The sequence below is a fragment of the Athene noctua genome, chromosome 4, assembly GCF_965140245.1.
Source record: "Athene noctua chromosome 4, bAthNoc1.hap1.1, whole genome shotgun sequence".
Lineage (NCBI taxonomy): Eukaryota > Metazoa > Chordata > Aves > Strigiformes > Strigidae > Athene > Athene noctua.
Window position 1 is genome coordinate 12,350,746 of NC_134040.1, and position 222,734 is coordinate 12,573,479.

Consider the following 222,734-nt stretch of genomic DNA (forward strand, 5'->3'; position numbering starts at 1 on the left):
TCCAATGCAGCTTTTAGTTGGTAGAACTCATTTGAATTGAGGGCACCAGGAGAGATCCTGGCACCCAACTCAGGGTGAGGAATACAAAACTAGACCTAAAATGTTCTAGACTAATTTTTAATAATAGTAATATATAATCTGGCCAGGACACCAAGGTTAATGTCTTTTCCCTTGTGAAATGTTCCAAGAGATCTTTAACTGACCACATGTCACCAAGAATCAGGTTTATATTTCTCAGCAGTACAGTGCCTCTTTGAAGCACATCAGGCATTGGTTTGATGCTGAGTTGGAGGGAAGACTGCCATCTTCTGAATCACTAGCACCTGGGAGTTCTTTGAGATCACAGCTTGTATTCAGATTTTGGCTACTCCAAGCCTGCATTGCTTTACAAGATCTGGAGAGCTCATAACCCAAGTTTGTATAGTGGCTGACTTGAAGAAAATGCCTTACAGTTTAAGAAACCTTCAAATCAACAGCTGATAACTAGGTTCTTTATTATCCAGGCCAAAATCTTCACAGTATGTACAAGTTCCACAATACAAATACAGATTTCAAGACACATCTAGAAATATCAAACCGAGTTAGCTAGTGAAAAGGCAAAACGTATAGGGAACTTAGATGTCTTATTAAAATGTCTGTTTCTTCAGTCTGACAGCTCCCTCTTAGATTTCTAAGTCTATGCCTAAACTGAAACAGCTTTACTCGATTTGGGGGAGATACAGAAAATTATATGAGCTGGAGAGCCTCAGTTCTCAGAGGAGAGAAAATCCTTATGTATCAATCTGGTGGCACTATCAGAGAAGCGAAAACTTCAGTACAGTGTCGGTGGTCAACCACAAAACAAAGACTCTTCAGCTATTTTTACTGTTACAAACTTTGAGTTATAGAAGAGTGGAACATTTAGTTCATTTGATGAATATCATAAATGGAGATTAAGGTGGGATTCATTTGCTCAGATGTGGATGTCTACTTTCAGATTAGACAAATAATTCTTTGTATTTTACTGATACATTAACAATATCGATGTTAAGATTAGCCTGGACACTCGAGTTACATGCAGATGTGTACATTGCAACTACTTAGGACTCAATTTGGTTGCACACATATGGATCTGCTACCATTTGAGCAGCTCCAGGGTATTCCATCTGGTCTGCAAGAGGGCACTGACGCTCCAGAAAGGCATAACTCTCTCATATGCCCTGTTGGTCCTGGCAGCCCTGTGCAGATATCTCAAATACATTAAGGAGTTAAAAATCACAATCTGCACTGATACTTAGGCAGCTGAATTCAATCCTTGAAGTTAGGTGAGAGGAATCACATGCATTGAGTCTTGTTTCATTTGAGGGCTTGAAAAGGGTTTAGTTCATCTTTCATAGAAAACACTGGCAGTCTTTCCATGGGTTCTGATGGGAATCAGCTCAGCTATGTGTAATAAAGGTAACAGCTTGGGAGACTGAATAGCCCTCCAAACTGACACTATCCAGACTGCATTATTTCCTTTAAATAAAAGTGAAGCTAGTCAGAAACAAAACTTACTCTCATCTAATGGCTGTTTGGTATCTCAGTCTTGTAGATAGATATCTACATCCACAATAAAACCAATTCAGTTGATACTAGATATGTATCCAAGACTCATATTTTATGATACAATAAATTAAATTTGATTCAGGTTACTAGCTCCAAAGTTCTGTAGTGGTACGCTACTTGGTAGTCCCAGTAGACCAAGCAAAGGCCAAACAGGCATGGCAATTAACCTGACAGCTGAGAGCTGAGGCATGACAGTTACCCTAACCGTTACAGTTGAGGCATGTTGTATAGTAGAAAGATGTTGGTATGATGAGTCCTGATGAACCTTTTCAGGAATTTCTGGCAGGCACTGAGCATCCACACTACTTATTGGATTCAAAGAAATGTGAGAGGGCCTAGTTCTTGAAATACGCTGAGCGATCCAACAAATCCACTCTCTCACAGCAGTGGAGGCCTTCTCACTGACTCCAGTGTGAACAGGAATGGGACTCAAAAGCACACTTCTGCTGCCAGAACTCTCAGAGTGGAAGCTCTTTACAACCAAAAAAGTGCATTTATGAGTTGAAATGCAATACATGTCATTTTCCTGGTAAAACTTCCTTACGCATATAAAGTTGTGTTTCTTGGCATGCATACAATTGTACTGTCCTGACCAAGCTGGATATCTAGCTGCCTGTTACCCGATAAAGTCCCTTACAATTCACACTCTTGGTATCTTTATGTCAAATTTGATGAGTTTGTTTCACTAGGCATGTTCATGTACAGACAAAGAACAATGAAGAGGAGGCACCATTATATTAATTGATTAGTCCTAAATTCATGCAAAGACTCAAAATGAATATGCTTTTAAAAGGTGACCAATATCTCTTTTTCCTGTTGTTGTAAGTGTAGTTCAAATTTGCTTTCTCCTTGACAGAAGAGAGAGTAGTAGAATATGCAGGGTTTATGAATTGTCCCCAGCAAACTTGTGTTTCATCTTTGAGCTACATTTTACATTCAAAAATAGCGTATGTTCCTTCCCTCTTACTCAATAAGATTTTCTAGAAGCCTAGTATAATGAAACAGTGGAAAGAGAAGCTTAAAAGAAGACAACTGAAAAAAATGTATTCCCCACTGTGTCCATAATTCATAGCTATATTTTGTGAGAACTCTAACAAGCTAATCCATCTGGTTTCGGTTTTCAGTCACAGATGAACTAATAGCCTCTCATTTAAGTTACTGCATGGAACCACGATGAGCTTAAAGAAGTATTAGTCATTTTATTTGCATTCAAAGGGTTGTGTTTTTTTGAATGTAAGGAATATCTCTTCCCTTATGAAAGGAACATAACCTTCATAGCAAGGATTACCAGAGAGGTAGGAAAATCTGTGTTAGCTAAAAAATTGATTACATAGACTCTATTTGGGTTGGGCAAAGATCATCCTGTGTCATCAATTCCATTCTACTGAACCAGTACCAAACTGATGATACCAACTGGATTGTGGGAGAGAAAAAAGTATCATTTCAGAAAGAAAGAACCTAAAAGTATTTCAGTGTACGTGTATGAACTAAGGACCTTGAACTGTTCTGATCTCTCCCCTGTCCTGGCTGACCGAGGAGGTCCCAACAGATTGGAAATTGGCCAATGTGACGCCCATATAAAAGAAAGGTCGGAAGGATCATCTGGGAAATCACAGGCCTGTCAGCTTGACTTCGGTGCCTGGGAAGCTGATGGAGCAGCTCATCCTGAGTACCATCACACAACACATGTGGGACAACCAGATGCTCAGGCCCAGTCAGCGTGGGGTTATGAAAGGCAGGTCCTGCCTGACAGACCTGATCTCCTACTACAGGGCGACCTGCTTATTGGATGAGAGAAAGGCTGTGGATGTTGTTTACCTTGACTTTAGTAAGGCCTTTGACACCGTTTCCCACAGCATTCTCCTGGCGAAACTGGCTGCTCGAGGCTTGGATGGGCACACGCATTGCTGGGTAAAAAACTGTCTGGATGGCCGGGCCCAAAGAGTTGTGGTGAACAGAGTTAAATCCAGTTGGTGGCCGGTCACGAGTGGTGTCCCACAGGGCTCGGTTTTGGGGCCACTCCTGTTTAACATCTTTATTGATGATCTAGACGAGGGGATCGAGTGCACTCTCAATCAGTTTGCAGATGACACCCAGTTGGGTGGGAGTGTTGATCTGCTCGAGGGTAGGGAGGCTCTGCAGAGAGACCTGGACAGCCTGGAGCCATGGGCTGAGGCCAACTGGGGGAGTTTCAGTAAGACCAAATGCTGGGGGCTGCCCTTGGGCCACAACAACCCCCAGCAGCGCTTGGGGAGGAGTGGCTGGAGAGCTGCCAGTCAGAGAGGGACCTGGGGGGGTGATTGACAGCCGGCTGAACAGGAGCCAGCAGTGTGCCCAGGTGGCCAAGAAGGCCAATGGCATCCTGGCTTGTGTCAGCAATAGCGTGGCCAGCAGGGGCAGGGAAGGGATCTGACCCCTGTACTCGGCACTGGTGAGGCTGCACCTCGATTCCTGTGTTCAGTTTTGGGCCCCTCACTCCAAAAAGGACATTGAATGACTCGAGCGTGTCCAGAGAAGGGCAACGGAGCTGGTGCAGGGTCTGGAGCACAGGTCGTACGAGGAGCGGCTGAGGGAACTGGGGGTGTTCAGTCTGGAGAAGAGGAGGCTGAGGGGAGACCTCATCGCCCTCTACAGCTCCCTGAAAGGAGGGTGCAGAGAGCTGGGGATGAGTCCCTTTAACCAAGTAGTAAGTGATAGGACAAGAGGGAATGGCCTCAAGTTGCACCAGGGAAGGTTTAGACTGGATATTAGGAAGCATTTCTTTCCAGAAGGGGTTGTTGGGCATTGGAATGGGCTGCCCAGGGAGGTGGTGGAGTCCCCATCCCTGGGGGGGTTTAAGAGTCGGGTCAACATAGTGCTGAGGGATATGGTGTAGTTGGGAACTGTTAATGTTAAGTTAATGGTTGGACTGGATGATCTTCAAGGTCTTTTCCAACTTAGACGATTCTGTGATTCTGTGATTCTGTGACTTGCATTGTTTTTGTCAACATTCTCCTAAATATCCTAGTTTGAGATTCATATGATACGTTTTAATTCCGAATATTTGTTGTCTCTCTTCTCACTGTTTCTTTTAAAAATGTTGCTAAAAGCCCTTCAGGAAGTAGTTGTGAGTAAACTACTTGAGATGTAGCAACTATACTTTTGCCACAGAGCACAGAAGGTAATACAGGATCTCCAGTTTGTTGTAATACAGGACCTTCAGTTTGACTGCTTCATTAAGGCACGTGGCAGTTAATGTACCTTACTTATGAAAACAGTTTTAATTGTGCAAATATGCATCCATTCAAGGGAAGCAATAACATAAGGAAGCAACCTTATTCACAACAGGCTTCCTCCTTCCAGGACTATTACAACTCTCACTGAAGTCTGTCCTAGTTTTTCCATTGCTTCCATTTGGCATTGGACCAGGCCTCTTCACTGATGAGTTTGAAACCCTGATAGATAGGAGAATATTTATTCTATGCAATAATAATTCCAAAAATTACCATGTTACAGTGGAACATAATGAAGAATTTTGCTGTAGTAGGAATTCTGGTATTTCATTTTGGTTTTGACCTAGAAATTATCTGACATGCTACAGACAGATAAATTGTTACCATTTTTTGATTGTATACATAGTTTTAAATAAGTTCAAGCAGCTGTTTTTCAATACACTCTCTATTTTTTCATATTAGGCTCATTATCCCTTAGTCTAGTGCTATCATTATATATTTCATAGGAAGGCAGATATTATCTAAAAAAGAAATTAAACCTCATTATTCTAAATTTACGACCAATGTGTTCTTCACTAAAAAATATGTCTTTTTCTCAGAGACTGAGAAAGAAGTGCTCAGCTAGGCTCGGGAGTGTGTTATCTTTATTAAACATATATCTAAGTCAAAATGTATCTTGTTTTCCTGTAGATAGAAAACCAATCAGATATGTATACATGGCAATACATCCCTTTGTTTCCCAGACTCTTACACTGTAAGACATATCATTTCCCAAGGAATCATAGGAGGTAACAGCTTTATTCACAGTAAGCATTTTTAGGACATTTTTGTGTAAGGTCTCCGGGAAAGAGACTGCATGGGTCTTCTCAAATAGCTCATAAAAAAGCTGCCTTATGCATAACTTATGTCAAAGATGCCCAGACTGGTGAATGGAAGGACAGAACAAAGCTCTCAATATCTGTGGGCATAAAGTTGTGTGAAATAGTGATTTCTCCAGTCCATGCTATGGTACTTATGATGGTCATTTGAGGGGGGTTTTGAAGTCGGGGGGGGTGGAAATGTGTTTGGGTTTGTTTTTTTTTTTTTTTTAATGATGTGTTCCTTGCTCTTTCTGCTTTCACTGGTGGCTCTGTGTCTTTGTTAGAAGCTTCAGTATGGTGTGACTTTTTCTTTGGCCCACATCTATCATTAGCTGTTGTTTCTAATTCTTAGTAGTTGTGTCACCTTTGCTATTAGACTATATTTAGGGAAGGGGTTTATGGTCTTCATTCTACAGAAATAATTTTGTGGGTACACCCAGGATTAAATAGACATATGTGTTAAGGAATTTCTCTGCAGAGCTTCTTAGGGGCGATTTTTGGTTCTTTTTGCAGGCTTCAAGGATCTCTCTTCTGTGTTGTGTCTGCTCTGCTACAGTCTAGGTAATACTGGGATTGATCCCAGGAGCTGTTTATTTGAGAGGTTAGAAACTCATTTACATAAACTGTTATTCTCACAAACAGCTTCATAGTTCTATCCTACAGAAAATGGGTTTTGTTTTGTTTTAGTTCTCATCACGTAAGTCAAGATTTTCCATGGACAAATACAATCATCACTGGTATAATTTTGTAACTCAAAATGGCTCCTAAGTCCACAGAAATTTTCCATTGGAGAGAGATTAAATTGTCCTCAGGAATCTGTTTTTATGAAGCTCACAGAAAAAATATTCTTGAAGTCATGTCCTTTTATATGCATGGTAATAGCCTTTTTGCCTGAGGGTACATTTAGAATTGTTGGATTTTCAGGTTACAACTTAATTAAAAAGAGTGAATTTTCAGTGAAAATAGAAGGGGCAAGAAAGGAATTTATCAATCTTTGCTCCTCTGTCCTCACTAAGTCACCAGTTCTATAGAAAGGCAAAAATTTCTGCACATTTCTAAAACTAAAAATTATACTAAATACTTTATTTTCCCAATATTTTATACATTTAACTTTTTCAACAAAAGGAAAGTAATTTTTAATTTAAAAAAAATTCCAAATCATTTCAGATCAAATATACTGCTTATAGTAATAGACTGGCTATTCTTAACAACAGAACCAGGATGACATTCTGGCACATAAGGGCAAACATGATGGTTGCAAACCATAGCCTCAGTATTGCCTTTTCAGTCCCCTAGTCTCAGGCTCAAATACACATATCCATTAAAATTAAAGGAGCTCAGTAAGAGTAATTAGAAGATAGTAATTAGGATTAAAGGCTTCTGACAGACAGATTCTATAAATAACAGCAAACAGAAATAAAAACTGAATGCAGAAATTTAAAAAATTCTATTGATAAATTATGTCTAGCACCTGTGGAAGATAGCAGTCAGCCACCCAGCCTGTAAATTTAGTATTTTTTTGTCCACATAAGCAAGTCTCAGTTCTTGCAGACTTGCTTCTGAGCTTTGCCATTACCTCACTGGGATTTGTGCTCACGGGTGTGTTTGTGTTTGTGTAGCAGTGGAAATTTTTTTTCAACAAGTATGAAAATAAAGCCTTCATGTTTTTCAATTTTGAAAATATTTTCCTTGGCAATAAAATTGATAAACTCAGTGGCTAAAAATGGTGTACTTCTAGGGTATATTTCTTGGTTTATACCCGAAATAGGACACCAGACTCAATGACAACAAATCTCTCAGCTGGCAAAATTAGTACAGTAGCATGAACTCTGCCAATTAAACACAAGAAAACTCTCATTAGTCTAGATTTTTGGAGTTATGTAGCGATACAGATAATTTATTGCACATAGTATTGATTTGATACTATGGAATGGTTGATTGTATCTTTGTAAACTCCACAGTGTCGTTGGAATAATTCTGCAGTCACTGAAAAAGCAGTTGTCTTTTAGTCTTTGTGGTGTTTGCCTGAGTTTTCAACAGCTTCAAACCACAATGCCCAAAGCTGAAAGGCCAATGTAGGTCAGTCAACAAAGCCAACTGGATGTGTAATGGAAGTTTACAACACTGGGATCATTGTAGTTTCCACACAACGGAGACCCAGGAAATGTAGGCATATGGCAGTGCCCTGCTGTTTTACTGGTGTGGCTTCCTCTACTGAAAGAAAATTTTTCTTCCAATAAGAACCTGCTTTTGGAACTGCAAAGCCCACTTATGATTATCTGGGATTTAGGATTAAGTACTAAAATATTCAGCAGTGGTGCCCATCAGTTTGTGGTAAATCACAAAGCCAGAGAGCCTCCGTGTGATTTCAGTCATACTGGTCTATTAGGAACATAATGATAAAACTTACTCCGTTTTCTATTACCCGTTCCCCAAAATTAACAGTGTCTGATGGTTAGGAAGAACAATCTCTTTCACTTATTCTTTTTTAAAAGAGTGATGTATTAAGCAAATTTCAAACTGCCTTCTGGATTGAGGTGTCAACCAAAATAAGCAAAGGAACGTCTGGTTAGCAGATCCTGATGGGATTTAGATACGAGGTTTGAGCTACTTATGATGTTGGAACTATGGTTATAAAGCAGGAAGAACATCTAGTCAAGAGTATCCAAGTGTCCAAAAGTATAACTATCTATGGACTTCCTAGTGCTTTAAGCATCTCTTAAGCATGAGTTTGGAATACTGGAGCTTTGGTGTCAGGTGCCTAATATCTGACCTATTCATTCATCTGTCTAGCCCACACAATAGTACTCTGAAGTATTTTCATTGATGATGATGGATGGAAAAGAGATGTAAGCCAGCAGAAACACATACATAAGAAAAACTACTGGAAAAGATTGTGTCATGCTTGACCTACTATTGAATCTGATTCTTCCTGATAAATACTGTAAAATTTTTAAAGTAGCTGCATTTTTCAGTTAAAATTAGGCAGTCTTACATGCAACTGAAATAAAGCTGTGTGTATAAAACATTTCTGCTTATAAAAAATGTTTTAGTAGTGGAAATGGATTGCTGAACAGACCAGTAAAGTGCCACGGATCTTACATTTCTGTTCTAAATTATTAAAGTCCAAGATGTTAGTGACTGCTGTTCCTTAACCTACACTCCGCTCTCAATCTCATTTTCTAGTGGACAGGCACTCATACCAGAATTGTCAGTCTTGGTAAGTAATTGTTTCTGCATCAGCCTGAAGACTAAACTATCCTCCCATAAACTGAGAAAGCCTTCTAGCATCAGCACTGCCACTGTATTTCATGCTGTGCCTGTGCAGATAAAGAAATGATGTCTGTCTCTTTTGCTGTCATATCTACTTTCATTCACAAGCACTAAGCTTGTCTGAGCACAAGAATAATACAATGAAAAAGCTAAATCTTCCAAAAAGATTTTTTATTGTTTAGCTTACGTAGACCAAAGCCCATTCAGTCACTGTAGGATATGGGATTCCTTACTAAGCATCTCTCCACTGTTTTGGTATGACCACCATTCAAAATCTCTCCTGAACTCTTCAGCCTGATTAAATTCCGTGTATGCTTACAGCTTTGGCATTGGTGACATACACATCAGCACTGACAGTGCCAAAGAAATGGCTCTACACTTACAAAATTGAAAGAAAACAAGTTTCCCCTATCTCTCACTCTAGTGATGTAAGCATCGTTTGTCCATACAGAACACAACCAAATGAAATAATGTCTTTTTAGGTAGTGGTTGGACAGCTAGACATGAAAGAGTCTGAATCACCATCTCCTGTGGCTTACATCCACTAGGCTCTGGGACATTTACAGATGGAGGTCTTTTGATCCCTCCATAGCTTAAGCTGTTCTATTTTGTCAAATTAAATCCTGAAAGCATGCAAATGAAAGGGATCAGAAGGATCTCTAGGGATCCAGTGCAACCCTGGTGCCCTGAGGCAGAAATACCTACAACCACGATACTAAATATTAAAAAAAATATATTTATCTAACTTGTTTTTAAAAAGCTACAATGAAGGAGACTCTCCTTACGTAACAGATCCCGGTGTTTCATTAATATTATGAAAATACACAACATAAATCTTATTTTCTTTTCCCCTGCAGATGAGAAGAGCTATCTTCTCATGAAAGGCTTTCACATTGTGAAGACTATTATATCTGCCCTCAGTCTGTTCTAGACTAAACAAACATTGTTCCTTCAACCCTTCCTCAAAGTTCATATTTTCTAAACTTATCAGCCTTATTGTTCCTCTTTGTACTCTAATTTGTCAACATCTTTCTTGTGTTGTGTTGTGCCTAAACTGGATACAGTTCTTCATCCAAGGTCTCACTGGAGAGAAGAAATTTCTCTGTATGTTGTCTGTGACACTTCTACTGATTTGAAGCTTGCTATTTTCACACTACAGCCAAAATGTTTATTCATGTCTGACTTGTCACCCATAACAAACCTTCATCCTCTTCTGTCACCCAATCAGCTATTCCCCATTACACATTTATTTTCCATAACACAGGTCTTTAACACAAGTTTCCTGTCTCAAAGAGATTTGAATTCTGATCCTACCCTCAGTAGTGCATTTAGCCTCTTTCAATTTGACAACACTGGCAAATTATAGACAGCCAGATTTCCTCAAAACATGTAAACAGGCCCAAAATTATCCTTCTAAACGCTGCCATTTGAAATCCTTTCCATTTTGATGCTATGAAGCCCCAACAGCTTATTTTCAAGTTTTTAGTAAATCGCATGTATTCTTGTACGAGAGCATGTATGATGTAGTTTGGCATTTATTACTTCATCTTCATCTGCTGTCCCATTAAAGTACTTACACTGGCAAATTCTGACATGTGAGCTCTAATGCAGTTTACCATCATCTTGGTATTTCCTACTGCCAGTTTCACACCAGTGGCATATATTATGCCTTGCTTTTATTAAATCCCACGTCTGAGGTCCTTGGGGTTCCAGAATAAAGGTGGCTACCTGAATGACCGCCACAGATTTCACAAAGTATAAGGGCAGTGGTAATCTAGGAATTGCAATGGGGCTGTCAAATCCAAACCGCAGAGACTTTGGACTTTTCTAGTGGACTCTATAATAATTTTATAAAAGTCCATCCAAGAGTAGGCTCTTGGGATTGAACCAAATTTGTATGTAAGTTCTTTGGAAAAGGGTGTTTGAAAAAGATCTGTAAAAAGATCTTTTATTTTAATAAGTTCAATTATAAGCACATAAACCTATTTCTAAGTGATGATTTAAGCCTCTATAATAATGAATGTTTATTTGCATGGTGAGTTCTTCCAGAGACTTTTATTAGTTTGTTTTTATTCATGAAAGATGAAGTTAAAGAATGAACATAATTTTAATGTACAGTAGAGTATGGATGAAATGAAAAGTGATACTTGACTCCACCCAGCAAAGAAGAGCCACCACCCCTTAATGGATTGAGCATTCGAAAGGAAGGAAAATAGCTTCAGGTTATTTTCAGATGTTTTCTCAAATTGATTGAACTTAATCCATTTTGTTTCCCACCATTTACTCAGAAGTATTCCCTCAGGATATGGATGATTTTAAACACTGATATTCCACCACACCCCATAATATAGGATACAGCAACTAAGCATGATAGTAAAAATTCAGACATCGGCCAAGATTGTATGCATATCTGAGACATTTATACTTGGCTGACCAAACCTGTAGGCCCGGGGAACTCAAGGGTTCTAACTCCGGTACTTTATTCCCCGACATCGAACCATTACCTTTGTTTTCATATACATTCTGTAATGTCCCAATCCTCTGTATGAAAATAAGTTCTCTGTATGAAAATAAGTTCTGTAGTCACTTTAAACAAAAAACAAACAAACAAACAAACAAACAAACAAAAACAAAACAAAAAAAAGGCTAAAATCTTAACATTAATTGTATGTTTGCAAAATATAAACACAAAGTATTTCTGAGCTGGAGTGAAGGCCTAAAAATACCTAAGATCTTGAAAATAGACATATTACACCAAATCTTGGTTCTGCAACCTTCCATATTTTGGGGGGATTTTTTTGTATTTTTTTGTATTTTTTTCTTGTTTCTTTGTACTTTTTTTGATACATGTAATTTTCACCAAGAACTTCATATGGGAATGTAGCCAATGAATGCTTGAATCTTATTGGCATACACAGTCTTCAGTTCCCAATTTGAGCCTTTTTGCTTAATCTGTGTTACTGGTAGTACAGGAGTGGGTGTAACGGCTTTATTCATTAGTTGTTATGGCATAACTAATCAATACCATGAGAAAAAATTATACTACTTTTGAAGATGCAATGAAGATACTAAAGTTTCATTGTTCTCCTGTGCTTGTTCAATGCACAGATTTTTTTTTTTCTGTAATCTGAAAGGAACAATTTGCATAATTTATTTTAGAGATTATGCTTGATTTTTTGTGGAGTAGAAATAAAGTAATTAAGAACAGTGTAGTAACATTGTATTAGATAAAAATGGGGAAAAAAAAGAGACGATCTCCAAGTGTCATGAGACTGTTTTTGTTATGTTTGAATTCTCCAAACTACTTTGACCACAATGGAAAAACACTGCTGAATATCCCACACGCACTGTTACTTTAATAAAACGCCAGACGCATATTCTGTTAGATGCTCACAAGACTATATTAAACTAGCTGAGTAACATTGAAAATATATGTGCTTGCTTAATCTGAACCTTTATATTAAGCTGTTTCAGTTTTAAGTTAAAATTTCTGAAATTAAAAAAGAATATGTGAAAATATGCCTTGATATGACCTTTGAGAAATAAAAACCATTCATGGTTTCCCTTATATTTTCCCTTAATTCAGGGGAACTGAAGGCTCAATTTTACAATTTCCTGTCTTCCTACTATTCAAAATTAAATGCAGGATAAAATGATCATGTCACTGATAGTCCTCATAGAGTCTAACTGATAGACTAACTGTGCAGGATTTCTGCATAAGATGACAAAAGAAGTGACCAAGAATCCAAGCAGAAATTGTCAAAATCACACTCCAGTAAAACTGGCAAAATACTAGCTTCATAAAAATGTAAACAAAGCAGACAGCGTTTTGGCTTACAAATTGTGGAATGGGAGAAGACTCTTAATTAGAAATATGAATCAGTCAATGAAGGATTATAGATTTTTTTTCAGAAGACAAAAAGTTTCATAAGATCTTGAACTATAAGGAAAGTGAGAGATTTGTTTTAGAGCATAAACTTGGGACCTTCCAGAATCAAACCTCTCTTATAAACCAAATCCTGTGCAATGTGTCCTACTCCACAGCCTTCTTTCCAGTAGAACAGGGGAGGGGAAAGTCACTGAGAGGACAACCAAGAAGAAAGATGTGTAGGAATGTGCCAAAACTCCTACATTCTGTGGAGAAGTGCTCCTCATAGTTTCGTGCAAACACAATGCTGAAGAAGTCTCTCCATTTTGTACCTGGCCATGTAACCTGCTCACCCAGACTCTCACACAGAAAAACAGCCACACACCAGAGCTGCACAGCAGCTATCAGACAGGAGGATGATTCAGTCTCTCAGCCCGCATACACTCTCTGTTTCCAGGAGGTCATTCAACTTGGGCCTTTATGCAGGACCTCAGCACTTAGCTTTAATCTCCCATGGCAAGGGAATGTCATGTTAGATATGGACCTTTACCCAAATCTCAAATTCTTAATTTGACCCAAACCTGGGGTTTTATTTTAATGGAGTTTAGCTGATTTATGTGAACTGAGAATGTTGCATATTGTCCAAATCAGAATTCCATGTCTCAGGATCTGAGTAAAATAAAACCTTAACTTGTGAACATGGAGGTCTAAAGGCAGCAATCTAAATATTTCTAAATGCTCAATCTAAGTTTATGTTAGATTTAACTTGTTATAAACCATTTCCAGTATATTTAGTACAGGATTAGTTTATCAAATGTAATTTAAAAATTGAAGAGAGTTCAGAAAAGATCAACAAATATATTCGGGTAATCCAAGTACAGATTTTAAAAGTAAAGTTCAGAAGCAATAAACAGTCAGCTTACAAAATTGCAGTTATTTGCACATTACAAAGACCAAAACCATAGAGAAACATATTCAGTGCACTGCTTTAAGTTTTACCTCTTGCCAGTTAAAAAGGGTGTGTTTTGGGCTGTTGGACAAAAAGCAACAGAGAATTCTGAAGCTTCTAATATGTGACTGCTGTGAATATGGGAGACTGGATGTGATGCAACAGCATCTTCAGAAGTAGCTCCCTTCCCATTCTTCCTCATTTTGAGCAGAGGATAAACTTTGTTCATACTTCCCAAAGCTATTCTCTTATTTTCTATTGAAATTCTCATAGGTTTATTTGCTTCAGCCTCATAACAGCATGAAGCATACTCATGGCAGAACCTGCTTACCCCCACAAGATGCAAGTAGCTCAAGCTTACTCAGCAGACATAGAATTTTGGTAGCATGCGTCAAAACATCATTCCTACACAAGTTGCAGTTTTTTAAAAGCTTATGACAGGAATACATTTAATAGGAGAAAGTCCATTCTTAAAGCAACCCCACTTGGCTGATAAATCAGTGCTCCTAAAGCTAAAGCTAAAGTCACTGAAGCTTCATAGAGAACAGGTAACCATCCTTCATTTAGTTTTAAATAAACATTGACCAATTAGTGCTCTTTTCTCTAGACTCATTCTTAGAAATAGGATTGATTTTTTCCCAACATTAACTGGTATGTGGCAGACACCCAAGGTCCAGCAAGGGTGATGAAAAGCCTGGCAGACCTAAACCAAAGTAAAAATGTTGTCTAAAAAAGGAATTCAATAGAGCAAATGTAATTGGCAAAACATTGCAAGAAAGACAACTTTTCTCTGATTTAATAAGAAAGTGTTGTTGTCTGTTCAATGACCCAGAAAATCACAGATGCAAATTTATACACATTGATCAGCTGATAGGCAGAAAAAGGAAATAGATTATCTGACAAAGTGATTCTACCCTGTGAAAGAAGAAAAAATATGTCAGAAATTAAGACATTAGTTCAAATTTGTTAGCACATGAGAGATTTTTAGGATAAGAGACTTGATGACACACACCTCAATTTTCTTGAAACTTCCTTTAGTTACAAGTCTTTCAAGATTTTTGGAAATCTGTGGGTATCAAGTAAAATAAAGTGAGAATCAAAGAAAATTCTCAGATAATAAAGAAAAAATAATATTATAGTCCTGTAATTAGCATGACTTCATGGTGAACATGTTTATTCAGCTGTATGTTTGCATGCAAGACTATTGTTATCTCTGGTATGCAGGAAGAACAGAAAGAAGAACTTTTATACAGTGTATAATTGACAGACCTACAGCAGAGCATAAAAGAAAAACACTTTTCAGATTACTTAGTAAGCAATTTACAAGTGTTTTCTCTTGAGTTCAATTCATTGGTACAAAAATGCATTAATTTTAACTAAGTCTTTATACCATGAAATTCTTGACCAATATGAGACAGAGCTTCAGGATTTAAAGAAAATTGGAGTGCATATCACTTTAATCTACCAAAGAAGTAAGTACAGAATTATACCAAGAATTAAAATTTTTTAAAGTAATAGCTTTTAGGTAATAGTTCCATAGAGACAGTGGATGTATTTATTTTACTGTCCTGTTTCTTTTTAATTTGGATGCTTCTGCATAGTTAGTGCTAACATCAACTTTGAAAACAGACAAAACATCCTTACCACATTTTACAATGATGATCAGTAATTCAGTTCTGAATTGAGAATAAAATTGCCTCAATAAGCAATAGGTTGTTTAATGCTGAAAATAGTCCTTAAAAGGAAGGTAGACTAAAAGTAATCAATTTACATTTGAATTTCAAGCAAATATGGATACTTTGCTGCATTGTCACTGAACAACAGCAGTGTACCTGTGTTTGGAAATTTGTTATGTATGTTATTTGTTATGTTATGAAATAGATATGAATTGCTAAAGAGAAATTATGGAAGAATGCAGAAATTAACTTGGGGGTTCAGTACGTTACTAAAACCTAAGCCCCTGATTCTCCTAAAAACACCACCCCCACCTCCAGTTATTCATGACCAAAGGCCGAAATGTAGAACTCCAGAAAAGGAGGCAATATTTTAGTTCCAGGTCACTTTTGGTCACTTCTTAGGTGCTTGCTTGTATGTCCTAATACCCATACGCTGTTGCTTTCTGCTATAACAAAAAGTGCCCAGTTATACTATATTAAATCTTATCAAGAGAGAGAAACAAACTCATGTGTTGTGTCTTAAACATGTAACTATGGCCTATATTAGAAAAAACAGGCACACAGAAATGTATCTACACTTTAAGCAAACTATGAGCAGGTGGATAATGGTCTCTAATTCTTGGTAAAGTCTTCTCCCAGTTTGGGAATGGATTGGCTGCTTGAGAAGTTTCTCTCTCCCCCAGTTTATAACCTGACTTGATATGACACAAGTATCTAACACCAGCCACTGGTGTTAGATATACTTCAGGAAACATTCAGAAAGAATCTGTGTTATTTTTAGAAAAGCAAAAATGCTCCATTTATCATACTCACTTCAACTTCCAAAAAATTAAATATTTTTCATGTAATGGTGAAATTCCCTTCTGTTGACTTGGCAAAGAAAGGGTACTTTGAGCAGATTTTGTACATCTGTTACATCAGGAAAAACACCTGCTGAAAATTTTCAAGAGTTTCCCAGCACATAACTCTTTAAAGTAATTCAGCATCTAAATGGCATGTAAGTTTTATGATATTGTAAGTCAGAATAATCTTGTTTAGTTTGCCTTTTCTTGCAAAGATGCAATCCATTTAGTATGTCAGTCCACTGCAAAGGCAACTTAACCTGTCCCTCAGTGATTAAAATGCCAGATGGAGATAAATATTCTGGGAAATTAAACATTATTTTTCATCCCTTCATTATCTGAAAGGGCAAAATATTTAGAGGAACATCTTACACTTTAGCAGACAAGAACATGAGGCAGGCAATTTATATTAAGTGGGAAAATGGCTGTTAACTCTGCTAATATCTTTGGTACATTTTCAGAAAAAGTGCTTTTCCCGTATGTTAAGTATTTTGAATGTCAATGTCTAGAAAACTATAGCACCAGGCTCATACAAAGCAATTCATCTGGCATTTCTTTTGACAAAACAAGTAGCTGCCAGAAGATGATAATTTTAAAATAAGACAGTTTTCAGCATGTGCCTGCCTCTAACCTCATTTACTAATTTTCTACTCTCCCACAGTAGTCTGTAGATGCGCTCCAGTTTTCCTATTACCAAATAAAGCTGTGTACTACCTCAGAGCAGTCAATCTCTAAGTTGTCTGTGGACAAGTCAATTATCAGAACTTTAAGCATTTCAAAGTAGCTTAGAATTATTATCTTCAACTCCTTTTACTCACTGAAAGTGCTCCATTGCTTCCCTGGAGCATATTTCCTTTGTGAGAGAGTACACAGATGCTTGTCCGAGGAAGATCTGTGTTTCACTTCTCCAGGTAAAGGGCCTTGAAGACCTAGCTAGGCTCTAAATCGTCATTTTTGAAGGGTTTTGCTTTTTTTTTTTTTTTTTAAGGTATCAGGTTTTAGTCGAAAGGAGGGGTAATGGAGGAACAGTGTGCTACTTTTCCAGGTTTCTGAATTCCTTTCTTAACCTTCTGGACTGGAGACCACTGATGCAAAGCTACAGAGTGCCACCGCGTGGCTAGAGCCTCTCTCGCCTGGCAAACTGTATAGCTTCATCCTGACTGGATTAGGTCCTGAAAAAAACACTATGAAGCAGATTTAACTTCTCTGAGGAAGTCAAAGTTGCAAAAGTAGGGACATGAGAAAGCAGTGGAGCTCTTACTCTAGGGAAAAAAAAAGACTAATGGATACCCAGTGACCAGGAATGCTGTGTGCCAGTTTCTGCTCCAGAGACTGTATTTTATGTGGAGGTGCTTAATGCAAGCCTTTCAGAGCATGGGTGATGGAGCCCAGCCTTTCTTTACTCCAAAGTGAATTAATTAACCATGAGAGGACAGGGCTGCATTCCCTTTTACACACACCCAGAAAGCATGCAGAGTTTGGCATGTCTTTTTATCTAACCAGGAGAGGAGGACAGGGCCCTAGCCTACTGAGTAGGATACACTGTATTTTCCTTTTTTGGAAATGTGAGCTTCTGCAGGCTAAGGAAAGCACAGGGTTTGAGGTCATTCCTTTCTGGTAATTAAGTATTCTGTACCATGATGGCATCACTATTATTCCCTTCTCTGTAATCCCATTTTAAAAATGGAGGGGTGACATGTGGCAATGTATGTAATTCCTGGATGAGAAGCCACCACAAGTATCTGGCTCGCTATCTGAAAAGGTTCTAGAGGTGTAGCTGCTCACAGGCACCAGTTCATGCCTTTCTGGAAGCAGAACCTCATTATTTCAAATCAAGCAGAAATACCTACAGTGTGTCATTGCCTGCAGAGCTTTTAACAGCTCAGCAGGGCTTTTTTGACTCATTAAAAGTATCAAACTTTTGCTACTGACTAGCTATATAACTAGTTCTGGGTAGAAGCCCTCTGAATCTATATCTGCTTCCTATGTCTTTTTTTCATTTATCATTCAAGCATCCCATCCCTCATTGTCTTTTCCCACAAACAGATTCTGCAGAGGTATGCTTTTTATACCCTATCTGGGAGGCATCTAGACCCCATGCTGTTCTGCCTTCTTGCTTCATTAAACTAGAAGAATGTTCTATCAGTTTTATAGCCAGAGTTGCTCATTTACATAACAGCTGTGGGAAAACAGAGTTTTATAATATCTCAAATAATCAGACTTCCATTTATAAAGACTTGCACCAAGTATGATTAATCTCACCCACCTATAGAATTCTACATTGTAGACAGCTGACCATTCTCTGATGCTGAGGAGAGTAGGGCCATCTAACAGGTGTTTCCCAAGAGGAAGATGAATCCTACCACTCCTGATCAACGGGAACAGAATTTAACCCAGATTCAGTCCCCCCAAATTTGTAAATTCCAACTTTGCTGTCCAAGTTCATTGCATTCATTATGACAGAATCATAAAATGATGTCATTCTTTCCAGATGAAAAGATATATTTAAAGGTCTAATAGGTTTTGAAGCAGTTTTTAAAAACCTGAAATACCATTTATATATTAGGAATTCAGTCCTTTGAAATTCTATGCCTATGACTCAATTTAACCACACTAAATAGTAAAGCACAGAATTCCTTGTCATCAGAGGAGAGAATTAATGTGCTGTCTTTTCAAAAGCTGAGCACATTTTTTGTATGCTGTTCAACTGGCTTGAAGGGAATGGCCAAGAAATTCAGTCTGCTACACACTGCCCAAGCACAATTTAACATTAAAGGGTGAATTAATAGTAAACTACTGGATTGCTATGAAAGCAAAAAAATCTCTGGAATCAAGACAACAAGATGAAGTAACAATGAAAGAAGATAGGTATTATCAGCAGAATTGAATTCCAGATGAGGATGTGAACCTTCCCTTCACAGAATACAAAGAGACTGCCTGTGATTACAGAAATCAGAACCAGAGAGAGGTTATAAATTTATCTAGTCTGAAAGCCAAATGAAATGGAAAATAGACTGCCAAGCACTGAAAACCAAGCTGATGACCAGAGAGCAGCATCCACAATTTCCCAAGCTCTGCAGAGATCGTACAGGAGTTCCGTTGAATTTTCAGGTCAAGACAAGGAAGAGGATGTGGGAGAATTAATTTCCCATGCTTAGTGGGACAGTGTGACACCAATCTGAATCTGAGTCTTTAAGGTAAGTTCCTAAGACACCCAGAACAATAAAACTTTCAACTTTAATATTTAGTTACATTCTGATTGTGATAATCCAAAACAATTTGTGTGCAGAATTGCTTTGAGCGATACACACATTCCTACAGTCAAGACATTAGAGGTCTGATTCACTAACCAACATAAGCTTTTTTATTTCTTAAAAGCAAAGTGCCAAGATATATGTAATAACGCTTCATATTTACAAGCAATGCACTGTCATGGACAGGACCGACACAGGAACACCTAAGGCCTTTTTACAGTGTCAAAAGAGGAAAAGCAGCTTACTGTGCACGGAGCCCTCTAGAAACAGCAAATGCAAAGTACTGAAGTTAAAAGGTATAATGCTGAAGCCCCACTTCACTTTCTGGACAAATACAGGACTGCAGAGAGTTACCTTATCTACTTAAGAAGTCAAATTTTCTCTTCAAGGTAATTAACAGGTCACAATTATCTTGGTAGCAGCAACACTGTTATATAGACTAGTGCTTACAGCACTCACCAAGGAAGATAATGCACTTCACACCTTCCTGGAGAGGATCTAAGTATCTAAGTATCCTCTCTTGCTATAGGGAAGTAGTAAAAAAACTAATGAAAAATTCACAAGGTCAAAAAGACAATATCTGAATGTGTATATGGAAAGTGTTCAGAGTGTGCTGTGAACAACAGATTTTAGGAAAAGAAAGATCCTTAAGCAAAGAACCAAAGTGATGAGATTACATAGCTACAGAGACCAGAAAAAGAAAAAAGTTTGGGTTTTGCACCTTTACCCAGGTTTGACAGTGTAAGCAAATAAAATATACTATGTAGCTGACAACCCCAAGCTGGTTTCTGAGACTGTGTGCATCTTCCAAAGACACTTCCATACTTCCATTCTTTATAGTGTCTCTTAAAAATAAGTGAGTTTCTGAATGAAGTTCTTGCAAAGAATGAAAAGGCATAATTTCAAAAATGTATCTGAATATTTAATTGCAAGTTTATCAGACTTCTAAGACATTGACATTCCTTCTCAAAATATACAGCATGATCTAATATGTCATTTCTACCACAGCTTTGGTATGCAAATGTTTTATGGCAAAGATTTAGAACTGTCAAAATTAACAATTAGAATTTTTGCAACAAAAAGTAGTACATATTTCTGAATGTAATGTAGTTTTATGTAAGACAGTAGGAAATGCTGTAATAAGTCATTGCAGACAATACTGACTATCAAAAAAGATAGTCTTTGAAAAGAGGGCCTTTCACATGACCACTGAAATCCACAAAACTACAGTTTACATGTTACTAGGCACTTCAGTTCTGAAAACATGTACGGAAGTGTTTTCAGGAATTAGAAGATAAATCTTAACTAGAGCCTATAAATACTGCAGTAGATGAATTTGATAGGAAATGTGGGGTGATGTCTGGGGAACTGGATCAAACCAGTTCTCAAAGACCCCACTTAACATGCTTGTGCAAATGTATTGGTGTCAAAAATAGAGCTAGGTCATGCAAAGAAAGCAACAATCCATGTGGAGTGTTTTTTCCTCTAAATCGCTTTATTAAATATTTTTCATCGTATCTATGCATTGATCATTTTCCAGTATCCAGCTATGCAGAAACAGATAGCAAAGAAAAATACAATTAAAAAAACCTGTTGGGTTCTGCTTTTAGCTCACAGGTTGATCCTTAAACAACAAATACAAGACTGTATATCTTGGAGACAATGAAGTGTAGTTCACTGTTGTACAAACTAGTAATTTAGTCTGGGATGCTGAGGTCCAGCTTATACAGCACATGCATAATGAGACACTGAATGCATTCTTCATCCTCTTACAAAGCCAGTGCAGTATTTCTCTAGGTACTTCTGTAGTTGTTAGACTGTTTTCCAAAGATGCTTATGAACTCTTAAAACAGTGATCAGGAGCTAGATTTATTCTCCTAACATTCAGCTCTGTTGCAAAGGTTCTTGCCTTTTGATAGAAGAAGAGAGACATCTCCCGATCCACAAGGAAGTTATGGTAGATTATTGCAAGTCTTGTGTAAATCTTCAGTTGAGCTTTTTTATTGCCTAGGTCCATGGCAGCAGCAAGTGCCAAATGATAATAGCCTGCTGCATCAAAGGGATCCTGAAATAAGAGACACAAAGATAGTACCCTCTGTAGTACAACCAGTGTAAGAGCACATCGAAGCTCAGTTTATTAGGTATCAAACAAAAATAATATAGATTCTGAATTTCAGTAGGTTTTCCCACTTTACATTCTAAATGCATAAAAAATAATGTGGTAAAAGATTTCATAACGTGTTATGAAACATTACTCAATGTAACGATTTTCTGCAGCAGTTTTTAGTATTTCTTACCTTAAGGTCATAGAATATAATGTCTCCTAAGATCAAGTACACCTTGACGTAATACAGTGTTTCCTCCTCAAACTCCAGAGGAGAGGAACAGAGGGACAAGGCCTTTAAATAAAAGTGTTCAGCTAGTTCACAGTGACCCAAATGATGATGGATGGCAGCCAGCCGATGATAAGCTATTCGTTCATTTAGCTGATTTCCTAATGAGATAATGTATGAGTCAGGATCAAACCAAAGAAACAAATTAGTCAAATCGTCTCAAATCAGAATACATCTACGCTATTTTTCATTTATTTCTATATGGCATTTGCTGAGCTTTTATTGAACAAAACTAATTTTGCTCAAGAGATAGATGGCCAAAACATGCCCTTTAAGAAAAATCCCACAGAATGTGTGAATTTCCCACTAAAATTTTATGGTGTCTGGGATTTTCCTAAGAAATAACTAGGGCTATACATGAGGGATGAAGGTATACACCCTGTGCATACTTACAAAGGATAAATAGATTAATCCCATTAGCTTGCTTTTTTTCATTACTTTCATAATAAAGACTCCCTTGCCTCTCCCACTACCTACTTCACATCAAAATTTATGACAAAAAGATGATTTTCAGACTGATCAGAATGACCTGTCTGTGCTTGTATGGAGTGGTGAGAGGGTTCTTAATCAGTTGAACAGCTCTCAAACTGGAAGAACAGTCATTTTTGAAACTAGCCCTATCATTTTTGATTATCCTAGGTTGGTTCACCAGCAAGGCTATGAGCTAATCTGAAAGTATATGACACTCAGAAACCTCTTGGGACAATATTATTCATCAGTATTACATTTCAGCTGTTAGAAGCACACTCAGTTTGGACTTGGAATCCCAGGTTTCTGTGCTCTGCCAAAGATTTTCCATGTGAACCTGGAGTTAGAAGATGCAGTAATAAAGTTGTTCATTCTTGAACAGAGGCAAAAATAGCAACGATAGTATTGTTATGAAAACCTGGAAAAAAGCTGCCTGAATTCAAAGGAAGAAAACTTTTTAGAGTTCTGCCATATTTTAGAGGTATCAGTCATATTCAGATATGATTGAAATTGGTCTTACCTAAATTTACACTGAGCATGAGAGATGCTCTTGCATATTCCAGACTTTCCTCATAAACCTTCAGATTCACCAGCAATTCCACCAGTTTATTGCATAATCTCAGTTCGGTAGTTTTGTTGCCAGTCTGAATAGCAAGCGGAAGAGCCCTGTCCTGAAACAGTAACAGCATTTTAGGTACAGCTGAACCCCAAGATGTGCACAGACAGGCCTCCATTTATGTTATGTCAAGTAATTTCTGGTTTCATTTTGCTTTTTGTTTGTAACATCTTACACACAGAAGAGTTGAAACAGGTGATATCTATTAACACCATGACAAAGTACTCAGCTGCAGTAGGTTATAAACTGTTTGCTGAGAGGATCAGCTTTTGGTTCAGCATTTGCAGAACAGCTGGTATGATGGGAGGGTACATAACTTGATGCAGTAGAAAAACTGCACAAACCCTGTAGAAAGTCACTGCTTTCTCCTTTTCCCAAGTACCATTGAAAAATATGTCTCCAGCTGCTTCAAACAATTCCATTCCTAAATTTGGATCTCCTGTGTGAAGAGCAGCATCCTGAGCAACCTGAAAGTAAAACAAGGAATAGGTAAAGAAAGAAAATAAATCTTGGTTACTTCTTGGTAAAAAAAATCATAAATATTACCAATTGAAAAAAGATCTTGTTAAAGCCTCTCTTCTCATTCTAATATAGAAAAGGTTATATTTGATGAGAGCACACTCTCATCTTTCTTGGTACCCTGTTTTTGAGCAGGCCAGTGCCAGCTGCTTAAGAAGGAAGAGAAGAACCTGGGCAGATATAGTGTTATGGTCTCCCCTTTTCTGGCAATAGTATCCTGCTACCTTTGTCAGCACATGACACTCTAAAAACAATAATGTATTTGATAGCTGCCACAAATTAAATTCGGATTAGATTGAATTTATCATAGAAGTAAATTCTAATTGCAAGTTAGATATTGCAATAGTGCAGATTTAAAAGCCCGTGAAGTGAGTTCTGTAAATAAATGCAGCTCCACTATCCTGTTCTGAAATAAATATATGCCATGTTAGCAAAAAAGATTTCATTAAAGGCAGCATGCACCCTCCTCAAAGCAAGAATACCGGGATACTCAGTTATTGATAGGAGAAGTAGTAATGAGAAATGGGACTTTTACATGAAGCAAGATTAAGAATCTTTGGTTTTGTGATCTTTAGTTTTCAAATTGCATTCAATTAATACAAGTCCAGCGCTCTACGTAAGCACAGAGGCAGTGATCCCTTTCCAACTATTTTGTTTTCAGTCACCTAAGGACTATATTGCATCTCATTGTGGAAGTTGTGTTTTACATGCAAGTTAAGACGTGATGACTTGCACAAATTAGTGGCACAGTGGTCAGTCAACCTTTTAGTGGACAGATTCTTGCTCTGAGACTTCTCATGGACAGGCACTGTCTTCTCTAAATACCAGGTTCCATACATGCACAGTATGAAATATTCATGCATGTCCCTGGCCCACTTCTCTTGGAGGAAATAAAGCAGGAGAAAATAATCACATATTCTGATTTGGCTTTTGTACCACCTGATGACTGACTTGGGGGCTATCAGCTAAAATTTAGTAAAAGAAAAAGAAATAACAGTCCCTCTTGTAAACACATTCTTCAGTTTTCCTGGTAAGTATTCAGAAATGTAACTTGAGATAAAAATTCATTCAAGTGGCCCCACATATTGTGTCTCAGTACATTTTAAATATGAACATTTCCTATGTTTTCCTGCTTTGTGTATTTTTTTCAAAACATCTTAACAACAGGTGTCTGATTATTTTAGGGATCATACTTTGGTCCCACTCATACACCAGCCAAGACTCAGATCTTGCTATATCAGGTTCTGCCCTTGCAGTAGAAGTATTTTTAACTACTTTACAAAAGCAAGAAACTAATTCCCTAAATACTTCAGCAAATGGCTAGGAGCCATGTAGATGACAGTGTCAGATCTGGGCTGCAGTGCAGCTCTGAAAAAGACTCCAGATCAACCAGTTTCAGCAGCCACAAGGGCTAGACCCCTGTTTCAGGTCATCTTTCAGTCTGTTTTAGCATAGTAGTAGAATCTGCAGCAGGTCCCAGTTGGTTGCAGAGGGGGGGCAGGGGTGTGAAGGGGTGTCCAAGGTGTGCAAGCCACATGCCTCTGGTCTCACTGTTGCAGAGGCAGCAGCAGCACCAGCTGGCTCCGTACCATGCCGTGCACAGCCACAGAAAGCTTTAGATGCTTTGGAAATGCTTCCAAAAGAAGCTGCTCTCCTTTCCTGGTGATCTGGCCCACAAGCCAGCATGCTAAGATGATTATCTGTTACCCACCAGCAGGTAGCATGCATACATAGTTTGATTGCTGTGGTGCTGCAGAGCTGGTAGATGATAATGAAGAAATGCACAGAATTTACAGAGTAGGCACTGAGAAAGGTCACTACCCAAAAAATCTTTCCAGAGTGAAGCAACAGCTTCAAACAGAGCACCAACAGAAAATGCTGAGACTTTCAGCTGTTAAGCATTACATGGATGATGTTACTTTATGTTCAGAACATAAGTTAGCAAAATCTCTGGGATCATTATATTGAATTACTTACTCTTACCATGCCACCTGCACCATGTTGACAACATGTGCATGCCTGTAAGTGTTGACAACGTACCTGAATATAAAGATCCACAAGCTCATTCTGCCTCAGAACATAATATATCTTTCCTGCCCGTAGCCAAGCATATGCCTCTTTCTCCTTTTTCTGGAGATCTATAAATATTCCAAGGCTTCTTTTGGTATATTCCAGAGCTGACCTGTAAGCCCTGAAACAGGGAAGACTGCTTATCACTGAGGGGTTCTTCAGAATTGCAAATGCTTTTCTTTATAGTAAGAAAAGCTTTATGTTAATGTAAAAGACAATGTTTCCTCTATTCAATGCACAATGATATTTTTTCAACTATATTACACCAGTAACTAGCGAACTTTGTCTTTTTCCTCTTCCTTTTTTTTGTTCAACCTATGTTTCCTGTTAGATTGTTATCACATTAAATTATTTCAGTATAGTTTAGATGTGTCTTTCCCCTACCTCAGGTTACTGACAGGTAGAAAAAAAAAACAAACCTTCCCTCATCTTTAGGTCTTCTATCATTTATGGCTTTTTCCTGGAAACCTCAGGAAGAAATTACATCTGTAAATATTTTTTTTCTAAAATCAGCAATTGTAGAAAAAATGGGGCAACAGGGCAGGGGGTGTGGGAGTGTGGAGGGGAGGGAGGGAAGAGAACAGGACACTACAATACCAGTTCTAGAAGCACCTAAATTATCACATCATTGGGCAGTGCAATTTTCTGCGAGTGGATACCAGACATGGAAACCCCAAGCTTACTAAATCCTTCTCTGTCTTGTTTTAAATTCCCATAACCTTGACTTGATGCATTTTCCTCCGAGACACAAACATATTAAAATATAACATGAAACATGCAGTTATACTGTATCCTTACACAGTAAATCTTTAGAACAGCCTACTTAGACCTCCAAAGAGATATAAAACAAATCTAAAAGTAGGATGTTCCCTCTTATTTCACACTATCAAGAATTCAGTTCCGTCTCAACAAGGTATCTCATTTGATGGAAGAAAAAAAAGTTTTTACCTCTTTCTGATTCTTCCAGAAATTGAAGAGACCTGTCACTCCTTTTATACTCATGGGAGGAAGTAAAGATCCACTGAACAAGCCTGACATTTCAGTTGTCAGTGCTAACAAGCTGCTAACATGAGGAAAGGCAAGGTAGTTGAAGTAGTCTAACTCTGCCCAATTACTGAATGCCACTTCCATCCCTCCTCAGAGTTTTTCTTTTACACCAGACAGAAGCATATACTAATCCATAACCCAGCACAGCAGCTGGAACAGGTCAGGCTGTGCCTGCTGCCATGGCCACAGTAATTTACAATTGAGGTGGTGACACCAAGGACATCACTGTTTTCATTACTTCTTCACAGATTGTTTCTCAGGGCTGTTAACTCAAAGAATACTGTGATACTATGGTCTAACATCATACTGAATATGTGTTATTATCTGGTAGTCTGCTAAGTTTACACAGCCAGCATCTGGGAGACAGGGTCCTAGGATATATAAATTCCATGTACTACATGCACACAAAGCAGCAGCTTCTCCAGCTAGTGAAATCCTTCTGCAAATTCCAGGTAGTTTGAAAACTTAACCAACTCCTCTGTCTTCAGACTCACCAAAGGATGTTCACAAGCTAGATCATAAAACAGCAGTGAACAAAGCAAAATAAATTAGGTAGTGTACTAGGAAAGTTAGATGCTTGGACTGCAGCCACTTAAAGCTAAAATAAGCATCTACTCTCCTTCCACAACTGAGGATATTTCTTCTATCCTTACTGAGGCATGCTTGAAAATAAATGAATCTAAAGTGACTCCCTGAAGTGAGATACAGCAAGAAAAAAAATAAAGCTGCCTTAATCACTTTAAAAGTTGTCTCAAGAAACCTATAAGTTTCCCCAACACCTGTTAGTTACTGTAAATTAACTTGTGCAGTCTGTTTTTTCAATAAAGCAAAGGAAAAAATCAGTATTCTAAAAGTAAGAAAAATACAGAAATTTCTGGAGACTGTCACTATGCAGTTTTGCACATAGGCTTTCTACTTATGTTTTGAACAAAGCATTTCTTCAAAGAGAAACACTTAGAGACAATTTGATGTCTGACACATTTGGAATATGTCATTTGGTTCCTAATGGAAAAATTCTCTTGTAAAAATATCTATCATCACAAACAAGTCACCTGCCAGCAATAGTCCTAGAGCTGTAGCAGTCATCAAGAGGTGTATAACATCATCTGGAAGAAAAGGATCAGGGGGTTCTAATAGACAAGCAGCTGAACATGACCCAGCAGTGTGCCCAGGTGGCCAAGAAAGCCAACGGCATCCTGGCTTGTATTAGAAATAGTGTGACCAGCAGGAGTAGGGAGGTGACAGTCCCCCTGTGTTCTGCTCTGGTGAGGCCACACCTGGAGTATTGTGTCCAGTTTTGGGCATCTCAATACGAGAGAGATCTCGAGGTGCTGGACTGAGTGCAGAGGAGGGCAACGAAGCTGGTGAAGGTCCTGGAGAACAGACCCTGTGAGGAGCGACTGAAGGAGCTGGGACTGTTTAATTTGAGGAAGAGAAGGCTGAGGGGAGACCTCATCACTCTCTACAACTACCTGAAAGGACATTGAAGAGAGGTTGGTGCTGGTCTCTTCTCACAGGTGATTAGTGACAGAACAAGGGGGAACAGCTTTAAACTCCAACAGGGGAGGTTTAGACTGGACATTAGGAAAAAAATTTCACAGAAAGAGTGGTCAGAGAGTGGAATAGGCTGCCCGGGGGGTGGTGAAGTCACCATCCCTGGATGTGTTTGAGGGTCATTTATATGAGATGCTGGGGGATATGGTGTAGGGGAGAACTTTATAGTAGGACTGACGGTTGGACTCGATCCCAAGGGTCTTTCCCAATCTGAATGACTCTGTGATCATATAATACTTTTAAAACGCATTTACATAGATTTTAAAAATAATGTGGCTCTTGAAGTGGTGCTAATCCCTGCTGAACATCTTGTCTGCCTTGAGAGATAACAATTACATAAAAAAATAAAAACCAAGAGAAGTATCCACTAGCACTAGACCTTTGAATTCTGATAAAGTGTATTGGCAAAAGAGAGAGAAAAAAATCATTCATATCCAGCTGTTGCAAAAATTGAGATCCTTTAGCATGACAGAAAAGTTATGATCAGAATAAAAGCAAAGTCATGCAGCATGTCTTACCTTTCTGTTCCTAAAGATAAATACAGCTGACTAATAGTTTCCAAAATCTGTCCCTCCAGAACTTTGTTGGACATCTTTCTAGCTAAAGATAGTTGATATTCATTGTAGATGACACACTGAGCCTCATTGGGAACAACTGTACTGTAGAACTGACACAGCAGTTTAATTGCTTTCAGTTGACCTAGGAGAGTAGATTGGAAATACTAACATGACTCTCTATTTTAAAATGAAAATTAAGTTAGTTTTAAATAATTCATTCTTACTGTTTCACAAATCACAGCCAGTCAATAAATAACAATATAAAATAATAACAAGAGGATTCCACTGCCAGTTTCTTCACCCAGAAAGTTAACAAAGGCTAGAGGTTACTTCAAACTTGATATCCAAAATAAAATAATAAACCAGTCACCTTACCTGTAAAAGCTGCCTTAATCACGGTAGCAAGAACAAATAAAGCATGGGTCTTCTAAATACAACTATTTTATGCAAAAGTATCCAAATTACCAATTGTTTTCATACCTTTACACTAGAATCTGGTGCTGTTTGTACTACCAATATCATAGCTATTGTAAATATTATTGAACATAGAAAATTCAAGACTTTTTACTAATTTATTTAATTTTTTCTAAATATTTCATTTTCTGTATCGTTTCTGACAAACTAAATACCACCAGAAGAGCAAGCCAATATGTATTTATTTCTCCACCATTACAGGACAGAGCAAAGATTTCAATCACTTCAATAGCTCTCACATAACTGGACAAAATGTTGTTTTAGGAATAACTATAACATACCTATACAACAAACATTCCCAAACAGGGTACATTTCACAACTTTGAGAGAAAAAAGACAAACAAACTTACTTTCCAGATGATTTGTCTCCATTGCAACTAAAAAAGCCCATTCATAGTAAAATCTTCCTTTTTCTCTTTGAGTTCCACCAACATAGTAACATCCCAGCTGAAGGAGGACTTGGATAAAGTCTTGGCCACAGTCCATACTTGGAAGTTTGGCAAATAGCTTCACTGCCCTGATATAATAATGTTCTGCCAGCTTGCTGGCTGCTGCATGCAGGCAGAGTCCCCCAAAATTAGCCAGGGCTATAGCTTGGTTATGGGTCATATCAGTCTCTTCTGAAAGACACAGTGCTTTGTAATAGCTCTCAGCAGCTTCTTTTGTGTTGTTTGTTCTTTTCAAAGCAATAGCAAGCATATTATAAGCAATGCCTAGTTGTTGAGGATTGCTCCATGAAGAGTCTACAATAGCATTTAAAATGGCTAAAGCCACATCATGTTGCCTGTAAAGAATGTATAACCAGGCAAGTGAAACCAAATAGTTAATAGTTTCCTCTGGTTTAGCAGAAACAGAGTTCAGTGCTTTCATCATGTAAGCAATGGCTTTTCCATACCATTTGTGGTGGCTGTACAGTTTTGCTAAGCTAAGATAGATAATGCTGCATAGTCCTTGCTGTTCCTTAGTAAACACAGAGGAAAGTGCTTGTATGAGGTAAGGTGCAGTTTGGGATGGGAGTATTTGTCTGAGTTTTCTCAGGCCATCAAGCTTGGGAGCATTTCTGATGACTAAATCAATCCTTTTCAAGGAATCTGCTAAAGTATTTGGACTCTGAGAAGAGGTGACCTTTATGCAACTTAACACAATGTGTGGCAAGCACTTTTCATTGTAGGACTCGGCTAGTTTGAAATAACAGTTCTTTGATAAGCTGTTTTGTAAACCCAAGTCATTAAGCAAGAGTTGAAACCTTTCCAGGAATGGTAGTGCCTCTTCATGCTGTTTGTGTGCACTGTAATGTTTTGCCAATAGGAAGCATGCCCTTGCCTCTGCATGTTTGTTCTGGCTCAAAATTGTCCTCTTCAGAGCATACTTTAGAATTTCTGACTCCAGGTCAGTACTGCAAATGTAGTTGGGAATTCCCATGAGAAGAGATGTAGCCTTGTCAAAGACATGAGCACATTTTTCTTTGTTCTTCTGTGTCAAGTAGATGACTGTTAGATTTGTATAAAGAGCAATTACAAAGTACAAATCACTAAACCCTCCAGATACTGCTCCCAATGCTTCCTCAAAATACACCCGAGCTTGGGAAAACTTCATTTTTTTAACACTGAGCCTGCCTAAGAGAAAGCATAGCCTTGCTAGCGCCCAAGACATATCTGCCTTCTTTGCTGCTTCCCTTGCTAATCTAAAAAAGCTAACCAGTTGTTCTTCTTCTGAAAACCCATAAAACATGCTATTGATAAATGGGTAAGAGAAGTCATACAGATTTTTGAAGTTTATGTCATACTCTTTCCTATTTAAGAAGAGTATCAATGACTCAAAGATGTTAGAGGCTTGAGCATCATCTTGACATACGTGGAAGCCAGGTCCTTCAGGTGGAGGAAAGATTTCTGTGTTTGGAGAGCTAGGGGAATTCTTTCCTTCAGTAGTTGGCTCTTCTGCCTGGGTGGCCTCCAAATTCTTGAAGTTCTTCAGGAATTCTTCTATCTTGCCATTTTTGCTAGTGCTAGAATGTGAACATGGAATTTCTGAAATTCAAAAATAAATTTCAGATCACAACTTCATGTGTGAATGCACACAAAGATCTTTGATAGACCAACAAAAACATTTATCAGTAGAAGATGTTGTTAGGAAAACGTTATGTAAACATACTGCATTTCTTAACAGTATATCTGGGAGACAAGTCAAAGGTGGGGAAACAGAGATCCAGAAGGATCGAGGAGGTACATGTGTGGGATACTGGAGCAGTGGGGATAAATGGGACTAGCCACATGTAAACAGGTTGCTGATTAGTACACTTGTCTAGCCAAGCCCTGTGCCTGATCCAGCACTTATCCAACTGAAGCCCAATGTTAATTCAAGCTGGTTTTTGTCTAAGTGTATACACTGACAGAACAGAGAATATGTACTCTTTGAGTATACAGTGAGTGCAGATTTTCTGTTCTTTCTTTATATATATGAGAGAGATCTGCCAGTGAATTACAATTCAGACTGGTAGGTTGGGAACTGTCAGTGCTAGGTTAATGGTTGGACTAGATGATCTTCAAGGTCCTTTCCAACCTAGTTGATTCAGGAGACCAGAATCTGGAAAGACCCAAGGTCTGAACTGGAGGCTGCATAAAGAACCCAAGGTCAGGGCATGGATGGACTTGAAGCCTAAGGGAACTGCACATTTGTGCATGCTTGAGGGTTGAGTAAGGGTATGCCTATGTCCTGGTGGAAAACTAAGGCAGGGTAACCAGGGAGGGTGCATGAGCTATTTGAGCTGCTGAAGTCCCATGTGGGTTCTGTGAGGGTACCTGTAAAGGTCCTGTTTTCTTGTACACATTGTCTCTGTGTGGCCAGCCATGCCTGGGTAATCTGTAATAAGATTTCTTCTTTCAATCAAATACCAACCCTGATTCTCTGCTGGCACATACTAACTTTCTCAAAATTACCTCTAAATTATCCTGGTACTGACATTGTTGAATGTCTTAAAAATATAAAAGAGACTGACATGCCATCATTTCTTTAGTTGTCCCACTGTTATCCAGCCAAGATAATAGGGCAGGGACTAGGGTGCAGCTTTCAGTCATAGTCCGTATAAAGCTTACAGCTGCATATCAACAGAGGCTTATTGAAGTTGCAGATTTAGGGCTTAGTTTCCTTAGAATCTCATTTCTGAAACTGTTCAGCAGAATCATAAATATAAAAATTGGTATTTAGAAAAATGTATTACAATACAAGTAATGATAGTGACAGCTTAGCGACTAAACGCCAAAGGGAAGTAACTCTGCATCCTCATCAAAATATCCCCTTTGGGAAACATATTTATGGGATGAAGTTTTCTAGCAGATGGAAAATCTGCTGGAATTCAAAGTCAGCTCTTGCCAGGTGCCCTATAAACAGTATTTTTCCCTGTTAAACGATGTGGAGGGGTCAGTGTGTGTGTGGGGGTGTGTGTGTCACAGCAGTAAAAGTAAGTCATACAGTCTGCCACGGGACAGCAAGGTCCAAGACATCTGATATCAGTGAAAACACACCATGACTTACAGCAAAAGTTAGTGAGAAAGGGTTACAGCAAAACCTAGGAAAGCAAACAATGAGAGAAAAAAGTTAGAATGTGATGAGACATTAGAAAGAGAAAAGCTGACAAAGATACCAAAAATATCAGAAGTAGCATTAATTTTATATAAAAATTGTATACATATGAAGTATTACCACATTCATGAGCTTTATGAAATTCTGGTTCTTCTAACTGGTCTGTAAGAAAAAAAAAAAGCCATGTTAGTTATGGTATCTTAGTTCTTCTGCAGTTTTAAATATCCTAAAATAAGGATATTTTTGGTTCAGAATTCTTTATGTCAGAAGAATTGGATGTGTCCTGGAAATTAAAAGAGGAGAAGGTGAGACCTGAAGCTAACAGATACTAGGGACTTATCCTCTTACTGATACAATTCACCGCTTTTTACATGATGCACCTGCTACTGCTCAGTAAGGTGGGGAGACATCTGCATATAGCAGTTAGAATTAAAGCCAACGTGTTCTGCGTGAGGGATGCATCACTGCTGCATTAAAATACAAGTGGGAAGTGTAGATGCAATCATTCCCTACAACCTGTCCCTAAAATGAAGTAAGAAGAAGCCTTAAATATTACTGAAATAAGTTTCAGTATCACTCCTGGGGTGGAGAAGAGTATAATTATCTAGGGTAGTTTGTGTAGATAAGTGTCAGGCTTTCATGGCCATTTCAATAGCATGCAGATGAAAAGTCCCTGTATCTAGTCTTTTAAAAGGTTTATCTTTAAATTCTTCAGACATTACTACTATAGATCTAGTTTTAAATGTTTAACATAGCACATCTGTAGAAGAATTGCTGTGTTACGTACAAGAAATTTCTCAAGGTATTTCAGTTGTCATGTTGCATTTCAGGATATATTCACTGTCTTCCATACACTAGATGCAACATACTAAGAGTATAAAGGATATATCCAAAAGCAAAAGCACTCAGAACTAGGTCTGTTTAAGCAGGTGGAAAGCTATTTTACTAGCCTTCAAGAATGACCTCTCACTGACTGTTTAATTCTGAATCTTCTTTCTTTAAATAACTTTCCTAACTTTGGTGTACAAATGCCACAGATGTTTACAACAGTCATAACTTAACTCTCTGAATATCTAATTGGAGAAGTGCTCGTAAGTAAATACTTCTTATAAGATTGATGTAGATGGAAGGAATCAAACACTCCTTTACGCAGATCACACATCAAAACAAAGTGAATATTGAAAACGCTCTAAGTCAAGTCATGTTGCTCAATTGTGAAGTTTAAGAGAAAAGAGTGGTAAAGGTGGTGCTATTATCTGGGGAAGATGTGAAAAGAAGTTGGCCCTTGTAAAAATTAGGGAGGAGATGAGATGTGGTGAAAAATGTGCAACAGCTAAAAATAGAATATGTCCATTAAGCCCATTAGATTGTTTTAGTACCTGATAGAGGTCAGGGCTTTTGTTCCCAGGTTTTTCATTTGAGAAAGTGAGATGTGGAGTCATTTTCCACATTGACATGAGTTGTATTTTGCAACTCAGGTCAGATGTGCCTTAGTTATTGTTCACACACACACTGATTTGCAGAATTAAGCCAATGCACCTGAGTAACCTACACACCAGCTGCTTCCAAATAGGAGCCTGTGGGCTTGTCTCTTAAGGTGGCACTAACAGAGCTAAAACTTCTTTAGATATTCGATAAGCATACACATCACCACAAAACAGCCTGTAGTGGGATAAGAAACTGCTGCTCCTGTTCAGCAAGACAGTTATATAAAAGTGAAACCCCAGTCATCCAAATTAGTTTATGTAAACCATGAGCACTTAGAGAAATAACAGCTGTATCAGAGATGATGCAGCTAAAAGTTGGGGGTTTTTTTCATGAATTTTTCTATTTTTCTATACCTTTGAAAGTCAAATCAAGTATGAAGAGATGTAATATTTACAGTAGTTGTCAATAATTATTATGCCACCTTTCTTAAAATGAAAAGCCAGCAGTATTTGGGTGAACATACAGCCTTTTATAATCCAGCACTGGCATTTGGAAGCCTGAAGATCTGTTCAGCTCAGAGGTTTTAAAACCCTGCTGTTTAATTCACTCAAAAAAAAAGGACAAAAGATTTCTAAATGCTCTGCTGGGAAAAGTCTTCCATCAGCAGGAAAGTAACAAGGATGATATAAAGGGGTTTCACATGCCATATCTATGATCAAACTTGAATACCAAGATATTTCAAAGCAAGTGTAAAGGCTGGAATCTCACTGATTAAAAAAATATCTGTTATAACAGGTATATAGGAACTGTACACGTGTCTTGTGCAGTAAAAAGGAGTAAAACTCACTTACCTATTCTGTACACAGAGCAAACATCTGTGATGGAGGTTTGTTTCAACAAATTCACCACTTCTTCTAAATCTTTTTCTTTTGAAAAAAAAGATAGCTCTTCTGCTTCAAGAAAATCCACGTCTTGTAGTCTAACAAAGAAAGAAGCAATTCCGTGTCTGAAAGCAGGTTTGGCTTGAGGATCTCAGTGCATTAGTCAAACCGAAGCTTGTTAGAGAAACTATTACAATCTTTTAATTATCTGTCCTGTTGTGTTCAAAATTAGTCATTTATAAACATACATACAAACTGATAGCTAGGCTTACATCTAACAGGCTCTGCCGTATCAAAGAAAGTTTCATATCTATCTGTGTCATGGTATAGCGTTTTATGAGAGAATTTATTAAAAGCACAAATCTTTAAGGGCATTATGGTATTGATTTTCTAACATAACCTTGAAGTTACACATCAAATGGACCTGCAAAGAACACTTAAGAAGCCCTTGTTTCAACATGCAGAGTCCAGACATATTACTAAGAGCAACCTATTTACATGGAGCCAACACATGCTGAAATGCACACTTTTTACAGGTTTCTGTCTGCATTATGAGCAATTATTTGTAAGAGGAGCCCCATTTAAAGCAAGTTAAGGCCTGTAATTGAGGGTACTAGCAAAAACAGAACTTGGATGTTTAAATGTAGATCTTGAGAGAGCAGCAAAAATGGAATCTTCTGTGAGAGTAAAGCTTCTTGGATCTTGTGATCCAAAGAATAGAGGCTGAACCAGATGTAGCTACAGCAACCCTTTTTCCCAGTAAGAAACTTGGGTACAGGCTGATAATATGTTTCAACATTTAAGCAGACTTCTTATTCATATTTCTTTGCATTTGTTTTGAAGGATACACACCACAACAAAACAAAGAGCACAAAAAACCCCTCTAAGTTTAACATTCAGTATTTTAAAGCTCAAGAGAGTAAGTCTCTTTTTGTTCATGAGTTAAATACATATCACTTACTTATTTCTAGATACATCCAGTTTAACATGACTTGTCTTTACAAAACCTATTTGACCAGTAAACACATGTTGTCCGAGAAACCATTCCATGCATTCAATGAAGTAGCCAAGGATCTCAATTTTGTCCCCTTCCTGGAAACTCATCTCTTCTGACATAATACTTTCATAATTCATCACAGCTAGACAGGATCCCATTGCTGTGTAATAAGGAAATAAATACTATTTGCAGTAATTTAACAATACAAATACACTTAATAAAGTAGCAACTCATCAGAAGAACATACATAGCAAAATACATTCCTGGAAGTCATGATGTAGCAAGATTTAAAGCATTCAAACCTAATCTGTTGGTCTGAGCAATTAGAATTTTAAATAACAGCATAAAAATCCTCATTTTCCAGCCAGTAGAAAACAAAGACTAAAATGTTTTCAAAATTCTAGCAATTTCCATCATGAAGAAGCAAAAGGAAATGTTTTAAGTCCTACTTTCCTTCTTACACCCCTATGAACTTGGGCCACAGTAAAAACATTGAAGCCAAGGAATAAAATCCCTATTGAATAAATGTGCAGTTACATACCAGTCAATACAGTATGAAAACAGATATGTATCGTCGAAAAAAAGCACCCTATTTAGTCTCTAACCTCAGGCCACCTCTATAAGTTTTATTTCTCTGGAAGTATTAGATAATTAGATAATTTCACATGTGTGGAAGATCCACAATAATTACATTGGTGCATTTCCTTAAAGTTTTTCATCAAATCTACAGAGGCATCCTCAAATTAATTACTCTTTACTACTTTGTGCATCTGTGTAATACAGTATTTAAAAGAAAAAAAAGAGGAGAGAAGCCCTTAGAGTTTAACTCAACTTAGGCAGAGATATATGCTCTCATTAATTTTACTGCAAGGTAATTTTGAAAGCTGTTTTCCCATCCTAATACAATGAGAAAAAGTTATTGAACCCTTCAGAGTCCTAACAAAAACACAGAATAAATTGGGGGGTGTGGGTGTGGGGGATGTGTTTAATGCTGATGTTTGAATGGAGTTTCTTACCAACTTTCCTCATGGATTTTGATTCAGTTTTGAATGTAAAATCAATAGGATTAGAATACCTTTTAAGAAACCATCTGAAAGGAGAAAAAGAACTAGAAGTTAGTGTATGAAACTTCACTAAACGTTGTGACAATAACAGTGATATTTTAAATCCATATGAAGACAGATGCACCCATTCCCACAATTACCTTTCAATTTGAGCACTGTCCATACACTTCAGACACAGCTATATTTTGAGGAATAGTAGTAAAAGAAGTGCTACTTCAGTCAAACAAACCTGAGAAAGTCATGCTGTTTCTCCCTGCCCAAGATCAATAGAAAAATTTCAGCTTTTTAACTCCTAAGAGCACCAAGAGTGAATGTTTTTCTGGTGATTCCTGAAGTGAGTCCATTGATGTAATTTTGGCTTTATAGCAATTATGAACTTGGACTTGAAACAAACTGCATTAAGGAGGTGGATGGCTCTTGTCAATAGTGTTAAATAAAAACACTGCTAGCCTGTTATCATCCATATCTCCAAGCATCCTGAAAAATGAGAATTCTTGCTTTACATTATTACGAAATTGTTAATAGATTTTATGTCAGACTCAGGAAGAAAAGCAGTATCTTTAAATGCTGCTCTGCACACATCTGGATTAATTTCAATTGTGTGTTATGGAAGGAAATAGAGTATTTGTTCTCAGTGTTAATGTAAGATGAATGTTTCACAACAAGCTATCATTTAGACACATCTGTGTCTAAGCAGACATGTCTACATGTGAAACAGATGCATATGAAATAGGTAAAGTCAGGTACCTACTGATGAAAAGGTATCAATGGCTCCAGAGAAGCATTAGGCAGCATGGTCATGTCACCATCCACAGATCCACCTGTTGCATCTTCATCGAGAGCCTGAGTCTCAAAATAAGTGTTTATTTCATTGTCTGTAGCCATTATCTTTCTTACCAGATTGTCAGGACATAAAACAAAAAATGCCCCTAAAACAAAAGCCGTGGAGCAGATGTTATCACAGGTAATGTTTTAGTGTCATATAAGCTTTAAAACTGGCTTCAACAGCATCAGTAATAATCAGTTAGAAACTGAAAATCTGAGATTCCAAAACAAGTGCTTTCTGATTGTCAGATATTCATACTTTTCTATTTTCTCTTTCAGTAAAAGAAAAATGCAGAGCTGAAGTGTTCAATGAAGTGTAGAACCTTCTTCTGCTACAAGATTTTGCATGTTCCTGTTGCAGTAATCAACAATCCACCTAGCGCGTTATTCTGTCTTTGACAGTGGCAGCAGGTGGTGCTATTTAGGAAAAGTACATGAGCCTGGCAACTATCTGTAATCCCTCTCTCCAGTACATCTCCAGGATCTGCATTAATACGAAGGAAGTGGAATGTACATCCCTCCCTAATCCTTTTGGTGTCCATTTATGGACCAGTTGCACATGAAGTTCTCTAATCCCCCTATGATCCTACTGAACCCAATCTGTTTGTTCCTTTCTCTTCTCTTTCTGGTGCATTTGGAGTGAATAGATTTATATTTCAACTTCATTAAGTATTTGAATAGGTCTTATTACTTGATTTTAGGATTTTAAAGAAAGGTGCTTCTCTAAATTTAGCCTTAGCATGGACAGTCTTCCTTACCTTCCTGTACTAGCAGGCTTCTGTACATCAAATTTAATGATTTTTCATTTATATAGACTTCAATGCCTGTTTCTTCCTCCTCTTGAGAGTAGAGCCAGAAAGATTGATCTAGGAATAAATTCTCCATGCAATGATTTATAAAGCCTAGGAAAAAAAAATCCGTTTGTTTTCTTTGCGGTTTTACTGCATTGTACAAGAAAATAGCCTTTCAGAAAGTCAGGGACTGGCATAGGCATTCAGATAACTACCCTACTGCTTAACCCACAATGTATAACTAATTTTACTACATAATACTGGCAAAATTACATCCACCAAGTCACATGCATTACAGCTCCTTTTAATGCTTAGCTCTCACAAACTACACCTAAAATGCACACAACATTTCTGTGCCTAATCCCACTGAAAAAGCAGACCATGTCCTCCCCTTAATGAGGGTTCCCCATAGTTTAGCTATATTTGAGAGGTTTGGAGTCCAAAAGAGGCAATCACTAGCAAGCTTTGAGCAACAGGTGCTCAGCACCACTTAATAACAGATGACAGGAAATAATCTCAAAAAATAATCTCTTTATACATTTCTGTTGCCTGATTCAGCTGTGCCAATATATGTATACTGTGCCTGGGTATCACTACTGGATTTTCTTTGGGACAGAGATGCTGCTGCATACCAGAGCCATGTAAATCAGAAGGTAGTGCTTGATCTTGGAAACTGGGACTCCTTACATTAGGATTTAGGGCTTTCAAAGCTATATGGTAGTTACAGGAAGACCTGGACTAGTGTATCATGATCGGTATGTTATAGATAGTAGATTGTTAAAGGACCAACATTAATACATTAGCAAATCCTTTGTGCAAAAAGTTATGATGAAGAGGAGAGGTGGGCAGGTCAGTGATTAAGGCGCTACTCTGGTATTTGGAAGACAGTGAATCAATTCCGTGTTAGCCACAGCCTTGCCTAAGAAGAAAGTCTTCTTGTTCTTTCTCTGTAAAATTGTATTGAAACAGTATTTTTTCTAGTTCTCTAGGGCACATTTTAATATACAAAATAACAAACATGAAATTAAAAATGAAATTCATGATTTTAAATTGGTCTGATGGACAGAGTGAATTCAATAGTACTACACACAAGCTCTCCATATACAGAAGAAAGAAAAACAGGTGAACAAAATGGAGAGAAAGATCTCATTCAAATACTATTCTTCAGAAAAGACCTGTGAAGTTATAGGATATTAAAAATGGAACTCAAATATCATTTTGTTGTGAAAGGCATACTCAGATTTAGAAACAAAACTGAAGTATGCAAAGCATATGAAGCAGTATTTGTTTTACTTAATATTTCCTCTGAAGGCTTACCAATTTTGTCCAGTTTGCTCACTACTATTCAGGAAAGATGTGGAACAACTAGAAGAGTCCAATGGGGAGCATGATCAGAGGTCTAGAAAATATACTCTGAAGAAGGATTATAGGAATCAGGGTGAAAACAACACTGAGTAGAAGTGCAGGTTAGAAGTCTCCAAATAGTTATTAGCATGGTGCAAAGAAAGAGGAGTAACCTTGACATTTCTACAGGAGTAGAAAAAGTTGTGCTGCAACTTAAATGCCTTTACAAATTAAACTTTAGGACAAAACCACTTGGTTTGTAATAGACTGTTTAGAAAGAAGATATGATCTGATTCTGGAGTATTTTAGACAAGACATCTGCCAGGAACAATAGCTGTTAATCTGCTCTGGGACAAAGGCAGATTCTCCTGGAGGTTGGGGGGTGTCTTCAGCCCTATCATTAGTGCCCAGTTCAGGAACATTACTTACTGCTATTAGGAGTTAATACCAAAAAAATCTCAAAATCCTGTTCAACAAGATTCCAGAATTGTGTGCAGAGGAATAAAAGAGCATATTGAACTGTTGTATGGTATAACAGCTTTACCCAGTGAATGGTAGGTTAGAAATTTCCATATTTCTTCAAAAGTTTTAAAAGTCACCACTATTAGATCTTGATCACTATGAATCGACAGCAGTCTCGCAGAGAGTTCCTAAAAAAGAGATCAAAGCCAATATTTTAATTACAATTATACTAGACTTGAGCACAATTTCTCACTAAGGCACACTTATGCTAAAATGCTATGTATTAAGGATAAAAAGGTTATCTAGAATTTTACCAAATGAGATATCTGTTCTTTAACACATACCTACAACAGTGAACCAAGTTTTAATCTGATTTATTTCTTACTGAATGTACTAACAGTTCCAGTGAGGTTAATTTACAGAGGAATTAAGACCTCAGGACTGACCACACTGAATGAGACTAAAGGCCTGTCTGGTTCAGACATGTCTGTGTTTAGTGGCCAGTATTCTCTATTTAGAGTGTGAAAACCAGGCAAGCATCTGATGGTGCTTTCCAAGAATACCCTCCTAACACAGAACAATTTACAGCTGGCATTGATATTAAATAGTGAAAAGGGTTTCTTTGTTTGCTGATTTCGGGTTTTTGACATATAATATTTCTCTAGGTCACTTGAACCACTGTAAAAACATCCTGCTCTAGGTTAGCCTCAGAGCTCAGTATACATATGAAAACATACCTCCTCTGATGCATCTTTGAACTTTCTACCTGGTAGTTTCAGTCAAGTTCCAGAGGAGACACTGAAATAGTCATTCCCTAGTTCACTCTTTCCATGGTTAAGACAATTAAATATACTGGAGAATTATTTTTTTTAAAGATGCAATAAGAACCTTTTACCCTCATTTGTACTGGTTCATATTACTAGAGTAGCATTAAATTGTGCATTTAACAAAGGTAAGCAATGATCACTTTAAATTATAATGATGAATTTTATAAGGAATTTCAGAAATGCTAAAAGGGAGAGCTACATAAACCTTCAAATAAGTCAGAGAACTATACATTTTGATGGATTCTAGCCAAAGAGTGGTAATATACAACTGGCTACACTTCAGTTAATAGCTTGAAAACAGGGCGCTCTAGTGATGCTGGCTACTGTCTTTCAGGGAAACACAAAGAACTGCGACAATTTATGAGACAAGTATCTGAACCAGTATCTCAGAAAATAAACCAGATGCAAGGCTAACAGACATAATGCTACTGTATTATTTCCCAGTACTTTACCTTTGCTCCCATCACATCAAAATTGAAATGCATATTAAAGCAATTTAAGGAATTATCAGGAAACTGATTCTAACTCTGGCCAAAAAAAATTGCCCCTCAAGCATTTTCTGTGATCTGAGCAAGATGGAGTCGATCCACTGTTTTTATGACTGTTATGTCATGATATTAAATGATCTATTAATTAATTCTGTTTAACTTCCATATTTTCAATTCATACAACATGAACACATTAAAATAGTAATTACTTCTTGAAAAAAAAGTCCAACTTAAGCCTCCAATAGGCACGCTTCATCACTGCTTTGATCTTCTGCATGCCCCTTTCTACACTAGATTAAATATTAACAAGAATCTGAAATCTATTAATAAATTGCGAACACATGCTAAAGTATCTCATCCTCAAGGGCTTTATGCACTGCTGAATTTCAAAACAACATTCTAAGAAAACTTATCATTATAAATCTTGCTTCCTTACAGTCCTTTTTCCAGTCTGTTTCTAATAAGGCCACAAATCTAGTCTATTTATATGCTGTTCCCTTCTCCTCTTAATCCCTTCTCCCTTTCTCCATCTCCCCTAAAAAAAAAAAAAGCCAGAGCAGAGTAGCAGGAGTACAGACTGTTTTTCACAGCCACAAAATCAGCAGGCTGGTGATGAGTTCATAACACGTGAAAGAAAAATTCTGTAGAAACACATGCATCCAAGACAGTCAAAGCCTTTCAGTGTTTGCCTTGCTAGCAAAGGAGGCTGGAACTCATGGCTTAGACAAAAAAGGGACACCAGGGGTCAAATAGTATCCTGCGTTTTCATCAAGAAGGAAGAAGAGACTTTAAATTGTATTTGTAGCCAACCTCATTGGCAGTAGGGGACAGGTTTCCTATATACAAACAAACAAAAAACAGTAATAAAAATTGGCCAACCCTCCTGTGTGCTATTTAAAGCTATGGCCATCTAGCCCTAGGAAGTCCAATATTTAGACTATTCTCCTTCAGACTTCCTCTTTGGTTTAGCAGTGGGCTTCCTGGGTAACCTTCGTGCCAAATGACTCAAAGTAACTGGAAACTGAAGTGAAAAGTCAATATGAGGGCAAAATTAAAAAAAAAAAAAAATCAGAAAACCACGTTTTCCTTTGATGAAAATCAAAGCAGAACATATCTAAAATAAAACCCTTCAATATTTTTAGCTGGGATTATTTATTTTGCACCACTTGGGGTACTAGTCTTTTTCAATGGTTCAATATTTTTAATCTATCTAGATGATTTTGGGCCATGGGAAACTGTTTACTCAACTTCAAGCATACAGCATGTATGCTCCCAGATATCTCAGATTATTTCAGTAGCACAGAGTGTATTCTCTGTATAAATAAACCAATCCCCAAGTAATTGACTTACACCGAAAACTGCCATCACCTCCCTGCTGTCATTTTCCAGAAGACGGAGCTGCCCTCTGAGCTGTCTTTGGAGTCTGTAATCAGGACATCCACTCTTTCGTCTTACCATCATTAACTTCAAGGAGATATCTGGAGAAGGATATCCATTTACAGTGCTACAAGTTTTGTGAATCAGCTTTGGAGAACCAGAAAAATCTCGCAATCATAGAATCCACATTAAGAACTGGTTTTTCAGCTTCAGAGACACAGAGGAAATTGACCCACTGCATGTTTCTTTCGCATTATTATTATTATACAATAGAGATAGTAGCCTAGCATGAAAAACAAGATTCTATCAGTTGCATAATAAAGGCTATAGCTATACAAAGAACAGTGATGTGAAAGTCCGCAGAAATTTTGGGAGACAACTGACACACTTCAGGATGGAGAAGAGAGAAGAGGAAAAAAGCAAGCAGATTGGTATGTGTCAAATTAGACAGCTCCATGGACATTGAGAACATGCTCAGATTTCCAAATATCCCATGCATATTTTAAAAATCGAGGCAGATACTGGAATCTGTAAAAAAAACCCTAACCCATAGATAGTTCAGCATGTTACAACTCTTTATGCTAATCTTAAATTCATGGTTATCTGACATGTCACCCCCACTACTTTAGAAGACTTCTATAAATTGAATATTGAAAAAGCTGTTTCTCAGCTAAGCTGGTTGAGCAGTACCAAGATAAACGGTCCAACTAAAAGCTCACTTACATGACTTCCCCAGCACATCTCAAAGAAGCTAGATACATGTTCTCAGATCTTGACATCTGTTTATGAGAAGCTTTCACTACAGCTACGGGTACAGTTTCAGCGAGCTTCTCTCAGATAAAAAGGAACTTTGATAAAGCTGCTTTCATTCTGCAAGTATGTTAATTTAACTCAAGAACAGTAAATTATATTCATAAGTTTTCAGATACCCAGATGGGCACACAATAATACCCACTCAGGAAGAATTTCAATTGCAAGTGTGTAAATAGGTTCCACTTCCATCAATAAATGGGATTGTTGTACATTCTAAAATATTCTACCTCCTCTGATTTTCACCTTTTAATCAGGTAGAACAGATATTTTTCACATTCTAGTCTAATATGCTGTATCTTAGTCTGTTTTCAGAGAGCTTCCTATGTATGTCTCCAGGAGTTTTATGACGACTTGCACCTAAATTACTCATTACTTTAAGGTCAAGAAGAGTGGCTCAAATATAAAGCAGTGTTACTGAATTACAAGACCTCTCTGATTAAGTTGTGGTCATAGTTAATTGTTAGTACAAAGAATACAAACTACAGTCTTTGTATGTTACTCAGATCACTGTCAGGTAACAGTATTGTTGTTCTTTTCATTTTACCTGAAGCTGTAAAAGTTGCTGGCACAAGAGAAAACTATTACTTAAAATTTTTGCATAATCAAATAGACTCCAAGTTAAATTTTGTTTCTACAGTTACATATCTAAATCTTATATGAAGTTGATATTACTGAAATAATTACATTGAATTAAAACAACTGAAATATGGCTGCTTCTGCCAAAAGAACTATTAGTGATGCCTTATGGAAGTGAAACATGGTCTGAAAACCTGTTGCACCTATGGTAATTCTCCTGTCTGGTTCTGTGATCTGATCCATACCCCCAGTTAAGAACCCCTCAAATTCTCTACGGAGTGAGACAAACAGCTACATAAGCATAAGTAATTTAACTACAAATAACCATATGCCTGGGGGAGACTCTTTACCACTGACATGATTTGTCAGGTCAAGCCAGAAAGTAGAGCACATCCCAGTGTTATTTGTCAATGGTTATTTCTCTTCCTCCATAAGCAAGAGAAGGGAAATGTGACTAGACCCTCCATTACAGGGCAGGCCATGAGCCCTCCAGAAGGGAAGCCTGCTGTACCTACTTACTGAAGAACTGTGCTCAATTGCAGCACCCTTGAAAATACAGCATTAAAAAAAAAAAAAGACTTGAAAAGACCATAAACTTAGAATATAAGAAGTTTGGAGAATTGAAACCCATACATAAAATAAGTGATGAACTTATTTGCTTTTCTTTTTTTTCTTAGTCATTACAATAGTCCATAAATTGTTTCTGATAGCAGTTGTTCCCTCTTTTTATGAAATATTCTTAACAAATCTTATGTAGAAGTTGGATACTTCACAGCTGCCATGCAGTATGTTATAAAGTTTACAGGAGTGACGACTCCAAATGTTGTTGATGTAGTTGTCAACTTAAAAAAAAGGCAATGAGAAAAGCATTATGTTTATAATATATGAGGAAAAAAATGCCTTACCAGTTGGAAAATTCTCTGCTTGACTGGGAAGGGTCCTTGAACTGACATTCATGCATTTTTCACTTTGAGAACACTCTATTATGATAAATGAAAGGAATAGTTAAGTGTATTTCTAACTCTATATAAATCACACTGAAAAAAACAACAAAACACTCCACACTTTCAAAGTGTCTGATGCATTGGTTAATTACTAAGAAAACAAACTATATTTTTTTCCCCTTCCTGCTATATAATTCCCAAAACCCACAAAAAATATCTGATCATTTGTCTTCTACTGAGGAAGAAGTTAAATCTTGATTTCATCATCTTGATGTGAAGCTTCAAGATGATGGAGAATTCATGAAAAGACAGCCTTTCAGGAAACTGAAGTCCCATTGGGAGGGAGAAGGGGACAGACTTCGTTTTTCTTTGCATCTATACTAAAAATTACCTTCCACGGAAACTTTGGTGTATAAGTTGTCAATGATATGAGTGCCTTGTACTAATTCATACACAGAGAAAAATACTCCTTCTCTATTTGTTACAGGCTTAATACTTGGGAGGAGGTAATATAAAAACAAGTGATTTGAAGTTTAGACAACTAATGCAAAGTAAGTATATTTTATGTTAATAATAATCTGCTTTTTTTCTTTCTTGGCCCATAATTCTTCTAGGCCTTTTGGAAATGATACATTTTCATGCTGAAGAAACACCCACTCCAGCCAATTCCATTTTCTCAAGGTTCACTTAAAAAAAAAAAAAAAAAAAAAAATCAGTGAAGACAAGGCTTGCTATTTCTTAGAATAAAAGCGGGAAAAATAAATCTTAATTTTTAAATTGAGGCAATTTTCATATATCCTAGGACATTCTCCTCTGCAGCTCTGTTTTTAAGAAAAAACTTGTAGTATAGTAGGACATAGTAATTTCTAAGTCTTCTGCATCTTTCCTTGAGTACATCTGTTGATATTACATGAACAAAGTCACGCAAATAAATAAGGATACATAAACACAGAATTTTCTTACTTCAGAAAAAAAGGAAATAAGCACTAAACCCATCATATTCAAGGCCAATTATTAACATATACTAGAATCAGAAATTTCAGTTCGAGCACTTCTTGTTTGTTGGGTTTTGGCTGGGTGTTTGACAGGGGTGTTGGGAGGTGGGTTTTTTTTAATCTGGATTCAATATTTTTAAATAGAAATTTGATAGTAAGCTCACTGCAGTATAGGCTGACTGTATTTAAGGAATATTAAGTTCCCTACAACTTCTGGAGTCATACTTAGTTGTAGTTCTGCTTTTTCTTGTTTTAGTCAGAAGTACAAACAGAGCAATTGTCAAAACTTTGCAACATGTTGTCAATTGCTTTGATCATCATTTAACAGTTGATAAGGACAATTAATTAGCATATGGTTTTGGTATGTGAGTTGCCATTACTATTTTGATATTACCAGATATGGACTTTCCTTGAAAGGTATCAAGGCATGAATATCCAGTGGGTAGTATTTAATTTAAAAACTAAACCTAATTTCTGTGATTTTTAGGAGAAAGCAAAAAACTATGAGCAAGCATTTTAATACTCATGGGAGTTTAATTAAAAATAGTTTGATATTAAATTTCAACAAAACCACAGGAGTTACTATAAATACATTTTAAACATTGAGGCTGTTTAAAGTGCTATAATTAGATTCAAAGACTTAACATGAACTCCATGCCCCATTCCTAATTAATTGAATGACTTGCATACTACTTGGCAAGCTAAAGAGAAACTTTATACTGTCGTGGGATGCTTGTACCTGATATTCTTTGATGTCAGCAGAGCTGCAGCTGTGAACAGAAAGACATTATCTAAGCCGTAGGACATATAATTTAAGTAGTTTTTCCATGAAGTATTCTCACATTCAGAAAGCTCTTGGTCCTACTATAAAGTAAGAGTCTGGCCACAGGTTTTGAGACACAGCTACCTATGTTACTCCAGCCTTCCACCCAAAAAGTGTTCCTGATTTACATATATTTACTTCATGAAGTATGTTTTATTTGCAGAAAAATATAGTTTTTGAAGAAAAATATAGTATTACATCTTTTGATGAAAAACAGGAATCTCAGAATTTTATTGAAATGGAAACATACAGTCTTACTCATCTTTGCTTCTGAATCTTAGGGATTAATAGCAAAAAGTGCTAGACAAAGAACTTCTATTTTAGTATTCTGTCTCTCGGGTTCTGATAATTTTCATCTCAATTTATTTATAATAATAGGTAATCCCCTTGTCTGCCCAAAGTGAATTTTAATATAGATCGTTTAATAGTTGAAATAGATGTATTTCAAAAAAAAGATCAGCTGAAAAAACACATCAGTTCTCTGCTTGTGCACAACAAGAAGTGTTTAAAGAACACAGTAATTTAAATGCAAATAAAAGTCATGAGCAGAGTAACCAGGATTTCAAAGTCTTACCTGTTTGCTCTTGTACCACGTCCATCTTAACCCCATCCCTGACAGTGCTGATGGCAGCATTGGCCTCCACACATTTCCAGTCAGACCTGCACCTCTTCTGCTCCATTTCTTTCCTCTCCAAGTTCCTGTCTTGCTTTCCTTCTAGACCAGGGATGGTGGCATTAGCACCGAGCATGGATGCACTGCCTGCTGCTGCCTAACTCTCCATAATTTGCAATTCCTCACAGTGATGCTATTAAAATTATCAACAATCTGAGGGGAAAAAAAAAATCAATAATATTTTAAAAAGAAGTCAGAATACATGCACATATCCAAGAACTGTCTCTCCTGCAGGAGCTGGTTTTAATTGTAATATACATTAAAATATTTGCCTTAGACTCCTCTCAGAGGAATTGTTGTGTAACACTCAAATTCATACCAGAAACAGCTCCTGCAATCAGGTGGCATCCCTGCTTTAACAGCAAAGCAATACATTTGACAAATAGCAACAACCCAAGGCCTGAAGTGAAATGTACTTGTGCCCACACTGCTAATTATTCATTCTTGGCCAGCTTTAATGCAGAGGCTCCAAGGGATGGCATCACTCACATTAACAGACGCAATGCAGGGGGAAAACATTTTCTAAAGGTGGCAGGAATTGAATGGTCACTGTTTAATTCAGCTAAAGAATGAATTCTCTGCAGGAACCTACAGTGTAGGAAGACTGGCATGCAAGGATCCAAAGATTTCTCTGCAGTAAAACAGAAGAGTGATCTACTGAAGCTAGAGGCCAAGTCTGGCAGCAAGACTCTTATTGGCACAAACATCAGGAAAAAGGAATAGACATGGAAGTAGAGCACAAATGGTTGCAAGCTTCACTGCTCCCTGTACAGTCACTGACCTGAGGCATCCTGCAATCCCATTTCTTGGACACAAGCTACTTCAGCTTCAGAAAGTGCAGTCAGACCACCAGCCAGTGCATCTGAAAAGGACATGACTCATGTAGCCGGCACACGCCCCACTGACATTTAGACCCTTTTCCTCAGTGGGCTCTCACATGCCTCTCTAATAGATTTCATAAAGTCACAGAATAGATTTTGCTTTGGATCTGTCACTTGAACTTAATCCAAATTCCTCTGTGCTTATTCGATCCATACTCATTAACGAGCTACCTTCATTATGAGTATACAACCTTGTAGTCTTTGTGACATTTCTTCTCTCATTTGTTTTCCAGCAGAAATTGGTTAAAACTGAAGCTGTCGATGGAAGATCACTTTTTCTCTGGTGCTTGATCACCTAGTGGCCCCTTGCAATCTGCCTTCAGACTGGTCAGGAAATTTCTCCCTTCTCTGTTCACCATGCAGTGGGTTTTCCCAGAGCACATTGTTCTGTCTTGCTTCTTCACATACAGGCCTTCTAACACTTCTTCCCCTCCAAGCTTCATGTCACAGAACCCTAAACCTGAGCAAACTGAGCACCAATGCCAACAGCGCAGCATCTCCTAGCTGTCTGCCATAGTAGGCAGGTATGCAGGACAAGGCAGTGATCTGTCTGTACAACTTCTGTACTCTGTTTTGCAGTCATCAAAACCTTTAGCCCATGGAGCACTTGAATAAGCAGTAAACTATATGTAGGCAGAAGCAATTATTAAAAAATAATGAAATATACTTACAGATCATGTGACCAACTCGGAGAATTAAACCGTAACTATATCTATCACAAGCACATAATGTAGTATGAAGAAACCTAGACTGAATGTTGTTTTAACATTTACATGGTCCCATTTTGCCATTTATTCGAGAGTACCTAGCAGAGTGGTGAGGCTGATTTTCATAGTGTGTTTTGTGGTGTAGCACTGCAGTTCTCCATATGAAGTTATGCATGTAAATTCAGATATAGCTATGACCCAGATAACTCAAACACAAGTGATTTTGATGTTTTTTTCTCAGAAGAGAGGATTTCCACTAACATTTAGTTAACATTGTAGTTCTAACTTCAGATCTCAGTTTTTCCTGCTAACTTCCCTGAAAAACTGCCTGTCAGACTTGATGACCTATTTATAAAGGATTAAAAATACAGGTCTGCCAGAGACCAAACTCACTTTGCTAGGGATATGCATTTCCATTTATACAGCTGATCTTTTCCTTAAAGTAATGACAGTAGCTAACACCATTCTTCTCAGTACTGTACCAGGATTATATGTCATGCATTGTAATTTTCACACCTAAGAATTAAACACTCTTCTGCATATATTTTGTGAATACTGGTATCTCCTGTAGATGAAGATGTAAATATTGTGATATTAAGGATAATTTAATTCAAAAGGTAGCTGCTTAAATTACATTGTTCTATGAATCCAAATCCAGTTGCTATTTTTAGATCAGGATTATCCTTAATCCCAGAAATGAAGTTCAGTGTTCAGAATATTAATTTTTCCATCAGCTCCCCTCTACATGCAGAAATATTATCCTCAACAAAATTTAGAAAAACAAATATACTGTGACTTGAATTCTTAGAATTCCAGTTGAGTTGAAGAGATATGGATTAACTTTTCATGTCTTCTGCACCAGTGCATGTTGGTAAGTGTAACATATATAAACAGGGTTGAGAACCAAGCTCTAAAGCTTGGTGCTGCAAGAGCAAGTAGCATATCTGAACAAATCAAAATGGATATGAAGTGTTTAAGAAGATTGAGTCATAGTATCCCAGAGCCTAAACAAAGGATAAAAAAAATCAGAATGAGTGAAAGAAAAAATGCTATGTTCTTATCAGTGTTTCTCTTGGCTCTTGCAAGATACACAGAATGAAAAATCAAATCTCAAAACCATTAACAGTCATGCTCTCCTTTACAGATTCCTTTGGCACCTTTGTTTGCCTTAACTATTAGATGTCAACCCATGTGGCTCTGTATAAGTACTGAGAACAAGATAGTAAATAACTTTCCAGTAGCTAGGCTCCTAGTCTACCTAGGCCCTTTTGAATGTTTATTTAACATCTAAATGTATCCTAGGAGGTACAAGTTTGATCCCAAGTGACAGATTTCATATAACTGCACCATATGTCTGTCCTTTTACTATTCACCTTTGACTATCACACAAGTACCCCCAGGACCAAAACCATAACCCACAAGCAATGCTATAATCACCATAGTTATTACGCTGATGCTTTATCATCAATTATTGAACCATTCCAGTAAAAATTAAAACAGATTCAGAGGCACCAGACCAGAGAAAAACATTCATCCACTATAAAACAGATTTAGAAAATACTAAGCTTCAGTGCTTGAGTTACTCTCATCATTAGAGGTTTTTCATAAACCTAATGTTAATTTACTATTATACTTACTAGAAACTAGCCATTTGTTGATAGCAACAAATACAAGATGAAGAAATGGATTAAAGATCTAACACTCGCCTTGTAAAGTAAGTTTGTCTTCTACAACTAGTTCCTACAATCTACATTTACAGGCATTGACAAAGACTTTTCTTTATAATTTAGATAAAATAATTTTATCTCATGCTCTTTGAGGCTTGACCAAGAAATTCATATTGGGTGCAGGACATTGGCCATAAAACGTAATGATCTTCCTGTTTTTCCAAACCAGGAGCCAACCTCTATTTAAAAGCCATGCAGGCAAGAGGTGGCACTCCCCGCTGATCTGGGGAAGCCTCACTTTAAGGCAGGCACTCACAGTGGGGACGAGCAGTGAGAGAGGAGAGGCAGATACTGAAAGCTCAACAACTCCTTCAGGAGTGCGGCTGGATTCACTGGTATCATCCCTCCCCGTGGCCTGAGCTCCCTGGACACGCTGCCCTGCGCAGAGCCATTGATAGCACCTGTCCAGGCTCACGAGGCTCAGAAGGTCAGTCCACCTTACCCTTGCCTTCTCACAGGATACAGTGGGCTGGAAAGGTCTGTATGCAACAGCTGTTGAACATAAGGTGGAAATAAGACACTTTTTTCCTACTGGAAGTTAAATAGAACAATTCTCTTCTCATGCTTTTCTCTGTTACTGCTTCCTTTTCATTGAGTGCTTGTGTCTCTGTTTTCAAAACACAGCTAACCGGAAGAAAAAACATAGAGCTTGACATTTTCCATTACCCTAACTATGCAAGTTGAGTGAGTTTGGTGTACACGTGTGTATCCGTGTCCCCAGCCCCCTGCCTTTTGTTGTTCTGAGTTCTGGATGACAGGAATACTTTGTCTCCCACCAACTCCTTCCCATTTAATGGGGGTTGAAGAAGAAAAACAAACAACATCCACTGGACAGATTCTGTCTCCCTCTTTAAAGGTGCATTTCTAAGCATGAGAATAGGACCCAATATAAAAGAATGGGTATTTGAACTAGTTGCCTAAAACCTGCATGCAACACACAACACAGTATTTAGCTTTTATTCATCTTCCCTCTAGGAGGCTCAAGGCAATTTACTAATTACTAGCTTCAAGTTACCAGTGGTAACTATGATTATTCTAGTTTTACAGAGATGGAAATCAAGACAAAGAGTATTTGTGGTCATATCGGAGTGATACAGAAGTGCTGGAGAAGTAGCCAAAGGTGAATGTAAAGTTGCATTCACCCCAAGAGGATTATTCATACATCTGGGTAACTTCCTGGATGGTAGAGGGTTACCGCCGTTGCTCCTCTGTGCATCAATTCCTATTTCATCCAGATGATCAAGGGCAGCTCTTCTAAATTTAAAGTCTCCATACTCTTCAAACCACTCGTGCTGTACCTGAGACAACAGAACTCTGGTAGTCCCCAAATTTTTATTCACCTCATGCTGTGTTCCTCCAGGGCTTCAAACCAGGCAAGAGAGCTAGTGAAGCCTGCGTTGCCTTTGACTGTGTGCATACCCTTGATCTTCTGCTCTGCTTCATCTCCTGTACATCCCATATGTCATACAATACCTGAGACTCGCAACTGTACCGCCATAAATTAATCTAGCCCATTTTCCCAAACTGATGCTAGAGTAATTATTATTCCTTCTCTCCAGTTTCAACTCACTTTTGTTTCACATCTTCTGTATTAGGCTACAAACATCTTACAGCCAAGATCATTATAAACTTTGTTCTCAGAGAGAGTAAATCACAGCTTTGATCTCTGGGTGACATTATCAGAGGCACAAATTAAAAAAAACCCATACTATGTACTGTTTAGGCAACACAACACTTTTTTTTCCTCCAGTGCTGCTATGTATTACACAGAAAGGTAAAGCAAATCTGTAATCAGAGTAAACAAACTTAGGAATCTAAGTACTCTCCAAAAATGGAAGAATGACTCCTTTATCACTGAAGTAACTTTAGGTTAATTAGCAATTCTTAGTAAACTATGTTGCAAGCAGTATCATTGTTCACAGTTGGTCTACAAACAAAAAAGCCCTTGCAAGCTTGAAAGATGCAATAAAAATTTAAAAGTTTCAGCCCTCTCTTATGATTAATTTCTTCATACCTCAGTAGCACTGAAATATACTTCCCACCCACAATCCAGATCTGAAAGCACCGTAAGTCCAAAATTTCCAAGTTTACATAGTGAAAATTGTAGACAAAAACTCACAATTTCATAGCTGTTTAAAAATAAGCATAAACTCTAGGGTGATTTTAAAAAAAAAATCAGATCACTGTTAGAAAATATATAAAAAGCATCTGTGCATCTCAACACTTCGTTCTGAGTGCTAGATTTGACAGAGTTCGGCCTGTGGCAGCTAATGCAGAGAAATAAAGTAGGAGGAATGCTTTTGTTACTGAGCAGCAGCTCACCTCACACAACACTACCTAGAAGAGGGAACACGGAGCAGCACAGAAACTCCTAACGCATTCTTGTAACCATGACAGGTCATATTTACACGTATTTTCCAGTCATTTCATTATGGGCACACCAAAGTATCGAACGCTATTGAAATTACCCCTGCTTAACTGGCTGCAATTCTAACATGTTGATAATAAACCTAAAGTCAAATATCAGACGAGTACCTAAAATAGTGAAAAAAGGACACGCAGATATAGAGCACGTAGATATAGAGGAGTTGTCCTACCTTTTCCAAGTCAGATTCGCTATAACATGCCTGTAAAGAGCAGACAGATCCGTGCCTTCCTCAGCTCTGCTCAAAACTAACTCCAGCACAGCTCTTCCTGTTTGACCTTCTTATCTTTCCTGTTGATTGCACAGCCTGGCTTGGATATGGCAAGTACAAAAAGTTGTCTATTAACTAATAGTGTTAATTTAAACCTTTTTTTTAAAAAAAAAAAAGAAGAAACATTCATGAGCATGGAGTTGAGCAACTGAAGTTCATTATGCAAAGCAGAAATGTATCGAGTGTGCTGGAAGGTTCATTCACACACTCCTGCTTTTCAAAGCAATAATTCATGTTGGCATTTTGCATTAGTGGCTAAAAGGCTCGATGGGACACATTCAGGCCATTGTGCTAAGTGAGCATTGTTCACAAAGTAACAAACAGTCCTTCAGATGGACTACTAGGCTTTTTCCCCCCGCTTTGCTTTTGATCACAGAATTAGATTTCTTGCTACCATTCCAGCTACAAAAAGCCTGATGAAGAATTGTTTAACAGTGAATTTGCTCTGATATGCTTGGGTTTAAGTTGCAGAGTGTAGACTTTTGCAGATCTATCATACACTATGCAGATATGCAGTGTTAAATCATCAGTTTTGGGAGTTAAGCAAGTCTGTTGTGGAATACATGCAGAGCACATCTTATGTGTCACAAGACTTTACCACTGGTCCTGATGCTATATCCTAAATGACCCACAAAGCACAGAAAAGAGAAACTGAAAATAATCTATCCTATTTCAAGTCTGCTTACTTTTTGTCTTCCACACCTTGAGAAGTTTTTATATTCTCTCACTAACATACTGAAGATTTTGCATACAGTTAGTCACAGTTACACTACTCTTACAGGGAAGCACCAAGTACCCCACATGCCATCCATCGGTGTGGGCTGCATTGCAGCAGACATCACAGGAGAATACAACAGAGAATGTTTGCCCAAAGACTGTACACCTGTTATCTCAGACACCTCTAGTCAGCAACATCCCAGTGTTTGAGATATCAGGCCACTGACCAGTTGCTGTGCATATGTGTGTGTGTGTTGGCAGGGAGGGTGTTTTCCTGAGACACATCAATCAATTGGAGAGAGCCTGTGGGACTGGGCAGCACCTGGAGAATATGGTTTGAGGTGATGGGTTGTCCCATGCAATACTGCTACAGCCCTCCTACAGCCCCCATAATGGGGAATAGAAAAAAAATTACCCTTTAGATGCCTTAAGACCTTAGTTATGACTCCTGCTAATCTGTTTTAAGGAACATGCACTTAAAAAAATGGTTTTAGACTTTATAAGCTAGGTATTAATTACAAATCATAACCTTATTTACCTTACTTCATCCCGTCACACCATGTTAACATGAATTATAAATGCTACTTCATACTGATCGGCCAATCTGTTCCTGCAGTATGCTTGGGAGCTCTCCATCTTTCTAGAAATTATGAAGTTGGAAGGTATTCAAGTAATTGTATAAATCACAACTAACAAATCATCCCACAGGGCTCTCCTCCCACTAGATTAAATTTGATATCGTACTATAATGCAGCACACAAAGCATGCAACTTCAGGTTTAACTAATTTATGTAGTAGCTATGCCAACAGCATGAAATACCCCATTTCTGTCACCGTTTTACTGACTAATTCTATATGACTTTCAGAAAAGTCTAAATCTTTTAATCACATCTATTTTATTTGTATATTTAAGAATAATATTTGGTTATATTTTATAGCTTCAGTCCTTCACTGGTATTCCTAGCACCTCTTCTTTTATGTGTACTCAAGATAGTTTTACAAAAAAAACAAATTAAAAAAATCATCTAATCCTGTATTTTTCCTGATGAATACCAATCTTCCATCCTCTGTTTCCATGGCTCAATCACTGTAGAATCTACCACTGATTAGTGTGTCCCTAAAATCTTAAAAAATACAACCCATTTTAATTTTAGAGAAATTAAGTTAGGAATGATGCAACTCACTTAAGGAGACAAGTAACAAAATAGCAAGAACTGAATTCCAGATGCCTTAACCCACTTTTCAATACCTGCTTAGAATCATAGATTGGGTTGGAAGGGACTTTTAAAGATCATCTAGTCCAGCCCCCCCTGCAATGAGAAGGGACATCTTCAACTAGATCAGGAATCTTCAATTTCCTCCACAATCTTACTCCAAAGAGTATTTTATCATGCCATTCACAGCACTTCAATTCTTGGGGGTGTCTACTGACAGGCAGTTTAAGTGGAAATCAGAAAAACAAATTTTTCAACTTCAGGGTAATGATGTCAGAAGTTGACCCTGGACTTCCTGTTGTCTTATTAACAGGGTACCAATCTGTATTACAGAAACAGAAGTGAATAATCTAATTGAAGATATTAACAGCTGCTCTCATGAAATAACTCCAGAGACCAATATATTGTAGCAAACGGGGAAAACACAAAGACAGCACAGAGCGATTTCCGTGTTAGTAATCATATCCCTTACATTACATTTTAATCACGAGAAATGGTGCTACCTGTTCAGATTTCCTTATGTTAAAAAATAGGCTTAAGAATACTTCTTTAACTATTAAAACTACATGAGGGCTTGATGGCCCTGTTTGTTTGTTTGTCCCTGATCTTTTCAGGATTATTAAAAGAAGCTGCCAGGAGGCAGAGGACGTTGTGTGTTAAAACAAGACACTTCCTCTAATTGTCTCTCTCTGGCATCGCTTTTCATCATCCTGTTTGTCTGCCCTTCTGCAGCTGCATGTTTGTCTGACCGCTTCACTACAGCAGCTTGTGTTAGGAAAAACAACACATTTTAATAGTAAGGCCAAGTTATACCTTCCAATATAACTATTAAGTCCATCACAGTTGGGGACATAACTATGAAAGAACAGTCTGCTGCCAAAGGGGCTAACTGACATGTAATTACACTGAAATGTAACTCAGTTGACTATTTACCGACAGCTGTTAGTAAAAACCAGATTTATGCTTTACTAAATTCCTGTCTGGTCTCTTTCAAGTCTACTAAAAGTTACAAAAATTATTTCCCCTTGCTGAACCCTGTCATAAAACGATCCTCTTCTGCTTAATGTTTTGCTTGAATTAGCATTCTTTGCTGTTTACAACTGGCATGAAGAACTTGAAATCACACAAGATACTGCCCTCTTGGCTACATTAGTCTCTATTGGTTCCTATTTCATCCAGTGATTGAGGTATGTTCACTTTAAAAAAAAAAAAGTAATGTAATGCAATCTGAACTGCAAAGTTCACAGAAATATCAGTGGAGCCCCTAGATGTGAAATCTTTTGAGCCTGAATTGTGAATTTACAGTATCAACCTTTTACTTGGCAAACTTATCCTAATAATTACATTAATTTTAGCAGGATTAGCAGTATGGATGGATATTAGTTGTGTTATCATGCTCACACTATGGTTACACAAAACTTCCACAGAAACAGGTTTAGCCATATGTTTCCTTTTGATTAGTATGTTATCTCTTTAAAGTAACTGCATATAGAGTTAGCTAAAGAGTTAAAGTGTTTTCTCATGGAGTTCTGTCATCTTTTTGTCTGCCCAGTTGGAATCCAGATAGCTTTACTTCCCCCAGGTCTTGAAAAAAACACCACCCCAGCTCCACAGTCTGGTTCAGAAAGGAAAAACAGAAAACATGAAAAGAAAAATATACTGCCATCCATCTGTACGGAAATGCTGTCGCCTTGTAGTCTGCAGGAAAATGCTGAGTCAAAACATCCAGCTGTTACACTGCTTAAACAGGTCCTAAACTATTTAGCCAGCTCACTAAATAATAGCGAAGTTTACTTACAATTACCAAATGTTAATAATAGATGTTACTGAGCTTGTTATTCCTCTGCACAAGCCATAACATGGTGCACACCTGACAAAGCTTCCTCCTAAATTTAGCAGCTCCCAAGAGCCACTTGAGGACATTTTTGGCTATGGACTAAAAAACCCAACACACTCCTACCAAGGAAATGTTTTGGGCTCGTATCCAAATCCCAGAAAGCAAGAAGGTTGTGACAGGATTCCCTGTTCTGTCTCAGCCATGACATGGACCATAGGCCTCTATGTATTAGAGAAAGACAAAACTCTAAAACATAATAGTAAATTATAATTAGCACTTACTACTCCAAATATTAATTGTATCCTTCCTTTACTCTCTGGGTTACCAGGATTTATCTTCTGCCCCACAGGGATAACAACCTGCCCTGACTAGGCACAAACTTTTGAGTCACCCATGGCACAGAAAGCTTTTACTTCTCTATGACCCCAAACCAAAAACATTCCAAGAGCTTGTATTCACAAACTCCAGTAATATGGAATGAGCTTTCTCTATTTTTATTTTAATTTTAAAAGTGAAATTGATTTCCTTATATTGTCACTTATCTACAGTGAGTAACAAACCACCCGGGAAAGAAGGCCTCTAAAACATCTGACAAAGCCTTAAAAATTTAGGCAATACACATTGATACGGAGGCAATGATACTATTGTACAAACCTCCAGCTATTAAAAGGGGGGAAGCAGTGTCTACATGCAATTCAATTTATACTTAAACTCCCATAGAACACCTGCTTTTTCTTAAAAAAAAAAAAATTTTTCTTTACCCTCCTCATGCTAAAAACCCACCTTTTATAGCATTGCAGGTGATTTAAAGGAAAATGGGTACTTACTTTTATAATCAGGTGAATTGATTTTTCATTAAAGGTTAATTTTTTCCAGCTGCTTGAAGTTTGCAGGTAGAAATCAAATTTTATTCTTAAGGAAAGATTTATAACTTTCTGATAGAGAGCTAGGAAATGCTTACATAGTGATATATTGATTTGATATTATTTACTTAGTTATTTGTGTGAATTTAGTAACTCTTTTTCTTCTGGGAAATCTTTTGTTTACCTTGTTAGGCAGCCAGAAAAAGACACTAATAATTTTTTTTTTCCTGAGTGAGATTTCTCTCACAGTTTTTTTGCTATTTTTTAAAACAAAGAAACTTATGTCAGTATATCTGAAACTGTTTATTGTGAGGACTGGAGTAGAAAGCAATGGATGCATGGTTTTGAAAAAGAAGGAGAGGAGTACCAACAATGAATATTTAGCTCTGCTTCAATTCCTTCTCCCTTCTTAGAATTTGCATAAATATATACTATTTGCAGAATATCTTTATATTGCTATATATGTATTATCGCTTTTTTTTTTTTTTTTTTTTTTAACTAGGGTGTAAAACACTTCTGGGATGGATAAACAGACTTTCAACAGAAAAGGACTTACAATCCTTAGCTGTACACTGAAACAATTTGCAGTACTGAAATTTCTACCCATCTTGGTGATTCTGCTTAGTGCTAGAAAATGCACGGCGAGGACGCTTTATTTTTTGGAGCTTGAATATACATGGAATACAGATACCTCCTGAGCTAGTTTCGGTATTGAAGAAGTAAATTTTGACTTATTTAGGCATCCAAAGTGGAGAAAATACATTTCAATACGGATTCAGTGGCAAGAAAGGCTCACTTTTGCCTCTGCTGATTCTCTGTGGGAGAACGTGCCTGAAGGAATATCAGGAGGACCCAAAAGGATAGATAGCTACCAGGCTGGAAACAATCATAGAACTGCAATTTATAATCCTCTAATCTTTGTGCCGTTTATGAGATGCAACACAGTTTAGTGTAGGTAGCTTCCATCTAAAATGGAATGCATATTGGTGGTAGATCTGACATGTGATGGTTTCCCCTTCGATCAAGGTAGCCCCAGATACTATCTTCTTATTGTTTGGGATTAACATCTCCAGGCAGCAAAATGTCTACAGTACATAAGATCCTATACTGATAATTCTGACTTCAACAAATAACTCTGAAAGTCTGCATCTGCATAAAATTAGCAAAATAATGGGATTTTTCCAAATTACTGCTGCCCTCTAGTTGAGACCTGAAGAAGGGCTCACGTGTGCAAAATGGAGTCCCATTTTTTGCAGTTTTATCTGTAGATCTAAATTACAGCTTCTAGTAATATCTTTTCTCTTATATGTATCTTATTAGACCACTTGGCCGGAGACACCACAAGTATATAAAAAGATGGTAATAAACATAAAAAGCACAACACTCCCTGTTTCTTAGGTATCCGGCCTTGCCATACTTGAGGCAGTATTTCTTTTAATATAGAAGATCTGAGGCACGGTGGAGATTTGTCAATATGGATCCAAAAATCATCGATACTCTAGATGCTTCCAGTCTGAATTTCAGCCTTCCAACCATCTTACAATTTCATTTATGGACTTTTGATTCAATGAAATATACTTTGACTTGCCATCACAGACAACAATGATGTGAATGTGTGGGTGTATGCTATAAAAAGATTCTTAGTAAGTTTAAGGGTATACAGCTAAAACCAGAAGTTATAATAAGCATTAACATATTCTGGGCTCAGTCCATTAAATGCACCGTATGCATCATGTCCATTCATTATATTCAGTAATATTTGTTCCACTTTTTCCCGTGTTTGGGAAAAAAAAGATCATGTTTCCATTCCTTCTTATTTTCTAGATGACATCTGTGCATATGTTATCCACAAACCTTACATAAAACCTTCCAGTTATCTTTCAGGTAGGCTTGGCCCAGGCCATTAAATATAGACTGGGACCATCACCCTGCATTAAGCCTGGCAAGCAATACTGATTGTACAGGGCAGCTTTGGTGCAGCTGAGGACACAGCCAGCAGTGTTCAGTCACAGCTGCATTTTTCTAGGACTGATGTCCCTAGGTATGTTCCCGGGCAGAGAGTGCCAAAAGCTTCTGTAAACTGTCATGCATCTTACCTGGCAAAGCCTCACTTACAGATGGTGCTATGTGAGAATTTTATCACCCAGGAAGGGTCTAAATTCTGCTAGCATGATGCTGTATGGTATTGGGTTTTTAGGTTTTTTTATATATCTAAGAAGAGTGTTAGAGATGCAATCTAGGACAAGCAACAGGAAATCAGCATACATCTGCCTATACTGCAAAACAGTTAAATTGACTCAGGGCCAATGGATTGTAATATCATCTACCTCGAGCGAGAAGATATAGCTTCACATAAAGAGTAGTTTTCCAAGGACTCACATTTGCAAGAGATCACAATATACTTAATAAGCATTAACCTCTCTGCAACAGGCACAAAAGGGACAGTATTATACTTCTCACTTGTTTACTACAGAAAGCACAACATTATTTACATGTTTACAGTCAAGAGCACTGGTTACACAGACTATGTAACATTGCACTGAAATCCTTGCAAGCTTCATCTGCCGTTCTCAAATTAAAATTAAAATGTTGCCAATGTTTTTGCAAGTGTAGTGACTTTTCTATTATTCATGCTTTGTCTTGGCTCTTCCCCAAACAATCCTTTGCATTTGTATTTCTGCACATTTCATTGCTGTAACCTGGGTGGTTGTCATTCTTGTGTATAAATTATATATTGATGCTAATCCTTACCTGCTAGACTTCCTGTCACATGCAGCAGTCTGTGATATTAAAATTTATTTGTTCTGACCAACTTTCCAAAAGCTGACTGCTGACATGAGAGAACAGTCCTTGATTGTCTCACTGTAACAAAGATTTCTTTCATCCTCAGCCATTGTCCCCTTTGATGTTATTTCATTCCTTCTGTTTTCAAAGTTTGCCTGGGAGTGTTATTTGACCTACTGATCATAATGCATTTACTTTTGTAATAGGTAATTGATGTCTAAGTTATAACTGCTGATCTCATATTTATATTCTGCCCACGGTGTGAGAGGAGCTTTGCATAAAAGTTGTTACAGACAGCTTGGTAGTGCAATGCAGACATCTCAATATAGTGCTACGTTATTATTTCATTACAGCTGCTTCACGCTAATTCATTATTTATAAACACATGTACTTCTGGCTCAGTGAATAGTTGGCAATTTATTTCCATACCCAGAATCTCATTTTAAGATCCCAGCCTGTTACTCTTCTGAAACTTCAGACTTCATTTATATTTTATTTACTATCAATACAGCAAACACAGTAAGGTTGTGGAGAGGTGACTACTGTCACAGGCACAAACAGGGTACAAACACGAGTGTGGCCTCGATTTTGGCAACTGTCCCAGAAACAGTAATTCCCTGATATAGTAGCTTTAATGTCAAAAAAGTCATAACTTAGATTTGTGATTAGACATAAAATTAGACTAGTTCAGGTCTAGTTACAGGACTGTAATCCAGGCAAATTAGTCCAGCCCTGAATTCCTGAGAGATGTATGACAAAAAAAAAAAAAAAAAGTTTTTAACACACAGCTGTTTAGGGAGGTTTCTTCACACAAAAGAAAATCAGTAAAAAGCAAAAAAGGGTTTCTTTGTCTTTGTGATAGAAAACAATTGCTATTTTTGAAGTAATAGGAAAATTACACATTTCTGGAAATTTACAAAACACATTTGAGGCATAATTTGTCATTTAAAACATAAGCACTTCAAAATAAATTACTATAAATTGTAAGATTATTTTTTGTTTTCCAGAGGATATAACAATTGTCAAAAGACAGCAGCTTGGAGTGAATATGAGGCTAATAATTAAATTTCAGGTTAAAAAGTAAAGAAATACTGAAGTTTCTTAGGAGCTTAAGCTCAGTTTTCAGGACTACTAATAGAATTTAAAGGCATGAAATACAGAGATGCACTGTAGGATTTACAAAAGGGTATCTAATTTATGTGGGTTTTTTCTGATTTTTTTTAATGAGATAGCCATTTAGGACATTTTTAGAAGTGTAGTAGTATAGTATAGCTGGCACAAACTGACTAATTGCTCTTTTCACTCCAAGTTGCTATTTGGCCTGAATATTTTGTGATACTATGTCAGCTTTGAACACAAAGCCAAGGGCCAGCTTCGTCAGATTAAAAATCTACTTGAATTTGTGGTCTTCTATATTCTGGATTAGCATGTAAATCACTTCTGGCAACTGGCTGGATGATGGTTTTTTCACAAGTATATTTTTTGCTGAAGAGAGAAAGGTTCTGTTTCATTCCCACTGCAGAAGTTCTAGTTCCTTTCCATCTTGCTGGACCCTCCATTATTGACATACAGGGACAATGACCTAAAAACCTTTGCAGACAAACAACCAAATAAAAATAATAATTATACTGTGCTGGAAGCCCATGGCCTTCCCATTGTTCAGAAATATTAGAAACAATCCTTTTTGCTTGCTGCAACTGGACTTTTTCAAGACAAACACTAAATAAAAATATGGTATGACAACTTTGCTGTGAAACTGAATTTTAAAATACTGGTATTATTAATTTATTAATATTATCCCAATTGGACTCCCTGAATTTTGAAGGTAATAAAAGGAAAAAATAATAAGAAAGGAAATTTTTTTTTATGTGGTTAACTTTATTTAAATATACAGGGAAAAATATTAAGCAACTTTCCGGCTGCTTGAGCTATACCAGCTTCTTCAAGAATGTATATTTGGCTAGTCCATAAATCTGCAGTATACTTAGCATATAGAAGCACACAGTCAAGTGTAATGCTAATATCTATTAATGAATCTACACTATATTGATTGTTCTGTTTTGGTTTACATTTAAAGTGCTCACTCTTTTTTCCTTCACATGAAACCCTATTCACTTATTTGTCGAGGGAAGATACATGAAGATATATTCCCTTACTTGATGACAATGCATTTCTGATAACGGGGATGGATAGGAATTCAGTAGATAGTGATGATTTCTTTTTTCCAATACAGCTAATGTAATAGAGCAAGATGTGTGAATGTACTTAAGAAACACATACAGTTTAAATACACAGGGACAGTAAAGTGCATTATAAGTCCTTCCATAACAACTGTCTAAATAACATTAGTGGAGAAATACTGGAAAACATTTGTATACTAAAAAGTAAAGTTTTTTGCCTTGCATAGAGTTTTCTAAGCTCTTCCAAAGAATAATGATGCTCTTAAGAGAATTCAGGATGACATTAAGGGTGTGGAGGAAGAAGCAGGATCATCAGGATTACCTAGTGCCAATTCAGTTTCCAGTAATGACAAAAGTGTTGCAAAGCACTGACAAACAGTTTAGAGGCTGACTTTTGAGCCTTCTTTGCAGTGGTTGGACAAGCTGATTGCTTTTAAAAATGAAAATCAAGAGATGGTTGTCTACTAGCCTGAGGTTTGGATTGGTAACATGAGACTGATTCTTGCAGTGCCCCAATGAGTGTATCTGCCTATTCTCAGGATGGGTCATTGTCCTGTTTAATCTGTGATGGTTTAAATCGATTAGTGTAAACCTTCTTGCCAACTTTTTCTGGATGGTTTCACTTTGACTGTGAAGCCAACAATTCCACCACAATTTTGCTATCAACTCTTTCAAAGCCAACTTCTTTAGCAAAAGAGACAATGTCTCTCTGAAGAGCAAGGATAACACAAAATTCAACAGAACGCAGAAGACACTCTGGCAACTGTCTTTGCCATAGACCACTAATAAACTGAATTGTGACCTTTACCCAAGCAATGCTAGTGTTATCTTCTGGAGATATTAAACTATCTCCAGAAGTCATTCAGGCAGGGCTTTTCCTTACCTATAGTCTCCCGGATAAGCTTGGAGAAGATCTGTTTTAAGACAGTGGTGGTTAGTTCCTCGTTTATTGGTTGGAGTAATAGGGTCTTACAAGTGGCAGAACATGACTATTTTCATTGGGTCATGGGGTCTCCTAATTAAGCTTGTGGCAGGGACATTGTCCTAAACAAGGAGAATTTTGAAGTTCATGACCCGTTTCTCACAGCGTTCCCTGAAGTCTGGCATGATGTAGGCACTTTGAGCATTTGTGCAGTAACCTGCACCTTTCAGTTGTTTCTATGACTGGTAGAGACAACTTCCAAAAGCCTCTTGTGGCCCTGGGGTTCTCACTGCAATGAATAAAGGCTTTAGCATTCAGTCTTCTGCACTGTTGCCCAACAGAAGGGTCAAACTATTTTTTAGCAGGCAGTTTCCTCTTCATTACATCCAATATGGATTGCACACTCACCCCCTTCAATGCAACGTTATGTCTAATTCAGCCTTTAAAGCAACACTTCTGCATAGCTGCAGGCTTACTAGTATCACTCAGAAATTGCCTTGAACTCATGATGGTTATTATATGCAAAGATAGTTCATTATTAAAAACACAAATTGCAGTGATGCTGGAAGCCAGATCTCATTGGCATTAATGCAGAACAGACAAGACGGATGCTGCTGTAGAGCTACAACTGAGATGCTCAACACATTTCTCCTAGTGCAATACATAACGTACACAAACACATGGGTATTCATGCATCATCTGCACCTTAAAGAAGGTCTACAGGCCAACTGCAACTCAGCTGGCTGGAAAATGGGTGGTAGAAGATTGCAGGATGGAAAACAGGTAATAAAAGCGCTTAGCAAAATGTGATGTTAAACAATCAAGGATGCAGCTCCAAAACAAATGACAGAAAGTGACAGATAGCAGTGTGCTACTGAAGTTACAAGTCACCAGTTTTAAGGAATGACTAAGTAGAGTAGGAGTGAAGGGTGGAGTCTGGTAGAGCATTATAAATTCATGAGTAACACAAAGTGAATAAGGAATGATGTGTTTGCTATCTCTTCTACTACAAGAATGAGTGGGCATCAAATAAAGATAGCAAATAGCAGGACTGAAACAAAAGCAGATCGTTCTTTGAACCGCACATATTTCAGCTATGAAATCCCTTGCACAGGATGCTGTAGTTGCTTGCAGCATACATGGGTCCAAACAACAACCAGACAAGATAATGCAAGAAAATCCATGGAAGGTTCTTCAATAAGAAGCACACATCTGGCTCAAGAAGCTCCCTCAGCAGATATCCACTGCTGGTGACTGTCAGAAATGGGAAACTGGGTTGGATTGTCTGATCCTGCATGGGTGCTCTGAGTGCAGGTCCACATTCTTCCCGATGGTCGTGATTATCTCCACGGGTTCTCAGTTCACATCAGTCCAGCGACTTGAGAGCCATCCTGTGCTGCTATACTTCACAGAATCACAGAATCCTCTAGGTTGGAAAAGACCTTGAAGATCATCCATTAACCTAACATTGACAGTTCCACACTGACTGACACAAAGCTGAGAATTACGATTCAGATCATGACATGTAAACACTGCTACAGAGCTCATCTTGCTTCAGATACTGGTGTAGGATGGGAAAGTTGTTCGGTTTTTTGGTTACAACTAAATTATTGAAGTTTTAACTTTTAGATAACTGTTGGTGGAAGAAAAGCATAATAAGCACAGTGCTATAAATGCAAGGCGAGGCTTCACACCCCCGTTTCCTCATGCTGTCACTGTAACTCCAACCCAGCCTGAACTCAGCATCAGCAAAGCTGTGCCATACAACACCCTTATGTAACCATGGCTGGCTCCTTCTGGGTTTGTTGAAACGGGTGGGTTTTTTTAGAAAACATTATTTCTTCCAGAACTATAGTAGATTTTCGTATTGATCGAATAATAAATAAGCCGAATTTAAGAAAACATTGCGCGTCCTTATACTTTCAAATAGGAAGGCTCGTGGAGGGTTCACCTCCAGAAAGCTCTACCTTCGCCTCCTAAAGAACCAGGCTTGCTGCCGAACATCCGTGCGGTGCAGCGCTGCCCGGAGTCCGGGCTGAGCCCGGGAGGAAGGCACGCACCCTCCTCGCCATTCCCTGGGCGCGCCGGAGCACCTGTGCACCCCTCTGCTTTGCTCGGGCATCAGAGCACCCCAGCGCGGGTAGGGCAGGAAAATGCAGAGGCAGCGCGGCGGGGCTGGAGGGAGCGCTGGAGGGAGCGCTGGCGGGCGAGCAGGTGAGGGCGAGCTCTCGCCCAGGCGGCGGGGAAGCCTCCGCCGGTGGACGGGGCGAGGGGAGGGGAGGGAAGGGGGGGAGCGCTGCAGCCGCTCCGCCCGCAGCACCGGCGGGGCCGGGGCCTCTCCCGCGGCCGCAGCAGGGCACGGAGGGGGATGTAGTCCGCGGGCGGCTGCGCGGGGCGGCGCGGAGCTGCCTACACTTCCCAAGGTGCCCGCCGCGCCGCGCCGGGGCTGTGGGTGCGCGGCACCTGCCGGGGGGGCGGGGGGCGGCGCCTGCCCCGCTGCGCGGCCGCGGCGGCGGGCGGGGATGGTGCCGGTGGCGGTGCCGCCCGCGGGGGCGCGGTGACGGGCGGCGGCGGGAGCGGCGGCGGGCGCGGCTCCTCCTGCGCGCCATGAGCACCGGCACAGGTAGGCGGGCGCGGGGCGCAGGCGGGCCCCCTCGGGGTCCGGGAAGGGGCCGTGGCCGCTGCCCCGCTGGGGTCCGTCACGTCACGTTGCGGTGCGGCGCGGCCGCTCTGCGGGGTGCGGGCAGGGGGAGCCGGCTGGAAACTGTTAACCTAAAAACCCCGGCAAACAGAAAATGCGCGTCTGTGTACGTATCTCGGGGCGGGGGGGGAAGAGCTGCTGGTGCCGCAGCCGCGGGCGCTGCCGGGCGGGAGGGGCTGCGGCTGCCGCCGCCGTGCCGGGGCGGCCGGACCCTGCGCGGCATCGCCCCGGGCGCCGCCCGCTCCCCGGCCGGAGCCCCGCGGGACGGGGCGGGACGGGCCGGCCGCGGCGGGAGGCGCCCCCGGTCCCGGTACCCCCGCGGCCGGTAGCCCGGGGCACGGCTCGGGGGGAGGAGGGTGTCTCGCTGCTGCCCCCCTCCCCGCCCGCCGTCCCGGGGGGTGGGAGCACGCGGCTCCACAGACGGGGTTATTTGGGTTAAAATCCCGGCATTTTCTGGTGGCCGAGATACCCCGGTGACAGATGGAGAAGGTGAAAATCAGGGAGGTTTCATGGAGCCCTCGCCAGCTAGCGTTCCCACCCGGAGGCATCCAGTTGCCCAGGGCAATACAAAAGTAATTTATCCTGTGATACATGAAAAATTTCAGAACTGACTTGGAATTGTGTTTTCCAGCGATTCAGCATTCATCTGCGACGTGTGGCAGCGGGGGGTGGTTAGAGCACAGCTGATCGCAAAATATTACAGTCTTTAACACAAATACAGGGTTGGGCATAGGGGGAAGGTGGAGGCTTTGAGAGTTGACTGTGTATTTTGTCTCTGAGGGTAACTGTAGCTGCTAAATATACCCTCTGCCACAACAACAGGGAGACATGGAACAGCTACAATTACGCGGTGACTCTATGTCAACATGCTTAATCATATCACATCCTCCTAGCGAGCCAAATGAGAGCCTAGGGCAAACAAAGAGGAAAAGGAGCTCCCTGTTAGAACAGTGCGAGACCTGGGGTCAGACACCTGCCAGAGACTTCAGCTAAAAACCTAGTTTGGCATTTCCTCCTGTCTGTTGAAGGTGTAAATATTTCCATGTGTGCCAGTCATCCACGTTCCCATGTGGGCTGTGGATGAAACATTTCACTGCCAGCACGTCAGTCCTCTCCAGAGAAGTGCTCAGGGCAGGTGTCGGGGGGTGCAGGTGAGAGCAGAGTTTCAGGGTGAATCGAATCGTGTGCTGGAAATCCTGTCTGTTGTCTGTCTCTAAGTGGAATCGAGATGGTTAATGCAGCTGGTGACATCTGCACTGGAGATGATTAAACTCCAGCACAGAAGCCTATCTTTGGCTACTCGTCTGTTATTTCTAACTGAAGAATATGAAATACTTGAAACATTTAAATTCTGTAGCAGTAGAACGGATGTTGGCAAAGGGAGTATTAAAGTCCAAAGTTGTATCTTTATAATATTTAAAATGCCTGTTAAATAGATTGTAAAGTTATAAACCTAATAGAAAAGTTAGTGGATAACAGTCTAGTGCAGAGGAGACTTGACACAATTCTATCTCAGTAATTGCACCAAACATGGTGTAAATGAAATAGCAAAAATGAACCGTGCCAAGATAAAAATAACATCCTGGGAAAAAAAGAGAGTGGAAAAAACCCCTGAGAGTCCTTAGCTCTCATTTGAAAGTATAACTGGCAGTTTTAGGAATATGGTTTTTAAGTATAGGCTTAGATTTGATGTTTCCAAATTTTGATTTTGTATGTCTATGTGGACTACGTAAACAATCAGTTTTCATGATAAATTAAATGTGAGGAGCACACATCTACTCTGCAAAATCAATGGAAATTTTCCATTAATGTCAAAGGGGTGAGCATTGTACAGCAAATTTAATGCCACAATTTGACTAAAATTCCTGTTTCCAAAAGATTTCCACCAAAATTACTATGGAAAGGCAGTAATTCAAAGTTTTGTGTTTACTGTAACAGAAGGATTTTTCTGGTTCTGCAAAGAAAATAAGGGTGCAATGAGTTATTAAAATCAGCCCCACAGAAGGTACAGGGAATTTCTGCACTATTTTTGTAATCCAGGAGAAATCTCCTCTCTTCCTGTTACTCTTGAGATGGAGTAAGCTGTCGTGGATCTGTGCTTGTTACTCCAGAAACCTTCACTCAGTCAGTCCCACCCCCGATGCAACGCATCATTAGCTATCTCTATCAAGAGAGTTTTAGGCAACCCTGTGACCCTGCCTTGCCATTTTAGCTGTAAGATTTGGCTTTAGATATAGAAATGCTTATATTTGGTAAACACGATTTAGTTTGTAATACATATATACAGGTATTAAAATGTAAAGTCGCTCAATAGTATGTACTTTGAACCATCATTCTGTATTAATGAATTGCAGACTCATGCTGTAATTTGAAATCTAGAAAGCATATAATCATGTGGCATACTAAAACACAGCTTAAATGTGTAATTAATTATGTTGTAATTAGATTTTTCCACACATGATTTTCCTCAGATGCCTTCCATATTCCAATCCATTGATCTTGGCTGAAACTATTTTTAAGAAAGAACCCATTCACTGCTTCTATACCTTGGAGATTTACATAACATGGCTGTACTTTTAGGATTCTGTATGTACTTTTAAAGAGTTTATAATATGGTTATCATTCTAATATTTCAGTTCTTTGCCATCTTGAAATCGTAGCAAGAAGAACAGAGTATGTTACAAATTTGAAATTGAGAAAATTAGGTTCCCATCAATTCCCAGAAACAGGATATCATGGTGTCTATTATTTAAGTGCAAAAAAGAGGAATCACAGAGCTAATTACATACTAGGTGAATTATTTTAGATTAGATTAAAATAAATGTCATGACACAAATTCACACAGCTATTTAGTCTTTAAACTATTATATTAGAGGAAAAATTTGATTGTCTGGATGAGAGAACAGCTAATGGAAGTGTCGCAGCCCAAATGAAACAGGAACACAGTGATTCTGCTTACAGAAGAGGTTACACAGGTTGGTCACGCAGGGTCCTGCTCTGCTTGGGAGATGCTTAATTCCTTCTCAAAGTTCACAGGCAAATATGCTGATAGGAATCCTTTCTGGAGACAATAGTATGACTGTTTCAGAGTGTAGTATATTTTATAGTTAGATACAGTGTTTTGCTTTCAGCCCTTCATTTTGAGCGCTAGTAGAAGAGAGTGTTGAATTACTAGATAGGAGCAGTAAGAGTTTGATTTGCTTTGGAGTTCTCCAAGTAATGAATGTGTAAAGATTATAGCATGCAATCCTCTGAATTCTGTAATTAAACAGCACTAGAACTACTTCGTTTCATTGCCATTTTAGCCATGTTTCCCGGGGGAGTGGGGGGGTGGAAAAAAAGCAATGCCATGTATTTCCTAAGGGTATTTTCTTCCTCTGAAGTTGAATTGCATAGACCATATATAATTTCTTAGATTGTAAAAAATGGGAAGCCATATCTTAGGATTCTTTAAGGTTTTTGTTGAAGATTCTGAAAAGGATCTCAGCTCAGTGTATGGTATACGTTAAATGGCAACCTGTTCTTGGATTGTAAGCATGTACAGCACAGTTAGGAGAGGATGAAATAGGTCAGAAGAGATTATCAGGTGATGGTACACCAGCTGGTAGCTCCTGACTGCAGGACATCCTGTGTGCCACATGCCTTCATGTGCTGCCCCACGCTGCAGTAGATCTCTGGAAAGTGGCTAATTCTGCTTGAAAAAACCCAGACATTTGGCTTTATGAGCAAGATGTATTTCTTGCCTAGTTGCCTGTTTGCAGTGCAACATCTGTACGGTAATGAGCATCCTCTGTGGCTGGTATCTGTACACACCTGACTGTCATTTCAATACAACATTAAAATTGGTATACTTTCAGTTTTGCTTCTCAGGACATTAATGTCTTATGTATTTAATGCCCAATAATCAACTTTGTCATAAAAACATAGAAGGGTAAGAAATGTAAAGAAAATTGAAAAATTAATCGAAGCATGGCTACTGAGGTAACCTTTTCCCTCTCTTACCCTCTTCTATGCAATGGGCTGGCCTACATTCAAGGAGAAGTGAGGAAACTCTAATTTTAATTTTGTCTAATTTTACAAATCATTCCCCCTCTACAGAAACTCAGGCTTTTAGCAATGGAAACACATAGCTCTTGACTGTTGTTAACTTTAAGCTCATCACTGCATTTTCCAGTCCTCCTAGGGGATTGCTGGTGCCATTAACTCACCTTCAGACCTTGGGTTCCCAAATGAAGCATCACCACTTTCAGTAATGAATTAAACACATTTATGTGGAAATGGGCTGCACTGCTTGGGGCTTTCTGAAGCAGAGCTCTGTAAGCATCCGGATGCGAGGGGACACAGCCAGCAGAGCTGTGCCTCTGCACAAGCCCAGCATCAGATGCAGGGCAGCGGATGGGCCTTTGAGATTCTTGGACAATTTGCTGGCTTGCTGTCTGCATCCATAAATATAACCTTAAGGCAAATATTTCTGAATTTAGATTATTCCCCATGTCAAGATCCATTAGCAGTGTGTCAAGGTCTTTAACTGTTACTGTCTGAAATGTTGGAATGTTTTTTTCACAGTTTATTAGTTGATGATCGTGCTCTGAAATCTAGATGGAGTATTGTTTTGCACGAAGCATAGTTATTTATTTTTCCATTTCAGAAAAGCTATGTGACAGGAATATAAATACCATTCCGTGAATATTTCTGTCTCCTTTAGGAGCTGTTCTTCTCCCTTTCTCTGTAAAGCAAATAATTCTTCTACTGGCGTTAATCAGATTGATCAATAACTCTATTTTGGAGATACTCTTGATCCTATAGGACAAATTGTTTGATCTGTAGTTGAAGGAAAACAAAGTCTAAATGCACTTGGCCATGAAAAATAAACATTCCTGAATTGTGAGATCACTAGTGATATTTTAAAGACTTTAATGTTTTTGTAATACAGATTTGTTTTTTGCTATTTAGAAACTGTTATTTTTAGATTTAAGTAATAGTGTAATTGTAAAAGAGTAACAGACTGCAGTTGCTTCTTGTGGTGGATATGAGGAACAAGTGTGGTATCTCGGTTGTTACTGCATAGTAGGTGCTCACAATAACACCATCCAGTTCCTTCGAAGTTTTCAAGTACCTCTTCTATCATTTCATTTCTAGGATGGGAAACTCTGATACTTCAGAAGAGGATGAAATATGATGGTCCCACGTTCTTCCTCTTCTCTCTTGCCAAATTAATTTGAGCTTCAGGGGAAAAAAACCTAGAATTCATCAGCTGTACTGGTTTATGGAGTGAAATAACTGTATATAGTATAAATGTGAAGCACTAAGCATAAAATAGTTGTGTTCCTTCAAGTCTGTTTCAGAGGATGACAAAGTAAAATTGAATCCCTGTGACATTGTTCATATCTTTAAATCCTTGGTGAAGTAGAAGGAGCTATTTGATACATATTATATGAAGAAGAAGCCACAGAACCTGTCATACAGGAGCTTTTGTCACTTTAGAAAATAGGTCATATACCTCCTTCCCTTCACAGGTATGTGACTTGAGGATTGATGGATAGAAGGAAATTTCAGAAGTGATACATAAAGCAGTTTACTAGTTGATGTCTAAATATATACTGTCATCTTCTCTGCCGAGCAGTGCTAAGTGGGAGTAAATGAATAGGCAGCCTTATATGCAGTGATTAATTTGGAGAGTTCTTGATCACAGACCACTTCGGTTTTTGCCTGACTTATTTTTACCTCTGTCAAGAGCGTTTATTGGAGTACATTTTTACATCCCAGATTGCTGCAAATATTGCTGTTTAAAAGGATGTGAATGCTCTAGAAGTCATGAAAAATATTTTTACAGTTTCATCTTTATTTTCATCTCAGTTACTTTCGTTTGCTTTGCTCTGTTTACAAATTCTTTACCTCTCTTTTCCTGTTGATGTTCTCAGTATTGCAAACTTAGATGGGATCTGCAAGTCAAATAGGAAATTCTGTTCTTTACCTTGTAACAGACTGCTGAGGATTTTTGATAGAGTTCATCTAAGTTGGGCTTTACAGAGTCTTGTAGGGTTTGCCTTGCTCGGTGTTTGTGATGCCAGCAGCACTGAAGCAATCACTGGGTTACACTTTTAGATACAACACAGACACAGAGGATCTGATCTTTAAGGTCGCATATATAATTGTGCAGGGCACTGAGACCAAAGGAAACCATAGATATGGGCCATATTGCCACTATTACCCTTGATGACAGGAAGACAGGAATGGAAAAGGTTTTGCAGCCAAATCCCATAACTGGGATACAAGGCAGTCGGGAACAGCTGGGGCTGCGTATGTCTGCGCCGCGAGTTGTAGAGTGTCTGGCAGCAACTCGAACACCTTACCCCTGTGACTTGCACATATGCTCTCTGTTCTGCTATCTGTTAACCTGGCTATAAGTCGGTCTCAAAGACTGCCAGTTGTAGGGTTTCTGCTTGTGTTCTGACCCTCGCTGTACTTAGTGGCTTCTGCCCCGCTCAGACTAAATTAAACCCCACATTCTGCCATTGGCTTTGGAGCAGCGACAGAAGTGTGCCTGGGCGCAGGCAGTAGGTAAATACTGGTGATAAGAGAGCAGCCCTGGTTTGCATGCTGTCTTGAAGCTCTCCATGACTAATAGTGTACACATAGGTACAGCGTTCCCACCCACTTGGTCAACAGTCCAGCCCCAAATCCTGCAGGGATTTGTGCAGCAAGCATGATGAGAGGAGCTGCTGTGTGCATCCCTTGAGTGTGTGGCCTGCAAGGGGAGGTGGAGAGGTCTGTTTTGTTTCACCTGGAGAAGAGAAGGCCAAGGGGAATTGAATTGCAGTCTTCAACCCCCTAATGGGTGTGTAGAGGGAAGATGGATCCAAGCTCCTCTGACAGGTGCGTGGAAGAGGGGCAAGAGGCAACAGTCAGGAGGTGTAGCAAGGGAAATTCCCACTGGTTGTAAGTGGAAAAAAAAAAATCACAATATTAGTGCCTGAACCCTGGAGGGGGGTGCCTGGAGAGGCTGTGAAATCTCCAGTCTCAGAGATTTTCAAAATTTGTTTGGCAAATGCCTGAGCAACCTGACCTAACTTTGAAGATTGCCCTGCTGGGAGCTGGACCTCTGGGCATCTAGTCCAAAATTTTCTGTGGGTATCTGAAGCCAAACTTAAGTGTGACTGCAGACCTCCTGTTGAGCTGCTACAGAGATCTACAGGTAGATGAATCTTGAATGTTTTGTGTGGCCATTTACCAGCCAGTCTTCCTCGCTATGCTTTGATGGCTCATTCCTGCCTTGGAAAATTGGAGAATAACTAGTGTCAGCTTCCTGTATGAACATTTGTAAGCTCTGTTGCACCAGGCCCTGTGGAAAAATGGGGTTTGTATGCCACAGATCTTTTGAAAAGTTGCCTAAAGGTGCAGACCTCTCCTGGGGGTTATGTATTTATGTATGTGCAGCTGCAGAGCCCTTCTTGACTGGGACGGAGAGTTTAGTGTGAACATCTGACTTCTCCATCACTGCTGGGAGTTTGAGGAGTGCTAAGCATCTGTCGCCCACGGGTGAAATCACTGTGAACTGGAGAGTGTTTTGTCACTCTGAAACCAGGGCATTTATTTATGTGCGTTAGTACAGAATTAGATGTAAAAATTTTAACTTCTTTAATAGCTGTGGCTTTTTATGGTACAAGACTAAGATAACAAGCATCTCGGAGACTGTCTTAATTGTTGGCTGTGAGAAGAATCAAAGCTTTTCTAGCATCTTCTTTAAGGCTTCTGTCCTTATGAACCATAAGACCTTTAGTAATAAGCATTTATGTTTCAGCTTGCTGTATGCCACATTTATTGTCATTATTTAAGATGTAACATGCTGTCTGTAGCAGCTCAGATTAAATGTCTGTGTGGCCCAGTAGCCTGTGTCCAGCTGTGCCCATCATTCTGACCTGGGAACTAATGACCTCAAGTGGCTAATTGTGTCCATTTTGGTCTTGAATGTTTTTCAAGATGGTACTGATGCATCACCTCGAATGCCAAATTTTAGCTCGTTTTTAGTAGCGTGGCCTAGATTTCATTGCAAAAAGCCAGCCTAACAATAAACTTCTGCTTATATCTTAATAGAGCTTAAAATCATAATAGTGCTACCCAGTTACACTGATGTATCTTTGATTGTTGTGCTGGGTTTGTGTGTGTGGTGGGGTTTTGGTAGCAGGGGAGGGGACTACAGTGGTGGCCCCTGTGAGAAGCTTCTTGAAGCTCCCCCAGCTCCAAGTCAGACCCGCCTCTGGCTAAGGCCGGACCAGTTAGTGATGGTGGCTGTGCCTCTGCGATGATGTATTTAAGAAGGGGAACCTGAGAGGGTTGGGTCTTGTGAGGAGGAGTTGCGAGGAGGACATCTGTGTGAACACCAAGGTCAATGGAAGAAAGGGGGTGGGGGGAAGTTTGCTGGAGCAGAGACCCGTGCAGCCCATGGTGAGAGGACAGGCTGTGCCCCTGCAGCCCACGGAGGACAGGTGAAGCAGATGCCCCCCTGCAGCCCGTGGGGGACCCCACGCCAGAGCAGGTGGCTGCGCCCAAAGAAGGCCGGGACTCTGGGGGAAGCCCGTGCTGTTGTAGTTTGATGCTGGGAGAATCGCAACATGCGGGAGGGACCCACACAGGAGCAGCAGCATCCCATGGGAAGGACTCACACTGGGGAAAGTTTGTAGAGGACTGTCTCCCATGAGAGGGGAATCACACTGGAGCAAGAGAAGAATGTGAGGATTTCTACCCCACCCCCCCAAGGAAGAAGGAGCAGCAGGACTGCCCACAGTCCTCATCCCCTGCCCCCCTGCCCTGCTGGGCAGAGGAGGAGGTAGAGATATCAGGAGCAAAGTGAGCATGGGAAGAAGGGAGGGGTGGGGGAAAGGTGTTCTTAAGATATGGTAATGCATCTCACTGCCCTACTCTGTTAGGTGTTGTTCTTGTTAGTGTCTGAATTAATTTTGTGTTCTTTTTTCTTCCCGTAATGAGTCTGTCTTTCACCCATGGTCATTATGGATTAGTCATCCCTCTCTGTCCTTATCTCGATTCCTGAACCTTTTGCTTTATTTTCTCCTTCCCAGTCCTGAGTAGGGAAGGGAGGAGTGAGCAGCTGAATGGTGCTCAGTTGCCCTCTGAGCTCAAACTGCAGCAATTGTGTCTATATTATTAATCAGATTTGACCTAAGACTGGAATCTAGGTTGTGCTGAGGACCCTTACCTCCTGTTATTTCTAAACTTTGGGGTTAAACAATCTTTCTGGACTGAAGTTATATACTACAGTTTCAGGAAAACTACTGAAACGATAGGCACCCATTGCACATTTCTTTCCATAGATCTATAATTTTAATTTGTAGTATGCCTGAGCTTTTTTCCCAGGTCAAGGCTGATTTTCCATGGGAACAACATGGTCTGTGTCCTCTAAAGAATATGAGACTGACATTAGGGTAATGCTGCCAGCTCTGAAGAAATGCTCAACTGGGCTTTCTGCCTCTTGTCTCTGAAGCACATAAGGTCTACATAGATCTAGAAGCATGCCATAGTTATGTCTATTTTAGAAAGCAGCAAACAGCACGAGCTGCAAATTTAAGTTGGCAGAAGCAGCCTGACTGTTAATCTAGAGCTGTCAGAAACTCCTGTAACGTTGGTTGGATACTTGCTTGATTTACCCGTCCTGTTATGAATTAGAAAAAGGAAACTTCTTAGAGCCTTTCTAAATAAAAGGGTACTTAATACTTTTGGAAATAGATAGGAATGCTATATATTGGAGGCAGTCCCAGCTTCAATTCTGGTAATTTTGGTCTCATACATGTGTTTCCTAAGGCCAGCAATTATGTATTTAATAGAGTGATGGATGCTTTCAGTATAGCTGTCTGCACTGTGGCCATCAAAAAGCTCACCAATATTAGTTCTGAAATTATTTTAGTTATCTGTTTAAACTATTTTTATGACATTGTCTAGGTTATAGGTTAAATTCCATTGCTAAACCATCTAATCTTCTACTATGCTATGTAACTGGTTCTTTTCACTCACATATCCCAATACTAAGTTGTCTTCAAAATCAGAACTGTCTTCCCTCAAGATAATAAAAAATAATGAACCTCTTGCTTCTCCCGATGGTCCATTTCTCTACTAATCGCTCTGCTTTCTTGGAAAATGCTGTACTGGTTTATATTTTTTTAATTAAAAAAATGATTTGTTTTCTCTAATTGAACCTATTTTACATAAGTGAACCTATGAATGTATTTTAAGGAGTTGCGCATCCAGTGTTACTTACAGAGACTAGCAGTGAGTGAAGAGCAAACCTTGGCATGTTAAAGCAAGCTTCCTACTCTTAGCCTGCCCTGTGGCTCCGTGCTGTGCATCTGGGAGGCAGGTGATGGCTATTGTGCTAGAAGGCAAAGGACTGAAGTTTAACAGTTAGCCCCTATTAATTTTCTAGGGAGATTATGGTAATTATCCTATGGAAAAAAAAAATTATAATATGGAAAGTATTTCCACTGCATTGATATTATGGTACTATGAGGAATTAACAGTTACCAGAGAACCTATATTCGTCACAGGCTGTTTGTCATTTCAACTTGATAGCTATGTATAGTACTTGAGTGGTAGGAAGGAAGGACTTTGGCTATCCAGGAGAGCTGTTGTACTGACCCGTAAACAAGCCACCCTACATGTTTCACTCCTTGCTGTCTCTAGGCTGCTGTCTCTTCCGCTGCCTCTGAGATGACCATTGCATCTTGCTGTCAGAGTTAAAGTCTCTTTTTATCAATTTATTTAGACTTTTTGTTGTATGCTTCTGTGTAAGCATCTTAAAATGTTATGCCTTAAATTATTAATGCAATAAAAAATTGGAAGACTTTTAAATACAAATAATGTAATTAATAAGGTAATCACTGTTATATTAATATTCCCTATATTGCATCTGACTGCAGCTTATGTTGTTTGTAAACTTTTGGGGGGAGATGCTGTCTCTGGCCTTGTGTACTGTATAAACAAACATACTATTTTTAGTCCCAGGCTGAAAGATAACATCATCTCTTTGGGAAAACTCTGTTATATTTTGCAGGAACTCCTCACTTTTTTGATAGTGTGTATTACTCTTTACATTTATGTTCTTTGATGTCAGGGTTTCTTTTTGGTAGAATTTCACGCCTATATTGGTGCTGTGTATTTCTGTAAATATTTTTAGCTTTTTAATAGCATTTTTGGTCAATGGGCTGCAGAGCTCTCAAGAAGGGAATTTGTAGACACAAGAGAATTGAGAAGACATTTGTGACTTGCATTTGGTAGGATTTGTCAAGAGGAAGAGAATCTGAAATACTGAAGTCTGAATTAAATGTTGCATCCATTAGGTCACTGACTTCGTGTGCATAAGGCTTAATGTGTTTTGAGTTATTTTTGGCACTGACATAAGTGGTTGACATTTGTCTACAGAAGTAAGAAAGGAAAATGAGAGCTTAATTTGTTTGCCATCTTCCACTAAATTTTGAAAAATAATATCTGGTCCTTAGCTTCTATAGTGTCTCAGGGAGGCAGGGAACAGTTAGGATTGTAAAAACCAGCTGCAATAAAGCCAGTTTCCTGCTGTTAACTCCATGCCCCAGGCAGCCTAAATTTCCCCCCCCCTTGTTTTTTGTTTCTGTCTGGATCATGTCCACGAGGAAATTTCACTTGAAATCAAGATTGCAGCTGGTGTCACCCGTCAGATAAGACTGCACATGTACAATACTTGAAAAAGAAATCCCACAAGAACCTAATCCAGACAATGTTCTTTTAGTTTTACATGGTAGGAAAAGACTGCACGTACTGGCACCCAAGCTGCAAGTGTGAAGCCCCACCAAGGAATCTCTGCAGCCCACAGTGATGACTCTTCCAGCAGACCCTTGCCAGCAGCTGCCACTGTCACTTGCCAGTTCAAAGCTCCCTAAAGGTGACGTAACGCAGTGAAGAGATAAGATGCAGTTCTTTCCTCTAGAGGCAGGCTTAAGTTAATATTTCCCCAAAGGCCAGTGTTAAAGATACATAGAGAAAAGCAGCAAAGCCCCTGCTTTTCTCTCTGCTCATGCATCTCCTTTTCCTAGCCCAGTGGGGAAGCTGGGGGTGGAGGCAACTTTCAAATTTTTCAGTTTTTGCAGCTTTCATCAGTCATGAGCATATAAATACAGTAGGTAATTTGGAAAATATTTGTCTTCCGTTCTAGATCAGACTGATAAGGGGTGTCAGCTTTTGTATCCCCCAGTGACCTGAAAGCTTAGTTATTGGGGTGAAGATTTTTCAGTCCCAAGGACTTGTACTGAGTCAAGCTTGTTTACTGGGTACATTTGTATAGATAAAGTGGACCTACTCCAAGCCACGCATAGCATTATGTTCAAAAGACATTGAAACAACCAAGTTCATTTTATGAAAAATGTGACAGAAGTGCATCATACTGATTGACCCCTAATGCTCTCTGTATGGCAGCATCAAGTGCCTGTATCCTTGTATTTGTCATCATATTGTGATCACTTCATCCTTCTGGAAGAGTGTACCCACTGGTATAGTAAGACTGTAACCGCTGGGGCTGGAGCCCCTCCCTTATGAGGACAAACTGAGAGAGCTGGAGTTGTTCAGCCTGGAGAAGAGAAGGCTCTGGGGGGACCTTAGAAGTGGCCTTCCAGTACTTAAAGGGGGCTACAGGAAAGCCAGAGAGGGAGTCTTTATCAGGGAGTGTAGTGATAGGATGAGGGGTAACTGTTTCAAACTGAAAGAGGGTAGGTTTAGATTAAATATGAGGAAAAAAATTCTTTACTGTGAGGGTGGTGAGGCACTGGCACAGGTTGCCCAGAGAAGCTGTGGCTGCCCCCTCCCTGGCAGTGCTCAAGGCCAGGTTGGACGGGGCTTTGAGCAACCTGGGCTAGTGGAAGGTGTCCCTGCCTGTGTCAGGGGGGTGGGACTGGATGATCTTTAAGGTCCCTTCCAACCCAAACCATTCTGTGATTCTGTGATAATTTAATACTGAGGGAGAGAGCATCTGCATAACAAGAACCATGTAAATGAGATGTGGAGCAGACAGGTCAGACCAGGGGGTGTCCACTGGGTACCAGTGCAGTACCAGCACAGGGTAGTTATGAAGAACTGCACTGTTGAACAAACTCATTTCAGCTTTTGTGTTGTTTGAAGCCTTTCTCCAGTGGGTTGTTCCTACATTTGTCATGCATATGAGTCATTGCATTTTTGTTGATGAGGAGTGGTTGTTTAACCACTATCAAAGTTCAGTGGGTCTGATGTAAAGAAAAGTGCTGTCAGGTATTTCTTTGCAGGAAATCCTCAATATCGTGCAATAATGGGCTTTAACTGGGCTTCAGACCACAGAAGCATATGTTTTGGAAGCTATATTTTGAAAAGGGTACTCCAAAATTTGTTCAATTTTATAGTTTATTTTAAGAAAGTTGTAAGGGTTATTTTCAGAGCTGTTGACATGAAGCCACTGATGAAACAGCAGCCAGCCCTGAAGCCTACAGCCCCCATAGGGAATGCCTGTCAAAATGTGTCATGGCAGAGCATCAGGGTAGGGCGCTGGCAAATTAAATTTCTCTTAGGCGTGCCCAGAGAGTCTCCAGAAACCAGAAGTGCTAATGCTAGGGATGCTGACTTATCAAAGCAGTGGAGCTACGTGCAAGAGGATTAATTGTACTTATACGTGCTTATAGTTCATCAAGCTAATAAGGCTCGGCAACATCTGATGCAAATCCACAAAAGAGCTAAACTTCATAGGCATATTGTGTCTTTAGTTTGAAATGGACGTTATTCATGTTTATGGCTTGGAATTTCTCATTTGTAGTGCTCATCATAATGTTATAAAAGTTATTCTAAAACTGATTCCTTAAATGTTTTGAGGTGAATAATTTTCAAATTCAGACTAGGTATACTCTTTGTCACATATAGTCCCACTGAAGCATAAAGAACTACATACTAATATAAGAAATAAAACTTCATGCTGAAGTTATTAAAAGTGGCCCCTTACCTTACAATTGAAAATTTGAAAAATCATTTTTTGAAAAAGTTTGATTCAAATAAGAATATTTTAGATTCCAGATATTATTATTGATAATACTACTCAGAGACCAATTCCAAATATAGCTTTGTTCAGCTTTCTTGTGCAGACATAGATGCTAAAATATTGCTCAAATTTGAGCCCCCAGAGCCCACTCATCTGTGAACTATTGTGCTGCAAATTATTAATGGAATACGTTATTCTGGAAGTTCTCATCTGTTTTGTGTAATTTTTAATGCAAATGAATTGTAGATAAAATATGCTAGGACATCAAATGTTTATTTGAGATAATAGATCTGTTTATTCAGCTTGGGAAAACTGAAGGTGAAGTTAAGAGTACACTTAAAAAAAGTAGATAGGAAGCAAGAAAACAGGTTTTAATGATGACTTAAAATAAAATCGGTAAGCAAATAGGTCTAGAATAAAATTATGAAAGATTAGTGTAGGTTGCTGCTGAACTATTTGGAGTGTGACCACATTAGAATTAAACAAATAGCAGCTTAATGCATTAGGTCGTTTCAGTGACATCTGCTCTGTCAGTCACCTGTGGGTTGGAAAATGAAGTGTTATGACAAAACGTACATGGACAGATCCAGCAGCTCAGGATTGACTCCAAGGGGTGGAGGGCTGGAGGACAGTTTTGGGTCCCTTGATACCGTCTCCCACGCTGGGGAGATGCTTTTGGCCCCTGCCTTGGATTGGTAGGAGATTCTCAGCTACACTTCTCAGGGCATTGTCACCACCATCCTATTTCCCCCACCACAGCAGCAGAATTGGTGAGTGGAATGAAGGGACCATTTCTGGTGTTTCCGAGAGGAATATCACTTGCTGTGGGAGTATTTTTTTCTGCTTTTCCCTCATATTTTTGCCTGCGATTGGGGCTATGCTGGTGACTAGAAGTGCCCTGCTTACTTTGTCTGCTCTTCCTCACACCATGGAAAGGTGGGTTCACAACAAAACCCACGTGATTAGTGTTCTTACTCCAAAGAAAGGTATTGTAGTGTAGCTTAAGGACTTTAAATGATCTTATACTATTTTTTTTTTAAATCACTGTAGTATCATTAGTTTACCAGATAGTATACAAGCAGCAGCAAAAACCTTATGAGTATCTCTGAGATCTATCATTTAGGCCATGTATACTCACAAGAAAATTAAGGGAGAAATTGCAAGCAGTAGCATCCATATTCATAAATCAGAATACAAGTTGGGGCCTCTTTTTTACCATTTGCATTTTGTTTATGTTGTTCACTCAGGAAAGGGATGATGAGACTTTTTAAAATGTTAAAAACCTTTAACCTTTTTCTGCAACTATGACAACTAGAACCAAATTAAAGCAATAAAAAAATAGAGAACAGATTGCTGCATAATCACTTATCTTCTGGTGATGGTACTTAATTTAAAACGTCAAGTATTTCAAGGCTGTGATAAAATTGTGAGACTTAACAATGCTTATATTGCAGTCAAAACTCCCAGAGCTCCCATGTCAAACAGTCAGCCAAAATGGAAGATGCAACCAGATTAGAGGTGTTAATCACATCGCCTTTTCTTTAAATTGTGAGGAACCTGTGTGGGGTGTAGAGTCTGGAAATTGGGTACCTGCACATAAGGCCTGCGACCCATAGGATATATGTAGTTAGGTGGGACTGGTTTTTACTGTCTCAACAGAATCCCTACTTCTAAGGTAAATTGCAATGCTAAATGTGTAATTTTGTAAACCAGGTTGGTTTCTTTGTGTGTTTGGTGTATGCATAGATTTAAAAAGACAGCTTGACTTCTCTGCTTCACTGTGACTGTTTGGTGGTGGGATCACCAAGGTCACTGTATGACTGATATTTGGTTTGTAGGATTTAATGAAATTTCTCCTGAATTCTCGGGGTCAGTCCTTGGGCCAGGCTACTGCAAATCTGAAGGCAGGTGGTGTAAATGGGAATAGGTACATTAGTTGTAATTGATAGCACCATGGGACAAGAAATTTATTCTGACATTTATATCTGAAAAAAAAAAAAAAAAGTAATTCATTTAGCCATCTATACATGAGTGTGCCTAAAATTAGCTTCTACTCTGTTAGAATCCAGTGGTCTACAGCTACATGCTCAAATCAGAAATGTTGACCCCTCAGGACATCCCAAGTTCGTTATGGCAGATCCAGAGAGAAAAGTTTTGCTTTAAAACTTACGTAGTATGATATTATCATGGAAGGTGGTATGTAGTATGATATTATGATGTAGTGTGATATTATGAGGGAAGGTTTTGTAAAAAAACCTGGATGGGCAAAAATGCTGCAAGTTAAAGGCGTTCAGAGCACTTTTTGATAGATGCTAAATATGAGTTTGGAAGGCTAATTTTAATCACCCTGCTTTAAAGTGTGTGTTCTCACTCACTTGTGATGATGTTCATGTTAGGCATTTTAGACAGGTCTGTTTTGCTGTCATGCCGGGGTCCTGCCGCTGGGATGAAGTGGAGCAGGTCCATGGACAGGCTGCCTGGACTGTCAGAGGCTGGGTGTGTGAGGAGGGGCTGCGGGCGCCAGGCTCCTGCACAAGCCTGAGGAAGAAAATCACTGTCCTTGTGTCCCTACTGGTGGGCTCTAGAAAAGATGGACCCAGACTCTTCTTGAGATGCTTGGCAAAAGGACAAGAGTCACCATGACAGCTTGTGACATGGCAAGCTCTGACTAGGTATAAGGGAAAACAACATTCTCAAGAGGGTGGTATAGCACTGGAACAGGTTGCCCAGGGAAGTGGTGGCCTTCCATCCTTGGAGGTTTTCAGATCTGGACAGGATAAGGCCCTTGGCAACCTGATCTAGTGGGATCTGTGGACTAGATGACCTCCAGAGGTGCCTTCCAACCTAAATTATTCTGTGGTTCTAAATATAGCACGTGGGAGTGCTAAACTTGACTTTGGCATGATTAAAATTGCATTTAAAGCTGGAGCAGGGCAGCAAGGCAATGCTTCTGGGACTCTCATGCAGCACTTGCAAAAAATACGGACACACATACATTTTCAGTGGAAACTCAGTTATTCTGTAGCATAATGATATACCAGCTGAGAGTTACATGAGTGTTTTAAAACCATAGCTATGTCTCAGGGTGTACGTGATGCTTACATGTACTTTGTAAGAGGTCAGATTTAATTCTCCAGGTCATAAACTGAACAGCTGAATGGATTCAAGGCTTCTATTTCCCATTCTGTGACAGATAATTAAAAGATCTAATCTCTTGTACAGCTGACCTGAGAATAAAGACAATACGTTGCTAATATTCTATGGATTTTCCGCATAGTAGAGTACTCAGCTTCTCGTTTTAAATTTAATATATTGCTACTACAACTAGGCCAATTTTAAGATAGTGTCTCGATTTCAAGTTGAATCTTGGGACCGTTATTTTCTTGTGGACTGAATGTAAAATATAGTGAATTCCTAGATAGGAGAGGTAGAATCTCATTAGTATAAAGCTGTCTGTAAAATGATCATATAAAATATACTGAAGAAAAGGAGCTTTTTTAAAGATGCCAAGTTTGAAAAAGCAAAATTTATTTTATTACATTTTCTAATTATGTCCATGCTTCATCATAGGACTAACAAAAGGATTGATACATACCAGACTTTAGGATTAGCATATAAGCATTAAAGCCTTTGAGCAGGTCTGAGTGTGTTTGAAAGGTTTTTGGATCAGTGCTTTATGTAAAATAATTAAATCTTTCTGTGTGTTAGAAGAATACATTTTAATGTGATTGTTAGAATTCTACCTTTGTACAGATGTAATCTCACTGCTTGAAAAGGGAACATAGAGAATGAATGAAAAACTCCATCTCAGTAGCTTTCAGATTGATTATAATCAGTTTCTTTTCTATTTTTTTCCCCAATCTCTGTTAATTATTAAGAGACCAAATATGGAAGTGGGAGATATGTCAGTCTGCTGGAGGGTCCTGGGGGACTGCTGTTACACTGCTACAGTGTTGGACACATAGGCTGCCTATCTGGAGGGCAAGTAGATGATTTAAAGCAATTTTCCTTTACCCTTCCCTGTTGCTAAGTGGAACTCACAACTGGAATTGGCCTAATCAATTTGTAAATACGTGTTGATTACATCTGTATAGGTATAACCTTACTGGCAGACTGTCAGTAATTGTTCTGATGATTAATTAGGTGGCAGATTTAACCTGCAGTTGGAAAGAAAGTTAAATGAAGGCTTAAAAGAAGCAAATTGTAAAGCACAACAGAAAGTTGTTCTTGAATTAGAGGTGCAGGGATTTTGCTGCTTTCTCAACTACCATACTGAATGGCACTGTGTTAGTGTTGTATTTATTAATAAAGATAATATTATTACTATGTGTATAGAAGACCTCCATGACACTATCTTGACCAAAGAATATTTTATCAAAAGATCTTAGATTTTCAGATAATACACAGTAATCATAGAATGACAAAGCATTGCTACTTTTTTCACAAATGGTTAGCTGGCATTTTGGGAACTTTTTATTATTCTGGTTAGAAGGAAGAATTGACAACAAATGCAGATATTCCTTGCAAAATTAAATTTTCTTTAAAAAAGAACATGAAGAAGGGCCATTTGTTTGTTTCTCCCTGTTCTTTGGCCCCGCACAAAAAGGAAGAAAATGTCACAGTGTATTGCTGAAGTAATGGATTGATACTTGATACTGAAGTGTTACCAGTCTCCCCAAATAGTTAGAAAATCTGACTTCCAAAAATATGGTATTTGTTTAAAATTTTTATACACAATTCTCAAGTAATTTTGGGAGGATTAGAAAGCTGTATCTTTCTTTTCCTAATAAAGGATAAGATTTTCACATGTTTACAGGACTCCCATGCTGGAATCACAAGAAGCGTTGATGAGGAGAATCAGGAGAGCTGAGTGACAGGGAGATGTAGGAGATTCAGACATGGTTTGCATAGGAAGCAAACTCACAGCCCCAGCAAGAATTTTCAACAAGCACAGAAAACAGAGCAAGCAATTATGTGCTCAGTTTTGGATTTATCTCATCTGATTTAAGATATCTCAACGTTAGGTGTCTAGCCTGAGCTAGTCCAACATTGAGTGGAAAGGGGGCAATTCCAGAGGATGTTCCATGCCAGCCTACTGTGATGGACTTAATGGTGGGAAGTTTCTGTCTCTTTCATGATAGTGGGAACCTACTTTAACTACTTTCCTGATTTCTGGATGCTTGCAGTTATGTGAAGTGACTCCCATCTGGCAAACAAGGGAAGACTGAGGTTTTACCTGATCTCTGTATTTGTAGAAAGTTAATGTTTTCATAGAGTGAAGAACTGAAAACTTGTTCCTTTGATGATTACAACTACTGTTGGAAAAGATACCATGTTAGTCTTCCTCATAGTGCTTTGAAAATATAAAGCTGTCTGAAAGCATTGTTGTTATATCAGTGATATGATGCATGGTGTTAAAACCTGTCTGCCTGTCAGTGTGGTGTCAGACGCTGAAACTATGACATGATGGGGGTCATCAAGCTGTATGGCTTGGGGCATAAGTGCATGTCATTCCCATCTTCCAGATTGAAATTCAGACCAGGCTTTTCAACTCTGTTTCAGCTCAGTGTTAGAAGAGGAACTAAAATTGAGATAGCACTGGGATTTCTAATGCTTAGTGATACAGGAAAGTATTACTGATAGAGTAGCTTAAAGACATGGGACTCATTCATGATTGACAGTATGAAAAATGTTATTAGAATGACTGAGTCTGAAAGCTAGCTCAAATTAAGGGTTTCTGCAAGTCATGGTGGCTAATTTAGAGATTTATGCTTTTGGTGCCTAATGTCTCACTGGGTTGTACAAGCAAGTTGGATAATCAGCAGGCAGAAGCACTTCCAGAAGATGTTTCATTTTGCACAACCCCAATGACAGTTGTACCTAAAACTATTGCAAATGTAAGGATTGGATTGCATTAAGGAATTGCTCCTAGTTCTCTGCTTATTTAACGTGTTAGCCCTTACTGTGTCCTTTTTCTAGCTCTTATGTAAGAAACTGTATTGCTGAGATAATTCAATCACATCCTATCATTTTTCATACCCAGAGGACCTCATCAGTCTTTTCATGGAGTTGGATATCTTCCTTTGAATATGAAATTGATATCTACTTCTTCCAGCTTGATCAGATTAACTTTATTAGACTACGTTTTTCTATGTTTTACTTAGTGCTGTGTTCACGTCCATGTTTTAACAGTACCCAGAAAAGCAAAATAACTTGTTGAAATTCAGGCTTGTTCCTACAGAAACACTATTAAAAACAAAAGGTTTTGAAGTACAGATACTGATAGTGCTTAGCAGTGCAGAAAAACAAGTCGTACTAGAGCAAATGTTGATTTAATTCATTACAAAACAGAATTGTCCTTTTTTAATTCAGTGAGAGCAGGGCTGTCACTCTAAATGATAGAGAGCATTGGGATGCTATAGAAAAGGTATTTACCATCTGAGTCATCATTTACTTTATAAGTATTTGGACTGGGAGGACAATTATCTTTGCTTATGTTCTGTTTTAGAAATAAACACTGGAAATGTGCTGTGGTAGCATGGATCACTTGTTCTTTCTGTGTGTCACATTAAACTATAGTTGGGCTTCTCTCTCATTAAAACCAGCATTTTTGTGTGATGCTTTGGGAGTAGAGCAGAGCCAGATTGTGGCCTGATGCTCCTTTGGTATATGGTCTGCAGTGGGGAAGAGTAAAAAAGAGGTCCCACGTTTTGCAGCCCTGCAAAACAGTAAGGGAGAGTCACCTCTTCCAGCTCCACAGGGAGCCCTAGGGCTGGTGGAAGGAAAACATGAAGAAACTGTGCACCCAGGAGAAGGGAGATGTCCAGCAGAAGGTTTGAAGGTGGGGAAAGGAGTCATCAGGGTGGTTCAGGGAGGAGCATTTGTGGGAAAATAGAGAGAAATTAGGTATAAATTGGGATGGTTGCAAGTAAGTTGGCTGCTGGACAGTGTCCTCCTCTGGCCAAGCCTAGTACCCGGTGGCCACAGTTTGTCCTGTCTTCTTAAACTGTGTGTGGGTTTGGTGGGGGGGTGTGTGCTTATTGAGGACTGGCACCCAGCCTCCTTGCTGGCTGTGTGTTGGGGCATCCCTGTGTCATGTGGTCCCCCAGATTTGGCTACGCATAGTTTATCCTGCTTCTACATAATGCCAAGTGCCCGAAGAGCAGACATCAATGCATAGGCCAAACCCATATGTAAGCAGTTGTCCCTTTTGCAGAAACAGAAGGGAGCCTTGACTGGTTAAGGAGGAATGACTGTGAGTACAAACAGCCTCAGAGCCACATATACAGCAAGAAGGGGATGCAGTAGAACATGTAGTGTTGCAAGATGAGTCTGTCAGCAGGATGGGTTTGTCTGTGATGGTTCAACAGAGAGAGTCTTGCTTCAGTGGCATAAGGATCAAGGAGTAGCATCCTAAGTAATTGTCATATTAGTAGGTTGTTATTAAAGACTTGAATTGGTAGGATTATTGTCAATTGGAGCAGCTTGCAGCCAGGTGAAACTCCCCGTTTCCTTCACCTTGCACAGAGGAGTGAGCTACATCTGCTCAGTGGGGTGTACAGTGAGGCTGCCAACCTCCCTGTTGCAGATACTCACTAAGCTTTTCTGTGTTAGGAACAGAGACAAAGGCTTCTTGAGACCAAGAAAAATAAATGTTTTTCTAATGCTTCTACAAAGGTAGCTGGTGTTATCAGGCCTTTGTTACAATTTTAGATTAATTGTTTTTTTTGCATGGAATGTGAGGACTTACCAGGTTAGTCCCAGTGAAACCCAGGTGGCCAAGAAGGCCAATGGCATCCTGGCTTGTGTCAGCAATAGCGTGGCCAGCAGGGACAGGGAAGGGATCTTACCCCTGTACTCGGCACTGGTGAGGCCGCCCCTCGATTCCTGTGTTCAGTTTTGGGCCCCTCACTACAAAAAGGACATTGAATGACTCGAGCGTGTCCAGAGAAGGGCAACGGAGCTGGTGCAGGGTCTGGAGCACAGGTTGTACGGGGAGTGGCTGAGGGAACTGGGGGTGTTTAGTCTGGAGAAGAGGAGGCTGAGGGGAGACCTCATCGCCTTCTACAGCTCCCTGAAAGGAGGGTGCAGAGAGCTGGGGATGAGTCTCTTTAACCTAGTAAGTGAGCAACAGGAAAAGAGGGAATGGCCTCAAGTTGCACCAGGGAAGGTTTAGACTGGATATTAGGAAGCATTTCTTTACAGAACAGGTTGTTGGGCGTTGGAATGTGCTGCCCAGGGAGGTGGTGGAGTCCCCATCCCTGGAGGGCTTTAAGAGTAGAGTTGACCTAGTGCTGAGGGATCTGGTGTAGTTGGGAACTGTCAGTGTTAGGTTAATGGTTGGACTGGATGATCTTCAAGGTCCTTTCCAACCTAGTTGTTTCTGTGATTCTGTGAAACGAAAAGCCAATTTAGATTAAGAAAGTACTTCAAAACAGTTTATTTTGCTTTCTCTTGACTTGAAAATGTTCTTTGGTGCTTTTTTCCAAATATATATTACAGTTTCTCCCCGTGGTGAACAGAAATCAATTTCTTAATCACACTTTTCATCATGGAGGGCTGCATTTGTTCACAGAATCAGGTTGGAAGGGACCTTGAAAGATTACCCAGTCCAACCTTTAGTGGGAAAGGGAGCCTGGATGAAATTTCCTAGCACCCTTTCAAGTTGCATCTTGAAAACCTTCAGCAATGGGTACTCCACCATGTCCCTGGGAAGTTTGTTCCAGGGCATGATTTTTCTCACTGTGAGGAATTTCTTATGTCAGGATGAAAGCTCTCCCAGTGCAACTTGTACCCATTTTCCCTTGTCTTCTCTGTGTGGCTCCTTGTGAAGAGAGGGCCTCTATCCTTTTTGTAGCAGTTCTTTAAATATTGCAGTACTGTGTTAAGGTCTACCCTGAGCCTGCTCTTCCTCCTTTTCTAGTGAGTTGGGACTAGGTAAATACAGGGAATGTGAAGTCTGGCAACTCCTGTTTGTGCTCACCACAGGCTCACCCTGACATAGCACTGGGGCCAGACCTTGGCCACCAGTTTCCCTCACCTCCTCTAAACAAAGATCTGCATGCAAAGGCAACCTGTGTACAGACGCTGGATGAGGACTAGCAGGTTCCAGAATCTCCTGCCCCTCGACCACACATATTCCACTATTGTTCCCTTGGCCAATGAACATATTTTGTTTGTGTTTCAACCCTGTTGAAATCAGGGGAGTGAGTCTAATGTGGGATTTGGCATTGCATTTTCATCCGTCCTTCACTGAATTGCGTTTCTGTACATTACCTGGGAAAAATGGTGTGTGGTATCTTTCTTTTATAAATAAGACAGAGTTTTACCAGATTATGTTGCTTCTTCCCCTTCTGTCTGCAAAAAGGAATATTGAACTTCAGACCAAAATATTCAATTTGACATAAAACTCATTTGCTGTCTGAATAAGGTGGCAGGTTGCAAATTAAGCAACCCGAAACTCAGTCAAAAAGCATGTTGTATAGATAACTCAAAAATGAATCTGTCAACAGTAGAACTGTTAGTTGCGGAACTGTGGAAGTAGCACAGTGGCTGGAGGCTCCAGGGTTGTGTTTGTGTGAATATAACACGTTTCTTCTATGAATGTGGTGTTGAAAGATAATTGATTGCAGAAATTGTGTAGCTTGAATGTGATAAGGGAGGAAACACGCTGATGTGTCTGATGGGGATGAAACACAATTAGATTTGCATGGGTGTAATTGATCTAAGAAGAAATCTTCATGCTGTGACAACTTCAGCAAAGTTAACAAATTGGCACCTGTGTAAGGTAGTGTGACTTTAGCACCAGCACTTCAGTAACGTCAATACCTATATATATTTGAAGTAACTGTATGATTGTAATAAAACAGTAGCTAATCCTTTGCAAATTCAACACAGCAAGTAAAACCAGGAGTTCAGTTTTATATTTCAGAGTAATTATTTACAACATTTTTATGTGCTGTAGAATACAACATAAAAAAGAAAGAACCTTTGGAAAGGTCCTTAAATTATTGTTTGTATCTCTTTAGAAATACCTTTTCATATAGTGTTAGTGGAAAGTTAGTAAATTATAATTTAATTAATGATTGGGGGTAATTCATCATGTCTTTGCTAGCAAAATGAACTGTTATTTTCTACATTACTTTGTCTTGCCTTTGCTTTAACAAGCAGGCATTGTTGTTATTATTCTGTTTGTACCAGGGAATGGAAAGAAATGAGCCATGGAAATTCCTTCTAAACTGTTTTTCCGCAGTTGCAAACATTTGCTCATTTCCGAGCCAGGGAACGTGCTTGTTCCCCTCCTCCATGTGATGACACAGATGGAGCAAATACCAGCATGAAGAGCGATGCTGAGCAGGGGTGCTGCCCGGTCAGTGCTACGGACTTGGGGCGAGGAAATAGCACCGAAATACCAGTTTGTGATCTAGGGTCGCAGCTCTCTATAGCTTAATGATCTGAAGTGGAGAGGACTGACAGCATTATGGCTTGGGTAACTGGTGGAGGTGCTAGAAGTGATTATGAGGCAGCCAGGGATCTGCAGAGCAGTAAAAGACAGAGTCCACTGATTTTTTAATTGATTCTTAAAATTTTGGAGCTACTTATGCTAGAACTGAGCAATAAAGACTATCAATTAATTTAGACATGTTCCAAGAAAAAAGAAAAATCTTTCTGCTTTGTTTCTTGATATTAAAATGAGCTAAGAGACATAATTTAATTTCAGATACTACTGATGAGAAATTGTAACCTTAGGCAAACAGGGGAGAGGCTGAATTTTCTGGTAGTGATGAGTAAATTGCTAAGATCAAAACTTGGCTGAATTCAGGTCAGAAATTATTGCTGTTGAAAGTCTTTCACTGAGATCAATAGTTATTTTACTGGTGGGCTTCACTGCGAACAGGGTGAAGTCCAACAGCATCACATTTCCAATTACTTCTTTTTTACCTTTTTTTTTCTTTCAAAACAGCACACTGTGTTGTTGACAAATTCCTCAGTGATCATCAACCAAAATGAAAGTATTTAAGTAGGCTTTGGAACTGACCTGCTGCTTTGCAGCTATATCCCTTTATAGAGAAAGGGATTTGAAAAGCAGGCAGAAAAATGTTTTCTGGCATGATCACTGTGGGCTAAATGCAAGGATTAAAGCTCTGGGAGTCAGGCGCACGCGCACGAGATGTGGAGAGCTGAAGATAAGGTCGTGTCTGAAATCCCCTCTGCCCTCTGGGGCAGGTTTCTTGCTCAGGGCTTCACAGTCTGGATCCTGAACTTGATTTCAGTGTTTCTCTCTCCTCGCCTTTGTAAACCTAACAGCTGTTTGTGCAAGGGCTGGGGTTAGACTCGGAGCTGCTCGAGTTCCTGAGTGAGTGGGATTTGCAGCTGTGGTTCCCTGTTGGATCTATTGGGGTTAAACTCAGTTTGCCACTTTTTTGGATTGCCCTAATCCGGAGATGATAGCCAATTTTTTGCAAAGAGTGGTTTCTGCATGTGTTTTTGGCCGTGCATTGCCTGTCCTGGTAGTGTCATGCATCAGAGGCAGGCGGAGATGCAGGGCCTTGCAGAAGGCAGCCCAGCCTCAGGGCGGGAAGTGTCTCTCTGGGTTTCCTCCAAGAAATGTGCCAAGGATCCGGAAAGGTCTCTTAAGTCACGTTTTCTTGGGAAACAAGGTAACTCTTCACATGGTGTCATCCAGCAGATCTGAGAGTCTTCCAAGTAAAGTGCTCGGTACCCCCCCCACAAAGGATGTAAGCTGCAAAAAGCACATGTAACTGCTTTACCATCCACTATATATGGAAAAGGGGTGGGGGGGGAACTGAAGGCACTTTTCTTTCAGTCCTCTGTGGACAGCTGGGAAATGAGAAGTGAAAAATCAGCTCGCTCTGCCTTTGAACGTGCTGAGGAGCAGGCGTGAGAAAGGGGTTTTCAGCTTTCCAGCTTTGAACTTAATGTATGTGGTATTTCAGGCACATCAGTCTTTCCTTAGACTTAGTTCCAGGCTTCTTAACTCTCAAAATCTTCCATTTTTGGGTTTTTTTTGTGTACATTCATGGATTTTTCTTTGAGACACCTCCAAAATTAAATTTCTGGATTCTAATTAACACACACGAGAGGTTGAATCTTTTTTCTAAATAGCATGCAACCCACATTAACATTTGATAATTTTGTACGATGGGTAGTTGGGGATTGCAAAATTATGGCAGTGGCAGTGTCTGTGTAACTTTTCAGAAGAGAGCAGAGCAATGAAGATCTTTAAGTCTATCTAATTACTTTGTTAATACTTTCGTTTATTCTCTAGGCACTCGAAATTTCCATTGATTAAAAATCCAGACAATTTAAATGGTAATTTTATATGTAAAACAATGATAATTTAGTGATCTTTTTCTCTCTTTGTGTGCAGGTACATCAGTCCACACAGAAAAATCCATCCTTAAAACCTGCTCCATGCATTAGTTTACTCCCAGAAGAAATACCCAAAAATGATTTTGGCATCTTTGCAATGCCTGTCATCTTTCTCTCACCATTCACGATCCCTTAAATGTCAAATTCGTATTGTAGTTTAATTCTTCCCATATTAAAGGATATAAATGAGCTTTTCTAACTTTTATGCGTACTACATGTGTGCAATTTTTGGCCAGACCAACTGACATTTATTGCCACGTTCCGCTTCTTTGATTTCTCTCCCATAAAATGCCAGTCTTGGATTCTAGGTTTTATCTTGGTGGTTCTTGTTACAGTACTGTTTCTACTGCAGCCAGCATGCCTTCCCTTAATACAATACATCCCCTTATCCTGTTCTCTTTCCCAGTTTACAGCTAGGTATTCAGCAAACGGTTTAAGTTTCCCTCTCGCACTCTCAAGTCCTTTCTCTGATTAGTCCATTGTATGTCTGACCTTTTAGAAACTAATACCTTTTGTTAATTGCTTGCCTTATCCTTACTACAGGGCAGTTTTTTTCTGCACTAAATGGTAGCCTATGACCTCTACTTAAGCAGATCTTTCCTTATCTGACATCTACTTCATTTTTACTGGCCATCCCTATCAATTTCACAAGATGAGCAGATTCCCTGTGTGGCAGGTTCATTTCTGAAGGTGTGTGACCTGTGGTACCACTGCTGTGGCTCATTGTCCCTTCACTGCTAACCAGACCGTATTCCTGTATCTCTCTAACCTGTGTTACTTTGCAGATGGCTTTCTGGATGTGCCAGTACTCTGTCACCTCATTATGAGACAGGTTTGTGGTTTTTGTTTTTTTTTTTTCTCAGTCCTCTAAGGATTTTCTTGCACCCTATTTATGGGTTTGATGTACCACTTTTTCCCCATTATAAAATCTCTGCTAAAGGCTTTGCTGGCATTATGTTTGAATTCTACTCAGTATTTCATGTGTACAGTTTTCTGAAGAATAGTGGATGGTGCTTTTATTCTAGTTGAGTGAGTAGAAGAGGATAATGCACCCTTCAGTCTGAATCTGTGTCTGCTATAGAAAGGTCCCCCCTGGGAGAAGGGAGCTGAGAGTGGGAGAAGTTCTGGTTTCATTCATCCAACTTGCTGGCCAGCAGACAAGGGCTGTCATCATGAATTTCAGGGCTGAAGGAAGCTCTTTATACCCAAGAGATAGTAGGGAGCAGAGAAGGACTCATGACCCAGTTACCTCTGGAGAAAGCACAGCTGCCTGCTCTCCATTGTGCAGAGCTCAGAGTAGATTCTCAGCCCGATTTCACGTTTTAAGTTTTCCTGCCTCATAAATATGCAGCACTGTCTGTGTCTTATACTTCAGTGCCTTGTACTACAAAACCCCACAAATTGTTATTCTTCTTTGACTTGCTTGTGTGTGTGTTTCAGTTGAAGATGGCCATGTATATGGCTTGTGGCTCTGCAGGTGATGGGAAATGTTTTCTCATGTGTGGACTTGAGGATGGAGGTGTCTGAGCCAGATGTTTAAATTCAGTCTGTTTCTGAGCAGGATGGATTTTGGCAGGGTGCTACTGGTCACTGAGGGCATGACTGGGTAACTCTGCAAGTCCATTCTCAGCGGGAGTGGGATTGATACAGGAGAAGGTGGCAGAAAGTTGAAGACGTGGGCTAATGCAGAGACATTATTTATCCAACTCTATCTCATTAAACCTTTACCCTTTTACTATTGGTTTTCACTTATACCCTGGGTTTGTCCTCTTTATTTGGATTGTAAGTGCTTGAGGGCAAGGACTGTTCAGCAGTAGTGCCAACTTTGAATACAACCACTAAGGATTGCTTCAGTTCAGCTAATAAATGGCAGTTAAAAGGAAACATCTGTTTCTTAATTTATTTTTTTTTTTTTGTCCTAGTGATCAAGCATCTGCATTGTTACATACAGAGATGTACTTAGTTTTGTTGCATTTTTTTGTTTGGGATCATATTATATAATATCTGTGATATTATACTTAGTAAAAAATATCAATAAGCACTAATCTGGATCAAACCCAGTGTAAGTCTAAATGAACATGAAGCAGCACTACAGCCGGTTTTTGCAACTTGGAAGGCAAGATACCTTAATGCATACTGAGAAAAATCTGTAAAATATGATGACTTATTGTATTTTCCAGCATTTTCGAAGTAAAATTCATTAATTATAGATTGGTTTTTTTGAAAAGTAAATTTCTTAACCTGTATTGAGACTGGACTCTGTAGTCTCTATTTGCTGTTAAACAGTCCTACATGCATTTGGTTAGAAACTTAGTGAGTGGCATAGAGTTCAGGGACATAGAATCATAAAATCATAGAAGATCCTGAGTTGGAAGGGACTCACAAAGGTTGTCAAGTCTGACTTCTGACTTCACACAGGGCAACCTAAAATTAAACCAATATGCAGATCCCAAGCAGCATGATAATTGCTGTATGCAAGCAGGTAGCTACATGTAGTATATTGCGAATCTCTGAATCTCAGGGGTTGTTGTAGCTCTGGTTTTTAAAAATTCTTGATTAGAAAGTACTTCATATCTTATAGTGAAGAAGAACATCTGTGTTCTTCTATATTTAATAAAATACATAATAATTTCTAAACCTTTTCAAAAGACAGGCTATGGAAAAAGCTCAAAATGAGGTGGTGAGGTACTGTGAGCGTATTAAACTGTATACCTTTGCTTTCAGTTACTATTGACATTCACTTTTGGTGAGAAGAGGGTGCTAGAACAGGGAAAAACATGAGTTAATTAGGAGCGAATCTGAAATCTTTTAAAAATGCTATTTATAACCAGTGGTACCATTGGCTATGAAGAGTTTGCAGCCAGCTAACCCATTTTGGCACAGCCTAAATGCATGCTAAACTGTCTGGCTGCTGCTTGCAAAGACATCAGTAAAGGCATTGAACTCGGTAATGTAACCTTGGAGAAACCTGAAACAGAGGATGGGTGAGGGCATTGCTGTGGCTACCAGAACTTCGCTTGAAGTTGTAAGAGGAGCCAAAAGTCTCATCCTTTTCTAAAGCAAGGTCAGTGTACTGTTACTGCTTTTAAAACAGGGTAGTTACAGGTATTTGCTTTGTGTTGATTTGAGAAATCGGGTTAACACTATTCTGTTTTCTGGATCATTTGCAGCAGGAGTGTCAGCAGGCAGTGTCTGAGCTGTCTCGCCTGTGCTGCCGTCACTGCTGGCTCTTGTCATGCTCCCCCGAGTCAGTCCATCACACTAATGAAGTGCAATAGTCTCGTACTTTGTGCCCCTGTAGCCCATGGCTGGTGCTGGAGTTTCACAGCAACACCATCAAAACCCTTGGAGTTTGATTTTTTCTTTGCTGTAGCCAAGTGGTGAGGCCGCAGGGGAGGCTTAGGGATTACATCTAGAATTGTAAATACAAATTAGTACACTATGTGACTGCAGTATGATCATATAATGTCAAAATGTGGGTTATATAGCATTTAGCCTTGGAAAGGAGAAAGCCTGCCAAGCGGAGAGGAAGGCTGTGTTATAATGAAAGCGCTTTCACTTTTCCTGCCTATTAATTTACGTTCCTTTAGAGCGTTGCTATTTAGCAAAGTGCCTTCTGCATTTCTGCCAAGCTGAAGTAGCCGCTGGGAAAAAATAAGTAGGCCAAATCCTGCAAATATCTGGAGAGCTCAGCCAGTGTGGCTGATGATGATCCAAAAGAGTGCAGGGACAGATTTGATCGCACACAGACAGCATAACAATATTGAACAAAATAAAACATTGCCATAAGGTTTTAATGCCAAAAGCCAGTTGCTGCAAGATAGCATATATATATATATATATATATATTTAAAAAATAAAATAATTAATAGTTTTGATTTAATGTGCAGAATCTGGGATCTTCAGATCTGCTCTCTCGGTCTCAGGCCATGTCAGCCGGGGGCTATTTAAAGTTACAGACCGTGTGTGGCATGGCTCAGGACAGTGTTATACTCACCGTATAGATTTCTGAAGTCAGAGCTCCTCAACTGTCCTTATAGAATGCTCGTTCTGTTCCCATCTGTCAATACTGAACAAGTAATGTTTTGGTTTGATTCCATTAAAAAATGAAAGTAATAAACGAAAAGGAAACATTCTGAAACTCAGAAAATTCCTGATTTCTGTTTTAGGTGATGGGCATTTCTGTAAGATCTACAAACTGTCAGCTGTTTCTGGCTTCTCATGGTGAAATACTTTCAGACTTGATCCTAATTGCATACAGAAGCTTTTAAAACACTGATCCTTTTTGTTTTCAAAAAACTCAGAGACCCTCCACTCCCTCTTTATATAGTTTTTATAACAACAGTTCATCCATAGTGAGCTCGTAAGAGCTTAAAAAATTTCATAATAATTAAGCCATAAAACTTCCACCTTATTCTACACAAAAAAGCCCCTTCCCCCCTCCCCCCCCCCCCCCCCCCCCCCCCCCAAGAAATAAAAAAAGGTTTTTTGAGTTTTAAGCAGAAGTTTGGGTTTTGGTGGAGATTGGAAGATATTGAACTTTCTGTGAAATGATTTGGCATTGACTGTTGAGGTCGATGGAAACTCACCCTTCAACATGCATACAGATTGTATCAGTTCAATAGATTTTAATATGGTTCAGTGCAAACTGTTCTTCAACTTCTGTGGCAGAGTGATTTTACTGTGCTTTTTGCGCATGGTACTACACAAGCTGTGCTGCTTTCACAGCTCTCCTTCTGCAGCATCAGAAGCTGCAGAGACCTGTTTTCACATTTATACCCCTGACTAGTTTCTGTTTGCTGAAGGAGAGAAAAAGCTGCTTCCTTGGTGGTTTGTAACCAAGTAGTCAGTGACTGGGTAAAGGATGGTGAGCGATGGAGAGTGGAGAGTGTTTTGGCTTCTGTGAAGCCTGCAGGGAAAAAAGTAATCTGCATTGTGAAAAAGGGAGGTGCAGTCCTCTTTCTATCCCAGCGATTTACTCCAGGTTTAGCCAGTTTGTTCTCCAAGCCATCAGTCCCCTTTCCAGTGTGCAAGCCACGTTGCTACCTTCATACAAATTTAGTCCAAAGCAAGTAAGAGCTACAGATTTTAATCCTGGAATATTCACATGGTAACTGGGCAAGCAAGTATTGCTTTAAATAGCTCAACACATTGCTGTTATTCCAGTTGTACACAGTCCAACTCTATATGAGCAATCAGGGGAGAGATTTTTGCCTTCAAGGTATCTATCTCACTGACCACCCTGGGGAGAGAGATGAGCTTACAGCATCTCCTCCTGACATCAGTGCTTTGCTCTCCTGCTCCAGGGGGAAGGGAACGCCTGGACTTGGGGGATGGCTAGTGGGGTTTCCCAGCTACCTCAGCTTGTGTTTTTAATTTGTAGCCAGGCAGTTTGCAGGTTTTCCTTCTTCAAGCCTTTTTCCTCTGGTGCCCAGCATCACCCTGCGGTGGCCGTGGAAGGTGGCATCACCTGATGCAAAGCCAGCCATCGCTGGCACGTCCTGCGTCCGTCCGGGACCCTGCCAGCAGTGGCCTACCCTGAGGACATGACAATATTTAGGCTTCTGCCGAACGCTATTTTTACACGGCGGCGAGGTGTTGGCTCACCTCCCGCCTGTGTGTGGGTGCAGCAGGAGTCATCTGACCCCTGGGTGCGTTGGTGTCGGAACGGCTGCCGTGACGGCACGCTGCCGCAGCTCCCTCGACGCCCCGGCGCAGCACCTCGCCACCGCCCTGCCTCACAGCAGCCCTGCTCCTGGTGGCATGTCCTCTCTGGAAGGGAATTAATGCGGAATGCCGGAAGATACAGGTACAGTGTGATGACTCCACATTTGGGAGAGCCTAGACCTGAAATGACTTGTTTTTCACCTGGAGCTGCGGTAACTAAATCACTGATACTGTCATGAGAATAATTATTCTGTGTTTATGTGGAAATGCAGCAGAATGGAGGAAAATGGTTAAACATTGATGTTAAATTATGCTTCATATTCTTTTAATTATGTGAATGATGATTTGGAAATGATAATGGTACTGTCACTTTGCTGACAGCTAAATTTGAAAACTTTACTCATTTAATTTAAATTGACTGTAGAGTTTATATTATATCGTAATGAAAAAAACCCCTATTGCTTTATGTAGATCTATTGGAGTGCTGTTCTGATATCCTTTCTCACGGTAATCTTGCTAAACCCATACAAAAATAGCCTTTACATTGCTGCAGTAACGGTTGCTAAAATTCCACAGAGATTTTTGCTAAGTGCCTTTGGATTAGGTAAATATTTTATTATAATAACGAGGGCAGGAGGTTAGCTCATGCTAGGCTTGTTTATGTGACATGAATTTTGCACTGAGGATATAGTGAAATTTGGAGGTCTTATGTGCTGAGTACTTGGGCTGTGCTGCATCTCATGCATGGTTTTATTCACGTTCTGCTGAATAATACCTCTCCTTTGCCTCTGATCCCATAAATTCTGTAATTAGCAGTAAAAGCAGAGGTTGCTTCAGTTGTGCTGTCTGCCTGCTGTCCTGTGTAAGCCATAGGTTTCTGTTTTGATTGTGATCCATAGGAAGTGCTGGAAAAGGCATGCGATCCTTTCCTCAGTGCCAAAGGAAAGGCACTGTAAAAGCTGTTGTTTATAAGTAGTAAAAGCAGGTATACATTGCAAAAAAGAAAGTGATTCTTGAGCTGTGTTACTTTGTATTTTTGGACTATGTGATAGAATTAAATTAAATAGAGATCTGTTGACGTAAAGGTTTATTGAATTTGCTGAATTGCCTGTCTTACAGTATAGGAACTAAAGAGAGAAGCAGTAATAGTGCTTTGCTGAGGGAGCCACAGCAGAGGTCTTGGAAGGAACAGCGAGAATTTCTGGGGGAGCGGCTGGACCCACTTGGTGCAGAAAATCTCTGTTGGAGAAGTGAGCGAGTTCACGTACGCTGGCGTGGGGACAGTTTAGCCCTCTGTATGGCCAGCTGGAGGGCTTGAGGGGCTACGAAAAAGTCATTGTGTTATAATGAGAAGGCATCCTAAGGCATGCAAGCATGTTTGAAATGGCTTTTAACACAAGCTGCTAATTGAGAAATAAGATACCAAGTTACCACTAGTTATTTAACTAGCTGTTGCAGAACATCTAATGTGTCTGCTCCTTGGGCAGGTTCAGTGCCTGTCCATTTGGGCACACTGTGCTCCCTCCTGTCCCAGTGGTCCAGACAGGGCTGGGGCTGGGGAATTGCTCTTGCCCACTGCCAAGTTCAGTTGGAAGGCGGGATGGGTAAAGCTTCGTGGATTTACTGTTTCACAATCACTCCTTTTCTCATTCTTTCTGTGGAAAGGACTGTGGAGGTCTCAGGCCTGCACAAAGCTCCATAATGAATCCACCAGTTCTTAGGAAAAAAACAACCAACCAAAACCAACCAACCAAAACTGAAACCCCTTATCTAATGTAAATTTATAGCTCACACCCATGTAGTTCTCTGAACACCGCATGTATTACTGTATTACTTTTTACTGTGTTATATTACCCTTACTCCCACGCCAGCACTGGAAGAACTCCTAATCACTGTATTTTGTAGACACAAGTCAGGGAGGGAGCAGGGGCCAGTTTTAGGCACTTAAAACCAGGAATAATGCTTTATGGGATATTAAGAGGCACTTAAACGCTTGTTTCCTTTCCTTTCATCTGAGTGTTTTTAAATCCAACCCCGAGTGTTTTGACTGAGGCAACACAAGAAGGATTTGGCAAAAAAACAACTTTAACTCCAATCTCTAATTCCAGTTGGGTGCTGCTGTACTCATCTGCTTCTCCTTTAATCCTGCTCAGAGAAGATTGCAAATTTAATTCCCCTCGGGGTTGCTGTAAATCACACCCTCCCCAAATCACTTGGTACAGAATTTCAACAATCAATACTTCTGTCCTGTTTCTCAAATACTTTGTGAGTAAATGGGATTTGGGTCTCATATTTGTTTATGTTTATTTTCAGTAACCATCTCTAGCTATAGAGATGAAAGGTTTCTGTGTCAACACAGAAATAATTTTCTGCAAATTCCTCCATGCAGAATAATATCCGTTGTCAGAGCTGTGCATTTTTGATTCAGAGTTGGAGTACGGCCTTTGCTTTTGTTGAAAAAGCTGAACATTTAACGAACTTAGCAGCTGATATTGATAATTTTAGATACTAATGTCTTTCTAATATTTTTTTTTCCCCTCAAACAAAATGTTTTCATCTCATGAAGTGAATGTAATGGGTTGTGAAGAAGGGATGTTCCTGGTGAATTTATAGAGATGCCAGTAGCACTGATAGTTGCTAAAGAAAATTGATGTAGCTTTTCTGCTGATGTTGTTGAAGGCAAATGATACTATATTTGTGTTATCCTGAAATGAAAGGCTTGCATTTTTTTAACCCAACCTCTAGAGCCCAATGAAAAAACCCCAAACAAGCCACAAAAAGAACAGGGCAGGTGATCACCCTCCTTAGCTAACCCCTTTGGTTTTTCTTTTATGATCTGGTTCTGCACTGTCCATCCAGGAACCTTGGTGAGGAATTAGCACTTTCCCTACATTGAGGGGTAATTGTTGGGATTACAGAAATTTTTTCTTTAGGTATAAAATACTTATTCACATAAATGTTGTCCATTCAAATTACACCTTAGTTTCATTCACAGTACTCTTTAAAATATCCTTGTGAAATACCACATAAGACCAGGTGGGACGGGGCTTTGAGCAACCTGGTCTAGTGGAAAGTGTCCCTGCCCATGGCAGGGGGGTTGAAACTAGATGATCTTTAAAGGTCCCTGCCAACCCAAACCATTCTGTGATTCTAATATTAAATTGTGTCATTTGGCTCTTTGTCATTTCAGGTTTCTGTAACCACCAAGAGCAGTAAATCTGATAAACTGTTTTTTCATAACAGGGTTAAATAATGTGGAGTAAGTGGGATATGTGGCCTTATTTGTGTCCATATATTGAACAAAGCTGGTGAAAGTCTTTATTATTAAACTTCATATTTGAGGTTTGATCCAAGATTGAATGTATATTCTTAAGTATGACACTTCTTCACTTTTCAGTACTCTAAGCTCAGTGAAGGCTTCTTATGCTAAGTTAAAACAAAATGCACCAAACTAGAAAAAGCATTAGGACTGTGTCAAATTCTGCAGTTTCTGGCCCTGTGTTTCTTGATTAGGTCTGTAGTCCACCATGAAGATTTCTCTCATTTGGCTGTCAGAGAGCCTGATAGCAAAGGGGTTTGTTATCCTCTGCGTGGACCAGTCCTATATGGGATCTTTTGCTAAGGGTTTAATTTCCCTCAGCAATTTGCTCACAGCAGAGACAAGGTGACATTTTCCATCCCAGGCTCCAGAGTGGAGCATGACCAGAGGCTTGCTATTCTTCCCCTTTCTGCCACCTCTATCAGCTTGTCTTGTGCTGCTTCCAAAACACTCCTGTCTCGGCCAAATCTCGTCATCATCCCTGGCACCTCATCCTGGTCCCCGGTGCTGTTAAATCCTGCTCAGTATTGCAGTGCCGAAGGAGCTGTGCTTATTCAAAGGTGCTTTTTTGACCACATATTGTGGATTTTCATGGATACAGTTGTACCTATCACAACATCCATCTCGATCAGGCTTCAGCCTTTACTCCAAGTACTTCCCAAAACAAGGTGCTATGCTTTCTTTTTAACATTGAAAAACAATATATTGTATCCTCTCCTTTTTTCTTCCACCTTTATAAAAAGCTTAAAGATTTTGTCTGAAATTTTCCCTGAAGAAATGAGCTTGAGCACACCAAATGTGAATGTCTGTTTAGATGGTTGAAGTTCGACAAAGTTATCAGCACACTGAAAACACCACTTTATGTTGCTATAAGGTGTGTAATGCAGCTATAATAACAAGTGATACCACTGTCCCCTTTTCACCATACTTGCAGCAAGTGCTTATGTCTCAAGAAAGCAGTATAGAAGTAAATCTGAGGAATGTATCTTATTTGACATTTTTTAATGAACCATTGCTAATTCATCCAGAACTGCAGAGTTATGTACTGTGTACCCTGTTGGAGAGAGGCTGAGTGTTGACATCAGCGCTGTCATTGTCAGCGCTGAACATTTGGCAAGAATATTGGCAGAGAGGTCCCTAGCAGACAGGTCTTGCACACCAAAGTGCTGTGGAAAGTGTTTGGTAGTTCATTTCTTGGCAGTTTTTGTCCCTGTCAAAAAGTAAATGCAGTCAGGTCTTTTTAGGGTTTAAGTGGCAGTATCTCTGCTAGAGGAGAATGCAGTCTGGGAGAAAGGGAAGTTTGGAGAATCAGGTGTTCATTTGTATTTCTGTTGAGAATAAGATAAGGGGAAATTTCTAGTTTCATTAATATTAATTATAGAATTTCATTCTATAAATCAGGGTACAATATAAGCATTTAATTTTTAATGAGCTCTTTAGTTATGATCCGATGAGTAGCCTCAGATCATTACATTTCATCAGTAATCCACTATTTCACTCATTAGATATGTTAATTGTGTCTTCTGCTGCTTCAAAGACTGATTTTGATACATAAAGGCATAAAAGTAGAATGCTTCAAATTACTGTGTAAACCTATTTCCTTAAATATGATTGGAAACATAAAATGTTAAGTTCACTAGTATAGTTACTCAGAAATGTCAGCAATTGCAATTTCAACATAAAACACAATATATTTTAAAATATTGAAACAAACTAATATATCATTAATTACATCATTTTGTTGTGTTAGATGAAAGAACAAGTATTTAAAACTGTCTTCAGAAGCACAGTTTTATAATGAGCCCAAAGGCACTGTATTCCCACTGAGGTTTTGTGTGAAATACTGATTATCTTAGTTTTGAACTGAGGGAAAAGCAAAATAATTATTCATCTGTCTACCATGCATATTTTAAATATGATTTGTGTTACCTCAAGATTAATGGAAGAATTCCAAGAGAAATACTTTTAAATTTATTTTATAGCTGAGTTGGGTTTTTTTGAATTCTAAACCTTGACCCAGAGACCTGAAGAGAAGCAGATACGTGAAGTTGTTCTGCCCTGTAGCTATGGACACTGACCACCGCATGTATTGTGGAAAGCAAAACTTTGTTTTCTGCCACTTTGCAACAATTTTCAGTTTGCAACAGTTTTCACAATTCAAAAAATGTATTTCTGGCAATTTTCAGTTTTATGCTTCTATGCGATAAATCCATCATTGAACTCCCAGGTGTGAGAAAATAAACAGAAAAATGAAGTTTTCTCTGGAAATGTGACAATATTGTCAGTTTAGGGAAAGGAGGTATGTTTAGCGTGGAGGCTGCCTTCAGGTCCCTGCCCTGCCCATGGGACACACCACTGCACGAGATTGTGGCCATCTGCATGCCTCTGCGCTGGCCAGGCATTGATGCCTCTGGAGAGATGCTGTTCAGAAGGCCTCAGCCATGGGAAGAGCTAAACGTGAAAAAAAGGCAAATGTTTAATCGTTGCAATCAGAATTTTATATTTCAAATGTAACTTTTTACACCAAAATGTTCTGGGTGTGGTCAGCTCTTAAGTCAAGTCTTCCATGAATTAAATGTAAATCTCGTTAGTAATTCTGGAGGGAGCAAACTTTCTTCACCCATAGTTAGAAACTTTTAGCAGCTACTCTAAGTAACTCAGGAAAACACTCTGTTTTGGTTTCTTACAGGGTTGATTCTTTTTCAGGGTGGGTAGTTTGTTTTGGGCAGGTTACAATAAAGAGAAATTCTCATGTCAGAAGTTAAGTATTGCAAAGTTCAGAGTTCCCTCTGTTTTCTTTTGAAGAATCGGTCAGACCCTCATATTAGCTTGAACCACGTGTGCTGTTTGCTCTGTTGTAAATTTGGGCATCTGCCTTTCTCTAAGCTTCTAATTGCCTGTCATGCTGTGTTGTTTTTATTGGACATGTACTTAATTATAACCAGGGCTTCAGTAATAGCTCCAAAGTTCATATTGCCTTGAGCAGGACTTTTTTGACAATCCCAGAATGCATAATTCCAACAGACAAGGCAGCATGCTAATGGGTGGTGAATAATTCTATGGGCAGCTCAATCCCATGTATCTCCTTGGGAAAAAAAAAATAACCAACCAACCCCCTTATAAGAGTAGAAAGTGCCAGTTTGGGCAAAACTTGCAAAAACTCCCGTGGAAGACTGGGTGAAAGGCTCAACATCTTATTGAAATACTGACTCCTTAAAGCTGGTGGATGTGGAAAGACCTTTTAGGTATCATCACAAGGTGCCAGTGGTGGGGCTGAGGTGAGAATAAGAGCAGCGAGGTCGGATATTAAAGAACAAGAGCTGGATGACACTCACTTACTGATTTTGGTATTGTCTTGTTATCATATATGTTCATAGTGAGAGTACCATCACTGCCTCTTTTTATCATCCCTACGTATGGTGAAGGTATAGACACTGCTGTTGTTTTGTTGTTGTTCTTTTTAAATTAAATTCAATGTTGTGGCTTCCCCGCCCCCCCCTTTTTTTTTTTTTCCTTTAGAAGTCTTTTTTTTCTGAAATTACAACTCTGATATTACAGTAGGAATAGAAACTAAAGATCTTGGCTAGTCTGAGTTTAACTCAGCCTCTTACAAAGTTATTAACTGTTCTGCAGCAGTCTCATACAAAAAGTTACTACTTTTTTTTTTTTTTTTTTGAATGTTGATGAAAAAAAAGGATTACACAGCAGTGGCATTATCCTTTGACTAAACCCTGAAGGGAAACCACATCTGATTCCCATTTATACTTGGTGTATTGGCCTGTGAGATGTTTCTCCATCTTAGCTGGTTGGTTCATAAATTTATTTTGAAGCTAAATTTTAAAAAAATTCAATCACTTTGAAATAAGCAGTCAAACCTTAGAATAACCATGCCACATTACAGAAGAAGAATATAATTTGAAATGTTTGATGGATTTTTCTGTTGTTAGTTGTTCTTAACACAGAAAAAAAAGAGAAGTCTATTGACATATAGTTCAGCCCCTTTATAATTAACTGCCTTCATGTTTGCTCGCTAGGCTCTTAAGTACACTGCAATAAAAAACTGATGCAAGTACTATCTTACCTGTTCCACATAACACATTGGGATGCCAATTTATATTAACAGCCCAATAAATGCAATTTCTAATTTACATCACAAGGTGGCAGCAGATTTTTAATTCACTTAATGTTTTGCTAACCTAGATAAACCTAATTATTCTTACAAAATGACAGCAACCTTTGTTTAATGATCAGATGCACATGGTATTTACAGAGATGTCAATGTTTCAGAAGTATGAACTCAAAACATCCACAGAAGTGTATTTCTATCTTAAAATTACTTAAAATTAAGACAATTACCTTGAACTTTAAAGATCAGTAGCCCACAGTATAAAAGTTGCTAAATCCCATTAAAAGTATTTTGGGTAAAAACAATAGCTTTATCTATAGTCTTTGACTTCTTGAAGAGAAAATGTGACTAAGCATTTTTGAAATTCAGGTGGAGGCTTGCAAGACTTGATCATGTGGATTCTTTCCTCTATAAGCAATTCTGATTTATGTTTGAAATGTTTGCAGGCATGAGCTTCGACAGTTATGAAATGAGAAGCTTGGCTCAGCTCCCTTAGCAGATCTTTTATCCTGTGCTGGCCAATACCAGAAGTTAGAACTGTTTTATCTGCTTGTCCTGTTTTGTCCCAGATGTTAACTGTCATTATTTGTAGGTCTTGCAGAATATGCATCTGATGACCTTTAAAATGCTCTACCTTTTGTTTTTCCTTGCAGTTTCACAACCACAGGCTGTACACAGCCAACTGGAGAAGCCATCAAGTACTGCAATTCTCTGCAATAACTGTGGAAACCCATGCAAAGGAGAAGTTTTGAGAGTTCAGAACAAATATTTCCATATTAAGTGCTTTGTTTGCAAAGGTAAGTGTTTGTGACAGCTGTTCCTATGAGTAGGTTTTAGCACTGGGAATGTGATTTACTGGTCCTGGAAGCTTCACAGACATTCTACAATCCAATCCATGACTGAAAGGATTTGCTATAAACTCGATGACTCCTTATAAACATCCTTAGTCCTAAGAGTGGAATATGTTTTGAATGGATATAAACCTGTGGAGTTTACTACGGAGTTGGGACCTGAGTAAGAAGAGATCGAGAGAACTGGTAGTGAAGCAGGGTTAGGAGACAATTAACATTTACAAAGAAATGCAGCAGTTATCCCTCTCTCAGCTTTCTAATGCTTGCCATGGGGTGGGCCATGGCCATGTCTGTTCAGACTCTTGTGTTGGACTGTGATGTTTGGATTCCAGTGTTATCCTCTGTGCTTTCCCATTTTTTGGGGGGAACTACTTTGTTTGCTTTAGGTTGGTGCCTGATCTGGTATTGACACATTGTGGACGGCAGAAGGATGGTCAAAGAAATAGAGAATTCACCAATACACCACCCCTTCCTTCTGTAGATACTTGGTTGTTTGAAAGATTCTCAGGCTCTCAACATAAAAAGGAAACGGACTTTTTGGAGCAAGTCCAGAGGAGGCCACAAAGATGATCAGAGGGCTGGAACACCTCTCCTATGAGGACAGGCTGAGAGAGTTGGGGTTGTTCAGCCTGAAGAAGAGGATCCAGGGAGACCTTATTGTAGCCTTACAGTATCTAAAGGGGGCTGTAGGAAAGCCAGAGAGGGACTTTTTACGAGGGCATGTAGTGATAGGACAAGGGGTAATGGCTTTAAACTGAAAGAGAGTAGATTTAGATTAGATATAAGGAAGAAATTCTTCACTGTGAGGGTGGTGAGACAGTGGCCCAGGTTGCCCAGAGAAGCTGTGGCTGGCCCCCTCCCTGGCAGTGCTCAAGGCCAGGTTGGACGGGGCTTTGAGCAACCTGGGCTAGTGGAAGGTGTCCCTGCCCATAGCAGGGGGGTTGGAATGAGATAATTTTTAAGGTTCCTTCCAACCCAAACTGAAAGTTGCAAAAATCTAATTTTTTTTGAATGTACTAATGAGTAAATGTTAACTGATGTTTACTGGACAACCTGCTAACTTTATTATTAAGCAGTATTTCAAATTACATTTATTAATCCTTGTAGCACAGCTTAGAAACATGGCTCTGGTCCCAGCTGTGTTAATGTGACTATCTCCATTTCTCTTTAGAGGAAACTATCAGAAAAAACCCCGTCCTTATCTGTCAGCTACCCCAGTGTTTTTATAAATCCGATGGGACTGGATATATAGTATTCAATACCTGACTCAATCTTTAATGAGTTACATAGACAGGATTAAATGTTCAGCTCAATAATTGTGTTCTTTGCAAAATTACACAGCAAGAAAAATAAGCATAGCACAGTATCCTAAATAGCAAAAATAATTGTGCTCACCTCTTCAGAACCAGAATGGTATTTAAAGCAGAACACAGCTCATACATGTATCTTTCAAACTCTTTTAAAGCCACCTGTTCTTATGGCAAATTTTATTATCAAATTAGTGTTTCAGACCTAACTCGGGAGGAAAGCAGCTATTTTTGTTATTTAGGAGTCTTGTTTCCTGCTTGAAGTCTCATTAATATACTGTTATGTGCTTCATATAATTATCTGGAGGAAATGCAAGCCCCCTTTTATAGAGATCTGCTATGAGAAAACATTGACAAGTCCTATGGAAGGAACATGACACAACTATACATCCATGTTTTCATTTCATAGGGTATCTCCTTTTAGAGGTTGCCAGGTCACCTGCAAATGCAGCAAGCAGATTCTGAAACTATTCACTGATCACAAATTTAAGCAGTGTGGATGTTTTTTTTTTTCTCCCACCCCCATGCAGAAGACAATGATGAATGTATTGTAGAAGCTGCATTGCCCCTACCTCTCTGTAAGAGATAAGGAGTTTGTTTGCTTCAGGCAGTCCTTGGATTAAATGAGAAAAAAATCACTATGTTAACAAAGAAGAAGCAGAGTAGCATCTGTCAGCAACCCATCAGACTCTCAGCTGGCAGAGGAGATAGTGTCAGAGGTGTGTGGTTACACTGCTTCTTGGTGTCAGGGCTCTTGGAGTACTTACACTCCTCCTTAGTAATCATTTTGCTAAGTGCCTAGTTTGTGCACATGGTTGTGGGGTTTTTTTTCCTCATTATTTAAATGTCATAATTTCTTTTATCACTTTTCAAGGATTTCCATAAATTTGCTGGTATCCTTCTGGTATCTGTTTTTGTTTTGTTTCTGGGTTTTATTTGTTACTTAAGAAGCATAAGTTGCTTTCTAGTGTGGATTTACCGTGTTGCTACATGAGAAGAACTTAGGAACAGAACAGAGCACTGAACATACATTTCACTAGCTGTCATAAAGGGGGAAAAAAAACAGGTTAGACATATGTGAATTGGGTTTTTAATCATGCTCAAATCAGTGGATGAAAAAATACAGTTAATGTGTTAGTATTTAGCAAAAAAATGGTACTCAGTTCTCCTGGTCAGTTGACTGCTTACCTCCTTTCAGGCTTGGAGGAGAGGTTTCTGCCACCACCCCTTTTCTGAACCCCTTTTCTTGTCATGCTGTTGTGCATGGGCAGGGTGCTAATTCTGGGAATATATTTACCTTACAGTTGACTCCTCCCTGCAGTGCATTTATTTTGATGGTACTCCACGATGCAGCTTGCCCCTTCTCACCTCATCTGCCAAGGACAGCACCTTGAAAGAAGCTCTGTGTGTCCAGTGTACAGTGCAGCCTCAGGGTAGCCCCAGGACAAATAATCCCACGTGGGATCTGGCTGTGTTTCCCTGATAAGGTGCCTTCCTGATAGGTTGACTGCCTCTGTATTAATTCATCTCATAACTTTTGTTAGAAAACCTTAGGTACTTGTAAAACTGCAGAGGATTATGTCCCTTCTCATAGTATTTACAGATGTACAGTGATGAAGACCACAAACTGACAGAACCCATGAAGAAGAATGACAAATTAGTGTGTCTTGAGAGGGTGTCTGGAGGTATTTGACGTCTGTTTGAATGACGTGATCAGTGACACAGGATACTACACTGGAAGAAGTCACACTTACGTTTTTGAATATGTGAAATCGTTTATTTGGTAGTGTTGGTTAAATGATGAGGTTTCAGGAGGGCAGAGACTTCTTTTTTTTATGGTAGAAAGGTACATTTGCATATTGCCATAGAGCTGTCTGATTATTCCTATGGGGACTGTGAGTTTCAGAATGGTAACAGCAAGTATGTAGGTACCTTTTGTATTTGAATTAAATTGTATAACCAAGGAAAGTTAGTATAAAGGCACTCATTCCCATCCAGTCCTTCTTATGTTCCCCAGATAATGGTTGTAAACAATTCTAAGGAAAGCTTTAAAAATAGAACAGTTCTTTTTATTCAAGATTGAGATGCACATCCAGATTAAAAATATTAATAGCAGTACTGTGAACATCTGCTAGTTTTGCTCAGTATCAAAGTTTAATAGGATTTATGGAGGTAAATAGGCAGCATAAATAAGCGTTTTACCCCTATCTAGTTGTATGTATTATTTCTTGTTAATGTATACATGTAGTCTGCTAGTAAAAGGCTATAGGGAACATGCCATCTAGCCTCACTTCAGATTTTACTTTAAAATATCTCCCATTTTAACTGCATTTAATGAAAATGCAGTTATAAAAGAAGTAGATGCCTTTGAAATAATAAAGCAAACACTTCAAGGGCTTTGATTCCCGTGTTTGTGAATTCTTTTGGTATTTCTTAACTATATTGAAAACACCAAGGAAAAAGGCAAAAAGGTGATAAAATATTGATGACTCAGACTATCAAATTAAAACAAATTGTGTTGCCTAGTTCATTCTGTCAGGTCAGGACTGCTTCTCATACAGGGTATGATATTAAGCAAATACGTGGAGCTCAATTGCAACAGCGTAATTTAGTGACCCAGTACAGGCACAGACTAACGTAGAATTGTAGGTAGATGTAGGTGCTGCAGTTATATTATCCTGTGTAGCCTCTTTGGTCTTTCATAAAGATAGAAATTACCTTGTTTTAGGAGTGTTTGTCAAGCATTTCTTTTTCTGTGATGTGATAGCATCCTGGCACTTCCAAAGTAGCAGTATTCCATGTCAAATACAGTATTTGGGAAATTCTGGAAGTGCGAGTCGAAGCCCAATGTTTCCAGGTGATCTGGATAATTGAAATACTATAACTTTATATAAAATCAGAAAGTACACTTTACAGTTTTTTATGTAGTCACTCTAGCAGACCAAATAATGGACAATACATAATGCATTCGCAAATGTATTTGCATACAAAAATCTTGCAGCCTCCACCCTAATTAAATCGAAAAATCTGTGTAATCCTGCAAAAAAAATGCTCTTTGTACAAGATTATTAATACATGAGAAGAACCATAATTCATATCTTTGTCCTTTACTGGTTTGGTCTTAATGAAATGGAGTAAGCTTGCAGTCTGAGCCACAGACATGAAAAACATGACCATTGTACTATAGCAGCTTTGCTATGGATGTGTCTGTCCCGTTTTACCCCTAATCAAAATTCCTGGATTGCTGTCTTGTTATGGATTCAGTGCATGCAGTCTTCCACACTGGCACAGCTAGCAGTTTCATGTATACTTTTTCCCCATGAATTTCCATTTAATTCGTTTAATTAATCTGTTAGAACATATCACATCTTCATCTTAGGTTGGGTCAGTGCTTCTGATTCTTGTGGCATTACAGTGTCCTGGGAATTGTGAAGAAGCCTTGGGCTGGACATATCACTTCTGGACCATTTTTTCAGTAGAACATACAACACAACCCAGAGTTACAGCATTTGTTGTGAAGCCATATTAATGGGGAGGGCTAAGAGGAATATGTGGTGAAAGGTTAAAAACATCAAGTAACTTGATAATAGGAGTGATATGTTTGTTAGATCAAACGCATCTGCTAGGATATAAATATGTTAAAGCCTACGCTGAGTGATCTGAGGGACTTGCATTTGAACATAGCTACGGGGTTTCATGTTTCGGAGTGGGAGTCATTTACAGGAAGCTCAGTAGTTAGATTTCCGAGTCCCAGCTTGCGGCCAAGCAGTAGTGGTTGATGGCACGTGTGGCATCTTAGGCATTGGGGGTGGACGTAGGGGTTCTTGTTCATCAGGTGCTCTCAGCAGTGTGCCCATCGCTTCCCAAGTCTTTCAGGAGTCCGCAACCCCAGATCATATGTGCTTCTGATGCAGTGCTCATAGGTTCTAGCTTGGATAGTATGCTAGGTTTGGGGCTGACTTATCAATGTCACATGAGCTTAATATTTTATTTCACTGAAATAATGATGCTAATAATAATAATCATCACTTTTGCCTGTGCAAAAGTAATTTAAAGCAGTGGCCAATGGTTCTGTGTTGTGGTTTTGATATGTTTAAACTTTAAAAATAATTAATAATTAACTTTCTAAAAGCAACTCAATAATTAATGAATGAAAAAAATTTTTGGTCAGTTCGTGAACTCTCACAATTACAGAGTAATTGTTAACTTTTCTTTTGTTTTAATCACATTCTTGTTGCAACCTTTCTTTGTATTCGTAAAGAACTTTCTGCAGTCCCTCATGTCTTTGTCATATACCAATGAAATCAATACTTTAGCGAAAGTTTTATTTTGTAGTATATATTTAATCCCGAGTCTAATTTTTTTAAGAGTATCTTTCATGAATTTACATAATTAGTACAGTGTGATGATAAAAGGGACAAGGGAGGAATCATGGTTACAAGCACTGGTAAAAGAATATCTTCCTAACATTTCAATAAAGGTGAGCTAACTATCTACTACAGGAAGCCAAGCTTCTGTTATTTCTGGTTTCCAACTTGATTTATTTAATTTAAAGATACAGAGTTTCTGGGGTTTAGATTTTTAGGGCATAGTAAAGCTATACATACTTACTCTTGTTTTTATACCCCAAATATTACATAATACCCCTGCTTTATTTTCTTACTAATTATATTTTTCTTTAGTTTTTTAATTGCCTTGCTTTTCTCTTTATTTACATCCTTTGAGTCTAAAGACTGAGAAGTTATACTAGGAAGTTAAGTGCTCATTAAAAACATGGATAGGATTTTCAAAGAAGTAATTGCTGAAATTTCTGGGGGAGGATCCAAACTGCAGATACAGCCATGTGCAGAAGATGTTTGCATTGCAGGGGGCTGATTCCTAACTGGGGAGAGGTACCTGGGAGAGGTGCTTAACTGTGCTGGAAATGCTGAGGTAAATTTAAACAAAGACATCAAACAAATGGACAATAGTAAAACTTATCCTGGTTGAAATCAATGTAGAACCAGGACAAAACTGAGTGCATTTACAAATTATGCCTGATGTTCATTAAATAAAGTTTTGGGTGGCAGGCGGTAAAGGTCCTATTCGTATAAAGAAGAGCATACATAATTTCAGTCCACATTTGATAATGCTTTGCCTGTGAAGAGCCTGTAATTCTTTTGATTACTCAAAATCTCATTTTAGGGTAAGGTTTTTTCCCCCCTAAAAAAATGTCAGTGAAAGGATGCCTTTATGCAGGGGGACTTTCTGTCTGTATCATGTCTTTTCACATGGGGATACAGCAGGGATACAACCAGCATGCTGGAGTAATTACTGGGCTTTTTGATGCACTAAGGTGTTGTGAAGCCTGCGTGGAGACCCAGAGAGAGTTGTTGCATGAAATTCATCACTGCCACGGTGGTGTTATTCCACCTCCTGCTTTCTGCAACTCATTAACATGAGACCATCTGCCATATCTGGGCATAATCAGAGCAAGCACTTAATTTGCAAACCTGTAACTGGCACCCAAAGCGTCATTATGAAAAATCAGAAAATATTTAATGTTGTTACTTTATATGTGGTATGGTGTGTTTTTTTTTTTTTTAAAAAAAAAGCAAACAGTTTTAATTAGTCTGGCAAATGACAGCAGTATTTGATCATAAACATTTAAAATGCTGTTAGGTTGAAAATTGATTAAAGCACATTAATATCTTTAACATGCCTGTAGATTTTAAATAACTAGATTGATTCCTTAAAATAATAAATCAGTATAAACCAGTAAGCTCTCTCAGTTTTTCTGGGGGTTGTTTTGTTAGCTTGGAACAGGCTAACAGCACTGTGAGGATCTCTCTTACCCTTAACAGTATAGGACATCTTTTATACGGCAGTAACACTGTCTTTAGGCTATTGGGAAGTTCTGCTTTCCAGAAGGGAAATGGAAAATGAAAATGCACTTTCTGATGCAAAAATTACTAGATGTGTAGTTCCCGTAAATGATAGGAATCAAGTTACTTAGTGCACAAGAAACTCCACAGACTCCTTCATTTCAATTAGTACACCTGAACCATTAATGTTTTGTCAGTCTCATAAGAGCATTCTGAATCTCTAAGGGTTTTACTCTACTGAAGTGTGTACTCCACAAATTAATTTATGGGTATCATGGCCAGTCTAACCTGAGAGCTTGTGCAGATGTGCTGTATACTGTATCCTTTATAGCTTTATCAACGCTACACATGCGTGGTGATGTGTTGTAAGATGGATAAGATACAGCCCATAGTTCTCTGTCTTACCCATTCCAGAAAGTTGGTCTGGCTTTCCTCTGGCAGAGCTGTCTGCCTTCCTGCAGTTCCTGGTTGGGAGCTGAGGAAGGGCCCAGCAGGTCTGCCCCAGAGTTTTCTGGTGTTGCATACTCCTGTTTTTGTTTACCCTGGACTGTAATAAAATGTGGTGAGATTCCAGTCCTTGAGATTATAGCTGCTTTTTCAGATATTATAGCTAAAATGCTGCCAGTGACTGACAGGCTTGAGTGTTCTTGGTTTCACAGACATCTGCTTGGAAAGACTTAGATATAATCATTCCTGCCTAGGAAGAGTGATTGGATTATATGGATTAAATACTATTGCAAGGTTCCTTCTATCTTGGTAGTGCCTGACCTATAGACAGAAGTTTCAGATGTGAATTGTTCAAGAGGTCAAGCGAGATGATATTACCATGCAGACCTTACATGGTCAGCAAACTTCCAGCTGGGGAAGACTTCCCCAAAACCTTTGTGAAAATCTTAACCTGGACTCATCCACACCAGAGCATGCAACAGAAAGACTGTCACAGTGACAGTTATCTTCTGGAAACGGGCTTAGACTGCATCAAAGTAATTGCAGGTGAGTTTGAAGTTAAATTAAAGCTGTAGTGATGGAAGTTTGCCAGGTGGTTGCTATTGCTTCTCACAGGCATAGTGACCAGGAGAAATGTTCCAGACATAATCATGGGCTTTTGGAGAATGGGCTCCCAGACTGCATCAGCAGTGTATGAAGACATGCTGTTTAGCTGCCAAAAGAGAATTATGTTAACAGCACACTACGTGTCATAATTGAGATCTTAGTCAGCCACCAGTGTCCATCTCTGAGATGGAGGGAAATACTAGAAATGGACATAAAGCTGCAGTGCTGAGGAGGAAAACTTTTATTTAGCTCTGAGCATGCAGAGATCTTTTTCTTGCTTTCTCTGTAACAATGTTATGAATGGGTCTTTGTCCCTTCTTTTATTTTCAGGGTTTCTGCCTCTCTTCCCTGTGTTGGATTCACACTTGGTTGCTTACATCATTCAACAAAGGGAGAAAAAATTAAAAGACTTCATACATGCGGTTGCAGGTTGATAAACAAAACACTTAGCTGTCTGGCAGGCTGAAAGCAAAATGACACTGTTTGAATGGCAAGATGACCAGTGCATTTTACTGTTTCAACCTGCTGTAGTGTACGGCAGCACAGCGAGCATAGCATCCCCTGAGTCTTTCAGTACACAGCTGATTTTCAGGCCCAGCACACAGGCAAAAAATTAATCTACTTTCAGTAGGCTTATTTGCCAGCAAGGAAAATAGAGATGCATTTTATATTTGTACAGTGCAAATGGAGTACTGATGACATACAAGAGCAGGCTAGCAACGTGATTAAAGCGCATTAATTAATTGCTGTTGATGCTATTTATTTTTTGTAGGCTGTAGGCAATAAAGAATTATGAAGTTAGATTAATGGTGAAATCACATAGAATAATTGCGAGTGCTCCAGGTACTCTTACAGACACCAGGCTGGGGAAAAAAGTAGTCTGTTCCTAAGCAAGTAGAGGAACCGCAGATCTGTATGAGGTATTTGATGTCAGGTAACTGCAAATCATTATAATGATTGAAATTACTACACTGTCAGAGAAGCCATCCTGAGGTACCCCCCTCTGAAATGGTGTGGATATCTTCTATTTCAAGTCTGACAGCATGTCTAGGTACTGGCTTGCTGCCAAGTACCGTAAGAGGAGACAAACACTTATTCATTACTTTCAAATAACTCCTACAGCTCATAACTGTTCAGGGTAGGGCATTGGCTTGGTATGCAGGGTGATATCAAGACAAACAGCAGAGGTAGTATTAGTCTCTTCATTATCATAAGTGCTATGTTTGCAGTGCTTTTCTTGTTTCACTAGGATGAGTGTCAATAATGGTTGGAAACTGTTTCTAGGTTTTAAATAAGCCTACCTCCAGATACTCATTTTGGATGACAAGTGTTGGGTAGGAGTGGATCTGTGGCATAACACTGGTTTCCTATCCTAGAAGAGTAAGATCTGGTAGTTGCCTTCGAACATGCTCCCTAGACTTCCTACAGCTTTCCTTTCCCTGATTTCTTGTCTCTGCAGGTGTGCAGGATCATCTCAGCTGGGCAGTGTCTCTGTCCATGTAAGCAGCAGGCAAGGGGCACATCATCTCACCCAAGGGATGGCTGATAGGTCTGTTTTCAGAGCTACTCTTCTCAGCTTTAAAATGGGAGTATTTTAATATCCAAGCCAGTATTTAACTGGAATCCCTGTGTTCTCCTCTAGTCAGCTGGGTGTCACTTTAAATCATATCACATGACTTGAAGAGTGCAGGAGAACACAAGGGGTAGTGACTCAGGTTGTGGCTGGTGGAGCATAGCTGGTGGTGGAGTGATGTGTGAAGATCATGGGAGGAGTATTTGACTTGTGGGAAAGCAGTGACTTCCCCCATCCTGCAGTCAGTGGGAAAGAGGGAGAGTATAAACAAGACTCCTCCTGTGCTCCAGATTCACTTATGAGCTAGATTTGTCTTCATTCATGAATAAAGACTTTGCCGAGTGTAGCACCTCTGTGAACTGTCATGTATGTGGTCTCTGTTATGGGCATGTGCCAAAACAAGATGGAAAGAAAGGGCCAAAAGCCCACCCTGCTCAGTTTTCTGTGCCAGAAAAATTAATGCATCTTTCTTAGGAGTTTTGCTTCTGGCTAATCAGTTTGGAGGGAACTCTAGAAGAAATAAAGACCACTGACACAAATTGAGAATAAGGGGCCAAATGTGGCATCAAAGTTTGACACAAATGATTTTTGAAACCTCTTAGAATGCTAAAACACTGAAAACCTGTATCAAAAGGGGTATCACTGATACAAATAAAAACTTGTGTGATGGCTATGCCTGTTTGAAATCTTTTCATCCCAGCTTTTTTCTCTGAAGAGTTGTTTACAATGTACCTAACATTTTTGCGTGAAAAGCCTGTTTTCATTTAAAAGCTACAACAGAAAACATATTTTTCTTTAATATGGCAAATGTAAGATTGCTTCAGCTAAAAATCTTTACAAGTTATGTTTTTAGTGACATAAAAGTGGCTGGCTTTATAAAAGAAATATTCAAGAAAATTACAATCCTCTGCCATAAAAATGTTCTTGCACTGAACTGAATCAGTGGTCATAGTGACGTGCATCAGGAGATTTAATAGCCTTGCTGAACGGAAGAGGTTATCAAATCTCTGAAGAAGAATAAGCATGTCGGGCACTAGTCTCAATTCAGTTTGTTACGCATCTAATTGGTTCCAAATAAATGTATACTATAAACTGTTTATATGTCAGTTTATTTCTACTACTGTATTATGCAGGAAGTAGTACTGTCCATGAAAAAGAGCTTCTTTCCTTATTTCCCATGCATTTTGTGCTGTAACCAGAGAATTCAAGTACTTGAAATTCCATGCAGTATTGGGGAACAGTTGAACAAAACTGTTCAGGTATTTGTTATATTGTAATGTTTACTGAGTACTGATTTTATGGAGGATGACAGATGCATCTACTTAACTAAGCAGAAGCACTGTGATTTAGAATGTTGATATTTATATTTTATGGATGGGATTGGGTTTAAGGTACCCAAACCCTAAGAAATTTTAGAAGATTTTTTTTTTCTAATTTCATCCAAGCTTGTGTCACATTTGATGCTTTTAATTGTTCTATGATATCTCTTTCAATATCCTTTAAAAGATAGTCTGTTTGGGCTGATGTTTTAACGATATCTCTTAATCCCTTTTAAATATTGCTCAGACTTCATTCCAAAGCTATAGAGATCTAAGGCCTTTTTTTCCATCTTTTTTCATTCTTAATGGGATACTGTTCCACAACCTCTTTCCTGTAATGTTAAAACCATTTTTATTAATTTGCAGCCTCCCTTTATTCATAGCCAGGGTTTGTTCTTGTGACAGCATTCTCAGTGTATTTAAATAGCTCTTCATCTTTTCCTTAATTTGCTCTGTTTAAACTTCAGAAGTATGTTGAGATATTAGTTGTTTCCTAAGGTTGGTTTTTTTTGTTAGGCTAAAGAAGCCAAGTTCTACTTGTCTCTTAACACAGGCTTTTGTTCTGTAGGTCATCACGATAGCCCTGCTCTGCTGTGAATCAGTCTTTTATGGAAATAACTGAGCAAGTTATACCCTGTGCGCTAGATGAGGGCTCACAAGGTTTACTGTCTTTAGTATTAGCTAGCTCTGTGGGACCTGTTTGGCCCAGTGCATCCTTTCTTGTTACTTCAAAACATTAATGACTTGTGGTTTTCCCATGATTGTTGATGCTTGCAGGTCTTTATCTCCTTGTGCCACTCAGAAGGGAATTTTTTGTTGCTTCTGTCTGAATGGAAGATGTTTCACCCTGTACATTTAAAGTAAATCCCTTTTCCATGTCTCAAGGTATCCAACTCCCCTTCTATCCAAATCTCTGTCTGCACTGATAGTGCCTGTGCGCTCTTGGTCATTGTCACAGTTCATTGCCATGGGTCTGCTTTGTTGTGGAAAGATCATTATTCCTATTGGTGTTTCCGTTAGTCATTAATCAGCTGTACTAATAGGCTTTCTTGGGACTGTGCTTCCCCTTTCTTCTCAAACCACTGTCATCTGACCCCTGGCCAATTCCATTAATTACAATTGTAACCTGTTAATATTTTCTATCCTCTCGCTCTAGAGCTACAGGTTGGTGAGATTTGCAACACTTTGTTTCTCTAGAAAGTCACTTATCTTGAAATAGCTCTTTCTAGGAATGAAATAATTGACTCTGTATTGTGGAGCAAGTATGTTGGTAAGTTATTTTTCCTTCTCATGGGCTGCTTTATTTCTTGCATTTCTTGTATGAATGTCACTGCAGTGTGGTGTGCAGCGAAAGCCGCTAGAAGAACCCATCACTTTGGCACGCAGTTCACTTGCAGTGTACTTGGTATGACTGTCAGGCTGTTTAATATAATTGGAAGGTACAGTAACAGGTGTTAGAACAACTTAGGTAGCAAACAATTCTTAATCTCCATTCTGCTGTTCAGATGAACACGGAGCAATTTGTGTTCCTCCTTACTGAATTCAGGCACTCTTTGTGTACAGGGAGGCTGAAGTGACAGCAGTGCAGAAGGGGGCCTGATCAGAGGATGCTGAACTCAGCCTCTATTTTGCAGTCCAAATATCTTGGTTTTCTGTCTCTCTTTGGGTGAACGGTTTCACTGCAGGGTTTCCTGAGAAGCCAGAATTAAATGCATTGGTGCAAACTGCTTTGGAGTAATACACAACAAGCCATAGTAATTGTAACCTTGGTGGCAGCAGAGAGAAAGGCAAATACCTTCAAGGAGACAGTGTTATCAAATGCCAGTGGCAGGGCTGTTGCCAACCCCATCTGCCCCAAACCTCGCACGGGGGCCCTGTTAGCAGCAGTGAGACAGGGGCTGCCTGGCCTCCCTTAAGGACTCATGTCAGCCGTAGAAACATACAGGTTTGCTCATGCTTACCACTCAATTTAGCAGGTGAGTGGTAGCAAGAGTACATGGCAGAGCAGTGGCAGATAATTTGTGGATACACTATTGACTCCTCATCTTTCTCTTGTTATGAAGCCCAGCTCCAAGTCCCTCTTGGATGGCACAGACCAAAATGTGTAGGTCAGTGCCTGCCCTGTAGCTCGAAGTGGTTCTTGGTGGCTTTGTTCAGGTGCACTGCAATAAGATGTTCCACTACTGGCATAAAGAAATACTCTAGGGACATAACCCCTCCCTGCTTACTTTCAGAAATCCAGTTATGTCCTTTAACTTTTTTCTCTTATGATCCACTCTACAAGTTTAAATACTGTATGATACAATTTAGAACTGCTCTATTGCCTCATTTTTTCAGCTCAGCATGCTGTTCAGCATCATCTTAAATCCATAGTTGATTTGTGCTTCTGTCACACCAGTATGTACCTAGATGAAATATATAGACTGAAAGAAACTCATAATATTCAGCAAATCATGCCATATTTTTGGAACGTATGTACAAAAAGCATGTCCTTAGTAAAAATTAGAGCAAGGGTGTAAAGAAAAAGTATTCAAGTGCATGTATTAAGCCTGTGAGATAAACTACATGAACAATGTATTGCAAGATAAGTCATGTAATCCATAGTTGTTGTCCATGACAAATGCAATATAATTGAAATTATTTTACCTTATAAGAAAAATTAATAACCCATGGTTCTTCAGTTCTTGGTCATATACTAATACAGTTTCAGAATGACTATTGTTTTCCATCACTTAGTGGTTGGGACCATCTCCAGGGAGAAAGATCAGGATTTATATGCCCGCTCAGTGTTTAAACAGGGCCTTAAGCCCAACCCTCCTGTATTGTGGTCTCTACTAAGAGAGATGGTATAAAAAGGGCGAGCGATTGGATGTGGTTTTGAATGAATCCTCAGGATCCTGGCTTTCTTGGGGTTTCTGTGCTGTGACGATGCGTTATTTTGTGCCTTGAGCATGCCTGCGGGACTCATTTGTCATAGTTTAGATGCAAGGCGACTGATTCTGACATTGCAGACAGGCTTTGGTGTGAGTTGGGAGAGGCTTTACATTTGAAAACAAAAGTGCCTGTGGACTCTCAGGTACCTAAGGAGATATCTCAGTCTTGAACTTAAATGTTGAGGTACCTCTGCTATTTTGGGATCAAAGCAATCTCTGCAGTGTTTTGTACATGGAATCCAGGTTTGTTAAGCAATGTTCCCATTGTTCTGTGTGTCGCATGTGAGTACCGATACTGCTGTGGTTGTCTGCTCAGCCTTATTTGTCTGTAAGACGATTTGCTGCCCTTAACATGCACACCTCCAGGAGCAGAAGTACATAGTAACAAGTATGATGCTGTCACTTAAAGTAGCAACCAGCACAGCAGCAGAATCACCATTTTGAATTCCATTTCTCCTTATAAATCAATTCAAGTCCGTTTTCAAAGATCCTGATCAATATGAATCACGATCATCTTCTGTATCTCAGTCTACTTCTGTGTGACTTCAGCCAGTCTGTTGTATCTCTCCTTTCTGATCTTACATGTTCACAAAATGCCAGCCTAGCTCCATCCTGGTGAAATGGAGAAAGCCCCTGAAAAGTCTCGCAAGGCTTTGGTTAATCAACTTTAACCCTTCGCTACAGATTTAGCTTTAAAAATATAAATTGACAGATAGGATTAAAAACTCTACTTTTGCCAGGAACAGATGGTTGATTGGTGAACAGATTCATGCTTGGTGAGTGATGTTTATCAGGTAAACATAAGATCTGATTTTAAAAAAGGTTCTTGTACATTTGTGGAAGTTTACAGCAGTTGCCATGCACATAAAACCCCATGTTTAGAGGGAGCAATATTTGAACTACTTTTGTGTCCAAGAGGAATATCAGACAATTGTAATCTCTCAGAGATGTTTCTTTGTAACATTGATGCTTTAGATTTTGAGGCTTTATATCCTTTCTGCATTTCCTTTAACCTATTAAATATTATGGATGTTGTATATAGTAGCGCTGAACTCAACTCCTAAAGACTTAACTCTGTACTAGCACTGAGGTTAATATTTTTACGTGGAATAAATCTAAACTGCTAGTGTACAAAATACATCATTGATGTAATTGCTATAAAAGTAGTTTTTCAGATGCACAACTGCTCTGTGATCATAAGCTCATATATTGAAGTGCTTAAATACTCCACCAGGAACCATACTGACCGTTGGTGAAAAATCAGCATCATCTGAGAGAGCAAGCTTTGCTTTTCCAGCCTTCTGAGTTTGCTTTTTCTCTTTCTGCAGCTTGTGGATGTGACCTGGCTCAAGGAGGATTTTTTGTGAGACAGGGAGACTACATCTGTACTTTGGACTACCAGAGACTCTATGGCACACGGTGCTTCAGTTGTGATGAATTCATTGAGGGAGAAGTGGTCTCAGCACTGGGTAAAACCTATCACCCAGACTGTTTTGTGTGTGCTGTCTGCAGGTATGTTTTCTACATGAAGTTGTGTTTCATTTAAAAATGAGATATTTAAAGACCAATTCCAGGCTTCAAACTTCTAGCCTGTAGATGGGGAAAAAAATAGTTGTTTTCTATTATCCACTCCTTAAAAATTAGCAGACTTTGGAAAAAAATAAAGCAAATTCTGAGTTGCCATTTTTTGTTGCGGCTTTTTCTTTCAAATACTTTTTCTAGTTTATGGTATCTTACGTATGAGGTTTTCAAAGTACTTGAGAAACTGCCACTGCCTCTACTGTCAGACCTTTTACCCCAAATGTTGCTTTATTTCTCTGATGTCTGCTATTTTGTCTTCTGTTGACTGAAGTTACAAAGGGTAGAAATGCCAGTGGCTGAGTCTTTGGCAAGCTGAATAGGTTCAGTTATTAATAGATTTGAACTGAAGTTTCACAGTGCTGCTTCCCAGAAACTCCCATAGTCATTTAAAGTAGGACAGAAAGGTCCTGGACGCACAGACATGTATGTGTTGGATTTTACTGAGGATCTCCAGCAGCCATGGAGGTGACAAGTGATACAACACACAAGATTCTCCCCCACTACAGCCCAGTGTGTTTGGTGGAATAATTTCCCACATGGGTATACGTGATGTTGCGACCCGGTGTTGTTGCGGATGTTTGCAGATTCTGCCTCTGTCTGTTTGACCCGCATCTTAATCCTTTTCTGTGGAAAGAACACAAACAAAACTGTTGAAGACTTTAGAAAGCAACTTATAAGTCCACCAGACCTTCAGGAAATGCACTGTTATAGCAGTTTGGAGCACATGGAAATGCTGTAATAGTTGCTCTGGGTAAACTTCAGCCTTCAGCAGTACAAGAACAGTAATCCCATGTTCAAAGGGAAGCACAATGGGGCACTGATGCACCACATTGTAGGTGCTGTATGTGCTGGTGCCTCATTCAGGTGCCTGTGCAGACCAAAACCAGCGTGTCTGTGATGTGGCGGCTGTCTGCCAGCCGAATCTGCCCAGCTCATTGGGCTACTGAGCTCAGATGTCCTCCCACGCTGATGCAGAAGCAGGACTTCAAATTCCAGAACAGCCATGGTTCATGGCAGGATCTCGAATTAACATATCAAGTGCAGGAAATATTAAATAGCCATATTAAGGGGAAGACTCTGAGACTGACAAGCCTTTATTACACTAAATTCTGTCTGTTCCAAGTTTTGCTGTGTTTAATAGGAGATATTTTCCTTTTGGATACTTTAAACAAACATGAAGAGTGAAGGACATAAAAGCCTAAAATATTTTTTTTTTTCTTTTAATAGGAGGAGAAATTATTTAGTTGGGTAATCGGGGATCTCCAGAGTTAACTGCTGGCTGCACATGCTCTTGGCCTGCAGCCTGTCAGTATTACAGCTTTTCTGCTAATTCTTGGTACCTTTCTTCTTAGTACTATTACCTTCTGTAAAGTGAGGTGGTACTTCATTTAAAAGAAGGAGAAAAACTGGTTGACTCCATTTACCTGCTAAATGTGCTTGTATCCTGAGCCACGCCATTAGGGTTTAGCGTTCAGGCATAAATTATTTACCTGTGTGTTACTGTATTTAGCAGCTTGGTACATAACTTAGGTTTCAGTCAGGCCATTGGATATACTGATCACCTGCTGTATTTAGTCAGTCTTCTAGCTGATAATTTGGAGTTTGGTGGTACAACTTATTTGGTCTTGCTGGAAATTCAGAATAATCATGACTAAGCTATTTATTCTTAAGTACCTAGATATTCGGGTGAGCTGAATTGCAATACGGTGAAAATACTCACTAGAACGCTACAAATACCATGTGTAGTGAAGACATGCTAAAGCTTTTAAAAATGAAGTTCCTGATAAAATGGTATTTCATATAAAAAAAATGTCTGAGATGTTCCTTAACCTTCTGTATAGCTAAATAGTTGGGTTGAAAGCTGTTTCACTGATTAAGTTTTTAATTGCTGCTATGTAAAACTTCGGTAGGAAGATCTGGATCTGCTTCCATTGCTTTGCTTAGAAGGACACACAAATTTATGTGGTGCTTGTCAGAGCCAACTAATGCCCTGCTGACTAGCAGGATTCAATTAGTGTCTCTCAGGGGGGTTATAACACTGAATTTGGTGCAGAGCAACAGAACAACCTATCATCTGTTTACAGCAAAAAAAAATTGACCAGGTCTTCAGCTGCTTTAAATCAGCATTGCTTCAATTACCCATGTCTTTGCAAGTGAGACATAATTTATGGTTTTTATGGGAAAGAGTGTCCTATCTAAACATCATCAGCATTTATTTTATTGAGTGATATTCTTAGTAAAAATAAGGTGGGTAGACTGTAAATGCATGTGGTTTAACAACAAACAAGAACTTTTTTCTTTTGTTTTAAAAAAATATATTAAAAGACAAAAAAATAGAACCATTTGATTTGAGGTATAGGACTCTAAATCACTCTACCTTGGCATTTTCTTTGGTGGGAAACAAGGAGTACCGTTTGTGTCCTCATTTCTCACAAATGGGCAGAAACCTTAAATAATGGGCCAAAATCATGCTGTCTGAGGCAGTTGGCTGGTCACACAACCTGCATCTGACCTATACTTTAATGTGGGTGCTTTAGAAATCTGATTTCTAGAATGGTGTGAGCTTGAGAGGAGATGATGGACTGACAGTGGGGCTGATCCTGCTCTAATGGAAACCAAGCAAGGCTCTTACCAACTTCAGCATGGAAAACATTGGCAGCAGAAGGCACTCTGCACTCATGGCATGGGTGTCCGGAGTGGTGCAGGATCAGTAAGTGCTTTAAATGAGCACTTTTATAACCTCTATTTCTGTAGCTCTGAAGTATCACTTTTAAACTGTTCCTGTGTTGTGACTGTGACTAGTTTGCTATTCAACTCCTTTTTTTTCTTATTTTCGGAGGAGATAAAATTTGAATAGAAACTGGTGGGAAGTGTATATTGCTTCAGATGGTAAAATCAGTGAGAAGAATCGCATGTGTGCATACTGCTAGCTGGAGCAGTGAGAAAAAGCCAGTAACACAAGCCTGTTCGTTTTCCAGAGCTCCTGGTATTACTGCTTTTGAATGCCACGTGACTGGCTGTCTCAGAAATGAGCTGTGTTCCCTGGTGCCCTAGGCACTGTGTTCATAAGCTGCTGCCCTCCTCTGTGAAAAAGCTGTGTGTCAGAAACCCAACTCATCCTTGGGACTCAGATGCTATTGCACAGGGCTGCCACAGGTCAAAGGGTGAAAAAAAAATGAATTAGTTTTCAGGGAAAAACTATTAAAAGCACAGTAAAATGTATAATTCTGTGTGATTGTTTATCTTGCATTGACTAGTTGGCTTCTAAACAGATTTAGGTTTCAGTTGTGTGTTTGTTCTGGTGGCATAAAGATTGAGGGCTTGGCCCCTTCTTCCAGTGCTCTTTATAGTCCAATGAAACAGTTTTCTGCTGTTGTGTTTTGCGATGATAATGTCTAAAACTAGGAATAAATAGAAGAATAATAATATAGATTTAAAAACATTGCGTATTAACTAAATTTCCAGGAAGTGGGTGAACAATCTTATTCTTACACTTTTATGAATTGGAAGGGGCTGTGTCCTCCAGAGGCCTACCAGAGACATTTCCTCCACAAGGTTCACATGCTTGTAAAAGTGAAATAGAAAGAGGGAGAAAATTAAGGCTATCTGTATCAATAGAAACTGAGTTTTACTCAAATTGTGCATGCAGCTCTTATATGGATGTCAGAGACAGGACTGTACAGCTCTCAGGAGTATCTTATGCGGGATGGGAAGGGACAGGAAAGCGAGTCTTTGAAAAAGCAATGGGTAATCATATCTGTGATAATACCTTTGAAAATTGAATTTTCAGGAGAAGGCTTAGTGTGGAAGTTATATAAATATACATCTGTGCAGACCATACGTACATAAGATTCATGGTCTGCAAAAGGTTGTACTATATATAGACTCTATATTTGATTTCAGTGTTACTGACATGCTGTGTGTGCACAGGGTATCAAAATTCTGGGTTTTGGTTTTAAGGGTTAATGTAATTAGTAAAGTTGGGGGTGGTGTTTATTTCATCCAGTTGGAGGAATGTATGTAATAGCCCTTTAATGTCAATATTCTTTCAATTAAAGGTTGGAAAAATATGGCTTTTTTGATACGTAAATGATGAGAGAAGGACAATTAGTCTCTTACTTAGCTGGGGGGATAAATTAGCACATATGTGCCAGGTTAATAAGCAAACAGGTACATGTTTGCTTTACAGAATTTGGATATTTGAGTTCACTATTTTGACTGAATTTAGAAAGCTTTGTCTTGAAACGGCATATTGACAGAAGTGTGCCATGCAGACATGAATAATGTGTGGAGGGGCAAAAGGCAGTTACATATTCAAGGAATTTTGTGCCAAATCCAGATCTAAAACTTCTCTCAATCCATTTTGTATTTTTGTTATCTTCAAGAAGGTAATTCAGTGTGGTGAGGCAGATGAATATAAAAATTCAGAAAACTGAAAACTTAATTTTTTTCTCCAACAAAGGGTTTTATAGTCCTACACTGCTATTTCGAGAAAGAAGCTGGAGGCTTTTGTGTATGTATGTCTAAAGAAATTAAGACAATACTGAAAATTAGAAGTTAAAATTCAGTTTATTCTGGAACATAGCAATTATGTCAGACTTCTTGAATATGCTAAACCTTTTTAGTTGCTCAGTTTTTTTAGTACTGCTGAATTTTGAAAGTTTGGTTCCCATTTAAGCAGTACTGGGTGCTTCTCAAAACATCCCATGATACAGGATTCTTCATCTGGATGTTGAGGCCAAAGTTTTGAAATCAGACTGAGTGTTCTTGGCATTTTGATTCTAAAACAAATATATGTATCAATATATGGTACTTCCTGAACAAAGGAGTCTTGCTATCCTGCTCTTCAGGTTTATGCATGGAGCATACCTATTGCCTTAGAGCCATGTAAATGGAGGGAATCTGTGGAGGTCCTGTGGTCCAGCCCCTGGTTCAAGGCAAGTCCAGTTCAAACAGGGCATTGCCCAGTCACATTTTAAGTATTTCCAAGGATGGAGATCCCTCAGACTCTCTGGACATTCTGTTACAGCATTTGAGCACACTCATGGTAGGTTTTTTTTCTCCTTACAGAGAGCTGGCATTTCCTATGTTCCATCTTATATCTGCTGCCTCTTGTCCTTTCACTCTGGACCTCTGGCAAGAACCTGACTCCAACTTCATACACACATCATCAGGTAGTTTTAGACAGCAGTAAGATCTCCCCTGAGCATTTTAAGTCTGAACAAGTCCATTTCCTACAGCTCCTACTCATGTGTCCTGTGCTCCAGCTCTGGACGTAGCCACCTCCACTGGTCTCCTTCCAGTAAGCCTTGTCCTGAGGAGCCCAAAATGGTAGACACTGCTCCAGATGCAATCTCTCAAATGATGAGCAGAGGGAAAGCTCACTTCCCTGGACCTGCTGACTACACTAATGCAGCCCAGTGTGCAGTTAGCCTTTTTTGCTGCAGGGATACTCTGCTGACTCATGTTCAACCAATGTCATGTGACACCATTCCACCAGAACCCAACATCTTTTCATGTTTTCCAGCTGATATTGGTGTATGGGGTTATTCCTCCCTGGATGCAGGACAGTATTTGCCCTTGTTGATATTCATGAAGGCAACAGAAAGTAGGTAATGTCTACTTTGTCTCATGACATTTAACTCCTTGGATCAAATTCATCCCTATGGAGCAACCTTGAGGGATGTGATTGTGCTAGGTACAAATTAGAGTGCAGTTTGATCCTGTGGGTCCTTACATTGCAGTCTGACATTACACCTAACCCAGTGTAACTGCAGTCTGCTACTGAAATTAATAGATTTGCTCTCCCCGCAACACTGACCATATGTTTATGTTAATTTTCTTATATCAAATTTAGTTGACTGTTCAGCCACAGAGTCAGATGAGCAACTTAAAGAACAGAAGGCCATCCAGCTGCTCTGAAAAAATTGAATGTTTTCATTTGTCCCAGAAAGCTTGAATGACTTGCCCAAAGCTGCATAGGTTGAGGCGTGGTGTGGAGAAGGACAAAACCAGGACCAAACCTTTCAGTGTCACACACTTACCCTGGATTAGGCTGACAGTGGTTTGATGTTTTACAGTATAATTTTGTTGGTCGGCTCCAGTCATTGCTGTGTTTTACAAATACACTGGGAAATGAATCATAGAAGATGTATTACAATCCTCCCAGTCATTTCAGAGAGCTCCTTTAAAGATGCTCTTAATTCTCGTTTTAAAACTAGATTAGCCAACTGTGAAAATCACACTGAATATTTTTAAAAGGATATGTAGCTAATTAAAACCCATACCTAGCAATGTTCAGTGGGTGACTGGTTGTGAGATGTCATTATATTCAAAAACGGATACACTGCTCTTAACCTACAATGCTATATATAGTCCTGCTCACAAGTTAAAGAGCTCAGAAACTGAAACCTTGGTAATTGACTGTTACCACCTTCTGTTGTGCCTTCACTCGTATTGGCGCTGAAATCCTCAAGTAGGGCTGCTTGTGAAAGGGAATGGTCAAATGTTACAGAAATACTAGCAAATGTGTTGTGTACGAATTCTGGATTCCCAATGAACGAAATAGTGAAGCAAACGCTGAGACTTAATTACAGGTTTAGAAGACCAATGAGGGCAGGCAGGGTCTCCCTGTATCTTTGGATGGACAACTTTCAAGGAGGATTTCCCTGCTTTTATAGAGCAAGGTAGCTTGCAGGTGTGGAAAACTTAATTGAGAAGTGAAGTTGTTGCCCTGTCCCTTCTGAATGTAAAGACACAGTGACTAGTTACTAAACTTTTAGAAAACAAACCAAATATTATATGTTTGTAGAGCAGGAATGTCCCCACGTACCTCCCCCCACCCTTTCCCCATAAGGGGGCTCTGTGGCATGCTGTGGTGCCTGTGAGCTTTGGCATGTTTTCTGGGCGTCGTCTACCTGGCTCTGTCTTTGTGCCGTAAGAGGTCAATTATCCTGTTCTTCTCCTCTAGCTTTTATTTTCTTTCCGATTGTCCAGTTGTCTAATGTAGATGAGCCAATTCAAAGTGATCAGTCCCTTCTTCTACTTAATGCTTGGTGCATCTATTTGAGATGGGCTTCTGTGTTCAGCTGGAAGTTCAGCTGAATTTTTGTTAGGTGAATCAGCTAGTCAAAAAATATATTAACCTTCCCTCTTGCTACTGCTCTTAATATACTAGAAACTCAGTATGTTAGTATATGCTCAGTAGTTGCAGTACTTCAGAGTGGTGAATTGTTCATGGCTTACAGTATATCACTGTCTCCTGGATTATTAGTGGTGCAAAGCCTGCTGTTTTACTGAGGCATCTCTTGAGAGTCCAGCTGGGTCATTAACTGAGTCTCTGTCTTGGTCCCTGTAAAGACTATGGCAAAACATACTTGATGGTAATATCCTGCCCAGGGCGTGCAACTGTGCATAAGAATGAAAGATGTTGGGGTGGTTGTACAGAGGTGTAGCTGTGTGATTGTATCTGTGGACCAGGTTACCATTTTGGGAGGGGGGTGTGTGTAATTTGGAGCAGATCATCAGTGGTCATAGTAAGTCTATGGGTTCTGTAAATCAGGATGAGATGTCTTCCTAAAAACACATAGAAAATCGATTACAAGTTCTTGTCTTGGTTCTGGAACAGTTGAAATTCCTTGGCTTGTGCCTTTCCAGATCAGTCAATAATCAAGTTCTGGACTTGATTTTGTAATAATTTGTTAAAATGAAAATATGATTAAATGGTTTCTTTGAAATTGGCATTAGAAAACTAGGACAGCATTTGAACTATATCACTCCATTTTTGAGACAATTTTTGGTAATTAGTCATGAGTTTTTATTATCTATATAGATGTGTATCACATTTACTAATTTTTATTCAAATGGATGTATGTTCATTTGAATAAACTTCTGGGTTGGACCAGGTAACCTCCAGAGGTCCTTTCCAACCTCAGCTGTTCTGTGATATTCATGAAACTCTTTTATTTATTACATATATTAGAAGGCTCCGTGACTTCAAGTAGTACAAAAATTCATTGTAAGTAACAGTTATTATCTAAAAAGAACATTTTTTTTATGAACACAGGAGCTTGCTGTTGCTGAATTGCTGCAAGATGGGACAGACTTGCTGCTCACTGGAGTGCAGCTCCATCATACCCTGTCTGTTACGCTAGAGACAGTGTTGTCATCTTCTGATCAGGTTATCGAGTAAAGTTCATGGTGGAAAATCCTCTCTTGAACAGGTGGAAACTTAGGACTCCTGGAACTGTACCAATATGGTGTTGGGCCTGTTTGTACCAGAATCACACATGGAACATTTGGTTGTGTCAAAGAGGAAGGTAGTTTTAAAGGCAATTTCCATAAAATATTTTTCCGTATCTTAAGTTTAGGAAAGTAAGAAGGTAGCGAGTACTTGGAGTATAAAGTCATTAGTGAAGAACAAAAAAGGTGAAAAGCAGAATTAATTATCAGATATCCAAAGATATAACAATGTTAAACTCCATGTGTCCTCATAATTCTTTAAGTATTGCCTGTGGTCCAAAATGGATGACAGTGTTGAACTTACTTGGCTGGTTTAAAATAGATTTTAGTAACGTTATTTAGAAACAAAGGACAGTATTGTTTTTATTATCTTTTTAAGTAATAAAACTTAAATTTTAAATGCAACACAAGTGTAGAATAAGCCACTCTTGGATGATTTAGGGAGCAAAATAATATTTATGCTTAGAAAGAAGTATCTGTGTAGCTTTTTTAGTGAAGATAACCTCTCAATTGGTATGAATTTGTTTGTGGAGAAATATGCAGAGTTTTAATGAAATGTTAATGAAGTAATCTGATCAGACAGACTTCGCAATGAGGCAGAAGGCCCGTGTTATATTTGTGCCCCACTTAAGCCGTGTTTTGATAGCTTTCTTGGGATTTAGTTGGACATGAGCTTTGGGTGGAGGAAAATATGTTTCTAAATCCTCACCATCCTTTGCTGCATTATGAAGTGATTTGTCCATCTGGTCCTCTTAAAGAAAAAAACCTCAGCAGTGCCCAGACAAGAAAGCCCACAACAGAAAGCTTTTTGTTTTGAGGACATTGATAAAAAGGAAGGATTTAATTAAGTGTAAGGAGAGCTGTTGTTGAGTAGAGCAAACAAGCAATGTAGGCGCTTTGGGTTTTATAATTGGAGTAGATTTTCTCCTATGAGAGTTCACTGGCATTTGCTTTCTAAGCATATAGATTAAGAAGACTTTGATGTGATCAAAGTTGGGAGGACAAGTGCTGGTTTTATAACGTATAAAAGTCACCACTCTCATGAAGCATTTTAACAACATAACAGCAGCTGCATTTGCCTGTACTTACCCCCCTGTAATGCCAATTTCACTTTGATTCTGTAGCCGATCCTGTTAGTGATCAGTGCTTGCTGATACTACATTTCTTACATACGCAAGGATTTGGACTTGCTCAGTGTGTTTTTGTATCTTTAGGTATTATTTTTTTACTAAGTAGATGTAAAACATCTGCATTTAAAATTGTCTGTTTGATGTGTCCCTTCATACTTTGGCCTACAGGTGGCTGAAAAATTGTGAATGAGAACTGGGCAAGCAAAGAAAAAGAAACTAGAGTAATAAGCAGTTCTGTTATGGAAAGATATTTCATTTCGATAAAGGTGTGAGCTTGTAACCTGTTTGCTTTTGCTTCCTCTGTTGTAGGCTGCCTTTCCCCGCTGGTGACCGAGTAACATTTAATGGGAAGGAGTGCATCTGCCAGAAATGTTCCCTGCCCCCTTCCAGTAGCACTGGCTCTTTCCCTGTACAGAACCTGCGAAGTAAGTTTCTGCTCTTTTCTGTTGGTACTTCTTACTCTGCACAGGTTTAAAGAACACACTCTTACACCAATATGTGTTAAATGGAACTTCTACCACTATGCTGCGTAATGTGAAAAAGTATATGGTACCTTTCCAGGAAAGCGATATTAAAAAGAAACACAAATGGTGCCTTTAAAGGGTTAACAATACACAGAACCTCTCACATTTGATTAAATTGGAGGAAATCAAATTATTTGCAGAAGAGTGTAATGTAGATGTTAATATTTTTGAGGATTTAGTCCACCTCCAGCTAAAATAAAATCCAATGTGAGATTTAATAATTTGTCCATGTTTTGGTATTGCTTCAGAAAATACCAGTGATAGGATCACATGGCTAAATACTACAGAGGAAGGGTTAATGTATGCAGTGTGACCAGAGGGACATGTGCCTTGACCTCAGTACTATCATGTGCTATCAGAAGATACAAATACTGCAGAGAAGAAATATGGTCTTTTTATACCACCTTTTTTTGCAGCAGATCAGAGTGGTGTTATTGCTTTGAACTCTGTTCCTCTGCTTTAACAGTCAATCACTGCTTTTATGTAATTCAACAGCAACAGCAATTCAAGTAAATGGCAATGGCAGAAATATGTTTAGTGACTGTCACATCACATTAAGTTGGATTCAGCAAGGAAGCACCCCATACCTTGCTCTTATTTGTATATAAGGAATCCAGACCGCTTCAGGAAGAAGTTTCTCTCTTTTTTTTTTTTCCTTTGTTTTTCCCCACATGTCTTTTTACAGAGGTTTTCACTATCTCCTTTCTGCAGTTTTTCAGCAAAAGCTGCTGTGTGAATGCGGTGAGAGATGCTGTGCTGATTTCTCTCTTGCTAATGCTGTTCTCTTTTGTAGAGGCGATGTCCGTCTTTTTGGTGGTTTCTCTTGTCACTTATTCCAGAGACGGATCATCCTCAGCCATCTTGGCTGGCTGCATTTGCAGATCCGTACTTTAATGTCCTATCATCTGTTTGTCTCCTTGTCTATGGGAAAAGTGGCTTTGACTTTAATGGAGATTATTTGTCTAGTTGAGTACTGACAGAACAAGTTTATTTGATTATCTGTGATACAGAATCCTTTAATGTACTTACATTCCCTTTCTCTGTACACACACACATACACCCTATGGAGAATTTTTCTTGCGTTGCATTTCCCCAGCTCTCTCAGGTCGCTGCACCGAGTCTCCCCAGTGCACAGGTACCTGGAAGCCTCAGCAAACCACTTGCCTGAAAGGGAAGCAGCACTGGAAGCATATCTTTATGGCAGAAACTAACCTTGGAAACCAAAAGTTTAGCTTTTCCGCAAATAAAATCTCAAACGTATGTATTTAAACATCAAATACAGATCTGCTTTAAATCACATCAGAAATGGATGAAGTCTCTCCATAGGTTTCAGTGGAATTGGTTAAGAGTCTTGGTTCAAAGTTGGATGATATCTGTCACACTGTAGACTGGACTTCTAAAAGAGTTTGATCTCGTCTTCCCCTGAGACTAATCAGCTCTCCTTTTCAAATGATATACTGATGGGAGTGAGCTGATAGATACAATGATTTTTCAAAGGGCAAACTGAAGTTCATATCTGAGTAGAGCTCATATCTGAGTAGATCTGAGCCTGCAAGTAAATTGTGCCATGATTCTAGATTGTTTTCAGGATTCTAGACAAATATCGTCCTTATCTGCATAGACTATATCCTTTCTCATCTCTTCCTTGCTCCATTTCCCTAGTGTCTTGCAGTGCAGCTGCAGGCCAGCATCTTCTGGTTTCATGGTGACGTGCAGCACCCAGCTGACCCAAGAGCGTTGAGCTCATGGGACTCAGGAAATTGGATAGCAGTGGTATAACCCCTCCTTGGTGTGGGGAATAGAGCTTTGATGGGTCAGTGAGAAGCACTGCAGCCACAAATACATGGAGGTGTGTACATGTATATGTAGCAACATATACAAGAGCCCGACCAATGACAATACACAGAAAATTAAATATCCAAAAAGGTAATAAAGATTTTGGGAACTATTCGGGTTAATATAGAATCTGTGAAAGAGCAATGTGCAATACAAGCTATTTTTCAACCACATCAATCCTTAAGCTAGAACCAGTGTTTCAGGAATAAACAAGCAGCTTCAGAGACATCTTGGTTGACCTGGAAAACTGAAAGTCCAGAATGGCTGTCTGTAGCTATGCTACATATTACACAAAGCAATAAATGGCATGTCTCCTTGTTTTAAGAACTGTCTTCTTGGAGAAGACCTTAATGTTTTAAGCAATTCTTTTCATAAAAGAATGGTAGTGCACAAAAGCGTGTGACTTAAAGCAAGCTGAGTCAAGGACCAAGTAGTATGTTGATCCACTGTTACGTTGGGTTTGCTTCTGGCTCAGAACTGCCTGATATGTACAATGTATGTTATTCATCAGCCTATTTATCTCTGATTTGAGCTCAAGAATGCTTTCATGAGATCTCTTGGCACTCACTGAGCTCTCAGCATCACTTCCCTCTCTGACCCATCCTTCTATTTTTGACTTCTGACTTAGGTTTTGACTTCCTTTATGCATTGCATTTGGAAGAAATGAAGAATATTAAATAGCTGCTTTTTGTTTGAGTCCTTGATTTTTTTATTACTATATAAATACCTACCTATCTGTTCTGTTTTCTTCATAAAATGCTAGCTGTGAAAATGTCTTGTGGCAGTATTGATGATGAAAGAGTATTCAGGGAAGAATATCAACATGTAGCAGCAAATTGATGTGTTCTGCAGAGTTATTGGTTGAAATTAGGTGAGTCACCAAAGGATGTTGCATCCAAGATAGGAAGACAAGGACGTTGCATCAGTAGGCATGTGTTGGCATAGCAACCAGAATATTCGGTTTTAATTATCTGGAATTTAACAGAGAAAATGGCAGTTGGAAATAAAAAAGTAGCCTACAAAATACTGCATTTCTGCCCACTGAAGCTTAAAACAGATGAAAGGTGAATGACATCTGAGCATATGGTGTCGTAATAAGTTTGTGAAATATACTCTCAACCAGTGAGATTAAATTAGATTACCAGATGAACCTCAATGCAGGGGAGATCACAAACAAATTTCTGATTGCAGTTCAGGAACAGATACTGCAGAATGCAGCAGTATTTATTCTCTTGTGGGACTAAATCCAGGCACACACCCAAATGTTCTCTTTTATTAGCAAAACTTAAGTTCTGATCTGTGGTGCACATGCTTTTGTACTGGGCTTGTTTCCACATATTGGTGCTCTACAGGGTGACATTAGAGAGACGTATTATCACTCTCATAATCCATTCCAAATCCACTAAGGGAAAATAAGAACTATTCTTTATTGTTGTGCGCTCAGAAATGAAACATTTACAATTGTACTAACAGTGCCTCATTAGTGTCACGTAACCAACTAAATAACATCTTAAATCAGAAAGTTTTTAAGAGGACTGTTTAAATCTTTTAATGAGATCCTGTGTTTGGAGTTCTTTCTTAATAACTAGATAAATCTTTTTTAATGTCTTGTGTATCTTTCTCTTCCATGCAAGACATTGTTGTGTTCTTTTTCTCTTCTGGCATCTCCGAATGCTTCTTCAAGTTTCTTTCAGAGTTTGTGTTCTCTCTATGAAATTGTTGGTATACATGAAAAATTCCTAAAAAATGTATTTATATATGGTTTCACATAAGAAGGAAGATATAATCGTATGAGGATTAGAAGAGTTACTGAGATATACTAGAATCAGTTTGTTACTGATATTTATCACTATTTTTCCACATATTCTGGATATTTTGACATTTAACATTTTGTAAGGAAAGTTATACATAGGCAGGAATCTACAGAGTGAAGAGTGAATGAGAGCTGGGCCCTGAAGGGTATTAGACTATTCATTTGGGTTATATAGACAACCAGGTTCAAATCCTTTGTCTGTGTAGCATCTCTAATCATTGGTGGACTGTTGATACGGAAACTGAGAGTAGATTTGACTTTTACTAGCATAATCAAAAGCTTCCATTGTTATAAAAACTCAAAAAGCAACCAACCCCCCCAAAAGTCTTGTCCTCAATTACTTTTTCTGGGGAGTATAGCTAGTTCACGTATAACCTGTTCAGCCAACATAGTCTAGCCTGTGTTATGCAGTTAAGACATATTTTGCAGTTAATTTTCATTACCACTTTTTGGAGCTTTATATAAGTGAATGTCTATAAATAATATATAGCCAGCCATTGCTTTCACATATTGCAATGTCACTACTACTCAGGAATTTGTAATGCCTCAGATATTTGGGTATTTGTCCTGGTTACAGAAATTCAGTATATAATCTTAGCTCTTTTTCACTGTTGTAAAAAGAATTTTGAAATAATAAGTAAAGCTTTCAGATCCAGAAACAAAGTCTAGTATGAAGGTTCAATTATTTCTTTTAATCTCATGACTTTAGGTCTTTTTTATTAACCTTAGTGGGCTGATTTGTGGTTCGAAAACCTAATCAGCAAAACTTCGTATCTTTTAAACACAGTATAAATTAATTAAAATAAACATAGGTCTCTAGGAAACCTAAGTCTTCAGCTTTGTTTCTTTGAATGTTTCATGTATTCTAGCAATGTTAGGACAATATTAGGGCCGCACCACTTGTCACCCATCAGCGAGCAGCAAGCTTTAGAGCCTGTTACTAGGACACCGATGGATCCTTGCACTGCAGTAACCAGTATTGTTGCGTGACCACTGAAAGTGTGTGATTCACTCCTATTCGATTTTTCTCTTGCAGATTGTGGGGGCTGTGGTTCAGAAATAAAAAATGGGCAGTCATTGGTTGCCTTGGACAAACACTGGCATTTGGGCTGTTTTAAGTGCAATACATGTGGCAAGCTACTGAATGCAGAGTACATCAGCAAGTAAGTTAAGTAGAGGAGCATTTTCACTCATTTTCAGCATTCTTTTAATACCAAATAATTAACTTAGTATTGTATATCCTTTAGTTTTTGTTTGTGTATGTTTGGATATATAAAAAAGATTAGAGATTATTATCTCAATTGTATTAAAAGCAGAAAAAAATCAAATGAAGAAGAGTAGAAGTCGAATTTGTCCATTTACCTGGAATGGGACAAAACAGATATGCTATAGAAAGGCAGTGGGTGGAGTATGCTTCAGAGCCCTGTAGATACACCCTTAGTTTTCTATGTTTGACTTTGCTCTATGTAATGCTGTAATGTGAACAAGCAGATATTATCCTTTCCATGTGTTTGACATGAGCAGAAATATTCTCAAAAAGTTCATTGAGGAGGTACGTATCATGCTTTTGCGCTGCTCCAGCACCTTGTGCTGTCCGTTTGGGCTGCATGTGATGACAGCACAAAGTACACGCACAGACCAAGTCCCATGTCAACACTCATATCAGTCTGGTGAGATACAGGGCTTTCACTGGCCAAGGCACCTGGGATTAATTTCTGCTTCAGAGAAGTGTGTTGATATGATGAAATTTTCCTAAACAGCTAAGTAACTCAATCAGCAGTGCCCAGAGATTATGGAATTTCAGAGCCGGTGTCCCACTGACTTTCAGTAATTCTTTGGATTTGGATTAATAAGAGTATAACATTTAATTTCACAGTTTGAACTGGAGAAACAATATTTAACAAAAGGTTGTTCTTAAATAAGGTTTTGCATTATCTCAAATGCTATGCTACTCTCTTGTATTTTGGTACAGTGCTTTTATACTTGTCATTTAATGATAAAAAACACCCATAAATTGTAAAGATATAGTTATTGTGAAATACTCTTTTTAAATACTAAATGCCAAGCAAAATAACTCAAGAGAAGAAACATCCTGGCTTCAGTTAATTCAAGTAATTATTGTGATAACTTATAGATTAGTCTCTAAGCAATGCAACTTGTATGCGCTGTAAAATGAATTTTTATGTTTCTCTAGAGAAATGTCCAATAAATTTATGCCTCTGATAATAAATCTGTCCAATCGTGAGCTATTTTAGTGTTACAGAAGAGTGTCCAGTTTCTCCTAGAGCAATTTATTTTCCTTCATCTTTTTAATGGGCTAAGTGTAAAACTCCATAAAATTATGATCTAAATGTTAAATTAACAATTAGGTCCATTTCAGAGAAATAGCGCAAGTGTTCTGGTTCTGACTTTTTAGAATAAAAGCTAAGACTCCTGGTTTTGATTCATATTTTTAAATTTCACATTATCTTAAATCACTTGTGGTGGTGAAATAACTGTTTGCATCGTGCATGAACATACTGAAAGATTTCTTCTGCTGCTCAGGTTGAATTCTTGTAGTCATTACTGGCTTCTGTGGAGCAGGATTAATGCATAACTGTCTTTAAGGAAGCCAAGAATGTCAGCAGACTTAAATGTTAACCAAAACTTGGTTTATAGTCAAGATACTCAGTTGAGAAATTACTCTGCAGTCTAAGCTAAAAAATTGTGTATATATATATATATATATGTAATAGAAGATATGTATGTTAGGCGAATTAGATGATAAAAGATAAAGAATAATATGTAGAAATAACTGTTTTTTCCAAAGAGGGATAAACATGTGGAAGAAGTTAATAAGTAACAATACCAAAACAAGTTGTGTCAGGGTCTCAGAGACTGAGCGTTGTGACAAGGGGAGAGTCAATGACTGAATTTGTTGACAAAGCAGGAAAGTGGGATCGTGGTAGAATTGGAAGGGCCAGAATAGTTAATTAACTATTCAGTTCTTTAGAAAATTAATAAATACAATTATTTGATAGGTGGGAAAGTCCAGAAACACCCTATGAATTGTTGAAGTATTAATAAATTTTAGCTGTATAATCTCCCAGTAAGAGCCTACATAAAGCAATCTCTGTATGGCCTGTTGTTCTTCCCTAGGGATGGTGTTCCATACTGCGAAACAGACTATCATGCAAAGTTTGGTATCAGATGTGACAATTGTGAGAAGTATATCACAGGAAGAGTGCTCGAGGTAAGGAGAACCTGTCATTCAAACACATCTCAAAGTCTACAGAGACTTGCTCTTTTGCATGTAGTTGTATGCTCACAAGTGAGCGTTAATGCAACAGTTTAATGTTGCTTTTACGAAGTACTACAAACTTTTTCTATAATTCCTTTTTTGTTCTTCTGTTACTGATTACATAATAATCACACTCTCTAAATGGATATTTGTGGTGCTGGAGAGTGTCCAGGTAGCAGAAGTAATAAGTGAATGGGTTGTTGGGCACATTTTAATACTTGTACTAAATTCCCTTGTTATTTCTGCTTTTTGATTCTGTTTTATATCCCCAGAGTTAGGATGAAGCTGTTCAAAAACTAAAATCAATCATTTGAAATGTATTTTTGCACCCAGAAATGAGCTATGTTGCAGGGATTATTTTGAGTTTGTTGTTCTAAAAATCAAGGAGGTTGTTTAGGTGCATGTTTATGCTTTATGAAAAGGAGATTTCCACATAACTGATCCAGAGTCAGAAATTAATATATTCCTTTGATCTGAATAGAATTTATCCTTGGATCTAAGTGTATTGTTATCCTATCAATATCATCAATTACTGACTTTTTCTCTCTGCACTTTCCCTGTGTCTGGTGAAGCCTTAGCAATATTGGCGTTAGGAAGAGGTTCCCCAGGTCACTTAGTTTACTTCTTGCTCTTCCCCAATTAGAAAGCCTGGAGAAGTCCCCAAGGACTTTTACCATAGAAAGATCTGCAGTGAGCCCTACAAAGACTTAACTATCCAAATGATGGACAATTATAGCTAGGTAGGAACTGAAATGCTGGGGTTTCAACCCCAAGCCCCAAATTAAGGTTGACTTGTGGGTGATTCCCACAGCCCTTCACCAGGGGGTGGTGAGTTTGCCTTTAGGCTTCCCTCCAGGGTGGGCGGCCTTGCAGACGGAGCCATTGGGTAAATGACCCCAGGTGTCCTGCACTGAGTAACCCAAGGTCAGGTGTCCCACTGAGGGATAAAAGCTGGGACCACTTGCAGGCAGGGGCAGTGTCTGTGTGTGAGGTGGGTGCCCTGTGCAGAGTTCCCTGTTGGGGAAGGACCTCCTGCCTCCCTGGGACTGGGCTCCACTCAGGTCTGGCTTTTGTAAACACGGGCTGTGTAGAGATTCAGTATGTGGCTTCCTTGGTCTTATGTGTTTGGCTTGTTGACTCGGTTGTCTCCCGTCCCTTCTATGGGAGACTGCATTTCACCATTTATTCCACCCATTGTTGGTCATGCGGTGTCGTTGCTGGGGTCAGTGGGATTGATGTCAATTATGTATAATCTGACTGACTTGTTTGTACCCCCAGCACACACCATGTACTGACCCTTTTGTATCAAATACAGTTTGGTTGTTGGTTCATCTTTATGCGGGCTGTGTCCTTTATGCCAGGCCTAATCATTGGCAAAACAGGAACTGAGAAGCAAGTGGAAGGAAACAGTGAGTCCATACTAAGGTGTTAGGGTTAGACAGGGGAGGTTTTTTATTTGGTACTATTTTACCTGCAGTATGGTTAAACAATAGCATGTGGTGTGATGTGATTAAGAACTGAGTCCTTACTGTCTCTGTGGGTGATGAAACGAAAAAAAGTTGAAAAGATTTGCATAGTAACAGCACTGAGTTGGATTTGTGAGACCTGGGGGCACATGTGGCTGTGTCTGTTTCTTCTGTTTGGTGGGAACATACTGAACAGGAGAGTTCCTTGTTTTTATTATAGATGGACTAATAATAAACTTGAGAAAACCGATTTATTTAAATCTGTTGTAGGAATTTTACTAATACTGATTACGTATGTCATTGTAGTTCAAGGTGATGTTTTCAGTTAGTGCATGTGTGCCCTCCTCCTCTCCCCTTCCCCTGTGTTGCTCTGATAACAGTGCTGTAGCACTGATTCTCTTCTGTCACTGTGAAAAAAATACTCATGCAAGATTCTGAAACCTTTTTTTAAAAAAAAGGAGAAAAGACTTTCACGATCTGTAAAAGCACATCAATGTCTGATATTGTCACTATCAAATAGGAAAGATAGGATGAAGTTATTATGAAGCAGGCAATGGATTTGAACAGGAACTGATACTTAATGTCTGGAGGCTTGTTACAACAACCTGGAAACTTAATGTCTCTAATGTTGTTTCCATAAGATTATATAATTTTATTATTTTTTTTTGCGTGCAGCGAAACTAATGAAGTTTGAATATGTGTGCATGTACGGTATCCTAGCATTTTGCTATCATGACAGATCCTGTTCCTCATGACATCTCCCAGAATACCTGCTCTCATCCCCTCTTTCTCCATGAAGTATCTTGGAAGCTTTCTTTATATTTCCACTGCCTGTTGACGTGGTCAAGAGGTGACAACACAGTGTGAAGCTCCCGTGGTGATCAGTCTGTCATTTCCATGAACAAAGGCCCTCTGTAGGGGACCACTTTAAATGGCTGTTGAGCTTCAGTGTTGACTGTGGAGAGTGGTCAGATGAGGAGGGAGTGTGTACACCTTATTTTATTAGGAAGCTAGACTAGAAGTCATGACCTAAGAAAACAGATTTAAAAGAATGCAGAGAGCTGACAAGGTTAAGTCATTTGTTGTTTGTCTGCAGCAGATGGACTTGTTCAAAAGATGTGGAATTGTGGCTGATATCTTCCAGCTGTCTGGTATCGAACTCGGCATGTGTTTGTTACCAGCCAACTTGTTGATATGTTTGTGTATCTCGGGGTCAGGAGGACAGAAAAAAAAAGAAAAGCAGCCATGGCGTTTTTTTGTTGTAAGATGTATTTTTGTGGAATTGTCTGGAATCCTGAAACATTTTTCAAAAGTTCAGTATCTCTTTTTATCATCTTGAATATAATCTGAAGATGTACAGAAATAATAGGGCAAAATGCTGTTAAAGTGGGAGAGAATCCCGACAGCAATACTTACTAAGCAGAAGAACCGTCGCCCGTTCCAGTCTCTGGAAGCCCTCACTTAGGTAGTATTAAAACAAGATTGGACAAGGCACTGGAAAATCTGTGTTAGGGAACAGTACTGCAATGACAACGGGAGGGACTATATGACCTAATAGGATTTTTTCCATCTCTGATTTCTGTGATAATGTCAGGAGGACAGCTGCTTCCACAGTCATTCTGTGCCCAGATTTTATAATATTGTCTCCCTTTCCAACACTTGTTCATTTTGTTTATTCAGCAGAGGAGGAAGGGAGAGTCAGCTAGTGTGAGTTACTGATAACTTATAAAAATATGGCTGTTTTTGTACATTGAAAGCCAAATACAGTGATGATTTAGTTACTTAAATTCTTCCTTCAGCTCATTTTCTGAGGGTCAGATCAATTCCATGTAGTAAATGGGCTTAAACACAGGATAGCTGTTTATAATTCCTTTCTTGTTTCTTTCTTCCCCTCAAGTCCACCTTGGCTTGCCCCCAGTCTCCCGGGGAACTCGTACTGGAAAAGCTACAAAGAGGCTGAGCAGCTAATTTGCGAAGACCATAAATCCTTCTAGTGCTTTTAAAAGCAACAGTTTTGCTGTTCGTTTTACAAAAACCCTGCCCATCAGTGCTTTTATGGGCAAAGTTTGCTTTGCTTGTGAACTATACAGAGCACTGTTTAATGCAATATCAGTACTCTCCTAGAAGTTGTTCTGTTTTGTCCCTGCTCATCTTAAATGGGGAGCAAGAGGTGGCTGAAGTTTACTTTATAGCTTGGCTTAAGATGCAGTTCAGCTGAAAACCTTTAGGGAGAAAAAGGGTTTATTTTAGTGCTCATGCTATAGCTCTGTTGCCAATCCACCAATAGTTAAAATCCTGCAATAACAGAGAAAATAAACACATTTTTAAATAACAGGCTGTTGATTTTATAACCAGCCATTTCCCTTTTGTTGTGTTGCAATCTATTTCTCTGCATTTAGCACTAAAAATATTTTTTTCTCTCTTCTACCACAAGCAGTTATTTATTAATTAAAATCTCAACTTATGCTAAGGAGTATATCATAAAAATAGACAAAATAAGTGTGATTGCCTTTTTTCTAAAAATATACTGTATTTCACATGAGAATTCAGAGCCTGATACAAACCCCTTTCAATCAAGAAAACACTTTCCATTTGTTTTGTGATTTTTTTTTTTAAACAGTCTTCTAGCTGTTTTTCTCAGAGGCAGCAGAGATGAGTTGACTACCTGGTCCTGCTCTTCCCACATGACAGGCCATGCAGAGCTTGGCAGGCTGTTCATGTGTGTCGAGGAGCTGTGTGGCAGCCAGTGATGACTTCTGGTCTCTTCCTGGGGAACATGCCTGGGTTTCCTTAACATCCTTAACATATTTAGAAACTTCATCTGAATTCTAGCACCTCTCTGTTTTAAAGTGGTCTGTATATAGTTACTAATTCTTTGGGTACAGATTGGGTTTTAGATTTTTTTTTTTATCTTCTCCCCTTTAATTCATGAACTCTTAAGGAGAATTTATAGCAAAAAAGTCTTAGTTCCTCTTAACATATGTTTTTCAAAACCAAATGAACCAAATTCTCTGCTGCTCATAAAGTCATTTCCAGGCTTTTCTGGTGATGCTCATGGACCTTCTCACTGTCTATTCCAAGCTGGAACCACCTTCTCTCAGCATGGATGGACACTGTACTCCAGATGATGCCTTACCACTGCCTTGTGCAGTGACAGTAACCCCTTCCACTGTTCCTAAAGAAAGTACTTTCCCTGGTGAGAGTGGTTTATTTCTGTGGCTTCATTAACGTTTACAGCCCATAGTGAGATATGACTTGGGGGATTCATCTGCTGTTTCAGCTGATGATACCCTGTGTCACTAGAAGAAGACTTCATATCCAAAGATAATCTCCTGGGGAAGTTTTGATGGCAAATGCAGTATACGCTGTTAAGGGGGTCAGGTGTGATTGCTTGGATAGGCAGCTGCAGCCCAGTAACGGCCAGGCGGAGCTGCCTCATAGCAGGCCTCCACGTCCAACTGTACTGGTAGCTGATGAACAAGTTGAATCTCCACTGCTATTTGCTGGTGTTTTGAATTTCATGTGAATAAAATTTGACAGTGTAACACATTGGAAGTTATGCTTTTGGAAAGGTCTCTTAGGTCTTATTTACATGCAACCCAACTGCTTCAGTAAGCACAGAGGGCTGTTTTCAGCACTTGACTAGACTTCTGTCTACAACTGTCCCATTATTTGCAGTTTCATGCCTGTGGTGTGTATGTGTCCTACAAGTGCTGGTGAAAATGTCTGTATCACTTACTAAACTTAAAGATGGGTCCAGTTGCTGTAGCAGGCATCCTAATGTGGCAGTGTGGCACTAAGTATATGTGGGGGAGGAAAGGGTTAACATTTTTCTGCTTTACATGTCTGTAAATGTCTGGGAAAGCATAATCAATATATTTTTTTAAAAAATCTATTAATCACAACCATATGTTACTTTAAAATAAGGGAGCAAATGCAGTAGGCACGAGGCAGGGATGAGACTAGAAATGTCAATAATTTATATGTCACTTAAATGCCACTTATACCTCAGTGACTTATTAATTAAAGCATGAATCTTATTTTTTGTAGTTTGTTTTTTGCTTTGCCCTAGTGTTGAGCTGCTTTTGTTTACAGCCACATACACTTTGGAAATCAATTGCTTTTCCCTTTGCAAAAGTCTCAGTATAGCAGAGAGACGAGACTAATTCTTTACAGCAGGGTGTACAGATTTCTGCCTGCAGTGTGGAAGAATGGTTCGTTCTGAAATGTCTGTTACCCTGCTGTTTCACTAACAACAAAACCTAGTGATGTGTGAAAGGTACTTGAGCAGCTTATTATATAGGCATTAATACTGAAACGGGCAATAAAACCAGCTTCGTCTATACGAGAAAGGGTTTCCTGTATCATGGGCAGCCTTGCGAAGGCTGTCAGAGCAGCAAAAGAATCCAAGTTTCAGTACTGATCTTCAGTTAGAAACTGCTCTCTGCTCCAGTTTTCTCCCATCAAAAGAGAAGAAGGAAAACTGTTGGAAAAGATACATCTAAATAAATCAGCATTAGTTCTTGCAAAAGGAAACCATCTAAGGTAGGAAACATTAATTCACACTTCCAATGCATAGATGCAAGGCATTTTGCAGTTTGAGAATGATCTGCGTTTTGGTGGCACTTGCATTTGTCTGGGGCTGCTGGTTTGCAAAGGCAGGTTAATCATCAGTGTATCTTGGCTGGGTAAGTGTTAACTGACAGTTGTCTTAAACTTTCTGATTTAAAACAGGGAGTTGGACTGGGGATGGGTCCCTTCCAACTTGAGATATTTGATGATTCCATGATCATTAAAAATATTACCAGCAAGCTTATAATAAATAGCAATGCAAATGTTTTGACCTTAGCTTTTAGGCTTTTCTGTAGCCCAGTTGTATTGTTTTAGATACATTCATACCTTATCTTCCACTCTCATCCTTTCCCTTTTCCAACCATCTCTCTTCTCTTCAGAAATACAGCAACATCTATCCATATTTATTGTCCGAACTGTTAAAATCTCACAATTGTTGACATGTCAGGAAAAAACAATACGTATTAAAAGGAAGTGTTTGCATAGGTTTACCCTCTAAATCGGTTTTTAGGTTTATTGAGGAAGAGCACTGAGTAGGATTTGATGATAGCTTAAGCCTGTTATATTTTAACCAAAGCAAGGGACTCTGCAAGCTATTTCTGAATAACACACAAGAGAAGTTTAGAATTTGAGGGAAACTGGTTGATAGAGAAGAAATAATGACTATTGCAGGTTTTGTGGGCTTTTTTCAGTTGCTTGCTTGCTTTTCGGTTGAGGATGTCTCTTGTACGTGCGGGAAAACTCCCGGGTAGTGCTGCTGTGCATTTGTGCCTGTGTGGTTTGTATGTGTTAGAGTTTTAGTGCGTAGTTTGACTCTTGAGCCTGGCAGACAAGTGAATGGTGTCCACTGCCTTTTCCCATTATGCAGAAGTGTAGTACCAGTTGTCTTAAACTATCTTCATTGATTAATTCATCAAAGCAGTGATTCCAGTAGTCACCTTATACCTTCTGAGCCTCAGACACAAAGAGCATACAGTATGTCAGTTACAGTGGCTCTCTAAGTGATATGTTGCTGTGGTGATGCATTACTGTCTAGTGCAATTTGCCAGCATTTGAATATTTATTTTGACAGTGTGAAACGCTGCACTTTTTGGATGTGTTCAGTTCCTCATCCTAGTACTTTGCATAATTTCTTTAATTTCTTGTGGTCTTCTGACTCCTGCCTGGGGTACACTGCGGTCGGCCAGACCACTGCTCAGCAGTGCCCAGGACCTACCCATGATCCAGTCAACAGCACAAGCCCCTCCCTCCAGCTTTCTCCTGTAACCATGACAGTGGTGCAGCAGTAAGTGCACTTAGTGACAATTGGCTTTGTTGATAAAGTATCTCCAGAATGCTCTGGCCCATGTCACAATGGTTCTGTGTGTCTGCTAAGAGCAGGAAAGCAGCCTGTGTGACTCATTTCTTTTATCTTTAAGATTCTTCATCCTGCCAACCTTCAGCATTTTTTGTGCTGCTTGAAATTTCTTTTTCGCCCCAAAGCAAGAAATTCTGAATGGTACCTTGAACTGGAAATGTGTGGATGAGTCTGAAAATAGCAACTTCCGACTTCCAGGAAGGACTATTAATGTCAGTTCGGCATATGACAGCAGCATCTTCAGGTCCAGCTATATTTGGGGATCCAAAATATCAGTCCTTATTCAGGCACGGAATGAGAGACACCTTCTGTCCTCAGATGGTTGCAGCCTGGATCACCGTGACCAGTGCAAAAAGAGCTGTGCTGGCTTCATCTGATAAATCATGCTGCCTCTCCAGGGCTGTACAGTGTTAGTTGCAGCTTCATTCTTCCCATCTGAAATGGGTGGGCTGAATGCACAGCTGCAAAGTCAAAAAAGAAGGGGAATATGTCTGCAAGTCATCTTTCTCCTTCTTCACTCCCTCTCTCCTATCAAGGGATGACAGAAGTGAGAGCCAGCTGCAGCTTGTCTTGGCCCGTAAGTGGGTTTTAAGGAGTGGGAGAGAAAAGTGGAAAAGAAATGAAGGGGATTGTTGAGCAAAATGAAAACAGAAGCCTCTTCCAGTCTCAGTGGGTGGCAAGAAAAATTTGCAAAGCTGAGAAGAAAAAGACAAAAGGGGCAGATCACACATTGCATAAAAAAAGCAACTGAGTGCAAAATCAGTGAGTTTAGGCATGACAGACTACTTTGATTTACAGAATCATGTACCAAATTCTGTAGAAAAAATGTGCTATTGGCCTTTTCCAGCTTTTTCCTGACTGCAGCAGGCCTGAATTTGCTCCTGAGTCAGAACTTGTTTGCAGATGTCACAGGAGATGACAGTTATAATAGTGCTGATTTTTCTTCCTATTCTTTCTTTTTCTGAATATTTCCCTTTAGAGATTTTTAATTATTTTTTTATTTCTCCCACAAGCATCAGAAACTTCTCCTTCTGAGAGTCCACTATAAGTAGATTACTACCATTCTGAGATAAATGTCCCTGTTGGTACATTCAATCTGCACTTTATACCTGGGAGAATAAAGAGTGTGTGGGAGGCAATAAAAATGACTCAGATGTGGGTGGGAAGTCTCAAGGCTCTGCAAAGTACAGTGGGATGAGCCAGAACCAAGACAATATGAAATAACTGTACATGTGAGACAGCTAGAGCTGTAAGTAATGCTGCAGGTGCATATATTGAACATTTCGCATGACTGTTTCTTGGCATCCAGTGGGGTGATAAATGAGTCCAGTAAGGAGAATATGAGGAGAAGGATTGATTCAAAACATTACACTACATTTACGCTGGTGTAAATCCCGTTGAAAACGGTTCGTTTGCCCTGGCACACTGTTGAAGTGACTCAGTGGTGAGTCAGGTCCACTGTGACTAAGAGAATTACTAAGAATTTTCCTCTACATAATTCTCTGTCTTCTGGCTCTCACATTTTTCTCGCCTCGGCACTGTTTTGCCAGTAGATATTTTGCCAGATACCTCTGTCTTGATAATGTCGTATGCCCCTTCATACCCAGTAGATGACATGACAGCTGTTTATGAAATTAGCCATTATTGTATACAACTATTACTGTGTAATCCTTCAAGTTACTCTATAGCATATGCAAAACTTTGGCTTTGCTAGGACCCTGAATGGAGATTTTATGTGGTTACACTTAAAACTGGTAACTGAGCACAGTATTCTACTGCAAGCACCAAAGGTTATCAGATTTTCTGAATATTGTCACTCTAATTTGAAAATATCCCCTAGAATCCATTCTATGGAGCCACTATAGTCCACATAATATGCCACTATGTGGATGTAGTGGCAAAGTTAATGAGCATGTGGCCATTGAACAACACTTGGTGCAGTGCTGTGCACCTCCTCCATGGTACTCTTGAGATAAAGACAGAAGGACAAACACCTGGGCCTTAGATTTTACACAGCCTTTAGGATTAAACCCACATTGCACAATCCCATGTCTGTGTGCTGGCCAAGAACAGGAGGGTTGTACTACCAAGTGGGAATAAGCAAGAACAACCCCCGATTTCAGCCTAGAAGGTGGAATAACTTCATAGGAAGATTTTTCTGGACCGGTTCTGTGCTGCTAGGCCAGAGAGTTATTAAATAAAAACTAATTTAGCTCTGGGAGCAGGAACTAAAACCTTAGCTCAGCCAAAGTAAGGGAACCGCATTTACTTACAGAAATTGTGAATTTTCCTCCATAAATCAGTGCAGTGACTGGTTGGGCCATTTAATGTCAAAATGCTTTATCTTGTCCAAAAACTGTATTAAATTTCATAAAGGTAAATATCCGGTGTTCCTTTTTATACCTGTATTTTGTTATTGGTTTCTGGCGCCCAAGAAAAAGGACAGTTCATTCACATAATAGTTTACTATATCAGTAAAAACAGTCATTTGAGGAATGAATGAGGGAGGTATAAACAGGATGAACTAAATATCCACTAAAGGAGTTTAGTAGTTTTTCACCTTCCTTGACTTGCATACTCTGTCCTAGTGAAAGTACATACTCCTCAATTTTGAATTTAAAACTGTACATAATGAACTTCCCTTACCCAGTGTTAAGATGTTTTTCTCCCCAGATCTACTTATATGAATGCATTCACATAAGCTAAAAGCAGTAGTGGGTTCATTTATCGGGGAATTATGTCTTGATTTTATGTTCTGTTTCAGTATGATTTATTCACCTCAAGCACATCTTGATTTACTTTGATGTCTTATATTCAATTATCAGTGCTTGGAAATGCATATGAGGTATGGTGGACAGTCAGCTAAACATGAGCAGTGTGCCCTGGCAGCGATGAAGGCCACTAGCCTAGAGAGCAAAATTTGAACAAGACCACAACCAGTAGGTATCCCCCTAATATGCAGCATTTGCTAGACCACATGAAGGATACTGCATCCAGCTTTGTGCCCTCCTATAGCAAAAGATGCTGATTAACTGAAACAAGTTTGGTGGAGGACCACCGTGATTGTTGAGGATATGAGCACATACCCTGTGAGGAGATGCTTAGGGAGCTGGACTTGCTCATACTGGGGAAGGGATAGCTTTAGGGGGACCTAATAGCAGCATTTCCATACCTATGAGGAAGCCCTCAAGGATGTGGAGACAAGCTCCTTACTGAGGTGCATGGTGGGAGAGCAGGAGACAACTGTCAAAAATTAAAAGAGGGGAAGTTCTGACTGGATATAAAGAAGTAAAAAATCACTATAAGGGTAACTATTGGAGCCATGTTCTTAGAGGTGGTGCAGTCTCCATCCCTGGAGGTTTTTCAGTACCCAGCTGGACTAATTCCTGAGCAGACTGATTTGAACTGAGCATCAACCCTGCTTTGAGCAGGAGGTTGGATTAGATGACCTCCTGAGGTCATTCCCAACCTGAATTATTCTATCATTCTGTGGTGCACTTGCACACCTCCTGACTTTAAACTGAATTATAATTCTACTATTAGATGTATTAACAATGGGCACTTGGAGAAATCTCAGTTCCCTTTAATGAATGGGTGTGAATGTCCATGTGAATGAAAATTATTCAGGTAATGGAGACAATAAATAGAGACAACAAATAGAAAAGGGAATAACTTATTTTCTAAACTGAAGTTTTAAACTTTTGCCCATCACTACAGTGTTATGGAGGTTCTCAAATAAACAACCAACCACCAAAATTTAAAAATTTTACTGTCAACACAATTAACTAGCTCTCCACAAACTACAGGTTCAAATATCTGTGAGAGGAGAACAGAACAACTCCTGAGGGTTTAATGACAACCCAAAACACAGAACAAAGCACCACTCCCTAGGGTTTAACGACAACCCAAAATACTCTATCACTCACCTAACAAGTGAGGGCTCTTAACCTTGAAGACCTGCTCAGGGCAGTGTCCTGACCTAAGTCACCTCAAGGAGTTTCTTTGGGCAGTGTCCTGACCTAAGGGAGAGTCCTCAACCACAGTGTGCTGCTCCAGGGGACGAGATCAAAATGGCTCCCCCAGGGGACTCCATTTATACCCAGGATGGATCTGACCTGTGGTCGATAGTGGCTCCCATTGGCCAAAGGCCCCAACTGCCATGAAGCCCCAAGAGCAAAGGCAGCCCGGAGCTGCTACACTTCACAGCCAAAGAAGCTCTGCTTCCATTGGGCGGGTGCACCTGCCACATACAGTACCTCAGCATTTTTCCCCTTCCCATCCCAAACAAATAGTAACTCCCTTCCACTTAAACAGATAGCAGCAGTCAAGTCTTATCTTTCACAAGAGCTTTAGCCCTTCATTTCAGGGTGAGAAGCTGCCAGATGGAAAGACGTATTGATTGTTGGCAGTTTTGTACTTTATTCTGTTTCCCTTTGCTTGGACAGGTGGTTGTCTGATGATGACCCAACTCTCTAACAAACTTGTTCCAGGTGAAAAGCTTTTAACTAAGAAAGCTTTATATCAGTTCTGTGGGCTTTGTTTCTGGGTCATGCAACTGCACCATGCCTTGGCATACCAGCAGGCTCCGTGTTTTGTAGGCTGACTTCCATTACCTTTGTCCAGGATAGGATATAGTTAGGACTTCATTTGGAGATTTTAGAGTATGAGGGTGTCAGGGTTTGGACCTACCTCAATAGATAACTCTTAGTAGTAATGCACTGTTACAGCAACCTGTATTGTATTCTACCCTTAAAATGGAAAATATGCTTTGATATGATTGAATCATTGCAGCAGTCTAACCCTTTCTCACTTCCACAAACTCTTTATTCCCAGCAGTAATAGGTGTCAGTTACTACTGTGCATTTTTATAACAAGATAGATTTTTTTTACTACTATTTTTATTTTTACAGGAAAAAGTTTACTGAAAACTTTTCATTTTCAGGAAAGGAACCAAATAGTTAGTTACGTATGAGTTTATTTAACATGTTATATGACTTTGACTACTTTCTTTCCTTTACTGGACACTTTACTGAGTAATGCAGTGAGGTAGGATGTACTTAGACTTCACTGGTGAGAAAGTAATCAGAAATCTTGAGTATTCTTTCCAGGACTCAGCTTGCACTTTGAGCTTTAGGCTGCACTGATTCAATCTCTCCCTTTCTCCTTCATCCATAGGCTGTTGTCACTCAACTGCCGTAAAAATTTACATCAGTCACACTCCGAGCAATGGCATGAGAGGCCAGATGAGCAATGTCATTGTAATAGAGTTACAATTATTATACGTATCATCTTTTATCTATTCTTACCAGTTCATCAGTTATTGCAGCCATAGCCAGAGAATGAGCAGAGGTTTTTGCTGAGCTGTCTGCAATAATGTAGTATCTTTTTCCTCAGTGATGACAGCAAATTTAAAACCCAACCTTAACTAGGTAAGGTTATTCATTCTGGTATGAATTACTCGGGTTTTGCTAGCATTGCATGTTTTCCATGCCTTGTGTTCATAATGCTCTGCAGACTTTAGGATAACACCCCTTACTGTCTTCAACTGGTGCTTTAAATGATGTGATTCGCATCTGTCACATCAGGTTCCTTCTTCTTTTATCTAGTACAAGCCCTGAAGTTATGAGAAAAGGCAGTTTTATGTACTTTGTTTCAGATCTTTCTGATCCTGTTTGAAGTGAAGGATGGGTTTACTTGTCAATGTGCTGTGGGACAGGTAGCAACACTGTGGTGCCCCCATGCGTAGGGCAGGGAGTGTGGGGAGGTCCATGGCTCTGCTGGAAGGAACATTCCTCATGTTGACCCAGCCCAGAAGGCTCTGCTTGCTGTAAAGAGATTTGCCATTCAAGGCAGTCCCTCATATCTAAAGGGAACAACGTAATTAATGATATGGAGTCTCGGAGTGTTAAGGACTGTTTTGGCTCCACCAAAACTTTCCCTTGGTGGTTGTGGAAAGCTGGTGTAGTCACTTGAAGAGAAATTAAACTGTTGGTAGTGTACTGTGTTGTTAAAGCCATACTTTGCTCTTCAGGTTTGAGGAAATCTCTGTTGAGAATTAATCTTTAAATTGATCTTTATAATACTACTGTCTTCACATGTGGATGCTTGAGCACAAAGACCTGATGCAGTCTTGAAGCAAATGTAGGATATTGAGAATGTTTCTTACAATCTACAACTTGAATCATAAGAGATCTCTCACAGATGAATATTGCTTTTTCAGTGCTATGTGTGTGTTGATATTTTATTAAACACGGAGACAACAATCTGTCAAACTAAGCTTTCAAACTGTGCAAAGAAGTAACCATATGGTTAGGAATTTGTTGCTGCATTAAACTCCCTCACATCATTATAACCAAGAAAAGAAAAAATAATGAGGCCATCATTACAACTAAACTGAAAACATAAAATAGTTGCTGCCCTAAGCTTATAAAATTTCTAGGTTCTGCTGGAACTGATTGTTCATCCATGAGATGAAGCCTCTGAAATAGTCTGAAGAGAGAGGAGAAAAGGGTACTGATGAAAGCCTCCTTGGCGTGTACCCAAGTGAGGCTATGATTCACGTTCAGATTCAGCACATCCAGGTCCTAGCTTTAAATATAATTTATAGTATCTAATCAGGCTAATTGTATAAACATATCAGGGAATATTATTAATTAATTCCCTCATCAAGTCTCTAACGTCAGATTCAGCTATCACCTCTCATTTAGAAAGATGGTGAGATCTGTTTTAAACAGGGATGAAGAGTCTGCCATGTCTTCTGTGCTTTGGTTAGAAAAGGAACAAAGTAGAAAGTTTTAAAAAAGGGGGAACAAAACCCACTGTCAGCACTTAGAGTTGTATGAAAAGTTTGAGTATGCCCCATTTTAATTCAGAGGTAATTATGGAAAATCCATTGGAGTTATCCTGCTGTGAGCATCAGCAAAAGGATCACTACACCTTTGTCCCCTGATTTTTCTGTTGTAATCATATCTAAGCTATAAAAGAGGTTTCTGTGTAATTCTACAGCTAGTTGATATTACATACTATACAGAGTGAATTTAAATTATGTATTCTGTTGTACTGTTAAATTTGGGGAAATAGATTTTATTCTGTGATGCATTCAGGTTATCTGAGAACGTGTTCTGACATAGCAAAGTAGTAATTGAATTCCCTAGAGAGTGTTAGCCTGGGAATTGTATCAGCTATGCTAAATCAATTAAATTATTGAGGCTATGCATTACATTAGCAATACTTGTGCAGTAGCCATCTTCCAAGGGAAATGATATTTCTTTTCAGCTTGATATTTCAAACCTAAGTTTATCTGGTAATAGTTAAATACCCTTCTGTGCTTAAACACCTGCACTCAGCCAAACAATTTTAAATCTGAGGTTTAAGCCCTATGCTGATACTTCATGGTCTGATACATTAAGGTGTGAACACAGTTGGTAGTGACCATCTTCCATGTCTAAAGTTGCAAAAATCACTCAGTGGTCTGCACAAATGGCACCATAAAGTGAAGAGTGAACTGGAACAAGCTGTTTTTAAAATAGCAGTTCTTACGTGATACATTGCTCTTCCTCACTGCTTATTTTAAATGCAGCAAGAGGTTTTCAGGAGTACATCAAGTTAACACTGATGAAGTAAAACCAGAGATTCTTTAACCTGAATTTACCACACTCCTATGTTTGATATTGTGAAAAGCAAAATAGCCCCCAAACACAGATTATGTTCTGTAGTATAAATACCTCTGAAAGTTTTGACATTTGGTCAATGAAAAAGAGTAAGACAAATCGTCCCTGTATTAACAGTGTTAAATTTCTAGATTAATAGAAGGGGATTTACAGTGCATTGCTCTGAGAGCACATTTACATGCTGAAGACAATGGGGCAATTGATAGTAATTTCTTAAAGGCACACACAATCCTAGTAGCACTTTCAACCTTTTTAGATAAGCAAGTTATGAGACATTCTACCTGGACCAAAATTTGCTTATTTTTAACTCCAGAAGAATTTCTACTGTAGTCAGACTTAGCTTAACTTTAAATTAAACTTAGTTTAATTTAGCTCTAAGCTTTAGAGTTTCTTGGTCTTCTGGTTTTTGTTCATAATGGAAGTGTCCTTAAGCCGCTTAAACCATGGGCCATTCTGTCTAGCACAGAAGAGTGCAGGGTCAAAGAGGAGGAGGGAGAGGCCAAGATTTGGCTTTCAGTTCTGTAGGGGTTTTGAAGAGTGAGGAGTGCTGGGAGCATGCACAAGAGCCGGCTTTGGGCTGTTGAACTCTGCTTTGTGAGTATCATCTGAAAGATGGGGTAGGGGTGCAGTTTTGAGGGGTGGGCCCACGTCATTCACTCAGAAGAGCACAACTCCCGGAGTGCTATTTTTGTTCCTGATTTAAGCCAACATAGCTCTGTGGTGCTGCTGTCCTTGCCTGTGGGAACTGGAGCTAACAACTTGCCCACATTCAGCCACAGTACTGAATTTTGGACGAGCTACCAAAATTGAGTCCTGCATAAACCCCTTGATCCAAGAATCTTGGCTTTTTTTTCTGATAGTTGTTTGAGGTTAACATCACCCTTCTCTGTGTTACACATTGATGTTTTGACATAGACAGACACTTGCTCCTTTATAGCAGGTAGATGTCTCCTCTTGAAAAATACACTCAGGTCAAGGGTGAAACAGTTTAAATTAATGGGGTTATAAGGTAATTGGGAATTTAAATTTATGAAAATTGATGAGTTACTAAGCTGTTCTGAGCAAATACAGGGCTCAGTCCTGTGCTTATTCCAGTCAATTAAAATGGTGGTATTAAATTATGTGGATTAATCTCAGAATAATTGGCAAAGCTCCCAGCTTGTCCATGTGAGGAAGTTAGTACACAGTACCCAGAAGTGTCAGCTCGGAACTTACATTCCTGTAGGCATGCCACACACATTCTTTATGGAAACCCTTTAGTACCTGTTACCTGCAAAACACTTCCAAAGCAGGTACAAACATTCTTTGCACAAGATGGTTCTTGCTGTGCTTTAAGATTATATATTCAGTAGGATCATGACGAATGTACAGCTGAATTGCAAATCCATGCTCAAGGTTATGACCTCCCAACTTCCTTGTGCTGGTAAGTCTTCAGCTGCCTTGCACTTGATGCACGGTATGGTTGTTTACAGGGAAAATGTGTTCACTATATAAAATCATTTCCATCCTGTAAATTCAGAGACTTAACTATTGCATATTAACTTTTTTTGTGTAGGTGAGACCTTAATTATATTTTAAATCATGAATTGTCTATAATCAAAAATAAGCCTTGTGATTGTAGGAGATTGTTGAACTAATTGGCGTTAAATAATTTATTCTCATTAATCATATCCTAGAAGATGAAAGAAAAACTTCTCATAGTGAAGCTGCTAAACTAACCAGTATACTTAATCATGTGTACTTTTTTTCCCAAACAGGCAGGAGAAAAACATTATCACCCAACGTGCGCACGATGTGTCAGGTGCGGTCAGATGTTTGCAGAAGGAGAAGAAATGTATCTTCAAGGTAAAAACAAAACCAAGCAAAAACCAAAACCTCACACTTGGCAGTATGGCTGTCTTGCCCATACCTGCTAGCATAGCTGAGCTGCTTCTCACATATTCGCACTTCATAACTACCAAAGAAAGTGATGAATGCGATGTGTAGGCTAAGAAAAAGCAAAACCAAACCTTTGTTGCTTCTTACTCACCTATTACTTCGCTCTCAGTTCAAATCCAATAAATAGCAAGCAGCGTGAGTCACAGAAACGGTAAGTGGTAGCAGTTATTTCCTGCAGATGGAACTAATTGACAGAGAAGATTATAAAATTTCCCATTTATTTAAAAAATGTGGGTTTTTTTTTTTGCATTGATAAATGGTCCAGATGAAAGTCAACACGCATGTGGGACAGCAGGTTCTCTGAGGCTGCTGTTGCTTTCCTAAGACCAGATCTGTACCCATTGCCCATTTGGTATGAGAAGAAAATCTGAAGGTCTTTACCTGAATTCCCCTCAGACAGACCTAAGTGCTCTCAGAGAGTGGAGAAGAGGATGCCATGGAGCTCAAGCCCTTACCATGCAGTATGCTTATACCTTATGCAGCCATAAGCTTGCATGGGAGAAATTCAATGTGTCTTGTCAGGTAATAGAGAAGGACTTGCACAATAATTTATTCAATAGAAAAAAAAAGAGTTACTTAACATAGTTATGAGCGAAAATCTGTATTTCATATGTAGCAACTTCTAGCTGTACTAAACCGATCAAAGAAAACAATGTCTACACAGTTAAATACAGGGTTGGACACCAGAGAAAATGAAGGCTTTTGCCTATGTCTTTGACTAGCAGTATCTATTCAAAGGAAAACAGAATTGAGAAACAGTAGGATGTGGGAAGTGCAAGGCTGGTTTATTATCTTAAAATCACATGCTTGCCCAGATCGGTATTACAACTTTGCAATTGTCCTCAGTTTTCTCGAAGCATAGTTTGAAATTATTCATTAAGCCGGAAGAGTTAGACTTTATTTAAAACACAACAGTGGTCTCAGTAAGATCTAATTATAATTTAGTATGTTATTTAAAATGACAGTTTTATTGTCGCTTTGGTTTACAACAAGAACTGGCTCGTTAAAAGACATAATGATCCTTGTCTTTGCTCATGGATTCTCCCTCAGGAGCCAGAAAATGCTGTGGTTCCTCCAGTTGAAAAGTAGCTTAGCAGTAGTAAAATCCCCTGGGAAATCAGTGCTTTAAAAAAAGATACGAAAGTACCAATTTGTTTCTAGATTTCAAACCCTCTGAAACTGGGTTGCTAGTGAATCTTCTCTTTAAGTTCACTTTGTTAGGGTGGATATTTGTTAGGTTTTGTGCTGAATTTTAGTTCAAATAATTGCAAAGTATGCTCAGGTCCTGTTAATTTGGACCTATCTTACTTTATTTTCTGGTGCATGAAACTCTGATATCGGCTTACTATCATAACGCTTTTTGCCTTCACATGAAGAACAGTTTTCATTAGAAAATGGTGTTAACTTCATGAAAGATCTGTGATGAGGTGTTTGGCTTGCCTGACCTGATATGTTAGATAATAAAAAATGTCAGTGCTCAGGGTTTTATAACTTGTTGTTTATCCTCTTAATATGCTGTAAAGTTCTTTAGGTGTTGCATGTTCCTTAGCAGAAACTGAGTCATCAGTGGTCGGCCAGCAGATGACTTTTGAGTGAAAGGACTCTTTTTCTTCTGGGTAAAAGTTTCCCAGATAGTTTTGCTTGACCATAGGTAGGAGTAATTAAAAAAAAAAAAAAATCAAAAAAAAAAAATCTAAGTACTTCTTAAAACCATTGGGAAGATTTACATCAACTTACGCAGCAGTCGGGACAAATGCTTTCAGTGGGCAAGCTCAGACTGACTTGTAACTGGAAGGTAAATTACCATTGAATTTAAAGGTGTTATAAAGATGTTTCTTAGTGGTTCAGTCCCAAAAAACTTCAGTAACTTATTAAACATAATCTATCCGGTCTGTACTTATAGATAGTCTTTTACTGCTGGAGTTTGGGTTCATCTGGGTTATTTTTGTGAAACAAATTCTAATGATCTCCATCTGTCTTCTGGGAAATAGACTTTCTGTTTCTATCATGTTTCCAAAATCCACTGCTTAGAAAACTATCAAACTGCTGTGAAAACAAAGTATTTCCAATTACTCTTCTTGGTGCTCTCCACCCAGTATAAACATTAAACATTTACAACACAAAGGTTCTCAACTTCCATTTAGTCAGGCAGAAGTTGCAGTGCACTCACATTATTTAACTGTGTGGAGCTTTAGTTTGTGGCTTGTCCAAGCTCAGACAGGCATAAACATAAAGGTTCTTTTTTACTGTTAAAATTTATAAATAATTCTTTTGTTTATATAGTTACACACATTCCACTTCCATTGAAAATTAAGTACGTCTTAAAAGACTTTGTGACTAATGCAAAACTATTAAGTTTCTTTCTCACACTTAACGTTTACTTCTATCTCTGGCGTTCATAATCCTCTGTTTAATACTTACATGTAGATAATTGGTTCATTCTGTATTTACTGCTTCCTCTAGGATATTCCTCTGAATTTATGCAGTTCTTACTATTTGACTTATGAGAGACAAACACACAGGAAGTGCAGAATCAGTACAGTGAATAATTCAGAAAGAAAATCTGGATTTTCAGCTAGTGTTAAATGCCACAATGCTATTCCATCCCATCACAGTGTGCTACTTAGTATGACCTGGGCCAGACTGTTAAAAGAATATGTATAATAAGAGTACAGGTGATTCTAATTACATAAAAGAAAAAAAAAATTGCCATGAAAGTGGAACGCGTTGCCCAGAGATGCTGTGGGATCTCCATTCTTAGAAATACACAGAACCCAGCTGGGCACAGCACAGCCCTGAGCTGCCTGCTGCAATGGAACCTGCTCAGGGCAGGAGGTTGGGCTGGAGGAGCTCCAGAGATCCTATACCACATTTCTTAGGACTCAGGTTTTGATGCTGGTCTCACGTAGTGAAGTACATACAGCTTTCTGTAGTTCACCTAGTCTCTAAAACCTATGTGATCAAGCTTCCTGATGTTGAGAAGCTGTCTGGTTTAGCTTTGAGTGTATCCATGAAATAGTGACTATGGTGGAATCAGTATGCTCTGTCTTACAAAACCTTATAGGAAGGTTTAATAAGGTTCTTATTTTAAACATTTTAAGGTTCTTACTGGGGAGCTAAACTAAGCAAAATATTAAATTTACTTTCCAGGTACATCCATTTGGCATCCAGTTTGTAGACAGGCTGCAAAGGCTGAAGAAAAAAACAAGGTAAAAAGACTGTATTTTTACCCAGTGTTATTCCATTGTTATGTTATTCTCTATCCCTTTTTTTCAAGTGTGCATGTAGGGAAGGGTTTGGAAGTTTTTCACTATTGTAATTTTAAATTTTAAATGGCAGAAATCTAGTAGGTTAATGTAATAATGTAATATAAATATTCTGCTTTTACTTAATGATTAAAGCTACATCTTGAGGAGAATGCTGACCTAAGAGTTATATGTATAAGCTGAGTAAGGAAAAAATGTGAAAATATGAGTAAGAAAAAAAAATAATTTTAAACTCCTGTCTGATTATGATGTGATCAGTGCATGACCTCTTTTTATGTGGCTCTGCACTTAAAAGTTCAGAGGACTTTCACATTATTTGTTTTTACAAAAAAATCTCTCCTTGGAATTTCTTTTTTATTATTTGTTTGTAAAATGTTGGCAAGCCAGCCCCCAACTTAATTTAATCTCTGGCTTTAAGTACCTCCTTAATTGAATGATTTGTGCATCTGTCTGTGTGCAAGGGGAAAAGGGGGGAGTTCTGGCAACCTTAATAATTACAAGGTTAGCAGATGAATAAGCTGCCCCTAGGAAATGAAGAATGGATCTGTAGCTGGGGAAGTGATCCCTCTGAAGTGGTGGAACTGAGATAGTTCTATCTCATTTAATGCAGAGGCCAAGTACGGGGTTTTTCAGTTCTGATGTTCTCTGATGCTCCAACTGGTACCCTTGGTATCCTTGTTTGAAAAAAAACTCTGCTTTGATTTATCAAAGCTTAGACAGAAGGCACATGGGACAAGTCAGAACAGCAGGCAGCAGCTATAAAAATAGTGTTTACAAATCTGGTGTGTTAGCAAGTGCAACTTTGACTAAATTACAGTTTTGAAAAAAATTTGGTTTGGACTTTACCCTGAAGGATTTTGGCTGTATTTTCTTGTACCCATGTGCTTGGGAAGCAACTGCCCTGGAATTCTCCATGACAAGCTCCGAATATCAAATAAGTAGCATTTCAGTATAAAATGTAGTTTTTAATACATGTATATTTAAATTTGTCAAAATACTTTAATAAGTGCTGCTGATTCAGCCTAATACTATTAAGCAGTATTTGAGGCTTCCTAAGGATTTTGTACTGGCTGAGTAACTGAAATTGAAGGGCTAAAACCCAGTGTAATTTATTGCAAATTTTTTTTCCCCTCCTTCAAAGACAGACAGCACAAAGGCAAATAAGGTGTACTTGTAAGATATTGTGTAAAGGCTAAGTCATTTATAACACATCTCTCCTGAGTGCTGGGAGTTTGCCTCTTCCCCAGCAGAGATGACATCTGTATCTGAAAGTTAGTGGGGGTTTTGTTTGAGTAGGGGAAAAAACCCAGAATGGAGCGCAAAGAATTCTCCCAAGTCTAGTCATTTTTCCTTTTCTTTGAATTTTTCCTCTTTTTTTAGTCTTTACGTGCATTACTGAAAAAAAGGATATCATTTCAATAGACTTTTCAACGTAACTTGTCAAGTCAGGAATGGGATGTACTGGTTGAGTTTGCTGGTTTAAAAAACCTTGATGGTTTTAAAACGTTGTTGGTTTTAAAAGTTACCTTTCTATATATTTATATAGATACATGCACAGCATGTAATTAAAGTAGGTGACAAAGGCAGAGGGAGTAAGTGGCAGCACACTCCAAAACTTTGGAGGTGGAGTGCACGGGAAAAACAAGTTGTGAAAAAGAGTGACAGCAAAAAGAAAAATGATGAGAGAGTGAGATTGTAAACAGAAGGGATGAAGCTGGAGAAGACAGGAGGAATCAAACAGTAACAGAAAGAATAATGATTATTAAAAGGAATAAAGGAAAAAAGAGATGGAGGAAGAATAAAAATGTAGTAGAGAAATGAACAGAAGCAACAGAGTCAACTGAGATGTGAGATTTTATTGCAGAAGCTAAGGAGATTATGTGTAGCAGTCATGGACTGAGGATGCTAAAAAAGGGTAATGGATCATGCAGAAAATAAAGAGTGTGTGTGAGATGTGGAATGAGCAGGTTTTAATCACCAGGAAGAGAAGTGGGAAAAGTTGTGAGAGTAACCATACTGTAAGGAAGCATGGAAGCAATCCCCAGAAGTACCTTAGAAAGATGAGACTCTACACTTTGATTGTGAAAGTTAGAAATTTTGATGAATTGTAGTTCTTCTTAAAAACAAGATGGCACCTCTAAGTTGAGGAGAGCCCATGAAAAAACTCCTGGAATTTATTAAGATTTATTAAATATGTTCGTCCAGGTATTTTATGTGTTTTAAGGTCACGCTACACTGTGTGACCTTAAAACACACTCCACTGATGCACATGACACACAAAGAAGCTCTGAAGCTTTATCTAGGAAATCCTGAGGTTAATCCAGAACTGACATTTGAGTTAACAGGGTTCAAAACATTGGAACAGTGCAGTTTTTGTCTTTTTTTTTTTCTTTTTTTTTCTTTTTTTTTTCCCCCCCCTCTACTGCATTGGGCCTCCTGTAAGGACATCATGAAGGAGAATTATGGTTTGCCCATGACATCAGTGCGTTGATGACACTTTCATGTCATTTACACAAGTTCTGGAAAACTGCAGTGTGCTTTAACTATGCAGAAGAACAATGCAATTACACTGTCTGTGTTAAATGATCATCTCAGCAGCAGCAACAAGTATTTCTCTTATTGCCTTGCTTGTCCCCTTGGACCTGTGTGTATACAGAGCCTCAGTGTGAGACAAGTGAAAATGAGAGGGAGAAAATTTGAAAATCCCAGTCAGACATGCCAAAACAATTGGACTGAAACTTTTTTATGTGGATAAGTATCTCCATGTATTGTCTCAGAGAAGCCACAGGAATATTTGGGTTAAAGAAGGTCAGTGGAAGGATAGTTGTGATCGTTTACTTTGTTTGCTCTGCTAACACAGTACAGTACAGGTATATTCACATATTGCTTCTAAAAGCTGGTAAATACTTCAAGACTGGAGTAGTAGGAAGAATGTTACCTTGACCTGACAGCATAATAATCCTTTTAAGGGTTTGAACCGTTGTAACCTCCAGGTAAGAAGTGCCAGCTTTCAGCGGGACAGTAAATGATGGTCATTCTGAGCATATGGAAAAACATGTACTTTTTGCTATCACGGTCATACTTTTCCATAGATGAGAAAGAATATTTACCCAGAATTAACATCCCTGGGTAAAAGAGGGTATATAAATCAATTGATTTCATAGTAAGATTTGTTCAAACTTCGATTATGAATGTCAGGTCTGTTCACTCATGGTTAATATCACTGTGTCTCACAACCCTTTGTTATTTAAAAGTAATTATATTTTTCATCATAAAGGAATCTACCAAAAAGAAAGCAATAAAAGTCTGTCACTCTGAATGCCAAAATGGTTGAAAACAGAGCTAAACCAGTTGAGCATTAAAATTTATCTGGTAGTCTTACGATCAGAGAGAGGGAAGCTAACCTATTGGGTGTGATTCAGGATGCTCTGCAGGTTGTTGTGTTGTTTGCTGTGAGTGAATGGCACCGCAATGAGACACGTTTCAGAAGCAATGTATATTGGCTTGATGGTATAACCTTAGACTAAAAATGCTGCCACTGTATCATCTTGTAATTTGACCTGTCTCTGCTAGTGCCCAAAGGCTGTCCCGGCAGCTCCGAACTGGTCCAGGCCATTTTGTTCTGACGGGAGGGGAAAAGAAAGTCAAATGTAAAATAATGCTTTCATTTCAAAAGTTAATTTGATTGACTAAAAGTGTTCTTTCATTTTTAATCCCTTGGTATGCCTGTATGTTTTGAGCTAGCTGTAATACGCCATTTTTGATGGTAAAGGTTAAATTAAATTGTATGGCACCTTCTCTTTGAAGTAACAGTTACATTTTCTCCCTCTCCTCTGTTTCTTATCTGTTTCACTTCTCTTCTCCTGCAATAGGAAACAAGGACTTCCTCTGAGAGTATTATTTCTGTACCTGCTTCAAGTACATCAGGTTCCCCAAGCCGTGTGATCTATGTGAGTATATCACAGTGAAATTTGTTCTGTGGGATGGGGAGAACCCTGTGCTTCCTCCTACAACTTAGCACATTGTGTGGAATGTTAGTGTCTGCAAACCACTGCAGTTGGTGAATCCTCTAAAATGGAATTTACTTTCTCACATTTAAAATGTTTGAATACTGCATTTGCCATAAGAGAATTCTGGCAGTTTCCTCTTATTTTTTGTGGTGTATTTATAGCACTTACTTTATGACTAGAGCTGGCTTATACCAAAGCATGCAAAGTACCGCAGTGCCTTCTAAAAAGAAAAGTTTAAATAAACAGTACAGCGCACAGGTAGATTACAAGCTTAGATTTGAATGCAACTTGTCTAAATCGGGCTCTTGAGCCTGCATCTGATCACTTATGAAAATACTCATGCATGTGATTGCAGGACTTGGGTCTTGACAAATGCCAGTCCCTAACCTCAGAGGATTTTTGATGTGTTTATGGTTTAAGAAGTGCTAGCTCTGGAAAGCTCATAGAATTTAAAATAACAAGTATGATGAAAGCTTATTCTGGGTATTTTTTTTCAATACCAGGTGTACATTGTCATATTGTCATAATTGCTGTAGCTAATGTTCATGGCCAGATTCTCAAGGCTACCACCAATAGGTAAAAAATATCCACAAGTATGATGATCTATACAAACATCTCTTGGAGAGCTTCAGTATTCCCAGGCCTCTTTGTCCTGTCCAAGTATCCCTCTGGTAGGCAGGTCGTTCTCATTGGATAGGACCACATGTAGAAGAAATTGCTGAAAATACGATTGACTGCCAGAGAGGTTATTACACAAAGATAAAGGGCTTTTATCTACTACACTAAGACAAGTAAAAGAGTGCCTTGGAGCCAAACTTGTCTGGTTTTCTTCAAGTAAAAATTTTTTTGAACAGAATATACCCTTTATCTGAGTAAGATTGAACTAGAAGTGAAGGAACCACCCTTATCTAAATGCTTATCAGTGTTTCTGAGCTCTCCTCCTAGGAGAGCTCCATGCCGGTGAATATCAGTGGTATACTCCCAGTAAAAAAAAAAAAAAAATGTCGTTGCCTCCAACTCCTGTGAAAACAATTCATTGTGCTAGGAGCCTATTACCATGTAATATAATACTACTTTGGCCAGATGGTGTCTATCTCTCCTGCCATGTACTACTTCATTGTTTTTATAAGCATGAGCATCCTTCTAAGATTTATATGTTTTTAGTGACATTTATCTAACTGTTGGATGGTACTGTTTTTCTTGATGTTTGTGATTACTGCTTTAAATATGCTTCACAGGCTGTTAAAAGTCGACAAACCTCCCTTCTCTTTTTCTGTTTTTTTGAAGGATATCATTAAATCAGCACACAACTCTAATGTTTGTTACTGTACTATTACTTTCAAAGCAGCTGGGACTGTGAAAGAATAAAGTTGTCTCACAAATATGAGTCAATTAGGAAAAAAGATTTCCCAGAGGCATGCAAGTTCTTACTATATCTGTCTCATCTGTGACTGTTTAATTGTCAAAGCTGTGAGATTGATTAAATCCTATTTTGGCTTTCATGAACAGGAAAGTAGAAAGAATTAAAAACATGTTACTGGACTTCTATATTATCAAAATGATTCTTTGGGTATCTTTTCCATCTGTTTTCTATTACAGGAGTGTTACGACTTACAGACATGCTCAAGATTTGTCTTGGGTGCTTTCGTGATTGGTTTTACCATAACTAAATTTTATGCTGCCACTGAAAGGAGGGTCCCACCCACACATAGCCCTGTCTGCCTCTGGCCATGTCTTCCCATCTCCTCTTTGGTGCTAGTGGGTGCACAGAGGTATGATTGGTCAGATTTGAGACTAGATTCAGTTAAAAAATAACCCAGGAGAAAACTCCAGCCAGCCAAAGAGGCAAAAAGAGACCCAGCCATCTACATGTCTTCTAATGCTAACATAGAAGCCAGAGCAGAGTGGTCAGGGGCACACAGGCCAGCCACTTTCAGTAGCATGGATTCAGATCATTAAAACCAACGGTAAGACAACAGCTGGTGAGCTCTGTGAAGTATGCTGTTGGAACAAAAGGGAATTTAGAGAAAACAGTTAAAGCTTAGGAACTGTGCATTCATGGTGTTGTTACTTTCAAAGGCATCAAGTCAGAGCAATGCAATCATTCTGAACAACACACCACCTCATGGGAGACATGTTTCTGGGTCGTGTTGAGTGCTCAGCTAGGGAAAGATGAAGAAAGCATGTTTGGTCTAAACCTGATTGTGGTTCGTACAGATGGTTTACTAAAGCCATACAGCTTTTTCTTCACCTGTTAATATCAGACTTCGATATCTTCTTGCACTGTGAGAGAGCACAGGCCAATGCCCTTTCAAGTTAATGGACATCTTTTCATGATCTTTAGTGATGGCTTCATTATATCCAGACTGAAATTTACCCTAGTGGTGATATTCGCTCGGAGTCCCTAAATACCACTTAAAAATTAGTTGATTTCTAAATTATGCCATTAAATAAGGCTTAAATAAAAGTCCTTCTTTATTCTTAGATAAATTTTATGAAGAGAGAATTAGGTGCTTCAACTTAATATATCAAACCAGACGGTTTAAGTTAGGTTGCATAGCTGTGTTGTATGCTCTCATACTAGGAATAGAAATCACATTATATTTTTATACAGATCATATTTGCAATTATACAATTGTAAAATTACATATTCCAAATTAAATAGATACTCTAAGCTTGGAGCATGGTTTTAACAGAATCCAAAATACCAGAGTATTGAACAAATGGCTTAAAGCTTTTTAGCTGTAATTGGAGCTTTGCCTAGCCTATTTGAATTTCACTCACATCTTTGAAACTAGGTGAAACAAATAAAATAAAAAACAATGTAGGATGAATGTTTGTATAATTGAGTGTTTGGAAGGCTACTGTATCTCTAAGGTGTTTTTTCATCCAAATTTGCCTACATTTTATGTAACTAGATAAGTTTTACTCCTGACAGTTCTGAAGTCTAGTGGGAGAATCTCAAGTTGCACATCTACATGGATAGGGGCTAAAATTACTGTAATTAAATAGTCCCAATTCTGAACTTCTTTGAGTTCACTAGAATAATCTCCACAACCCTGGATACCTAAAAAAAGGAATTATCACAGCCTCCTTTGCCTTCCTTGTAGGTACAGTGCTGCCCAAAGTCTTCCTGGAACAGACCTGATGGACAAATTCTTCCTTACCTTTGCATGACCTGTCTCTGCATCAGATCTTGCCACTAGCTTCTCAGTAGGGAGGGATTTATTTTCTTTAAGGGGCTATTTAATTTCTCTTTAATTTCTTAAAGTAGCTACAAGGAAGGTGAGATCTGTAGCTCACCGAAGAATCACATATTTGATTAAAACACATTTTTTCCTGAGTTTTGAGGATGAGAATATGTGATGGTTATGGACGCTTTGTTTCACTTTCATAGTTAAGAGGAATCTTCCTCCTTTGCATGTTGCTGACGTTTGCACAACTTTATACATTGTTTTACAAAAAGAGATAACTGAAAGTTGTCACACTAAATTTTTCCTGTATGACTAACCTAATAGAAAACTTCCCTGGAAAATTTAAGTTTTCTTAGCTCATCCTAAGAAAAAGTATAATCACACAAATCCTGGATACTTTAATATTTTTACATGTGGAAAACATTATTACAGTTTTATAGCTGATCATACCATGATTTTCAGAGAATAGCAAGTTTCACTCATCATTTTGTTGCCAACAAAGAGCTTGTAATTATGCAAAGCCTGAACCGAGGATGAGACAATTATGCAGCCCATTTCTCCGCTCTCAATGTGGACAATCTGTCATTGTATCTACAAGACAGTACATACTGGATACAGTTTTGGTGCAAGTTACCATTATCCTGAGGATAATTGGTGCAAATATGGCATTTTAATAATTATACTTTTGGAATAAGTGTATTAAGAGGAGAATGGGGAGGGATGCAGCCCTTTCTCTCTGTTGGCTGTGTGAGTCTCGTGAAAGGATTTGAACTTTCCTTAAGTGGCATCTGTGATCTTTCAACTAATCCACCATGGTGGAAATCCATCATCTGCTGGTTTGTTACCCATTATTAAGGGATACTTAGACATAGTCAGGAAAGGAGTTGAAGCTGTGTGACACAGCTGAATGGGAAAAATAAAAGATCTGATTAATGGTTTTCAGCATCTGGAGAGTATACGTTGGAAATACATATTTGCTTATTCACTACTGCTTATGGTAGGAAACCCTGCACATCAAAACTACTTTAAAATGAAGGGTGTTTTGCCTGGAAAAGACTACAATATCTGTCCTCCATGTGTCTCTGTGCAGCTAGCAGTAAGCAGGATATAACCAAGGGAAGCAGAATGATGCCATGCTACTTCTCTTAACCAAATGTGAGTGACAAAGAAGAGGAGAAAGCACTGGTATATAAAAAGAAAACAGCAGTAATATTTAGCATTGTGTAGTAAATTAAAGAGATTTAAATGTGCACAAACAGAAAAAGTGGTTAATTATGATGATGATGACTTTTCTACGTACGCTTACCTGTCCTATTCTGATTGCATCCTGATCATATTCTTTCTTATTCTCACTGCTTTCTTTCCTCCTTTTCTTAGGCAAAGCTTGGAGATGAAATTCTTGACTACAGGGATTTGGCTGCTCTTCCTAAAAATAAAGCCATCTATAACATTGACCGCCCAGATATGATCTCCTATTCTCCATATATCAGTTACTCTTCAGATGACAGGCATAGTTACGGGGAGGTACTGAAACATGGGTATTTTTTTTACGATGAATTTGAGATTATATGTGCATCATTAAACATGTTGCTGAACACTCTTAAACATGGTCATAATTTTAAAAACCCGCAACTTTTATATCTTCAGTTAATTGAGTCATGTCATCCATTCATTCACACCTTCCAAAACACAAGCAAGATGTTCATTTCACTTTTTAGCTTGTGGAAATTAAAGAATTGTTTTCTGTGATCATTTTTTTTAAACAGATGACATGCAATTAAAATATGTTTTTGTATGAGAGGAGTTCTACATGCATGCAGGAAATGGGAGCCATTGCTAATTATAATGCAGAAATCAGAAGCAAAGCCAAATGTCTTTTGTGATTTAAATTTTTTTTTTAAAGCTTACCATGTTATTTTGGTAACACAACAGTGGTATCACTTTCCTATGTGCAGATTTCTTTCAGCTGTCTCTAAAGTTCATTCTCATGTCATTCATTTCAACCTATTCATATGCAGAGCTAATATTACACAGTTTGTGCTAATGAAATCTAATTTAACATAATCTTACTAATTTTGTTTTTTGTGAAGCGTATTTGTATATAACTCCTGTCATACAAGTTAGCTTTTCTTCCCTAACCATATCTACCTTTCCTTTGAATTTCTGATTTATTTTCTAATTTTAGATTTTTACAAATCAAACCTCTTAGATATAGTAGGTATATTAGCAAGATAATATATACTATATTAGCAAGGGTCTAGAATGGAAGTCTGCTTTGTTCTCTATAGGTGTAGTGAATGGGTAGAAATAAATGCTGTAAATAATAGCCATGGTATTTATAATAGCCCTAGTCATACTATCACTTAGACCTTTTACACTTAATCAGTACCACTAAAATCTCAGTACTTCTCCCAGGTGAAGTGCAGCCCATATTTTAGGTTTTGCAAACTCTCTTCCAAACATCTCTCTGTACTATGCTGAACCACAGTAGTTCCATTATAATGCATCCTAAAAGAATTAAGATAGTATCAGGTAGAGGGTTTAAATGGTATTTAGGTTTCTGATTTCACTAAACTGAAAGCTGCTGCCTAGCGCTGAACTTATGGACTATAAACACTTCCTTTCTGTGTCAAAATTTGTGGGTACTGGTAATGTTTGTGGGCCTCCTCAACTGCTCATTTACATCTAGACTTGGCAGAGGTGCATAGACTAAACAACCTTCCGCCCAGCTCCTGCGAGGACTCAGTCATTGCACCCACTCTGAGGTGATTTTGGGCGGTGCTTGGAATCTAACACACACATTTTCATGGTGCTCCAAATATATATATCCTTGATACTGTCAGGGGAAAAAAAAGGTCCTGTCTTCCAAATTTCAGCATCCTGGCTACTATCTGCAGTTGCACTAGTTTTGGTAGATTTCCTCAACTAACAAAACATAACGTTTAATTTTGAAAGGAAAATTACTAAACGGCAAATTGTCAAATTACATGATGTTTAATTAGAATTTAAATAGTACCTGGCATTTAGCCAAGGTCAAACCACCACAATAGTACAGATATTTTACTTTCCCTTAGAACAGTCAGCTCTGAACAACAAAGTTCTACTCCATATTTGCTTCAATGTAGATTTAACTGGTGTTTATATGCAGTTTCAGGCAGTTGCTTTAAATGGGAGTTTCCCTACCAGCAGCACTCTCTGTGACACAGGACTGGCCTCACCGGACCCAGGATTTTGTAGTAGAGAAATCAACAAAAGCTTCATATGAAATTATTTATCTCTTATTCCTTATTTACTTATTTAAAAACAAATACAAAGAAAAATTGCCTTTTTACTTAATTGACAGGTATTTTTTCTAAGTCTATCGTGTTATACATGGATATTGATATTTTAAAAGTAGTTCTCACAAGTAACATCATGCATGAATTTGTATCACTAATTTGTTGTGTGTTGCTGTTTGCAGTCACCTCAGTTGCTCTCTCCAACACTTACTGAGGTAATCCCCAATGCCTTTGTTCTCCTGTTCTGACCCGTTTTATGACGCATAAAACCAGTCCTATTGATTACCAGCAGCATCTGAAATGTGGGGTTTGCCTCCTACCTTTACAGTGCATGGGGTTTTATCATTTATGTTTATCACAGTGTTACTTGTGTTGAATATGTGCTCTGCTTCTGGATTGTCATCTGTATGCATCTACCTCCATGGTCATCCATCTTTCTGCTTTCCAAAGTAAAGATTGTATGGTGGTCACTTCTTCAAGCTCTACTAAATAAATTACATTGGGAAGTATGATTTAAGTTTACATTTAAAGCTGCCAACATGAGTTTAATTAATGCTTGGCATAGCTTTCTCTTCTTTTTTCCTTTTTTTTTTTTTTTAATTCCACAAATAGTTAAACTACTTACACTCTTTGTGCACACATAATGTTAAATCATTTGTACATACCTGAACTTATAGGTCTGTGTATCTTATTGAATGTGTATTAATGATCAAAGCCAGTCATTCTTTCAAGAAACATCACCTTAGAAGCAGGAATAGCATTTCACATAATTTACCAGATAGTAACTCAATTATATATCACAGGCCTGGCTAATTTCTCCATTATACCAATTTTATATATTGCAAAATTTTGGTAATAGTGGAGAATGGAGAATTTCCATTAAGGATTGTAGATCACAAACTGTGACTATAATCACTGGTTAGAGAGGTTAACCAATAGAGATGTAATGTTATTGATAGTTTAAAAATAAAAACATGCTTTATTTAATAATGGATTTCATGAACTTGATTGACTGTTCCTTACAGAGACACAAAGTATATAAAAGGTAAGTTCTGAAACAAATCAATATGAAATCTTGGTGTTTTGGAAGATTATAATAATTTTGTTTAAATTAGCTACCAGTTATCAAACTGTCAGTACTGTTAAATTCCAAAAGTGACTGGTATGGAGGTTGGTGCTGCCATGATTTGTGTTATGTGGATGCTCCCACATTATCCAGATTTGCCATGCTTGCTGTCTTTCTCTGAAGAGTCTATGATCAGGTGCTCAGGAGTCATCATCTGCAAACTTGTCACCAGTTTTGTGGCAGGATTTTTATTAGGGGAAAATTCCACTCTATCATACAATCGGACATATCATCAACCATTAGCTAACACTCATATAATAATTAAATATCATCACAAGACTTTCTAGAGACATTGCTATAGTGCTTATAAATCTCTTCACAAGGGTTATAGTGGGTATTAAATAATGTAGTTTCTTTGGGAAGGAAACATCTCAAACTGGGCATAGAGGGATTGGTGGCAGAATGTCTGCAAAACTGCATGCTTGGGAAGACATCATTTTTTCTCACTTTTTCATATTATTTCTTCTGAAATGGATATTAAAGCAATAATGCTACTTACCACTCTACAAAACTGTTTTTCTGTTTCTGAAAATGCAGTCAGTGTCTTTGGGGTGATGTGGAAGGGATGGAGCATACCTGAAGATGAGAAAAAACAATGATGGGAGGACATTCTACATCTCTCTGGAGTCAAGAATAATCCCAGAGAAGCCAAATAGTGAACCGCATTCATCTAAAAATGAATGGATATAATTAAGTTGTCCTGATAGGAGCCTGCGAGATGATGGGGCTCAGTAGGATATTCTGTGTTTAAATGATGAATGATCCAGTGGGAGTCACACAGATGCCTAAAGATGTCCCAGTATTCATGACAAGTGACTAATACCTGCTATGGTATAGCCTGTCTTCACTCACTCCTACTGGAATAGGAGAGGGAAACATTTTTTGGAGCATGACTTTCCATAAGGGAGCATCAGCAGGTTACACCGATTTGTTCTAATCTGAAGTTAAATCAAGCCAGTTCTTGCTTGTCTTAAAAGAAACAAGAAATTTGAATTTGCTTTTATAGCTAGTTTACAAAAAGTAATTTCCACATCTAATTCACTCAGTAATGCTTTTACTTATAAGAAGACACTACATGCAAATTGCAGTTGTAATTTAACTAGTTATAGAGAGTGAGGAGATTGGAAGGGGTGTACGTGGTTTTAAGTGGTTAAAACTAAGGCTGTAGTGGGAATGGGTCGTATGGCTTGCTTTGCACAATGCTGCAGTATTAATGCTAATGCTGTATTTGAGTGTTTATAATGCTTACCAAGCTAGTAATGACCATGTTGTAATATGGTATGCCGGGCAATTTGTACAGCAGACACAGTTGCTTTTGTGGTGTAATGAAGCCAACAAATGCTGATTTCTGTGTTGCCTGTAACCATTATGCATCCATTCATATGAGTACAGAGTGACCATAGCAGTATCACGCTAATCTGATCTCATCTTCCACCCACTGGTGTATGTTCAGAGAAATTACACTGTCCTGAAACAACACTTCTATGTTATGTTCTTTTCAGATTACATTGTCATTTTAAATTCATGTATGTGCTGACTTTCCTGGGAACATGACTGTTCTCTGAAACTTGGCAGAGCTCTTTCAGTCACACTGTGGGAGAGGTGCTTACAGCTGAAAGCCACCTCATTTCATTGGGATTGCATGGAGTGTTGACAGCATTGACTTCCATCTACACTGCACAAAACGTACAAAAAGTCATATTGTGCCTGTTTCAGAAGTTATTTCTCTTCCCTGATGACATATATTTCCTTTCTTCCTCTCAGGGTGACCAAGATGACAGATCTTTCAAGCAGTACAGGACTTCAAGTCCTAGCTCTGCTGGCTCACTGGGCTATGGTCGCTACACTCCAACCTCCCATTCTCCTCAGCATTACAGCAGACCAGGTAATTGAAAAGCAGCCTTATTTATTCTCTAGATTTTTGCACTACTTTGTCTTATAAGTAGAGTAGACTCTTGTAAACAGGGGTTTAAGGTGGAGTAGCAGTTCATTGCAGTGATTTACTTACTGTAAACAGAGTCCTGTGGGGAGAAAGGAAACAAGTACTTCAGGAATGAGCATCTAAGAAAATGAAAACAAGTATCTAGAAAGATTGATTTTATGTATCTGTAAGCAGAAGATAGAAGAGTTTAAAGGGCTTAATCCTGGTCCCATCCTGCCTGAAGCTACACATTCAATCCACAGCTCTTTCAAGGTGCGGCATGGTAGCAGTGAATGCACACAAAGCCAAGAGGGTGACCAAGTGACTTCATCTCCTTTTTTGTACCTCAGGGTTATGGTCTGTATGTCCTCTCCATAGTGCAAGAGCTGGAGGAGTGACTAGTGGTTCTAATGACTGGGTTTTGAAGGCCAAGTTGCCTTAGTGGAGAACTTACAGCAACGTTTATTGCAGCTTTGGGCTGTAGTAGTGGTTGTGTCGGTGCTCTTATCACATAGAGAGGAGGGATCACCTCCCTTTGACCTCTGCATGGGAGTCCCTTACAAAACCCCATTCATATTTGGTCACTGTACAGAGTTTGATCCTTAGAAATAATCAACTAAACTGCTCAAAATTAATTCTAATTTTTCTCCACTCTGTCATTTGGGTGGAGAACACAGAGCATTTATATTATTTTCTTGGTGTCTTTTAATTTCATTGGGGATACATTATAATCATAAACTAGTTTGGAAACTGGGAGTTCTTAATCTTTCCAGTAGAAATGAAAATTTTATGGGTAACAGAAACAGTTTTTACAGGAATTGAGTATTTGTACTACATAAAGTCTTTGACAAAGTGGAAATGAGATTGAATATCAAAGATTTATTAAAGAGAGGAATGATTAGTCTCTGCTGAAATGGCAGCTGTGTGATGCTTAGGCTTAGCTGCACACTCTTAAAGCAAGGAGGAAGGATGAAAGAATTTCCAAATTCTGATGTTTTACAGCTAGATTGTAGTCATCATAATTGCCACTTTTATTAACTGCCATTAGTTCTCCAAAATATGTTATCAGGACGTTATTACAACAAAGCAAATAGAGATGACTTTTGACAACATTTTTTAAAGTAATAACATGTCTAACTTTCAGAGCTCAAATAACTTCAGGATGTTTCTTCAAATGCTTAAATTAGCCATGCACTTGAGTGCTCTGGTGCGTTGTGAACTAAATGCTACCAGCATGCACTGACGGCAGTGAGAACTGGACCCACTCATAGCACAGTTCTCAGCAGAGACAAGGTTCTCCCCATTTCATTTCATTAGATCCATTATGAGCATATATCATTCCCTCTTGCAGCTTTTGAAAAATGTAGATTTTCCCCTGAGTGCAGCTATGCCTTTTGTGGTGCCTTTTCTGGAATATTTTCTGATGCGTTACATTACCAGCATTTTGGCTGATACTCTTTCTGTCTGCGGAAAGCCCGCGTCCCTTGGCCAACCGCATAGTATGGCCACTGTGATGTTTTTAGCAATAACCAGAGAAAGATGAAGTCTTAAATATAAACTATATGTTTTCTAAGCCTCAGGAGGAAAATGTTCCTGAAAAAAAGGATGGCATTGTAATTTGTGGCTTTCAGTAAGTGAACTAAATAGTTTATTTTCACTTACTCTCTGTTGCCCCCAGCTGGTACTCAGAGTCTTGGTACCAGTAGCTGCATCTCCCTGCCCCAACACCCAAGCCCTACATCTACATTCAGACATCATTACATCCCTTTCTTCAAAGGTAAGGTCCAGGAATGCAAAACCGTGCTGTGATACTGTAGACTTATTCAGATGTGTTCCACTTTTATGTCTGTGCAAGCATGGCTTCCACTTGGATAAAATTTGTCTTAATTTTGTGCAAGTGCTTTCTTGATGTACTGTGTAAGTTTTAAGAACTGAGTGGGTATGGGTTGTTTTATTTTGCTTTTTTTCAATAAGTGTTAATTGTCTTTCAAAGGGCTGAAGGGAAGGAATTAGCTTTTATAATGAAAATGAAGGAGGGAATAATTTAAAACTCTTTTCTAAAGTACAGTGCTTACCCTATTTTGGTGATGCTAAATAAATATTATAACGAGCTTATACATAGGATCCAACATTGGATGATCAGTTATCTCTAATCTTCTAACCTACATTTAGACTACATTTAGATATCTTCATATTATTTGTAGCATTACCAAAAATGGTGCTAGATAATCTAGTTAAATCAACATAACTGCACTGATTAGTAAATAATTTGTGCCAAACATTATAACAGAATAACCGAATCTATTCTCCTTGCCATTTTTTTTTTTCTAGTAGGTATTAACTTTTAATCACCTTCATGTTGCAAATGTGAGACAGTATTGTGGAATGCCAAGAGCCTTTGAGGCAAAGGCTTTTTTTTTAGCTAGTTAGTTAAATGTCAGAAAGATAAGACATTCAGCTACCACATGTGTCTTCCCCCATGTCTGTCCTCTCTAGTAACAATATGAACTGGAAGGAGACATGAATGGCAAATATTTTCAGTGCCTGTTCCTTGACTCTCATGTACTGTTTGATTTAATAAAGCAAAACTGTTGTTCTTGCCATTGTAACCATTACAGAAAAGGAGGTGACCCTCTGCAGGAACCAGACTTGCAAACTCAAGTGAATAGCAGGCACTCATTGCCCTTGGAAAAATAACTAATGCATCTTCATGGGGCAGCCAGTGTCAGCTGAATTTCACTGGTGTAACAGGAGCAGAATCAGGCTTGAGTCTTCCAAATATGATGCCCGAGAGAAAATTTTGGAGGAAAAAGCTGATAAGAATAAACTGTTTGTTGTCATTTTAAAATCTACCTGCAAAGCTTCTTCCCACAACCTCAAGCAGTCTCCCCCACTGCGTTTCTTGGAAGGCTGGCATACACCCTGGTATTCTCTGAGGCACTGCTTGAAAAAATTTGGATGATATTATCCAACCCGATCTACTGAGTAAGAAAAACCTTTTTCGTGTGCCTCAGTGCACGATTTCACCTTATCGAAAGCTCTTGTTTGAAAGCCCGCCTGCAGTTGCTTAGCAGCACTCCTGCTAAAACGAGTTTTTCTTCAGTGCTACCTGCTGTTGCTCAGAGCAGCAGCAATTAATTAGTGCTGCTGTTTGGAGGAAGAAATCCTCAAGTGGCAGCTCTTTGTGCCCAAACAATTATTAACACTGTGCTCAAAATTATAATATTTTGCAATTCTGGAGCACTTTTTATCAAGGAGCTAAAATATTTTGCAAGCAGTAGCTTACAGTTCCTCAACAGCAATCCTGTGAGGCAGAGGGGTCTGTTTATAATTTTCCTATATAGGTAATCCTGATCCCTGCAGAGGTTGTATAGATTATCCACTGTTTTACACTGAGTTAATATCTCAGTCTGAAACAAGTCTGATTTGCCCCCATCCTCTTCAAGGTCTCTGAATTCTTTTCTTTCAGTTGCAGACTTTTTTTTTTTTGTTTTCTCCTTATCTGGAGCAGTCTTTTGAGGGTGTCAATGTGCTATTTTTTTCTTTTCAAATTGCTTAGTGTGGGAAGAGTAGGATTGTACCAATAGTTGTTTTGTATCCAGACCGAGGTTTATGTTGACATTTCAGTTTTAACAAAGTGAAATCATGCTCATTTTAAAAAAATGTGATTAAATCCAAAAATAATAGACATCTTAATAATGCTAGAAATAATCTTTGTAAAACCAGCACTTCACAATTGTCATAAAAATATTTCTTTAAGCTTCCAGGAGACAGAACTGTTACCACCCTAGGGAAATTAAAACAGGCAAAATCTTCATTTTGAATTCACTGAGTTGGCTTCATATTCTTTCTGATAATGACATGGTTCATCATTTTTCCAGTGAAAATATGATTACTGAGTTCCTGTTCTTTCTTCAGTGTACTGTAGTCTAGTTCCCATGAAGGGTAATAGTATGAGCTATTCTTTATCATGCAGACAAATGATTTGCTTGTGCTCTTTTAAGGATTTTTGTCTTCAGAATGTCTTCAGAATAAATCCTGTGGCAGCCCCACTTCAAGATATCTTCACCATTCATGCCCTTGTGAACCATAGGGTGTGATATTCCGAGTACCTACACTTGGTGTAACTCTTCCTTTTGAGGCGATTGAGTCAGTGAGTGTCCAGGCTGTACTAAGTCCTGCTGAGAAAATGCTTACTTAAAACGTGGTGGAAAGTATCTTGCCTTTCTAGTGCAGGAGCACAGCTTGCAAAGCCCATTTATTTGGCTTTGAAAGCTTGAAAAGAATTAGTCATCAAACTTCAAAAAAATTTGTCCAGTTTAATGCACCATGTGCAGAGATATTAAAGGATCCAGTTTCAGGAGCTGACGTCTGACATCTCCCTCATTAGGCCAGTGGTATCTGTTTGTTCAGTCCTGAACTTAGACAGCTCTTACTGTATCTTGTTAGCAAATTTCTCATCCTCCCAGATAAGATAAAAGCTGACTAGAAAGGAGGTATAAACAATATCATACTTTTGCTGACAATCTCTTGAAAGGGAGCATGGTCTGAGATCTGGTCAGTTGGCTCCACACACAGAAGGTTAAAAGAGCAGCCTCCCCCGTCAGCCGCCAAAAGACACAAGGAAGTTTTTGTGGTTGACACTCAAGTTCAAAGTAAACCTTTCCAGATTCTTTCCAAGTTAAACAAAACCCAAGGAAGAGTTCATGATTCTGGTTTTTGGCTCTGCACTGACCAGTAGAGCAGATCACAGCCTTTAGCTGCTTGTGGCAGAAGGGGAAACCAAAACTCTGAAAAATCACTCTGGTAGTTGTATTTTATCTGAGACCTTATTTGAAGTTCTTCAGTGTATATACCAGGCAAACCTTGAAAGAGACAAATTTTTGGCAAAGTCTCATTTTAGAGACTTTAATTATAGGCTAGATTAAATGACTGACTGTAGTTCCTCCACATGAACTTTCTGCATGGGTCTTCAGTTTGTGTTATTATTGAATACTTATCTTTATATGCAAAATGTGAAAAACAACTACTCTTGTGTTTTTTGTCCAAATCAGTGACAGAATTAAAGTTTAAATGTGCATCGGCTTGTACGACTGGGCTGCAGGAAGAGCCTTTTCCCTCATTTCATCCTTAATTCTTCCCTTTTGAGCAAGATAGAGTTGATGGCTTTGCAAATTGCGCCACACAGATGACCCTTGCATCCAGCAGTTTGCAGATTTGCTGTCCTCTGGTATTTGTGCTTGCATCCTGTTTTCTTACAAGTTTATTCCTCTTAATCAATGCTTCCTCATGATTCCTTGCTGACACTCTACCTTATCCCTGAAGAACGACTTGCTGTGTGTGTACGATACCAGCACCTTGGGGTTACTGCTCAATTAAGTGTTTATTCATGCAGGTCATATATTAATATATTTTAATATGTTAATAATCTATAATTAGCATATAATTTTTAAGTAAATGGAGAATTAATACACTGTGAAAATCACTTGAAAAATTTCCTATTCTTTTTAATCCTTTTTCTTCTTAAATAAAAAATACCAATAGTAACATCACATTTGGATAAATGACATTACAAAATTTTTTAATGTTTTTGGAGTGGTAAGGGACCTTACTTAAGTGTCTACCACTGCTGTTTGCATTCAAACTGGCTTCTTCCATTTCCTAAGGATGATCATGCATCTGGGCAGCAAGCAGCAAAGAAAGAAGAAATGAATAAATGTGCAGTGAAAACCTGTCACCACTTTTTTCCTTCCAAGAGCAAAGCAGGAATCAAGCAACTGAATAATCGTCTGGTTCCTTGTCTGAGGACAACTTGACTGCAATTTGGTGGCGATACACCAGATTTTTAGTAATTCCATAATTCTTCCCTTACTTTTTGGAAGGACCATTGGTTATCAGCATGTGCAGTTGGGATTTCAATTCCTCAGCGGCTCAGATTACATTTTTTCAATGAGAAGTCACTGTTATTGGGTACACAGTGGTAACAGCTGAATAGTTTCTGACTTTTAATTTTTCACCAACTGTGAAAATAACAGACACGATATTTATAACTGATTAGTTAGTGTATCATCATGAGATGCACAGCATTCTCTTCTGACCTCGTCTGGCCTGTTTCTGCTCCCGCTGAGCTCAGTGGCACTACCCAGCTGACTTCAGTGGGGCATGTCAAGTCTGGCTTTGGTGACAGACCGATGACCATGCATCATCCACTGCTTGTCAGCAGAGGCAGAGACCACCTCTATGGGCATGGCCTAGACAGTTATGGTAATCCAGTAGCTTTATGGTTATAAAACTTCTCCTCCCTGAAGGCAGAACTCAGTTACAGATCTCGTGCTCTGAGCTGCTGCACTTTCTTTACCCCCAAAAAACTTGCTGTAATTTCATTGTTACTAGCCATTAAATTTGTGCTTCATCCACACTAAAACAATAACAGTGAATTAACAGCCATTTTATGTTAGAATAAATGTCATGTTTGGCTTCCAGTTGCTTAACAGTGCTGTAAATTAATAGGATTTTACAAGTCCCAAAAAAGTAGAGCTTTACTTTTTTGTTTGCCAAGCAGCACTATAATGCCATAGAGTACGCTTCAGGGAAATAAGCTAAGAGGAAATGAATGACACCTAATAAGCATTTGACAAAACAAGTGGAGAAATGAATACAGATAAATCCTATGTACATCTTGAAATCTGGTGAAGTGACTATGGCATTATAGAACCATGACTTGATAATCCAACTTTGTTTGCATAAATAAAAAATGCTGTGGCATGTTACCTGTGGGAAAAGTTTGCAATTAAGAACCAAATTTCAACATCTGTTTTTGTCACTGATATATGCAGGAATATTTGACTTAACCGTAACATCTGTTTTTTGGTCTAGTCCTGCTTTGAGATAATTTAAACACTATTGAATTATTTCATTACTGGTTTCAGGGGCAGGCCATGAGCCATAGCATTAAGCTTTTAAAAATATTCAGTTAAGGCTATGCAAAACACGTTACAAGATTGTGGTTGTTCTTATCCTTTTTTTTTTTTTTGCTTGTTTTCATTAAAGTGTTGTTAAAAGAGGAACTTCAGCTTCAAAGTGGGGCGGTTTAATCTGATGATATCGATCAGGTATTCATTATGGATGAGCTGTTTGGAGTCTCAAGCCAGTACATTGTGCTGAAAAATAATGGGGTTTATGAAAACCATATATTTAAAACTGTTGGATTAACAAGTCATTCTGGACAAGCTTTTATGCTTGAAGTACTCTACTTTGCCTTCCATTTTTTCTTTTATCTGCTTTCTTTGCTCTTCCCCTTGGAGGCAGTGAAAGTGGTCGGAGCACTCCAAGCTTATCCATGTACTCAGACAGCAAATCTTCACCTTCTGTCTATCAGCAGGCTCCTAGGCATTTCCATATTCCAGGTAGGCATTCACTGCTTAGCTTTTGATCTTCAATTGCTGACACCTGTTTATTCTCTTCTGAATATATATATTATTTTTTTTGCATTGATTTGTGAATTTTGAACTGCAAGAGAAGAAAATGTCTGATAAATGAAAAATCTGTTACCTGTTAACCTTCATGTCAGAAATAAAGGAGTGAGAGAGCTGTGTGTTTGTGTATATATAAAAAAATTACATCAAAGGGGGCACACAGTGACAAATGTTATTAAGCCTACAAAGCCCACAATTATTTATAGTGCCATGGCTGCATAGGTCTGTTGAATATGTGTGCAGGAGAGAAGGCTGAAGGGGGTTTTGGTTTTGTTTTTTTCCTTATCCATCTACTCTCTGAATTAGAGAGTCATATTAACATAGACTTTGAAAATAGCTGGAAGACTTAAAACTCCAGGAAGCTCACTGTGGCTGTGTCTTTGTATAAGTACTATACTGTTTTCAAGTTACATTCAGTCAACAAGCACAATAAACTTATGTCCACACTGTTTAGCTTTTTGACCGCTAAGCACATCTACCTGTTCAGTGGAATAGATTATGTGTGTTTAGCTTCTGGGGTTAACATTTCTGTAATCACACTGTAATTAGGAATTGTATCTGCTCAGGTCTGTAGTACTAAGTAAATCTGATGTCTGTACAACATGGTATGGGATCCCTGGACTGTGGCTCTGGGGGCTTTCAAAAAACTCCTGAAAGGCCATGTTAACAATACAGTTCAAAATATGGACAAACTATAAGATTGCCCATAAGAATATTGGACATTTCCAGTGTAAACATCTGTATCTGAACATGTACACTTTCTTCATCATTAATGGAGATGGTCCCTTTTCAAGTGTGACTGTTATAGTAGTCTGTTGTATCTGTATGTGAATTTTAAGTAGTGACAAGCAGAGCCAGTTCCTCTTTGTTGTCTATACATTGGTAGTGCAGATGTAACAACCTACATTTCAGTAAATAGATGCCATTCAATGTGCCTTAAAGCATTTTGAGTGACTTAGGGAGGATTATGCTGCATAGGTACGTATAGCCAATGTTTTAAATACATAAAGATGATGGATAAAACTTGATTATCTTGTAATAACCAGTGAATGGCAAAACACTGAATGAATTTGTAGTCGTTACTGAAGCGTTTGCATTTTTAGTGTTATTGAGAGGAGACGAGCAGCATGGTCTGAACTGCTTGCTTACTCTTTTATTCTTTCCTTTCTCTTTCCTCTTCCTCAGACACTGGCGTAAAAGATAACATCTATAGGAAACCTCCTATCTACAAACAGCATGGTACAGTCTGCTTTTCTCTGTTGCAGTTTTCTCTACATGTTTTCGTAAAGAAATGCGTATTGGCTTCCAAATTAGTTTGCTGTAGTCTTTGCATTCCATTATGTCCCTGTAATCTCAAATAGAAATGAAAAAAAAGTAACGTGAAAATTAAATAGCGTTTTGTATAACATGCTGTCCAAGGATTCAGTAAGTTCTCTAAGACTAGGGTAATGATATTTTTATTTGTCTTGGTAATTCAGAGCTGATACTAATTTAGTTAGTTTTGTTATTTATGTAATTATATAACGCATGTAAGTGTTGAAATTTTCTCTCCTGTTTTCAGACCATGACTCGGGGTATCTAGTTTTTGCAAATAATTCTGACGTTTACATTACTGGGGAAAAAAATGTGCATTGATAAGTTGTGTATATGACATATCTACTTTTCATCTGCAAGTTCTTCAATCTGTAAAATATCAAGAACAAATGTCAAGAACAAATGTAGACACACCATGGCAGTTAGAAACAAATTCGGTAGCTGATAACATGGGCAAGATGTGTTTGGAAAACCTTTGGTAGACCCGGCACTGATTGCTCTCTGAGTTTCTAAACAACAGAAAGAAATATATGGTGGTTTATATGTCTGAAAATCTGACTTAAGACCCTAGTAAATATGAAAAATAGAAACATAAAGTCTTAATTCTTCTGGTTTTGCTTCATATTTCACTAATTAACATCAGTGCAATTTTCATGTTGGTTCTGTGTGTTCTCAGTGATGTTTGACAATGATCTTGGTTCATGATACAGGATTAGTAATAGGGAAATAATTTTTTTTTAAACTGAATTGCATTATGAATCTTTAGAAACAAATATGTAGTAATTTTGCTGCAGTAGGGGTGCCTGAAAAGTGCAGAAATACTTTCTGGTTAAGAGTCATGTTTGGGGTACTCTGGGGTACTCTGGTACCCAGAAGCAAAGGATAAAAATAAAATATGTGACATAAATCTGCCCCACATCAAAAACTTTATTTTAATCATGACTGCACCCCTGCTTGGGAACAAATGAGAATAAAATAAAAATGAGAGATGTTCATCACACAGTGAGCTGAGGCAGTTTGGGGATGTAAGCATGTACCTTCAGGGATACAGGAGAGCGAAGCTACGCCACTCTACATGGCGAGGGAAGGCCCAGGCTATGCCTGTAAGCAGTGTCTCTGTTGGAGCAGCTCCTCCCATCCTGCTGCCTTCTGCAGCACTGTCCACACAGAGGTGACTTCCCATGATGTATGTGAGAGTGAGAAAGCTCCGTGTGTCCATTCTCCCATACTCTGGGTTTAGCCGATAGCTGGTAACTTTCCCTGAATGACAGGTTAGGGAACCGCAGATACATCACTGCCCTCATGGTCGGAACAAGGTAATTACATTTAACATTTTTCTTTAGCGGTAACAGGGCACTTTAACTGATTTTAAAATACCCAGTTAACCAGTTTTGAAAATTATGCTTTTATGTAGTTATCATTTGTATACTATCTTTCATGGAAAACAACAGTTATTTCTGTTTTGGATGAAGTTCTACTTTGGATCTGATACAGTAATAGGAGAAAGAAAATTGTCAACTGATGTCTCCCAACTGAGTGAGTCAGCCTGTGGACATTCACTGTAACTGATGCTTTATGAAAAAATAACTGCACATTCAGATCATCCAGATTTAGATAACCTCTGTGGTTTTTCTGGGTATGGTTTTGAGCAAAGTCAGACTTGCTGATGTTTCAGTGCACTTTAGGCATTGGTAGACATTTTCTGCTCACAGTATCCTAATATTGGACAAACTAGTATGTTACCTCTCAGGCAAAAAGAGGTAGTGCTTGATTTCATGTAATCTACCAACTTTATAGTCTGCCCAAGCTCTCTAATTTCTTCTTGTCCTTAGATATACAAATCATTTGAGGCAACTACTCAGGCTGAGAAAAAAAAAAAAAGTTACTGACAAAGGAAAAAGTTGAATAGTGTAGTGGTGTTTGGAAAGATCACGACCAAATGCACAAGTACAATCATGTGATGTAAATCAGCATAGCTTCACTGATTTACACAAACTGATGATATGGCTCCGATGTCCAGTATCCTGGTTGTGTCATTTAATTTTATAGATATTTTTGGTTTGTAAAGAGGATTTTAAGCAGCAGCTTTTTCTTCTTCCAGGCCAGGCATTTTTTATAGCAATTTTTCGCCCCTCAGATATGCAGTCAGTCTGGATTATGTCAGTTTTACTCTGCTGTATAGAGTAATCACTGGAGTGAGTGGAGAATTAAATTATCCAGTCAGCAATCTCTATAAATTGACAAGGATATATGTTTTAAACTTTCTGTTATAGATTATAGGTGTTCTGAAAGATTGTGTTGAAAATACATGCTCATTGTTTTTCTACTGAAGAGAAGAACTCAAAAAAATCTTAAAATCAGTGAACTTTCTTTCCAATAAAATAAATTTTAAGATAAAAAAATAAATAAAATTTACCTTTTGTTCTGGAAAAACTCCCAGCTAAAGCATGAACACATGAGCAGCTGATGATTCAGCTCCTCAAGCTAACAGGACACTGAACTAATATATGTTGAAAAGGAGCCAGAGAACATTCCTTCGCTGAAAAGACCAAGTTTGAACAAACAAGCACAAAAATGTTCTGTAAAACAAAACGTGCAAGAAGCTCTTCCAAAACATTTGCCTTTAAAAGGTTTCAGTTACAGCAGTGCCCAGCAGACTTGCTGTAGCTGTATCTTCTGTGTTTCTATTATAAACATCCAACTTCAGAATGAAAAAAAAAAAAAAAAAAGGTGGTGGAAAAATGGGACATATGAGAGATCAGGCTGAGAGCTGGAGTCAGAAAGTGAAGAGTGCAGGCGCCTGTGTTCATGTTTCAGAAATATTTGAACATCATTCAAAGATTAAAAAAAAATAATAGGTTTGCTCTTGGGCAGTATTAGCACCGATCCATGTGAAACTTGCCGTTCATGTTGGGGTTCCCAGCAGAACCAAGTATCCCTTGTAGTGGGGAAGCCAATGCTCAGTACTGAATGAAATTCGTGCCACTTGGGTTGTATAAAGCCCTCTCAGGAACTTGGGAGGAGCAGGCCTTCATGGCCCCATTGGTTTTGCTTGTACTCTTCTTCATCTCTTTGAAGTCAGATGCTCTCAAGATCCTGTGGAACATTTGAAATCTCTGAATAACAGCTTTGGATTAAACTTGTTTTTTTCCTTTGAAAACATCAACATTTTGAAACAAAAACGATTTCCAAAAATACATTAGATTCTCTATATGGATTTCTGATTTAGTGAGGGCAAGATCCATACATATAACCTGGAACACCTGGTTGACTGATGGTTTAGGATATGATCCCAAAATATCAGTCAACCAGGTTTAAGTCCTTCTTGCAATGTGGGTCTTTATTCTTCACCTGTCATACATGAATATTTCATTCTATTTATTTCTCAGACAAGCAGCTTCCCATCTTGGGAAAATGCCCTCATCAGGGTGCTATTAGTTTACTGTGAAAACCTTGAAGTTTTTTCATAATGCTGTTTTTATTTTATGACACAGCTTTGTTTTGCCACATTAAATTGACAAAAAAACAACCCTACAGTTACAGGTTTTCACCTCTAACCCATAGATGTTTTCCTTACTGCGATTTGTTATTTTTTAAATATCACATCCTCAACAAAACCAGTTAAGGTCTGTATGTGAGCTGTGTGATGGCACCAGGAAATGAAACAGAATAGCATTGAAATGCTAATGACGGTGGCCTTTTCCCGGTGGGGTTTAGATGTAGGGCAGATCCTCTGCAAATATGCTAGCTGGGGAAACAGAGAGGGCAGAGTTACTCCCAACTTGCTGGGAGTGTTGCAGTATTTCTGCAGCTTCTGCAGTGGTGCAACTTAATCTCCTCTCCACCTCTGAGAATCTAGTCTTGAGACTTAACTTTTGTATTATCGTACTGTTTTTATTATTAATAAATATGTTTTCTAGCTACACTGCATTGCATGGGGCTCTCCGTGTTGCCCTTTTCCTCAGGCATTGCAGACATCTTGTTAGGATGACTTCTCATTGGCTTAAAATCATGCTAGATCATTGCATTACTCCAGTTTTGTACCATTAAAACTCTCCTCAAAACAACACAGAGTGATTTGAAGGCAAGTAGGACTCTGATATTGGAAATTTATCTGAAATTATGTGAAATTTGGCACAATCTTTCTGTAAGATTCTGAGGTTTAACAGTGTCTGTAACAATAGACAAGGAAAAACACATTTGATGGTTGGAAACTATCTAATGAATGGCTTTTAGGATTACAGTTTTGAGTTTTCTTCTCAGCAAGTTGGAAAGTTACAAGAAAATAAACCAACAGTAAAATATCAATGATATTTTTTTAAATGACTCTTTACTGGGCAAAACAGTCAGAAAAGTGGTTGGTCAATGAATTGTGAATTTTGAAGTCTGACACAGCCTCTGGTAGATTACATAAAGATGTAACACCTGATTTGTTCTTATCTTCTTTACCATCATTGCCTGTTGTTTTGGGGAATGTAGGTGGCCCAAGTGTGCAGAAAACTAAAGTATCTGTGCGACCGTATGTACTTTTCATGATCATAGTAACACAGAAGAATGGGGAAATGACTGCACTGACTGTATAAATCTGTCCCTAAGTTACAGCGTAGTTTTCTTCCCACCAATCATTCCCCAAAAGTAGTTTCTTCCTAAAAAGATAGGTTCAAGATCCAGGAGGAATAGATTGTCTCAATTCACTGTATACCTAAAGGATGTGTTGTTATAATAATTTCAAAATGATTTTAAGTAATTCTGTGAAACCATAGCTCTACACATTGAATTTCCTGCCCAGCTCTGTGGTTTGGTTTTTTTTGTTTTATTCCCCCCTTAAAAATATTTGGAACATAACCACAGTCAAAACAGAAGACAAAAAAGATGTAATCTGTTCTACTTTTTAAAATTAACTTAATCTTTCAGCAGCAAGACGATCAGAAGGGGAGGATGGAAGCTTGGATCAGGACAGTAAGAAGGTAATGATCAGAAAGAACAAAAGAGTAGTTTATTGATCTCTCTTGAAGCAGCTGTTTTTTAAAACACATTCATATGTAAAGGTATTCTTTCATATAACTGAAATAGTCATTACTACTTTTGGGTTTTTCCAGGAAGATACAGAAAAGCTTAATCTCTCACCCAGAGGGTTTAGAATATACATTCTACAGTAAAAATAGAAGTAGCAATATTGAGGTTAAGAACAATAAGCTTGTGGGTTTTCGCTCAGTCTTAGTATATACGTTGGTGATTCAGCTAAGCCTGTGGACTTTTACTTAGGGTGCATATTAACATACCAGAAAAATGTTAACAGCAGATTAATTTTAAGAAAATGACAGTGCATCTTCTAAAGTGGGGCACAGTGGGCAGCTTAATTAATAGAGAAACTATCCTCAGCCCAGCTGAAAGTTAAATGTTTTTGGTAGCTGTGATGTCTAAGTCATGATGCGGTCAACTTTTGTAATCTGATAAAGGATGATACAAGTTACAGTGAGCATAAACATACAGTCAGTTCGCAAGATTTCCTGGATAGGTGAGGTAGGAGACCTGCATTTGGATGTTAAATTCTGAATCTTGTAATGGGCTTTTTACTCTCTCCAGCTAAAGACCAGTTGGCTTATTCTGAAAGGGGATATGGACACCAGAACTAATTCCCCAGATTCTGACACACGGTCCCTGTCTCTTACTGCTGGAACTGACAGAGAAAACTTCCCAAGGGCACAGGAGGGCATGACTGCTGGCTACTCCCGTGAGTACTGCATCCCCTGCCCCACCGGCACTACCGAGTAGGAATGTGGCAAAGAAAGGTGACCCTGCTGCAGCCACATCCACATAGGTCTCTAGTTGGCTTTACGCGTCATTTCTCTATCGTAATTACACCTGTTTCTCAATTTGTTTTGCTGTGGCTTTTAAGTGTTCAGTGCCTGCAGACTTCAATAATGAAACTATAGTTTCATAGTAGTGAAAGAAGCAGCACTACTTGTGTAAAGAAACTGTATTGTCTCTTTGGACACAGAGCAGAGGTTCCTTACCACAAAAACCTGCCCCTCATTAATACATGAAAGTGCCTATTTATTATGTGCTATCTATTTTCGATAGACAGGATAGTACTATCAGGCAAATTGTTGACTTGTGCGAATTACTCCTTGATACAAACTATGTATTTTGAATATTGGTAATTTCTTCCATATTGTGATAAGCATAAAGAACAATTTGCTCCAAAGATTAACTTAGAATAGGCATTTTTTGTTATTGCTCACAGCTATAAGTTCACAGAAAACTTCCAGGTGGAATAATGGGATAATTTTCTTACTAAATACTGAAGACCATATGCCTGTGCTAGCTGTCAGTACCAAAAGCATGTTCTGCACATTTCTTACTCCACATTTCAGCAAGTCAGGAAGTGAAGGAAAAGACCATCAGAATCAGGTCTGAATTTTACTTTTAGATTGCATAAATGACAAAAAATAAATTAAATGAATTTTAACAGATAACTGGAAAGTTCCTCTCCCTGCCTCTTGCACTTTACACCATAGAGCAGTAGCGGGTCATCTGGGGTAAACAAGTTGGGGATGCAGTTTTCCAGAAGAATGTATCCAATGCAAGGCATGTCTGGCAGCAGGGCTAGGATGTCAGTCTTGTGGGCATTTTGGTAACGTGATAGCTGGCTCCATCAACTTATATTAAGGAAATTATGGCTTAGCTATACAAGGAAGAGGAAAAACAGATGGTACAAAGTCTGTCACAAGGCTATAACAAGATAAAGAAGAAAAGTTATTTTGGATCGTCAGTCTCACTGGTCTGACTTGAAGGGATTTCATGCCTTAGTCCTCACCAGACATCACATATATGTGCACAAGGTGTATTGTAGGATTCCCTATACAGGGGAAACCAAGTCTGACCACCTCACACACCTAACATCTATAAGTCATTGCTCCGAAATGAATACCTAAACCTTTCATTGTAATGTGCACATTGGTTATGTTTGGAAGCTTTCTGGAGCTTGATCTGGAGCTTTTCTACATATATATTGAGAGAATAGTCCTTGCATGCAAATTTCAACTAGGAGAAGTATATGGCACACCAAGAACTGTGTTATACAGGAACAACATAGTGTCAATTTTTTTCATGAGAATATTGCTATACCTGTCACTCTTCTATGCCAGCATTTCTTTTATGTTTTTTATTATCTTGGAAATGTGGGCTTATTGGAACTAGAAATGCAAAAGGTGTTTACACCTCTGTCAGGGTCAGTATCACCTCTGTGCCAATCAATAGATGTTGTGTAGTTCATTTTCATTTTTGTCAGCATTTCTCTGTCCCTTGTGAAAATTTGCCCTGTTATCCAATTAGCAGCTAAACAGAAATGACACTGAGAAAGTTTTCCTTTGATGACATTTACGTTTCTTTTTTTTCCTTTCTTTATGATTTTATTCAGCCCCCTGACTGTTTTAATAACTATGGACATCTGAAACAATTCATTTTCTATTCAGTGTTTCCCTTTTTAGTTCTGAATATTTGCAGTCTGTCACATGCCCTGTTGGCCATGGAAGAGTAGCTGCTTTGCCTATTGCACTTAGGATTGAGAACTCTGATATTCAGCCCCATCTCTGTGGCATAGACAATGAGTATCAGAGAAAATAAACTTTTCAGATATAGGTTTGGTGCCAGGTGGTTACATGGAGAGTGGAGAGGGTTTGAAGGTGTCAGACTGCGGAACTCTGATGCTATGTCTAAACATACTGTGCAGAGAGCCCTGTGTTCATCTGTCCAGCCTCTGAGCAAACCAGAGAAGGGTTATTCTGCTCTAGAAGATATTTAGCCACATTACGTTAGCTGTATGTCCAGAGGAATGCATCTAACAACAAAGCACATCACTGTGAGGTTTGTGTAATAGCAGGCATCTAGTGGTGTTTGCATCTCCTTACATCCAGTGTCTTGTTTCTGTGTATGTAGCTGTTTAATAATCATTTACCATAACTGATGATTTAAAATGTCACATATTTAGAAAAGCAAACATCTAACAAGGTGTGTAACCCTTGCTGTTCATGTCTCCCTGATGTGCTGATAGGCAACCTCAGAATATCCAGGTTGGAGTGAATATCATACTGGAAAAAGCAGGAGCCATATCCTTGCAGAGAGTAGCTGATGTTCAGATAGTGCCTAATTAGAGACAAAAATTGCTTTATCTTGGCCAGTTACTCCAGAAAATTCACTCTAACAGTACAACTGCAGTTGGATGTGATAATGAGCAGTATGTGGTTGTTGGCTTTTAGCGTTGTATTTTTCCTTTATATTTAAAAAAAAAAAGAAAAAAGAAAAAAGGAAGTAAAACAAGATGTGTTTAAATTTGTAACTAAGTTGATGGGAAACAGAAGCTAAGTGAAATACAGTTCCCACTGAATTCAGTGGCTCTTGGTAGCTTATTTTGGGCTATTTCAGCTTTATTTGCCTCTTGGATTTTTTCCAGCCAGCCACACGATGTCGCTTGAGCCCGCGAATGTGGCTCAGCCCTGGCAGCCGGGAGGCAGCTCCTCCACTGCTACGTGCTAAAGGGAATTGTGTTTGTTTTCAAAGTGGTCTTTAACTTAGTGCATTTTTCTTTGGTAACAGTAGTATTGTTTGGCGATAGAACAGAACTGTCTCACCCATCCTCTCTGTAGCCAAGAGGCCAAGAAATTGAACTCTGCACTGATGTTCAACACCAGCATCTTTTTTCCAGGCAGGAGCAGAGATGATAGTTTTGTTGCAGATAAGTTCATTCTGTCTCACAGGTATTATACTCTTTGGCCTCTGGTGTTGCTACCATTCAGATAACAGGCAGTGATAAGTTTCTAGTTTCCAAACTGGAATAGCTAAGTGATCCATCTATTATAATTCAGCATTCATCACTGTGTCCCTGTTTCAGATGTGGAAACCCCCTGTGGGACCGAAAACAAAAGTTCTGCTTGTATTTTATACCACTCCTCAGATGGTGGCTGATTATATTTCTAAAACATCTCTTGCTTTTATAGATCATCTCCATTTTACTAGATTAAATAAGTTAAGTTTATCAAGCCTTCTTTCCTGCGATGAAATTTCATTGTCCCAGTTATCCACTGGTCTGGTGGAGTTAATTTAACCTTCTTGAGCACTGATGAACAAGAACAGGACAAAGGATTCCTACAGGATCTCCTGTCACTGCCTGAAATACTGTTCTTTCTGTATCTTACATGTATCAGGACAGAAATCTTCAACTTTTGGGTTTTTTTACACTTATATTAGCAACTCAGGGTCATCATGTAGTTGAGCTATATATCTAAGCCTGTCTGCTTCCCCATCATTTTTAATTATGAGCTCTCAAATAGTAGAAGTTTGGGGTATTTGTGAGTCTCCAAGTGTGTGACTTCTCCTATGAATTATTAAATTCTACCCCATTTCTATTACTCTAATGCTTAAGGTTATCCCAGTTCTTTATGATATCCTTGTCCTCCTCTCTATTGTCAGTGCTTTATAACTTTGTGTAGACAGCAAAGTTTATGATCCCATTACTATATTTGGTGTCCAGATTATTAGTGAAAACATGAGTCAATTTCAGCTCAACACCAGTCCCTGCTGACACTTTCATCGGCGAGCTCTGCTCAGTTCTCACTGCCCATTTCCTACATTTCATTATTTCCTTACTGACCCTATAATTCCTCTGATAAACTTCATCTTGTCCAGATTTGCATTTAATTCCATGTGCAGCCCAATACCAATCACATTAGATAAGGTCCAGTAAAGTTTATGTTGTGCAGAAGTCATTTTTCTTACAAAGAAAGCTACCAAGCCAGTCTGGCACTGTGTCTTTAACTTATATCAGTCTAAATAAAATCTATGTAAACATAATTGATTTTCTGTTTACTTTGATGTTTTTGTTCAGTCTTTCCTTAAGTTTTCTGTTGGAAGCAAACTGGTAGCTCCTCATTATTTTTTCCCCTCTTAAATATAAAAGCTATAGTTGCTATTCTGAGATGGTAAGAGGTACTGGACTTGTAATTTGATGTAAGTACATTAAGTGCTTTGAATTACATTTCCATCACGACTGTGATACAATGGCCTACCCTTATTCCATTAGTTTTCCCTCCTTATTCAGTAGTCTACATTTTGTTCCTAAAAACAGAGGTGAAATACTCCTTCAGTGTTGGAGCCCTACCTAGGTTATCTTTTACCTCTGCTGTGTACTGACATAGCGTAACTCCCAGTGATCCCATTTCTTCTTTCCTTGTTCTCTTTTTATTTGGATAGCTGGAAAACCTTTTGCTATTTGTTTTAATACCATTTTCAGTGTTTAACTCAGCTTGACTTCTGGCAGTTCTCTCTTTATCTCAGCACATTGTGAGCTCTTTGCTGATCCATCTTTTGTTTTTTCTTTCTGTATGCTTATTCTTAATCATCTCCTTGGGGAATTTATTAATCCAGTGGGGTCTGGATTCCCTTCCTTCATTCCTCTTTGGACACAGATTGCTAACATTTTTGACAGGAAGAAGCATTGTACATTCAGTTCTTTGGGCTAACTGACTTCTGTATAACTCTTTGCATCAATTTATCAAAGTTTCCCTTAGTAGAATCAAGAATGTTTATTACACACGTGTTTGCTCATCTTCCATCTAATTTAAACTGATTCAGCTTCTCACTTCTATTGAGCATTATTTTTATTAACCAAAAACTAATCTGAAACACTTTCTGTCCTTTCACTCACAAAAGGAACTTCCAAACTTTCTTATTAGACTGTCAATATTAAAAGTAGGCTTTTCAGTTGTTTCATAGTGACGGCACACAGTTTCGTCACCATATTACATCCAGTTTGTTCATCATAACACCACTTTGACAATTTTGTCTATCTTAAATCTCTCTTTCTCTTGAGTGTTTATACTCTCACTGATTTACTTTATCCATTGTCATATCTTCATTTATTCTTTTTTCCACTTGAAGCAGTAGAAGTTTTAAAGAAAACAAAAAAATTTTTATGGGTTATTTTAAGTGGTAGGATACCAACACTTCTTTTTAAAAAACATAACCAAAACCAGACTACATACATCATGATCAGAAGTGATGTAAGTCTAAAATGGCGGTACCTTTAATCTCATTTTCAAGTCATGAAACACCAAGTTAACACCAAGGCAGAGATTTCACAAGCTCTCAAATCTCCTTTGCATCATATAGCTGCATAAGGCTTCCGTAACATGAGTCCCACAAGTCTCTTCATGTCACGCCCAGTAAGGTGAGTGCATTCTGGCATGCTGTTATTTATAGGCATTGTTACACATGTTCATGTACGTCAAATATGGAGAAAAGATGAGCATTGCTTAGTTATATTTCATCCCGCTAATAGAATGTACATATTGATATTGGAATTGCTACTTTTGGATGTGTTCTTGATTTCTGTGTTTTAGTAGGCTATAAAGGATTCACAAAGCATATGTGTTATATCTTTTACAGGATTTCCATATTCTAAATCTGCTTCTCTGCCTGGCTATGGAAAGAATGGCTTACATCAGGTAGGTATACATTTGAATGCATTCTCCAGGCAAAAGTGTATCATAAATAGGCAGCTTAGTAACTAGTTGAGAATCTGCACAGGAATAACTCTTCAAAGGTGTTTTGGCTGCCAGCCCTCTCTGACGGATTCATGCCCTATGTGGGTTACAATTTGTCTGTCTGCAAGAGTAGGACAGACTGAGTCTTCTCCTTTTAATTGTGTGCATCATGAGCGTTAGGAATCTTGATTCTCCTCCCCAAACGAAGGTCCAAAATGTACAGGCTGCACGTATTAATAGATCACAGTATAGTTTGAATTAATGATAGAGAGGGTTAGACTTGTAATTAGGCAAGTAGTGATCTTAGAGAACAGGTGGAACAGCTTATGTCCGTTGCATTTCTTGAACTATCTGTTCTGTTTTATTCCAGTATGCTTGTGTGTATATATATGTGTGTTTATATATGTATATACACACACAGTCATTGTACTTCTAAGGTGTGGAGAGAATGATACAGAGGGAATGGCAGGCAGCAATCTAAAAACCAAAATGCGTAACAGAATTACAATCAGATGAGACTAGGCATTATTTTTCTAATCCTTTTTTATAATTTTTGTAAGTCTTTAGGAGAAAGGCATCTTTGACAATGTGGGCTCTCTTTTTCTCTGGCGTCTAGCATTATGGGTTCTCTGTTAATATTTTTAGGTACAAACCCATGATGGTTAATAGTGATAAGCTGGCAATACATAGATGCACATGCACTTACATTTTGAAGATTAATTTGTGTCTAAATTGCAAGGGCAGGACCTCATTACAAATTTCCTCCTTTCTCCAAAGGAAGATGTGAAAGCTGCAAAAGTACATGAGCAGGATTAAACTTCCCCAATGGTAAGAGTCAAACTGCAGGTCATTCATTGGAAGAAGCTACAAGAAAGCTTCAGAGAGTAGCTAAATGAATTTTTCAGTAGATACTGAATGCCCATCCCTTTGCATTAATATTGCAAGACTAATTGTGCCCATGATGCTTCAATACCTGACTGCTTAAATTCCTTTCTGAAGGAACCAGTGGCACTGCAACTTGATCAGCTGAGATTTAGGAATTGGAAAGGGTCTCGATAAACCTGTCCCCACCAGTGAGTCAACAACTTTTTCCTGACTTTTCAGAATAACTGTTACCAGTAACTTGAAGCGAGTGAGGGACCAGCTTGTGCCTAGCCGTTGCGCTGATGAGGCACCAAAGCCATCAGAAGGCTTCACACAGAGGTGGCCAAAGCAAACTCCATCAGCAGTGGAGTTGGCTGTGCTTGTGTGCTGAAGCTATGCAATCTAATATGAAAGCAGCAGATGGCAGCATTTGTCCCACCTAAAGAGTCCAACCTCGCAGAGGAATACTAGGAAAGTTGAAAAGGTTGCTCATGGTCAAATCCTTGAGGCCAAAATTCTTCTCAGAATGGTTGTCCTCTGTTTGGATTGCAGGTTCATACCAGCTTTTGTGGTTTGTTATTTTTAATCAGCCATCCCAGTGCTGTGTAACAAAATAAACCAAAACCAAACAATAAGGAACCTTGCAGGTTATTGAGAGCATAGCTGTGCACACTGTTGGTACCCTAACCGGCAAAAATGAGAGTCAGGAAAAAAAGTCATATAGTAGTGCTTTTCTGATCTCCTGTAATGTTTTTCATCATAGCATTTGCCAGCAAAGGAAAAGGACAGTGGGTCAAACAAAGCTATGGCACGTATGGACAGTTCTTCCTGGTCTTAGTGGGATCAGCAGTGTGAAGCAGAAAGCAGAATGAGACAAGTTTCAGTGCAGCATAAATGATTTGTGACGATGGCAGTAAGATGTCTGCATCACAGGGAAAGGCATGTGACAATTTCAGTCTTACTTTACTGCCAGGTCTTCAAATGGGGGTGGCTGGTGGCTTTCTGACGCCTTTCTGCATCATTGAAAGCTGCAAGGAGTCAGAGCTCAAAAACATCCAAAGGGCTTTGGGGTGAGGTGGGTTGATATGACATTGTAATTGCCTCCCTGAGTGACATCCAAACTTCAGCTTTTGCTGGTCTGTGGGAGTTCACAGTGTAGGCAGCAAACTGCACCTGCAGTGCCTCTGAGGACCCAGGGACTCACTTGGCACTCCATCCTCTTCTACAGACAGAGCTCCATCTCTGCAATCATGTGTCATGGGTGTTGTGAACACTCAGGATGCCTGCTTGGAGCAATTAGGTCAAGTTCAAATGAGTATTTTCCTTCTCTCTCGCAAGGATCTATATTTTCATTGTGTAGTACCAACTGGCTTTCTTTTTTCTCTCAACAGTGTACAGAGTGGTTATGTGGTGTATTTTGCTACTACATTGTTTCTTTCTTTCAGCCTGAAAACATGGGCCAATACGACATGGACCAGGAGGCGAGCTGGGGGATGAAAGGTACATTGCAATATCATTTCCACTCCACTTCATGTTTTCTTCCTTTGAGCATGCTCGTTAACATATTGCCATAAAGGTTACTGTTCTGAGATATTCCTGTACTTCATGTAATAATGACTAGAGAGACCCAGCTCAGTATCATGTTTATTACAGGGAATCTTGTTTTTATCTAAGCGAGTAAAAGTTTGTCTGAAGTCCTGCATCATAAAGTGGTGCAACCAGGCTGAGTCAATTGCAGTATCCTTAATATGTGGCAGCAGCTTCTGTGGTAGTGGTCTCATATCAAAGAGAAGAAGTAATTTAAGATAATCACTCCTTCAAGACATATCTAATTTAAAAAAAAGAGTCCATTGTGCTTCTTGTTTGTGCTATAGTGTGGTTAAAATGTACAGAATTCAAAAAGCAGAATTTATTTGCATTCATTTTTTTTATTACAGTTTAAGTGGACTGTGAACTTAATATGGAACTTGGGTTGGAATTTTCAAAAGAGCTGAGCAATTTAGGAACATGCATCTACTCATGGGGAAGAGTAGGATTTTGTTTCAAAGACAATCTCATTTTAAATATGTTACTCTAATGCTTCACTTCATGCCTCTGTGTTGATACAAATCTTTGTCTCTGTGTCTATATAGTTTAAAGTACAGAATTTGAAAAGTAGACTTATCTCTGATTTCATTTCAGACCATAAAAAGGTCTATGACAACATACTGGCTATCCTGGTTGCATTTAATCAGCACTGTGAATAGATGACCTTGTGGTAGTCATATCATATATAGTCATATACTGACCTAACTAGAATATTCTTTTGCTAGTTTAGGTCCAGGAGTCCTCCCACCTTCAGACCATCTTTTCTTTACTATGATTATTCCCACTGCAGTCAGCCCAAGTCATTACAAGGGCAGGATGTTGGCATCTTACAATATTGTATTAACGCAATGGTATATGTTCCCAAGCTGACATGCCTGTAATAATCCATATGTTTTAACTGTTTTCAGTAAAGAACAATAAGGGCAGGACTTTTGGATAAAAGACTGATTTAACTCTGCACGAAAGCCTCCTGTAAAAAGAAATTCCCAATTTTGCCAGACATACTCACTGTGTAACCCAATGGCATCAGGAGATGGATATTTTGTAATAAGCCTTTGATTTCAAGGACTATTGCTTTGGTAATAGACAGTATTATAGGCATTCAGAGCGTGGGGGTCAAATGCTTACTATGCATGCAGTTATCCAACAACTATTGAGAAGAGAGAAATATAGTAGCATAAGAAATTGCTGATGTACCTAAATGTTCATTGCAGTGACTCCAAAAGAATCCTATAAATTCTAAACTGTGACCCTGTTCTCATTCTTTTGCAGAATACAAGGTAAGAAGGGCTTTTCCAACACTGGAAGAACAATCAGATTCAGCACTTCCTAGCAAGGTTACATGTGTTCCTTTTTTAATTTTATTTTGTTAATTTTTGTGCCAGTGAAATAGTTGTCAAATCAGGATGCAAGTATGTACCGTTTAAATTAGTAAGTTCCCCACACTGTCATTTCCACACATCAGAATCAGATTTGTCTGGAGTTCATATGCTTTTGTCTTTTTAACAGATTTATCCTTATGAAACACTTATTGTAACAAACCGAGTTCGTGTGAAATTGCCTAAGGATGTGGACAGGACCAGGCTCGAGGTAGGAATGAGATTTGCTTGATGTCTTTGCAAGTCTTTGTCCTGTTTGTTTACTAATCTTAGATGTTTCTGTGGCCAAGTAATACCAATGAAAGGAGGAATAACATTATATATTGTATTTTATTTCAAAACACTAGTGTTTAGGCAATTTAATAACATAAGAACAGCCACAAACCCTGACAAATGTCTGACCAAATGGTGTTTTACAAAGGTACTGATGAAAGCCATTAATTTTGGATGTTTATACGGGATATTGAAAGTGGGTGGGTGGAAACTTGTTTTTCTAATTCCTATGAAAAACACCCTCCTTAAATAACCTGAGTATTATAAAAAAAGCTCCATTTATCCTACAAGTACATGGACCTATGTTTCTGGTCCATTGTCTTATTCAGCCTTTCCTTTGGCTGTGTAATCCATGATCACTGTGCTGCAGATTTGCTGCAGCATCCACCTCTCTCAAAGAGTAGTATTATAAGCTGGAGAAAGCAAATATAATTTATCATAAATAAAACCTCAGTTTCCAAAGGCCAAATCGTGAAGTTGATATTCAGGCAAAATATATGAGGTTGATTTTTTTGACTCAGTAAGGACAGGACTGAATAAAGACTCAACTAAATTATTAAACTAATGTATCTTTGTGTGAATTACTATTAAGAAGAATAAATAGTTCAATAAAAATTATGCAATAATAATATTGGGCTTTGGGGAAGATTTATATTTAGATAAATTGTATTTTTAACTTGATCATGTGACAAGAAAAGAAGAAAAACTTTAGTTTTAAAGCAAAAAAAGAAGAAAATCTATGAAGTAGCAGAACATTCCTCATTAAAGATCAATTTTTAAAAAACAATTTAGCAAATTCTTATACATGTAGTATATTTTGGAAATGGTGTTATGTTCTTAAATACTTCAGTGTGTTTGTTGCTTGATTACCCAGCAAGTGGTATTGATTTGATTGTAAAGAAAAAAGAGCCTCAAACGCATGCTGTTTTAAGCCTGGGGTATGGCAAGGCATTATAGCAATAATAAAAAGCATAGTGAGTCCAGAAAAAGGAGCAGGGAGTTGAGGGGATACTCATCTGGACACATCCTATAAAGGATTCTTTTATATGTATATATATATGTGTGTGTGTGTGTATTAAAGAACAGAGTTTTTGTTTAAACACATCAGACTGGTCTGAATAGCAAATGCAGCTCCAAATTGCTTTTTTAAGACAATGTATAGTTTGCTTTGGATGATCGTGCCTGCCCCGGCTGCCGTTATCCATAACTCATGCACTGTCCTCAGCTGGGATTGCTGTTTGTTTAACGTTGGACTTGCTCAGTCTGCCTCGCACCAGGTGCAGCCCAGTGCCTGATGGCTCAAGGAGCCCAACCACTTCAAAGATCTCACAGAGGTTTGCAAAAAAGAACAATAAACAAGATCTGCTTCAAACCTACACCAGAAAAGCGATAAGGGGACCAAGCTAATCCTGCTGATTGCTGCACTATGTTAAACATGTGTGTCTGCAGGAAGGACTCCTTTGTACACCATCTTACATTTATTAGGGATTAGTAGTTTTTTAAACAATTAAATTAGCAGCGTTTTAATAGGATTATAACTACTGGAAAAAACAGAGGTCGCAGCTCATCTACACATTGAAACCATATGCAGCACTGAGTGACAGGCACAAACTTGCCTTCCCCGCCAGCCTCTTCCCCTCTTCTCCATCCCTTCCTCCTGCCTTACAGAATTTCTGGAAGTAAGGAGCTTTGTGTAGAAAAGCAGTTTATCATCATTTCCTCTTGCAGCAGCAGAAGAAAAAGATTGTAACTTAGTTGCTGACTTGTGCATTCAGCAGATTTCAGGCGTGGGCAAAACCTAGGACTCCGGGAGCCTGAGACTATGTGGGTTTATCAGTTTGCACAGGAGTAGACACACAGACACAGACACACACACCATCTGTTAGTAGAGGGCCCATTTAGCATATCTTGGTATCTTAAAGCTTTTGGGGGCAACACTTGGGAATACTGGAAGCAGGTACTAAGGTTAGATTTCACCTTGAGCTCCATTTCACATTCACTAGAGGGTATGATTCAACGCTCATGAATCTCTGGGAGGAAAGTGCTCTCTCTGAGCAGAACTGGCTGCTGGCTGACCTGTTTTCCCTCTGCACAACCAGTTATCACTTAGGGCTGGATTGTGGCTACTGAAATGGTGAAGGTCATAGTACTGCTAAGCCCATGCATTATCCAAACTATAGAGTGATTTATCTAGGAAAATGTTTTACAAAAAAAATCCATGTTATAATATTGTAGTCTTATTATGATCCGTTTTGTGGGCAGAAGCCTCACCTTCCTCTCACTGCTGCAAATCAGAACAATCTCCTGGGTGTGATGGCTGTGGATGGGATATGAATGGTGTCAGTGAAAGGAGACCTAGAACTGTTGTGTTTTGTATCCGCTGTCAAACCTGAAAATGGTCTTACTGTGTCCATTATGATTAGAGTATCTCACAGGTGATGTTTCTGATTTCGTGGTCTACTTAGGAGCAATAAGGTGACTAAATCTTCATGAGCTATATTTATTTATAACAGCCTTCTTGCAAGTTGACTTGAAGCAGGCTCCTGTTTGTAGAGAGTTTGTTGTGAACTTTGGATGATCCGGCATAGATGTCATGGAAAAGGCACTGATCTTTGATTCCCTCTTCCAAGGGAATTCTTCTATATTGAGTGCTCCTGTCATGAAAAGTGAACTCAAGTAAATGATATTAGCTCTTTGGGTCAAATTAAGGGAGACTGCAATGAAGACCTCAGCTAATGGTCAAGAACCGCAGGAGGGTGGGGTTTTAATGGGTGGTAGTGTTTTCCTAACTTTTCTCCCATTGTGAGTATTTTTTAGATTATGCTGTTGTGTAAGAAATTTATTTTAAGGATTATAAAAAATGGTTCCTTGTAAAAATGCATATTTTTCTAAGCCCAAGAGGTATCTAGAGATTAGGAAGGCTCAACTGGTAATAAATGCATTCAAATAGTAGGAATTCTTTCTTCAAAAGCACATATGTCTAAGCTTAGAAACACTCAGCATGTTTTTGTTAGCTTGTTTTAACTCAACAGTGAGGCAGAAGTACCCAGCTCCTTGTGCTCCTCCAGGAGATGTTTATGCCAACAGTGAACTAACACATGCAGCATTGAGACCTAGTTATAATAAATGACCTGCTGATTTTTAAATACATTACTGGCACTCTAGCTTTTGAACAAATAGCCTGGATCTTCTTTTACTATAAACTGATCAGAAATGCAAGGAATTTACACAAGATAAGGATTTGGCCCAGGACTTTTTTTAGAAGTTTCTGTCTACCACAGTGCTGTTTATTCTAACATTAGATGAACAGAGCAGCATTCCTGTGAGCTATTCTAATGGGAAATTGTGAAGATCAAGTTAATTAACATAATGTTGCAGAACAACAAAGCAGTAGCACAGGGTTGGATTATACTATTTGTGTGAAGAAGAGAAATTGCACCCTCAATGCATCTGCAGATGATACAAACTTGAGAGCAGTTGATGCTCCAGTGAGCTCCCTCTGTTCAGAGGGACATGGCCAGGCTAGAGGAATGGGTTGACAGGGACTTCATGAAGTTCAGTGAAGGTAAATCCAGATTCCTGCACTTGTGACAGAATAACACCATTTGTCAGCACAAGATGGGGGAACAGCTCTTCAGAAAAGTACCTGATGGTCCTGATGGAAGACAAGCTGAACATGAGTCAGCAGCTCACCGCTGCAGTAGAGGAGTTATAGAGGAAAACATAGCCTTCTCAGAAGTAGGCACTGGAAGGCCAAGAGGCAACAAGTCGCAAGTTGCAGGAAAGAAAAATACAGTTAGATGTAAGGCAAAAGTTCCTCACTGGGAAAGTAGTACACTGGAACTGCTTGCCCAGGAGTCTGTAGAGTCTCCATCCCTAGAGGCATGCGCAACTCAGCTGGACAAAGCTTTGAGGAGTATGGTCTAATTTTAAAGTTAGCCTTGCTTTGAAGACCTCCATAAATCTCTAATTTGCTTAGGTTGGTATATTCTGTGAAGAGAAAGCCTTAACATAATGTAATTACAAAATAGGATTCTTTGGTGCTCTTGCTACAATAGCATTTGAAAAAAAGCCACATCGTTTGTTCTATCTTGGAACATTTTATCAAAATGATTGTTTTATTATGCAGGGGCTTAAATATAAGTATTCTTGAGCAAACTTCCCTATTTTGAACAGCTTATGTCCGGAGTTTCCAAGAACTGACATCACCTTCTGATGGTACATGTGAGCACATTCCTTACCTGCTGGGTTCCCAGTGGTGTTTTACATGGCCTGGTTTTATTTTTTCCTAAGGAAGTTGGGCTTGTGGACACTTTTGAAAATCTTGATATCTCTTTTATATACTTGAATACCTTTTATGGTTTAGGCCCTGGGCTCCTAAAAGCATGCACTTGATACATTTTTCTTAGGTTGAATATTGTTTGCTGTTGTTCAGTTACAGCAATGTGGTTCAGTGCTTGCACACCCGAACTGATAGTTCATGCCCAGCTGCATAGATTTTTTTTTTTTCTTTCTTCCTGAAGTTGCTTTTATCACAGAGTATAAGATTTCTTCTGTGGTCACAGGCTGGTAGTTTTGAAAGGCAACATAGTTAGAGTCTTACGTTTGGAAACCATCTTTTAGTGTTTTCATTTTATTTTCTTATCTTAATGTATCAGAGTTTCTTTAGCCTTTTAAATGTCAGAGAGTTAAAAGCATTATTCATTCATGCATATCAAATACAGTACAAAGTAAATTATTCCACTTTTGTTTGAGCCTGTTCATTCTTTGTTTAACAAGGATACACTGAAACAATTGCTAAAGAAAAAAATATTCTGGAATGTCAAGTAGCAAACCTTCATCTGCCACCTTGTTCTCTTGTAAACAGAAATGAGAGATTTAAACATAGGTGCGGTCTTGTTTGAACAGAGCACTCACATTAATTCAGACATGCTTTTCCTCCTGAAACTGCTTGTCTGGATTTGTTTTAGGGATGATATTTTTTCCACTAGTTTTTATTCAACAGTCACCCTGTGTTCTAGCCATTTGGGCTGCAACCATTTAGGACTGGTTTCCAGTAATTGAGCCTGAATTTATAACAGTCCTATCTCCTAGATGTCATTCATACAAGTAATGTTGTCTGTCCCACCTCCTCTGAAGCTCAGATAGGGAAAATCAGAACAAAACTGGAATGCTGTGTTTTAAAAGAGAAGTGCAATTTGTAGTTTGGGGCTGGATTTGAGGTTAGGGGCTCACTTCACGATGAAGCTCATAACCTGGAGTGAAAATGTGCAAGGTCACTGACTTCAGTGGAACTTCACATTGTTTAACTTGAAAAATGTTTGCGTTGTGTTTCTTATGGTAGGCATATGCTTGTGGTGTGATCAGTGCTGGATGCCTATATCATCTTTCAAAGCCCTTATGAAAGAAGTAATTATAAAATGAAAATATGCATTAGAAATTATGTGATATGTATGAAAGCTAATTCCTATCAGCATGGAAACTCTGTGGGAGTGAACAGAAATTAGATGTGGAGCATTCATATTACAGATGCACTAAAGCCCAAACTAAGGGAAACTGGAAAATCTGCTTTAAGAATAAGGTATTTTATACCTAAATAAAAATGAAATTTTTTGGAACTTGAAATCTTCTATATATTTTAATAATCCATTATGGATTAATAGTTTTAGTTTTATTTCTGAAATATTTTCTTAATTATGTAATTTTTTATCGGCAGTCTGCTGAAGACAATTACTTATGTCAGTGTCAATATGAAAAAGCTCGTTTGGCTGAATGACAGAATGATGGCACAGGTTGTCTTCAGGGATGTGTACCACTGTGTAGGTAATATATTGATATCCCTGAGAGAAATACTTTTATCTTTTCAGCTTCTTGCATATTTGTGGATGACTCATCTGGGGAAAATATTGAATGTACAGAATGTACTACAGAATATTTTGTGTGTGCCCTGTGATATTTGCCAAGAGGTTAGATTGTAAGTACCCCACAGTAGTAGTGCTGAGTAGAATACAGATTGTCTGCGAAGTTCCATGATACCCTGACATACTAAACAAGATATATCGACAGATCGAGGAACCTTGTGTAGATGCTTTGACATTGGCACAGGAAAGTTAAATCCAGCTGGCGGCCCATCATGAGTGGTGTCCCCCAGGGCTCGATTTTGGGGCCACTCCTGTTTCACATCTTTATTGATGATCTAGATGAGGGGATCGAGTGCACCCTCAGTCAGTTTGCAGGTAACACCCAGTTGGGTGGGAGTGTTGATCTGCTCGAGGGTAGGGAGGCTCTGCACAGAGACCTGGACAGGCTGGAGCCATGGGCTGAGGCCAACTGGAGGAGTTTCAATAAGGCCAAATGCCGGGGGCTGCCCTTGGGCCACAACAACCCCCAGCAGCGCTACAGGCTTGGGGAGGAGTGGCTGGAGAGCTGCCAGTCAGAGAGGGACCTGGGGGTATTGATTGACAGCCAGCTGAACAGGAGCCAGCAGTGTGCCCAGGTGGCCAAGAAGGCCAATGGCATCCTGGCTTGTGTCAGCAATAGCGTGGCCAGCAGGGACAGGGAAGGGATCTGACCCCTGTACTCGGCACTGGTGAGGCCGCCCCTCGATTCCTGTGTTCAGTTTTGGGCCCCTCACCACAAAAAGGACATTGAATGACTCAAGCGTGTCCAGAGAAGGGCTGCAAAGCTGGTCAAGGGCCTGGAACACATGTCCTATGAGGAGCGGCTGAGGGAACTGGGGGTATTTAGTCTGGAGAAGAGGAGGCTGAGGGGAGACTCATCGCCCTCTACAACTACCTGAAAGGAAGCTGCAGAGAGCTGGGTTTGAGCCTCTTTATCCTAGTAGAAAGCGACAGGACAAGAGGGAATGGCCTCAAGTTGCGCCAGGGAAAGTTCAGACTAGATATTAGGAAGTATTTCTTTACAGAACGGGTTGTTGGGCGTTGGAATGGGCTGCCCAGGGAGGTGGTGGAGTCCCCATCCCTGGAGGTGTTCAAGAGTAGGGTCAATTTAGAGCTTAAGGATATGCTGTAGGTGGGAACTGTGCTAGGTGAAAGGTTGGACTAGATGATCTCCAGGGTCCAGGGTCCTCTCCAACCTAGATGATTCTGTGATTCTGTGAAAGGACTTCAGACTCCTTTCCTCACTGCTTCTGTTACACTTCTCCTGGGAGCCTTTTTGGGGAGCCGCATTTCTATGTGGAAGCAGAGGAGTGGGATCTATACCTCCTGCCAAGGCTCGGTTGGACAGGTGCTCCAGTGGTTCAGTGTTATGACTAAGTGCCCTCATGTAGTGTAACCACAATTGTAGCACCTACTGCCTCATCCCCCGATTACTGGAGCTGCTCTGGTTATCTTTTGATACCTTTTGAGCTTCATTAGGTAGAAACTCAGGCCCTTTCTTAACTTTCCCTCCTGTATCACATAATTACTTAATAGTTTGAAATATTTATTGAGCATGAAACTTAATTACTCCACAGATGAGCATAACATTCAATACTCCCTTGGGAACATGGCACAGTAGGCTTAGAAGAAACCTCTGAAAAGCTTGTTGAGCCCCATCAGTGCAATAGAAAGAAGGATGGGATATGCAAACCATGTGAAAGCAAAATGAGGATTTGAAATTCAACAGATAAAATTTTCTAGAAAATTATGATTGGGCTTCCAAAAGTAAAATTTGGGCTAACTTTGAGAGGCACAGGAGAAGGGAATGGAATGTTGAGATACTTCTAACATCCTAAATCTTAATACAGAAAACGTCTATATCCCACCAGCAAAGCCTCTTCACTACCCTAAAGAGCTAAGATTTGGTTATTTACATGAATGCTTTCTTACCTGTGAATAAACCTTTCCCAGTAAATCCCTGTGAGTATTTTGCGTTTTGAAGACTCTGAAAAAGATCCTGTAGCTTTAATTCTGGATTTTGTGGATCATCAATTGGAAGTGTTACAGGGATTCTGAAAGAAAAAAAAAGAAGTGGACAACTATTTAAAATTACACTGTATAAAATAGACTGCATGATAATGCTTTAGAGAGAGACTAACTGAAAGATTCACTGTGGATTCAAGCAAAGGCAATATAATGCTCAGCTGTCATTTCCTATAAACATAATGTAACAAAAAGCAAAACAGAAACAAATACGAGGTTTTAAATAACCTCTAAGTATTAGGACTTTGAATTTTCTAGTCTTCAACTCATCACCTCCTGCCATCCACTAGGTTGGTTCATTGGTTCAGTATCGACTCATGGGGAAGCATGATATCCTCTGAATTTTCTGCATTAGGAGGTTTTCATGTGAGGACTCCCATCCAGTTACTAACACAGAATAACCATGCTTGTGCAGCATGACCTGGTCACAGCTTACTGCAGTATGGCTGTAAGTTAATTGCAATTTTCCTTTCCTCTGACTTAACTCACACTAGTGCCATGTTCCTAAGTATTCATTTTGAAGATCTCTGAATTTCATTCAGAGCATAAAAAGCACAATTATTCTTGGGGAGAAGAAATGTAATTGAATTAAATAAACATTATAACTCTATTTAGAATGATTAGTGCCTTTTTAGCAGGCCACAGAAAAATAGACAAGCCTTATTAAGTTACAGTGAAAAGCATCACTTCTTTCTGAGATAACACTGTGAAGCAAGTATTTTAATGTGCAATTAATTACTTTTGTTTTGTACTTTTTTACCTAGCACTCATTTTAATAATCATATTTCGTAGAGCATGAGGATTTTTCATTATAATGGTTGCATTGCAGTAGAGATGTTTAGCTCAGCCCTTGCTTAGTTTTGTGCATCTTAATAAGAAACATTTGCATTTTAATTCTTCCAGTGTGTGTTTGTATGTTTTAGGAGAGCTAGCTATGTAATTACAGCAAGGTGCGGTGACCCTTCTTACACAATGCTGTGCCCTAGAGGTAACATCCAGTTGAGGAATTCCAACAGCGACAGTCATTCAGTTCTCAATCTGCAGGCCACCTTCGGGCTTCCCAAAATGGGATCCCAAGGTTGTGATCCCATATCTCTGTTCCAAAATGGTGTCGGTGCAGGGGAGAGATTGTGCTGCTGGAGACACGACTCTTCCATACAAATCCACTGCTGTGACCCACGGACAAATCTGGTGGATCCTCAGCACTGTAATGAGCTTGAGTCTCACTGTCTTTTTTCTGATTTCCCATGCAAGCTGACACGAAATGCTATCCAGAACAAAAGACTGAGCTCTATTGACTTTACAGGCCTCCGATTAATAAAATTTTATCCAAAAAAAAAAAAAAAAAAGCAGTAGTCCTTTCTAGTGTGGCAATTTCACACTTAAATATATTGAAAATTATGATGTTCTAATGCTGTGAGCTCCTGTATAGTAGTCTTTTTAGTGAAGAACCATCTTTAAACTGTTTACCTTACCTTAAGGGTTTCAGGTAGCATCACGTTAACATCATTATGCAGCTTCCAAACTGAGCTCACTTAAATACAGTCATTTCAGAGGGTGGGCAGAAAGGGACCTTAATCTGGTGCTCTGTACTCTCTTTGGTGTCTGCAACGTGCCCAGCTTTGCCGTTGATGTGGAACAGAGAAGTAGATTGAGTTAAGCTGCCTGAATATGGCCAAATTGTCACAAAGGGAATTAAGAATCAGTTACTAGCACACTGTAAAACACCCAGACTTCCTATGTAAACAAGGCCAACATGGTAAAAAAAAAAAAAGGAATGAATGCTACTTTTACTAAAAAGTTTGGCCATTCCTTTAATGGCCCAATGATGTACTATTAACATAGCTGGATATTTTAAGTTGATCCAATCCCCCAAAAAAAGAAATAATGTTCTTGGCCTTGTAAAGCATAGCTTTACACACACATCTTCTTTCATACCTCAATATGAATATCCTCCCTATTCCCTATGCATACTTTTCAGTTTCCCTTCTTTTGTTTGACTAATGAGACAAGGTAACACTTCAGTTAAGACAAATTAATATTCAAATAGCTGAGAAGAAAGATAAATCAATCTAAGATTTCTTAGTCTTTCTTGGGAAGACTTCTAGGTCTTAAAGCTATAAGGTTTAGGAAAGTCTCAACAATAGTGCAGACAAAATTTAACATCACACATACAATTTAAAGTATGAACATAAACTTCCCACACTGGCTTATTCCCATGGTGTTTAGACCCTTCAAAAACTTGTAGACATTTACCATATTTTCCCTTAATCATCATTTGGCTAAGCTTATACATACTTAAGCCTTTTAATCTTTCCTCATAAATCAAACTCTGCAACCCATGATTACTTTTGTTACTTTTATCTGAAGCTTTGCCAGTTTGATGACATCTTTCTGGGATCAAGGTTTATTCCAAAATTTGTAGACAGAACTGTAATTATTGCTGCTACTAGGGTCAGTCTCAAAGCTAAAGCCCATGATGCTTAAGAAGGGGATGGTGAAAGTTTGAGATGCAGGGAAACCAGTGGGAATTATGCTATACTGGGCACAGACTGGTGTCCTCAGAGAGAGTTCACACCAAAGGGGAAGTGTTCCCTTCTACTAGAATTAATTCTGCATGTGGATAATGCATTGATGGTGTAAGAAACTTTGCTAATATTGCAGTCTTGTTGTTAGTCCTTCAGATGAGGAACAGTGTGTGGAGGAGAATTAAAAGCAAAGAAACTGCCCAGCAGAATGAGAGGTGGAAATAGGTGAGCTCATGCTTTACCCATCTCAGTTTCCGCTGCTGTGTCCTTGGGCTGGAAACTCTCAACTGCTTTTGGACCAGGTGGCACCAACTGAGAACTTCTGTGAGGAAAAAGAACATGGTGCTGGTGTAAAACAAAACATCAGCATAATTAGAAAATGAGTGCATGCAAAGAATGAAGGTGATGTCACCTAGATACACACAGAGGAGAAGAAGGCATATCTAATTCATACTGGCTTGGATAGATGTGTGTGGACTGAAAGTTCACTAAGCCTGAGGGCAAAGCAAAATGATAAATGGCAAAGTACAGCCTTAGAGAGGAAAGGGCATATTTCAGAGCTTGTACTGAGAATGACGGCTGGCTTCACTGGGAGGTAAAGGTGTAGCAAGTATTAGGCACCCTGCCGAAAAGGCTTGAGGCCTGATGTAGGGGTTGCTGACTCTACCTCCATTGACCTTCAGTATTGAAACAGATGAGACCACAGCAGTTCCTAGGTAGGCATGGTGTAATTTACCACCAAAAAAAAAAAAAGGTAAAAACATTCCTCTTAAAAGTTTTCTATTTCCTGTGGTTTTGGATGATTGACAACATGGATTTACCTGCAGAGTATGGGCTTTCTGATTTTCTCTTGAGTATGAACTACAGTTTGTGACTGCTTTCTCCCAAGTGAGGGGACATCTCAAGTCTTATCCACAGTCTAGAAAGTAAGATAAAACACAATATGATACACTTTGCTTATCCAGACTTCTTTTTCAATCCCACAATGTACAGACGTCTTCCTTGCTGTGAGAAATTGTTGAAGTTAAGCTTTCTTACATTCGTCCATTGAATTACCAGGAAAATATTTTTTAAAAATTAATGCAGAGAGAAGTTACTTTTTATTTCCAAACCCAGTAGAATTAAATTGTGTCAGTGAGAGACGGTTTCTAAAATACATTGTCAGATGTTGCTCATTTCCATGCGAAACAGGATCTCCTTTGCCAAATATGCATGGTGTGTTTGTTCCATGCTATGCATAGTGCTTAAGTTGTGTTGCTATCATTGGTCAAATGAAAAATGAAGGCGCAGTTCCAAACTCTTAGTCACTGTTGTTCTGAATATGTGGAATCTCAAGGGAAAAAACCCAAGGCTGTATCCTTTTTTAAGAAACCACAAGGGCCCATGATGACCATTCAAGGTAATTAAATGTAGTGATTTCTTACAAACAATTTCATTAATCTTCCTTGAGTAATTTACATTACAAGATAAACTCATTGTTAATAAGTGGAAAGTAAAGCTTTGCTTTCAAATTTGTTAAAAAAAATAGCTTTATAAGGTGGGGCCAATGGGACTGTGTCCATCCTGGTCAGGTAAACCATTGTGGGATTACCAGGACATGTCACTATGCTCCCTGCCACAGTTTTGGCTAGTAGCAGCAAGCGCTCTTCCAACCTGGGCCCATTTGAATTACCAGTAAAAACAGAGTCTAAAGAACCCAGTGCCTCCCTCTCCCCTGGGGAGTGCTGTGCTTCCCACTACCTCCATCATCTTCCACTCAGTATTTGCTGGTAACATTATTCACATTCATGAGGACTGTATCTCCTTTAAAGTTACCTTCCTGGCTGGCTTGCTGGAATGTGTTTTGAGAGTGAGTAATGTGGGCTAGATGGTGGGTTTGAGCCTCCTCCAAGTGATGAGGACATTGAACCCGGGTTTCTTACCTCCTGGGAAGTCCTGCACCAGGAGGCAGTGAGATGAAAGGGCCAGTATCCTTCCCTTGAAATAATGCAGTTGCCTAATGGGTGATGAGCCTGATTCTGCTATGTCCAAGTATTTCTTGCATTTAGCAGATTTAGCAGGAGGGGACCTAATTTTTGGATGCAGGTGGTGGTTCAGCAGGAGCCGAGGTGCTCAGGCTGGGGCTTGCCCAGGTATGCCTGGAAGAACTGCATCTGAGGAGCTTCAAGTCAAAAGCCTAGCTGGTGGGGAGTGGGTTAGATTGAAGAGCTGGTCCCATGTTTCAAGGAATCTTTGTGGAAGAAGAGAGTCCGTGTTTAAAAATTGCATTTTGTAATTCTCATTGCACTGAATCTGTCCCTTTCAGACAGTGTGTGCTTAACACATCAGAAACAGAGAACCATGACTGTTTCTACTGAAATGCTTGAGAAAGTGTTAGTCCACAGTTATCAGAAGAATTGTATATGCTATTCATTTCTAATTCCCACATTTATCTTTTCTGCCTTTTCTGTGCATATACTAATAATTGTTAGGCAATTATTAGCCTGCCTCCTTCCAATTCTTATCTTGGTATTGTCCCCTTTCTTTCTCTCTCTCTCTTTTTAAAATATTGAATCATGAAAACATCAAATAGAAGCACAATTCTTGGCATTTAAAAAAAACCAACTTTATCCAACTTGGACTTCTGATGTGAGTCTATCCCCATGCATAAGCACGTTTTGGACTTAAGCATTTAGCAGTGTGCTCTTTGTTACAAGCCTGGTATTAGTGGACCAGTGTGGTGTCCGCTGCTCTCATTAAAGATCAAGGCAAAACAAATCCGACTCTGAAATTACATTGTTATCAATCTCTTTAAAGTCCTGAAATAGCTTAAATTTGTCTCAGTGTGCTCTGTCATCAAGCACTGTGTATAAATGCATCTTTTTACTGAAAAAACATAGCTTCTGCTCAGTTGGAACTATATTGAAGAGATTATTTTTTTTCAAATGTTACTACTGCCATCAATAATTTTATTTCATGGCTACTCTGAGCTCAGTTGGTTTTGATGCAGTCTTTTCCAGAACCAATTTGGGAATTTAAATGCAAATCCTAATGCATTATTTTGTGATGTGTTTTAAAACTTAGGAAAGACAGAAATATTCCTGTGCACAGACGAGCTTAATGATACCTTTTGTATTTTCATTTTCAAGAGGCATTTATCCCCTGAAGAGTTCCAGGAAGTCTTCAAAATGAGCATTGAGGAATTTGATCGTCTGGCACTTTGGAAGCGGAATGACCTGAAGAAAAAGGCCCTGCTTTTCTAGCCCCTCCCGGAAAAAATATGTGCTTAATCAAAACAAAAAATAGTCTTGCCAGAACTATCACATGCACTTGCTGTTGAACCATTGTCCAGCTTCATTGTGTTAGTATGTGTCAGGGGAAACAGGACAGATTAGATGGCAATGCCTTGGAATACAGAGAATTTGCTAATCTTGCATGACCAGCTGGTTTTGTCAGTAACTCCTGGTCCTACCTAGTTTACAACGTGCAGAAAATCTAGCTTTAAATTTATTGTTGCTTGCAGCTATTGCTTGATGCAAATGGAAATTCTGAAAGGAAGAGAAAAAAAGGTAGCTGTGACAAAGGAAATGCATCAACTTTTTGTTCCATTAAGTTTTACAACACAATTTTTACAAAAATCAAGTAAGTAATTAATATAAAATTCTCCAGCAGGGGATCACATTCTATTACAAATATGGTAAAAGCCAAAGAAAAGCATGTCCGCAAGCAGTTATTGCAGTTGTTTATCTGTGGTACTTTTTAAGAATAAAAACAAATATGGAAGCACCTTAATTCTACTTATATTTAGACACAGCCTACTCTCTAAAAGGTCATATTTGTCTAGAAGGTAACTAGCTATCTTTACAACACAAGAGTTTTTATTTTATTAAGAATATATTGTGACATAAAACAGTTATAATGACTAAAATGTATACAGACCTACTTAAAATTTAGTCCCATTCATCAGGATAACTGAAGCCTTATGCAAAACTGGTTTAAGAGTGTATTATGCCAGTTGACTGTGTTTTCCTACTAGTTTGGGGTGTTTGGAGAACTTTTTTTTTACATTTCATGCTGATAAAAATACCATGGAATATTAATTATATGTAGATAGAAATATCTATCTATAAAAGTATTGTTTTCATTAATATATGTCCTAAATAAAGACATTTTTACTTTCTCCATTTTCTGGCTTTACATGGTAAGCCATGAGAACTGTACTGGCAATTGGTAGGTGTGGAAATGGAACAGTTCAGCATAAAATGTAACAAAAAAAGCTTGGTGTGCTCTATCAGTAATACATCCAATTATAATCAAATATATAAAACCCTCATGCATTACTAATTGCATGTTTCTCTATAAATCAATTTTAAAAAAAACCAAACCTACGTAATACTGATGCAGTACCTTGAAACTGTCTTAAATAACAAGCAAAGCTAACAAAATCTAAGCGTTTGATATGAGCGTTAGACCTTAGTATCTCTTCCAGCTGAAAGACTGTATTAAATTTAATAATTTCATATGGTCAGAAGTATGGTTGCTGACAAAGAATGTTTTAAAGTGAGTTACTAGTTTTGTGTGATACTAAAAGAGCATTGCAAAAAGTACATTTTTCAGCCATGTGTCAGTATTCTGCATTTTTACTGCCTTGAATGTTTGTACTCACTTCCTACTTCACTATGTCTTTTTGCATTTCCTTCAAGTAACTGATTAATATATGCACTACAACACACTATTTCAGCTGACCCAGCATTGGAAAAATCATAGCATTGAACATGCCTTCTTCCAACGACCTTTCAAAGTCCGTGCTGTTGGAAATAAATATTTTCTCATGACCTAAATGTTTTGTCTGATGATACAACTGTTTAAAAAAGTCATTAAAACAAAAACATAAATGAATGACTTTGGTCATGTGTGTATAATTTTTAAATTGTACTGCTGCTCTGGATAGGGTCTTCCCATAATATTAATGTAAATAATATGTCATTTTCATTAGATTTGCTCACTTAGGAGCGCTAAGTGTACTTCTGAATGTCAGGTTTACTATAAAGTTGATCATGAGTTAAACAATCCACCTAGCAACTGTCACGTCTCACTAAGGAAAAGCTGCTTCAGTGGTGATGTTCAGTGTACATAACCATTAGCCTCTCTTAACTGGGAGCTCCTCATCACCTGTAGACCACATCCATAATGCTCAGAACCTCGGAACAGCATGTTATGTTTTGCCTACATGTGAAAACTGGCAGTGCACTGAAAGGGACCAATCCAAAACGTGATCAGCAAGGTCCATTGGTACTGTGAAAATCTTATTCCGGGAGAACAGTTGGTTGGAGAATGACGATGAGTAAGGTTGACATTGGTGAAAACCACTCTTCTCATCTACACGTTTCTGGGACAGCAGATTGATTACAGCCATCTTCTCAATGAGTAAAAAAATTGCAGGTTGATCAAAGAAATCCATATAGTGGTACAGATCAGGTTCAATGTGGATCTCATAAATAATTTTAATATTGCTTAACCACAGGAGCTGTTGTACCGGTGTAGTACTCAACCTGTGCTGTAAGGAAAATGTGCATTACTAAGCAATACATGTGATCAACAGCTTCATGCTGCTGTACTGTATTATGCAGATGTATGGCTGGTGACAAGTGAGGACAATGAGGGCATGTGAGCTCTGTTCAACCCGTTTATGCTGTTTTGACCCCCTTAGTCTATTATAGTGTCAGCAACCTTAAAAGTGGTTCCTGAAGGTCACTGTCCTACCTTATCTAAATCAGATACAACTCTTGTTTTACATACCCCCATGTGTAGACCCTTTAGCTCATGACCATCAGTTATCACAGTGCACAACTGTACCTCGTAGTGGTACCTCATCCTCTATCTGTATTTGCTTACAAGTCAGTTTGTCATTCTGTGCCCCCTAAAACAGTCAGTAAAGAGAAAAGCACTTCACTCACATCCTGATGTTCAAAACTAGTTATATAAATTGCACCTATCATATTTCTGTCCACTGGATATAAAGGAAGCCAGTCCCGCTGCAGAAGTATACATTGCAAGCTATCTAATCTTAGATGTATGCCTACAGTCTGTAAGTGGCAATAATTTTGAGAAATTTTACCAAGTTGTTGGAATACCAGTCTTACCACTGGTAGTTCCTAGACCAAGTTACCAAATCACTTTCAAGCCATCAGGACAGTACTTTGAGTTGGACACAACGCTTTAACACAGTAATTCTTCATGTTCATTATACTACTCACCAAATGTATTCAATGCCAAACATGCAAAAATGTTTTGGAAGACAGTCAGTTTATCAACTCAGCTTCCTATGACCAGCCGAAACCAAAAAGGAATTTTGGCTTCCATACACAAGACCTTTGCTAACGTTAGATGAACAAGTACTCTTGTGTGTCCTTCCTATTTTGTTTTCCTGAAAGTTTGAAATGATCTGTAGATGTATGTTCTGTGCAAAGGTAGCGTAACTCAGTAAGCTGTTCTGTTTTTCAGATGATACAATACATGTTGGTGTATCACTCTATATTTAAAGCATCTACTGTCATATGGTGGAGTGACCTATTTAGTTATGCTTTCTGGACTGACTGAATTCTCAGTTACAGTATGATATTGTATGCTGGATTTGGCACCAGTCAAATATACCAGTGTAAAAGGGCCATAAAAGTGAGTAGTGTTATTCACTTCACTGCTAAAGTTTCTGTACATCACCTCAGCTCCATAAAACAGAACATGGCATACAAGAGAATACAGCATTTCTGTTTATAAAATTTATCCTATTTTCCCAATTTAAAAACTGCAAATTTGCATTTTAGTCATGTAGTTTTCATTCAGAAACTTAGATTGTCTTATTAAATGTGACTAGGCTAATACGGGCATAATCAATATTCCAGTTTCTTTCTAGAGTTCTATATACTAATCTTAAATGGCATTATGAAATGGAAAATGCATTTCAGAGTAATGAGATAAATCTTTGCCAGCATATTTCATCTGATAGTGTGGTCTGGCACTGGCAGTAACAAACGGAGAGTCTTGACAAATCATCGGTTGTTTTTTAGATAATGTTCTTTATAGAGTTCTTAACATGCTGTTCCAGTCTTGGTTTGAAGGAAATGTGGTCTTCCATCATTTTGGTAAAGATGTATATGGCATTGCAGCTCCAAAGTGTCAGTATAGCTCTTGAAGGAACCTATTTTGATATGTATACAAGAAGCAAAGGAATTCTGTCAGAGATTTCATTTTCATACTTGGATCTGAGTTGTATGTCTCAGCTGTTCATGACAAACCTGATGTATGACCTAATTCTCACCTCATGTATTTTAAAGAAGGCATGTCTCAAACACAGCAATGAAAGAGCCAGGTTATTTCATCATCATAGTCTTTGAGACAAAGGAACACATGGATTTTTGTGGTTGCTGAGGAATATCTGACCAACGGTTCCAGATAGGAAACCAGGCATGCCAGATTACCATTATAGCTGTCTGAGAAGGCTGGACTTTTTTGTCTGACCTTCTGCTATTTCTTTTCCTTGTTGTTCAGAGAACTCTGAAAACTCGATTTGCAGAAACAAGAAGATACATAGTTGTGAGAAGCTACGTGGAATCTAATAACTCTCCGAGACAAGGCTAGTTTTTACATGAAGAAAAAAAAGACAGTTCAGACTGAGAGAGGTGCCTTGTTTTACATTCCTTGTTTTGATGAGGTACCATGCATTTGACATTTCCAAAGTGTGACCAAGACAGACCATTAATTTTAGTAGCCTTTTCACATATCAGCAGGAAAATGCAGTTCTGCTATTTGCAGATGAGCAAGGTGAGATCCCAGGCACTGGCCATCTCTGGCACATGGGCTTCAGAGTGTCCTTATCGTCTCCTGCTCTTTGACTTGTGTGTGAGGGAAAGGGTCATGTTATTCCAAGCTTTCTAAGGTCTAGACTGACATTTGACCAGTGTGATTACTTGATAGTTTACAGGCCTAGCTATAATTTTTCAGATATCTTGAATATCTGAAAAAAAGACAACTTCTTCATATCACAGTGAGAGACTGCAACCCTCTTGCACATGTAAAATTAGACTGGAGGCTTGCATTTCTTCTTCATATCCAGGCCACCTCTGAGGTGTGGCCATATCCTCACAGGCTCATGGGAGGTGCTGGCTCAGTCTTTCGGAGTCTTTGTATCCCTTTTCACTTTTTCTGGTCTGTTGAAAGCCATGTTAGAAGAGGTGGTACTCAGTAAAAATGCATGTCTTTGAAAGGTTAGATCTCAATAGTTTACTTCTCAGGTCATGAAGCACACACAACAAATGGAAGTTTGTTGGGTTATTGCAGCTGGTTATTATTTCCTCCTCACAACTATGATCTCTGTGAGTTACAACTAAGAGAACTAAGTCGTTTTGTGTTTTTCTAAGTGCTCTTACTTCTCACGATTTAGCACATTTTCTTCCTACCACTCACTGTTTGACATCTTGACTACTATGCACACATGTATTTGTAAGTCGGTAGGTTCCATATTTTTTAAAATGCTTGAACAACTCTATGCAGCATTCAAGCAGTTTGGACCAGCCAGTAGTCCTTCTGTGCCAGACTGCCCAACTGCAGCAGCTCCAGAGTGATGGGTAAGACAACAGAAATAGGCAAAAGCAACATGTCCCACACATCTAAATGTATAATGAGTCAAGGCTTTAAGGAAAAAGTTTACTGTCTCGGCTATGATGTATTTACCATTTGTCAGAAGAAGTCAGGATATCCTTGATTTCTTTTTCTTAATCTTGTTACATTTGTGTCCTGAATGATTTGCTGTTGACCTGTTTTCTCCACTTAACTATGTTGTACTCCTTTATTATATCCTCGAATTCTTTCCTCCACTAAAAATTGCAATGTTTTCAATTTCTTTTGAGATAAAAAACTTTCTTTGCCCTTAATAATTCTTCTTCAAGCTCCTTTCAGCCCATTGTAACTTGTATGCAGGACAGAATTGTCTGAATAGGGTTTATGGTTGGACTGGATGATCTTTAAGGTCTTTTCCAACCTAGACAGTTCTGTGATTCTGTGCTTTATATTCACTGCATTAGATCAAACATTATAACATCTTTTGTTACAGGGGAAGAAGAAAGGTAAGAATAACTTTGACTTTTTCAGTACAAATATGTATTGTGCTGAAGCCCTGCTAGAGCTATGCTCCCAATTGCAAGCTGCTTTTTTTTTTTTTTTTTCCTGAATGGAGATGCTTCTGAACTCTGACATGAGTAATTTCAATTTTTTATACTACTATCTATACATTTTTTTGTTAACTGATAATTAAATAAGTAGCATGATTGAGAACAAATTAACTGAATTTGGTAATGGTCTGTCAGTTTTCCCTCTTCTCTGGTCTAGATGAATTCAGTTGTGTAACCAGGTTAATACTCTTCATGTCACTTGACAATTTTGCTAGTCAGACTTTCAAAAAAAAAAAATAAATCTCAAGTTAAGGATGTGGAATACAGACCTTTTGGACTTACTGTTTTTTGCCAGTTTTATACTAGATATTTTTCATCTCCAAGTTATTGTTTGATAGATGTCAGTGCCTGCAGGACTTTATGAGTCATATTATAAGCATCATATTATTCAAATTGCATTTTTTCCTTAATCCTTTTTTCAGTGTAATAAGTGGTTATTTTTATAGTACAATAGAAAAACCACAATAATCAAAGGCTACTGCAATATTTTATTCCATTTTAAATGACCCAGAAGACAATATAAATACAGAATAGAAGCTAAAATGTATCTTTTTATTGAGTAATGTCTAAAATTAAAGGGTTCTAGAGAAGAACATACTCCTGTTGTCATCAGTGGGAGGACTGCTGTTTGTTATTACGAGGTGCCAAATTTCAAGGCAGGCACCTTCCTCCAGGGTCTGTAAATGTTTTTTAAAATGTTCTATAAAAATCTAAATATCAGATTATGTGCTTTCACATTTACTTTACATTTGTACCTCTGAAACAGGATCGCACACATTAGCATATTTCAGGTGAGTTAGTTGAAAATAGTTTTGTTATACAGGAGAAGACCTGTCTGTGTAGGAAGTAAGGAAAAGCACATGAATTACATAAAAGCTGCATAATCCCTTTTGAAGTTTCTGTGATGCACACTTTTTGATTTCTGCAGAAAGGTGAATGGCATTTCTGTAAAACTAAGTCTTTCCTGTGTAAGAAGTCCTTTTGGGATGAATTTATACTCACCACTGTGAGATTCCCGAAACAAATTTTAAAAGTATATGTAAAATATGATTTTTTTTTCCCCCAGTGAACCTGGAAAATACATGGGACCCAAGGAAAAACAACTCACTGAAGAGATGCTTCAAAAATACACTCTTAAAAACCAATCAGAATGATGCTGAGAATTAGAGTGTCAATAACAATAGATTCTGCCATAACAGGATCACAGTATATGATAAAAAAAGAAAAAGAAAAAAAAAAAACAACCAACAAACAAAAACTAAACCTTTATCAAGAGCTTTCTGCTGTGGGGAAAGGCATTTATTCCTGGTTTGTAAATGCTTCAAGCATCTGAGACAGCTGTAGAAACACTGATGATTTCCCTACAGAAATATCACAGTCTCAAAGTAACAGAAGATTTTTATTCTAAAAAGCTATAACTTGCCTTCTGTTTTTGAAATCCTGCCATCATTATGTTTTACTGAAGAGAGTGGCAATTACTGTAATGTCACTCCATCTCTTGACAGCCCAGATTGCACAGCACTTTTGCCTGCTTTTCACTATTCCCTGAGACCATCCATTCCCCCATGCCAACACGATGCAAGGGCAGGAGGTTGGACATGGGAGGCAGCCACAGCAAGCGACCCCTCATCTGCCCTGCCTGACAGGGCAGTGTCTGGTCTCCACACGAAGTCAACATTTTGCCAATTGTAGGTTTTTGATGTCTGCTCAAACAACAAAATTCCCTCAACCTCCCCGCCACCCCCCACCCCACCATCCGCCCTGTAAAAACCCTAAAGAGGCAGGTTGTTTTGACAGTGTTTTTGGTACCAAATGACAAGAACATACAGGTTCTTTCTTACAGCTATAATTTCACTTTATGATACTGAAAAAAAGCAATCATATTCTTTTAGAGGCATCTTGAAAGGTCTTACTGAGGAGTATTGAGCAGACTTTCAGGGGGTACCAGTCATCGCTTACATCATCCAATAGCTTTTCTTGTTTTCTCACCAGGATGTTGCTGAGGTTTTGGGGCCTCTTAGATGAGTGAGTTGTCTGCTTATGGACTCAGTCCAAGGCAGATTTGAAGTGGAATTGAGCGTATCTTTAAAAACTGACCTATACTTTTAAATGTTTAAAGTAATCTTTTCCTGCCTTTTTACATTAAGTGAGCCAAATCCAAATTGCTTGGAGTACCTTACAAGACATAAATCACAACAAATGGTCAGAGATTTTATTTCTCATGCCAGTGTTTCTCAGATTTCATCCAATGCTGATTTTCCAAGGGAAAAAATATCTTAAAACATGCATAATAACTCTTCTAAGCACATCCTAAAGATAATAAATATGGCCTGTCATTGTAATGACTTTTTTCCTTCAAAACACTAGGGATTATCTGATGTTAAAGTCCCAAACTTGTAAACAACCATATTTGGGTACCTTAGTGCTGGGGCTGTTACTTTTTTTTTTTTTTTTCCTTTGTTCTGATCCTTTTCTTTTTTGTGATAACCAGTGGTAAGAAGATTACAGGAAGATAATGGCATCTGTATGACTAAGCTTTATCAAGTCATGCCTAAAGCTTGTGAAGACTATTTCTACAGTAATGAAGTTGCCCTTGATAGAGTGGAAATGTATTGTGAATTATTGAGAACAAAGACAGTATTTGGAACATTGAATGGATGTTTGGTCTTAAAGTTACAAGACACTTTTTCAAGCATGGAGGATGTGTGTTTCAAACCGGGAGATTTATACAAATTTGCCTTCTACTGCTTTGTGTTAGAAGATGAATACTTTAAGAAGTTTATTGGGTGCAAAGTATGACGTACATTTACTGTGAACCACAGATTTTCTATTAATGATGTGACTTTAAGTTTCCATGCGAGAAACTCCTTAATAATCAGTTGATTTATTTTGATGATACTGTGTTCAAGGTGAGTTATATGCTGTTCCTTTTAATTCTATAAAATAGAATTCGTATTTAAATAGTGTCATTAAAGACTCATGGGAAAGAAATTCATTGAATCACTAAGGTCTATTTTGCAGCTGAAGTAGCTTATGGAATGCATATGGTCAAACTCAGAACTGGGGGGGGTGTGGGGTGTGGGAAATACAGCATTGTGGAAACTTAAAATTTGAATAAGAAAAAAGTTCTTTTGAGCCTTTCAGTTTTAGAAAGAGTTTGTCTTCAAGAACTGTTTGTGCTGTCTGATGTTTGTCTCTGTGATAGATGGCTCATTCTTTAGTCCCTATGGAGTTACCACCAAAAGACAAGAAGTCCTTGCCAATCTCTCCAACAAACTCCTTCTTATCTCAATTTATCATCTGGCTAAGGGCATAAAGTGCTTTTTTTCTTGCCGGTCTTGTGATTATTTCTCATTTTCATTTCTTTGCTGATCAGCTTCCTAACATCATCAGGACATTTTTGTGAAAGAAATACTCTGCAGTATTGCTAGAACCAAGCACGCTGCTTATGGACTGCAGAGTTGACACACAACATCTCAGGGCAGGCAGAGGCTAGACACTGAAATGTTACTTAATGTAATGTGTGCATTAAAATTTATCAAACCAGAGGCAGTAAAGCCAACAAATCCTGGAAGTGTTCACTTGAAGCATACAAATCAGTGGTATTATGCATGGATTACACTGCATGTGCCAGAGCAGCCAACGGCCGTGCTTTTACAGCAAACTTTTGGACTGTTCTCTCTAGTGATCATATTTTACAGGTCATGATACAAATCAAGGAGCTCTAAGACAGCAATAGCTGAAAGCAATTGAACTGTGGAGAAGAGATGTGGTTTAATTTTTCAAGGCCAACTAAGCCCTTTAATATTGCCAGAAAAATAACTACTTCTAACTACTCCAAACCTGACTCCTGCCAGCTCCCAACAAGCAAAATGAAAAAAGGCAGGTAGGAGCAGGCTGCTGCTGTTAGAAGATTTCGTCCAGTAGGCAAGTCCTTCCCTGCCCGTACCCAAAGGCATACAAGAAAGAGAACAGCTGAAAGTGAGATTTTAGGCTAAATAATTTGTCCTGACAAGGTTGAGCTGTGAATTCAGCACTCCTGGCTTAGGCTACAGAGATCTCATGCATATCCTAGCTGGCCGTGCAGTGTAAATGCTGAATAAACAGTATTTTCCCTGGTTGAACCTGTTACTTTGGGTATCACCCTATTGGAATGACTGAGGATGATGAAACAAGGCAGAAGGCCACATTAAACGTGCCCAGATACAACCAAATTTTAATCACCAGAAGATGCTCAATGAGTTATATGCTCTAAGTTGTAAAACATAAGCTACAAATTTGTAGAGAATGGTGAACTTGCAGGTAGAATGCTCCACAAATACTTCTCGCTAGATTGTGCATCCAACTGTTGAAGTAAAAGAAAAGATGTGCTAACATCCAGCTGGACTACAGGTAAAGAAATATTGTTGCCTTAAATAATGTCCTTCCTTTAGTAACGTTCTTCTGTGACCTCAGTTTTTCAATTTCTTTATGGACAGAGAAGAAAATAAATACATGAACTTGCCAAAGTTAGAACATGTTTACCCACCTTGTCCATGTGCAATTTTGCACTGGTGCAACCTGCAATTTAGTTAAAAACTGAAGCCTGCTTTAAGCCCTTGGAGGGCACTTTTAATCAGTATAAAAGTTAATCAGCATAAACTGTCTCACCTTGCACTCTTG

The 222,734-nt window shown here is 38.8% G+C and overlaps 2 protein-coding genes across 3 annotated transcripts; one reads left to right on the forward strand and one right to left on the reverse strand.

The window, feature by feature from the left end:
• Positions 1-20,995: 20,995 nt before the first annotated feature.
• SH3TC1 (SH3 domain and tetratricopeptide repeats 1) lies at positions 20,996-54,147 on the reverse strand. The gene is made up of 19 exons (XM_074904456.1): positions 54,019-54,147; positions 48,888-48,968; positions 48,008-48,259; positions 45,577-45,651; positions 43,256-43,383; positions 40,673-40,778; positions 38,752-38,895; positions 37,920-38,097; positions 37,121-37,194; positions 36,069-36,264; positions 35,078-35,205; positions 32,919-32,960; positions 29,570-31,246; positions 28,707-28,887; positions 25,558-25,708; positions 23,343-23,465; positions 22,903-23,053; positions 21,819-22,015; positions 20,996-21,586 (listed from the first exon to the last, which is right to left on the reverse strand). Exons 3-19 carry the CDS (start codon positions 48,180-48,182, stop codon positions 21,356-21,358), a joined length of 3,957 nt encoding a protein of 1,318 aa, XP_074760557.1. The 5' UTR covers positions 48,183-48,259; positions 48,888-48,968; positions 54,019-54,147; the 3' UTR covers positions 20,996-21,355.
• Positions 54,148-67,154: 13,007 nt separating this feature from the next.
• Positions 67,155-213,744, forward strand: ABLIM2 (actin binding LIM protein family member 2). Of its 2 annotated transcripts, XM_074904458.1 has the most exons (24): positions 67,155-67,257; positions 79,109-79,261; positions 107,529-107,672; positions 123,104-123,287; positions 133,037-133,152; positions 137,937-138,063; positions 140,039-140,132; positions 157,003-157,090; positions 160,334-160,392; positions 164,322-164,399; positions 169,031-169,177; positions 173,822-173,942; positions 175,657-175,755; positions 181,283-181,384; positions 182,639-182,692; positions 187,682-187,734; positions 188,354-188,488; positions 188,704-188,713; positions 194,213-194,271; positions 194,581-194,583; positions 196,620-196,674; positions 198,034-198,041; positions 198,271-198,351; positions 211,995-213,744. In XM_074904458.1, the coding sequence occupies exons 2-24, from the start codon at positions 79,195-79,197 to the stop codon at positions 212,106-212,108; spliced, it is 1,998 nt and encodes a 665-aa protein (XP_074760559.1). In that variant the 5' UTR covers positions 67,155-67,257; positions 79,109-79,194; the 3' UTR covers positions 212,109-213,744. The 2 variants fall into 2 exon arrangements, with proteins under 2 accessions (XP_074760559.1, XP_074760558.1); XM_074904457.1 differs by lacking the exons at positions 175,657-175,755; positions 188,704-188,713; positions 194,581-194,583 and having other exon boundaries at positions 67,166-67,257; positions 188,354-188,501; positions 198,034-198,098.
• Positions 213,745-222,734: the final 8,990 nt, after the last annotated feature.

Excerpts from the sequence above, each read along its gene's own strand:
- ABLIM2 (XM_074904458.1), top strand. The coding sequence starts at position 79,195 with ATGACTCTTCCAGCAGACCCTTGCCAGCAGCTGCCACTGTCACTTGCC. Across the intron at positions 169,178-173,821 it reads ACAGGCATAGTTACGGGGAG|GGTGACCAAGATGACAGATC; the intron begins GTACTGAAACAT and ends TCTTCCTCTCAG. Across the intron at positions 181,385-182,638 it reads TAGGCATTTCCATATTCCAG|ACACTGGCGTAAAAGATAAC; the intron begins GTAGGCATTCAC and ends CCTCTTCCTCAG.
- SH3TC1 (XM_074904456.1), bottom strand. The coding sequence starts at position 48,182 with ATGCTCGGTGCTAATGCCACCATCCCTGGTCTAGAAGGAAAGCAAGAC. Across the intron at positions 36,265-37,120 it reads AAAATCCATGAGGAAAGTTG|CAATGGGATCCTGTCTAGCT; the intron begins GTAAGAAACTCC and ends CTTATTACACAG. Across the intron at positions 23,054-23,342 it reads AAGCAGTGACTTTCTACAGG|GACAGGGCTCTTCCGCTTGC; the intron begins GTTTGTGCAGTT and ends TTACTGTTTCAG.